Source organism: Loxodonta africana, chromosome 20 (assembly GCF_030014295.1).
Source record: "Loxodonta africana isolate mLoxAfr1 chromosome 20, mLoxAfr1.hap2, whole genome shotgun sequence".
In the NCBI taxonomy this organism is placed as follows: Eukaryota; Metazoa; Chordata; class Mammalia; order Proboscidea; family Elephantidae; genus Loxodonta; species Loxodonta africana.
In genome coordinates, this window is record NC_087361.1 from 13090925 (window position 1) to 13379282 (window position 288358).

Sequence of the window (288358 nt, forward strand, 5' to 3'; positions counted from 1 at the left end):
AGTCCTTAGTATTATGAGGACTCCACTACTGGGTAATAGGAAATGAAAATCAAAATAACGTTTAATTTACTGTAATTACAATTATGTAAAATCATTATACAGTCAGACAAAGAAAATAAAAGAACACAGGAAAATAAACAATATTGATAGGTTAGGTAATTGTGGATTTTGCTTTTTTAAGAAATATACTTCGCGAATATCTTTTAAAGTTGTTTAACATAGTTGGCATAGTTTTAGTACTCTTGGCTCAAAGGCTTAGGGTCAAGGCTCCGTGGGACTGTCCAATCAATAAGTCTAATATTGTTTTTAAAGTTTCCATTCTACCTCCTAATTCAGTGAGCAGTTTCTAGGGGTCTTAAAAGCTTATAAACAGGCCAACCAAGATACAACAATTGGTCTCTATTCACCAGGGGCAGCAGAGGAAGAAGGAGACCCAGGAATTGGAGAAGGAACTGGACTGAGGTCTAACTACCTCCATGAACTACTGAATCCTTTTCCATGAGACTGGAAGAACCCGACAGTACCCATCTGAACGTTTTGATCAAAGACTCAATATATGAATCTTGATCAAAAGGGGTGAAAATATAGAATAGAATTTCAAATTCTTACAGAATCTAGACTTACAAGATCCATTGAGACTGGAGGAACTCCTGAATCTATTGCCTTGAGAAAATCTTTAAACCTTGAACCAAAGCTATCCCCTGAAGCCATCTTCAACAGTTTAGCTAAATTAGTAAAGAATGTCGTTCACCTTGAGTATTGCAATCTTTTAAAGAATTATCTATATGAGATCAAATTGACAACAGTAACTCTAAAGCAGAGATGAGACATTTAAAAAAAAACAAAAACAAACCAAACCTACTGCCATCAAATCAATCCCAGCTGGTAGCAACCTTGTAGGACAGAGCAGAATTGCCCCGTAGGGCTTCCAAGGCTGTAATCCTTACTGAAGCAGACTGCCTGCCATATCTTCTCCTACGGAGCGCCTGATGGGTTAACCACTGCGCCACCAGGGCTCCTTCAGTGAGATGTTTAGGGAGTAGTAAACCCAAGTCAATGGTGGGGAAACAATATGGGCAGGGATAGTGAGAACAGTGACACAAAGTGAAGAACATAACCAATGTCGTTGAACGGCACATGCAGAAATTACTGGATGGGTGTATGTTTCTGCTGTGTATATTTCCACCAAAAATAAAACAAACATATATATTTGTTAATTTAAATAGGCAGCAATTTTCTCTCTTAGTAATACCCCAGCTTCCCCTCCCTCACCTAGGTGCAACCTAATCCAGGTGGCTCCGTCTTGGACCTCATCTGAGGAGCCACGTACTGCAAGCCTTAGGATCACATTTAAGGAGGTTCCACAGAGGCAAAGAGCGCTGGTATTAACTGGTCCAAGTTCCATAAACAATCACAAAGAATTCCAAGCCTTTCTGAATGCCTCAAGGAAAAGCTGACAGCAATGAGCTTGAGAGTGATCTCCTTTTGTTGGTGACAGAAAAAAGAAGCAAGATAAACTTCAAAATGAGAAAAGGTAAGAGAAAAAGCAATCCAGGCTCTGACAATAAAAGTGGGTTCTGAACTGTCAGTTAAGACTCAGGGAAGGAAATCCAGGAAAGATCAGGGTGGTTTGTTCCCCAAAGAAAGCACACGTGCTGCGACAGCCAAAAATGCTGTAGAGCACTGTTCTCCCAGAAAGTAAATCAGAAGATATGGAAAGGCAGAGCTGGCCCTGCTCAGTGTTAGCAAAACCAGGTCTTCAGTACCCCCGCCTCTCTCCTGCAATTTTCTCCTCACTTAATAAGCCACCCTTCAGCGCCTGTATTCTCTCCCCTAGCTCCTCGACTTCCAAGACACCAAATAATTTCTTGTTCTCCCTACCCACCCCATTCAAAATCTGCTCAGACTAGGATACAGGAGGCTCATTCAGAGGGACATGATTTATGAGCCTGAAAGTATTTCATTTCCCAGGAGGTACTTGTATTTTGTCAGCAGATGTAGTGGAAACACCTTAACACTTTATGCCAGCATCCTCTACCTTGGTGAAATCATCCATTCTCCTTACCATGGCAGACTATCAATTAGGTCATCCCCCATCCCTCCACTTCACCAGGGTATGTGACCCAGGCTGGGCCAGTAATCCCTGAACACAACGTAGGCACAGGACCCAAGCAAGGTGGACCTGTTTGCCCACAGGTCCTTTGCTCACAAGGCCCCTGCTCCACATGGTATTGCTGGAAGACTGAGTCCTGCAGGCTCCTGTTCAGCTGGCTTCCTACTGGCTGCAGCCAACGGAGATAACGATGGGAGATTGCACGGCAGGTGAAGGCGGAGTCAGAGTATTTTTGCCTAGGGGCAGGAGTCCCTGGGTAGTGCAATTAACTCCCTAGGCCAACAGAAACGTTGGAGGTTTGAATGTACCCAGAGGAGCCTTGGAAGAAAGGTGTGTCCTTTACATCTGAGAAGTCAGCCACTGAAAGCCCTATGTAGCACAGTTCTACTCTGACACACGTGGGGACTCAATGCGTCAGTAATGACCCCAAGACAACTGTTTTTTGTTCTGTTTTGCCTAAGGCAGACTACCTCTCCTTGGCCCCTGCTCCCATGGCTGGCCAGCCATGGTTTCAGCCCGGGTCCCTGGCTCTGGAAGCTCTTCCTTCTTACTTTGTCTCTCTAGCCTGAGAAAGGCAGCAGCTTTCTCCTGTTGCTAATCTCTCAGTTTTGGCAGTGTTCACCCACTTTGTCTCCTGGCTTTTTCATATCATGTGACTAATTGCCTTATTAAGTTTCCTCTATTTTAATACTTGGAATGCTTTCTGTTTTCCTGGCTGGACACCGGCTAGAATTAGAGCCGTTTCATTAGATTTGATCTGTGGGCACTAAGAGGAAAAGAGGTCTCTCTTCCTGTCACACTATAAAACTGTAAGATTAGGGAGATGATGACCAATTTCCAACCTCCTAAAACCAACTGAGAATAAAGCCAAACACAGACACAAACAGAGCCGGGAAACAAGGAGAAAGAAAGACCCCTGACACCTTCTTTGAACTCCTTGCTCTAATGAGCTAAAGCTAGGATTATCACATATTTTATATTCCAAACCGAAGACCCCTAGGTGGCACAAATGGTTTGTGCTCAACTACTAACATAAAGGTTGGCAGCTCAAACCCATACAGTGGCACCAGGAAGAAAGGCCTGGCAATCTACTTCCATAAAGATTACAGCCAAGAAAACCCAACGGAGCGTGTCTATGCTGTAATGCATGGGGTCACCATGAGTCAGAATCAATGGCAGTGAGTTTTGTTTTTTTTTTAAATTAAAAACCAGGACACATTTGAGAGTAAAAGAGGAAAGTTGGATCCAACTCGACCACAATGGTTTTGTTTTTGGTTTAGAAATAATTAAGGCAGGACAACAGGTACAAATATATGATACCCTACCTAGAACCAGCTTGCTCCTTGGACTTTACAATTAATTGAGCCATTAAATTCCCTTTGACCCTTAACCTAATTTGAATTAGATTTCTATCACTAAACTGAAAGATTCCTTACCAGTGCATAAAATAAAGTCTTACAGAAAAAGGTTTCCTAATGCCAGGAGTCCAGGGTGGGTGGGAGAACGTCATTAGCCTCCACAACTGGCTTATAGAACTCACTCATTTTTGGTACTGCTGCCCCCGGAACATGACATAGAATTTTGTGTGCTATAACCTAAAAGTGCTGAAAAAGCGCAAAGAAAACAACTAAAACACATATACCCACTCTTGGGCTAAACGTGGCTCTTTGGTGAATTTTTTTTTTTCTTCTTCACATTGAAAGTGGCCTTTTATTAAGGTTTCTTTACATCTGAATACAAATTTTGGGACAAGACATAGATCAGCCACATCTTATAATTTTCCCTGTGTCTAGCACCCATCTTGGAACCAATTGAAAAAAAACACCCCATTGCCACCAGTTGATTCTGACTCACAGTGACCCTATAGGACAGAGTAGAACCACCCCACAGGGTTTCTCAAGGAGCAGCTGGTGGATTTGAACTGGCAACCTTTTAGTTAGCAGCAGAGCTCTTAACCACTACACCACCAGGGCTCCTGGATAGGGGTAGCACTACGATACCACTAAGAACACTAGCCCCTGAGAACAGCTTTTCTTCCTTACTCTCTTCTTTTTACTTTTTTCCATTCCCCCATAAGGTCTCAATTTTACTATAGATTAAATAGGCTTTTGGAACCCAACAGTCATTACAATGTTCCTACGAAGACCCGTGTTCTTCAGGACATAGTGAGAAGGGTATGGCACAGCTCACAGACATTTTTCAGACTCTTAGTTGAGTGCGGTCACAGCAGCTGCCTACTCAATGACAAAGCACAGCCACTCAAAGACACTGTTTCTTAACCCCAGTGGGAGCGCTCCCCACGCCAGTGGTGGTCATTGTTTATTTAGAAACTACCCGTAATTCAAGTGTTTGAAACCTCTTGAGCACTTACATCTTTTATAAGCCATACGGAGTAATTGTCACTAACTTTGCAATTTTGAGGTTTTGGTGTCGTTTCATCAATGAAAAAGAGCAACTATAAGCATTTTATCAAGAGCTAGAAGGAAATATCCTGAGACTTTACTAGCCAACCAATTTGTCTGTGGGAACCCAGGTGGCATAGTGGTTAAGTTCTACAGCTGCTACCAGGAGGTTGGCAGTTCAAATTCACCAGGTGCTTCTTGGAAACTCTGTGGAGCAGGTCTACTCTGATCTACCAGGTTGCTATGAGTCTGAATTGACTTGACGGCAACAGGTTTAGTTTTTTTGTTTTATTTTGTCCATGTCTCTCTGTCCATTTCTTACAGGTCTAATGCCTCCGATTACAAAATACACTTTTTTTTTTCATAACTGAAAATATATCCCTTTCCAAAGGTTAAATTAGTATAAATTTCTTAATTAGAAATAAGCACAAACACATACAAATTTAAAACATTTACAGATCAAAACTATGATACATACAAGCAGTGCCCTGCAATGTTTCTCAGGAGTCATTTTTTCTGAAAGATAAATTGTCATCCTTACGTCCTTTTTAGTAAATTGTAAAAGGATTTCTTCCAGGTTCTACATTTTTAACAAAATTTATCACATAGACTTTATGATTTAAGACACAAAGGTAATCTTGCACGCTGTGCGTAATTCTTAGCCTTATTGGTGTTAAGAATCTACTGAAGTAGAAAAACTACCAAATTCATTATCCATGATGATAATAAATAACAAGTTTACCTAATTCTTAAAACAAAACAAACAAAAAACTAAACCCATTACCGTCGAGTCACCTCCGACTCATAGTGACCCTACAGGACAGAATAGAACTGCCCCGTAGGGTTTCCAAGGCTGTAGTCTTTACAGAAGGAAGCAGACTGCCACATCTTTCTCCTGCAGAGCTACTGGGTGGGTTCAAGCTGCTGACCTTTTGGTTAGTAGCCAAGTGCTTTAATCACTGTGCCACCAGGGCTCCTACCTAATTCTTAACCCTGAGCAAAATACATTGAGGGAGAGTTTCTGGGAAGACTGGGTAACAAAGCAGGGAAACAAACCAAAATGCATGCATGTTGAATAAAAAAGAACCACAAAAGTTAACAGTCTATGTGCTTGAGTTTGCTTGGCTACTTTCAGACAGTGACATTTCCTCAGTAAACACAAACGGTTCCAGCAGCCGAAAGCGTCCTTTTAGGGATGGAAAGGACTTGGCTAGCCTATACATCCTGACACGTAGCTTCAGCGGGGTCCCTGATGGCAGTGACTTCACTTTCCCACTGGATGATGACAGGGACTTCCACACTTCGGAAGCTTTGCTCTGGAAGACTTTTGTTCTAACAGTGTAGAAGAGAAAAATCTGAAATCCCTGCAGATAGAATGAAAGTTTGATGTGAATGCTGGGATACAGAATCAAGGGAGAGAGTCTATTTTACCCCACCACCGACCCATCTCACTTAGCCCAACTCCCCCACTTTGTGGCTACTGCACACATTTTCACCTGAGAGGGTGGAGACAAAGTCCTTCTCATATACAAAATGCTAAGTGTAACAGTCGTGGAGTCAGAGACATGGCTAAATTCAGGTCCCCGCTTCCCACTTGCTGGCTGTGTAACTTTGCTCATGTTTTCTAATCTCTATGATCTTCAGTTTCCTGAAAGAAGCAGTTTGGCTATGTGATCCCTAATTCTTGTCCAGTTCTAACATTCTACGATCCCACATTTGTTGGAGTTTTAGTAATATAGCTAGAAACCTGGTGCACCTAAGAGCAACATTTTTAAAAGCAACATTGCTTTTTGCACTTCACCTATGAACACCAGATACGTATGAGGAATTAATCCACAAAAGGTGAAGTACTATTTTCTGAAAGTTTTAAAAGTAGAAAATACCACTTGCTGAACAGACACTTGCTTCTGTTGTCTCATTTATGCAGTAGTTAAGAGCTTGTCTGCTAACCAAAACGTCGACAGTTCAAATCCACCAGCCACTCCTTGGAAACCCTATGGGGCAGTTCTGCTCTGTCCTACGGGGTCATTATGAGTTGCAATCAACTTGATGGCAACGGGTTTGTTTTTATCCCCATTTTACAGATGAGAAAACTAAATCTCAGATAAATTATGTGTCTTGCCTAAGACTTCTTGTCATTGTTAGCTGCAATCGAGTCAGCCCCCAACTCACGGTGACCCCATGAACAACAGAATTGGACTGTTGTGATTCACTGGCTGATTTTCCAGAAGTGGATCACGAGGTCTTTCTTCCTAGTCTTAGCCTGGAAGCTCTGCTGAAACCTATTCAGCATCATAGAAACACTCAGTCTTCCACCGACAGACAAGTGGTGGCTGCGGTTGAGGTGCACTGGCCAGGAACTGAGCCCAGGTCTCCACCATGGAAGGCTAGAATTCTACCACCGAGCCACCACTGCCACCTGCCCAAGGTTACGCAACTGGTAATTGGTAGAGTGTGGAGTTGAACCCTCATGTGTGTGGCTCCAAAGTCCCTCCTCTACCCAATATATTATGCTGCCTCTTGATTGTAACCGTAATAGAAAAAATAATGCATATATAGAATCTACGATGTCCTGGGTAATTCCTCGTTAATATCCTTTGTGGAAATAACAGGTTAAACAACATGTGCGACTGAGTTGATAATATTAATAACTATCAATAATAATTGATAATATTTGATAATACCAATGCCGATTTCCTGATTTTGACAATGTAATATTGTTGTGTAAGATATGATCACTGGAGGATACTGCGTGAAGAGTACCTGGAACTCTGCACTACTTTTGCAACTTCTTGTGAGTATTAAACTATCCCAAAATAAAAGGTTATTTAAAAAAAAATCCATGAAATGTCTCCCAGATTGGATCTACATGATCCCAAGACTTATAAAGATTCATTTCTAAAACCATATCCTGTGAGTGCAGTTATAAGAGACTGTCAGAGCTACAGTAACATAGCCCAAGGACTCTGAGGGGTGACTAATAAAATCACATATTGGTAAGACAGAGACTAGTTCTCTGGCCAAAAGCAGAAGAGTAACTTGATTTTACCTAACAGGTGTTACCTAACGCATCAGAAAGAAGACCCTGATAATACAAGGGGTGTGTCTGTGCACATGGGTTTCAGCGGGTCAGAAGCAGTCATTGGCCATGCTGATTGTTCAGGGAAGAGAGGTTTTGGATTTGGGGGACATAAGAAATCTGGTCTCTAGAGAATTGTCCTCTCTTGTGGGCTAAAATATTTCATCTGACTTTTCCACTGTTTAAATTCTAATGTAAAGACAAGATTGGATCAAATTTTCCAATTGTGCAATCATTAGGAAAATATCTTAGAGCATGGAAAATCCAAAAAGATACCATCCTATGAGGCCCCATTTGGGTAAAAAATTTGGGTGGACTCCCAATATTTCTGTGTTTCATAAATCTCAAGATGTTACTTAAAAAGATGAAATGTGTGGGTCAAGCTAATTGCCATAAGCAGAAAGATTAAATTGTGCCTTTTAAGTAATAGCTGCAGCACTCAGTAAGAGTTTATTAGAATTATAGCATTCCAAATCTAGAAGAAGCCTTACATGTGAATTAATTTAGTCATTCCGCACTTGTGTACATAAAAACCACCTGGGGTTCTTGTTTAAAGTGAAGATCCTAGCTCTCACCCCCGTAGAGATTTCGATTGAGTAGGTAAGGTGTAAGGCCCAGGAATAAGCATTTTAACATACTCCCTAAATTCTGATTTGGCGTAGTGGTTAAGCACTATGGCTGCTTAACCAAAAGGTCAGCAGTTCAAATCTACCAGGCACTCCTTGGAAACTCTATGGGGCAGTTCTACTCTGTCCTATAGCAACAGGGTTTTTTTAATTTTTTTTTTATTCTGAGGTAGGTAATATTCAGACCCACTTTGAGAAACACTGTCTATTTTAATCCCATCCTCATTATATTTTTATATAATGAGACTTGTCTAAAGTCCTAAGAATCATTAATGGTGAGGCTGGAATACAGACTAAATAAGATGACAGTGCTTTGCCACAAAGCCACCCTCAATTCTGCCATGTAATACTAATAGTTTGTAATGAGCCTCTCCCCCACGTGTCTGTCACTTTGTCGTACTGTGGGGGCTTGCGTGTTGCTGTGATACTGGAAGCTATGCCACTGGTATTCAGGTACCAGCACAGTCACCCAGGAAGAATAGGTTTCAGCTGAGCTTCCAGACTAAGACAGACTAGGAAGAAGGACCTGGCAGTCTACTTCTGAAAAAGCATTAGCCAGTGAAAACCTTATGAATAGCAGTGGAACATTGACTGATATAGAGCTAGAAGATGAGCCTCCCAGGTAGGAAGGCACTCAAAAGATGACTGGGGAAGAGCTGCCTCCTCAAAGTAGAGTCGACCTTAATGATATGGATGGAGTAAAGCTTTTGAGACCTTCATTTGCTGATGTGGCATGACTCAAAATGAGAAGAAACAGCTGCAAACATCCATTAATAATTGGAACCTGGAGTGTACAAAGTATGAATCTAGGAAAATTGGAAATCGTCAAAAGTGAAATGGAATGCATAAACATAGATATCCTAGGCATTAGTGAGCTGAAATGGACTGGTATTGGCCTTTTTGAATCAGACAATCATATAGTCTACTGTGCTGGGAATGACAACTCGAAGAGGAATGGTGTTGCATTCATCGTCAAAAAGAACGTTTCAAGATCTATCCTGAAGTACAACGCTGTCAGTGATAGGATAATATCCATACGCCTACAAGGAAGACCAGTTAATACGACTATTATTCAAATTTACCCACCAACCACTAAGGCCAAAGATGAAGAAACAGAAGATTTTTACCAGCTGCTGCAGTCTGAAATTGATCGAACATACAATCAAGATGCATTGATAATTACTGGTGATTGGAATGCTAAAATTGGAAACAAAGAAGAAGGATCGGTAGTTGGAAAATATGGCCTTGGTGATTGAAACACTGCCAGAGATTGAATGATAGAATTTTGCAAGACCAACGACTTCTTCATTGCAAATACCTTCTTTCACCAACATGAACAGCGACTATACACATGGACCTCGCCAGACGGAACACGCAGAAATCAAAATGACTACCTCTGTGGAAAGAGACGATAGAAAAACTCAATATCATCAGTCAGAACAAGGTCAGGAGCCGACTGTGGAACAGACCATCAATTGCCCATATGCAAGTTTAAGGTGAAACTGAAGAAAATCAGAGCAAGTCCATGAGAGCCAAAATATGACCTTGAGTATATCCCACCAGAATTTAGAGACCTTCTAAAGAACACATTGGACACTAGTGACCGAAGACCAGATGAGTTGTGGAATGACATCAAGGACGTCATCAATGAAGAAAGCAAGAGGTCACTGAAAAGACAAGAAAGAAAGAAAAGACCAAGATGGATGTCAGAGGAGACTCTGAAACTTGCTCTTGAGCGTCGAGCAGCTAAAGCAAAAGGAAGAACTGATGAAGAAAAGAACTGAACAGAAGATTTCAAAGGGTCCCTCGAGAAGACAAAGTAAAGTATTATAATGACATGTGCAAAGAGCTGGAGATGGAAAACTGAAAGGGAAGAACACACTCGGCATTTCTCAAGCTGAAAGAACTGAAGAAAAAATTCAAGCCTCGAGTTGCAATAGTGAAGGATTCCATGGGGAAAATATTAAATGACGCAGGAAGCATCAGAAAAAGATGGAAGGAATACACAGAGTCATTATACCAAAAGAATTAGTCGATATTCAACCATTTCAAGAGGTGGCATATGATCAGGAACCGATGGTACTGAAGGAAGAAGTCCAAGCTGCTCTGAAGGCATTGGCGAAGAACAAGGCTCCAGGAATTGATGGAATATCAATTGAGATGTTTCAACAAACAGATGCAGCGCTGGAGATGCTCCCTCATCTATGCCAAGAAATATGGAAGACAGCTTCCTGGCCAACTGACTGGAAGAGATCCATATTTATGCCTATTCCCAAGAAAGGTGATCCAACCGAATGTGGAAATTATAGAAAAATATCATTAATATCACATGCAAGCAAAATTTTGCTGAAGATCATTCAAAAACGGCTGCAGCAGTATATCGACAGGGAACTGCCAGAAATTCAGGCTGGTTTCAGAAGAGGATGTGGAACCAGGGATATCATTGCTGATGCCAGGTGGATCCTGGCTGAAAGCAGAGAATACCAGAAGGATGTTTACCTGTGTTTTATTGACTATGCAAAGGCATTCGACTGTGTGGGTCATAACAAACTATGGATGACAATGAGAAGAATGGGAATTCCAGAACACTTAATTGTGCTCATGAGGAACCTTTACATCAATCAAGAGGCAGTTGTTCAGAGAGAACAAGGGGATACTGATTGGTTTAAAGTCAGGAAAGGTGTGCACCAGGGTTGTATTCTTTCACCATACACATTTAATCTGTATGCTGACCAAATAATACGAGAAGCTGGACTACATGAAGAAGAATGGGGCATCAGGATGGGAGGAAGACTCATTAACAACCTTAGTTATGCAGATAACACAACCTTGCTTGCTAAAAGAGGACCTGAAGCACTTACTAATGAAGATCAAAGACCACAGCCTTTACTATGGACTGCACCTGAACATAAACAAAACAAAAATCCTCACAACTGGACCAATGAGCAACATCATGATAAATGGAGAAAAGATTGACGTTGTCAAGGATTTCATTTTACTTGGATCCATAATCAACAGCCATGGAAGCAGCAGTCAAGAAATCAAAAGACGCATTGCATTGGGCAAATCTGCTGCAAAGGACCTCTTCAAAGTGTTGAAGAGCAAAGATGTCACCCTGAAGACTAAGGTGCACCTGACCCAAGCCATGGTATTTTTCAATCACATCATATGCATGGGAAAGCTGGACAATGAATAAGGAAGACCGAAGAAGAATTGATGCCTTTGAATTGTGGTGTTTGTGAAGAATATTGAATATACCATGGACTGCCAAAAGAGCGAACAAATCTGTCTTGGAAGAAGTGCGGCCAGAATGCTCCTTAGAAGCAAGGACGGCGAGACTGCGTCTTACATACTTTGGACATGTTGTCAGCAGGGATCAGTCCCTGGAGGAGGACATCATGCTTGGCAGAGTACAGGGTCAGCAGAAAAGAGGAAGACCCTCAACGAGGTGGATTGGCACAGTGGCTGTAACAATGAGCTCAAGCATAACAAGGATTGTAAGGATGGCGTAGGACTGGGCAGTGTTTGGTTCTGTTGTGCATAGGGTCGCTATGAGTCGGAAGCGACTCGACGGCACCTAACAACAACAACAACAACGAGCCTCTATGGTTGTGTGCCTTTCTTAAGCTGGAAGAAGAGAAAATATCCTTGACTATGACTTCTTTCAGATTCTTCTTAAATTCCTGCTCACTTGAGGCAACAAGCCCGTGGGCTAATTGGCAAATCCAGCCCAAGCTTACCCTATTTATTACCTTTCTAGGGAGTTCATTGAATGTCCATAAGAGCAGAGAACTGCCCCACATACATTCAAATTCAGCGGCAGGCACACACCCATTGTCCAAGAGAGTTATTCTCAAAAGGCACTAGAGAGGGCTGCCTGGGATAGAGGGTGGGGTGCTTACAAACATTAAACATGATGGTGGCAATTTCAGATAGCCAAGCAGTTCCCCACACTGCACTATACAGACTTGTCATCAAGTCTGTCAACTGTGGTCAAGTCAACTTTACCTAATCCCCTTCCAAACAATTTTCATTTTTTATCAAAAACTTTGCTCTGTGATGACATTTTGTCAAAGCCAGAAACAACCAAAATGATACCAGCTTCACACAGTTGTTGTTTGCAGTGACTTGATGGGTCAAACCATGCAGTCCTCTTCACAAAATACTGGGGAAGTATAGGACCCTGGTGGCACAGTGGTTGAAACACTCTGCTGCTAACCGAAAGGTCGGCAGTTTAAACCTGCCATCTGCACCACGGGAGAAAGATGTGCCAGCCTGCTTCCATAAAAATTCCAGCCTTGAAAACCCCATAGGGTAGTTGTACTGTATCATATACAGGTGGTCCTTGACTTACGACAGGGTTCCATTTGACAACTCTGTCGTCAGTCAGTTCTGATGTAAGTTGAATGCCTTTTTTTTTTTTTAACTTTTCATTATTATTGCCTTTTACTATTAATATCTTTATAAACCTGATCTTTGTCTTTGGGAGTTGGAAACATCACATATTAATATCTGCAAATAAACATTTGAGAATGACAATATCAGCAAATTACATGCTGCAACATATGCAGTACATATTACTGATGATAAGAAGTACAAAACAAAAACAACAGACGGTTTTAAGCGTGGTTTGTTGGGGCTCGAATACATTGTAAGTTGGCGACTACCTGTAGTGTCACTATGAGTCAGAATGGACTCAAAGGTACACAATAACAACAACAACATAGGAGCCTGAGTGGTACAAGTGGTTTACTAGTGGTTCCAGCAGCTCTGTGGAAGAAAGTCCAGACAAGTGTTTCTGTAAAGGTTACAGTCAACAAAACTCTATGCAGCAGTTTTACTCTGTAACAAGTGGGTCACCATGAGTCCGAATCAACTCAACAGCAACGCATTTTCTTATAGCCCATCCTGGTTTTGAAGAAGACACTATCTACTGTGAAAGATATACACAAGCATGCTTCCTGCATGCAGAGGGCTGATACTCTAGTTGAGGAAGTGAGACTTCCATGCATAAAAAGCTAATTTTAAAGTAAAAGACGAGACCAATGCGTTTACAAAACTATAGTAATTCTATTGTACTTGATATTAAATTATATTTATTTAATTTATAGTCAAATTAATACAGCTAGAACTAAAGCCATCACTTCAAAGACATAAAGTCTATGAATAAATTAATAGTATATGGATGGTACCAATGTCAATTTCCTGGGTTTGGTCACGTATTATAATCACATAGTATGGTATCATGGGGGAAGCTGGGTAAAGGATACTCTGAAACTCTCTGTACGATTTTTGTAACTTCTTATACATCTAAAATTATTTCAAAATAAAATTTTTTTCTTAAAAAAGGGATGGTATAGGGATGGGAAGAACAAAAGAAAAGAGAGAAGAATATAAATAAATATGCTTTAAGAACAGAAAATGCTTTAAATATAAAGGCATACAAAAGTTGAAAATAAAGGAACGAAAAAAATATATACTATACGAACAGTACGCAAAAGAAGAGGCTGGCGTATATTAAACCCCCCTGGATATAAGATAAAGTAACTTCATGACAGAATATTATAAGAGTTAAAGGGACGTTTCAAAATGATGAAAAGGCCAGTTCAACCAGAAGGCATAGCAATCATAAACGTATCTAAAAGCGCAGCTTCAAAATACATGCAGCAAAAACTGACAGAATTAAAGAGAGAAATAGACAAATATCCAAACATAGTTGGAGATTTTAACACTCCTCTTTCAGCAACTGAGAGAACCAGATAAAAATATTGGTAAAGACAGAAGACCTGAACAACGCTGACACTTTAACCTTACTGATATTTTTAGAACATTACACCCAAAGACTACAGAATACATGTCCTTTTAAAGTGCAAAAGTTCTCCCCACCCCCAACTAAGATAGACCAAATGCTGGGACATAAAGCAAGCCTTAATTAATTTAATAGAATTGAAAGAAAAAAATTAGCCATCCTTACAGGGGTCCAAGCTCCATCAATAACTGTAACATTGTTCATACCACGAACCTGCTGCATTGGGAGAAAGGAAAGGAGGTGTTTCCTAAGCTAGTTGCTTGAAGAAATCTCTTCTACTCAGAACAGAGGGACTCAAACGGCCCGAGCCATGGCATTTACATCGTACGACCACCAGCTCAGGAGAGGGTGTAGTAGGGTGTCATAGACAGTTGGTGAGCAATCATTGCTATGCATTTCCTTCCTCTTCCCCCAAGGCATATGAAAAATAATCAAAAACCAAACCCACTGCCCTTGAGTGATTCCAACTCCTAGTGACCCTATAGGACAGAGTAGAGCTGCCCCATAGGGTTTCCAAGGTTGTAAATCTTTACAGAAGCAGACTGCCACGTCTTTCTTCTGCAGAGCGGCTAGTGGGCTCCAACTTCTGACCTTCTGGTTAGCATCCCAGCACTTTAACCACTGCACCACCAGGTCCCCTTATATGAAAAATACCCACCCAAACCAAATCTACTGTCCTCAAGCAGATTCCGACTCACAGTGATCCTATCGGATAGAGTAGAACTGCCCCATACGGTTTCCAAAGCTGTGCATCTTCACAGAAGCAGACTGCCACAACTTTTTTCTGCAGATTAGTTGGTGGGTTTGAACCACTGACCTTTCAGTTAGCACCTGAGTGCTTTAACCAGAGTCCTCTAACGGTAAGCAACGGCCTTCCCATTTCCCAAGGCCATTGCCATCGAGTCGAGTCAACACCTAGCAACCCAACAGGACAGAGTAGAATGGCCCCATAGGGTTTTCTTGGCTATAATATTCATGGGAGCAGACAGCCACATCTTTCTCCTGCAGAGCGGCTGGTGGGTTTAACAGCCAACCTTTCAGTTAGCAGCCAAATGGCCTTCAGGGAACTTCAAAAGGAGAAAAGTTTGGTCTGGGGTGGTGTCATCTCCACCTCTGCGTGGTCTGCTGCTTCCAGACCAACCCACACCATACCTGAGTAGCGTTCAAAATGCAGAATATGGAGCTGACAATGCCACTGATGTTCTCGTCCCCAATTAGCATGAAATATGCCAGAAACCAGGTAATTCCCAAAACCACAGCCACAGACAATGTGCTGAGAATCTTCTTCATGGATGAAACCTTTTTTGTGCTAGATGAGAGAAAGCAAGAAAGAAATACAGTTCATTCAGGTGTCTCCTTATCACTATTCATTGTCACCCACCTACTTAGAATACATATTCAACTGCCCATAGACTCTCCATTTAACAACATCATGCCTCAGGTGGGCAAACTTAAGTCACTCCGGAGAAAATCTGATTTAGCAAGCTTTATGAAAAAAATATACTGATACAACAATAACAAGGGGGAAAAGTACAAACAAACAAAAAAATTATATCGATAGCTGCTTAAAAAAGCTCAGGCATAAACAGTTCCTTAAATACTATTGCAAGCAAATTTCACTATGAATCAACTTTTCATTAGAACAGAATTTTAATTTAGTGATTACTACTACAAGAGTAGCCAGTGAGGGTTTCCATTTTGGGGCCTTCCTGTGCCTTTGGTTGACAAGGGACAGAAACATGATTAAGGTGTAGAGTGATCCTCTTCCTTCTTGTGCTCTCACTTTTCTCACCTGTAAAATGGGGATAGAGTAGTAGCCAACTCATAGATTTGGAAATGTGAAGTGAGAGCAGACAGAAAGTACCAACTAATATGTAGCAAGATTTTGGTAAGTACTTCCTATTAATAATCATGATGATGATGATGATGATGATGATAATATTTATCACAGTCATCCATAATAAAATATCAAGAAGCTTTCTCTTAACAAGAGAGGCTTGCTTGTATCATTTGATCTCTTTTGAAATGTAGTGCTTCTGGCTTTTCTCCTCTCTTGTAATATATTTGTTGAAACAGAATAATATAAGTCTCCTGTTTGAGAAGAGAAACTATGAAACCAGAAATGGGAGTTGACATAATCTAATCAAATCTGATAAAAGAGAGACTATGAAACAAATTACCTGGACATAAAGGGACTTTTAAAAAATTCAGCTAATGTGGTATAAAAATGTATTAGTCACCAATGGGAAAAAAAAAAACCCTTTGCCGTTGAGTCGATTCCGACTTACAGCGACCCTATAGGACTGACAGAGCTTCCCCACAGAGTTTCCAAAGAGTGGCTGGTAAATGCGAACAGCCAACCTTTCGGTTAGCAGCCAAGCTCTTAACCACTGTGCCACCAGGGCTCCACCCATGAAAGAAAAACTAAAATTTAAAACACAAAGCTTTGGATATCTCATTAATAAAAATCAAATGAAGGCTCCAAGTAAACCTAAACGTAAATATAGATACTCGTTCTATATCAAAAATGACAGATTTCTCTCTTGTTGTTGTCTTCGTCGTTTTTTCACTTTTGGTTAAGAAATAATTACTTTCTTGCTGTCTGATTCTCTTATTACCCATTAAAACAGAAGTCCTCTGTGTTTGTATGGTCCTCAACAATTGTAAAATACATTTTACCCAGCTATAAGAGGTCATAAAGTATCAGAGATCACGATACTTGCTGACCACTTCAAAAGTTTCTGAATTTAGCACGAACTCTCTGAAATTTTCCTCTAGCAGGAGAGCTCCTCTTGCAAAAGCTATGAAAAGGCGCAATAGCTTTCAGTTTTTGAGATGGCTTTTCTGGATACCTATCCAACTCGACGGCAACAGGTTTTTTTGTTTTTATCTCCATTTTGCGGAAGTTTTCAAAGGAGCTTAACTAAATATAAAAAGTGCTTCTGACCGTTACTAAACCTAAATCCAACAAGTAGCATTGTTTATATTTGGATATATTCCTCATTTCTCACTAGCCAAGGACACAGAAAGAAGTTGATTCTATGTAATGGATTAAATTGTGTCCCCCCAAAACACGTGTGCACTTGGCTAGGCCGTGATTCCCAGTATTGTGTGGTTGTCCATCATTTTGTCATCTAATGTGATTATCCTATTGTTGTAAATCCTAACCTCTATGATGTTAATGAGGCCATTATGTTAATGAGACAGGAGTTAATCTACTGGATTAGGTTGTATCTTCAGTCAATCTCTTTTGAGATATAAAAGACGCAAGCAGAGAGACAGGGGGACCTCCTACCACCAAGAATGAAGAACCAGGAGGGGAGTGTGTCCTTAGGACCTGAGGTCCCTGCGCTGAGAAGCTCCTAGAGCAGGGGAAGACTGATGACAAGGATTTTCCCTCAGAACCGACAGAGAGAGAAAGACTTCCCCTGGCGCTGGCACCCTGAATTCAGACTTCTAGCCTCCTAAACTGTGAAAGAATAAATTTCTCTTTGTTAAAGCCATCCACTTACGGTATTTCTGTTATAGCAGCACTAAGTAACTAAGATATTTTGTAATTAAGAGTACCCTTGTCATCCTTTTGTCCTGCCTGTTGTGAGGGAAGGCCCTCAGCGAGATGGACTGACACAGTGGCTGCCACAATGGGGTCCAGTGTAACGAGGATTGTGAGGATGGCCTGGGACAAGGACAATGTTTTGTTCTGTTGTATACAGCACCAGTCTGAGTCGGAATCAGCTCGACGGTACCTAATAACAATAACAGCTCTCAGAAACAGCTACATAATTTGCAGGGCCCAGGGCAAAATGACAGTACTGGCATTTTGTTTAAAAATTATTAAGAATTTCAAGATAGCAAGAGCAGAGCATTAAACCAAGCACGTGCAGCCACACAGGGTGCATCCCATGAAGTTTGCCCTGCCAACTTAGAATATAAGAAGAGAAAAGGCTACTAATTGTAGTATAATCTGAAGAAAATAATGATTTCCTCTTCCCTTCCATGTTCCACCACCCAACATTCCTAACATTGTATCTGCCAGAGGGTTCAGTTCCCTAAAGCTTCCACCATATGATTTGCTAGAAGCCCTCATTGAAATGTTTATGTGTAACATAAGGGACACTCTCTAGCTCCATGGTTCCTTTTGTTTTTTTGGAAAAGGACCACTTTTTAAGACTGTCAAACAGTTTCTCAGAAACCTCTGCCACATAACTTTTTTTGTCCCAAAGTGCATATTGAAAGAACAAAGCTTGGTGCACCTAAGATTTACAAGCCTCTGGAGATAACTCTGAATCGTATCAGGACCTTAGGCTCATACGTTGAAGACCAGTGCTTTAGCTTTCAGCTAATATCAAGCATTTCTTATGAACTTAAATAGAGAAAGTACTGGTCAAAGAGGCTCCAACGTATGAGGAGACAGTAGAGGAGAAGACCATATAACAGTCATGACAATAAAGTAGAAATGGGCTGGAAGGATGGGCATTGGCTGGTAAAACCTGACTAAACCTCAAAAACATTAGATTTTATATTTTCATAGCGATTAAGAAAAATTCAGAGAAAGATTGGAGAATGCAGTAGATTGCAAAAATGGATGCCATCTTTTGGAAGTGAATCTATTTCTATATCCCTGGAATCTGACCACGTGACTTAATCTGACCAGTGGGACATTAGCAAATATGCCGCAAGCAGAGGCTTAAAGACACTTGCTTATTTGAACTTGCCCTCTTACTGCTGTTTGGAACCCTGAGACTATGATGTGAAGATGCCCAGGCTGGTGTAATATAGGACGAGAGACAATGTGGAGCAGAGATGAACTTTCCCAACTGAGCCCCCTCCCCTAATACCTACCAGACTGCCAACCAGACATGAAAGTGGGCCATCCTAGGTCATCCAGCTGCATGCGAACTGACCAAGACCAGAACTGCTCAGCCAAGACTCAAACTAATGACAAATAATATATATTTTTCATTCTAAGCCACTAAGTTTTGGGGTGCTTTGTTATGCATCAAAAGCTAACTGATGCACAGATGACACTTTTTTCAACAATTAGCTTAGCATGCTATCATTGTAACTAGGCCAATTTAATAACCATTGACTATCATCAAAAACTTAGAAATACAGCTGGGTTTGGTTGGTGCCTGCAGCCAAAAGTGTTACTATATAATATCAAAAAAATATAACTTAATTTGCAATAGGTTAAGAAGACTTCACCAGGGTTTTTCTGCATTGCTACTAAAAGATAAGTTTTAACGATTATTGGTAATAGTATTTTCCCCTCAATGTGGAATGTCATTCCTACAGGAATGTTGATACTTACCCTTGATCTGTAAAGCCATGTATTTAGGATTATTTTTCCACTAGTGACGGTTGTTTGCACTCATCTATTCACACCAAGTAGATCAATTTGGTGATCAACAAAGCTTACCGATGTGCTTACAGTAAGTCTACTTGGGTCGAGCAGAGTCTCGTGGAATCAAAACTGAACTCATAGCCTCATTAGCAACACGTTCTAACCGACTGAATGCTGGAGGGCAGGGAGAAATGTGTGCCTATGTGTGTAATTAATAGTTTTTATTCTTACTTGGTGGCATAGTGGTTAAGTGCTATGGCTGCTAACCAAAAGGTCAGCAGTTCAAATCCACCAGGTGCTCCTTGGGAACTCTACGGGGCAGTTCTACCCTGTCCTATAGGGTCACTATGAGTTGGAATTAACACGATGGTGATGGGTTTTATTCTTTTTCTTTCCAACTGAACGTTCTTGCTGTACATCAGGATGACAAGGCAAATGCGCGATATGTGATCTAAAATCAAAAGAAGCTTATGACCTAAAATAAAACGGCTTAACTAATGCTAAAAGCTCAGTGTGTAACCTTTAACACAGAAACTCTGTTGCTCAGGAACCAACCGTATTATTAAGGCTTTGTGATTTGGCTAAGGCTGTTAATCAGTAACCAAACCTTACCTAAAACTCTGTGTTAGACCTCTCCAAGAAATCCTATGCTCTGGGCGAGGTCATGGTTAACACGCCGCTCGCAACAGGAGCCCTCATGCCATTTTGTGACCAGTCACGAGAACTCCTTCACAAACGCACATTTTGTAATTATGTCTTTTAGCCAATCAATGTGTGCTAGTTGAATTAACATAACCAATAATATTAAAGGTCACGCTTTACCTAGTCCTGCCTTTGACTGACTTCACCAATCAGAATATGATGTTTGTAGTTCCTCATAGACAATGTAACTATGGTTGGTTTGTACCCCTCCCTTTGGAATTCATGAGTTTCAGACCCTGAGGTTTTCACAATTCCCTTATTAGAATAATACACTGACTTCAATAAATCTCTTTAATTTTACTTTAATAGAGTTGGAGAATCTTTTCTCTACAACATTTGGCACAGTCGGTAAGGTTTGGAGACATCTCCACCCGGCGAACCTGAAGAGCTAAGAAACTGGGAGCCCCTTGTGCCCCCTCCCCTTTCCTCGGACCCCTCGGGACCTGCCGGAAGGCGAATGCTCCCGAAATAGAACCCCAAGCATTTCCGTGCAGATCTTTGGGATTTATCCAAGCCACTCTCCGCTTTCACTCTCCTGTTGGTGGCTGAATGAGATTGTTAGAGGTTTATGGTTTTAACTAAGGTTTGGGTGTTTCTGTTAGGTGCGTTCACACTCATTTTTATTTTTTTCTCTCAGTTTTCTTTTTTCTAATTCAAGGTTTGAGGTTTCGGTCTTTCATCTTTCTTCAGGCTCTGGACATTTTGAGAGCTCCTTTTTTCCTTAACCAACGTTTCGAGCCTTCGCTGTTATTTTCAATGTGACAAGATTGCTACCTAGCGGTTGTTTTAAAAATTGCAGGCTCCGCGTCTGAACTAGTCTCTCGTTTTAAGCCTGACAAGGCCGTTTTTGGAAGTGCTCCTGAGTTTCATAAGCCTCAAAATACCCTAGCAGCTGAATCCTCTGTTAGATTTTAACTAGACCCTGGGAGTACCAAAGTTCTCAGTCTGTCTCTTGAACTTGTCTTTTGCTTCTGTTCCCGGTTTGAACATCTTGTAGAAGCTTTGAGCAGGACACGTCCACTATCTAGCAGACGAAAGGTTATAACTCTCCATGCAAACCTTTATCTTTTGTTTCTCTAGGGGTGCATCAGGCTCAGCACACCTTTTGGTCGCCAGCACCTACAGTTTACTTCATCAGTGCACAGTCAGGTTTGGTGCATGTGAGGATTGTGTCTGTTGGCTTGGTGCAAGTCCTGATTTTCTGAACATACAGGTTACTTAGTAAGACGAGGAACGTCAACTTGACCACTGGCATGCACTTGTTAAGAGAAATTTAGCATTTGACTTTGAAAAATTGAGTTCTCTGTACAAATTAGAATTTAAAAAAAAAAAAACCCATTGCTGTTGAGTCGATTTTGATTCATAGCAAACCTATAGATTAAACCAAAATCAATATGTTAAAAACCTAAGTTTCTTGTCTTATATGGTATTATACAAGCCTGAGTTTGGAGCTGGCCTCACAGACAGGTAAATTTATATAGTTTTTCTGTTTCATGTTGTTAAAGAGCTTGTCTCTAATGTTGTTTTAGTTTTGGTCTTTTATCAAATTTAAGGCTGGCATTTACTGTTTTTCATAAGGCTGTCTTTTCTCTTCCAAGGAAACTTGCTTTTAGTGCCTGGAATTTTTTGGTAATTACTCTAAGAAACTTTAATATAGATTGGTATATTAGAAAAGTGCACTAAAAAATGATGAATTATTTATTTTAATGGGCATAACAAGGCCCTAAAAAGACACAAATTATTCTAAAATGCTTCTTTAAAGGATCCTAGAAGATAAGGTTATAAAAATATGATAATCTACTACTTCTGGACTGTGTTATTAAATTAGATTTCAGTATTTCTTCAAAGAATGTAGTCTAATTGGCTTAATAATAAAAAGTGTTGATATAAGTTTAAAAGTCCAAATATTTCCAAAAATTAATAAAGGTGAATTTGTTCTGACAAAGATTTTTATATTCTGTCATACATCAATCTTAAAAGCAAAACCTTTCTAAGTAATTTAAGCTAAGTATTACATAAAATGTTTTATATTAAAAAAAAAAAGAGAGAGGTAATTTCCAAGACCTTTAGGCAACTTACTGATATTAAATCAAGTTAATATCCAAGTTTATACTCTTTTTATGACAGAGAAAAGATACATATTTATATATAGGACTGCTGATAACTATGCTCATTATTGCCCCTTAAAAGATTGTAGAAAAGACAAAGTTCAAAAAATTTATAAAAAAGGAAAATTTATTTGATATAATCAGGTATCTGTCTGGCTAAAATTTAATAGGTTTATTTATGGAATGTTTAAAAACTTTTAATATCAAATACCATAAAACAAAAAATTGGGTTTCTCACTGTTAAAATAACACTATTTTCTTTGATTACTAGGTTGAAAAGTTAATTCATTTCTTATGCAATCTGCCTCAAAGACCACGGTTCATCCTGTCATTAGAATAAGATTACTATGTCAAAACATAGCTACATGGTTTTGAAAAAAATAAGGTTTTTACCTTAAAAATCCTTGATTAAATAACAAGTATTGTTTCTCAGTGATCTAAAATAAACTACTGACAACTTGAAACTTCATGGAAAGTCACAAAGAATTTTTTTCTGTTTCATAAAGAAAAAAATGCTAAAAAGCTTTATTTAATGTGTTATGAATTACATAAAACATGGTGTCAAATCTGGAAAAGTACCAAGTCTTCTTTGCCTTAAAATGTTTATGTCAGTAATATTGCCTAATACTGAACAACAAGCACATGATACTGTGTAATAATTTCATTGTTTCAATTGCTAACTTGGTTGCAACTCTCTTTTAAATCTAGCATCATCAAAGGCAATGGTTTTAGTTAGGGAATTTACAGCATTTATCCATAGTGGTTTTACTGCCATTCAAATGTTTAGCTTAATATATCCTGACTATATAGTGCTATGTTTCAAGATTATTATATATTATAGCTGAAGCTCTTTAGAAATGAGGTTAATTATTACGTTTAGGGATTTTTTTTTTCTAAAGCTTTTATTTGGTTTTACCTTTTGTAGTTAATACTCATTAGGTCTTTTCACTTTTAAGAATTATCATTCTATGTTAACCATAGCCATTTTTAAGTGTGTCATTCACAGATAAATTTTACCTTGTTGAGTCACTGAAAATGCAATAAAAAGAGACTATATCACTTTAACCAAAGATTAGACAAGACCATAAAACAAACAATAATACATGTAGCTCAACCACGTATATGAGAACAAGTGGGCACACCAGCCCGAAGGCAAGTACGAGAAGACAGGAGGGGACAGGAAAGCTGGGTGAATGGGAATGGAAAGCCCAAGGTTTCGGAGGGAAGAGTGTTGGCATGTCGTGGGGTTGGTAACCAATGCCACAAAACAGTATGTGTATTAATTGTTTAATGAGAAACTAATCTGCTCTGTAAACCTTCATCTAAAGCACGATTAAAAAACAGACTGTATCAAACTTATAAAAGGACTATAATATTTCAAACATGGATATAACTGGACTACGTAAAAATTTTTAGAACTCTTGTGTAGAAACTGGCAAGGTTTTTCAAGTTGCTACTGATCCAGAATAGCATGGGACCAAGATTAGCTACACAGACTAAAAAAACTAGGTAAACTAAAATAATTACCATAAGGTGTTTACGAAAATATAGCAGATGTTCAACGTTCTGATTTCTAAATATAAGAAACCATTTTTCTTTTCCTTCTTTCATTTTTTAATGTAAGAATCAGCTATTTTAGTTACTAGTAACAGTACATTCATTACAGACTATCATATAAATTAAAAGATGTTATGGCTCATGTCAAAATTCTGACTGAGATATACTCAAAAAATCCCACAGTTTACAAGAAATGAGCACTGAAATAACTATGATGAGTGAAGCAGTTTTTCAAAACCAAATGGCCCTCCCTTATGTTGCTTGCACCAACTCTAATATTAACTATTGTCAATCTTTAATCCAATACTCTAAGGAATGTTTTCACAGGTTAAAAGAGCTTTCGACAACTGAAAACCAAAATCTCAAAATCTGCCTAGTATTGTTCCAGTTAGAATAAACATCAGCTGAAAGACTCCCTGGAGCCTCCTTAGAAAAGACCGTATGTAGCCTTCCTTGCTAATCCTTGTGCCACCAAATTACAGGGAATAAATCCTGGATACACTTCTTCCAATTAGGACTACGTACGGTCCCTATTTAGACTGTCCAGCCAACTAAGGTGCTCGAATTCACCTGCCCCGGTGTTCAAAAGCAGATAACTGCAAAAGAAGTGGACAGCTCTAACCAAGACCACAGAGCAAGACTCCATGCAGGCAGCTAAGATTTTTATACTGTGCTTTATAATCTTTGTTTTTCTGTCTGTCTTATTTGTTCTTCACCAAGTAGATCTACTTCTATGGTAGAATATTTTATATGGGAACCTTTAAAGTAATTGCTGTTTGCCTAATACTTATAGCTTTTAAGATTACCTTATTTTATCAACTAGGATTTATAGAACAGTTAAATTAGATTAATTATTATCTTCATTTTTATTGAAATATATTATCATTGTAGGATTATGTTTAGGTTGCTTTATGCCAACTTAGCATCTTAGTTATTTTTCTGTTAATAATTGTGTTCCATCAACCCTATGATAGTAATTGAAAAGATTTTTTTTATACTAGTTACAATTTGTTGCCTTATTGCTTTTGTATATTACCTTTAAAAACCAAAAACCAACCCACTGTCATCAAGTCGATTCCGACTCATAGCAACCGTATAGGACAGAGTAGAACTGCCCCATAGAGTTTCCAGGGAGCACCTGGCGGCTTTAACTGCCAACCTTTTGATTAGCGGCTGGAGCACTTAACTGCTACACCACCAGGGTTTCCATATTACCTTTAGGCAGTATTTTTATATTATAAAGCTCAAGTATCATCAAAAGCTGCTTAGGTACATCCTATAACCCCTATGACTTTATCATTCCTTTCTGATATCTTCAGTTGGCTATCTAATAGTATAGGTTTCTGATTATGATCTCTGCTGCAAACTGGCTTAATTATATTAATAATAATAGTTCTTATTGAAATTATAAAATGTGTCATAAGAACTGATATATCTGCTTCATCACATGCTCAGAGAATTATGTATATCAACAATGCATTAGGGAACCCAAAACTAAAAAAGCTTCATAACCTAGATTAGCCATTTAAAAGAAGGTCAGGTTGTTCCTCCAATGAGGCCATACTCTATCCATTCGCCATACTGAGATCATGAAGATGGCTGCTCAGCCATAGCGCATGGACTTAATGGAGCTCCCCAGCAACCCAGGTACTGGTAGCCCCCTACTATGGCAAAAAAGGGGCTTAACATGAGAGACAAGAAAGGTATAAACTACAAAAGTTAAGCTCCCACCTGGGTGCAGCATAGTGACAAATTCATACAGAGGGAAGTATGCCCATAAGTGTGATCAAAGGATGTTCTCTGAAATCTTTGATCAAAAGGTGGGAATGACATGGGCTATAAAATCAAAAGATACTTATAATCAAGATAAAATGGCTTAACTAATGCCAAAAGCTCAGTGTGTAACCTTTAACACAGATTCAAACTCTTTTGCTTAGGAGCCAACCCTATTATTAAGGCTTATGATTAGACTAAGACTGTGAATAAGTAACCAAACCTTATTTAAAACTCTTTGTATTAGATCTCTCCAAGAAATTGTATGCTCTGGGCAAGGTCATATTAAACAATCTGTTCCTAACAGTAGCTGTCATGCTATTGTCATGCCATTGTTTGTGACCAGTCATGAGACTACCTCCATGAACATACATCTTATAATTATGTCTTTTAGCCAATCAATATATGCTAATTGCATTAACATAACCAATAATATTAAAGGCCATGCTTTGCCTTGCCCCACCTTTGACTGACCTCAATCACTGTAAAACAATCAATTATGTTTGTAGTTCCTCATATGACAGTATAACTATAGTTGATTTTACCTCTCTTTTTGGAATCCATGAGCATCAGACCCTGAGGTTGTCATGATTCCCTCATTTGAATGATATATTGGCTTCAATAAATCCCTTTGATTTTACTCTAATAGAGTTGGAGAGTCTTTTCTGTATAATATGCTTATTGGGGCCAAAAACATTATAGGAAGGAGAGAAGCAGTCCAGGCAGGAACTGTTAAACCAATAGCATGTGCCCATGTGGGCTCAGTGTTGCTAGATGTTCCAGTTTTTCAAGAGAAAATCTAATTTTTAAGTGAAATCTCCCAGTATTTAGACACAACCAATTAAAAAAATTTACAGCTGTTGTGTGATTCAAGTGACATATCTAAAATATAGCATACAGCCACAAGTTTGTAAAATGAAAATGTAATTACCAGCATCTTCTCACAAGCCTCTCATTCTTTAATAATTCAGATCTGATTTCTTGAATATTTAGGGTTTCTGGAGAAACTTTTTTTTTTTTAATTTGGTTTTGTTTTTAGGTATTAACCCAAAATTGTGCCCAGGAATACAGCAGACACACATTGTAGTACTGGTTTTGGAAGACAAGGAGAAGATCCACTTGCTGAGAGAAATTCCGTCCTGAAAACTAGGTACCCTTGCCAGTGGCCCAGAGTTTGAAAACTGTTCTAGGTGCTGTATGTGTATCAGGGAGCTGCAATGTGTTGGTGAGTCTTAACTGGAGCTTCCCCACCATTGCTCTTACCTTGTCAGATTCTGGTTGTTCTTCCACAGGACATTGACTGCGATGACCATAAATGTAACAACATTGCTGATGAGGATAATGGTAACAGGTATGAAGAATGACCACAACAATGGACTTTTTATAAAATTATTGCCTTCTGGAACTGCCAACCAGCAGCTATGGAAAAAAAAGAAATTCAGCAGGTCAAGGAAGATGTCATTAACATTATTGCTATTCACTTCACTGAAAGACCTGCTGAAGTCAATATCCATTTGCATCCTGTTCATTTGAGATGACTTTCAAGAACTCAACCCACCATAAAAGCTGGTATGGGGTAATGGAAAGGATATGGACTTTTGAGTCAGGGAAGTCCTGAATTTAAGTTTCACTCTCTGTCACTTAGTAGGTATCTGACTTTAGGCAAACTGTTGTTTTGATTTTATTTTTGAATATGTAACACATCTACATCATTCAAAATATGAAAATGTAGAAATAGACATGGACGAGATTCTCTCCCACATCCAACCCCAGCCACCCGGTTTCTATCCTCAGCCCGCAGGCATCAGTGTTTCTTGTGTATTCTTCTAGATTTAGGCTATGCATATGCCAACAAATGAATATTTTTTCCTGACTTTTAAACAAATGATAACATATGGTGCACACCTCTATACCTCACATACCAGCATATCTTAGAGATCATTATATATCAGACTGTGGTGTCCTTATTCTTTTTTAAGCTGCATATTATTCCATTGTTTTGATATACAATAACTCATGTAAATAGTCTCCTATTGATGAATTTTTAAAAATAATGTCTAAAAAAAAGTTTGAGACACTTATTTAAACTCATTGCATTTGGATTTTGTTCTTATTGGTTATGATGTTTTTTTCTCATCTGTGAGGTAAGAGTAATAGTAACCGCCTGGTATTATTGAAAGAATTAATTCATTTATTTAAAAAGGCATTTATGAAGTATGGGCTATGTGCCAGCACTGTTCTAGACACCAAGGTATTTACACTGGAACAAGATAGACAAGAGTTCCCTCCTTAATGGGTTTATATTGTAGTGGAGAAAAGTAGATACAACAAACAAGTAAACAAAATGTGAATTATGTCAGATGGTGATGTGCTGTGGGGAAAATAAAGCAGGAAGTGAGGGTAGAAAGTACAGTGTGTGTGAGTGTGTGCGTATGTGTAGGGGGTGTCTCATTTTAAATAAGAAAACCTTCATGGGAAAAAGTGATATTTGCGCAAAGGCCTTAAGTAAAGAGGAGGAAGGGTATTCCAGGCAATTGGAATAGCAAGTGCAAAGACCCTGAGGTGACTGCTTAAGAGCAAAGAGACCAGCGTGGCTGGAACAAAGTAAGTGGACGGAGTTTGTGGAAAACTGCAAATTATATGGGGGACTTGTAGGCAATTGCTTGTACTCTGGCCAAAAAGAAGACATGACACGATCTAGCTTGAGTTGTAAAAATGAGATGAGGGGAGGGCAAACGCAGAAGTAGGAAACAACAGCTAGGAGTCTATTACAAAAATCCGGGTGGCCTGGACCAGGAGAGATGTTAAGAAATAGTCCAATTCCAGACATATTTAAAAGCAAAGCAGAGGGTTTTTTTTGGCAGATTGGCTATGGATATGGGGGAATTAAGAGTGACTCCGAAGTCTTTGGCCTGAACACCTAAAAGGATGAAACTATCAATAACAGAGATGGGGAAGCAGCCTTGGGAGGGAAGGCCAGGAGTTTGCTTGTAGACTTGTTAAAACTAAGATTTCAATGAAACAGCCAAGGGTGGTATGATAGGCAGCTGGGTTAGTAAAACAACAGAAGCCCTGGCACATATTTGATATTCAGTTAGTGTTTGCTCTGTTTCTCCTTTAACACCATTATTATACAAGCCAAAGGATTTCATCATTTTGCATTGGAATGTTGCTAGAATTAAAATTATTAGAAATCATATTGCTAATCTGAAAGACTTTGGAGAAAACTGGGCTGATGTTGGTCTCTGTAATAAATTAGCTAGTGGAAAGGCCCCCTTGTACCCTATTAACACAGAATAGGCCCAACCCTAAATAAAACGGTGAGAGCCGTTTGCCTTCAGGACTTCTAGCCTCCATTTCCTTTTATCTGTAACTGTAGGACATAACATCTGTAACCCTTCTGCCATCTCCCACCTCCCATCCTATACACAGAAGAAATAGAGGTCCTCTTGGCCAAAAATTTGATGAAATCCTGGTGAGAAGTACTTTCAAAACTCTGGAATCCTCTTTGCATGGTTAAGTAAGTGGCCATCAGAATTTATAAATGGAAAAGATGGACCCATTTCTTATCCAGACAGCTTCGAGGATCACGGTTTAAAAGAGGAGGAAAGGCAGAGAAAGAGATGGGTTAATCTTTGCTTATGACATATCAATTATATTGGGTAGAGGCAGACTTGCACATTATGGGACAATTAGAAAAGTAGTTATCTTTATCTGTTTCAGTCTGGAGTTGTTTAAACTTTAGACAAAACAATTTCTGAGAATTACAATTGGTGCAGACATGTGGATGTGTGTGCATGTGTGTCTGTAAGATTCCACAGTTACGTCACACAGATGAGGAAACCTGGAAAGGAAATGGGCTTGGATACCCGTGTCTGTCAGGAAGTATGCAATAGGAGGGCCCCTCACACTATCTTATGGGCTACTTGGCATGATAGAGGCCACAACAGGTTGTCGTTCTGGATTTGTTCCTATGATGCCCTCCCTCAGTTATTCTGAGTTGAATAACTCAGGTTTTGGGAAATACACTGCTACAAAGAGGAATGAATCCTACAGTGAGACCAACCCTTGCAGGGATGGAGTGAGATTTCTGGAAATGAGATTGGAGAGTTACATGACATGGCCAAGGTTGATCTGCTAGCTACAGTACTGAGATTGGGAGAGCATTATAGTTGGATCTTAGATGAAGTGCTTAATTTTTGCCATGGAACATGGGAAATGACAGCTTTAGTTATACAGCATACACTTGAAAAATTTTTGCTTCATATGTTATAATTCCCCATGGTTGCCTCAACCCTTCAGGGAAGCCCCAAACAGCCTATATGGTGGTGGTACAGAGAATCAGGGTATTAAAGGGACGTGTGGCCTGTCCTACATTCATCTCTTAACTGAGCCCATGCAAAGATAGCAACACATCAAGGGAAACTAGGTCGGGGTTCAGGCATGACCAGTAGAGCTGGGAGCAGTGGGGGAGAACATAGGCTATTGAGGAGCAACTACTGGGAGGAAATTCAGGAAAACCAGAAGTAAGCCCTCCTCTTTCTCAATATACCCTGAAGAAATGTGACCCTTGATGTGTGTGTGTTGTGTGGAAAGTGGAGGGATTAGGGGATAGAAGGTGGGGGAACAGAGATTGGAAGAAGGGAGAGAGGGGGTAGAAAGTGAGAGAAAAGGAGGTGGAAGATGGGGAAGAAAGGATCAGAAGGTATGTGAAAAGGAGCCCAAGATGAGGCTGATACTTATGTTGCACATCCTTTCCTTTTACCCAACTTTTCTTATTATCAGCCACCCAGTGTCTTCCCTTTGCTAGAAAAGGACATCATGTCTGCTAAAGTAAAGTTTCAGCAAAAATGAGGGAAATCCTCAATGAGATAAGTTGACCCAATTGTTACAACAGTGGACTTTAGCATACACCAATAATCATGGCAATGGCACAGGACCAGGCAACATTTTGTTCTGTTTTACCTAAGGTCACCATGACTCAGAACTGACTCAACAGCAACTAACAAGTGTCTTCCTCAACATCTAATACTGGACCCATGAAAGAATCTGCTCTCAGTTATTTATAGGTCAGTGTGAATAAATTTAAGTCAGTAGGCTTTTGTCTTAGGCTGGGTTCTCTAGAGAAGTAATACCACTGAAATATGTATATATATATATACACACATATATATATAAAGAGAGAAAGAAATATATATTCTCACAGGGTTGTAGAGACTGGAAAGTCCCAAGTTCATGGATCAGGCTGGAGGCTTCTCCTGACTCATGTAGCTGCAAGAGCTAACAAACCCAAGAATGACAGGTCAGACGGCAAGCCTCTGGCTCATAGGCTGAGGAGACTGATGAATCCGAAGATTGGCAGGTAAGATGATAGACTGCTGGCTTACAAGGTACAGAGGCTGATGAATCCCAAGATCCGTGGGTAACTGCTAGCACAAGTCCCAAGAACCAGAGATCAGATGGTGAGCCAGATACAGGATCCAGAGAGAGTAAAAGCCAGCAAGCTTTGCCGAAAAGTCCACACATACTGGATGCAGTCCAAACTCCCAAGGAAACTCCCTTTCAATTGATTGGCTACTCATAGCAGATCTCATCATTACCTCATTGCCTAACTGCCAGATTACATCATAACTGCCAAACCAAGCTGACACACAACCTTAACTATCATAGCCACCCCTTGTCAACACAGCACCTGTACACATCTCCTTAAACTGTACACAATCTCCAAATAAAATTATAAAGTCATTTTGATGGCTTCCAATTTTCCTAAATTCAAACTTCATGCATTTCATGTTCTGATTATTAATGAATGTTTGCAGCTATTTCTTCTCATTTTGAGTCTTGCCACATCAGCAAATGAAGGTCCTGTAAGCTTGACTCCATCAAGGTCATTAAGGTTGACTCTACTTTGAGGAGGCAGCTCTTCCCTAGTTGTATCTTGAGTGCCTTCTAACCTGAAGGGCTCATCTTTTGGCACTACATCAGACAGTGTTCTGCTGCTATTCATAAGGTTTTCACTGGCCAGTTTTTTCAGAAGTAGACTACCAGGTCCTTTTTCCTAGTATGTTCCACAGAAACATGTCCACCAAAGGTGACACGCTGGTATTTGAAATACCGGCAGCATAGCTTCGAGTATCACAGCAACACAAGAGCCTCCATAGTACAACAAACTGACAGATGCATGGTGGTTATGGAATGGAATGCATAAAGATTGATATCCTAGGCATTAGTGAGCTGAAATGGACTGGTATTGGCCATTTTGAATCATACAATTGTATGGTCTACTATTCTGGGAATGACAAATTGAAGAGAAATGGCGTTGCATTCACTGTCAAAAAGAATATCTCAAGATATATCCTGAAGTACAATGCTGTCAGTGATAGGATAATATCCATACACCTACAAGGAAGACCGGTTAATATGACTATTATTCAAATTTACACACCAACCACTAATGCCAAAGAAGAGAAAATTGAAGATTTTTATCAACTTCTACAGTCCAAAATCGATCAAACATGCAATCAAGATGCATTGATAATTATTGGTGATTGGAATGCGAAAGTTGGAAACAGAAGGATCTACAGTTGGAAAATATGGCCTTGGTGATAGAAACGATTCTGGAGATAGCTTCATAATAGGATTTTGCAAAACCAACGACTTATTCGTTGCAAATACTTTTTTTCAGCAACATAAATGGCAGCTATACACATGGACTTCACCAGATGGAAAACACAGGAATCAAATTGACTATACGTGTGGAAAGGGATGATGGAGAAGCTCAACATCATCAGTCAGAATAAGAACAGGGGCCACCTCCAGAAGAGACTGTTAATTGCTCATATGCAAGTTCAAGTTGAAGCTGAAGAAAATTGAAACAAGTCCACGAGACCCAAAATACGACCCTGAGTATATCCCACCTGAATTTGGAGACCATCTCAAGAATAGATTTGATGCTTTGAACACTAATGACCAAAGACCAGATGAGTTGTAGGATGACATTAAGGACATCATATGGGAAGAAAGCCAAAGGTCATTAAAAAGAGAGGAAAGAAATGAAAGACCAAAATGGATGTCAGAAGAGACTCTGAAACTTGCTCTTGAACGTAGAGTAGTTAAAGTAAATGGAAGAAAAAGAGGAAGTAAAAGAAGAACAGAAGATTTCCCAAAAGGCAGCTCAAGAATCAAAGTACAGTCCTATAATGAAACGTGCAAAGACATGGAGTTAGAAAACCAAAAGGGAAGACCACACTCGGCATTTCTCAAGCTGAAAGAACTGAAGAAAAATTCAAGTCTTCGGTTGCAATGTTGAAGGATTATATGGGCAAAATGTTGAACAATGCAGGAAGCATCAAAATAAGATGGAAGGAATACACAGACTCAGTGTACCAGAAAGAATTGGTCTACATTCAACCATGTCAGGAGGTAGCATATGATCAAGAGCTGATGGTACTGAAGGAAAAAGTCCAAGCTGCACTGAAGGCATTGGTGAAAGACAAGGCCTCGGGAACTGATGATATACCAATTGAGATATTTCAATAAACAAATGTGACACTGGAGGCACTCATTCATCTATGCCAAGAATTTGGAAGTTACCTGACCAATCAACTGGAAGAGATTCATATTCGTGCCCATTCCAAAGAAAGATTATTCAACAGAATATGGAAATTATCAAATGATATTATTAATATCACATGCAAGTAAAATTTTGATGAAGATAATTCAAAAAAGTTTGCAGCAGTACATTGATAGGAAACTGCAGTGTTTTATTGAGTATGCAAAGGCACTCGACTATGTGGATCATAACAAAATATGGATAACATTGTGAAGAATGGGAATTCCAGAACACTTAATTGTGCTCTTTTGAAACCTGCACATAGCCCAAAACATAGTCGTTTGAATTGGCTTTCCTGGTTTAAAATCAGGAAAGGTGTGTGTCAGGGGTTGTATCCTTTCACCATACTTATACAACCTGTATGCTGAGCAAATAATCCAAGAAGCTTGCCTATATGAAGAAGAACTCAGCATCAGCATTACAGGAAGACTCATTAACAAAGTGCAATATGTAAATGACACAACCTTGCTTGCTGTAAGTGAAGAGGACTTGAAGCACTTACTGATGAATATCAAAGACTATACAGCCTTCAGTATGAATTACACTTCAGCATAAACAAAACAAAAATCTTCATAGCCGGACCAATAAGCAAATCATAAGTGGAGAAAATATTGAAGTTTTCAAGGATTTCATTTTACTTGAATCCACATCAATGAACATGGAAGCAGCAGTCAAGAAATCAAACTACGTATTGCATTGGGCAGATCTTCTGTAAAAGACATGTCACTTTGAGGACTAAGGTGCACCTGACCCAAATCATAGTGTTTTCAATTGCTTCATATGCACTTGAAAGCTGGCCAAGGAATACGTATAAACGAAGAAGAATTGATGCCTTTGAATTATGGTGTTGACAAGAATATTGAATATACTATGGACTGACAGAAGAACAAACAAACCCGTCTTGGAAGAAGTATAGCCAGAGTGCTCGTTGGAAACAAGGGTGGCAAGACTTTGTGTCATGTACTTTGGACAGGTTATCAGGTGGGACCAGTCCCTGGAGAAGGACATCATGCTTGGTAAAATGCAGGGTCAGTGAAAAAGAGGAACAGCCTCAGTGAAATGGACTGGCACAGTGGCTGCAACAATAGGCTAAAACATAGCAATGATTGTGTGGATGGCACAGGACTGGGCAGTGTTTCCTTCTGTTAAACTTAGGGTTGCTATGATTCTAAATCAAACTACTGCACCTAACAACAACATAAAGTCATACTTTTTCCTAACATGATACCACTAACACGCATACAACCAAAAACACACTAGCCCTGTTTACATCTTATATTTTATAAGTGAAGAAAACAAAAATATTTAATGCACACATAAATGGAAGAAATACTCATAACAATTACAGTCCTTGTTCCTACAACTGGTTACATGGTCGTAGCTGGTATTTAGAACTACCTTCTTCTACTACCCATTCCGTATTTCCTTTACTCTCAGCAAGCACCTCAGCTGGTCATGGTTCTTTGTCTGGTGGGGTGACTCAAACCTTCATTCCTGATGAGCCTGAGCCATTACTAATTATGTTGTAATTGGGTTGCTGTAGTTTTCCATTGATTTTAATCACTAGGCATATTGGTACTAAGAAACGTCCTAAAAAATATCCTGTATTCCAGACATACTCTTCTTTACCTCCATTATGCAACATCAGTTGGATTTACCCTTGGTAGATAGGATTGCTCAAACCAGCCAATATTGTAAATCCCTTCATTGCCTGTTGATCCAAAGGTGTGAGAAGCCCAAAGTGACCAGGTGGCATTCTTAACTTTCAGTTCAATTAAATCTGTGCTGTGTCTCCTAGTGGGAGCATTCTTCCCTTTGGAACTAAGACCCACAGAGCATAGGGTCATGAGGACAGGAAACAAGAATTTTGCAAGTGGGTCAGTAGAGGCAATAGTGAGTGGTGCCACTTTCATTTCCACCCCTTGATTCCTGGACCCGTGAATCCAGGCTATGGGAGAAATAGCACCACATACCAGAAGCAAGCTAGTTTAGAGCACATAGAGTCTCCTGGACAACATTGTCCCACTGAAAGATATTGCCACCTAGCTGGCGCTGTAATTGTATCTTTTGAAGGCCATTCCATCATTTTATCAAGCCAGCTGCTTCAGGATAATGGGGAATATGGTAAGACCAGTGAATTTCACAAGCATGGGCCCACTGCCGGAGTTCGCTTGCTGTGAAGTGAGTCCCTTGACCTGAGGTCATGTTGTGTGGGACACCATGACGGTGCATAAGGCATTCCGGAAGTTCACAGATGGTACTTTCAGCAGAAGCATTGCACGCAGACAAAGCAAATCTGTATCCACAGTGTCTATTACAATAAAAACAAAATACTGCCTTTTCCATGATGGAAGTGGTCCAATGTAGTCAACCTGCCACCAGGTTGCTGTTTGATCACCTCTAGGAATGGTGCCTTATTGGGGTCTCAGTGTTAGTCTCTGCTGCTGGCAGATTGAGCACTTAGCAGTGGCTGTAGCCAAGTCAGCCTTGGTGAGTGGAAGTCCATATTGCTGAGCCCATACCTAACTTCCATTCCTGCCACCACAGCCACTTTGTTCATGAGCCCACTGAGCAACGATGGGAGTGGTTGGGGAAAGAGGAAAACTGGTCTCCACAGAATTCATCATTCTATCCACCTGACTGTTAAACTCATTGTCTGCTGAGGTCACCCTTTGGTGAGCATTCACATGAGACAAATATCTTCACTTCTTTGGCCCATTCAGGGAGGTCTAGCCACACACCTCTTTCCCATACCTCCTTGTCACCAATTTCTAATCATGTTCCTTCCTAGTCCCTGATCATACAGCCAAACCATTGGGCACAGCCTGAAAATCAGTATACAATAGCACATCTGGTCCTTTCTCCTTCTAAGCAAAGTGAACAACCAGGTGTACTGTTTAAATTTCTGCCCGTTCAGAGGATTTCGCTTCACCACTATCCTTCAGTGAGGTCCCAGCAAAGGGCTATAGTGCTGCTGCTGTCCATTTTCAAGTGGTGCCTGCATATCACACAGAACCATCTGTAAGCCATGCAGGAGTTTTCTCTCCCTCAGTTAACTGATAATCGGGAACTCCCCATGAGGCCATAGGTGCAGATTGAGAAAGGGCAGATAATATGACAGGAGTGGAGACGATGGGAATTTGGGCCACTTCCTCCTGCAGCTTACTTGTGCCTTCAGGTCCTGCTCAAGCCTGATCTTGTATATATCACTTCTATTTAATGATGGAGTGCTGCTGTGCATGTCCAACTTTATGGCTCTGTGGGTCAGACAACACCTAGTTCATGATGGGCAGCTCAGGCTGCATGGTGACTTGGTGGCCTATGGTTAAGTGTTTGGTCTCTACTAAGCACCAGTAACAAGCCAAAAGCTGTTTTTAAAAATGAGAGTAGTTATCTGCAGAGTATGGTAGGGCTTCGTTCCAAAGGTCCGTGCTGTGATTCACCAATAGGGGCCTGTCAAAGACTCCAAACACCATCTCTATCTGCCAGTGATACTTCAAGCACCATTCAATCAGCCGGATCATGTGGTCCAAGTGGCAGACTGGCTTGAACAGTGGACTGAACCTACTGCAGAGCCTTTTCTTTGTCTGGGCCCCACTCAAAACTAACAGCTTTTCAAGTCACTTGATACGTAGACCAGAGTAGAACACACAAATGAGAGAGATGTTGTCTCCAAAATCCAAAGAGGCCTACCAGGTATTGTGCCTCTTTTTTAGTTGTGGGAGGGGCCAGATACAATAAATTACCCTTCATTTTAGAAGGAATATCTCGACATGCCCTATACCACTGAAACCCCAGAAATTTCACTGAGGTGAAAAATGCCTGAATTTTTTGTCAGATTAATTTCCCATCCTCTAGCATGCAAATGGAAACCTTGGTAGCATAGTGGTTAAGTACTATGGCTGTTAACCAAAAGATTAGCAGTTCGAATCCACCAGCTGTTCTGCGGAAACTCTATGGGGCAGTTCTACTTTGTCCTATAGGGTTGCTATGAGTCAGATCAACTGGATAGCAACAGGTTTTTTTTTTAACATGCAAATGTTTCTCTAGAACTACTCTCAGTACCAAATGCCTTAGGATGGGTTCTCTAAAAAAAAAAAAATTTCTCTAGAGAAGCAAAATCAGTGAAATGTATATATAACCCAGTAATATATTAAAAAAAAAAAAAATTTTTTTTTTTTTTTATAGATTTATATCAAAGAAATGGCTCACATGGTTGTAGAGGCTGGAACGTCCCAAGTCTCTGGGTCAGGCTGGAGATTTCTCCTGACTCATGTTGCTATAGGGACTGATGAACCCAAGATAGGCAGGCAAGCTGCTAGCTCAAATCACAAGAACCAGAGGTTAGATGATGAACCAGATGCAGGATCCAGAGTGAGCAAAAGCCAGTGAGCTTTGCCAGAAAGTCTGCATATATTGGATGCAAACCACAACCTCAAAGAAATTCCCTTTCAGTTGATTGGCTGCTCATAGAAGATCTCATCATGGAGGTGATTACATCATTACATAGTTGCTGAACTACATCATCACTGTCAAACCACTGAGAATCATGGGCCAGCCAAGTTGACACTCACCTTTGCCATCATAATTTCTTTCTCCTGAAGGCTTTTATAGTAGTGTCTCTAAACCTGTGCCTTTTTTAAGGTAGGAAAATAATGTGACTTCTCCCATGGGATAATTTCATCTTACCCCTTTATTTGTAGAATAAAAATTTAGAACTACATAAAAAAGATATTTAGCTATAATTAAACAGAGATACCTGGGAATGTCTGGCTCCCGAAATCAAGCCAAGCAAGTGGCCCCCTATTCTACCACGTGGTCAGCCCTGGGAAAGAGATAAGAACCCTGCCAACACCGCAGCCTTCCCCTGGTATACTTGCATATCTCCAAGAGTTTTGTTTTCCTTGGGCTGGTTTGGGACTTCAGGTTGAATCTGGGGTTAAGAATGGTTGGGATGTCTAAAAGGAGAATCAAGAAGGAAGTTCAAGAGTGGTTGCATTTGATAGCAGAACTACATGGAAAGAGTTGAGCCTCGGTTCAGCTCACATAAAAAGCAAACAGCATACAGTCACGTGCCTTTGTTATTAACAGTTAATTATTCATACTGGAGTCACATGAAGAATTTATGTGTGATAAATCATCCTGAAATATTCATTATAACCCTATCAATATAGGATTGGCTCATACAAGTGAGACGTATAGATAGTGCTCTTCTACTTATGAAATGCGTCATGCATATCTGACCCCTCGCAGAGCCCAGAGCAGGTATTACTCCAACACTATCCTGACGGAGAAATCAGATGAGAAAACTAAGATAAGGGGTTACCAAGGATCATGCTTACTCTGTCATAGGATTGCAAGACTTAATAACTTAGTGACAAACTTAATATTAAAAAGTTCGTATTTATAACTTTAGAAGGTGATTACTTACTTTACAAAAGGCTTTATCATAGGACATTTTCATGTTAACATATTTAAAAGGTAATGTGCAATTTGAGAATTTGTAATACCCATGACTACATATGACAATTATAAAATGAGATACAGTATTTGTACAGTTACACTTGGCTTTAACATCACTGAATAGTTACACTCTTAAGTCAAGAAATGGACATTTTAAAAAATGTAAACTCACATTTCTTCTTGCCTGTAGTTTAGCTCCCATTGTGAATCGTCCCTATTCAGAGAATAAATTATTCCCATGGTCATACCCACCACTATAGCTGGAATTCCTACGTGATAAAGAGAGACAAGGAATGAATAATTTACCCAAGACTTGGGATTAATTAACAAGACCATGAATGAGTTATGCATCTGAGCCTTTTCAGGATGTATGGTACTTTCTACAGTGGACAATACGCTAAATGATCCTGAAGATTTAGGTCAACAGTGGACATAAACTTCCTCTAAGTGTTTTCTTTTCCCTTTTGGTGTTTGTTCTACATACTAATCCTATACTATTCCTGATTTCTTTGTAAGGCTTACAATGACTTTCATTCTCAAGCAGTCTAGTTCCTTTTCCACTCACATAAATTTAAATTTATCACTGAACATCTTCCTAAAACAGCTTTCTTTGCTGACAATAAAATTTTTAACTTACTTATCGTAAAGACATCTCTGATTATCTTTCTCGAAATAGTTATTAAAAAGTAGCTAAGAATTTAATTCTATTGTGCTCTAAGTCTCAAAACAAATTAGTAAAAAAAGAGGTGCTAAAGGAAACGAACATCTTTAAGTTTTCTTACAACATCTGTAGCATAGCTGCCTTCCTCACTGGAGTGGGCAATACCAGGCAGCAGGCACTCTTAGTGATCTGTGTAATTTCTACCTCCCCCACCTCAAGGCCTTGTACTATTAAGCCTTCAATGGGTGCTTGTTTAAATTAGATGATTTCAACAAAATTAAATTCCTGAGTAAGTGGAGAAACGAACACTTACCCCATCCAATTAAAGAGACGAAGACAATGAAATGTCGAGGAAGAGGCTTCATGGTCCAAATCAGAAGGAAACAGAGCTGGGCAGAAATGAGTACAGTCCAGGTAAATGTTGCTAGCAGAAAATAGTGCAGTAAAGCAGCAATCGCAGTGCACGTGGGATTGGGGATGTGGATGGTGTCTGTCGTGGGTACTTCGTTATTACCATAATCATTGTTTTCCTTGTCTTCATCATTTGTCATTAAGTTCTTATTTGAGTTTTCAATTCCAAACAGAAAGAGGAAGTTGAAAATCAACATTGACATGCACAGACTGACCAACACCCAGGTTACTGAGGTTTTTCTGACTTTCCTGTAAATAGATAGATATATGATAGATAGATAAACAGATAGGTAGGTAGGTGGATAGGTGATAGATAAAAACAACAGCAAAAAAATAAAAATAAACTCCAGTGAAATTGTGAGAGAACAAAGGAATACTTATTATCCAATGCATATCTATCTCATAGCCCAGTAGGCTGGCCGGTAAACCTATTTTCCCAACTATATCAGAAAAGCATACTGTTCTTATCTCTTACCTCATTTTCTCAAAGGAGTGAGCTAGAGGAAGCAGGTTGATACATAAATTCTAGAAATTATGTTCTTTTAAAAAGTGATAGCTAATCTCCAAGAGGTCGGCAGTTCAAATCCACCAGCCACTCCTTGGAAACCCTATGGGGGCAGTTCTACTCTGTCCTATAGGGTTGCTATGAGTCAGAATAGACTCGATGGCCCCTAACAACAACAATGACAATCTCCAAAGATCTCCCATTAATCCCTATTTCCCAGTGTTTATGCCTTGTGTAGTTCCATCCCAGGGCAGGCCTGTGACTTGATTTAACTAATAGAATGCAGCAGAAGGCCTGGAAGCCAGAGCCAACTTATCCATCAGACACAGTACTTAGGACCCACAATACTTTAATGGGATAAAAATGTTTTAATTTTATTTAAAATTAGAAGGAAAAAAGGAAACTATTAGGCCAAAAAATATTTTAACACATAATTAACAACAACAGCCTTCAGTATGGATTATACCTCAACATTAAAAAAAAAAATTTTTTTTTTTTTTAAATCCTCACAACTGGACCACTAAGCAGCAACATGATAAACAGAGGAAATATTGAAGTTGTCAAGGATTTCATTTTACTTGGATCCATAAACAACGCCCATGGAAGCAGCAGTCAAGAAATCAAATGACACATTGCGTTCGGCAAATCCGCTGCAAAAGGCCTTTTTAAAGTGTTAAAAAGCAAAGATGTCACTTTAAGGACGAAGGTGCACTTGACCCAAGCCATAATATTTTCAATTGCCTCACATGCATGTGAAAGCTGGACAATGAATAAGGAAGACCAAAGAAGAATTGATGCCTTTGAATTATGGTGTCGGTGAAGAATACTGAATAAACCATGGATTGCCAGAAGAACAAATAAATCTGTCTTGGAAGTACAGCCAGAGTGCTCCTTAAAAGCAAGGATGGTGAGACTTCGTCTCACATACTTTGGACATGTAATCAGGAGGGACCAGTCCCTGGAGAAGGCTATCATACTTGGTAAAGTAGAGGGTCAGTGAAAAAGAGGGAGACCCTCAATGAGATGGACTGGCACAGTGGCTGCAACAATGGGCTCAAGCATAACAATGATTATGAGGATGGCACAGGATTCGGCAGTGTTAAGTTCTAACGTACAGAGGGTGGCAGTCTGAGTTATTTAGTGCTGCTAAAACAGAAATACCAACAAGTGGGTGGCTTTAACAAAAAGAAATTTATTCTTCCACAGTCTAGGAGACCAGAAGTCCGAATTCAGGGTGCCAGCTCCAGGGAAAGGCTTTCTCTCTCTGTCGGCTCTGGGGGAAGGTCCTTGTCATCAATATTCCCTGGTCAAAGAGCTTCTCAGAGCAGGGAACCCGAGTCCAAAGGACAGGCGCTCCTGGCTCTACTGTCTTGGTGGTATGAGGTGCGCCTATCTCTCTGCTCACTTCCTTCTTTTATATCTCAAAAGAGATTGGCTTAAGACACAGCCTAATGTTGTAGATTGAGTCCTGCCTCATTAACATAACTGCCTCATTAACATCATAGAGGTAGGATTTATAATACATAGGAAAATCACACCAGTAGACAAACTCGTGGACAATCACACAATACGGGGATTCATGGCCTAGCCAAGTTGACGCACATTTTTGGGAGACACGATTCAGTCCATAACAGTTGCTATGAGTCAGAACCGACTTGATGGCACCTAACAACAACAACAACAACGTACTTATCTTTATATCAATGCAGTCATAAAATGTAATTTTTTTTTTGGAAGAAGTGTCCCACAAAGGCAAAAGTGTACAGGGCTCGTGAAAGTCATCACATCACATAGCTTTGGTGCTCTGGGGAGTTCTGAGCCACCGTGTAAGCAGTCCAGCTCTCCTGCTAAAGAAACCACACGGGTGGCATCAGGCTGTATGAGAAGGAGAAAGACCCAGCTATTTCAGCCCAAGTTTTCTTCTCTGTAAAACGAGCATGTTGAACTAAATCTCTGATTTCCCTTCTAGTTCTGAAAGACTGTGTGCTTTTTTTTTTTTAATTGTACTTTAAATGAAGGTTTACAGAACAAACTAGTTTCTTATTAAAGAGTACACATAGTGTTTTATGACATTGGTTAACAACCCCATGGTATGTCAACACTCTCCCTTCTCGAACTTGGGTTCCCTATTACCAGCTTTCCTGTTCCCTGCTGCCTTCTAGTCCTTGCCCCTGACTGGTGCACCCATTTAGTCTCGTTTTGTTTTATGAGCCTGTCTAATCTTTGGCTGAAGGGTGAACCTCGGGAGTGACTTCATTACTGAGCTTAAAGGGTGTCTGGGAGCCATACTCTTGGGGTTTCTCCAGGCCCTGTCAGGCCAGTAAGTTTGGTCTTTTTTGTGAGTTAGAATTTTCTATGTTTTTCTCTAGCTCTGTCTGAGACTCTGTATTGAGACCCCTGTCAGAACAGTCAGTGGTGGTAGCCGGGCACCATCTAGTTGTGCTGGACTCAGCCCAGTGGAGGCCCTTGTAGTTGTGGTCCATTAGTCCTTTGGACTAATCTTTCCCTTGTATTTTTAGTTTATTTCATTCTCCCTTGCTCCCAAAAGTCTGAGACCAGTGGAGTATCTTAGATGGTCGCTCACAGGCTTCTAAGACCCTAGACACTACTCACCAAAGTAGAATGTAGAACATTTTCTTTATAAACTATGTTATGCCAATTGAGCTAGATGTTCCCTGAGACGATGGTCCCCAAAGCCCTCAGTTCAGCAGTTCAGTCCTTCAGGGAATTTGGATGTGTCTATGGAACTTCCATGACCTTGCCTTGTACAAGTTGTGCTGGCTTCCCCAGTATGAAAGACTGTATTCTGATGAGAATATGCTTAGAGTAAAGTAATCAGGACAGCAATTTCTCTCGAGAAGAGCTTGCTTCCTTTCTTACCTGGTGGCAACCTGGAAAATAATCGTGAGAATCAGACCAGTGACAGACAGTGCACATCCAATTTTGGAAAATATGTCTAGTGACTTAGGGTAGTTATAGTTCTTTCTGAAACTCTGAAAAAGAAGTTAAGGTTTGTATTTTAAAATAACCATTCCTGAAATGTTGATGAAAGTCAATGTCATAAAGAGTTACCAAAAAACCAAATCAGTTGCACGTAAGGAAACCCCACGTGTTTGAGAGTAGAACTGTACTCCATTAGGGTTTTCAATGGCTGGTTTTTCAGAAGTAGACCATCAGGATTTTCTCCCAACATGCCTCTGGGTGGACTTGAACCTCCAACGTTTCAGGTAGCAGCCTAGTACATTAACCACTGCATTATCCTGGGGTTCCTCATAAAGAATTAGCACAGGTCAAAATAAGCAGAAAGTTACCAGATATCTCTTCTTTTTATAAAACAGTTGATATATTTGTAAACTGTTAATAAAATATATTTTATCAGGTTTATAAATATATCAACAGTTTAATAAAAAGAAGAGATAAAAAATATATTTATATTTTTATTATCTTAACCTCTTATCTCTAAGCAGTTTTCAGGAGGCTTAAGATGGGGAAATAGCCAGTAAACAACTGAAGGAATTTAGTGGGGAGATGTGATTATCTAACTAATTCAATTAGGGAAAAATATATATGGACTTTTCCTCAATGTCTAAAATCCTAGTTGTTTGGTTTAGCCTAAATTGGCTAGAATTTTTTTTTTATCTGTTACATTATTTTTATGTGTAAATATAATCCAAGGGGAAATCTGCATATCTAAACAATGTACTAAAAATAAGATTACAGAAGTATATTCATGGGCATGGAAATATTTTCATAATACCTTGTTAAAAAAAAGAGGTATATTATTGTGTAATATAGCTATATCTGGAAACCCTGGTCGCGTAGTGGCTAAGTGCTATGGCTGCTAACCAAGAGGTCAGAAGTTTGAATCCACCTGGAAACTTTATGAGGCAGTTCTACCCTGTCCTGTAGCATCACTGTGAGCTGTGAGTTGGAATCGACTCGACGGCAGTGTGTTTGGTTTTTTGGTTTATAGCTATATCTATCCCACTGTGCCAGTATATATGACAGAAAGTAATATTCTAAGAGTACACATTCTTAAAAAATTATCTGAAAAGGTAGTGATCGTGGTCCAAGAGTGGGTAGCATATATGTAATTATTTTTGTTTGTCTGTACTTCCTGATTTTTAAAAAATTGTTACAATTAGAAGAGCAACACGTTTATTTGTAAACCAGGAAATTCATATAGAAACATAACAAGAAAATGTCCTGCTTTACCAATAGCTACCCCTCACCATACCCTATCTTTTGAAATCCCATCTCTTCTCCAGAGATAACCACTGTTAAGAGTTCCAGTCCTTTTAGTATGTGGTTACAAATATTATCTATGCTTCTTGTACAGATACATAAGGATTTGATAACTAGATATAGTTATAATGGAATTATATTTGAATTGTTATTTTCCTTTAAGATATCATAAACATGTTTCCATAGCAGCATATTTTTGTCTAGTAGGCAAATGTTCATATTTTATATTATGGGTGTTTACCTTTGTAGAAAAAAATCTCATGTAAAATATACATCTTTTCTAAAATAATAAAACAAAAATTTCATGGTATTTCCTTTATGTAGTGTACTTCCTGGTTAAGTAGATGCACAAAGAGTCGTAGAACATATAGATCTCTGGAGCTTAGAAATCGTCTGTTCACTCAGTCTATCTGCTCTTACTTTACATGCAATCCTAACTAGTTTGTTTTGGATTTCACAGCCCCAAACTAATTGGGTAATATGGATAGGTAACCATTTCTAGAGGCAGACTCAGGAATTAGTAAAAAGTAACACCTCACAGACTGGCCTCGAGAGAGAGAACTATGACAAAGTAGAAATCTGAACATGTATGTCAATCTGAGATTTACACAGCTAATCAATGGTCCTGATGACCTCAAGGTATCAAAAACAAGTTAAAATTTTATCTTCGGTACCTTCTGTTCGAGAAAGCAGATCTCTGTGTGGTACAAGTTAGAAAAGAAATAATCAAAATCAACTAAGATAAAAAAAAAATTTAAGGCAGGGTTTTATACTTTGATAATCTATGCTGTACCAATACTTTCTACTGATCTCCATCAGCTCCCCAAATATGGCCACATCATAGTCCTAGAAAGCGAGAACATCTGTTTGCTTTTGGGAAATTCATGGTATCAGTAACCTGTCGCCATCAGGTTGGTTCTTGTTCATGGCTTGATAGTATCCTTGTAAGCGGAAAACACTCTCATCCTGTTGCCTAGGGAAAAAAATTCTATCAAGCATATAAACTAACATTTTTGGTTTTACTAGAATAATAATTTTCTGGAAATGGAAAATACAGATGCCTTTCTTTAAAAAAAAAAACAGAAAACCAACCCAAGAGCTTCCAGAGATGCACATACAGCTCTACAGTTGCATGGCAGAGCAAAACATCAGTTCTTGCTGCATTATCAGGTACTCGCACGGTCTGCCTTTGGACTTAAAGAATTAAGGAACTTAGTCTGTGAATACATACAGGAACTATGGGAATGAATTCAACAATGTTTTCGAGAATGTTTCCTCTTGTATCTTCTAGCGCAGACTTAGTAACTCAGAAAATTCCAGTGGAAAAATCTTTGGGTGACTGATTTAAGCTACTCACACATAGCTAAGTATGTATTGAACCATCCCCAACATACCCAGAAAACCCAGTGCCGTCGAGTCGATTCCAACTCATAGCAACCCTATAGGACAGAGTAGAACTGCCCCATAGAGTTTCCAAGAAGCGCCTGGCGGATTTTAACCACTGACCCTTTGGTTAGCAGCCGTAGCACTTAACCCCAACATACAGCCAGCCTTAACTCTGGCCATAACAACTTCATGCTTTAGAACATGCAAGTTAGTCGGATGGGCTCTGTCAGCTCCTCTTTCTCACATTAGCTTTCTTCCCATTATCATACACAACAGTGCTGTTTTGCAAAAAACTCTACCCTACTTGCCTTTCCCATTAGTTCCCCTATTCATTCTCTGTTTTTCTATTTAACCCCAAAAGTTGAGTATCTATGTAAATGAAACGCCAAAGTTATCTCCTGTTAGCATATATGGGGATTGTGTATAAGGAAAACTCTTGTCTAGGTAGAAATTACCTTCTCCGTTCTTACCATTAATACAGCGAAACTAGTGGTGTGGTTGCAGCTGCAGTACAGGAACCCATCACTGCTCTGGTCTGTTCGGCAGCCACGTGTGTCCCAGTCATTCCTTGAAAGGTTCCAAAAGACACAGGCATGGGAATGGAGTTGGAATTCTTTTTCATTGAACTGTGAATCGATAAGATAATTACAATTACTGATTCTTTCAATGCTTAACTGGGTAGAAAAAAATTAAATAGGCTAAGCATAAAAGAAATCAATTAAATATTTACTAAGCATTAGCACCTTCATCATAGATTACCTAAAACCAAAAAAAACAAACCCATTGCCATCGAGTCAATTCCAACTTATAGCTACTCTATAGAACAGAATAGAACTGCCTCTTAGGGTTTCCAAGGAGCAGCTGGTGGATTCAAACTGCTGACTTTTTGGTTAGCAGCTGAGCTCTTAACCACTGTGCCACTAGGGGTCCTCATCATAGATTAACTAACTCCATAACTCATTGCCATCAAGTCGATTCTGACTCGTAGAGACCCTGTAGGACAGAGTAGAATTGCCTCATAGGGTTTCTGAGAAACAGCTGGTGAATTTGAACTGCCAATCTTTTGGTCACCAATTGAGCTCTTAACCACTGTGCCACCAGGGCACCCATCATGGATTTAGGGAGGGGGAAATAGGACATATAATTCAAATTAGTTGATTTCGTTTTCAGCTACTATGACAAAAGATATGGAGGTTAAAATAAGTAATTTCAATGAATCTTAGAGATTATCTTGGATTTCTTTTAGCTAAAGTATTCCTGCTTTTGTAACCTGAATAGTTTATTTATGTTAATGGAAAAAACTCACCTTTGGATTAAAGACCATTTCAATAGAAACACTCTGATCTTTCTCAGTTCCATTAGTTTTGCTTGAGATAACTTTTTGACTAAAATTTGATTTAGTTGTAAAAGTTTTTGATTGGAAAAGCTTGCTATTTTGATATACTACAAAGCCACATGCCCCAGTGTTTTCTGTGGAGAAAAAAAAAGACATTAAAATCAGTATATGAACCCTAGGATTAACAAGAAACAAGGTCTCATGTTATTGTTGAACTTCATACTTGCTGAATATTTGAAAAAATGCACAGTAATAATGGTTTTCTGGCTGAGCCTTTATGTAATCACAACATGTAATTTATATATTGGTATTTACATATATATACATACATACAGTCTGTGGTTGACCATTCCATTCACATTAACTTTTTTTCCTGAATTTTAGTTCCTTCAGCTTCTAAATGGGAGCAATAATTTCTGCCTAATTCACCTCACAAACACATTGCAAGAATCTCGTATATAAAGCACACATCTCGCTCTCTACGCAACGACACAGAGTGAACTTGCCCTGCAGGTAGCCGAAGCTGGTTTGCTTCCCCACTGATAAGACATTAGAGGAAAAACAGCAAAGGATGAATAGCAGGATAGCTGTGTCTAGAGAAGGACCGGTGAGGTCCATCTCCTCTTCAAAAGGCACTGGGCAAAGACAGTCCTGTAGATTCATAAAACAGGTAAGGAACTCATGTTGTGCATATCAGTGACTTTTCAAATGGAGTTTTTGAGAACAACATAGCCAGGTAACCTCTACCACATCTTGAACTATTGATCTCTGCTACTTCATGACAATTACAGACCTTCCCCAAGATGGGAAGGCTATTGTGGCACATTTTTGGAATCTTGGAAGCAGTGGCCAGCTGTTCATCAGAGATTGCAGAAGAGCATGGCCACAATGGTGGGTTTTGCAGTGGATTTGGCCATGCAGAGGGCAAACAGAACCAGCTAAGGAACACTTCCTAACACTTCATACAACTGTTGGCCATATTTAAAATACTGGCAGCAATGACAGTAAATATATGTTTTAGCTGAATTAATTCCTTGTATTCTGCTATCTTTCATGAGTGATATAAGACAAACTAATATGGTGGCAGCAAGGCAGCCTATTTAGTCCATATGATCTGAGAGGTAGGGAGATAAGGCCCTGACAGCCCCCAGATATGTCCCTGACTGCGAGCTGTGTCTCTATCCTTTATCTGGAAATACAGTAGTTTCTGTGTTCATTTTTCATGGCATATTGACCACCAAAATGTTCCTTCTGGAAACTAGATGACAAAGTTAACCTTAAAAAGTGGAATAAGCCTTCTTTTATTCCTTTTGTTATTCACAAAAAATGACATGATTGATGTAAAATTCAAATACATAGACGTATATAGATGAAAAAAATTAAAACCCCACTAAAAATGCACAAACACCGAAGATAAACTAGAAAACTGGAAGCTCCTGAAAATTGAACACTTAGGCTCATCAAAAGACTTCACCAAAAGAGTAAAAAGAGACCCTACAGACTGGGAAAAAATTTTGGCTATGACATATTCGACAAGGGGCTAGTCTATAAAATCAATAGATTACTTCAATGCCTCAATAATAAAAGGAAAAATAATCCAATTTAAAAATGGGCAAAGGATATGAACAGACACTTCACCAAAGGAGACATTCAGGTGGCTAACAGACACAATGCTCATGATCATTAGCTATTAGAAACATGCAAATCAAAACTATAATGAGATACCACCTCACCCCGACAATGCTCGCACTAATTAAAAAAAAAAAAACAGAAAATAACAAATGTTGGAGAGTTTGCAGGGAGATTGGAACTCTTGTGCACTGCTGGTGAGAATGTAAAAGTGTACAGCCACAGTGAAAAACAATATGGCGCTTCCTCAAAAAGCCAGAAATAGAAATGCCATATGATTCAGCAATCTCACTCCTAGTAATATGTCCTAGAGAAATAAGAACCCTCACACAAATAGATATATGTACACCCATGTTCATTGCAGCATTATTCACAATAGCATTAAGATGGAAACCCCCTAAGTGTTCATCAACAGATGAATAGATAAACAAATTATGGTCATGTACATAACGGAATACTGTGAAACGATAAAGGACAATGATGAATCTGTGAAACATCTCACAGCATGGATGAATCTGGAGGGCATTATGCTGAGTGAAGTTAGTCAATCACAAGAGGACAAATATTTTTATAAATAGTAAATTTGAGCCTTTTTATGTCTATTGTCAATTTATCCTATATTATTCTATAATTATCTGTCCAAATCATTTGCCCATTTGTGTATTGTATATTTTGCCTTTTCATGTCTATTTGAAGGTGCTCTTTATGTATTATGGCTATTAACCCTTTATCTTTTATATATGTTGCAAATACTTCTTTTTATAATCTTGTGATGGAGAAGATCTTCCCAAGCAGGATGTGAAGCCCACAAGATTTTCTCTATCACAAGATTACAAAAGAAATTCTCCACTTTTAGTTTAAATTGTTTAATTAATTTATCTGAAATATATTTTTGTATTTAGTGTGAAGTATATGTTTATTTTTATTCAAAAATGGTCAGTTTTTAAAGCATTTCATGGATATTGGAAAGACTTTTTATTATCTGTTTTACATCTACAAATAAAATCACACACAAACATGCATATAAATCAAGTGTATTTTTGTTGGCTTGATCTTCAATTTCTGGGACAGTTGCACTAAAATCTCTCCCTATCATAGTGTTTTACTGAATTTCCTTCCCCCTGTATTTCCCATAGTTTTTGCTTATATATTTCAATGATGTTTTTAGGGAAATAAAGGGTTAAAATATAGTTTTTTTTAAGTTAGTATTTCTTAATCAATATAAAATACATCCCTTCCAATCCAATCTGAGTTCCTGTCTTTTATTAGAGTTGTTTAACCCAATTGACTGTATCGATCGTGCATATGGAATAAAAATTAGATCCCTACTGTCACCAAACACAAAAATAAATCATGCGTGCATTAAAGATCTAAATGGTAACACAAAAAATGAAAATTTTCAGAAGACTGCCTTTGTGACTTTAGGATAGGGAAGATTTCTTTTAAAAAGAAGGATACAGCAATTTTGGGAGATAGTCTGGCAGTTTCATACAAAGCGAAACATAGGCTTGCTTACCATATAATCGAGTAATTATGTTCTTAGGTATCTACTCAAATGAGATGAAAACATATGTCCACATAAAAATTTGCACACAAATGTTTATAGCAGCTTAATTCATAATTGCCAAAAGTTGAAACAACCAAGATTCTCTTCAATAGGTGAATAGATAAACTGTAGTATATCCATGCAATGGAGAATTATTCAGCGATGAAAAGAAATGAGTTATCAAACCATGAAAAGACATGGTGGAAAAGACAAGCATATTGCTAAGAGAAAGAAGCCAGTGTGAAAAAGTTACATGTTATATGATTGCAACTTTATGACATTCTGGAAAAGCAAAAGTGTAGAGATAGTGAAAAGATCAGTGGTTGCCAGGGGCTCTGGGAGAGAGGGAAGGGGTGAATAGGTGGAACATAGCACTTTTAGGGCAGTGAAACGCTTGTGTATGATACTATAATGATGGATGCAATGCAATACGTCGTTTGATTTTTTGACTGCTGCTTCCATGGCTGTTGATTTGTGGTTCCAAGTAAAAGGAAATCCTTGACAACTTCAATCTTTTCTCCATTTATCATGACGTTGCTTATTGGCCCAGTTATGAGGATTTTTCTTCTCCTTATGCTGAGGTGTAATCTGTACTGAAGGCTGCAGCCTTTGATCTTCATCGGTAAGTGCTTCAAGCCCTCTTCACTTTCCGAAAGCAAGGTTGTGTCATCTGCATATCCCAAGTTGTTAAAGAGTCTTCCTCCAATCCTGATGTGTTCTTTTTTGTATAATCCAGCTTCTCAGATTATTCACTCAGCATACAGATTGAATAAATATGGTAAAAGAACAAAACCCTGACCCACCCCTTTCCTGATTTTAAACCATACAGTCTTTTTTTTTTTTTTTTTTCACTTTTGAGACTTTGGGAAGTACAACCATTTCAGGTTAGACATGAGAACTTCTAAGGGCCATATGCAAGATGATATGGTACCCATGGTGGGCATCAAATTAGAGAAGATATCAAAAATCACCACCAATAAAAACAAACAAAAAAAACTGGTTGCCATTGAGTCGATTCTGATGCATAGCGACTCTGTAGGACAGAATAGAACTACCCCATTATAAGGTAATGCTATTCAGCTACAAGCATCCCCTCCTAATGGAGTCAGCTTTGCTCTTCCCGAGGCATGCTGGGGATGAATTCAGAATGGACTCGGGCTAAGGTACAAGGCTGGGAGTGGCGTGACTGGGTCGGTGGCCAAGGCCGAGAACACCTTAGCAATAAGAAGAAAAATATCTGGGCCTAGACGTGAAGTCCCTGGGAATGCTGGCTACCCAAGGACTTGGGAAGAAAATCAGTAAGCCTTAGCACCCAGCTGGAATGGTATAAGCTTGTGTCCCCTGCTAGGCTGTTGTGGAGCACTAAACTGGTCCAGCTGCAGCCCTGGGCCAACGGTCCCATAAGTAAGCTCCCCGAATAAACTGTATGTCATGATGGCTGGTACCAGAGCCTTTCTTCGTCTCGGAGATGTGGCCGACTTTGGGTCCAGGTGCTGCTGGGTTGTTATACAATGCCCATAGCATTTCTAATGAACACCTGGCAGATTCAAATTGCCAAACTTTTGGTTAGCAGCCATAGCTCTTAACCACTACACCACCAGTGTTTCCACTAATTACTAATAAATAAGGACTGTGCTAATTCCATAAACTATTTCAAGGGAAGGTCAGCAGGATAAGTCTGTGAGTGTCGTGTCATTAGTAAATATGGGCAAAGCTTATGGATTGAACATTTTTTAAATGTATAAATGCAAAGTGAATGCTTTAGCAAGATGTTTGTAGGAAAACAGATTCGTGTCCATGACCTGGGCATTTCAACTCTGCTACCCTCTGAAGTGCTAATTTTTGGGGGGGGGGGGAGAAAGAAATCATCTGTAGGATTTAAGCTAGTGTAACCTGACCCCACAATGCCAGTAAATTTCCATTAGTCCTTCAATTAGCCCAGGCCAGAGTTGGTCCACCCTGCATGTGCAGGAGGGCCAGCTGTGGCTGTTAATTGACTTCAACAAACGACACAGCAACCAAAAGGTGGAATGAATCAGAAGGAAACTCATCACCCAGATCCTATTCTAAAGCAAAAGAACTGACAAAAACCAAGTTGCCTCCTGTTTCCTGTCTGCCTTCTAGAATTTCCCTCCCCAGAGTGCCTGTGTGGCTGCCATCTTGCTGCCCAAATCACATATAAGCCCTGCTTCGCCATTTTTTTTGCCATAGCTTGGGGAACCAGATCTGAGGAACATCCCCCCTGCTCCTTGCTGTGCACGTCGCAATAAAGTTACTTTCTTTTTCTCAAAGACTGGTGTCCAGATAATGGGCAAGTCTGAGCATACCAGACAAGGACCCACCTTCTGGGGTTCATTAACACTAGTAAAGTTGAAATTACCAAAATACGTAAGAGGTCAAGTATACGCAAATACAAATTATTCATTGTGAATTTTAAGTAAACAGTCTCCCTCCCTCAGTGAATTTTAAGTTTTCAATTCCATGAATTTGAGTGTATTTTCTAATTTTAACAAAGTTTCAGACCTACTTTGACTGGTCTTGAGCAAGATCTGAAGTTCAGTCTCTGCATCTGGTTGTAGTTCACTCACTTGCATATCTACACGTGTTGACCCATAACTTAGAGAATCGCTAGATCCTATGAGAAAGAAAAAGTAGAATTTTAGAAGTCTATATTTTCATCAGTAGAACATTACTCATGGCTGGTAACAGAGTGCACTCTGCTATTATAAGCAGCTCACCTTTCAACACAGAAAAGCGAACACTTGCAGGACCTTCGGTGTCTTCTAGAGACAAATTAACAGATTGTATTGCTATATTAGGCTCCACCACTGGTACGGTGTTCAAAGACAAGGAATAAATTTCTATTTGCTCAATAAGTCTGCAAAGAATAAAATGTAACATAATATTTTAAAATTTTTGTCATAAAATCAGAGGTGAGTTTTCTCTCCATGACCACACAACTCATGAGGTCACAGCAACATTGGTACAACCACCTAACATTGATTCTTTCTCTGTTATACTGTACAGGCATACCTTGTTTTGTTGTACTTTGCTTTATTGGATTTTTTACAAATTGGAGTTTTGTGGCAACCCTGTGTCTAGCAAGTCTATCGACGTCATTTTTCCAATAGCATGTACTCATTTGGTGTCTCTGTGTCACATTTTGGTAATTCTTGCAGTATCTCAAACTTTTTCATTATTATTATAGCTGTTATGGTGATCTGTGATCAGTGATCTTTGATGTTACTATTGTAATTGTTTTGGGGTGCCACAAACCATGCCCATATAAGATGGTGAACTTAATTGATAAATGTTGTGTGCATTTTGATCCCTCCACTGACTGGTCATTCCCCCATCCCTCTTCCTCTCTACTCAGGCCTCTGTACTCCCCTGAGACATAAAAATATTGAAATTAGGCCAATTAATAACCCTACAATAGCCTTTAAGTGTTCAAGTGAAAGGAAGAGTCACATGTCTCTCACTTTAAAGCAAAAGTTAGAAATGATTAAGCTTAGTGAAAAAGACATTTTGAAAGCCGAGATAGTCCAAAAGCTAGGCCTATTGTGCCTGACAGGTAGCCCAGTTGTAAATGCAAAGGAAAAGTTCTTGAAGGAAATTAAAAGTGTTACTCCAGTGAATACACAAAAGATAAGAAAGTTAAACAGTCTTACTGCTGATATAGAGAAAGTCTGATGGTCTGATTAGAAGATCAAATCAGCCACAACATTCCCTTAAGTCAAAGCCTAATTCAGAGAAGGCCCCAACTCTCTCCAATTCTGTGAAGGCTGAGAGAGATGAGGAAGCTGCAGAAGAAAAGTTTGAAGCTAGCAGAGGTCGGTTTCATGAGGTTTGTGGAAAGAAGCCATCTCCATAACAAAAAAGTGCAAGGCGAGGCAGCAGGCGCTGCTGTAGACACTGTAGCAAGTTATCGTGAAGACCTAGCTGAGGGAACTGATGAAGGGGCTACAGCAAACAACAGATTTTCAATGCAGATGAAATAGCCTTATACTGGAAGAAGACGCATTTAGGACTTTCATAGCTAGAGAGGAGACGTCAATGCCTGGCTTCGAAGCTTCAAAGGACAGGCCTACTCTCTTGTTAGGGGTTACTGCAGCTGGTGACTTGAAGTTGAAGCCGATGCTCATTTACCATTCCAAAAGTCCTAGGGCCCTTAAGAATTATGTCAAATCTACTCTTCTGGTGCTCCATAAATGGAACAACAAAGCCTAGATGACAGCACATCTGTTTACAACATGGTTTACTGAGTATTTTAAGCCCACTGTTGAGACCTACTGCTCAGAAAAAAAGATTCCTTTCAAAATATTACTGCTCATTGACAATGCACCTGGTCACCCAAGGGCTCTGATGGAGCTGTACAAGGAGATTAATGTTGTTTTCATGCCTGCTAACACAACATCCATTCTACAGAGTAATTTCAACTTTCAAGTCTTATTATTTAATAAATACATTTCATAAGGCTATAGCTGCCATAGATAGTGATTCCTCTGATGGATCTGGGCAAAGTAAATTGAAAATCTTCTGGAAAGAATTCACCATTCTAGATGCCATTAAGGACGTTCGCGATTCATGGAAGGAGGTCAAAATATCAACATTGACAGGAGTTTGGAAGAAGTTGATTCCAACCCTCATGGATGACTTTGAAAGGTTCAAGACTTCAGTGGAGGAAGTAACTGCAGATGTGGTGGAAATAGCAAGAGAATTAGAATTGAAGCCTGAGGATGTGAGACTGAATTGCCACAATCTCATGACAAATTTTAAAGGATGAAGAGTTGCCTCTTACGGATGAGCAAAGAAAGGGGTTCCTTGAGAAGGAAACTACTCCTGGTAAAGATGCTGTGAACATTTTTGAAATGACAATAAAGGATTTAGAATATTACATAAACTTAGTTGGTAAAGCAGTGGCAGGGTTTCAGAGGATTGACTCCAATTTTGAAAGAAGTTCTACTGTGGGTAAAATGCTATCAAATAGCATAGCATGCTATAGAGAAATGTTTCATGAAAAGAATCCATTGATGCAGCAAACTTCATTGTTGTCTTATTTTCAGAAATTTCCACAGCCACCCCAACTTTCAGCAACCACCGCTCTGATGAGTCAGCAACCGTCAACAACGAGGCAAGACCCTCCACCAGCAAAAAGATTACGACTCACTGCAGGCTCTGATGGTGTTTACCATTTTTTAGCAATAAACTATTTTTTAATTAAGGTATGTACATTTTTTTTAGACATAATACTATTGCACACTTAATAGACTACAGTATAGTGTGAACAAACTTTTATATGGACTGGGAAACAAACAAAATTTGTGTGACTTGTTTTATTGCTGTGCTCGCTTTATTGTGGTGGTCTGGAACTGAATACACAATATCTCTGAGGTATGCCTGTATACACTTTTTTAAAAAGTTCTGGTGGACTAATTCCACTGAAAGCTACCTGGAAGGCAGATACCAGAAAACTGAAACTCAAAAATGACAATATCCCAGTAGAAATGGTCTTTACATAGAAGGATGAGGTCGCCACCCACCTTTGTTTACAGCTGTTCCTCTGATGATGGGAATCAGTTTCCACTTATTCAACTCCCTCTTCTCACCCAAACCTTTTGGGGTCAAAAACATCTCTTATGGGTATACGTATGTTCCCCCAAAAAGGTATGTAGAAGTCCTAACCCCTGGTACCTGTGAATGTGACTTCTTTGGAAATAGAGTCTTTTCAGATATAATTAGTTAACATGAGGCCCCACTGGAGTAGGGTGGGCCCTAATCCAATATGCCTGGTGTCCTTTTGAAAACAGAAGAGGCAGAGGCAGACAGAGGGAAAGAGAGCCATGGGAAGACAAATCAGAGGAGAGCGTTACGCTGCGTCAAGCCAAGGGATGCCTGAGGCTCTGCATCTTCCCTTAGAGCCTTCAGAGAGAAACAATCCTGCTGACACCTTGATTTTGGACTTCTGGTCTCCAGAACTGTGAAAGAATAAACTTCTGTGGTTTTAAGCCACCCACTTTGTGATAATTTGTTATGGCAACCTTGGGAAACCAGTACAACATCTCTTTGTAAGTTGACTTCTGAGGCTGCATTTCAAATGGAACCACAGAAGAACAGAGCTTTGGCTACTAACAGTGCAGGTTTTCACAATTTTCTTTTCTACTTTGGCTAAATTCAAAGACAGATTAGATGAAAGCTGGGAGGGAATAGTGGGAAACCATCAATTTGGTGTTCTCCGAAAAAAAGAAATAAGACCTTATTTCTTTTTTGTTTCCTATAAGAAATCTGTGCCCTATTTCTGTTCTTGACAAAACAAAACCTCTGTGTCTAAGATAACTGGTTCAGTCTAGTTTTCCCAGAAATGAAATTATTTCATTAAAACGTAGTTGTTCTGTATTCCAATTCCTTATTTTCCTACTAAAATATATTTTCCTTCTCCAAGTGAGATAAAAAAGAGAAAGTAATTAAGAATTGCCTTATAAAGAAAATGTAATAGCCATACATCATGATATACTCAAGTAGGTCTGTTTCATAAGTTTTCCTTTCATAACACCTTTTTCTGAGTTTTCAGGAAGTCAGACGAGGCTATTTTCATTCTGTTATACATCAGGTTGGTATGAGTCAGAGCTAACTCAGTGGCAACTGTCAACAACAGTTCCCACTTAACAGTCGCACACTAGGGCTGCTTTGAAGAGAAGGCATACATAATAAAACCATCATTCATGCATTCATTTCACAAAAAAATACCTATTGAGCACCTACTAAGTTGTTGGTACCCTGTAGAACACTGAGGACACCAGGAAGAGCTCCTCAGGAGTATTTGCAGGCTAAAGGGAAAGATCTGCTAGATACATGGGGGCGTGTCCCATGTTTTAAAACCACTTTTAAAGGGCTGCTCTACCCACAGCGCCTTCTAAGGCTTTTTTTCTACCATATGGTTCTTCTTTCCTCTTGCCATAATTAATTGGATTAGAGAAGGGCACCTGACCCAAGGGTAGCCAATCCAGAGTCTGGCCATCAACCTGGTACAAATGACTAGAAGAAGCAATCAGAGCCTTTCACTCTGGGAAGAATTTCCCAGTTGGTGTAGGAATTATATCAGGAAAGTTATGGTTTATAGAAGGCCAGAGAGGTCGTTGTAGCATGACAGGGTTAAATTATGAGAGAGCAGAAAAGATAAGAGGAGACATATGATTTTGAATCATGTTAATTATAAAGACGATAGCTAGGCAATACCTCCTTAGGTAAGCTGGGTGTTATGCTAGTGATTTACACATATTATTTTATATGAGCCTCACTAGAATCCTACTGAGGTAAATCCCAATACTTCCTCATTTTACATTAAAGAATCTGAGGCTCAGAGAGATTAAATAGTTTGACCAAAATTAGGTAGCTACTAAATGACAAAGCTAGGATTTGAACCCAGGCCTGTCTGACTCCACAGGCTGTGGCTCCAACCATTATATTATTTCACTGGAAAGACCCACAATCTCCTCAAATGAGGTGTCTACCCGTTGCCATCAAATGGATTCCAACTCATAGCAACCTTGTAGGACAGAGTAGAACTGCCCGATAGTGTTTCCAAGGAGCTGCTGGTGGACTCAAACCACCTATCTTTTGATTAGCAAATGGATGCTTAACCACTGCACCACCAGGGCCCCTGAGATCTCCACAGGGACCTTGAATTCACTGTCACCTCCCTATTCCAGTGTCCATAGGGCCCAGTTGTATTATATGCCTGTTCTTGGGTTCCCATGAGATCCCATAGGCCTCCTTACAATAAATCACTATTTGGTTGAGATAATTTTAGTGGCTCTCTTGTAACCAAAGAAAGCTTCCTGGAACAGAAATACCACCAGAAATGTGAAATGTAAATGTATGAGGTGGTCAGTGTTAGGGAGGCAGTTTTACATTACCAAAGCTAGGTAAACAAGGACAATTATGAGCCTAAGTGTGACTGCAACATTTTGAAGGGCTCAGCTTTTACTGGTCAATGGCTATTCAAAATGGAGAAACGAAGTCCTAGACTCACTGATTGTATTAAGGTGCCCTCGCCAGCAAAACCCCTTCCCTTGGTTCCAGAGCTCTGGCCATTTCAACGTTCTGCCTCCTCCCGATTTAAACACAGAGAACCTAGTTGAGAGAACTTTGCTATGACCACTTGAGGTGACTGAAGCTGGAATGGGTTTGTTCTCACCTTCTCCACTTCTCCCTACAAGTGTAGAAAGGGAGTTTAGTAGCTCAGGGACACAAAGTGGAAACTCTGATTAAAAGACGGAAAAGCCAAAGCTACATGGATGACTAAGGCCTGGTGTCTGTCAGGAGACCTTGCTCATAAGCCTAGATTTAGCAGATGGAGTTTGGAGAGAAACAGTTGCCCCAAGAAACAATTCATTTCCTTCTCTGAGGAGAGCGAAGGGTGAGAAATGACCTCTGTTGCAGAATTGGTAAAAGGTTGGAGAGAGAAGGAATGTTTGACCTCCACCTCTTAGGAATCAGCCTTGGGCTGATATTGTTGATGGTGACTCTCTTCCCTTGTGAAGTTAGACGAGGAGGTCAGATGCCGCAGTGCCATTTTTACAGCCAGCCAAAGGGTTGGCGGTTCAAACCCAGGCAGAGGTGTATCAGAAGACAGGCCTGGCAATCTGCTTCCAAAAAAGTCATAGCCTCCAAAATCCTATGGAGCAATTCTACTCTGCACGTAAGGGATTATCATGAGTCAGAATTGACTTGACAGCAACTAATAACACATTATTTCATATTACAATGGGTTCTACACTTAATATTTTTATTTATCCTCCAACCTCTTACTTTGAAGCCACTTGAGTATTACACAGAAATCACACAGAATTACTCTTGCCATCAGTAAAAATTCATAATTGCTCATCGGTAGGACAGCGTTCCCATCCAAATGATGATCTGTGACTTTATCAGCCAAACCTCACAACTTGTCTTTTCTCAGCTTTCTTATAAAAAACATCCATCTTCCCCTTTTCTTCTAGCAAGACTTTGCAAACACAGCACCTCTAGGCCACAGTAGCTCTGGGCCTCCATGTTCACTGAACATAGACTCTGGACCTCACAGCTACTTCCTTCTCCTATTTTAAGACAAATGTGAGATATTCACATCTCTAGTGAAGAAGGGTCTAGACTCCTATTAAAATTTTAAGTCATGAAATATACCAGTTCAAATGTTTACACGACCTCTACCACCATCTCTCAGAATTGTAATCTTCTGAATGTTTCTCTAGAGTGTGCTTTCTCTATTTTGAGTGCTCACCACCAAATAGATACTTGCTGTAATAATTAGAAAACCAGAAAAACACTTCTAGGAATTTCCCTTAAGGAAATAATGGGTAAAGCAAATGAAAGCCTTGTCTAAGCAGAAAAAAAGATTATGTACAACAATGTTGACTGCTCATAACACTAAAAAAGTTGAATCAATCTAAACGTTCAACAGGAAATTGGTTAAATAAAAGTTCACTGCTATTATGCAGTAATTTAAAATAATGACGTAGATGTACATGTACATCATATAAAATGATGCTTATAAGGCACAAAAACAAGTTATAAATCAACATAATACATATTTATATTTACAAACACAAACAGAGGGGAAAACCTGGAAGAAAAGATACCACTAGGTTATTAAGGGTAAGAGTTTAAAATTTCTCTTCTCATCTATATATTTTCTTATTTTTATATAATGAGCATGCATATTTACTTAAATTTTAGAAGAGTTTAGAAAACTGTATATAAGTTTAAAAAGAAAAAAAGTAATCCCAGTGAAGGACCTCTATGAATAAAGAACATGAGTTTTAGTGTAAACATAGAACCAAAAAAATTCAGAAAATAATTTTTTTTTTTTCAATATAGCCTTAGGGAAGCTGAAGAAAGCTTAATCAAAATAAAGCAGAGCCTTGGAAAGAGATGGCTGAGGTGTGGGTAGGGGGCTGACAAGTGTCCTGCAATGTTATGCTGCTCTCTGTACATTGAGAAAGAGGTTGGAAGAGCTCCCTGCTCGGCCTCAAGGACGCCCCTTGTTCTCAGACTGAGTCTAGAAAGACAAATTCTAATCTAAATATCCCAGTTATTCTCTATCTCAGGCAGCCACCCTGAAACCAGGAGTTAAAAAAATCACTCCATCTAGTAACTCAAGTTGTTGTGGTTGTCAGTCAACTCAGGATGACCTTATGTCTTACAGGGTAGAAGCGTTCCATAGCTGTAATCTTGGCTGTAATCTTTACATAAGATCACCAGGCATTTCTTCCAAAGTACCACTAAGTAGGTTCAAGCTGCCAACCTTTAGGCTAGCAGTCGAGCACAAACCTTTTCTGCCACCTAGGGACTTCAGTAACAGAAGAGTAGGTGACAAGCCAAGGCTTTCATCTGCATTCCAGAGGAATCAGTCAGTACGTCCATGTGAGAGATACAGACACCTCCGTTAATGCTTTAACATAGGAAAATAAACAGTACTTTGCCAAGTTTTCCTTCCAAATCGTACTTACGTTTTAAAGGTATTATTCTTATCGATATCAGCAGCTCTTTGAAAAACCTCTTCACTGGCGTCTAGAAGCTGACTCACTGTTGTTACAGCAGTTCTTTTTGCCTGTTAAGGAGAAAGCACCAGTAGTCACAGAAGACACATATCATACGTCGAAACCACCACCGTCACCGAGTTATTTTGGTAGTAAGTAGCACTGCTAATGTGGTAATCTGGGAGCAAGTATTTTTCAAAATTAAATGCTCAGTTGTTGGTCTATGTAAGGTGGCAGAGAGAATCAAGAGAAGGCAAAGTGAAAAATACAAATTGAGGTGATCAGTTAGGATACATAGGTCTTCGAACCTGACCTCCTAGCAGAGCCTTTGACAGGATACTCCCCCACCCCTCAAAGCACAAAAGCAAACATTTGGATATAAAGGCAGAAACAAAAGAAGAGGAACGCGAGAGCTCCAATTGTTAAAATGTTACAGCCTGTGATAACTAGCATACTGTTATTACTTAAGAAAACTCCTTCTAGCTTTTCTTACAACCAAAAAAATCCGAGTACACCAGAGTGGTGAGCTCTTCATCTTTGTTACTGTTTAACTGCCCCCTGTCTTTACTGGCTAATCCTTCCACAGATTCCACATTTGGTGGTCGATACTCTTCTCTTTCAATTTCATTTCATCTGTCTTATGATTTGAATCCCATCTACTTTCCAAAGGACCTGGGATAACAAAATCTTTTTGAGACAAGACATTTAACGGGACTGAAAGAAAGGAGCTGATATTTTCAGACCATGCTGATATTCAGCTGGTAGACATAGGGTCAGTCTGTACTGGTGGTTTATAGCCATACTTGACCAATGCCCAACCAGCGCCATTGGTAAATGTTGACTATTGTCCTTATTTTCAGGTGCCAGAATTTAGTAGGTTACCTGAAATGTAAACTAGGTTTAAAGTTTTCTCAAAGCTCAGACGAAAATGTAAATATACTTAGTAGAAAGGGATCACAGTTTAAGATAGCATCTTCCAAAGTGAGTTCCTTGGAACGCTAGTTACTCGGAATAGAATAGAATTGATGAGGTCAGATGTACTTGGTAAACTTACTAATAAAGGGAAACAGACTTGTTTGTTCCAGGGCTTTCTGGAAAATTTAATAGGATGCTGTTCATCGTGCCTATCCCAAAGGTGAATATCTGAACAAGGAGCCCTTCTGTTTTCTCTCTGGGAATCTCTCAGAAAGAGTACTAATCAAAAACAATTTTAAGCAACCGAAACCATTCCTGATTCTGTATCACAGTAAAGGTTGGAGTTTGGGATCTCTTTCTTTTCTTTTTTTTCTTTAAGTCTTGAGTGTTACCTCAGATGTGTTTCTATCACCTATGTTGAAGATCTGTCCAACCACGTTAGCAGCAGAAGTGATGTTATCTGCAGTTAATTTACTAGCGTTAGATGTTAAAATCTGGGCTTCAGCAGAAATCAGCTCTGCTTGCTCTGGGATGTTGTTTATCTGTTTAAAAAAACAAGCAAAAAGAGCCCTTGCTTTATACAACTATGTCTAAACACTTTGCAAGCAACTGCAAATGAACAAGCTGGAACTTACCTGGGCCTCCATCTCCTGAATATCACATCCACGCAGTTTTTCATGTTTGTATCTTTCCTTTTGTAAAGGAGAAAGTACATGCAGGCCAGTGGTTTTCCCAGCCCGCCCAGAGTAATTAAGTAAATAGCCTGTTTTAGCTAGGCCAGCACTACTCAAAGTGTGGTCCACGGACAAACGTCAGTGCACTGTTGGTTTTAAGACCAGCAAGAGATAAGCACAAAAACTGAGAGTAAGTGTTCAGAAACTCATACAGCATTTTTATTTTTTGCAGAAAGAAAAGGAATTTTTATTAGTAAATCTTTTTTTATTGTTGCCAAAATAGATATAACATGACATTTGCCAATTTAGCATTTTTTCACATGTACAATTTAGTGATATCGATTATATTAACCATGTTATACAACCATCACCAATATCCGCTGGCAGATTTTCCAACGCTGTAACCAGAAACTTAATGCTTCCTAAATAATGACTCCTCCCTTTCCCCTTCTTTCCACCCATATTAACTGTCATGGATTAAATTGTGTCCCCTCAAAATATTTGTCAACTTGGCTAAGTCATAATTCCCTTGTATGACTGTATGTTTGTCTACAATTTTATCATCTGATGTGATTTCCCTTTGTGTTATAAATCCTATCACTATGATGTCTGCAAGATTAGGTAGTATCTTAACCCAATCTCTTTTGAGATATAAAAGAGAGAAGCAAGCAGAGAGACAGGGGAACCTCATACCACCAAGCAAGCAGCGCTGGGAGCAGAGCACGTCCTTTGGTCCTGAGGCTCCTGCACGGAGATGCTCCCAGACCAAGGGAAGACTGATGACAAGGCCCTTCCTCCAGAGCTGACCGAGAGAGAAGGCCTTCCCCTTGAGGCAACGCCCTGAGTTTGGACTTGTAGCCTACTAGACTGTGAGAAAATAAATTTCTCTTTGTTAAAGCCATCCACTTGTGGTATTTCTGTTATAGCAGCACTAGATGGCTAAGACAATAACCACTAATGAACTTTCATCTCTATAAATTTGCCTGTTCTAGATATTTCATATAAGTGAGATAATATAAGTGTGATTGACTTACTTTATTCAGAATAATGTTTTCAAAGTTCATCCATGTGGTAGCATGTATCAGGACTTCATTTTTCTTTATAGCTGGGTATTATTCCATTGTGTGTGTGTGTGTGTGTATACACACTACATTTTGTGTATCCATTCATCTATTGTTGGACATTTAGGTTGTTCCCACCTTTTGGCTCTTGTGAATAGTGCTGCAATGGACGTTGGTGTACATGTGTCTGTTTATGTCGCTGCTTTCAAGTCCCTTGGGTATATAGCTAGGAGTGGAATTGCAGGGCTATGTGGTAGCCCTATGTTTAACTTTTGAGGAACCGCAGAACTATTTTCCATAGTAGTTCTACCACTTTACATTCCCACTTGCAATGGATAAAAGTTCTAATTTCTCCACCTCCTCAGTTGCACTTGTTGTTTTCAGGGTTTTGTTTTGTTTTCTTTTTATCTTAGCCATCCTATTGGGGGTGAAGTGGCATCTCATTGTGGTTTGATTTGCATGTCCCTAATGGCTTTTTTTTAATGGCTAATGATATTGAGCATCTTTTCATGTGCTTGTTGGCCACTTGTATATCATCTTTGGCAAAATGTCTATTTAAGTCTTTTGCCCATTTTTTGATTGGGTTGTTTGTCTTTTTGTTGTTAAGTTGTATGAGTTCTTTATACATCTCTGGATATTAAACCCTTATCCAATATATGGCTCCCCCAAAATTTCTCCCAGTCTGTAGGTTATCTCTTCACTTCATTATTAAAGTCTTTTATTGAACAAAATTTTTTTAAATTTTATTTTAATGAAGTCCAATTTATCTATTTTCTCTTTTGTTGCTAGTGCTTTGGGCGTTCATATAACAATCTGACATAGTAGTTTTATACTACAGAATCTAATACTTTAAAAATTGGCTTTATATTTTATAGATCTTTTTTCCTTTCATTTTCCTACAATTTATTTTTATTGTATTTTACAAAATTATTGGCCTGCAATGTATTGGAAATTTTAAAAATCGGGTTTTCAGCACAGATATTTTGGGAAGCACTGGCCGAGACAACCTTTCAGGTACCATTTGGCCCCATGGCTCTGTGTCGTGAGGTTAAAACACGCTACTTTGCATCATCAGAGGAGCTGGATGTAAACATGGGTGTGGCTTATTTCTCACTAGATGGCAGAGTTTTTCAAAAATTGAACTAAGGTCACAGGCTATTCATACTTGGGGAAGAGTCAGAAACAGTATCCGATCCGTAGACAGACAAAAAGAACTCTGTCATTCGATAGCCAGTTACCTGCTATGTGCTCGGTGCCTGATGCTCTGTAGGTGTTTTCACATTTAATACACAACACAACACTACAAGCTGAGCTCTCTCGTGCCCATTTTACACCCGAGAAAGGCTCAGAATGGCTGAGGACTTTATCCAAAGTTCACACAGCTCAGAAGTGGTAGAGCTAAAAGTGGCTTGTCCGACTCCGGAATCTGCTGTCTTTCCCCAGCCCATCTGGTTGGCTGCCACTCCCCATCACCATCTGTCATGAGGCAGCCAGTGTGGTATGCTGACAAGTGCACAGACTTTGAAATCAAGGGCAGCCCCAACACTTCCTGGCTGTGGTTCGCTGGGCAAAGCACTCAAGCTCTCTGTGCCACAGTTTCCTTATCTACAAAATAGATACATTGTGATAGTAAAGGTCCCTGGATGGTATGGTTTGTGCTCGACTACCAACAGAAAGGTTTGCGGTTTGAATCCACACAGCACTGCTATGGAAGAAAGATCGTGTGGTCTGCATCCATAAAGACTACAGCCAAGAAAATCCCGTGGAGCACTTCTACTCTGGAACACGCAGGGCCACCATGAGTCAGAATTGACTCGATAGCAACTCACAACAACAACTTGAGTTACTAGATGGAGTGGTTTTTGTTAACTCCTGGTCCCAGGGTGGCCATGTGAGACAGAGTGTAACTGGATACTTTAGAACTTGTCTTCCTAGGCTTAGTCTGTCAACAAGGGGCTACCTTAAGACAGACCAGAGAGCTCTACCAATTCTTTGGCAGCAATGGGTACAAGTACGGGTATATGGTTATAAAAATTAAATATGATAAAATCATTTTTATAAACCTGTTACTGTCTAGCTTTATTCTGACTCATGGTGACCCCATGTGTTACAAAGTAAACTGGGCTCCACAGGGCTTTCTTGGTTGTAATCTTTAGGAAAGCAGATTGCCAGACCTCCTGAAGCACCATTGGGTGGATTCAAAGTGCCAATCTTTCAATTAGCAGCTGAGAACAAACCATTTGGGCCACCCAGGGACCTTGAGAAAACAATAAATAATTAACAATAACATACGTAAAATGCTCTGCAGAGTGTTTGGCATGCTTACCCTGGTGGTGCAGTGGTTAAGCACTCAGCTGCTAATCAAAAAGTCAGCAGTTCGAACCCACCAGCCACTCTGCAGGACAACAATGTGCCAATCTGCTTCTGTAAAGACTACAGTCTTGGAAACCCTATGGGGCAATCCAACTCTGTTCTTTATAGTCACTGTGAGTTGGAATTGACTCGGTGGGAACATAAGTGCTCAATAACTGGTAATGTTATTAGCTGTAATTATCTACAATATGGGAATAACATCTAACTCACAGAGATTTTATAAAGATTAAATGAGATAACATATGTAACTTGCCCAGGACATAGACACACAAAAAACGAACCTGTTGCCGTCAAGTCCTTTCCAACTCATAGGGACCACATGGGACAGGGTAGAACTGCCCCACAGGGTTTCCAATCAGCTGCTGGTGGGTTCGAGCTGCTGATCTTTTGGTTAGGAACCAAGCTCTTAACCACTGCCCCACCAGAGCACACACAAGGACCTACTTAAAGGTGAGTTTCCTCTTCCTCCCCATGGTTGGCCCCAAATGTTAGCACTTCCATGCATCTGCATTTCAGTACATCCTTAGTCAAAATAATTTAATCTGGATGGAAAAAATCTAGTCAGATGTACATCTTATCTCACTTACTCAGCCCTGAGCCCAGCGCCAGGGTCTAGAGTTTCCTTTCTCAAAGATTATTTGGTCAGAGTTTTTTTTTTTCTTTCTTCAATCTGATACAGTATACCATTGCAAGACCTTCCTCTTAGTCTCAAATGACAGGTTCTATGGATTGAATTACGTCCCTCAAAAATATATGTTGTAGATCCTAACCCCTATACTTGTGGAAAGGAGCTGTGGTGGTACAATGGCTGCAAACCAAAAGGTCAGTGGTTCAAACACACCGGTGCTCTGAGGACAGTTTTACTCTGTCACATGGAGTCGGAATGGACTCGATGGCACACAACAACATACTTATGGATGTAATCTCATTACGGAATAAGGTTTTCTTTGTTATGTTAATGGACCATATCAGAGTAGGGTGTGCCTTACGTCAATCACTTTCGATATATAGAAAGAGCAGTTTAGGCACAGAAGCAAGGAAGCACAAATGGAGAAAGATTAATACCATGTGGAGATCACCAAGGAACTGAGGAAAAGAAGCTCAAAAAGAGACAAGGATTTTCCCCCAGAGCCGACAGAGAAAGCCTTCCCCTACAGCCTGTACCCCAAATTCACACTTCTAGCCTCCAAAACTGTGAGAAAACAAATTTCTGTTGTTTAAAGCCACCCACTGGTGGTATTTCTGTGAGAGCATCACTAAGAAACCGAGACAACTGGGATCCATTTTCAGTCCAGATTTTGATAGTCTACAAAGATGTGACCATTTATAATGTGCTATTAAAAAAAAATTTTTTTTTTTTATGGATTATATCATTTGGTGAAATAAAACCAGCAAGCCCAACTATCCTTTTCCACAAACAGATGTCCATGTTAAACAAATAAAAATGGTTTTAGTAACTAGTTTTTGTTATTTCTGATTTGAGGGTCTTAGAGGCATTGATTTGACCCTAAATTATATGAAGAACAGCAACTTCACACAGAGTCTGAACTTTTTCCAGTTGCCCATCTTATGGGCCACATGGCAGGCTTACCTGACTTTCCAATGTTTCCAGGTTTTCATTACAATTTCCTGTTCTCGCAGGTTCTAATTTTATCTCTCCAGCTACAGTGAGGTTGCAGAGCCGGGTTGCCTTTGGAGATCCTGCTACAATAAAAAGATGAAAAAAAGAAGTGTTTGCTAAGATGGCCATAGCATTCACCAGTTCCTGTACACATGTCCCTTTGTAATGGGTCTTTGCTGCTCCTCTCGTGAAGAGGTAGAACCTACTTCTCCACTCCCTGAATCTGGGCTGCCCTTGTGACTTGCTTTGACCAATAGAATGTGGAAGAAATTACGTTTTTGTGAATTCCAGACCATAGGTCTCAAGATGCCCTGAAACTTCAGTCTTAGCCTCTTGGAACAGTGTCCTGAAATCTCTGTGTAAAAAAGTAGGTTGAAACCACTGCAGGATGAGAGACCATGTGGAGGAGAACCGAGGCACTCCAGCCACCAGCAGCACCAATGCCCCAGACTTGTGAGTGAGGTCATTTTGGACCTCTTAGCAAAGCCCTGCTGCCACAGTTAACTCACAGAGCTGTGAGTAATCTGAATTATTATTGTTTTAAGTCACTAAGTTTGGGGTGGTTTGATAACACACAATTACTGCAAATATTTTAGGTGTATAATACTTGCCTTGATTTTTTTTTTTAATCAAGAATTCAAAAGACCAGTGGACCTCTTCCCTTCCTTTGGTGTGTGAAAGGAAGGTTTGCCTTCCAATAAGAGGGACATAATGGTTTTGAACTGAATGTGATGGAGAAATACTATGCTGAGAGAAACAGTATGAAAAATTCCTAGTAGATATTGAATTATATGTTGATCTTTCCTTCTTTGTCTAAATTTGGGTAACACCTGAAAGGCATAGACTTCTATCGAATTGCAGAACCTCTTAGATATTTGGTTGGTTCTCAGCAGATGCTTGTTGAATCAATCACCTGAGTCTCCCTGGCCCAATGTCCACATATGGCTAATGCTGAAGAGTGGCCAAAAGATTAAAATCACTTCCAGCTGTCACAAGAGAGGCACTTGACCAGAAGACGAACTTTCCTCAGACCAGCTTTGGATCACCTGCTTCTTGAGGCAACAACAACTGGAAACACTGGTATTAGAAGTAATGTTTACCACTTAAAGTAGAAGGTTTGAGTCATGCTAACTTATGTGATTGCTCCACCTGTACTCCGTGACATAATAAATCTTCAGACATAAGTAATATATGAAATAAATAATTTTAAGTGGCCATATTTCAAATGCATCACTTCTTCTATATTATCTACAAGTATGACTCTACCTACTCAAAATGACTTAAGAGTATATGGTCATTTGTTATGCAAAATTTGGGAATTAAAAGTAACATAAAAGTAAAAGTTGCCCACAATTGGAATCTCTACCTTGGAAATTATATTATGGGCTCAATCTGAAATTCAAAGGTAAATATAATAAACATATTTTTTATAATAGTTGCTCAGAAAATAAATAACTAAAGGAAACATTGTGATTCTCTTATCCCCACAAGTGATACATATCAAACAAGTACAGCAGTCTTGATGGATAAGTTTCTGATATTTTTGCTGTTCTTGATTCAGTAGTAAATAGTTACTTTTTGTAAGCTGTATCTATTTTATATGCTACTGTGAAATATATAACACACAAATTGGTACCTATGGACACACCATCCAGTGTAAGAAATAATGGACAATACAGTTGGAGCCCCCCTTTTACCTCCTGAGCTTCAATCAAGAGATTGAAAGAACCTATGTAAAGGGTACAATCATGAGCAAATGAAAAGCATATCTCCATAACCCCTTAGATAAATAAGGTAAATAAGTACATAGGAAAGAGCAGTATCTATAATTTATTTAGCCCTTCAAAGAGCTCTTGGCATGCACATAAAATGAACATCTAAATAAAATGTGAAATTCTCCCCAAGGTCATTACTGACAGTGGCTTTACCAAGCATTTTCATAACTTATATAGAATTGGCTGTGTTTTTGAGGTATCCAGTTCTACAGGAAACAGGGGATACCTGCAGGTAGATGTGAAAGGTGAGGGATTGGGCAGACTAAAGCAAAGGCCAGGTAAAACATTTAGGGAAAGTGATGTGTTATAATGGGCTCTAATTGTCAGGAAAGGGATCTATATGTTTCTAAAGGCTACTCCTGGAAAATATTGCCCACTGTAGCACTGAAATAAAAAAACCAAAAGAAATCAAAGAAGCCATCAAAATCCTGGGTATCATAAGAGAGCACATTAGAAATAGGAAATATTATTTGCTACTGTATTCTTGGAATACCTTTATGTAACGTCTAAATTGTTATGTTGAAGACATGACATTTTCTTTTGTCAAGAAAAGTATGAAGATGCTTCCAAAATCGACATCTAAAATGACCAAGGAGATGAAGAACTACCCTGTGTGGGCAGACTTATCTGTCCATCCCTAGGTGGGAAGATGAAGCCTGAGGGTGGATATAATGTGAGTTTATTATCTAGACTAACTAAAAAACTTGGACAAGTTATACAACTCAAAGAGCAAGAGATAGAATAAGCTCAAAATCAAGCCAATCCAAGAAGGATTTAGAGGAATTTATAAGTGACTAATCCATTTTAAAGCTCTGAAGAAAAGTAAGATTATGTGAGGTACTGCCCTAAATTTTGAACACTGGCATCATGAAAAGTAGTCAAGCTCTTCCACAAAAGCTTCCTTGATACTTGGGACCTGATACTAGTTGGAGGAATCATAGGTCTAACCCAGCATAGATTCTCATGCCTAAACAGAGGTGTTTGTAAAACCCATACCATTCAGAGTGCCCATTTCACATGTTTGTGTAGAAGATCCATATTTTCCTGCTGGAATTTTTGGAAAAGTTAAATTCTCATACTCGCTTTCTTCACAGAAATTAACTGTAATGGAAAGGAAAAAAAAAATTCATTCTAAGTGTACTTTTCCTTTTCAAATTTGAAACCAGATCAAAGTTAAAAGTTCAGAATCTACCTAGTGTAATTTAAAAAGTGATAGAAGGTCTATGTAACCCAGTGGACTGCCAGGACTTTCATACTTTCCTATCTAGTTAAGATAACTGAGATTAGAGATTTTTTTTTTTAGTAGGTTAGACAACAGGTTAGAAAGGAAAAAAAAAAAAAAAAAAGCATAATATATAACTGGATAGAGGTGGGACCTGAGCACTAGCTCATCATCCAAGGATTATTTGGGATCTTGAGAATTAAAGATCTTGGAGTGGCAAGGGGCATCATGAGAATGTGGTTCAAAGAAAAAACTGAAGTCATTGGGTGCCTGTGATGTGCCCACTACTAGGAGCGCCTGAAATGAAAGGAGTGGGGCTTCAGTGTTGGGAAGCACACTTCAGATCAATAAGTGGCTTTGAATTTTGATTCTAAGACACCATTGATTAGATTCAAACCACAGAGTTAGTAACAACTTTTCAAGGAAAAAGGAGCCCTGGTAGCGCAGTAGTTAAAGCAATTAACTGCTAACCGAAAGGTCAGCGGTTAGAAACCCTCAGTGGCTCCATGGTAGAAAGATGTGGCAGTCTGCTTCCACAGAGCTTTACAGCCTTGGAAACCCCATGGTGTCACAATGATGGCATTGGCTTTTTTGTTGTTTCAAGGAAAAAGGGAAAAAACACAAATAAAGACAAAAACTTATGTAAGTATATACACTTTGATAAGAAGCTAGATCTTGATTTCAGAAAAGTTAAATATGTTAAAATTTTGATGTTTGAATTGGGATAACATGTCATATCACTAACTGAAAGGATCTATCGGACTCATCTCATGTAGGCACTGCAGCCAGAAAAAAAAAAATGCAACTGTGGGTTTACAGAGAAACTTGGTATTTGGAGACAGACTTGGTGTATTGAATGTCCAGGTTTATAGCCCAGGAAGGCAACTCAGTAATTCAATAAAAATCAATAAAATGTATTTATGGAACTGATCGACATATTTTTAAGTTATTACCATTATGGCTATTGTTACTGTAATTGTTTACGGAGGCTTCCAGAAACTTTACTTCTGACATTATTAACACAAGAGTCACCCAAACCTCACACTCTGGTATTATTCCAAGTGACTTACTGATTGTACATCTCAGACCTTTCCATTCTTCTGTACAAATACATCTGCCATTTTCCCAGGTTCCACCGTGCCTGCAGAACTCTGTTGGGATGGTTGATGGGGGAGAAAATGTTCCTAAAGCAGCAATAAATAACAAAATACTTTATGAAATAGCTGGTTATAGTTTCTCCATTCAGGGTTGTAGCCATTTAGTCTCTGTATGTAAAACCATTCCTTTGAATACCATTGTTGAAAAATAACCTCTGCAATACCATCATCAACAAAAATATGCACTGAAAATATGTACAGGGTATGGAATGCTTGTTAGATGTTATGTATTTTTTTTTTTAAGTGTATTTGAGAGACCCAAAACCTTGACCAAGAAGATTAGAATCACTTTAGTGAAACAGGAGATTATACAGATTAGATAGATAAATGACGATAGATTAATAGATAGACAAACCAAATCAACATAGAGACTTGTAAGTGCTATAAGATTTCAAAGGAGAGATGTTGTGGACAGGGCTAACATAGCCAGAGAAGACTTTCCAGAAGGTGTGCTATTTGAATTAGGTTTTAATATTAAATCTAGAAAAGCTAGGTAAAAATTGGTGACCCAAATTGCAGGATACAAAGTGCAATATTAAAAAAAAAAAAAAAGTAAAGTATTGATGTGTCCAAGTAACAGTGAAAAATTTAACATATCAGGAGCATTGATTCCCTGTGGCGTAACAGCAAGACATGGACTGCATTATGAGGAGCTTTTCTGACCAAGCTAAGATTTAATCCTGTGTTACCCTACAGAAGTCTTAAAACAGGGGACTGGCATAATCAGTAATGTTTCTTAGGAGAATACTTCAGGCAGAGGGGAAGTGACTGAAGCTACAAAGGAATATATAATAAGTATAAGCATGTTATACTTATATGAATGAAATGTGAAAGTAGGCATAAAAGAAGAAGGATCAGTAGTTGGAAAATATGGTCTTGGTGATGAAAATGACGCCAGAGATCTCATGATAGAATTTTGCAAGACCGATGACTTATTCCTCACAAATACCTTTTTTCAACAACGTAAATGGTGCCTATACACTTGGACCTTGCTGAATGGAATACACATATTCAATAGAATCAGCCAGGGGCCTACTGCAGAACAGACCAGTTGCTCATATGCAAGTTCAACTCAAAGCTGAAGAAAATTAAAACAAGTTTACAAGAGACAAAGTACAACCTGGAGTATATCCCATCTGAATTTAGAGATCATCTCAAGAATAGATTTGATTCATTGAACACTAATGACTGAAACCAGATGGGTTATGGGGTGATATCAAGGACATCATACATTGTAAAAATGGCTTGTGGGTGGTACCTGACCTCCTCTAACTTCACAAGGGAGAGGGAGAATCAAGATCAACAACCCAAGGCTGATTTCTGTAAGGCGGAGGTCAGACATGCGTCCTTCCTCCAACATCTTTACCAATTCTGACACCAACCACCCTTCCCACAGCACTCTCTACTTATCTGCTGGGTTTGATAATTCATTGCAACAGCCACACTGAACTCACAGACAATACTCACCATTATGGGGTTTATTAGGGTTACAATTTAGGCTCAGGAACACTCAGGATACAGTTCTTCTATCAGGACAGCCTTTTCCCGGCCATGCTGGCAGGAACGTCTCTCCCCGGCAGTGAGCTTTCTCTCCCCACGGGCTTGGAAGCCCACCACACTGTCTTCCACCACCCTGTCTTCTGCTGCCAGGTCTCTGCTACCACCACTTCTAACTGTATTCAGGGTTGCAGCTTACTCTCTCTCAGTCTCCTTCTTTCAGAAGCTTCTCAGTGCAGGAATCCCAGGTCCAAAGGATGTGCTGGCTCCTGGATGGTCTTCCTTGGTGGTGATGGTATCTCCTCCTTCCACCTCTTGGGTGGTTCATCTCAAACCCAGAGGGATGGCAAAACTGACCAATCCCATTGGTGGACCACAATTACTCTATCACACAGTCCTTCCCAATCATGTGGGTAGGAGTTACAAGACCATGGCAAGAAAGTCCACACAAAATGTGATCCATCACATTGCATACATGCAGAAAGCAAAATTTCATTAAGAAAACAGGAAAAAAAGAAAAGACCAAAGTGAATGTCAGAAGAGACTCTGAAACTTGTTCTTGAAATTTAAGTAGCTAAAGCAAACAGAAGAAATGATGAAGAAAAAAGCTGAACAGAAGATTTCGAAGGGTGGCTCAAGAAGGCAAAGTGTTGTGATGAAATGTGGAAGGGAGACAGGGCCAAGATGGCGGAGTAGTCAGATGCTTCCAGTGATCCTTCTTACAACAAAGGCCCCAAAAAAACAAGTGAAACGATTCTATATATGACAAGGTAGGAGCCCTGGATATCAAAGGCAAAGCTAGAAAATGGAATGAATGGCAGGGGAGTGAGAGGTGGTTCAGAAGTGGCAAGGAGTTGTCAGACCTGACTCAGTGGGAACCCTCAGGCATGATCCCCTGGAGTGACCGCGGCAGGGCTGGCAGTAGCATTCTGGACATAGTTACCTCAGGGAGAGTCAGCAAGCCACACAGCCTACTCACATGTCCTGAACCAGAGAAGAACGGCACTCTCGGCAAAAGCTAAGCATTTTTGTTTATTTTACCATGCCTCAGCCCCCAAGCGGGCTTCAGAAGCTGTCAATTTCCCTGGGCCTGAGATAGATTCTGCTGTGCATTTTGAGCCATTCTCCCAGCCTTGGAGAAGGAATAAATTAACAACTAGGGGAAAAGATAATCTGCCAGCTGCATGAAGCTGGAGAGCTCAGGACAGAAGCAGCTTCTGTCCAAGCACAGACGGCCCATAGACTTTGAATACCTTTCACCCCTGCATAGACCTGTGTGGGCCCGTTTCAGGAGAATAGGCCCTTGTTGGCAGGTTGCAACTGTTTCAGCTATGCAATGGAGAGGTGGGTTTTTTATTTTTGACACCACTTTGCCTGTTAAACAGGGTCCTCACCTACCCATATCAGGGGCCTAAGGACTAGTGGTTCCACCCACATCACCTAGCCACCTGTGACTGGGGTCCAAGGATAAGTGCTACCTCCCAGTCCTAACAACCAAAAACATTGGGTGCCCATGGTCTGGTTGCAGAAGACATCCACCTGTGCACCCTATGAAACAGGGACACGCCTTCCTCACAGACACTCAGGGGACACTTGTCAGTTCCCTGCCTTGTTCAGAATGTGACCCCCTGCTGCAACCAGATACCTGTGCCTACACCAATCACCCCTGCCCCTCTAAGACTGTAGGACAGAGCCTGTAACACACACTTGATGACCAACTACCTGGACACCTGGGCTGAATCCATACAAGAAAAGTGAATGGACTTTTAGGCTCATATACCTGGTAACAGCTCTAGCCATCTGGTGACAGGATGTTAGAGCTTCAAAGGTGAAAATAATCAAGCTACCTCACTCAAGCAGCCTATTTGGGCATATCAAAACAAAACAAAGCAAGAAGCTAGGATACTGTAAGCAAACATAAAGTAAACTAATACAATAACATACAGATGGCTCGGAGACAACACTCAATATAAAATCGCATAAAGAAGCAGACCATATTGCTTCAACAAGCTCTCAAAACAAAGAATCAAGGAATCTTCTGGATGAAGGTGTCTTCCTGGAATTACCAGTTGCAGAATACAAAAGATTAATATACACAACTCTTCAAGACATCTGGAACAAGATCAGGAAGGAGACCAGGCAATACACAGACCAAACCAAGGAACACATAGATAAAGCAGTTGAAGAAATTAAAGAGGTTATTCAACAACATAATGAAAAATTTAAAAGGCCACAAGAATCCATAGAGAGACAACAGTCAGGAATTCAGAATATTAACAATAAAATTACAGAATTAGACAACTCAATAGAAAGCCAGAGGAGCAGAACTGAGGAAGTGGAAGGCAGAATTAGTAAGACTGAAATTAAAACACTTGGCACCAATATATTTGAAGAAACCTTAGGAATCATGTGGGACTCTATCAAGAGAAATAACCTATGAGTGATTGGAGTACCAGAATAGGGAGGGATAACAGAAAATACAGAGAGAATTGTTGATGATTTTTTGCCAGAAAACTTCCCTGATATCGTGAAAAATAAGAATATATCTATCCAAGACACTCATAGAACTCCACATAAGGTAGATCTCAAAATAAAGTCACCAAGACATATTATAATCAAACTTGCCAAAACCAAAGTTATAGAGAGAATTTTAAGAGCAGCTAGGGATAAACAAAAAGTCACCTACAAAGGAGAGGCGATAAGAATAAGCTCAGACTACTCGGCATAAACCATGCAGGCAAGAAGGCAATAGGATGACTTATAGAAAGCATTGAAGGAAAAAAAATGCCAGCCAAGAATCGTATGTCCAGCAAAACTGTCTGTCAAATATGCAGGTGAAATTAGGACATTTCCAGATAAACATAAGTTTAGGGAATTTGTAAAAATGAAACCAAAACTAGAAGAAATACTAAAGGGAGTAGTCTAGTTAGAAAATCAATAATACCAGATATCAACCCAAGACTAGAACACAGGACAGAGCAACCAGATGCCAACCCAGATAGGGAAATCACAAAAATAAATTAAGATTAAAAAATGCTCAAACAGAGAAACAGAGATGTAATTCTGTAAATGAAGACAACATTAAAACAATAAAGGGGGACTAAACAATGTAGCCACAGATCTTTCATATGGACAGGAAGTCAAGGCGATATAAAGAAATAAAAGTTGGGTTTAAACTTATAAAAATAGGGGTAAATATTAAGTTAACCACAAAGGAGTCTAACAATCCTACTCATCAAGATAACATAAAAGAAAAATAAAGACTCACCAAAAAACAAAATCAACACAATGAATAAGAGGAAAAGAAATATATAAAGATAAACTACTCAGCACAAAAAATTAAGTGGGAAAAAGAAACTGTCAACAACATACACACAAAAAAGACATCAAAACGACAGCACTAAACTCATACTTATCCATAATTATGCTGATTGTAAATAGGCTAAATGGACCAATGAAGAGACAGGGTGGCAGAATGGATTTAAAAAAAAAAAAAACAAACATGATTTGTCTATATGCCTCCTACAAGAGATACCTTTTAGACTTACAGACACAAACAAACTAAAGCTCAAAGGATGGAAAAAAATATATATCAAGCAAACAACAATCAAAAAACAGCAGGAGTGGTAATATTAATTTCTGACAAAATAGACTTTAAATTTAGACCCACCACAAAGAATAAGGAAGGACACTATATAATGATTAAAGGGATAATATACCAGGAGGATATAACCATATTAAATATTTATGCTCCCAATGACAGGGCAGCAAGATACCTAAAACAAACTCTAACAGCATTGAAAAGTGAGATAGTTAACTCCACAATTATAGCAGGAGACTTCAACACACCACTTTTGGTGAAGGACAGGATATCCATAAAGAAGCTCAATAAAGACATGGAACATCAACCAACTTGCCCTCAGACATATACAGAACTCTCCACCCAACAGCGGCCAAGTGTACTTCCTTTATCTGCACACACTGAGCATTCTTGAGAACGGACCACATATTAGGTCATAAAGCAAGCCTTAACAGAATCCAAAATATTACAAAGCATCTTCTCTGAACATAAGGCCAAAAAAGTAGAAATCAATAACAGAAAAAGCAAGGAAAAGAAATCAAATACTTGAAAACTGAACAATACCCTGCTCAAAAATGACTAGGTTATAGAAGACATTAAGGATGGAATAAAGAAATTCATAGAATCCAACGAGAATGAAAACACTTCCTATCAGAACCTTTGGGACACAGCAAAAGCAGTGCTCAGAGGTCAATTTATATCCATAAATGCACACATACAAAAAGAAGAAAGGGCCAAAATCAAAGAATTATTCCTACAACTTGAACAAATAGAAACAGTTCAATAAAAGAAACCCTCAGGCACCAGAAGAAAGCAAATAATAAAAATTAGAGTAGAATTAAATGAAACAGAGAACAGAAAAACAATTGAAAGAGTCAAGTCCAAAAGCTGGTTCTTTGAAAAAATTGATAAACCATTGGCCAAACTGACAAAAGAAAAACGGGAGAGGAAGCAAATAACCCGAATAAGAAATGAGATGGTCAATACCACAACAGACCCAACTGAAACTAAAAGAATCAGACTACTATGAAAAATTGTACTCTAACACATTTGAAAATCTAGAAGAAATGGATGAATTTCTAGAAACATACTACCTACCTAAACTAATACAAACACAGGTTGAACAACTAAATAAACTCATAACAAAAGAAGAGATTGAAAAGGTAATTTGAAAACTCCCAACAAAAAAAAAGCCCTGGCCTGGACGGCTTCACTGGAGAGTTCTACCAAACTTTCAGGGAAAAGTTAACATCACTATTACAAAAATCAGTTGGATTCCTCTACATCAACAAAGAGAACGTTGAAGAGGAAATCACCAAATCGATACTGTTTACAGTACCACCCAAGAAGATAAAATACTTTCAAATAAATCTAACCAGAGACATAAAATACCTATACAAAGAAAATTATAAGACACTACAGCAAGAAACCAAAAGAGACCTACATAAGTGGAAAAACATAACTTGCTCTTGGATAGGAAGACTTAACATTGTAAAAATGTCTATTCTACCCAAAGCAATCTAGAGATACAATGTAATTCTGATCCAAATTCCAATGACATTTTTTCATGAGATGGGGAAACAAATCACCAACTTCATACGGAAGGGAAAGAGGCCCCAGATAAGTAAAGCATTACTGAAAAAGAAGAACAAAATGGGAGGCCTTACGCCACCTGGTTTTAGAACCTATTATACCATCACAGTAGTCAAAACACCTGGTACTAGTACAACAGATACATAGACCAAAGGAACAGAATTGAGAATCCAGACATAAATCCATCCACATATGAGCAGCTGATATTTGACAAAGGCCCAAAGCCAGTTAAATGGGGAAAAGACAGTCTCTTTAACAAATGGTGCTGACATAACTGGATATCCATCTGCAAAAAAATGAAACAAGACCCATACCTTACACCATGCACAAAAACTAACTCAAAATGGATCGAAGACCTAAATGTAAAATCTAAAACGATAAAAATCATGGAAGAAAAAATACAGTCAATGCTAGGAGCCCTGATATATGGCATAAACAGTATAAAAAATATTATTAACAGTGTACAACATTAGAAGAGAAACTAGATAACTGGGACCCCCTAAAAATCAAATACCTATGCTCATCCAAAGACTTCACCAAAAGAGTAAAAAGATTATATACAGATTGGGAAAAAGTTTTTAGCTCTGACATTTCTGATCAAAGTCTGATCTCTAAAATCTACATGATACTTCAAAAACTCAACAACAAAAAAGACAAATAACCCAAGTAAAAAATCATTAAAGATATGAACAGGCACTTCACCAAAGAAGACTTTCAGATAGCTAACAGATACAAGAGGAAATGCTCACGATCGTTAGCCATTAGAGAAATGCAAATCGAAACTATTTAATGAGATTCCTTTGCACACCAACAAGGCTGGCATTAATCCAAAAAACACAAAATAAGAAATGTTGGAGAAATGTTTGAATGTCTGCCTCTTGATCCATGTACAGATTCCTCATGAGCACAATTACGTGTTCCAGAATTCCCATTCTTCACAATGTTATCCATAATTTGTTATAATCCACACATTTGATTGCCTTTGCATAGTCAATAAAACGCAGATAAACACCTTTCTGGTATTCTCTGCTTTTGGCCAGGATCCATCTCACATCAGCAATGATATCCCTTTCTCCAAGTCCTCTTCTAAATCCGGCTTGAATTTCTGGCAGTTCCCTGTTGATATACTGCTGCAGCCACTTTTGAATGATTTTCTCAAAATTTTGCTGGCATGTGATATTAATGATATTGTTCAATAATTTCCACACTCAGTTGGATCACCTTTCTTGGGAACAGGCATAAATATGGATCTCTTCCAGTCTGGCAGCCAGGTAGCTGTCTTCCAAATTTCTTGGCAAACATGAGTGAGCACTTCCAGTGTTGCATCCATTTGTTGAAACATCTCAGCAGAGAGGTTGTGGAGAGACTGGAACACTTATATGCTCCTGGTATGAATGTAAAATGGTACAACTACTTTGGAAATAGATTTGGTGCTTCCTTAAAAGCTAGAAATAGAATTACCATAAAAATAAAAAAAAAATTTTTTTAATATGATCCAGTAATCCCACCCCTTGGAATATATCCTAGAGAATTAAGAGCCTTTCCACAACAGATATATGTACACCCATGTTCATTGCAGCACTGTTTACAACAGCAAAAAGATGGAAGCAACCAAGGTGCCCATCGATGGATGAATGGATAAATAAATTATGGTGAATTCACACAATGGAATACTACACATCCATAAAGAACAATGATGAATCCGTGAAACATTTCATAACATGGAGGAATCTGGAAGGCATTATGCTGAGTGAAATTAGTCAGTGGCCAAAAGGCAAATATTGTATGAGACCAATATTATAAGAACTCAAGAAATAGTTTAAACAGCAAATAAATATTCTTTGTTGGTTAGGAGAGTCGGGCAGGAGGGAAAGAGAGGGGTATTCACTGATTAGATGGTAGACAAGAACTATTTTGGGTGAAGGAAAAGACAACACACAATATAATAGAGATCAGCATGACTGGCCTGAACCCAAAGCAGTTTCCTGAATAAACCAAACACTTCAAAGGCCAGCGTGGCAGGGGTGGGGCTTTGGGGACCATGTTTTCAGGGGACTTGTAGATCAAGTGGCATAATAAAATCTATTACGAAAACATTCTGCATCCCACTTTGGAGAGTGGTGTCTGGGGTCTTAAATGTTAGCAAGCGGCCATCTAAGATGCATCAATTGGGCACAACCTGCCTGGAGCAAAGGACAGTGAAGAACATCAAAGACACAAGGTAATTATGAGCCCAAAGGACAGAAAGGGCCACATAAACCAGAGACTACATCAGCCTGAGACCAGAAGAACTAGATGGTGCCTGGCTACAACTGATGACTGCCCTGACAGGGAACACAACAGAGAACCCGCGAGCGAGTGGGAGAGCAGTTGGATGCAGACCTCAAATTCTTGTAAAAAGACCAGACTTAATGGTGTAACTGAGACAATAAGAACCCCAGAGGTCATGGTCCCCAGAAGTTCCATTAGCCCAAGACAGGAATCATTCCCAAAGCCAACTCTTCAGACAGGGCTTGGACTGGAGTATAAAATACAAAATGATACTGGTAAGGAGTGAGCTTCTTGGATCAAGTAGACACATGAGACTATGTAGGCAGCTCCTGTCTGGAGGGGCGATGAGAAACCAGAGGGGGACAGAAGCTGGCTGAATGGACACGGAAATACAGGGTGGCGAGAAGGAGTGTGCTGTCTCATTAGGGGGAGAGCAACTAGGAGTATGTAACAAGGTGTATATAAGATTTTGTGTGCGAGACTGACTTGATTTGTAATCTTTCACTTAAAGCACAATAAAAATTAAAAAAAAAAAAAAAGTATTATACACCATGTCCTAGTGGGGTTTATCCCAGGAATGTGAATTTGGTTCAGTGTATGAAAATCCATCACTATAATAAAGAATATTAATAGAATAAATGGCCAGAATCACATGATCATCTCAGAAGATGCAGAAAAAACATTGGACCAAATCCAAAATAAAACGAACAATAAACTAGGATTAAAAGGGAACTTCCATAACCTGATGAAGGCCGTCTATGAAAAGCCCACAGCTAACATCATACTTAATGATAAAAGAACTGAAACCTTTCTTTCTAAGATCAGGAAGAAGACATGGATGTGAACTCTCAAAACTTTTGTTCAACATTGTACCTGAGGTTCCAGCCAGGGAAATTAGGCAAGGGAAAGAAATAAAGTATATACATATTTGAAAAGAAGAAGTAAAAATAACTATTTGCAAATAACATGATGCATAAGCACAGAAGAAAAAGATAAATTGAACTTCAGCAAAATTAGAATTTTTCTTTGTCAAAGAACATGACAAATAATGTGAAAAAATAATGTGGGACAAAATATTTGAAAATCATATATCTGATAAGGGTTTAATACCTTGAGTAAATAGACTCTTACAACTCAACAATAAAAAAAGAAAAAAAAAACCCAACTGAAAAGTGGGCAGGGGGTTTGAATAGACATTTCTCCAAAAAAGATATATAAATGGCCAATAAGCACATGAGAAAATGTTCATTAGGCAAATACAAATTAAAATCACAACGAGACACCACTTCACACCCACTAGAATGGCTATAATCAACAAACAGAAAATAACAAGTGCTGGAGAGGATGTGGCTGAGCTGATGGAATATAAAATGGTGCTGCCCCTGTAAAAAGGATTTTGGCGATTCCTTAAGAAGCTAAACATAGAGTTACCATATAACCCAGAATTTCCACTCCTAGGTACATACCCAAAAGAATTGAAAGCGTGTATTCACCCCAAAACTCGTATATGAATGTTCATAACAGCATTATTCATAATAACAAAAATATAAAAATAACACGTATGTCCACAAAGTGATAACAGATAAACAAAAGGTGGTATATCCATGCAATGGAATATTATTCAGCCATAAAGAAGAAATTTTTTTTTTTTAAAGAAGCAGCACTGATATATGCTACAGCATGGATGAATGTGGAAGGCATTATACTAAGTGAGAGAAGTCAGACACAAAGGCCACAAATGGTATGATTCCATTTATATGAAATCTCCAGAATAGGCAAATCCAAAGAGACAAAAAGTAGATAAATGGTTTCTAATATCTGGGCCCCCACACATGTGCCAGTTTGTTGTACTGTGGGGGCTTGCGTGTTGCTGTGGCGGACAGGTTTCAGCCAAGCTTCCAGACTAAAACAGACTAGAAAGAAGGACTTGGCAGTCTACTTCTGAAAAAATTGGCCAGCGAAAACCTTATGAATAGCAGCAGAATGCTGTCTGATATAGTGCCAAAAGATGAGCCCCTCGTGTTGGAAGGCTCTCAAAATACACTGGGGAAAAGTTGCCTTCTCAAAATAAAGTCAAACTTAATGATATGGATAGAGTCAAGCTTTAGAGACCTTCATTTGCTGATGAGGCATGACTCAAAATGAGAAGAAACAGCTGCAAATATCCATTAATAACAGGAATGTGGAATGTATGAAGTATGAATCTAGGAAAATTGGAAGTTGTCGAAAGTGAAATGGAACACATAAAAATCAATATCCTAGCAATCAGTGAGCTGAAATGGACTGGTATTGGCCATTTTGAATCAGATAATCGTATGGTATACTATGCTGGGAATGACAAATTGAAAAGGAATGGCATTGCATTCATCATTAAAAAGAACATTTCAAGATCTATCCTGAATTACAACACTGTCAGTGATAGGATAATATCCATATGCCCACAAGGAAGACGCCAGAAGGATGAACAAGACTGTCTTGGAAGAAATACAGCCAGAGTGCTCCTTGGAAGTGAGGATGACGAGACCTCGTCTCACATACTTTCGATATGTTTTCATGAGGGACCAGTTCCTGGAGAAGGACATCATACTTGGTAGAGCGTCAATGCAAAAGAGGAAGACCCTCAGTGAGATGGATTGACACAATGGCTGTAACAATGAGCTCAAACATAACAATGATTATGAGGATGGAACAGGACTGGGCAGTGATTCATTTTGTTGTACATACAGTTGCCATGAGTCAGAAACAATGTCTTAAGGCTTCAGGTGTTATGCCAGTAGCTCAGGTCCAGCTTTCTCACTTTAGACAGGATGGAGGCCATGCTTTCTGCCCCCATGGGTGCATTGAAGCCACAACCACCGGCCTCTAGGGCTTATGCCAGTGCCGTTATGGTAGAGATTTTTTCTTTATTTTTCTTTGTCTCTTGAGATTTCTCTTCAAGACAGAAAACCTGCTTATGTGTTTGAATTGTTGTCATATTCATAACTTCTATACGTATGTAAGCAGGAAGGAAATCTAGCAAGTCTGTTCAGTCTGCCTTGTTGCTGGAAGTCAGGAGCCATCTTTTGTGGTTAAGGAGTATTCTAACTCCTTGTAGAGAAAGGGCCATAGCTTTCTCTACAAGGAGTTAGAATACTCCTTAACCACAAAAGGGCCATCTCCAGGTCCTAGCACAAAGCCAGATGCATAGAAGGTCCCCAGCAAATGTTTGGTGACTGGTTTCTTCTCCTTTGCATTTTGGTTGAGGATATCCCGTCCGAGCTGATTTGTCCACTGCTCTAACCACGTTTTTAATATCTACTTCTCCTGTTCAAGACATCACCCACTGAAATACCTAAATCACCCACAAAATGTCAAAAATAATATCTTTGAGATTCCGTATTTCAAGTAAAGAAAGTCAGACCCAGAACAGTTAAGTGGCTTGTTAATATCACATAACCAGTTTTAAAATTATGGACTCATAAGAGTGAGTCCATAATTCGTTAGCCCTATCCACTCTTTCTGTATTAAGGTTAAATGGTTTGTTCTAGATGAGTAATTAATGGTAATTAAGTAGGCACTAGAACTCAATCTAATGGCTACTAGTTAAGTGCTTCTAACCCCTCATCACAGTGCCTGCCTTTACCACAAGGAGCTTGGATATCCACTTTGTTTTCTAAAGGGAATCATACACACTGGAATATATTTCATAGCAATATGTGGAAATTATCAAACAATATCATTAATACCGCACACAAGTAAAATTTTGCTGAAGATCATTCAAACGTGGTTGCAGCAGTACATCCACAGGGAACTGCCAGAAATTCAGGTCGGATTCAGAAGAGGACGTGGAACCAGGGATATCATTGCTGATGTCAGATGGATCCTAGCTGAAAGCAGAGAATACCAGAAGGATATTTACCTGTGTTTGATTGACTATGCAAAGACATTTGACTGTGTGGATCATAACAAATTATGGATAGCATTGTGAAGAATGGGAATTCCAGAACACTTAATTGTGCTCCTGAAGTACCTGTACATAAATCAAGAGGCAGTCCTTCAAACAGAACAAGGAAATACTGAGTGGTTTATAGTCAGGAAAGATGTGCGTCAGGGTTGTATCCTTCCGCCATATTTATTCAATCTGTATGCTGAGCAAATAATCTGAGAAGCTGTACTATATGAACAACAATGGGGCATCAGGGTTGGAGGAAGACTCAATAACAGACTACATTATACAGATGACACAACCTTACTTGCTAAAAGTGAAGAGAACTTGAAGTGTGAACTGATGAAGATCAAAGTCCACAGCTTTTGGTATGGATTACACCTCAACATAAAGAAAACAAAAATCCTCACAACTGGACCAATAAGCAACATCATGATAAACAGAGAAAACATTGACTTGGTCAAGGATTTCATTTTACTTGGATCCACAATCAATGCCCATGAAAGCAGCAGTCAAGAAATCAAACCACACATTGCACTGGGCAAATATGCTGCGAAAGACTTCTTTAAAGTGTTAAAAAGCAAAGATGTCACCTTGAAGACTAAGGTGTGCCTGACCCATGCCATGGTGTTTTCAATTGCCTCATATGCACGTGAAAGCTGGACAATGAATAGGGAAGACCAAAGAACTGATGCCTTTGAATTATGGTGTTGGCAAAGAATATTGAATATACCACGGACTGCCAAAAGAATGAACAAATCTGTCTTGGAAGAAGTACAACCAGAATGCTCCTTAGAAGCAAGTATATCTCACATACTTTGACATGTTATCAGGAAAGATCAGTCCCTGGAGAAGGACATCATGCTTGGTAAGGTAGAGGTTTAGAGAAAAAGAGGAAGACCCGTAACAAAATGGATTTACACAGTGGCTGCAACAATGGCCTCAGGCATAATCACGATTTCGAGGATGGTGCAGGACCGGGCAGTGTTTCGTTCTGCTGTACCTGGGGTAGCTATGATTCAGAACCGGCTCGATGACACCTAACAACAACAACAACACCCGTATGATAATAATGACATTTCCTTATGTTCTTTTAAATTGTAATAAGTAGTATTAGAAATATTAGACCTATTTTTAATACTTTTACTGACCATCTTGGAAAATTAAATGTAGAACATACTTGACAGGCACTCTTCATGCTACTTGAAAAAGGGGCATAAAATCATATTAAAAATTCCAAATGGAAAATATTAATTTCTTCTTCTAAAGTAGAATAACTAGAAGAAAAAGATATAATCTGTTTTAGTAAGTCTAGTTTGATTTAGTGGGGGCAATAAAAACATTTTTTCTTAGTCATAGAAATTCCATCTACAGAATCTTTCTAGTGTTTGGCTCAGAGTCTTTGGGGGTTTAAAATCTAGGCATCTGTCATATGTCCCAGACCAGGAATTTGAAATAGGTGAATGAGAATACAGTTTAGTCTTAAAGGAGAGAAAAATGTTTTTAAAAGTTCGTTCTGTTGTAAAAAAAAAAAAAAAAGGGAAGATATATACAAATGAAATATATAAAGTATAGCCTTGATTTAAGGTAAAGGTTGTTCATTATTTACTACTTGGTTAAGTATTTCAACCAACTGTTAAATGGTTTAAGAGGCTTCCCCCGATGGTAGAATGTAGCAAAAATATTGAAAACCAAATGCAGGAAGTTCTAGCAGTTCTTAGAGCTGTTTCTGTCTCTCTTTTGAGGTAGTCGATTGAACTTAATGATTAAACCTCCTGTAGACCTTCCGTCTGATAACCGGACGCTCAGTCCAAAGGTCCAACCCAGGTCAACGGTACCTGTAGTTCAAGGTGTAGCTCAGGGAGCGGAGGGAGCGGTTCTCTGCACCGTGTGGCCAGTTTCTGCGGAGTCAATTCCCACTCACGGTAACCCGTGTGTGCACAGCAGAACTCTTCTACAGGGTTTTCAAGGTGACCTTTCAGAAGCGAATCACCAGGCCTGTCTTTCAAGGTACCCCCGGGTGGATTTGAACTGCCAACCTTTCAGCTAGTAGTCAAGTGCTTAACCGTTTGCACCACCCAGCCTTAAAAAACCAGAACAAAACAAAACCTATTGCCATCGAGTCTATCTCAACTCACAGAAACCCCGTGTATGTCCGAGTAGAACTGAACTGCACTCCATGGGGTTTTCAATGCTGTAACTGTACGGAAGGCCTTTCTCCTGAGGCACCTCTGAAGAGGCAGCCAAACGCATACAGTTTGTACCACCCGGAGACCTCGTTAGTGGTTAGCTAACGTTTATGGAGTGTTTACAGTATGCTAGACATTATCTTAAAACTTTGAAACATATTAACTCCTATAACTCTCACAGCAGCCTGTGAGGTGGGGTCTATTATTATTCCCATAATAGAAAAACTAACACAGAGAAAGATTAAGTAATTTATGTAGTTAGTAAATGGCGGCACCGGGAATTACATGCAGGCAGTCCGGCTCCAGCACTTGCTCTAAAGTACACACTCTTAACCGCCATGCTCTATAACAGACCTTCAACCGCATGTGTCATTAGAGACCCACAGATGGTGGTCACATTAAGAACTTAGTATGAAATATCTCATACCTGAAAATCCAGGAAAAACCCACTAAGCCAAGATTCTAGACACTTCACTTCTAAAAGTGATTTTAAAAATTGGATCAGCACTTTAAACTTCACTAATTTTGATGTTAAAATAATCCATGTCCCCTCTACACCCAGACACATCCAAACTCCCTGAGGGACCGAATTGCTGTGCTGAGGGCTGCGGGGACCATGGTCTTGAGGGAGCATCTAGCTCAGTTGGCATAACATACTTTATAAAGAAAATGTTCTACATTCTACTTTGGTGAGCAACGTCTGGAGTCTTAAAAGCCTGTGAGTGGCCATCTAGGATACTCCACTAGTCTCACCCCTTTGGGAGCAAAGAAGAATGAAGAAAACTAAAGATATAAGGGAAAGATTAGTCCAAAGGACTAATGGACCACATCTACCGTGGCCTCCACCAGACTGAATCCAGTACAACTAGATTGTGCCTGGATACCACCACTGACTGCTCTGACAGGGATCACAATAGAGGGTCCTGGATAGAGCTGGAGAAAAATGTAGAACAAAATTCTAATTCAAAAAGAAAGACCAGACTTGCTGGCCTGACAGAGACTGGAGGAACCCTGAGAGTACGGCCCCAGAACACTGTTTCAGCTCAGTAATGAAGCCACTCCTGAGGTTCACCCTTCAGTCAAAGATTGAACAGGCCCAGGGAACAAAACGAGACCTAAAGAGGTGCATGAGCCCTGGGGCAGGGACTGGAAGGCAGGAGGGAACAGGAAAGCTGGTAATAGGGAACCTAGGGTTGAGAAGGGAAAGTGTTGACATGCCATGGGGTTGTTAACCAATGTCATACAACAATGTGTGTACTCTTTGATGAAGAAACTAGTTTGTTCTGTAAACCTTCATCTAAAGTTCAATGAAAAAAATAAAAATAATCCATGTCCCTCAGCCAATTACACTTCAAAACATATTCCTCAGAAAAATAATGCCTTGTCTTTAGGGTGGTTATATGAAGAAGAAACAGAGAGCTGGGTAAAGGAGAAGAAGAGAGATTTACAACAGCAAGATCAAGACTGAATAAAACCACAAAAAAAAACCCACTGCCATCAAGTTGATTCCAACTCATAGCGACCCTATAGGACAGAGTAGAACTGCCCCATAGAGTTTCCAAGGAGCGCCTGGCAGATTTGAACTGCTGACCTCTTGGTTAGCAGCCATAGCACTTAACCACTACACCACCAGGGTTTCCGAATAACACTACAGCTGCCTAAAATCCAACATCCTTAATCCAGAAAACACTTCTTTTAAAAAAAAAAAAAAAATGCAACTGTCCTCCTGACAGTCACATGAATTTGATTTATTACAGAGCTTGCCTTTTTGAGGAAGTGTTGCAACTGAGTAAAATGAAAGGCAAATGTCTGTGAGCAAATTATTTTCTGAGAAAAAACAAAGTCTCCAACTCCCTTGACCTTTCCCCACAATGTATATTTCCTATTGTGTAAGAATGATCAATTCTATGAGGTCTGGCATTGGGGCTTGTGAACATTTCAACCTACTATCTATTAGTCGTTAGTTTTGAGTCACAAGCAAGTTCTATGGTAGGGAATGAAGATTAGAGCATTTGGAAAGGGAAGGGAAAGACAGCCATGATGGCAGAGAGCATGAAATCCTATGAGTCAGGAGAGGTATAAAATATGATTGAATAAGATATAATCATCATTGCTAATATGTTATGAGATTTAAATACTTACCCATTGGTAGGAATTAAAGAAAACATAATTGACTTTGGGCATCTTTATGTTTCCACCAGGCCTAGCTTATGTTGGAAAATGTCAACGGAAAGAAATACAACAAAGCTTAATTGTTCTCATTTCATTTTTATCACCAAGTGTGATGAGACTGGAAAGTCATGTCATTTCTTGTGTTACAAGGTTCTTGCTGTTGGAAGCCAACAGAGATGAAGGAGAACCATATGTCTGTCCACTTTGAAAATACATCAGATAAGGTGGATAATTTTCTATGAAGAATGCCCAATATGCAAAGCCCAGAGCTTTGGCAAAACTTGGATATGCTCAAACGTACAAGCTATTTCTTGAAACACACTACAAAATTACTGGTTACATAGCTAAACAAAAGAGGCCACACACAATTAGAGAGAGCTTAATGAAGCCAAGAGTCCTAGAAACGGTTCATGTGTCTCATGGCTTGGAGCAGCAGAAGAAAACTAAAACGGTGTCTTTCTGAACTGAGGTAAACAATTTCAGAATTGCATTCCTTCTAGTGTTTTGAAGTAAATTACAAGAATTTGGTAGCGACAGTATTTTACTTCTGATACAACTATTTGGCAACTCTTATTCTGTTTCAGATTTTCACGTGATTCTTTCTTTTACTCATCAACTATGTATTGGCAACTACAAGTACTGTTCTGGGTGGAGGGAATACAAGTTAATAAGTTCTCTTACAGCTTTTATTCTAGAAGTGGAGAAACAGACAATAAACACATGAGTAAGAAACTTTCAGGTGATAAAAGCCATGAAGAAAGTAAATGTGAGAGTCAAAAGGGATGATAACCTTAGACTGGGTGAATAGGAAATGTCTCTTTGGGGAGGTGATATTAACCTAAGACCTAAATAATCAGAGAAGGAGATAGCCATGTGAAGCTGTGAGTGAAGAGTATTCCAGGCAAAATGACATCATCAGAGAAGTCATGGGCTCTTTTGGAAATTACAATGGTCATTAATAGTTTTGAATAAATTCTTTGCTAAGCAAAAAAAAAAAAAAAAAAGGAATAGGAAATCATGTTACTGGGAACATAGATGGAGGGAGTGTTGTCCTCGGCAATATATCAGATTGTGCTACTTTGATGAAAAAGACCGTTATTTCTTACCATTTGGATCATCCACATATAAAAATGTCAGAGACCGCCAGCAATTCTGAGAGTAGTCTTGCTTAGTCCCATGAGATGCTGTAACTTTATCACAGCCAGAGACTTGAACTGTGACTTTTTATAAAAGGCCTTATTAAGAAATAGGAGCAGAATAAAAAGTTTTTCTCTACAACATAAAAAAAAAAAAAAATTGGCATTCTAGAGGCCACATCTTGAAACACTTGTTTGATATCGAAACCAAACCCTCTGGTGTCAAATCAATTCCGACCCATGGCAACGGTACAGGACAGAGTAGAACTGCCCCATAAGGTTTCCAAGGGGTGGCTAGTGGATTCGAACTGCCAACCTTTTAGTTAGCAGCCAAGCTCTTAACCACTGCACCACCAGGGCTCCTTCTATTTAAACCAATGATTTATTAAAAACAATAATAAGAAGAAAAGCTTGCTTTTAGAATAATTAGAAAGATATGAACCCACTCATGGCTGGTTTGACGGATGTGTTTGGGGTTAGGTCAATGTTAGAAATCTTTCAATTAAAGGCAGTCGTCAGGAAGAGTATATCCTGAAAAGACAGTCTTTTTTGCTGTTCTGGAGGAGACAAACAACTATATATAATAAAAAAGACAACAATACAACTTTGCAGAGCTAGAGAAAGTGCTTTTGCACAACGTCCTAGAAGGTGGAAAAGCCTTGGTAGTTAGTCCACAGCCAAAAATCTATAGACACGGTTTGAAGACTCTGAGAAAACTTAAAGTCGAAGCATGAATGTGAATCTCCACCCTTATAAACAGTATTAATAATGTAGATCTCATTTCTCCACGAAGCTTAACTGCCTGGGAAAACCACAGCATGATTTGTGTCTCTTGGATACTGCGTATCTTTGTAAATTACAGTTTTCAGCCATTGTTGCCTCAAAAAGAAGAGATGAATTAATTGATTGAGTTACCATTGTGTTCCCTTTAGGTAAAACACTTTTAAGCTTCAATTTCCCCATCTGTAACGTGGAGATAATAATATCTGCCTCAAGGGTAGTTGTCAGGATTAACTGAGCTAGGGCATGTGATGTTTTCAACATAGTACCTAGAAAGTGGTAAGAATTTTAAAAATTTTACGTAGATAATAATCACACTCTCCAGCTAAACACCAGTAACTGCTCATTGACATTTACTCTGAGCAGTTTTTTTCTATTTATTCAGGAAGAGGCCATTATTTTTTCATGAAAAATAAAAGTGAGAGAGACATAATTCATTCTAAAGATTGCTTTTATATTCCATTTCAGTTGACAAAATAAATTTCTAAATGCAATAAAGTAAATTTACCCCAAATTTTACATATATGTGTTTCTGTATGTTTTTTTTTCTGAGAAAAGCATTCATTGTTTTTTATCAGTTTACCAGAGATATACCTGTCTTTCCTCAAAAAAATAAATTTAAGAACAATGTATCTCTATACCCAAGTAAAGGGACGAAAGTGAGAGCATTCAACAATTACAGAGAATGGGACAGAATGGAATGGGAAGGAAAAAGGCAGAGTAGAGCGGGATGGAGTGAATGGAAGGGAATGAAGTGGAATGAAGCAATTTACCAACTGAAACTCACCCTTAAGAATAAAATGCACAAGGCAAACAGTACCAGCCTTTTAATCTTTTTCTTTAAATGATAATGATAACTCCTTTCTTTTCCACTGTGTTTACTCAAAAGCTGAGGGGTTCCCTTGGATAAAGAGCTATATAAAGAAACAATTGAAAATTATGCTCAGAGCAAGGGGAAAGTTTGTGTTTTCTGAGAACCTGGTCTGCTTCTACTATCCTACAACAGACCTTTGCTACTTTGTATACTTCCCTTTGGATCTCAGCCTGCAGGAAGCTGGGGGATACACATTGTATTTATTTGTAGAAATTCCCCCTAGCCTATGACTTTCATATACCTTTTATCCCCCCATTTACTTTTTGCCTCTTCCTTATTTTGTTTCTGTACTTTGACCCTTGTTTTAATGGCTCTATTGTTCCCCTGTCCTTTAGGTTACATCAGGCTTCACTTTAAAAGTAGGTATCAGATAATTAACCAGCTTTTTTTAAAGAGAAATGAATTCCTGATACAGGCTACAATGGAGATGAGCCTGAAAACATTACGCTTAGTGAAACAAGTCTCTCACAAAAGGACAAATGTTGTATGATCCCGCTTATGTGAAATATCTAGAATTGGCAAATGTGTAGAGGCCCAAGTTTATTAGTGGTTTCCAGGGCAGAGGGGAGGGGAAAGGAGGAAACTTTGTTTAGGGGACACTGAGCTTCTGTTAGGGATGATGGAAAAATTTGAAAAAAGATAGCAGTGATGGTTGCATATGATGAAAGTAATTAATGTCACTGACTTGTACTTTAAAAAAAGTAAAATGGCAAATGTTTTGTTATATACAAATACACCACAATAAGAAAAAGTAGACATCACAGGAAGGAAGGAAGAAAAAGGAAAGGAAGGAGGGGAAGACATCTTAGAAGTATACCCTTTAAATAAGGTCTTGGAAACAGCTCGCTCAGTTGCTAACAGAAAGACTGGTGATTCAAATCCACACAGAGGCACCTCAAAAGAAAGGCCGGGAGATCTACTTCTGAAAAACCAGCCGTTGAAAAGCTGTGGAGCGTAGTTCTACTCTGACACACATGGGATCGCCGTGAGTAGGAGTCAACTCGACAGCAGCTGGTTACTGGTTATAATAAATTTAGCAGCCTTACGTGGTGAGAGCTGTAATTCTTAATTTTTTTTAAATCTCAAGCTATTTTACAAACCTCGAACAAACAAAAACACTTTCTCATGTTTAAATTGTATTTGTTTTTGTTCTGGTAAAGTGTTCTCATGCTGTTCTCTAAATACTGTTAATACCAAAAACGAAATGAAACAAGACAAAAACAGTTGGCAGTAGAACTGTGCTCCACAGGGTTTCCAATGGTTGATTTTTCAGAAGTAGATCCCCAGGCCTTTCTTCCAAGGCACCTCGGGGTGGACTCAGACCTCTAATCTTTCAGTTGACAGCCAAGCTTGTTAACCATCTGTACCACCCAGGGACTCCTACTACAGTATTCTCTAAATACTTTCTTCGGGAAAAGACAGACACATTGCCGCTACCTGTCCATCAGCAGCCAATATGTTTGACATCTTTTGTCCTCAGCAGTGGATCTCTGCAGCATGCGTTGCTCCTGCTAGCTCTCCCAACCTCCTGTCTTCCACAGACGGACAGACTGACTTTCCTGCTGCCCTCTCAAGATCGGCATTCTTTACCCTTATTTACTCAGCTTTGTTAAAACTTCTTCTTACTTTTTTCTACAAAAGGGAGTGTTCGGCATACCCAACTCTGGAATTTCTTCTTTTATTGAAAACCTCCATAGCCCAAGGAAACCACTATTAGAATTATTTTGAAAGTCTCTGCTGTGAGTTCCTGAGGGAGAGCCTGTTTTAACATCCTCAAATTACACTCCATCAACCCCACCATCCGCCTTTAACCCAGGGCCAGCTCTGGCAGACACCAGGTGATTAATAAATACTTACTGAATAATCAGAAAAATCATTTTTTAAAATTATCTTGATTTCTGAGTCGTTTTCTACACCTGGAAAGTGGCAATTTCATGTCAGTACCATAAAAAAAAAAAAATTCATTTTATTCACAACTCTAGTGAAAACATACCTAAGCTCCTTCTTGACACGAAATTCCATTTCACGTACACACACACATTTTTGTATGTGTGTGTGTGTGTGTCCCTTACTATTTATCTTTTTGGATTTGGCTAAACAAACCCAAGCCTGTATTGTTAATTATTTTAATTATTACTCTGTGATTAATTCTGTCAGGAGTTAAAAGAACATAAAGAGGCCAACTCAGCCATGTCATTCCCCACCCTGCCCATTCACACACTCGTATCCATGTACGGTACAACCATATCCAGCCACCGACAGACTCTCGTCTTCTATATTTAATAAATGGCATCCTGGTCAGCAGCCTCAGCCTAGATGAGGCACTTTCAAATACTGGTGTGTCGGTGGCAGGGACAGAGGCGCAATGCCTTCTATCACACAAAGTTAATCCTAGGACAGCATTACCTCTCTGGATCTTGATCACAGCCTTCCAGATGGCCAGTCCCAAGGTGACCAAGGCCAGCAGCCCACACACAATGGCAACCAGCCCCCTGAGGTAACAGACACGGCAGGAAACCATGATGAAGTCAAACCGCAAATCCACTCCTGGATGGAAAACAACTAGCTTCTTTTCTTCTTGAGCCGAGAGGTTTAACCTGAAATTATCCTAAAAAATAAAAATAATTCCTCCTTTCAGTGATCAGGCAGACGTCCTCATTTTTTAGGACTCTTGAGGTTGACCAGGATGCAGTGTTGTGTCAGCTAATGTTAGGTTCATACTCTGCTTGTAATTTCCTCAGCCTTTACCAGATGAGAATATGAAAGGAGCAACTGGAGTTATGGGAAAAGAGTGATAACTCAGGGCAATAAAGAAGGAGGGGAAGGGAACAGTCAAGAGAGTCAAAGGGCAAATGTCCAGACAAGCAAGAAAGTGAAGGAAGGGAACAAAAAAAAAAAAAAAAAAGAGGAAAGCAGGAAGGCGGTGGACCCCGCTGGTCACACACAGCTCAGCTTCCTGTGCTGTTGTATTGGGAAGGGCCAGCCGAGGTAGACCAGCAGATGCTTCAGGCCACACAAACATCTTGTTCCAGAAATGAATTAGGTTGAGACATTGAACAGTTCGCAGCTCTTTAAGGAGCCCATGTCTTGACAGCTGCAGTTGAACAGGCACTACTGCCACAGGGTGAGTTTTGAAAAGCAGGAAGCCCAGCATTTCCACCTCTCTGAGTCTACCTGCAGCTGCAGCTCGGACCGTCTCCTGCCCAGAGTCCCATCTTCCTCACCGTCCCTTCCTCATCCTCAACTGAAAGAAAGAAGGAATGAACATTCCCCCTCCAAGTCTGAGTTCTATTCCAGGCAGAGAGAACAGATGGCGCGGTCTACACTGAATCCTCCCTCAGCTCACCAAACTCCCACTCAATGCCTTTGACATGTCAGGTTGTTACAAGTCACAGATGAGGTCCTCCAAGCCTTCATGTTCTCTCAGGGATGAGATACCTAAAGGAGACATAGTAACTATTATGAAAGATACTCTAATTACCACAGAGCAGTTGGCCATCAATGCCTCCAGAGTATTAACAAAGGGCTTAGGAAAGAAAGGCTTCACACTTCAAGCCTTTTCAAAGATTTATTTAAAACCTATTTAAACACCCCCCAAACAGCTATGTACTTTTTTCCCAATTCTCTACAGCACTCACTTCATAAAAGTAGAGCTTTCAGGGCATATGAGCATAGGCCCCATCTGACCTTTACCCCACCTGGGGTTTCGGGAAAGTGTACTGATCTACCACAAAATAGAAGAAGTTAGAGGCAATGCTCCAGAAGCAGAGATGTGTTCACCGTACGTGAGTGCACAGAAAATGTCTGACAGGGTACTTACGAACCCCTCGTAGGGGAAATGAAGGGGGAAAAACTCACTTTTCATTTTATGTCCCTTTTGTGATGTGAATTTTTTACTTTTGTGTATTTTATTTAATTATGATGATAAATATGTATTATTCAATAATACAAATAACTATTTTCAATAACTGTAAATCTAAGAAAAGGAACTAGCACTTACGAAACACCTAGAATATACCAAGCACTGTGCTATGTGCTTTACGTATCTGTATCTCATTTATTTCTGACAGTAGCTCCTTATAATAGAACATATTTTTGCCCGTTGCATGAACGAGGAAATGAGGATAAAGCAGGTATTACTTTAACGACAGTTCTGTGGTGAAGTAAATTTGGGTGACACTAGTTTACACAAAGGTAAACAGTTTTCTTTACACCTTGTTCTTAGGTGCCTTTGAGTCATAGCAACCCTCCGGACAACAGAACAAAACACTGGCAGGTCCTGCGTCATCCTCACAATCATTGTTATGCTTGAGACCGCTATTGCAGCCACTGTGCCATTCCATGTCATCAAGGGTCTTGCTCTTTTTCACTGACTCTCTACTTCACCGAGCATAATATCTTTCTCCAAGGACTATTCCTTCCTGATAACACGTCCAAAGTACCTGAGACAAAGTCTTGCCTTTTCACTTCTAAAAATCATTCTGGCTGTATTTCTTCCAAGATGGGCTTGTTCAATCTTATGGCATCCCATGGTACATTCAATATTCTTTGCCAAAACCATAATTCAAAGGCATCAATTCTTCAGTCTTCCTTATTTATTGTCCAGCTTTTGCATGCATATGAGGCAATTGAAAACACCGTGGCTTGGGTCAGGCACCCCTTAGTCCTCAAAGTGACATCATTGTTTTAAAACACATGAAAGAGGTCTTTTGCAGCAGATTTGCCCAATGCAATAACGTCGTTTGATTTCTTGAGTACTCTTCCATGGATGTTGATTGTGGATCCAGGTAAAATGAAATCCTTGCCAACATCAATCTTTTCTCTTAACTTGCATATGAGCAATTGATGGTCTGCTTAACGTGATGTTGCTTAGTGGTCCAGTTGTGAGGATATTTATTTTCTTTTTGTTGAAGTGTAGTCCATACTGAAGGCTGTGGTCTTTGATTTTTATCAGTAAGTGCTTCAGGTTCGCTTTGCTTTCAGCCAGCAGTGTTGTGCCATCTGCTTATTGCAGGTTGTTAATGAGTCTTCCTACAACCCTGATGCTGCATTCTTCTCCATATAGTCCAGCTTCCTAGATTATTTGCTCAGTATAGAGACTGAATTTTAAGTATCACGGAAGTATACAACCCTGATGGACAATTTCCCTGATTTTACACCTCCAAGTATCCCCTTGTTCTGTTCGAACAAGTTCCTCTTGGTCTGTGTACAGGTTCCACATAAGCACAATTAACTGTTCCGCAATTCTCATTCTTTACACTGTTATCCATAAATTATTATGATCCACACAGTCGAATGCCTTTACACAGTCAATAAAACACAGGGAAATACCTTTCTGGTATTCTCTGCTTTCCGCCAAGATCCATCTGACATCAGTAATGACATCCCTCATTCCACGTCTCTTCTGAATCCGGCTTGAATTTCTGGCAGTTCTCTGTCAATGTAAGACAGGGAGCAAAGGCCCTGAGATCAGAGGGTGCCTGTCTGAGAAATAGCAAAGAGACTGCTGTGGTTAGAGGACAAACATGTAAAGGAGAAATAGACTATACAATCAGGGAGGTAATAGGCGATTGAGTGTGGAACCTAGAGACTTAGTAAGACAAGGAACAGAGGGGCCCCCAAATCCGCAAAAAAAAATAACAAGAAATGGGCCAGGGTACAGAAACAAAGCCATTCACCAGGACGATGGGGCAGGGTATCTAAAAATAGCCTGCAAGCTTCTGTAAAGTTGCCTTTCAGAAGCAGCTGGAGAAGATCAGGCCCAGGGACATGCACAGAACATCCACCTGTGACCGCTGTGTGACCTTCCACCAGGGGCAGTGAGGGGCTACACCCCCAGCCAGGGAATCGAACCAGGGGAGCGGGAGACTGCACAGGCACAACACCCATTAATAAGTCCTGCTACGAATCCCAGAGGCCTCTGGGTTAGGAGCCATCTTGGAAACCTGCTGCTTGTGCACCGTGGTTAACATATCCCTGCCTGTGCCTATGAATAAACATGAATCTTTTCCCACCCAAGAACTTTTAAAAACTCCGGCCATCTTTTGTTCTGTGAGATGAGGGTATGCGTTGCTCTAGGCCCTCCTCATTTCTGCTTGCAAGCCTCTTCAATAAACCTTTGCTCGTGTAGAAAACTACGTGCCTTACCTGCTCATTCTTGACCAGTGAGAGGCAAGAACCTTATTCTGGTAACAAATGTACTGCTGCAACTGTTTTTGAATTATCTTCACCAAAATTTTACTCGTGTGTGACATTAATGATATTCAATAATTTCAGCATTCTGTTGGATCACCTTTCTTTGGAAAGGGCACAATATGGGTCTTTTCCAGTTGGTCGGCCAGGTAGCTATCTTCCAAATTTCTTAGCATAGACACGGGTGAGCACTTCCAGCATTGCATCTTTTTGTCATAACAACTCAATTGGTATTCCGTCAACTCCTGGAGCCTTGTTTTTCACCAATGCCTTCAGTGCACCTTGGAATTCTTCCTTCCATACCATCTGTTCTTGATCATATGCTATCTCCTGAAATGTTTGAAGGTAGACCAATTCTTTTTGGTGCAGTGACTCTGTGTAGTCCTTCCATCTTCTTTTGATGCTTCCTGTGTCAGTCAATATTTTCTCCATAGAACCCTTCAATATTGCAACTTGAAGCTTCAATTTTCTCCTCAGCTCTTTCAGCTTAAGAAATGTCGAGGGTGTTCTTCCCTTTTGGTTTTCTATCTCTGGGTCTTTGCACGTTTCATTAGAACACTTTGCTTTGTCTTCTCAAGCTGCCATTTGAAATCTTCCATTCAGTTCTTTTACTTCATTTTTTTTTTTTTTTTAATTCCCTTTAGCTACTCTACATTCAAGAGCAAGTGCCAGAGTCTTTTTTGACATTCGTTTTGGTCTTTTCTTTCCTCCCAGATTTTTAATGACCTTTTTGCTTTCTTCATGTATGATGTCATTAATATTATTCCACAACTCATCTTATGTTTGATCATTAGTGTTCAATGTGTCAAATCTATTTTTTAGATGATCTCCAAATTCAGGTGGGATACACTTAAGGTTGTATTTTGGTTCTCGCGGACTTGCTTTAATTTTCTTCAGCTCAACTTAAACTGGCGTATGAGCAATTCATGGTCTGCTCTGTAGTCAGCTCCTGGCCTTGTTCTGACTGATGATATTGAGCTTTCCCACCGTTTCTTTCCACAGATGTAGTCGATTTGATTCTGTGCTTTTCTTCCAGTGAGGTTCACATGTATAGTTGACATTTATGTTGTTGAAAAAAGGTGTTTGCAATGAAGAAGTCATTGGTCTTGCAAAATTCTGTCGTGCAATCTCAGCACCACTTCTATCACCAGGGCATAATTTCCAACTACTGATCCTTCTTCTTTGTTTCCAACTTTTGCGTTCCAGTCACCAGTAATCATCAATGCATCTTGATTGCATGTTCGATCAGTTTCAGACTCTAGAAATTGCTAGAAATCTTCAATTTCTTCATCTTCGGCATTAGTGGTTGTTGAGTAAATTTGAATAATAGTCGTATTAACTGTTCTTCCTTGTAGGCCTATGGGTATTGTCCTATCACTGACAGTGTTGTACTTCAGTATAGATCTTGAAATGTTGTTCTGGCATAGTAGACTGTATGATTGTCAGATTAAAAGTGGCCAATACCAGTCCATTTCAGCTCACTAATGCCTAGGATATTGATCTTTATCTGGTGCATTTCATTTTTGACGACTTCTAATTTCCCTAGACTCATACTTTGTACAGTCCACATTCCAATTATTAATGGATGTTTGCAGCTGTTTCTTTTCATTTTGAGTCGTGCCACATCAGCAAATGAAGGTCCCAAGAGCTTGACTCCATCCATGTCATAAAGGTTGACTCTGCTTTGAGGAGACAGCTCTTCCTTAATTGTATTTTGAGTGCCTTGCAGCCTGCAGGGTTCATCTTCTGCCACTATATCAAACAGTGTTTGGGTGCTATTCATAAGGTTTCCACTGGCTAATTCTTTTCAGAAGTAGACTGCCGGGTCCTTCTTCCTATTCTGCCTTAGACTAGAAGCTCCCTGAAACCTGCTCACCATGAGTGATCCTGCTGGTATAGGAAAGACCAGTGGCAAAGCTTCCAGTTCCACAGCAACATGCAGGCCAATAGATAGGGAGACACGTATTTATCAACAGACACACACACCGGGATGATAAAGAAGCAAAGGAAAAAACTAAACAAGGACTAATTAATTTTTTCTTTCTAGTCAATATACATTGAATACCTGGGTAGCACAAACAGTTAAGCTCTTGGTTACTATCCAAAAGGTTGACAGTTGGAATCCACCCAGAGGTGCCTTAGAAGAAAGGCCTGCTGACCTGCTCCCAAAAGATATCAGGCATTGAAAATCCTATGGCGCACAGTTGTATCTGACCCACATGGCATTGTTATGAGTTGGAGTCGACTCAATGACCACTGTTTTTTTTTTTTGGGGGAGGGGGTGTTGATATGATACTCAAGGAGTTTATGATCTAGTTAGAGCAGACATAAGAATTAGAAGACAGCAGTGATAACAATGCAGAAGTAATGAGTTCATAAATGATTGACTCTTTAAGAATAAAAACTACATACCTGAGGAACGTTGAGTGGTGAAATGATTGACTAAGGAGGGGTCATAAAGCAGCATGTATGTGCAAAAAAGCTCTGTTGTTACCAGGTTTCTCAACAAGGATAATGCATTTTATGGTTGGTAATAAAACTTGGGAGAGGTCGTTACCCCATTTGCCACATTATCTTCAGCTTACCATTTTCAAGCCCAAATACGTGTTCCGCTTTGAAGTCTACAGCCTTAAGTTTAAAGCTAATGCTAAAGTAATAGATTACCATACTGATACATTAAGATCTAAAATATTTTTAAACAACCCACACTCTGCCTCTGACTGTCTTTGTGGTCTGACCTGTGACTTGGTTTAGGGTTATGAACCTGGTACTTTGGTTATGTGTTGTTTCCACGCTCTGCCACTAGAGGGTAGCTATTGCCTTTTGTGCCACGAAGCCTCTTTATCAAATTACATCTTCACTACTCAGCCATTGAGTCATAATGTGGCATAAATTTTAGACACATTTCTTGGGGGCCAAGAAGGGGAAGCAGAGAAGGTAGCATATGCTGGCCATAATGGTGTGTCCTGGTGACTCCTTTCCCGAACCTTTGACCAGAATCAAACGTGATGAATATCACCAAAGACATTTGAAGACGACTTTGTGTCTCTCCTGAATGGGACACTACTTGGGGACAGGGGCAGGGGAAAGATGGTCGTTAGAATAAGGCGAGTCCACCCAAGAAGGAACTGGGCATTCACTCTGCAGTAGTATAACCTCTGAAGTGGGAAGAGCTCCCGTTTTGTTGTCAGGAGACCTGTGTCCCATCATGGGCTTGACCACTAATTGTGTGATCTCAGACAAGTCAAAGTCACTGTCTGTCCTCAGGTTCCTCACCTACAGACAATGTCTAATCTTCTCTAAACAATATCATCCTTTGGTTTTCTCTCTTCTTTCTGCTCCTGTAGTTCACCTTCCAATGATACAGATCACGAAGGATTCCTTAGGTGCTACAAAAAAGACAAAAAGTATAGGTCTCATTCGGGGATTATAATGTACTGGGGAAAGAGAATTTATGGCCAGAAATGATTAGAGGGCTGAACAGCATGCCACCCAGTGCTGCCCTGGGCTCTGTGTCATAGGAATTTATAGACAGAAGAGAAGCACCCGTGGTTAGAAGAGCAAGGCTTTGAACTGGGAGGAGGAGGGAAGGGAAGATGCTTAATACAACATACACCTGGAAATTAAATATGTGTTTTGGGAGCAGAGAACATGTCATCCTGATTCAAGGGTTGTGTAGGATGTATGACAACCTAAGCATATATTGAGTAACACCCAACTGAATTGATTGAATTAATTTTATTTTATCTAGGTCAAAACGCTGAGTATAGTAATACTAATTAATTTAGAGGCAAAGGAGATCTAAGCTGACTTCCAAGCAGACGAGACGGTTGCTCCATCCTAAGTTGATAAGCCCTTTACTTAAGGGGGTGGGCTTATTCCTTTGTGTTTTAGAGCCTGTGTGCATTTTGGTTTCAGACACAAATCATCAGGTAGGGAATTATTTCAGCTGTACCCTCAGCTTTTTACTTGAAATCATTATTCCTCCCTGTATAACATTTGGAACCCTGACATCACAGTGATTAAGAGCTATGACGAGCTATGGCTACTAACCAAAAGGTCGGCAGTTTGAATCTACCATCCGCTCCCTGGAAACCCTACACGGCAGTTCTACTCTGTCCTGTAGGGTCACTATGAGTCGGAATTGACTCGATGGCAACAGGTTTGGTTTTCTTGGTATGACATTTGCAAACAGGCAGGACAACCCAAGTTCACAAGAGGGCTCAGATAAGAGGCACTTTCTCGTGCTCTATTTTATCCTTTTATTAGTCATCGTAATTCCTCCCACAGCTCATACACCCACTCAACAAATATGTCATCCCTGCTTTAAAGCACGAAGAGTTCAGAAATACTGATGTCTGATCTCAGAGCTGTTGGTAAAATTATTTTCAAAAGAGAGTGAGCCAGAATTCATTAGGATATCATCTTCACATCTGCAAAAATTAAGTAGTCTGAAAATTATGGGGGGAAAATGCAGGATTGCATTAAGTTCAAAAGTCTTTACTCTTAGAAAGAAATAGATTTAAGTATGAAGAGCTAGAGAGTCATAAAATTCCCTAAGCAAAAAAGACAGCTCGGGCGGGGGTTGCGGATTTCCATAAGCAGGCAGAAATGACAGGTGATTATAAGCCTGACTCCAACTCAGGGAGGTGCACTCGCTGTGCTGTAGAAAGCTGGGAGACCGCCCTCAGTGAAGGGCTGGGTATGGTGACTAGAAATCAGATTCAGAGTCACTGAGAAGCCAGTCTCATTCAATATCTCTGGAACCAACATCCCAATCAGTGGCCTAGGTAGTCCCCCAGATTTCCTGCCATGAACTAATCTTTTCCATAATGATTTCAGCATTGGAACCTATGTTAACATGGGAAGACTTAGAATCAAGTGCAAAAATGTTTCAGAGAATCAAAATCATAATGTTGATATTGCTGTGTTAAGGACTTGTGCACGTTGAGAATTTTGGATATTTATAGTTTCTGAAATAACTTTGTCTACTCAGATTTGTCTTGTACATTCAATCTACAATTTGCTATTGAGTAACAGATGTAGGCTTGTAATTTTAAGTTGAAATCTCACTAAGTTTATACAAAATATTGGAACTGAACAGGACTGCTGTGTTTTTCTGGGTCTCTCAACTTTGCCACGTTTGACATGGTGCAGTCTTACCGCTTTTCTATTGCTTTGTATTAGTGGAAAATATTTGAGTTTTCCTTCTCTGACAGGTTTCAGCCTTGCACAGTCAAGGCTTCCGGAGATTTTACTGTATTAGATTTGTGAGAATTGCCTAAGAACTTGGAAAGATCTGTCTGTCAACGGAAGTACTTAAGAAGGAAATTAAAAATATTTAATTCACAAATACAACTTAACATGTTTAAAAAACCAAACCAAACCCATTGCCATGGAGTCATTTCTGACTCACAGGGACCCTAAAAGACAGAGTAGAACTGCCCCATAGAGTTTCCAAGGAGGGCGTGGTGGATTCGAACTGCAGATCTTTTCGTTAGCAGTCGTAGCTCTTAACCACTACGCCACCAGGTTTCCAGCATGTTTAAAGCAAGATCTGAATTGGGTCCCAACACTGAAATCTTCCTAACAGTGGGGCCCTGGTGGCACAGCACGTAAGAGCTTGGCTGCTACCAAAATGTCGGTAGTTGGAATTCACCAGTTGCTCCTTGGAAACCCTGTGGGGCGGTTCTACTCTATCCTGTAGGGTCGATATGAGTCGAAATGAACTCGATAGCCATTGGTTTTGCTTTTTTAACACTGGGTTTGTGGTGACTCAGTGATGAGAAAGAGCACACCAGGATGGCCGCGGTCCTGACCCAGCCTCCTGTTTCAATAATGAGTAGAGTTTGCAATGTCCCAAATTTGGAGAGTTGATATTATAGAAACCACTGAGGAGCTGGTATGACATTTCACAACATTGACATTCCTTAACAATCAGCCCCCCCACCTCTCTTCCACTGACCAGGGCGTACCCCTACAGAGACTTCCCACCCACAGGGTGTTCGCTTTCTAACATGTCCCAGTCCTCCGTGCACTGACAACTGCACTAGAATTCAGACACTGAGCTACTCAGAGGGTTTCTTCACTTTGGTTATGGCAAATTGAGCATGCTATATCCATGAAGCTGTGTTTGGCCAAAGCTCAGGAACTGAGACCTCTGAGTTTTGGAAGAGGTGAGACAAGACACAAATATAAAGTGAGGGAGGGCGCTCGCCACCCCTTCCTTGTTGAAATATTCCCTTCAGTACCAGAGGATCCACATTGCCCAGAAACGTAAACACACTGTAATTGCAGATCATGATGGAGAGAGTTGGGGAGGTGCTATTTTCCCTAGAGTGGGTGGGGAGGGCCCTCTGAGAAGGGACCACTCTCAGGAAAGTGGCACTTCCCCACCCACCATTCTCTATATTTCTTCCCAGATTTATGTTTCTTCACATCGCTTATTCTTGTGCGAAATTATAGATTTGTTGGCTCCTTTATTGTCTGTCTCTCCCACTGAAATATAAGTTGGATGAAGACAGAGACGCTGGCTCAAGTGCCACTGTATTCCTAGTTTATCACATATTGCTTAATAAACTTTTGTTTGATGAATGGTTCATTGATATCCACAGGTTGATAATCAGTCCAGTTGCCGTTGAGTCGATACCCACTCATAGCCATGCCGTGTGTCAGAGTAGAGCTGTGCTCCATAGAATTTTCATAGGCTGATTTTTCAGAAGTGGATTGCCAGGCCTCTCTTCTAAGACATCTCAAACTTCCATCCTTTCAGTAAGCAGCCGAGCACATTAACCATTTGCACCACTCAGGGACTCCACAGGTTGATGAGACTGGCTTAAAAGCTAAGTTCCTTCATCCTAGACTCTTAGTGGTTAAGAGCTCGGCTGCTAACCAGCCGAGCTCTTAACCGAAAGGTCAACAATTCGATTCCACCACTCCTTGGAAACCCTATGGGGCAGTTCTACTCTGTCCTATAGGGTCGCTATGAGTTGGAATCGACTTGACGACAACAGGTTTGGTTTTTGCTCATTTCAAGCCTCACTTAACAAAATGAATGTGTCCAGTTCTTTGACCTGAAGAATTCACTCACCTCCTGCTTCAGTGTCACTGTGCCATACACCAGAGTGGATTTGTCAGTGCTTCTGTTAGTTGCCCATGTTTCACCTCTAGTGACACACAGAGTTGATTCTTTTCCTCTATGATTAGGCCATTGTGCAAAGATTCTGGCGTGCCTCCTTCCTATTATGGTCATAGCAGAGAATGGCCTTTCCCACTAATGCTGTATGAAATTAGCTGTCCACATCCTTCAATTTCATCTCAACAACTCTAGATTCATAAAATGTGACAGCGTAAAAGGCCTCAGAACTCATTCAGTTCAATTCCATTACTTTAGAGAGAAATACATGGTGAGTGGATCCCTGGGTTGTGTAAACAATTAATGCGTTCAGCTGCTAATCAAAAGGCTGGCAGTTTGAGGCCACCCAGAGGCACCTCAGAAGAAAGGTCTGAAGATCTACTTCTGAAAAATCAGCCATTGAAAATTCTGCAGAGGATAATTCTACTCTGATACACATGGAGTCACCAGGACTTAGTCTACGGTATGGCAACTGGCTGTACTTTGATTGTCAATGCCCACAAGACAGGTTAACGCAGAGTTAGAGTTAGAAACTAGATTTTCTGACTCTCCATTGGGGACTCCTTAGCCCACAGACCGGATGTTCCATAAAAGGCTTTTTCTTGTTTTCACCCCTCAACTACTTCAACAGAAGGAATGGCATGGTAACCCTTCTATGCTATGTGATGACATTTTACTATTTATAGATAACATTGCCGAGCCCTGGTAGCCCAGCGGTTAAGAGTTTAGCTGCTAACCAAAAGGTCAGCAGTTTAAACCCACTAGCCGATCCTTGGGAACCCTATGGAGCAGTTCTACTCTGTCCTATAGGGCCACTATGAGTCAGAATTGACCTGACAGCACTGGGTTTGGTTGGGTTTTGGTTAGATAACATCGTAGCTCTCCTTCCTAACTCTTTCATGGCTTTTCAACCATATGTCCTGGAGACCCCATCAGTATTGATATCTTTTATCTTTTCTAAAACATTGCACAACTCAAGTTCTGGCCTACTTTCCCATGGGGGAACTCAGGTGCTACAGAGAGAGGTGTCTCAGAAGAGGAATTTCAGTGTCACATAGTTGCTTCTTCATAACAGGGTGGTGGAAGTTCAATAACAAAGATCTGAAGTGTCTGAACTAAGGTGCACGCATTTATTGATCTCTCGTTGCAGCAACAAGATACACAAGTGTAACTCCATGTTTAACAAGTTACAGGTGGTAGCAAGCCCAGGTCCCTTGAGAATATCTATAAGGCAAATAAAACAACAGTTTTCGTGGTGTGGGCATCAAACTAGATGAGCTGAGAAGCCATTGCAGCCCCTGAATGCCACAATCAACCTGCAAAAGGAACGAGTCAGCAAAATTATTTCAAACCTAAAAAAAAAAACATTTAAATTCAAATACGTTAACAAAATTGGAAACACAGTACATTAAGGGTTATCCTTAGCCTAGAAGTCTCAAAACAAAAGGTCAAGAAACAAAACCATGAACAAAAGTAATACACAGAAGGGTTGTCTAGAAAGACCAGATGCCCGTCAAAATCCCATCTCTTCTTCCAATTCTTGTTCTCGTTCAGCATTTTTCAGGAGTCCAACTTCCGAGGGGCAGGCTCTCTTAAGTTTAGATTTAACCAACCTGAGAAGAACGAAAGGGGGTCTCGTGTTAGAGGTTGTTGGAAATAAAAAGCAAAGCAATATGCATCTATAATACAACAAACCTCAGGGTGTCTGTGAAAATGGGGCGGATAAGCCAAAAAGGAAAATCACCTTTATTTGGCTTTGGAGCTACGGAGAATTTTTGTGAATTAAAACAGGGTATAAGTAAACTGATACTACATGGCTTTCAAATGTATTAAATGATTGTCTAATTAGGCATCTTCATAACTTTTACCATTTCTAGAGACCCCTGGGTGGCGCAAACAATTTGTACTCAAATGCCAGCTAAAAGGTTGACTGTTTGAACCCACCCAGCAGCATATGGGAGAAAGGCGTAGTGACCTGCTTCCATAAAGATTATAGTCAAGAAAACCCTATAGAGCTTGGCTCTGTTCTGTAACACATGGGGTCACCACAAGTTGAAATTGACTAAAGGGCAACAGGTTTTGATCCTTTCTGAAACTAATAAGAGAATCTCTGAGCTGCAGCAAGCCGAGGTGAAACTGAGCTCAGCTGAGCCTCTCCGTCAGGACGGCGCTTGGCTGTGTATTGCAGAAAGGTGCCCTCTTGTGCGGGGAATTACACAAAGGCATCTCCTTTCCCAGGGCTGGAAGCCCCCGTCAAGCTCCGTGTCCACTCTGGGCTGGATTTCAGCCCTCCTCGGCCCTTCTGCGGGGCGTCTTTCTGCAGGCCACAGGCCGCTCAACTGCATGGAGTGGTCCCATCCATGACGAATTAACAAGCGCGAAGTCACCCTTGTGACTGTTTTCATACTTGAAGAGATTCTGGAGGTTTGGGGGAAGCAGCGATGATAATTTTTGACAGTGGAAGATGTGAAGGGTTTTAGTGGCAGAAGCTCAGTAGGCCCTTCACTTTCCTCATGTGAGAAAAAGAGCATATAATTAGAACTGGGCAAAGCTTTTCCTGTGCACAATTATCTGTAAAGACATCGTACTCTGACCGGATTAAAAAGATCATGGTTCACGTCCAGAAATCTGTAGGGAAATGCAAACAAGCCTAATAAACAAATCATCAAAATGAGGTTTTTCTTTTTCCTCCTTTTATGAAAAACTTCACCAGCCTGCTGGCAACTTATCCTTTATTTTCTGTTTTCTCTTTTCTTGCAGTGAAGACCTGACCTATCCCTTTACTTCTCTGAATCCCACTAGAATACGAGTTTCATAAGCATAGGGACCTTGTCTTATTTACTGCCCCAGTTCTAAAGTAAAAAACAATGCCTGGTATATAGTAGAGGCTTAACACACATTTTGATGAATCAATGGCCATTGGAGCCATCTTCTAGGGGTTCACATCACTCATCTATTCATAGAGACTAATTCTTTAGTCACTTTAAACTCAGTGTTGATTCCTTGAATAAACAACAACTGAGTTGCTGGATTTCCCTGTAGATTTTAGAGACTATACCTTTGTCAGGTTTGTCATAGCTTAAAATTTTTCCCAGTCTGTAGGTTCTGTTTTTACTCCTTTGGTAGAGTCTTTTGATGAACGTAAGTGTTTAATTTTTAGAAGATCCCAGTTACTAGATTATTTCCTGGTGTTTATGTATTGTTAGTTGTGGCTTGTATCCCGTTTATGTAATATATTAGGGTATCTAGTGTTAACTCTATTTTTCCTTCTAAGATCTTTATAGTTTTGGGTTTTATATTTAGATCTTTGATCCGTTTTGATTTAGTGTTTGCGTATGATATGAGGAAAGGGTCCTGTTTCATTTTTTTGCAAATGGACATCCAGTTTTGCCAGCACCATTGATTAAAAAGACTCTTTTCCCCATTTGATGGACTTCAGACCTTTGTCAAAGATCAGGTGACCACAGATGGCTGGATGGATTCACATCTGGGTCTTCAATTCTGTTCCACTGGTCAATGTGTCTGTTGTTGTACCAGTACCAGGCTGTTTGGACTACCATAGCTGTATAGCACGTTCTGAGGTCAGGTAGTGTGAGCCCTCCTACTTCATTCTTCTTCTTCAATAGTACTTTGCTTATCCAGGGCCTCTTCTCTTTCCATAGAGTTAATGATTAGTTTTTCCATCTTGTTAAAGAATGCTGTTGGTATCTGGATCATTTTTTTAGAGGTTAATTTACATGGTATTGCTTTCCTGATTTCCTTTTGTAGTTCTTGTTATCGATGTATAGGAATCCAACTGATTTTTGCATGTTTACCTTGTATCCCGCTTCTCTGCTGAATCCATTAGTTCCAGTAGTTTTTCTGTAGAGTCTTTCGGGTTCTCTCTATATAGTAACATATCATTTGCAAATAGGGAAAGTTTTACTTCTTCCTTACCTATTTGGATATCCTGTATTTCTTTTTCTTGCCTTATTGCTCTAGCTAGGACTTCCAGCACAATGTTAAATAGGAGTGGTGATAAAGGGCATCCTTGTTTTGTTCCTGTTCTCAGTGGGAATGTTTTCAGCCTCTCTCCATTAAGAATGAGGTTGGCTGTTAGTTTTGTGTGGATGCCCTTTATTATGTTGCGGAATTTCCCTTCTATACCTATTTTATTGAGAGTTTTTATCAGGAATGAGTGTTGGACTTTATCCAATCCCTTTCTGCATTGACTGAGATGATCGTGTGATTCTTTTGTTTTATTTATGTGGTGGATTATGTTGATTAATTTTCTAATGTTGAAACATCCTTGCATACCTGGTATGAATCCCATTTGGTTGTGGTGTTTTATTTTTTTGATATGATGCTGGATTCTATTGGGCAGAATTTTGTTGAGAATTTTAGCATTCATATTCATGAGAGATATTGGTCTGTAATTTTCTTTTTCTGTGGTGTCTTTGCCTGGTTTTGGAATCATGGCTATCCTGGCTTCATAGAATGAATTCAGAAGTATCCCTTTCTTTTCTATATTCTGAAATAGTTTGAGTGGTACTGGTGCAAGCTCTTCTCTGAATGTTTGGTAGAATTCTCCAATGAAGCCATCTGGGCCAGGACTATTTTTCGTTGGAAGTTTTTGTATTACCTTCTCAAACTCTTCTCTTGTTATGGGTCTGTTCAGATTTTCAACCTCAGTTTGTGTTACTTTAGGTAGGTAGTGTGTTTCTAGAAATCTGTCCATTTTCTCTAGGTTTTCAAATATGTCAAAGTATAATTTTTCATAGTACTCTCTTATGATCCTTTTTATTTCAGTTGGGTCTGTTGTAATGTCCCCTATTTCATTTCTTATTTCAGTTATTTGCATCATCTCCTGTTTTTCTTTTGTCAGTTTAGCAAATGGTGTGTCGATTTTGTTTGTTCTTTCAAAGAACCAACTTTTGGTGTTGTTGATTCTATCATTTTTCTAGTCTGTATTTCATTTATTTCTGTTCTAGTCTTTATTATTTCCTTTCTTCAGTGGCCGTGGGCTTGTTTCATTGTTCTCTTTCTATTTCTGTTTGATTTTGTCCCTTTTGTCTTTTTTGATGTGTGCATCTATTGCTAGAAATTGACCTCTGAGCACTGCCTTTGATGTGTTTCCACTCTCGTTTGATTCCAGGAATTTCTTGATTCCATCTTTGATTTCTTCTACTACCCAGTGGTTTTTTAGCAAGGTGTTATACAGATTTCATGTATTTGATTTTTTTTTTTCCTTGCTCTTCCAGTTATTAATTTCTACTTTCATGGCATTGTGATCAGAGAAGATGCTTGGTACTACCTCAATGTTTTGAATTTTGTTGAGGGTTGTTTTGTGACCCAAGCTGTGGTCTATTCTGGAGAATGTTCCATGTGCATTGGAAAAGAATGTGTACTTTGCTGCTGTTGGATGGAGTGTTCTATATACGCATATGAGGTCAAGTGGGTTGATTGTGGCCTTTAGATCTTCTGTATCTTTGTTGAGTTTCCTTCTAGATGTTCTACCCTTTACCAAGAGTGGTGTGTTGAAGTCTCCTACTATTACTGTGTAACTTTCAATTTCTTTTTATTAGTGCTGTTGGAGTTTGTTTTATGTATTTTGGAGCCCTGTCATTAGACACAGATATTTATTATGGCTATGTCCTCATGCTGGATTGTCCCTTTAATCATTATGTAATGCCCTTCCTCGTCTTTTATGGTGAATTTTGCTTTAAAGTCTATTTTATCTGAGACGGGTATTGTCACTCCATCTCTTTTTTGGTTACTGTTTACTTGATATATTTTTATGTTCTTTGACTTTTAATATGTTTATGCCTTTGTTTCCAAGGTGTATCTCTTGTGGGCAGCATATTGATGGGTCCTGTTTTTCTTTATCCATTTTGTCACTCTCTCTTTTTGGATCCATTTAAGCCACTTATGTTCAGTGTGATTATTGATAGGTATGAGTTTACTGCTGCCATTTTGTAGTGCCTCTTTTTTTTTTTTTTTTTTGGTGCTGCTGCTGTTTTCTTGTTCCTCTTACTCTCCTGTGCTAAATTCCTCTTGATCCTGGGTTTCTTTTTCTTACGTTTTTGTAGATTTTGTGTTTACTGAGACTGTTTTTCTTTATTTTGATGAGTTGGTTCATTAACTTTCTATGTGGTTACCTTGAAATTTACCCCATCTTCCTAAGTTTAAATCAGTCTTTTATCACTTGATATTGCCTTGACTTCATCTCCATTTGAAAGTTCTATGCCTACACTGTTTATTCCCTCTTTTATTGTTCTGACATTGTTGTCATTTACAGATTGACCTCTCTGGTTCCCTGTTCTAAATCTTTTAGTTTTGTTTTATCCTTGAGATTTAATTACCTAGGTTGGTATCTGGCTGATGCTTTCCTGTGTCCTTTATTCAGGTTGTTGTCTGATGTTGGTTTTCTAACCAAAGGACTCCCTTTAGTAATTCTTGTAAGTTTGGTTTGGGTTTTACATATTCCCTTAATTTCAGTTTATCGGAAATGTCCTGTTTTCAACATCATATTTGAGCAAGAGTTTTGCAGGGTGTGTTATTCTTGGTTGGCAATTTTTTTTTCTTGCAAGGTTTTATATACATCATCCCATTGCCTTCTTGCCTGCATGGTTTCTGCTGAGTCATCAGAGCTTAGTCTTATTGTTTCCCCTTTGTATGTGACTTTTCGTCTTTCTCAGGCTACACTCAGGATTCTTTCTTCGTCTTTGGATTTAGCAAGTGTGATTACGATAAATGTCTTGGTGATTTGATTATCCTATATGGGGATTGTTGAGGATGGTCAGCTTTTCATCTTTCATTATATTAGGGAAGTATTTTGTCAGCAAATTTTCAATGATCCTCTTTGTGTTTTTCATTTTCTCCTCCTCTTCTGGAACTCCAATCATATACAAATTTTTGCTTTTGATTATATCCCACATCGTTCTCAGGGTTTCTTCATTTTTCTTCTTTCTTTTCTCTGATATTTTCCCCAAAGCGGCATCTAAGGATTTGTCTTCAATTTCACTGATCTTGTCTTCCATTGTTTCAAATTTGCTCCTAAAACCAATTGCGCTCTCCATTTCTGAAATCTTGTTTATCTTTTGGCCTTCTAATTGCTGTTTTTGTGTGATTTCTCATTGTTTGCTTATTTTGACATTTTGTTCCTGTATTATTTTCCTGAATTCTTCCATTGCTTTGTCTGTGTTTTCCCTGATTTTGTCTATCTTTTCCTTATTTTTGTCTACATTTTCCTTCATCTCTTGGAGAGCCCTGAATATTAAAGTTTTTAATTCCCTATCAGCTAGTTTTAGTGCATTTTCTTCTACCAGAAGGTCAATTGATGTCTTATTTTGGTGGCTTTCTGGAGCCATCCTGTCCTTTTTTTTTTATGTTTTGATATTGTCTGCTATCTTTGGGACATTCAGGAATTATTTTCTTCATTTATTGATTGTAGATTTGTTTGTTTCCTTCTGCTATTTTGTTTTACTTGGTTACGTCTGGGCAGGTGGGCTGAGCATGCTTTGTTGCTTGCTCATCTGCTAGCACAATATTTCTCACCACCTTGACCAGATGGACAGTGCCAGTCACTCAGCTAAGGTGCAGCAGGGTGGAAGGTTCCGTGGGGGGAAGGGGCAGGAAGGAGTCATTCGTAGCATGTACTGGGGCCAACAGGGTAGGGTCTGGTAGTCTATGCCTGTGTTGCTTGGGGGTGTGGCGCTCAGTGAGCAGTGCACACAGGCAGGAGGGAAGGGAGAGAATGTGAACTTCTGTTGGAGTTCTGTAAAATTGCCCTTCCAAAGTCCCTGCCCACAGTCCTTGGTGACTGAGGTCCAAGATGGCGAATCTGGGTGGTGGTGAGGAACCATGTCCCACTGGAAAGCAGCAGAGAGCTCATATGAGGAAGATGGCTGGGGAAGGGGTGGAAAAGAATGTGTCCCTGTTTACCAGGTGCTTTGTCTCCTGTTGGGAGCTCCATGAAGTTGCCTTCCTGTACTCCCTGTCTGTGTTTCTTGGTGGCTGTAGTTCAAGACGGTGAATTCATGCCACATTTGCTGGTAGTGGACCTCCACTCTGTAACTCTCCTTATTCTCTGTTCTTTGTCAGTTTCTTATTCCATTCCGTGCTTAATCAAGTTCTTTATCCCCTCATTTGATGCTCAGGGTTCCAGGGTTGATGTTTGTATCTGTTTTACTTAGTTTTTCAGGCCTTTGCTGTAGAGGAACAGCATGATGCTTCTGTCTATAGCTCCATGATGGCCAAGGTCCCTGTCAAACAATTTCTGATATAATGTTCTGACAATCCACCAACTATGGCTGAGTTACAAACCACTCCCCAGTCAATGCCTGACAAACAGGTTTTTCAAGGCCTGTTATAATTTCAGGAGTGAGTTGGCCTGCCATGTGACCTCACTGAAAAGCATATATTTTTAAGCTCTTGCTGAAGTTTATGTTAGGAACTCTGGTGGCACAATGGTTAAAGTGCTTGGCTGCTAAGCAAAAAGTTGGTGGTTCAGACCCGCCAGCTTCTCTGCAGGGGAAAGATGTGGTGGTCTCCTTCCATAAAGATTTACAGCCTTGGAAATCCTATGGGGCAGTTGTACTCTGTCCTATAGGGTCGCTATGAGTTGGAATTGACTTGATGGCAGTGGGTCTGGGTTTAGGTAAGTTTATATTAAAATATGCCAGATCATTGAGATCTTGGTCTTATCTTTTTAAGAGCCTTATGAGAGTAAAACTGAAAAACAAATAAAACATGACTTCCAAACGAATGAAGCCTGTACTCAAATAGCCCTGAAAACAGGCACATGCCGAACTTAACCAGCTCATGCACATGCTTCAGCCCCTCAGGAGATGAGGCTCAGATGTCAGCCTAGAACAACAGAAGAAGAAGCCAAGTTTCACTCCATGGCAGAGCCAGTCTTAAGTCTAACACTTACCAGGTGACAAAGACATAAATTAATCCAACGATGATAAGGCTGAACATATAATGCCAGCAAAAGCAAATGGAGACAAACATAATGTTGTCATGATCCGTTGGCTCCCATGCAGGACCTCCACTGGGGGGATACAGCACAAAACCAATCTGTAATTTCATTTTAAAAAGCACACATTAGAATCACCAGCCACATTTCCAAAGGTGGTTCACTTCAAAATGCTGAGTTCCAAGATTAATGGTATGTTATACTCCCATCGGCTAAGCTGCCACAGATAAAATATTGATAAAACATAAGGTTTTGTTGCCTGTTTGAGTAATATGGATAGTTTATACCAGGCCATATTTTTGAACAAAAAACTAAAAAAAAAAAATAATAAATTTAAAGATCAGTGTTCACAAAACAAGGCTAAAGGGGCACACCAGCCCTGGGGCAGGGACCGGAAGGCAGGAGGGAACAGGAAGGCTGATAATAAGGAACCCAGGGTCAAGAAGGGAGAGTGTTGACATGCCGTGGAGTTATTAGCCAATGTCACACAATAATGTGTGCACTAACTGTTTGATGAGAAACTGGTTTGCTCTGTAAACATTCATCTAATGTTCAATTTAAAAAAAAAAGGAAAAAATAAAGATCAAGTTTCAGAGCATGAATCGTGATTCTCTTTGAGGACGGGTGGCCTTTCAGGGAATGCCCTAGGTTCCTGAGGAGTACAGTTTCACTCCGTTATTTCAAACGTAGAGCACAAAAGCTTCTAAAACAAATAAATGTCGCAATTAACATTATACTCAATGGTGAAAGGCTGAAAGCTCCCCTCTTCAGATCAGTAATAAGAAAAGGATGGCTGCTTTCACTACTTCTATTCAACATTGTACTGGAAGATCTAGACAGGGTAATAAGTTTAAAAAAAAAAAAAGGAAAGAAAGAAAACAAACAAATGAGCTAACAAAGAATTCAGCAAAGTTGCGGAATATACGATCAACATACAAAAATCAGTTGTATTTCCATGCACTAACAATGAAACGATCACTCCTATGTCAGTTTGGCGTAGTTTGGTAGCTTGCATGTTGCTGTGATACTGGAAGCTTTGCCACCAGTATTTCAAATACTAGCAGGGTCACCCATAGGGGAGGGGTTTCAGCAGAGCTTCCAGATGGACACTGACTAGGAAGAAGGGCCTTGAGATCTACTTCTAAAAAGATTGGCCAGTGAAAATCTTATGAATAGCAGTGGAACATCATCTCATATAGTGCCAGAAGATGAGCCCCTCAAGTTGGAAGGCATTCAAAATACGACTGGGGAAGAGCTGCCTCCTCAACGTAGAGTCAACCTTAATGATGTAGATAGAATAAAGCTTTCGAGACCTTCACTTGCTAAAGTGGCACAACCCAAAACGAGAAGAAACAGCTGCAAGGATTCATTAATAATCAGAATGTAGAATGTACAAAGTATGAATCCAGGAAAGTTGAAAGTTATCAAAAAGGAAATGGAATGTTTGAAAATTGATATCCTAGGCATTAGTGAGCTGAAATGGACTGGTATTGGCCATTTTGAATTGGACAATCACGTGGCCTACTATGCAGGGAATGACAAATTGCAGAGGAATGGCATTGCATTCATTGTCAAAAAGAACATTTCAAGATATATCCTGAAATGCAATGCTGTCAGTGATAGGATAATACCCATATGCCTACAAAGAAGACCAGTTAATACAACTATTATTCAAATTTATGCACCAACCACTAAGGCCAAAATAGAGGAAATTGAAGATTTTTAACAACTTCTGCAGTCTGCAACTGGACAAACATGCAATAAAGATATATTAATAATTACTGATGATTGAAAACAAAGAAGGATCAGTAGTTGGAAAATATGGCCTTGGTGATAGAAATGACACTGGACATTGCAAGATAGAATTTTGCAAGACCAATGATTTATTAATAGTAAATACCTATTTTCATCAACATAAATGACAGCTATACACATCGACCTTGCCAGGTGGATTACAAAGGAATCAAATTGACTACATTTGGAAAGAGGCTATGGAGAAGCTCAATATCATCAGTCGGAACAAGGCCAGCCATTGACTGCGGAACAGACCATCAATTGCCCATATGTAAGTTCAAGTTGAAACTGAAGAAAATTAAAATAAGTGCACAAGAGCCAAAGTACAACATTGAGTATATTCCACCTGAATTTAGAGACCATCTCAAGAATAGATTTGACACATTGAACACTAGTGACCAATGACCAGACAAGTTGTGGGATGACATCAAGGACATCATACATGAAGAAAGTAAAAGGTCATTAAAAAGACAGGAAAGAAAGAAAAGACCAAAATGGATGTCAGAAGAGAATCTGAAACTTGCTCTTGCATGTAAAGTAGCTAAAGGAAGAAATTATGAACTAAATGAGATGAACAGAAAATTTCAAAGGAAGGTTCACAAGGACAAAGTATTATAATGAAATGTGCAAAGAACAGTAGTTAGAAAACCAAAAGGGAAGAACATACTCACCATTTCTCAAGCTGAAAGGACTGAAGAAAAAATTCAAGCCTCGAACTGCAATAATGGAAGATTATATTGGCAAAACGCTCCTTAGAAGGAAGGATGGCGAGACTTCATTTTACATACTTAGGGCATGTTATCAGGAGGGACCAGCCCCTGGAGAAGGACATCATGCATAGTAAAGATGAGGGTCAGCAATACAGAGAAAAACCTCAATGAGCTGGAATGACAACTGGTTCCAACAATGAGCTCAAACACAGCAATGAATGTGTGAATGATACAGGACCGGGCAGTGTTTTGATCTGTTCTACATTGAGTCACCATGAGTCGGACCTACTGGATAGCACCTAACAACAACAGCAACATGGGCAAAATATTGAATGACACAGGAAGCATCAAAAGAAGAAAGAAGAAATACAGATCCACTGTACCAAAAAGAATTGGTCAACATTCAACCATTTCAGGAGGTAGCATGTGATCGAGAACTGATGGTATGCAAGGAAGAAGTCCAAGCTGCACTGAAGGCATTGGCAAAAAATGAGGCTCCAACAGTTGATTGAATATTACCTGAGATGTTTCAACAAACAGATGCAATGCTGGAAGCGCACACTCATCTATGCCAAGAAATTTGGAAGATAGCTACCTGTCCAACCAACTGAAAAAGATTCACATTTGTGCCCATTCCAAAGAAAGATGATCAACAGAATGTGGAAATTATTGAACAACATCATTAATATCACACACAAGCAAAATTTTGCTGAAGATCATTCAAAAATTTTTGCAGCAGTACATCGGCAAGGAAATGTCAGAAATTCAAGCAAGATTCAGAAGAAGACATGGAATGAGGGACATCCTTGCTGATGTCTGATGGATCTCGGCTGAACGCAGAGAATACCAGAAAGATGTTTACCTATGTTTTATTGACTATGCAAAAGCATTCGACTGTGTTGTTCATAACAAATTACAGATAACATTGCTGTCATGGATTGAATTATGTCCTCCCCAAAATGTGTTTAGCAATTTGGCTGTGTCATGATTTTCAGTATTGTGTGGTTGTCCTCCATTTTGTGATTGTAATTTTATGTTAAAGAGGATTAGGGTGGGATTGTAACACCCTTACCAGGTCACATCCAATGTAAAGGGAGTTTCCCTGGTGTGTGGCCTGCACCACCTTTTATCTCTCAAGAGATAAAAGAAAAGAGAAGCTAGCAGGAGAGGGGGAGACCTCATAACACCAAGATAGCAGTGTCAGGAGTAAAGCGCATCCTTTGGACCCAGGGACCGTGGACAGAGAAGCTCCTAGTCTGGGGGAAGATTGATAAGGAGGCCGACAGAGAAAGCCTTCCTATGGAGCTGATGCCCTGAGTTTGGACTTTTAGCCTGCTTTACCGTGAGGAAATAAATTTCTCTTTATTAAAGCCATCCATTTATGGTATTTCTGTTATAACAGCACTAGATGACTAAGACAATTGTGAAGAACGGGAACTCCCAAACACTTAATTGTGCTCATGAGGCACTTGTACATAGACCAAGAAGCAGTCTTCAAAAAGAGCAAGAGGATAATACATGGTTTAAAATCAGGAAAGGGTTGTACCCTTTCACCATATTTATTCAATCTGTATGCTGAGCAAATAATCTGAAACGCCTAGCTCTATGACGAAGAGGGTCAGTTCCATCAGCATTGAAGGAGGATTCATTAACAACCTGCGATATGCAGATGACACAATCTTGCTTGCTGAAAGCTAAGAGGACTTGAAGCACTTGTTGATAAAGATTAAAAACTATAGCCTTCAGTGTGGACTACACCTCAACGCAAAGAAAAGAAAAATCCTCACAACTCGACCAATAAGCAACATCATGATAAATGAAGAAAATATTGAAGTTGTCGAGGATTTGATTTTACTTAGATCCACAATCAATGCCTGCCTTAGTCATCTAGTGCTGCTACAACAGAAACACCACAAGTGGATGGCTTTAACAAAGAGAAATTTATTTTCTCACAATCTAGTAGGCTAGAAGTCCCAATTGAGGGCATCAGCTTCAGGGGAAGGCTTTCTCTCTCTGTCAGTTCTGGAGGAAGGTCCTTCTCATCAATCTTCCCGTGGATTAGTTGCTTTTTCAAGTAGGAACCCCGGGTCGAAAGGATGCACTCTGCTCCTGGTGTTTCTTTTTTGGTGGTATGAGGTCCCCAGCTCTCTGCTTGCTTCCCTTTCCTTTTATCTCTTGTAAAATAAAAGGTGGTGCAGGCCACATCCCAGGGAATCTCCCTTTACATTGGATCAGGGATGTGACTTGAGGAAGGGTGTTACTTCCCACCCTAATCTTCTTTAACCACAGGCAGAGATTAGGACTTATAACACTTAGGAAATACACAAAATGGAGGACGACCACACAACACTGGGAATCATGGCCTAACCATGACACATATTTTGGGGGGACACAGTCCAATCCATGACAATGCCCATGGAAGCAACAGTCAAGAAATCATACAATGTATTGCATTGGACAAATCTGCTGCAAAAGACTTCTTTTAAGTGTTAAAAAGCAAAGATACCACCTTGAGGACTAAGGTAGTATCTTAGGGTGGGTTTTCTAGAGAATCAAAACCAGTGAAGCAAATGTATATTAATATATATGGAGAGATTTATCTCAAGGAAATGGCTCATGCAGTTGTGAAGACTAGCAAGTTCCAAGTCCACGGGTCACGTGTGAGGCTGGAGGCTTCTCCTGACTCTGTGGTTGCAGGGGCTGATGGACCCAAGATTGACAGGTAAGAAGACAGGCTGTTGGCTCACAGGGCTGCAGATGCTGACAAATCCCAAAATCAGCAGATCAAATGACAGTTTTCTGACTCACAGTACTACGGAAGCTAATGAATCTCAGAATCAGCAGGTTAGACAGCAGGCTGCTAGCTTAATCCCCAAGAACTGGAGGTCAGATTATGACAAATCAGATGCAGGACTCAGAGTGAATGAGCTTTGCCAGAACATCTATATGTATAGGATGCTGGCCACACCCCCAAGGAAACTCCCTTTTCAACTGATTGGCTGCTCACATCAGATCACAAAATGTAGGAAGATTATATCAGATCATAAAATTGAGAATGATTACATCAGATCACAAAATGGAGGATGACTACATCATTATACAACTGCCAGACTATGCCATTACACAACTGCCAAACTACATCATTACATAACTGCCAAACTACATAATTACATAACTACCGAACCACTAATGTCATGGTCCAGCCAAATTGATACACAACCTTTACCATCATAGTCCACCCCTTGTCACCTCGGCACCTGTACACAGCTCCTTAAACCATATACAATCTCTAAATAAAGACAATTACAAAGTCCTATTTGTACCCAACATGATACAACTAGCATGCATACAACTGAAAACACATTGTAAGCCCTGTTTACATCTTACATTTTACAGTAAGTAGTGAAATAAGGGAGGGAAGAAAACAAAAATATTTGCTCTCTATATGTTCATACACACATACATGGGAGCCTTGGTGGCGAGTGGCGAGTGGCGAGTGGTTAAGCATTCAACAGCTAACTGAAAGGCTGGCCTTTCAAACCCACCAGCTGCCCCACAGTAGAGAGATGGAGCAGGCTTCTTCCATAAAGATTTACCTCGGAAAAACTATGGGGCAGTTTATTACACACGTTTGTATATATACACATACAGACATGTGTAATAAAACAAGAAAGAAGTAATCAAAACAATTACAGTCCTTATTTCTGTGACTGGTCACATGGTCATATTTTCTTCCGCCACCTTTTTATTACCTCTTGAGCTAAAGCATTGAATAAAAGATCTGTACGTAGTGGGCCCATATCATAAACTCAGACTGATCCACGCTTATGTTCCTTGCACCATCATCCCACACGCTTAAATGCCATTCCCACACATACTCCCCGGGTTTCTGTTTGCATATATTAGAAAAGCCAAGCAGTTCTTTTGGAATGTAGCATGCCAAACCCTGGGTAACACTTTGTACTTCTCCTTTTGGGGCTCATCAGTACTTAAGCTTAGTTATAGCTCTAGAAGCAAAAATAGGTTGTGAGGGTGGGTCTTGTAAGACATCTGCCTCAGGCAATGCCCCAGGCAATGACTCAGATGCTAACCCAGGTGATATCTCAAAGGCTCTTCAGACATAGCTGGGTTAATCTCATCAGAAGGAGGTGGTGGGGATAATGGTTCTCCTGGGAAGGGTGGCTTAGCAAAGATGGAATAATATCTTCAGATGGGAGTAAGATGGTTGGTTCTGCTGGCAGGAGTGATTCAACATAATTTAGGGGCTCAGTGTCCTCAGATTACTGATTATCTGCCCATATGTTCCCATTTCAAGTTTCAGGATTTCACTTCTTCCCAATCAATGCCCTCCCTTTAATTTCAGACACCATTCAAAGTTCGGAATTCCTTTGGCATTGTAATTCATCCACTTTTATGATAATACTCTGGGTTTGATTTTTGGCAGTATTAGCTCTGTTATTACAAGAAATAAGACTTTCTTTCAGGGCACAAGTGTCAACTTTCAGGTGTTTTATGCAGCACTTGAGCTGTAACTCTGAAGCCTTGAGCTCATCTCTTTCTTTCACCACTTTGTCTAGCAAAAGAAGAACCAACGAACCAGCCTACTTATCCTTTTCTTCCTGATAAAATTGTAGAAAAGTATCAAATACGCAATCACCCAGATTTCTCACAAATATTTGACCCACTAATGATAGTATGCATATTTCTATTGCCACATCACACTGAGGATTAACAGTGCCTTCTTGAGGCAGTGTCGTCAGTATCTTTAAGACTAGTCAGACTTGAGAGCCAATTCAGAAAACTCATCCTTATGATTTTGTTTTTCTAGAACCACTCTCAGTACCAAGTGTCTTAGGCTGGGTTCTCCAGAGAAGCAAAACCAGCGAAGTGAATATACATATAAACATACAGAGAGACATTTATCTCAAGTCAGTGGCTCATGTGGTTGTGGAGGCTGCCAAGTGTCAAACCTGTGGGTCAGGTGTCATGCTGGAGACTTCTCTTGACTCACATGGCTGCTGAGGCTGACAAACCCGAGATTGGGAGGTCAGAGGTATGCTGTTGGCACATGGGGTTGAGGAAGCTGATGAGTTTCAGAATCAGCAAGTAAGGCAGCAGGGTGCTAGCTCAAGACCCAAGAACTGGAGATAAATTGGTGATGAGCCAAATGCAGGATCCAGAGTGAATGAGCTTGGCCAGAACATCTACATATATTGGAATCAGGCCACACCCCCAAGGAAACTCCCTTTTCAACTGATTTGCTGCTCACATCAGATCACAAAATGGAGAATCATTACATCAGATCACAAATGGAGGATGATCATATCAGATCACAAAATGGAGGATGACTATGTCATTACACAATTGCCGAAATACATGATTACACAACTGACAAGCTATATCATTACATAACTGGCAAACCACCTGTAATCATGGCCCAGCCAACTTGACACACAGCCTTGACCCTCACAGTAAACCTGACCCAAGCCACGGTATTTTCAATCTCCTCATGTGCATGCAAGGGCTGGACAATGAATAAGGAAGACCAAAGAAGAATTGGTGCATTTGACTTGTGGTGCTGGTGAAGAATACTGATTCTGTAAATCCAGTAAATCTTCATGGCCTTGGATTTTCAATGAGTTCTTATATAAGACTCAAAAAATACAAGCAACCAAAGAAAAAATCTGTCAAATCTAACAAATCTGCCTTGGCAGAAGTACAGCCAGAATGCTCCTTAGAAACATCCTCAGAAGTGAGGCTGCCAAGACCTCATCTGTCATACTTTGGATATGTTATCAAGAGGGACTTGTCCCTAGAGAAGGACATCATGCTTGGTAAAATAGAGGGTCAGTGAAAAAGAGGAAGATCCTCAATGAGATGGATTGACACAGTGGCTGCAACAATGGACTCAAACATAGCAACAATTGTGAGGATGGTGCAGATTGGCCGGTGTTTTGTTCTGTTGTACACAGTGTCACTGTGAGTCAGGATCGACTCAACAGCACCTAACAACAATAACAACAAAACAATGAAAAATCTGAAAATGAATTTAGAAAAAGAATTCTATTTACAATAGCATCAAAAAGAATAAAATACTTACGAGTAAATTTAACCAAGAAGGCACAAGACTTGTATACTGAAAACTACAAACATGGTTGAAAGAAATTAAATAAGACTTAAATAAGTGGGAAGACATCCCATTTTCATGAATTGGAAGACTTAATATTGTTCAAATGGCAATACTATTCAAAGCAATCTGCAGATTCAATGCAATCACTATCAAAATTCCAATGTCCTCTTTTGTGGAAGTGGAAAAGTTGATCCTAAAATTTATATGGGATTGCAAGGAAACCCAAATAGCCAAAACAATCTTGAAAAAAGAAAAAAAAAAAGTTGAAGGACTCTGCTTCTCAATATCAAAGTATACTACAAAGCTATAATAATCAAAAGAGCATGGTACTGACATAAGCATAGACATATATATCAATGTAATAGAACTGATAGTCCAGAAATCTATGGTCAATTGATTTTCAATAAGGGTGCCAGGACCATTCAACAGGGGAAGTAATTGTCTCTTCAACAAATGGTGCTAAGACAACTGGATATTCACATGCAAAATAATGAAGTTGGACCCCTACCTCACACCATACATAAAAATTAACTGAAGATGGATCAAAGTCTGAAATGTAAGAGCTAAAGCTATAAAATTCTTAGAAGAAAACATAAAGAGAGGTCTTCATGGCCTTGGATTTTCAATGAATTCTTAGAAAAGACTCAAAAAATACAAGCAACCAAAGAAAAAAATAGATAAATTGAGTTTCATCAAAATTAAAAACTTTTGTGTATCAAAGAACACTATCAGAAAGTGAAAAGACAACTTACATAATTGGAGAAAGTATTTGCAAATCATATACCTGATAAGAGTCTAGTACCCAGACTACTTAAAGAACTCTTACAACTCAACAACAAAAAGACAAACAACTGAATTTAAAAATGGGCAAAGGCTTGAGTAGACATTTCCCGAAAGAAGATATACAAATGGCCAAGAACCACATGAAAAGATGCTCAACATTAGTAGTCATTAGAGAAATACAAATGAAAAACACAATGAGATACCATGTTACTCCCACTCCAAAAACCAAACCCGCTGCCATCGAGTCAATTCCAACTCATAGGGACCCTATAGGACAGAGTAGAACTGCCCCAGAGAGTTTCCAAGGAGCGCCTGATGGATTCGAACTGCAAACCCTTTAGGTTAGCAGTCGTAGTGCTTAACCACTATGCAACCAGTGTTTCCGTTACACCCACTGGGATGGCTAAAATCAGAAAAACAAAATAACAAGTATTGGTGAGGATGTGGAGAAATTGGAACCTAAGGCATTACTGGTGGGAATATAAAATGGCAAGAAACAGTTTGGCAGTTACTCAAAAAGAAGAACATAGAATTACTATATAACCCAGCAATTCTACTCCTAAGAACTGAAAATAAGTATTCAAACAAAAATTTGTACATGAGTGTTCATTGTAGCACTATTCACATAGTCTAAAGATGGAAACAACCCAAATGTCAATTAACTGATGAATGGATAAACAAAATGTGGTATTGCATACAATGGAATATCATTCAGTCATAAAAAGAAGTATCGATACGTGCTACAGCTTGGATGAACCTCAAAAACATTATGCTAAGCGAAAGAAGCCAGACACAGAAGGTCACATATTGTATGGAAGATGCAGTATAGTTAAGTCCATAGAGACAGAGCCCCTGGTTGCCAGGGGCTGGGGAGAGAATAAATAGGAAGTGACTACTACTTAATGGGTATAAAGTTTCCTTTTGGGGTGATGAAAACATCTCAGAAATAGATAGAGGAAATGGTTGCACAACATTGTTAATGTACTAAATTGCACTTGATTATAGACTTCAAGATGGTTGGTTCTGTGTTAGTGAATTTTAACTCAATAACAATAAATAAGTGAATGAATGAATGTCAGGTCTGAAGAATCAAATGAAATACATAACTGAGATAATTACACTGACAGTTGTAACAGCGTCCTTTATTTAATGGCTTAGGAGTTTTCTTACAATGGCCTTCCCGGTTTACTACTACCCTCGTTATAATGTCGCTATAATGATGGCAACAAAACACGTGCTTGTGGTGTCATTAATGTATTATTATTACCCTCATCATCCAGATGGGAAAACTGGGAGGTTTAATAACTGATGCCTTGCCCATGATCACACTCCTAACAAATGAAATCTTGTAGTTAAAAAAGCACATTGCTTATAATACTGAGGAAAACCTAATTCCATTTCTGTTTGAAACTTCAAATTGTCTGAGTAAATCAGAGAAAACCAAGCTCTGTGCCTTAACCATTGTTCCCATTTGTGGATTTCCTTTAGTTGGAAAGAGAACTACATTTGTACCTCCTGGGAAGTGTACCATCACGTGCTGTGCACTTTGCCTTCACTCCTGCACACAGACTTTACAATAACCTTTAGTCCTCTCAACAACCCCAAGAAGACATCATTAACCCCATCTTACTGAGGTGAAACCTGGAACTCAGAGACTCTAGTAACTTCTCCAATATTATACAGTGGTTGAGTAACTGAGGCAGGATTCCAGACTAGGGGTGTCTGGCCCCCAAAACTGCTCTTTCTTCTCCTGCACGCTTTCTCTCACCATGTAGCTTTTCTAACTGAGGCAAATGAAGGACAGTGGCCTGGATAACAGGGCCAGACTGGGTCATCTCAGCAGTTCTAATACAATCTGAACTATCAGCACTGAGATGGAAGTTGGTCTTCCACGAAGACATAACTGTGTTACCTTTACAACATGGATTGCAGACTGGAGGCCCATGAACCACTTCTAATTCACAGACATGTTTTATCTGGTCTGCACCCTTTTTGAAATAATTTGATTCACTGCTAATGTTTAAAAATTTAGGGAACATTACACAAATGTTTGCATTCTTGGCTTATTTGTAAAAATCAAAATATCTGGTAACACTAGGCCTGGATTCCCAAGTAGCAACCACAGACTGATGCAGGCTCTCACCATCACTTTTGTCATTTAGGTTACCTGCCTGGCTTTTTACCTTAACATTTCTTCTGTACCAAGTAAAGCAAGACAGACCAAGTGTGATGGTTAATTTTAAGTGTCAGTTTGCTGGGCTATGGTGCCCCGTTGTTTGGTCTAACACTAGCCTAAACGTGGCTGTGAAGTATTTTATTGGTGTGATTAACATTTACAATCAGTTGACTCTAAGTTAAGGAAATTAACCTTGATAATGTGGGTGGACCTCATCCAATTAGTTGAAGGCCTTCAGAGTAAAAACTGAGATTTCCAAGAGGCGAAGGAATTCTGCCTCAAAACCGTAACAGAAATCTCTCCGAAGTTTCCAGCTCCACCACCTAGCCTGTGGGTATCAGACAAAAGACTGTTGAGTTTTCAGCAGATCACATGACTGACAGATTTTTTGACTTCCCAGCCCCCACAGCCTCATAGGTTAATTCCTTAAAATCTCTCTCTCTTATTCTCTCTGTCCTGTTTCTTTGGAGAACCGTGACTAATTCACAAAGATTTTCTGTTTTTGTGCTGTTGTGCTGGCACTATTGAATGTATTTATCAACCAGTGTCAGATTTACAAATTTTCCCAAAATATTGCATCAAATCAATTTAGCAAGGCACTTTAGAATGACTTTTTTCCTACCTTTTTGTACATCCCAAAAGACAGGATGCATCTGTAGCCTATATTTTAGATCAGTGATAGGGAAACTAAGTAATGCAGGACCCTGCTGTCCACCCGCAAGCAGTTGCAAAGACAATACTGGCATCATCCCTGTGTCTCACCCACCCAGGGCTGGGGCCTCAGCATTAGAACATGGCTACATTCTGAAAGAATGAGATGTCAACACCACTGGTAGACGTCATCCAATTAGAGACCTAAGTTTGCAATGCTCTGAAGCTGCGGGAGGAAAATGCCGCCCAGCTGGTTTGCCTGCTGCTTTAGATATATCCATGTTTTACAAGACACCTTCCCTGGGAAAGCTCTCTGTGGGAACCGAAGTGACCAAAGCCAAGGTCCCTGAAGCTCTTTGAAGAAAACAAGAATTTCTAAGTCCTCTGTGCTCAGTCTTTGGAAATGACAAGAAGGAAACTCAAGTCACTAGTCAACTCCTAGTTCAAAGGGCATAGCCATTTAAACGTGGGTGTCAGGACCATGGAAATCTGCTTTTCATGCCCTCCTCACAGCAACTCCTGGAAGTAAACAGAGAAACTCTGTGTCAAAAAAGGGGTTTTTTTTAGGGAGGGTGAGTGTAAGGAAATATGGACTAGCTTCCCAGTTCTCATTTACCAGTCTTGCCAATGTTCCTTCAATGCTGTCCACATGACCCGCCTACCACTGCTTGGGAAGTGACTTTCTCCAGCTCCCAGAGGTAAACCTTTGCAGTCGAGACCAAAATAAATATAGAGGAAGTCAGCACAACTTGACCAAGGCAAAGTACAGAAACTTCACAGACACATCCAAACACCCTGAGGGACTGAGTTACTGGGCTAAGGGCTGGGGACCATGGTCGTGGGGGTCATTTAGGTCAATTGGCATAACAAAGTTCATAAAGAAAACATTCTACATCCAGCTTTGGTAAGTAAAAGCTTGCAAGCGGCCATCTAAGATACATCTACTGGTCCCATCCTGTCCTGAGCAAAGGAGAATGAAGAAAAACAAAGACACAAGAAAAATATTAGTCCAAAGGACTAATGGACCCCAGTACCACAGCCTCCACCAGCTTGATCCAGAAGAACTAGATGGTGCCTGGCTATCACCACCAACTGTTCTGATAGGGATCACAGTGGAGGGTCCCAGACACGGCAGAAGACAAATGTAGAACAACATTCAAATTCACACACATACACACAAAAAGACCAGACTTGCTGGTCTGACAGATACTGGAGAAACCTCCGAGACCATGGCCCCCAGACACTCTGCTAACTGAGAACTGAAGCCACTCCCAAAGTTCACCTTTCAGCCAACGATTAGACAGGTCTATAAAACAAACAGTAACACATGTGAGGAACGTGCTTCTTAGTTCAAACATGTATAGGAGACCAATGGGCCAACCCCTGCCCAAAAGCAATGATCAAAAGGCAGGAAGGGACAGGAACAATAGACTTATGGGAACGGGGAATTGGGGTATGGACGGGGAGAGTGTTGACACACCACCAAGATTGCAACAAATGTCTCAAAGCAATTTGTGTATGAATTGCTGAATGAGAAACTTATTTGCTCTGTATGTTTCACTTCAAGCATAGTTAAAAAAAAAAGGCATTTGCAGAGAGGTAAGTAAAAAAAAAAAAAAAAAGACCAAAATAAGCAAAGCAGTATCATATTACCCATCACATGTATACCGCATCACATTCCCTAAACTGAAAGCCCAGATACGATGGTAATGTTCGTTCATCTTTCAAATCCCAGTTTGATTTCATATGCTCCTGGAAGCTTTCCCTACCCTCTTCCTCTGGAATTAATAGCACCCTTCTCAGGGTATGAGTTTCACTTTGATGTGGTATGGTGAAATCCATGTGAAATTGTTCACTCAGACTAGTAAATAAGCTCAGGTAAGCCCGTGCTTACCTTGTTTATTGAATAATTTGCCCCTGCTACACAGAGACAGAAAACAGGATTCATAAGATGACGTAGCCTAAAGGATTTTATTTTCATTTTTTAAATTGAATGATGTGGCTAGGTTACTGAGAAAATTTTTTCCAGGAAAGAAAACATTTTTATAGATTGGGAGGGGACTTCCTGCTATCTTTGCACATTATCCAATTACAGTACAGTCTTGCCCCGCACAACGACAGTTCGGGCAACGCTCAACCACATAGACTTCCGTGGTCTCATAGTGTTCGGAAATCCTGATCAGAGAATGGAACTTAGCTGACTAACCAGATGTAGCAAATGCAACAGCTTCCCACGGGCAACACCTGGGCCTTATGACTCCTGTATACAAAACGATCGACCTCCCAGACGTATAATGGTACAGTACATATATAACCTACAATACATGTATCTTGATAGTCATAACGAATGCCTACGTTACTGGCTTATGTGCGTACTTTACTGTACTTTCTAACGTTACTTTAACGTGAACTTTCCCTACTTACAAATAAGTTTGCTGTATAACAGCGTAGGCTTCGTCTCCTAGGTAGCACCATCCGATATCATATATCCCGCGTTCTCTCCAGTCTTGTAGCGTTATCTCTGTTTAATTTTCTTTCGAAAATATTACCATGAAGTGCATCATGGCGACCAAATGCCGCAAAACCAGTGCTAGTGACAGCAGCGGCAAGCGGCAAAGGAGAAGTGTTGATTTGGAAGTGAAATAAAAGGCTATTAGCATGAAGGTGGACGATCAGTGGGTTCTCTTGCTGGTGATTTAGGCATGTCACATTCGACAGTCACTACGTTCCTCAAAAACAAAAAATTCTCCAAGCTGTTAAAGGATCAGCTCCACTGAAAGCTACAAGGCTAAGGAGAATGCAAGAGGCACCTATATCAGATATGGCGAAATTGCTAATGAGGTGGATTGAGAACCAAACATAAAGGCGAATCCCTCTCAGCAGGTTGCCATCACTGATGAAGCATGAAGCTTGTTTGAGGTCTTTAAGGAAAATGCAGGACCAGACTATGATACGAGTTTAGGGTTAGCTCTGGGTGGTTCAAGTGCTTCAAACCCATTTTTTGCTGCAGAATGTGAAAGTGAGTGGTGAGTCTGAGAGTGCTGATACGAAGGCAGCCAAAGAATTTGTTGAAGACTTAGATAAACTAATTGTAGGGGAGGGTATTTGCCCCAACAAACTTTTGATATAGACGAAGCCTCCTTATTCTGGAAGCAAATGCCTGAAAGGATCTTCAGCCATAAGGAGGCCAAGCCAATGCCAGGCTTTAAAGACAGGGTGAGTGTTGTTAGGAGGCAATGTTGCTGGCTACGAGTTAAAGCCATTTGCTATTTGGCATAGTGAAAACTGGAGGGCTATCGAGAGCATTAACAAGCATACCTACCAGTTTATTACAGCGCAATACAAGTTCTGAATGACATAGATGCTGTTTCAGGATGCCCTTCTCAATCACTAAGCCAGTGAAATTAAGAAGTACTGCTTGGAAGAAGGCACACCTTTCAAGATTTTGCTAATTGTAGACAATGCTGCACGACATCCCCCTTTCACCGGTGACCTCCAACCCACCAACAAAGTGGTGTTCCTCCTTCCAAACACAACCTCTTTAATCCAGCCAATGGACCAAGGGGTTATTTCAGCATTCAAGGCCCACTATCTGAAGAGAACCTTTGCTCAGGCTATGGCGGAAACTGATGACACTGGCAAGACACTGATGCGGTTCCAGAAGGAGTACGTTTACCACGGCATGAAGAGCCTTCCTTGAGCCTGGGATGACGTGACCGAAGAGTGCATGAATGGCATATGGGAAAAATTACTGAAGCGATATGTGATGACTTTAAGGGATTTGAAAAAGACGATGAGATTGCAAAGATTAACAGAGCTGTTGTCAACATGGAGAACAACCTGAACTTAGACAGACGATGAGGACATTGAAGAACTTCCAGAGGTGGTTCCTGGGAAACTAACAAACCAAGAGTTGCTGGAGCTAGAGCAAGAAATGAGTGGCTGAAGAAGAGGCAAGGGAAAAGGAAAGTGCAGCAGAAGACCAGGTGCAGAAGAGGTCCCCTGGTAAGGGGTTAGCCATATTTTTTGCAGACCTGGACAGCTTGCTGGAGAGTGCTGAAGAGATGGACCCAAACACTGAGTGCTTTTCACTGACAGAGAGGAATGTTCATGAAGTGTGTGCTGCATACGAGAAAAGAAAAAGCAAACTAGGCAAACAGCACTGGACGTATTCCTGAAGAGCCAACGCCTCCTCAAGAAGAGCCCTAGCCAGGTTCTTCAGGCAATACCGGAGATGATATTGTTGGTGACAGTCATCTGTGGAGGTTCTTTGACCTGAAACTCTTCCAGGGGAACACTGCAAGGAAGTTGAGAGTGGTGATGATGTGGATGACCCTGACCCTCTTTGTTAAATTGTGTATGATATAGGCTAAGAAAGTATTTACATAAAAGTTTAAAAAGTGAAAAGAAATTATGAAGCTTAAAGTTAAAAAAAGAAAAAGTTTACCAAGTAGCCTAAGGTAAGTTTATAGAAATAAAACAAGGAAAGTATTTATTGTACATACATCTGTACAGGATATTACAGTGTATAGTCATTTAGCATAAATTCAGTGTCTTGTACAGTACAGAGCTGTACTGGCAACAGCCTCCAGACTCACCCAACACTGTTAGCCCAGTAAGCTCCAGTTGTGCTAAGTGCAGGTTACGTATTAGCCTATGTATACAGCACTCTTCAGCTGAACATGTGTACAGTAGTATATATTTACAATGTATTATTATATTATGTATACAGTATCGAACAGTGTTAACCTACTTAACCCATATATTACCTTGCCAGATACAAAAAAAAAAAAAAAAAACCCACCCTCTTCAAGTCAATTCGAACTCATAGTGGCTTTATAAGACAGAGGAGAACTGCCCTGTAGGGCTTCCAAGGCTGTAAATCTTTACGGCAGCAGACTGCCACATCTTTTTTCTGCAGAATAACTTGTGGGTTCAAACCGCCAACCTTTCAGTTAGCAGCCACATGCTTTAACCGCTGTGCCACCAGGGCTCCCTTTGCCAAATAGATACATTAGCTGAAATACAATACTGTTTGTGTACAGTATCTTGGCTACTTAGTCAATACAGGTACCCTACAGTATCCCATATAGTTTTGCTAAGTATATAACATGGTGCTCACACAATAACCAAATCACATAATGTCCTATTTCACGGAATGTACCATGGATGCTAAGCAATGCATAACCATATTTGTTTCTGAATTATAAAAATGTGGCCAGTCTGAGAATTTGCTTCATTCAGTTCATATCTCTACCCTTATGGTTCCAAGAGTCTAGGTGTGTGCTTTCTCCAATCTGTTTATACATATTTTAGGTGCTAAAATTAACCATATGTGGAGATGTACCAAGAAAAAAGACAGTGAAAAGCAAATCATGATGTAATATTACTAGCTTAAGACAGAGATTCAGCCGTAAAACATTGCCACGGCACACATACATGGAACAAAACATGGAAACCTAATAAATTCACCTAATCTCTAGACATGTTTGTCTCTGGAATCCAGGAGTGGAGAGGGGTACTACAGCTAAAACTTCATTTCCTGCCAGTGCATGTGTTTGCATTGGTATTAAATGTTCATTTTTCTTTAAAGCTCCAGACATTATTTAGTCTGGCCACAAGGTAAAAAAGGAAACTCTTCTAGACATATTGGTAGATGGAAAACATTTTCAAATAATCGTGGAATTTATGTCCAAAGTCTTTAACCTCATAGCTCTTCCTTAGAAAAGCTTTTTTTTTTCCCCCTTTGTTGCGGGGGGGGGCATCATTGTCTCTGCCAAAAGGGACAACATTAAGCCAACCTGTTCTCAGTTGTGATATACCCCACAGGTTCCTCTCTCAGATGCTAAACATTATTAATCATCAACTATTAATTGAATGCTAATTAACCTCATTCATCCTGCTCTTTTCTTATTTATTATTATTTTATTATTATTATTATTGTTCTTTTCTTCAATTCTCTTTGGGTTTCTTGTTCTTACTGTCTAACTTTATTTGAATATTTAACTCCTTAGCCAACTTAATCTAGTCACTATATCATGAGCCCAAGAAAGAAAGGATGTATTTTTTTTTCCAAAAAAATGGAATATTTACAACCACTGACAACAAGCCAGAACCCAAAGGAAGTTGCAATACATGTCAAAGGTCTATAACATACAGATCACATTTTCTGCCAACAGAGCAATTAAATTAGAAATGATTAATAAAGGACAAAAGAAAATGTTTGGAAAATCAAGAGCACACTCCTAAATAGCTCATAAATTAAAAGAGGAAAACTCACGGAAATTGCAGCATTTACAAAATTGCCCAATAATGAAAAACTACCACACTTCAAAACTCCTGAGAAGAAGCTCCAGTAGTGGTTAGAGGGAAATTTATAACCTTACAGGTATGTATTTAAAAACGAGAAATGCTGAAAAATAAATGAACTCAGCCTCCAACTTAAAAAGCTAGAAAAAGAGAAGCCTCTTAACATTAAAGCAGAAAAGAAAAATATAAAGAAATCGACAAGTCTATAACTGTCATATAAACCTTTAATATACCTCTATCAGAAAGTGAGAGATCAATCAGATGGAAAACTATTAGGGATATAAACCAAAAAACAAAACCCATTGCCATCGAGTCAATTCTGACTCATAGCGACCCTGTAGGACAGAGTAGAACTGCCCCATAATGTTTCCAAGAAGCACCTGGTGGATTTGAACTACTGACCTTTATGGTTAGCAGTCGTAGCACTTTACTACTACGCTACCAGGGTTTCCATTAGGGATATAGAATATATAAACAGCACAATTAAGGAGCCTGCTTCAGCTCTGACCTTGAGAGGAGTCCTTTTACATCATTTCAGTTCCACGGAAGAAGACCTGGTAGCACAATAGTTAAGCATTTGGCTGTGGACTGATAGGTTAGCAGTTTGAACCCACCAGCCATGCCATGGGAGAAAGAGGTGGCGGTCTGCTTCTGTAGAGATTAGAGCCTTGGAAACACTATGGGGCAGCTCTACTCTGTCCTACAGGGTAGCTGTGAGGTCGACTCTACTTAATGACAAGAGGTGAGTTCCATGGGGGCCAAGCACTTAGTCACCATGGTCTACTCTGGACCTGGAGCCAGGGGGCCTGTCCTGCTCCAACTGGACATTTCCGTTCTCTTCCTGGACTCAAGGTTGCATTCCTAAAAAGGTTGCATTCCTTGTTTTTGTTTTGTTTTGTTTTATTGCAGGTAGGTATTTTTCACTTTCTTATTTTTATTTTCCAGGCATTTTGTGATACATTGTTTGTCATTGCTATGTCTTGGGAGCAGAGGAGGTATGCCTGAAGCATAAACTCACTGTGTCATCTTAGCCAGAAGTCATCTTTTTAAAAAATTTTTTCATTTATTTTTATTTTTGAGTGCATAATATATGCACTTGGTAAAACACTCTAATCAAGAGGTGTAGAGGACATAAGAGTGTTTTCCATACTGTTCTATCTCTATCTGGATTCCCAGCAGATGATAAATAATCTAGAAAACAACTTCGGTATGTTACCAGCTGCCGTCAAGTTGACTCCAACTCATGGAGACTCTGCATGTGTCAGAGTAGAACTGTGCTCCACAGGGTTTTCAATGGCTGATGTTTTTGGAAGTAGATCACCAGGCCTTTCTTCCAAGGTGCCTCTGTGTGGACTCAAACCTCCAACCTCCTAGTTAGCAGCTGAACACGTTAACCATCTGTACCACCCACGGCCTCTAAATACAGTAGTTATCAGTTATCACATTATAGAATAGTTGTGATTTTTTCTATGTCATTATTCCTTCAAAATAACCAAGTAATTAAAATAACTAAGCCCCTCTTCACTAGCCTCCTCCCCAACAGCCTTTCTTCTAAAAAACAAAAAAATTTTTTTACATGTTTAAATATCGCCTCTTCCCTGTCTCCCGTTTTGACCTTGATGTTTTTCTCCCTGGTATTTTCCAGTGCTTTCTGATCACTCCGCACGTGAAATGCCAATCCCTGAAATAATCTCATCATCCCAATCCCTGCTCTCTGGTGACTACAAATCTCTTCCAGTAAGTCTTCCTTGATTAAACTACATTCAGCTTCCATCCCAACTTTCTTTACGTCTATATATGTGTATCGGATCATGATTGGTCAGTCTCCATAAAGTATATGTTCACTGACTGGAATTCATACTCTCAACAACGTACCAATGTTAGGGAGTCAGCTCTTTCTTAGGGAAAGAGCCTGGGATTTGAGGACAGACAGATGCACGTTTGAATTCTACCTCCATTATTGTGTGCTTGGTCTCTATGAGTCTTCCTTATCTGATGATCATACCTAACGTCCAGATTGTTGTGAGGACAAAATGAGACAATGTGTATATATAAGTCCAGTACAGTGGCTGGCACATAGTTGTTTATTAAGAAATAATAGTTTTCTCCATTTCCTGCCTTACATATATTTCTTTAGCTTACTAGCATAAGGCTGTAAGCTGCTTTAAAGTCAGGAACTGCTTCCAGCTAAAAGCACCCGTTGAGAGTTCCTACATAATGGAGACTCAGGTGTGTCATGAAGATATGCACACTCCACTTCCGTCTCACCTGCTCAGGCAATGCTCCCACTAGGGCTGCTGGGCCACAAACTGGAAACATCACCTCTCAGAGGCCCATTTTCTCATTACAGGTAGCACATGGGGGTGGGGGACAGTCTCTGGGTTCTAGAGCAAGCTGCCCCATCAAACAGAGAGGAAAGGTTACAGGCAGAGACGCTAGGTACATTAATGGGAGACCTCAACTTACTTGCCAGAACCAGGTCCCTTGAAGCAAGATGAAGCTTGGCTGCAAAAGCTCCAAAATTATGTTGCTCCTCATGAAATCGATGAAGGTAATTAGGCCTGTCACAATGATGACCAACAACAGCAGCTGGTGCACATAGACGTCCAGCATGTCTCGGCCATGAGTGTGGTTGTAGAAGACAAAAGCTGAGAGAAGGAAAAAAAAAAAAAAAGCTTGTCCTTTTCAGTGAAACTAAGGGCCACCCATGGTTTGTGTTTTATGATGTTCCTCACTTGATGGCTTGATTCCTTCACTCTCTCACTCTTTCTCTCATTCTCCCTCACGTACTTACCCTCCACAAAAAAGGCATTTGACATCATTAACTTGGCTAAGGAGACAGGAAGTGAACAACTGGTGTAACATAAGATGTTTGTCACACCAAACAGCCCAAAGAAGAAATACATAGTGCAATGTTGCCACTCCAGGAGCTGGTTCCACTGGCCTTCTTCATAGTCATACAGGGTCAGGTGGGGCCCTCCAGGAACGAACTGTTCCCAAGTCATCCCTGCAAAGGAACGTATCAGTGTTTTAATAGCATTCTCCATAACCTAACCTAGAACGCAGAAGATACGGGAAGTTTAGCCCATTGTTTATTCCAATCTATTCTGTTTACACTGATGTCTCTCTCCTAGGCATTTCCCTAATAGCTGAGCATTGGTGCTTTAGGCTTTTCTTTTATTTATTTATTTTTTTAAGGTTCATATACCAGTTCAGACAATCGATTTTAGTCAAACAGCTATTTCAGGTCTTCAAGTTCCACTGCCTATTCCAATGTAGTGACTAAGGTAAATCCTGAATGATTTGAGTGTTTGGATTTGCAGGATCAGTCCTGTAGAGGCTGATTACTTCCTTCTTAGACATTACATCTTTGGGTAGCTGCCACGAAGTAGGGGTCGTGTTTGGTTCAGGATAAAAATGCTGAAGCATTTAGCTTCCCTACCCCCATTACCTGTTGCCGTCGAGTTGATTCCGACTCATAGTGACCCTATAGGACAGAGTAGAACTGCCCCCATTGGGTTTCCAAGGAGCACCTGGTAGATTCGAACTGCCGACGTTTTTGGTTAGCAGCTGTAGCCACCAGGGTTTCCAGCTTTTCCCCAGTAAGTTTAATTGAGAACGTTCAGATAGATAGAGCATATGGTCTACTCAGTCAGAGATGCTGTTTTATTTGTTAATCTGCAGAATTTGGCAAAGAAGCTCCTCCCTTTGGAAATGGCCATCTCTATAATTTTTAGAAAACCATTAGCAAAGACCTACTGCCACGAATAAAGATGAAGAAATCCAGTGAGGAAATGGGAAGTTGTATTTTTCATGAAAGAGAGGCTACAGTGGAACTCTGAGAACATTTTCATAGGCTCTTCATGGTCAGTGGAAGGGCCTTAGCACTCATCTGGCCTGACTTCCCTCTCCAGTTTAGGAACCAGGAGAAAAGAATGAATACATAAGGCAAGGACTTCCTCAGCCTTGATCCCTCTCCACAGCCTATCAGCAATGATTTATTATTGGCGATTTCCCATAATGGCCTCAGTATTTTAGTGTCATTTTGAAAACTTTTCTGATAGAGTCTACTCTTTTGGGTGTCAGAATAATTGACATAAAATTATTTCAGAGGCTCCAAACAGTACTATAAATTCACCTTGACTAAATGGGCAAGTTAATTACTATGACTAACTCATCATGGTATAGTCCTTTTTATAAATATAAAGCATCACCTTCCTAACAAACTAATAAATATAGTTAGAATGTGTTAAGAAAAATTTGAGTAAAAATTCATTTTATCAACTTCTTGATTTCATATTGAATTTTTTTTGCATGTAAAAATACCCAAAAGGAGAAAAGAGAGCACAGAAATAGTCCACTCACCACTTAAAGCCATGCCAACTATAATGATTCCCTCCAAAACTTCTACTCGATGGAATAATGCCTTGGAACCAAGGTAACAAGTTCGCTTGTACTTTTTGCAGGCATACTTTAGAATGTATTTCATACTCCACCATAGACTGATGAAACAGAAAAAGCTTCCAGGCAGGGCATGACCTCTGAAACTCCCCATCTCGACCTACTAAGACAAGAACACACAAAAAATGAAGACATTTCATTTCTAGAACCTGGCCAACACATTGCTTGTTGTCTTCAGATGACTGTGGGTACAACACTGATTTCAAAGGATCAAATATTACTGTGACAGTAGTAGATCCTATTACAATATCAACAATACCAATAAGAAGAAAAATTCACATTCATTGAACTCATTTGGCACTGTGTCAAATATTTTATATGAAATCTTCCACCAAATCTTTACACACTCACAAACCGGAATTATTACACCATTCTCAATTTAGGATACAGGTTTAGAGAAGTTAAATGACTTGCTCAAGTCTCACAACTCTTAAGTAAAAGTTTCGTTGTTTTTCATTAACAGGGAGCACAGAAGGATTTTTTTAATGATAATATCTACTTCACCGCAGAATTGTACTTTAATCATGTTTAAAAGGAAAGTAATACGACAGTTCTACTTTATGCTTAAAAACTGAAATGATAGGAAAGTGCCTACACAATTTTTTAAAATAGATAATTTCAAGTATCCAGCACCAAATGTGGAAGAGACCATTATAAATCAAAAAAACCAAACTCGTTGCTGTCGAATTGATTCCGACTCATAGCGACCCTATAGAACAGAGTAGAACTGCCCCATAGAGTTTCCAGGGAGCACCTCGTGGATTTGAACTGAACATACTACACCACCAGGGTTTCCATTACGCCATTAGCACTCACCAGATATCTGTGTACCCCTCCCCCACAGTCTCCTCCGGTTAGGTTGGAACCATGCTTCTACTTTTGGCCAAGGGACCATGACCAATAGTAACATGACTTCTATATCTCTCTGTTGCCCTACCTTGGCAACCTTAGCAACCACGTCTCGGAAGACATGCCCAGGACATAGGGGAAGGCCAACCAACCTGCTTCGGATTTTGGAAGAAATAACCCTTTGTCGTACTAAGTCATTGTTACCACAGTGTATTGTTACCACAGTTTAGCCCAGCCTATTCATAAAGATACAGAGACAAATCAGATTATACTTTCTGTTTACATCATTGCCACATACATTCTGTTTACACCATTGCCACATACATTCTGTTTACACTGTTGCCACATACATTCTGTTTACATCATTGCCACATACATTCTGTTTACACTGTTGCCACATACATTCTGTTTACACTGTTGCCACATACGTTCTGTTTACACTATTGCCACATGATGGAGTCAACTCTGGCTAGTAAACGGAAATACTCTCCATTTTTGGTCAGTGCTATAGAAAATCAGTCTTGAGTTATATCAGTTTTGGATTAGGCGAACAGCCCTCTTCGAGTGTATTGCACAATCAGCAGAATAATGAAGAGAGTCTAAAATCATTCTTGCCAATATGACATGAGGACAAATCCAGGAGAAACAAGGAAAGGGGATTTTGGGGTTACCCTGGCACATCAGAGAGTTTATCTCCTTTAGTGGGCACTGGCCCTGCCAGTTCAGGCCAGTCCCCTTTGGGCTACTTTCACATCCCATTGCCACAGCTGCAAAGCTTCAAGGGGAAACTGTGAAGCCTACCCAAACACTAGAAGTCTCAAATTTCCAGCTGAGAATTTAAATGGACATTTCAGGATACTCATCCCTACCCCTCGAGCCTCCTGTGAATCATCTGAACCATCCACGAAACTGGCTCATTATATCACATGATGCTAAATACAGGTACTTGTCTTAATTCTGACTCTAGTTAGTGACGAGATTTGGGGTATGTCCCTTAACCTCTTGAACCTTAGTTCTTAATTGTTAAAAGGAGGAGTTGAACCTAGATGATATCTGGAGTTACTTCCTGCTTTAAGATCCTTGGATTCTTAGCCTAACCACCACTTTTATCAGAGTGTTACTAAGCTCTCCCATTTATTTTGGTTTAGGCACCCATATGGGATTGAAAAATACATACAGACTACAAATTGTATGAACATTTCTGAAAAAGAACTTGGTATGTTTTAAGAAGCCTCTCAAGTTCTGTATCCTTTGGTACAGGAAGCTTATATACAAGAATTTATCCTAGTGAGCAGCCACCTAAGGTATATCTACTGGGTCCACCCTGTCTGGAGCAAAGGAGAATGAAGAAAACCAAAGACACAAGGGAAAGGTTAGTCCAAAGGACTGATGGACCACAAGCATCACAACCTCTACCAGACTGAGTCCAGCCCAATTAGATGATGCCCAGCTACCACCACCAACTGCTCTGACAGGGATCACAACAGAGGGTACTGGACAGAGCTGGAGATAAATGTAGAGCAAAATTCTAACTCACAAAAATCACCAGACTTACTGGTCTGACAGAGACTAGAGAAATCCCCAGAGTATGGCCCCCAGCCACCCTTTTTAAGTCAGTACTGAAGTCACTGCTGAGGTTCAACCTTCAACCAAAGATTAGACAGGCCTATAAACCAAACAACAGCACACGTAGCTCAACCATGTGTGGACAGGAAACCAAATGTGCACACCAGCCTACCAGCAAGGTTGAGAAGGCAGGAGGGGACAGGAGCGCTGGACAAATGGAAAAGGGGAAGCCAAGGCTGAGAAGGAGAGAATGCTGACACGTCATGGGGTTGGCAACCAATGTCACAAAACAATATGTGTATTAATTGTTTAATGAGGCACTAATTTACTATGGGAAGAAGGACCAGGCAGTCTATTTCTGAAAAGAATTAGCCACTGAAAAACTTATGAATGGCAGCGGAACATTGTCTGATATAGTGCCAGAAGATGAGCCTCCCAGAATGGAAGGCACTCAAACACAACTGGGGAAGAGATGCCTCCTCAAAGTGGAAAAAAAAAAAAAAAACCCAGTGCCGAGTTGATTCCAAGAGTCGATCTTAATGATCTGGATGGAGTAAAGCTTTCGAGATTTTCATTTGCTGATGTGGCATGACTCAAAATGACAAGATACAGCTGCAAACATCCATTTATAATTGGAATCTGGAATGTACGAAGTATGAACCTAGGAAAATTGGAAATCACCAAAAATGAAATGGAACACATAAACATCGATATCCTAGGCGTTAGTGAGCTCAAATGGACAGGTATTGGTCATTTTGAATTGGACAATCATATAGCCTACTATGCTGGGAATGACAAGTTGAAGAGGAATGGTGTTGCATTCATTGTCAAAAAGAACATTTCAAAATCTATCCTGAAGTACAACACTGTCAGTGATAGGCTAATATCCTTATGCCTACAAGGAAAACTAGTTAATAATGCTATAATTCAAATTTACGCACCAACTACTAAGGCCAAAGATGAAGAAATTGAAGGTTTTTATCAGCTGCCGCAGTCTGAAATTGATAGAACATGCTTTCAGGATGCACTGATAATTACTGGTGATTGGAATGCTAAAATCGGAAACAAAGAAGAAGGATTGGTAATTGGAAAATACGGCCTTGGTGATAGAAACAATGCCGGAGATCAAATGATAGAATTTTGCAAGACCAACAACTTCACTGCAAATACCTTTTTTCACCAAAATAAAACATTTTTTTATACACATAGACCTCACCAGATGGAATATGCAGGAATCAAATCAACTATATCTGTGGACTGAGATGATGAAAAAGCTCCATATCATCAGCCAGAATAAGGCCAGGGTCCGACCGTGGAAAAAGACCATCAATGGCTCATGTGTAAGTTCAAGCTGAAACTGAAGAAAATCAGAGCAAGTCCATGAGAACCAAAATATGACCTTGAGTATATCCACCAAGATTAGACTTGATGCGCTGAATACTAATGACAGAAGACCAGACGAGCTGTGGAATGACATCAAGGACATCATACATAAAGAAAGCAAAAGGTCATTGAAAAGACAGAAAAGAAAGAAAAGACCAAGATGGATGTCAGAGGAGACTCTGAAACTTGCTCCCGAGCGTCAAGCAGCTAAAGCAAAAGGAAGAATGTTGAACTAAAAGAACTGAACAAAAGATTTCAAAGGGCGCCCGAGAAGACAAACACATGCAAAGAACTGGAGATAGGAAACCAAAAGGGAAGAACATGCTGAATGTTTCTCAAGCTGAAAGAACTGGAGAAAAAAATTCAAGCCTTGAGTTGCAATAGTGAAGAATTCTATGGGAAAAATATTAAATGATGAAGGAAGCATCAAAGGAAGACAGAAGTCAATTGGTCTCAACCCACCTGAAGCAAGGAAGAGTAAAGAATACCAAAGACACAGGGTAATTATGAGCCTACGAGACAGAAAGGACCACGTAAACCAGAGACTACAACAGCCCAAGACCAGAAGAGCTAGATGGTGCCCAGCCACAACAGATGACTGCCCTGACAAGAAACTCAACAGAGAAACCCTGAGGGAGCAGGAGAGCAGTGGGATGCAGACCCCAAATTCTTGTAAAAAGACCAGACTTAACAGTCAGACTGGGACTGGAGGGACCCCGAAGGCCATGGTCCCCAGACCTTCTGTTAGCCCAAGACAGGAACCATTCCCAAAGCTAACTCTTCAGACAGGGATTGGAGTAGAATAAAAAAACAAAAAACATAGGGGATGGAAAATGATGTTAGTGAAGAACGAGCTTCTTGGATCAAGCAGACACATGAGACTACGTTGGCATCTCCTGTCTGGAGGGGAGATGAGAGGGCAGAGGGGGCCAGAAGCTACCCGAATGGACATGAGGAGAGAGAGTAGGGGGAAGAACTGTGCTATGTCATTAGAGGGAGAGCAATTAGAAGTGTATGGCAAGGTGTATGTAAATTTTTGTATGAGAGACTGACCTGATTCGTAAACTTTCACTTAAAGCACAATAAAAGTTAATTAAAAAAAGAAGAAGAAGAAGATGGAAGGAATACACAGAGTCACTGTACCAAAAAGAATTGGTCAATGTTCAACCATTTCAGGAGGTAGCATATGCTCAGGCACCTACAGTACAGAAGCAAGAAATCCAAGCTGCTCTGAAGGCATTGGTGAAAAACAAGGCTCCAGGAATTGATGGAATATCAATCGAGATGTTTCGAAAAATGGATGCAGCACTGGAGGTACCCACTCAGCTATGCCAAGAAATATGGAAGACAGCTTCCTGGCAAACCGACTGAAAGAGATCCATATTTATGACTATTCCCAAGAAAGGTGATCCAACCGAATGTGGAAATTATCTAACAATATCGTTAATATCACGCACAAGCAAAATTTTGCTGAAGATCATTCAAAAGTGGCTGCAGCTATATATTGACAGGGAACTGCCAGAAATTCAGGCCGGATTCAGAAGACGACGTGGAATCAGGGATATCATTGCTGATGTCAGATGGATCCTGGCTGAAAGCAGAAGAATACCAGAAGGATTATTACCTATGTCTTATTGACTATGCAAAACATTCGACTGTGTGGATCATAACGAATTATGGATTACATTGTGAAAAATGGGAATTCCAGAACACACAAATGTGCTCATGAGGAACCTGTATAGAGATCAAGAGGCAGTTGTTTGGACAGAACAAGGGGATGCTGAATGGTTGAAAGTCAGGAAAGGTGTGTGTCAGGGTTGTATCCTTTCCTCATACCTATTCAATCTGCATGCTGAACAAATAATTCAAGAAGCTGGACTATATGAAGGAGAACAGGGCATCAGGATTGGAGGAAGACTCATTAACAACCTGCGTTATGCAGATGACATAACCTTGCTTGCTGAAAGTGAAGAGGACTAGAGACACTTACTAATGAAGATCAAAGACCACAGCCTTCAGTATGGATTATACCTCAACATAAAGAAAACAAACATCCTCACAAATGGACCAATAAGCAACATCATGATAAACAGAGAAAAGATTGAAGTTGTCAAGGATTTCATTTTACTTGGATTCACAATCAACACCCGTGGAAACAGCAGTCAGGAAATCAAATGATACATTGCATTGAGCAAATCTGCTGCAAAGGACCTCTTTAAAGTGTTGAAAAGCAAAGATGTCACCTTGAAGACTAAGGTGTGCCTGATCCAAGCCGTGGTGTTTTCAATCACATCATATGCATGTGAAAGCTGAACAATAAATAAGGAAGACCAAAGAAGAATTGACACCTTTGAATTGTGGTGTTGGTGAAGAAGATTGAAGATACCATGGACTGCCAAAAGAATGAACAAATCTGTCTTGGAAGAAGTACAACAGAATGCTCCTTAAAAGCAAGGACGGCGAGACTGCGTCTTACATACTTTGGACATGTTGTCAGGAGGGATCAGTCCCTGGAGAAGGACATCATGCTTGGCCGAGTACAGGGTCAGCGGAAAAGAGGAAGACCCTCAACAAGATGCACTGACACAGTGGCTGCAACAATGAGCTCAGGCACAACAACGATTGTAAGAATGGCGCAGGACCAGGCGGTGTTTCCTTCTGTTGTGCATGGGGTTGCTATGAGTTGGAACCAACTCGACAGCACCTAACAACAACACCACAGTTTGCTCTGTAAACCTGCACCTAAAGCACAATTAAAAAAAAATAATTTATTTCTAAAGACATAATTGAAAATGCAGGTACCAAATTAAAAACAATATATATGTCTATAATTAGGATACTGATTAAATAAATTATGCAGCTACTAAAAACAACGTTTTTGAATATCTCAAATGATAGCGGACATTGTTAGGAAAAACAATAGGATAAAAAACCTAGGAGAAGGGGCTTTGGATTAAGACTGCCTAGATCTGAATACGTGACTTAACTTCTCATTGCCTCAGTTCCCTATTCTGTAAAATGGAACAAATAGCCATAGCTATCTCATAAAACTGTTGTGAGAATTTAAGTGAGTAACTCCAAAGCAAATAGCCTATAGTACTATTAAACAAGTTCATGTTATTCTCAGCCCGCCCCAAGCTACGAAGTAAAACCAAATGAGCAATTTCGGCACAGATGGTGAAAGGTTAGAGCTTTGAACCCGGAGAAAAACCTGGCAAAGTACTTCCAAAAAGCCATCCATTGAAAACTGTATGGAACACAGTTCTGCTCTGACACACATGGGGTTGCCATGAACAGGAATTTACTTGACGGCAACTGGTTTTTTGTGATTAGAACCCAAAAAACCAACTCCGTTGCCACTAAGTCGATTCCAACTTATCGTGACCCTAACTGCCCCACCGAGTTTCCAAGGAGCGCCTGATGGATTTGAACTCCCAACCTCTTGGTTAGCAGCCATAGCACTATGTCACCAGAGCTTCCTTTGGGTGGTTATTGAAAATCTGTCCTCATTAGCCTCCGTGTCCATCACTGTATTGTCAGAGATTACACAGCCTGTGTAACAAGTAATTAGGGCCTCTCAGAGGTTAGGGGCTAGGGGCACCTCCATGTTTTTAGGCTTCTGACATATTAAAAAGGAAGAAATGCCAAAACAGAGTTACAAAAATTACGGTTGCTTTTAAATGTTTAGATTTAACTAATTAATCCTTTTAATACACACATAAAATGTAATGCCCATGTTGGACATAACATCAAAATTTAAATCGGAGCCCCTTATCGAATGTAAAGTTTCAGACCAAATAGTCCTCCTGACCCACCTCTAAGACAAGCTTTAAGGTGCCTGCTGCCCAGGGCTGAGATGATCAATATATCTGAGCGCACTCCTTGAACTGTAATAGACAGGCAATGGGCAAAGTTGAAGGTTTTTGAAGTGGGATGATCTTGAGCGATCAGAGCAGGGAAAGAACGAGTCCTTGTTCCTATTTCAGTTATAGAATTTCTGTATCTGCAGTCTTTTCATCTGAAACAATCTGATGGCTCCAATATTTCTCTGTTCAAAATACCCAAAAGAAATGAAGTCAAAGCAGGCTTGCTATACTTGCCAGGCTAAGGCACAAACGGTTTGCACTTGACTATAAACCAAAACGTCTGACAGTTCAAACCTACCAGTGGTACTGGGGAAGAAAGGCCTGGCAATCTGCTTCTGTAAAGATTATAATCAAGAAAACCCTCTGGAGCAGCTGTACTCTGTAGCATGTGGGGTGGCCATGAGTCAGCATCGACTTGATGGCAACTGGTTTGGATTTGGTATTTTGGAAAAGACTCAACGGACCCAGTTATTCCTGGGAAAAAGAATGGCATTCATTTTACTTCGCTTTCATTGTGGAAAAGCGGGGGCAGGGGGAGCCCAAACCCTCAAACATCACTTCACTCTTATCTCCTAGAAATCATTATCTATAAATCCATATTTTTTTCCCTGCATCACTATTGCCTGCAGGTACAGCTGTTTGCTTTTAAAAAGCCAAGGAGTCCAGAGTTGGATTAGATCTAAACCCAAAGAACAGACATGTTTCTCTTTGAAGGAAAACTTAGGGCTTTCCTCACCCACAAAGCAGCCAGCAGAAACCCTAGGAAAATCACCAGTCCAGGAGACAAGGAAGTCCTTCCTCAGCATCCCCTCTCACTGATCCCACCACTTGTAACCTCCTGGGGAAAGGGCTCACCCAGGCCCGAAACAGTGGGCTGTGACATTAAATCACTGGCTTCCATATGCAGTCATCCTAAAAACTCCTGTTGTTCATCCAGAGAACGCCTCCGCTCCTGATGACACCAAACATGATCCTCTGGGCTGAAGATAAGAAACAATCCTGATACCTTCGTTGAGCCCTTTTTTCTGGTGCCCTACACCCCACCACACACACACACACGCGCGTGCGCACGCACACACACACACACTCTGTCTCACGCACTCACTAACCAGCCAAAAAGAAAATATTTTAAAACTCTAGCACTGAGGGATAAGACTGGGCAAGTCCCAAGATCTAAATCAGCTGTTAGATTTTAATTCTCAGTATTAGGGCCACACAAACTAGAGCCCAGGCACAGGAAAACAGATTCTACAGGGTGGTTGTTTTTTCGTTTTTTTTGGTGGGATCTTAACCAAATGGGCTAACTTCAATATGAAATAAATACCATTATGGGAAAAAAATTAAACTAGAATTTTATCTTAAGCCACCATCCAAATAAAATATTCCTAAATCTTAATTAACAACTCATGTTTCAAGACACTTCTGTAAATTCCAATATGCTAAACAAATTTGAACTATTTCTTGAGCTTGACTATACCATTTGCCTGAACACTCAAAGCAAAATGTATACAGTCGTATGTAGTTTTAAAATGTTTTGATTTGCCATCATTCCTTGCCAGCACTTTCTCTCCCAAATTTCAACTGTGTGGAAAAAGTTGTTTCTAGTTAAGTCCTTACCTTCACACCTTGCTCAATGTCAAGTCCAACTAAGTTCTCTTCTCCAAGAATTTACAATGTTTGCAGTCTCAAGAAGCAAAAGCAGAGGCTGACTGGCCCTAAATCTAAAACTGCCAACTTCTCCTTGGAGGACTAACCGATGTGCTCATACCTCTCCAGCATGAAGACAAGATAAGCCTGCGGAATGCATGTATGAACTTATATTCAGGGAACACACCCTTTGAACATCCTTCCTTCCTGTGCACACACTGTGCCATAGACCAGTTTTAGATTAGACTCATCTTGTCACCCCACCCACCAGGCCACTGGCTCAGTGGTTAAGAGGTCAGTCGCTAACCAAAAGGTGGGTGGTTCAAATATACCCACTGCTCCTTGGAAACCCTGGGGGCAGTTCGACTTTGTCCTACAGGTTTGCTATGGGTCCGAATCCACTGAACAGCAACAGATTTGGTTTTTGTCTTTTGGTGAGAACTGAAGCCAATGGAGAGCAGGTGATCTTTGCTGCCTCTCTTCCAGAACATCAGGATGGACAGAGGCAGTAGTAACGTCAAAGAGAGTGTTTGGTAAGTCCTGAGAAAATAAACTATTTCCTAAACTTCATTGCCTCTATCAAGACGATGCCACAGGTGCCAGCATTGGAGTCATGTCCAAACACAAGTTACAGGAATATGAAAAGATGATGGAACAACACTTTGTGTGTCAGGCAATGAAGCTCCAAGCTTTTAGAACACTCTGCTAAACATGTCCAAATGGTTGAAGCAACTATTGGAGAGCAAACATGGACTCTGCCCTCAGACAGCTTACAATAGATTGAAGAAACCAGGCAAACAGAAGTACTGACCTATGCCCCTAACTAACAAACTGGTTACAAGTTTTGTGAGAATTGTTAAGACGGCTGGCATGCCTGAGATGGGGAGTGGGCTCCATATGAAAAGGACGCACGGAAAAAGAGGTAATTCTGAAACAGTATAGTGGAAAAGGAACCCAAGTGACCAGAAGGCAGTGGGAAGGAAGCATCTCAACAGTGAATGGCCTAAGCGGAAGCAAGAAAGCAGAAACAGGAGCTTTGGTCTGCAAGATGGTTTCTCATTCACTCGCAGCCCAGCCTAGCCCATCACCGCAACCATGAGAGCATGAGTGTGTTTCTTGTCTTTGCAGCTAGTACTGCCAAGGTGCAGGAATCTCATTTGACTACAAAGAAGAAGAGCAGGAAGAATCACACAATGAGTTCTAAGACACCTGGAGCCAAGACTCTGATGTTTGCAAATATATTGAACAATTCAGTCCAGCCAATTTAACCTCATTATGACTCATGTAGAAAATAGGGATGAGTGATGCTTTCTTGTATGATACAAATATTAATGAGATAATATTGAAATACGTTTTGACTTACTAGAAAACATTCCTCTATCAATTTATTCAGTTGTTAAGGGAAATTCCACAGCCCCTTATAGGCTCTCATACTTTCAGACCCTAATGTTCTGGACATAATCCTCCTCCCTCCTCCCCGCCCTCCCCCGCCTGGTCCCCTCTCACCACTCCTACACGCCTTGGCACCACTCGCTGTCATTCATGCCTCATTCACACTCAGTGAGTACCAACTGCACTCAGGCACTGTGCTCCATGTACAGCGGTAAGAAGACACAATCTCTGCCTCAAAGACCATACAATATGATAGACAATTACAATTATTAGAAAACAAAAAGAGACTTGCACAGAGTGAAATAGAAACAAAGAAGAGGCAACAGTCTGACTCTAATCAGGAGAGCAGCCTTTATCCTGTCCTGTCTGTATCCTTGGTTAAGTGCTAAGACTGCTAACCAAAAGGTCAGTAGTTCAAACCCACCAGGCACTCTTTGGAAACTTTATGGGGGAGTTCTACTCTGTCCTATAGGGTTGCTATGCGTCGGAATCAACTTGATGCAACGGGTTTTTGGCTTTTTGCTCTGTATACAGGTTTTATTTCCCCTATCGATGTTAAACCCATGATGAGCAAGAGCTATATCCCCCAAAATGCTTTGCACCTAGTTAGCACTCAAAGGACAATCTATAAATGAATGAGCCCCTGCCTCCGTCCCCACCTCCCCAAACACTGAGGACCCCCGTTTCCCCTACAGCAGGGTCTCTTCAAGTGTGTCCTGTGGTGCAAGCACTATCAGAAACAGCTGCAGGAATTAATAGGACACAGGTTCCTGAGCCTCATGCCAGCTGCTGAATCAATAACTAGGGGCAGACCCAGGATTCCGCATTCTTAAACAAGCACTTTCTGATTGATTTCTATGTATTCTACAGCTTTGAGAACCAAAAGCTTAAGCTATGTGGAGACACAAAGATGCGGAAATTCAGGTGTGACTTATCATCATCATCACCGCTGCCCGTTTGTCTCTCATCAGTCACAAGCCCTGATGTGCTCACTCATGGAGCCTCACATATGGGCAGACGTGGGCTGCTCAGCAGCTGCTCCCAAGGCCTCAATGATAATCTGGCTCAACCAGAGGACAATTAGATAAAATTATTTTATTTTACCTAATCTTATTTTAATCTCTTCTATACCTCTGCCTCTTGTTTAAATAACTAAAACCATCCATGGCACAGGTCAACTATTCTTATCCAAACATCCAAAATGACAAACAGAACTCTCAACTTGAAAATATTGAGGCCGGGTGAGGCAGGCCGAAGACCTGCATTGTAAAAAATAAAATGAACACTTCACCAAAAGAGTAAAAACAGAACTTCCAGGCTGGGAAAAAATTCTGGATAGGACATATCCAACAAGGATCTCATCTCTAAAATCTATAAAATACTTCAACACCTCAGCAACAAAAACACAAATAATCCAATTAAAAATGGGAAAGGATATGAACAGACACTTCACCAAAGAAGACATTCAGGCGGCTACCATACACATGAAGAAATGCTCACAAACATTAGCCACTAGAGAAATGTAAATCAAAACTACCGTGAGCCATCATCTCACCCCGAAATTACTGGCACTAATCAAAAAACAAGGAAATGATAAATATTGGAGAGGTTGCAGGAAGATTGGAACTCTTATTCACTGCTAAAACCACTGTGGAAAATGATAGGGCACTTCCATAAAAGCAGAAAGAGAAATACCATATGATTCAGCAATCCCACTCCTAGGAATATATCCTAGCGAAATAAGAGCTATCACATGAATAGACATATGCATACCCATGTTCACTGCAGCATTGTCACAACAGCAAAAAGGTGGAAACAACCGAAGTGCCCATTGACAAATGAATGGATAAACAAATTATGTTATATACACACAATGGCATAGTGGTTAACAGTTCGTGCACCGGCAGTTCGAATCCACCAAGCACTCCTTGGAAACCCTATGGCGCAGTTCTACTCTGTCCTAAAGGGTCAGCATAAGTCGGAATCGCCTCAGTCGCAACAGGTACACACAATGGAATGCTACCCAACTGTAAAGAACAATGATGAATCTACAAAACATCTCACAACATGGGTGCATCTGGAGGGCATTATGCTGGGTGAAATAAGCCACTCACAAAAGGACAAATATTGTGTGACATCACTGTTATAAAAACTCAAAATTGGTTTACCCACAGAAAAAAATAATCTTTGATGGCTACGAGGGAGGGGAGGGGTGGAGAGGGGGAATCACTAACTGCATAGCAGACAAATGTTCACTTTGGTGAAGGGAAAAACAACACACAATATAAGAGAAGTCAGCCTGACTTGACCAAGGCAAAGTCATAGAAGCTTCCTAGACGCATCCAAACACCTTGAGGGACTGAGGCTCAGGGATAGGGACCATAGTCTCGGGGGACACCTAGGTCAATTGACTTAACATAGTTTATAAAGAAAATGTTCTACATCCTGCTTTGGTGAGTAGCATCTGGGGTCTTAAAAGCTTGTGAGTAACCGTCTAAGATACATCTAGTGGTCCCATCCCGTCCTGAGCAAAGGAGAATGAAGAAAACTAAAGACACAAGGAAAATATTAGTCCAAAGGACTAATGGACCAAAAGTACCACAGCCTCCATCAGCTTGAGCCTAGAAGAAACAGATGGTGCCCAGCTACCAACCCCCACGGACTGCTCTGAGAGGGCTCACAGTAGAGGGTCCTGGAGAGCGAGAGAAAAATATAGAACAAAATGCAAATTCATAAAAGACCAGACTTACTGGTCTGACAGAAACTGATGGAACCCCTAACACTATGGCCACCAGACACCCTGCTAACTCAGAACTGAAGCCACTCCCTAAGTCCACCTTTCAGCAAAAGACTAGAAAGGCCTATAAAAGAAATAATAACACACGTGAGGAACGTATTTCTTAGTTCAATCAAGTACACGAGAACAAAGGGGCAACACTTGCCCAAAAGCAAAGATGACAGGGCAGGAAGGGACAGGGAAACAGGACAAATGGACACAGGGAACCCAGGATGGAAAGGGAGAGAGTGCTGACACATTGTGGGGATTGCGACCAATGTCATAAAACAATTCATGTATAAATCTTTGAGAATAAATAAACAAAAATAAAATCAACAAATAAAAAAAATGCAAACAAATGTCATGTTGTCACCTGCTTCTAACCAATTATTCAAAGTAAATAGAAGACTGGGATGTTTGTTAGCAGTAGTACACCTGAGATCTGAAGGAAGCCACCTTTTTTTTTTTTTTTTTAAATTATGCTTTAAGTGAAAGTTTACAAATCACGTCAATCTCTCGTACAAAAATTTATATACTCTTTGATATGTATTCCTAGTTGCTCTCCCTGTAATGAGACAGCACACTCCTCTCCAACCTGTATTCCCGAGTCCATTCAGCCAGCTTCTGCCCCCCTCTGCCCTCTCATCTCCTCTCCAGTCAGGAGCTGCCCACATAGTCTCATATGTCTACTTGACCCAAGAAGCTCACTCCTCATCAGTATCATTTTCTGACTTATAGTCCAGTCCAATCCCTGTCTGAAGAGTTGGTTTTGGGAATGGTTCCAGTCTTGGGCTAACAGAAGGTCTGGGGATTGTGACCTATAGGGTCCTTCTAGTCTCAGTCAGACCTTTAAGGCTAGTCTTTTTATGAGAATTTGAGGTCTGCATCCCACTGCTCTCCTGCTCCATCAGGGATTCTCTGTTGTGTTCTCTGTCAGGGTAGTCATCTGTTGTACCCAGGCATCATCTAGTGCTCCTGGTCTCAGGCTGATGGTGTCTGATTTATGAGGCCCTTTCTGTCTCTTGGGCTCATAATTACCTTGTGTCTTTGGAGTTCTTCATTCTTCTTTGCCTTAGGTAGGTTGAGACCAACTGATGCATCTTAGATGGCCCCTTGCTAGTGTTTAAGACCCAAGATGCCACTCTCCAAAGTGAGATGCAGAATGTTTTCTTAATAGATTTTATTATGCCAATTGATCTAGATGTCCCCTGAAACCATGGTCCCCAAACCTCCACCCCTGCTACGCTGGCCTTCGAAGCATTCAGTTTATTCAAGAAACTTCTTTGTTATTGGTTTAGTCCAGTTGTGCTGACCTCTCCTGTATTGTGTGTTGTCTTTCTCTTCACCTAAAATAGTTCTTGTCTACTATCAAATTAGTGAATACCCCTCCTTCACCCTTCCTCCCTCCCTCCCCACTCTCATAACCATAAAAGAATATTTTCTTCTGTTTAAACTATTTCTTGAGTTCTTATAATAGTGGTCTCATACAATATTTGTCCTTTTGCAACTGACTAATTTCACTCAGCATAATGCCTTCCAGATTCCTCCATGTTATGAAATGTTTCACGGATTCATCATTGTTTTTTATCGATACTTAGTATTCCATTGTGTGAATATACCATAATTTATTCATCCATTCCTCCCCTGATGGGCACCTTGGTTGCTTCCATCTTTTTGCTATTGTAAACAGTGCTGCAATGAATATGGGTGTGCATATATCTGTTCATGTAAAGGCTCTTATTTCTCTAGGATATATTCCAAGGATTGGGTTTGCTGGGTCATATGGTAGTTCTATTCCTAATTTTTTAAGAAAGGGCCCTATCAATTTCCAAAGTGGTTGTACCGTTTTACATTCCAACCAACAGTATGTAAGTGTTCCAGTCTCTCCACAACCTCTCCAACATTTATTAGTTTGTGTTTTTTGGATTAATGCCAGCCTTGTTGGAGTGAGATGGAATCTCACTGTAGTTTTGATTTGCATTTCTCTAATGGCTAATGATTGTGAGCATTTCCTCATGTATCCATAAGCTACCTGAATGTCTTCTTTAGGGAAGTGTCTGTTCATATCCTTTACTGATTTTTTTACTTGGGTTATTTGTCTTTTTGTTGTTGAGTTTTTGCAGTATCATGGAGATTTTAGAGATCAGGCTTTGATTGGAAATGTCAGAGCTAAAAACTTTTTCCCAGTTTGTAGGTAATCTTTTTACTCTTTTGGTGAAGTCTTTGGATGAGCATAGGTGTTTGATTTTTAGGAGCTCCCAGTTATCTAGTTTCCCTTCTGGTGTTTGTATAATGTTAGTAATTTTTATATACTGTGTATGCCATGTATTGGGCCTCCTAGCATTGTCCCTATTTTTTCTTCCATAATCTTTACCGTTTTAGATTTTATATTTAGGTCTTTGATCCATTTTGAGTTCGTTTTTGTGCACGGTGTGAGGTATGGGTCTTATTTCATTTTTTTTTGCAGATGGATATCCAGTTATGCCAGCACCATTTGTTAAATACTGTCTTTGCCCCATTTAACTGACTTTGGGCTTTTGTCAAATATCAGCTGCTCATATGTGAATGGATTTATGTCCGGATTCTCAACTCTGTTCCATTGGTCTATGTATCTGTTATTGTGCCAGTACCAGGCTTTTTTGACTACAGTAGCGGTATAATATGTTCTAAAATCAGGTAGTGCGAGGCCTCCCACTTTCTTCTTCTTTGTCAGTACGGCTTTACTTATCCAGGCCTCTTTCCTTCCATATGAAGTTGGTGATTTGTTTCTCCATCTCATTAAAAATGTTGTTGGAATTTGGATCGGAATTGCATTGTATCTATAGATCATATTTGGTAGAATAGACATTTTTACAATGTTGTGCAAGGTATGTTTTTCCACTTATGTAGGTCTCTTTTGGTTTCTTGTACTAGTGTCTTATAGTTTTCTGTATATAGGTCTTTTTCATCTCTGGTAGGATTTATTCGTAAGTATTTTATCTTCTTGGGGGCTACTGTAAATGGCAGTGATTTGGAGATTTCCTCTTCGCTGTTCTTTTTGTTGTTGTAGAGGAATCCAACTGATTTTTGTATGTTTATCTTCTATCCTGATTCTCTTCTATCAGTTTCAATAGTTTTCTTGAGGATTCTTTAGGATTTTCTGTGTATAAGATCATGTCATCTACAAATAGAGATCCTATTACTTCTTCCTTACCAACCTGGATGCCCTTTATTTCTTCATCTAGCCTAATTCCTCTGGCTAGGGTCTCCAGCACAATGTTGAATAAGAGTGGTGATAAAGGGTGTCCTTGTCTTGTTGCTGTTCTCAAGGGAAATGTTTTCAGACTCTCTCCATTTAGGATGATATTGGCTGTTGGCTTTGTATAAATGCCCTTTATTACGTTGAAGAATTTTCCTTCTATTCCCATTTTGCTGAGAATTTTCATCATGAAGCGTTGTTGGACTTTGTCAAATGCCTTTTCTGCATCAATTTATAAGATCATGTGGCTCTTGTCTTTTGCTTTATTTATATGATGCATTACATTGATTGTTTTTCTAATGTTGAACCATCCCTGCATACCTGGTATGAATCCCACTTGGTCATGGTGAATTATTCTTTTGATATGTTGTTGAATACTATTGGCTAGAATTTTGTTGAGGATTTTCGCATCTAAGTTCATGAGGGATATAGGTCTGTAATTTTCTTTTTTTGTTATGTCTTTACTTGGTTTTGGTATCAGGGATTTGCTGGCTTCATAGAATGAGTTTGGGAGTATTCCATCCTTTTCTGTGCTCTGAAATACCTTTAGTAGTAGTGGTAACTCTTCTCTGAAAGTTTGGTAGAACTCTTCAGTGAAGCCGTCTGGCCCAGGGCTCTTTTTTTGTTGGGAGTTTTTTAATTACCTTTTCAATCTCTTCTTTTGGTGTAGGCTTATTTAGTTGTTCTACCTCTGTTTGTGTTAGTTTAGGTAGGTAGTGTGTTTCTAGAAATTCATCCATTTCTTCTAGGTTTTTGAATTTGTTAGAGTACAATTTTTCATAGTAATCTGATATGATTCTTTTAATTTCGGTTGTGTCTGTTGTAATTTCGCCCATCTCATTTCTTAATCAGGTTATTGGCTTCCTCTCCTGTTTTTCTTTTGTCGGTTTGGCCAGTGGTTTATCAATTTTGTTGATTTTTTCAAAGAGCCAGCTTTTGGTCTTGTTAATTCCTTCATTTTTTTTTCTGTTCTCTGTTTCATTTAATTCTACTCTAATTTTTATTATTTACTTTCTTATGGTGCCTAAGAGTCTCTTTTGTTGCTCTTTTTCTATTTGTTCAAGTCATGGGGTAATTCTTTGATTTTGGCCCTTTCTTCTTTTTGTATGTGTGCATTTATTGATATAAAATGACCTCTGAGCACTGCTTTCACTGTGTCCCAAAGGTTCTGATAGGAAGTGTTTTCATTCTCATTGGATTCTCTGAATTTCTATATTCCATCCTTAATGTCTTCTGTAACCCAGTCTTTTTTGAGCAGGGCGTTGTTCTGTTTCCAAGTGTTTGATTTCTTTTCCCTGCTTTTTCTGTTATTGATTTCTACTTTTATAGCCTCATGATCAGAGAATACGCTTTGTAATATTTTGATGTTTCAGATTCTGTTACAGCTTGCTTTATGACCTAACATGCAGTCTGTCCTAGAGAATGTTCCATGTGCACTAGAAAAGAAATTATACTTGACTGCTCTTGCATGGAATGTTCTGTATATGTCTATGAGGTCAAGTTGGTTGATTGTGGAATTTAGATCTTCCTTGTCTTTATTGAGCTTCTTTCTGGATGTTCTGTCCTTCACCGAAAGTGGTGTGTTAAAGTCTCCTACTACTATTGTGGAGCCGTGTGTCTCACTTTTCAATGCTGTTAGAGTTTGTTTTATGCACCTTGAAGCCCTGTCATTGGGTGCATAAATATTTAATATGGTTATATCCTCCTAGTATATTGTCCCTTTAATCATTATATAGTGTCCTTTCTCATCCGGATTTAACTTTAAAGTCTATTTTGTCAGAAATTAATATTGCCACTCCTGCTGTTTTTTGATTGTTGTTTGCTTGACATATTTTTTTCCATCCTTTGAGTTTTAGTTTGTTTTTGTCTCTAAGTCTAAGGTGTGTCTCTTTTAGGCAGCATATAGATGGATCATGTTTTTTAATCCATTCTGCCAGTCTCTGTCTTTTTATTGGTGCCTTTAGTCCATTTACATTCAGCATAATTATGGATACGTATGAGTTTAGTGCTGTCATTTTGATGTCTTTTTGTGTGTGCTGTTGACAGTTTCTTTTTCAGACTTAATTTTCTGTGGTAGGTGTTTTATATATTGTCTTTTTCTCTTATTCATTGTTGTTGATTTTGTTTTTGCTGAGTCTTTATTTTTTTCTTGTATTTTATTTTGATGAGTAGGATTGGTAGTCTCCTTTGTGGTTACCTTAATATTTACCCCTATTTTTCCAAGTTTAGACCTAACGTTTATTTCTTTATATCACCTTGACTTTCTCTCCATATGAAAGATCTATGACTACATTGTTTAAAAAAATTAGTCCCTCTTTATTGTTTTAATGTTGTCTTCTTTTACATAATGACAGCACTGTTTCCCTGTTTTGAGCATTTTTTTATCCTGATTTATTTTCGTGATTTAGCCATCTGGGTTGATATCTGGTTCCTCTGCCTTGTCTTCTAGTCTTGTGTTGCTATCTGATATTATTGATTTTCTAACCAGAGAACTCCCTTTAGTATTTCTTGTAGTTTTGGTTTGGTTTTTACAAATTCTGTAAACTTCTGTTTATCTGGAAATGTCCTAATTTCACCTTCATATTTGAGAGGCAATTTTGCTAGATATATGATCCTTGGCTGGCAATTTTTTTCTTCAATGTTTTGTATAAGTCATCCTATTGCCTTCTTGCCTGCATGGTTTCTGCCAAGTATTCGGAGCTTATTCTTATTGACTGTCCTTTATAGATGACTTTTCATTTATTCCTGTTGTTGTTGTTGTTAGGTGCCATCAAGTCAGTTCTGACTCATAGTGACCCTATGCAGTACAGAATGAAACACTGCCCTTTCCTGAGCCATCCCCACAATCATTGCTATGCTCGAGCCCGTTGTTGCAGCCACTGTCACTCCACCTTGTTGAGGATCTTCCTCTTTTCCACTGACCCTGTACTTTGCCAAGCATGATGTCCTTCTCCAGGGACTGATCCCTCCTGACAACATGTTCAAAGTATGTAAGATGCAGTCTCGCCATCCTTGCCTCCAAGGAACATTCTGGTTGTACTTCTTCCAAGACAGACCTGTTCATTCCTCTGGCAGTCCATGGTATATTCAATATTCTTCACCAACACCACACTTCAAAGGCGTCAATTATTCTTAGGTCGTCCATGTTCATTGTCCAGCTTTTGCATGCATATGATGTGACTGAAAATATCATGACTTGGGTTAGGTGCACCTTAGTCTTCAAGGTGACATCTTTGCTTTTCAATGCTTTAAAGAGGTCCTTTGCAGCGTATTTACCTAATTCAATCAACAGCCATGGAAGCAGCTGCCAAGAAATCAAATGAGCTGTTGCATTGGGTAATTGTTTATCTCTAGCTGCTCTTAAACTCTCTCTTTTTCTTTGGTTTTGGCAAGTTTGATTATGTTTTGGGTGACCTTCTTTTGGGGTCTACCTTGTATGGGGTTCAATAAGCATCTTGGATAGATACCTTCTCATCTTTCACAATATCAGGGAAGTTTTCTGCCAAGAAATCTTCAACAAGTCTCTGTATTTTCTATTATCCCTCCTTGTTCTGTTACTCCAATCACTCATAGGTTTTTCCTCTTGATATAGTCCCACATGGTTCTTAGGGTTTCTTCATTAAATTCTGTTGTCTGATTTTTCTTTGACTATATTGTTGCCAAGTGTTTTATCTTCAAGGTCGCTAATTCTGGCTTCCATTTCCTGAATTCTGCTCTGCTGACTTTCTACTGAGTTGTCTAATTCTGAAATTTTATTGTTAATCTTCTGATTGCTGTCTCTGTATGGATTCTTGCAGCCTATTAAATTTTTCATTGTGCTCTTGAATAACCTGTTTAATTTCTTCAACTGCTTTTTCTGTGTGTTCCTTGGCTTGTTCTGCATTGTGTCTGATCTCATTCCTGACACTTTGAAGAGTTCTGTATATTAATCTTTTGTATTCTACATCTGGTAGTTCCAGGAATACACCTTCATCTGGAAGATTCCTTGATTCTTTGTTTTGAGAGCTTGTTAAAGTGATCATGGTCTGCTTCTTTGTTTGACTTGATATTGACTGTTGTCTCCAAGCCATCTATAAGTTAATGCATTAATTTATTTTTTGTTTGCTTACTGTATCCTAGCTTCTTGCTTTTTTTTGTTTTGATATGCCCATAGAAGCTGCTTGAGTGAGCTAGCTTGATTATTTTTGCATTTGAAGCTCTAACATCCACCAGATGGCTAAAGGTTCACTTTTCTTGTATGGATTCAGCTCAGGTGTCATCAAGTGTGTGGTACAGGCTTTGTCCTGCAGCCTTAGAGGGGCAAGGGTGATTGATGTAGGCACAGGTATCTGGTTGCAGCAGGGGGCCACATTCTGAACAAGGCAGGGGGCTGACAACCATTCCCCGAGTGTCTGTGAGGAAAGCACATCTCTGTTCCTTAGAGTGCACAGGTGGGTGGGTTCTGCAGCTGGACCATGGGCAACCAGTGCTTTTGGTTGTAAGGACTGGGAGGTACCACTTATCCTTGGACCTCTGAGAAAGCCAGCCTTTATCGAGGACCTACTACATGTTAATAACTTTTCCTGTATCAGCTCATTTTATTTTTGAGACAACTCAAGGAGCTATTATTATCTACACCATAGATATGAGGAAACAGGCTCCAAAAGATTTAGTGACCTGCTTTAAGTAAGAGTTACTTAGTAAAAACCAGAGTAAGGATTTCAACAGCTTTATGTACCTGATACCAAATTCCATACTTTTCCCTGTTTTTGTGTGCTGTTGAGTTGATTCTGATTCATTGCAACCATGTAGGACAGTGTAGAACTACCTCATAGAGTTTCCTAGGCTGAAATATTTACAGAGGTAGATCACCAGGTCTTTTCTCCTGAGCAGCAGCTGGTGAGTTCAAACCACCGACATTTTGGTTAGTAAAGCCAAGCACTTAGCCATTGTGCCACTAGGACACCTCACTACTTAGATATGGGCAGAGACTAGAAAAGATTTGCCATTAGCGCTGTCTTAGTTATCTAGTGGTGCTATAACAGAAACACCACAAGTGGATGACTTTAACAAATGGAAATTTATTCTCTCATAGTCTAGGGGGCTAGAAGTCCAAGTTCAGGGTGCTGGCTCCAGGGGTAGGCTTTCTGTCTCTAGGGGAAGACCCCTGTCTTACCCTGGTCTAAGAGCTTTTCCACTCAGGGACCTTGGGTACAAAGGACACATTTCGCTTCCAGTGCTTTTTTCTTGATGGCATGAGGTCCCTCTCCTCTCTGCTTGATTCTCTCTTCTATATCTCAAAAACGAATGACTCAAAATACAGGCTAATCTTGTAGATTCAGTCCTTCCTCATTAACACAACTGCCTCTAATCCTCCCTCACTAACATCATAGAGGTTAGAATTTACAACACATAGAAAATTACATCAGATCACAAAATTGTGAACAGCCAACACAACACTGTGAATCGTGGTCTAGCCGAGTTGACATACATGTCAGCCCCAGGAGAAGCCTCCAGCCTGGCTCCTGACCCTCAGATTTGGGACTTGCCAACCTCCACACTGCATCAGCCATTTCCTTGAGATAAATATATATATTTACACATATACACTTCATTGGTTTTGTTTCTCTAGAGAATCCAGCCTAAGACAGTGTTGGTAAAATTGACTTTCTATTCATGGATAAAAGTTTAAACTAGATCTCTACCTCAAACCAGATTCAAAAAAAAATTCCAGGAGGATTAAAGATCTAATTGTGAAAATCAAATTTTAAAGCTTTTTAGAATATAATATTGGAAAATACCTTTATGACCTTGGAATAGGAAAGGATTGTTTTAAAAACACAACACAAAGAAAGCAAAACCATGATGGAAAAGACTGATAAATTTGACCACATCAAAACTTACAACTTTCATACACAAATGACAAATAAGTATATGAAAAGACGCTCAACATCATTTGGGAAATGCTAACTAAAACAAAAATGAAATACCACTACACACTCACCAGACTGGCTAAAATTAAAAAGACTGACAATACCAAGAAGTGGTGAATAAACACATGGACCAAGCAAAACTCTTATACGCTGCACGTGGGAATTCGAAATGGCACAGTCTCTTTGGAAAGCAGTTTGTCAAGAGTTTTTTTTTTTTTTTTTTAATAGAGTTAAACATAAAATGATTATTCAACCCAACAATTCCCTTACCCAAGACAAATGAAAACCTTATCCACACAAAGATTTTTTCACAGAAAATTTATTCATAAGAGTTAAAATTTTTAAACAACCCAAATGTCCACCAGCTGGTGAATGGGTGAAAAAATTGTGGTGCATCTGTATAGTAAAAAGGAGCAAACAACCAGCACATGCAATAACCTTGATGAATTTCAAAAGCATTATACCAAGTGAAAAAAAAAAAAAACCAGACACAAAGGAGTCCATATTGCATAGCTCCATTTATATGAAATTCTAGAAAAGAAAGAACTGCAGTGATAGAAAGCATATCAGTGGTTGCCTACAAAGTGGCAAAAGGGAACTCTTTGAGGTGATGGAAACAGTCTATATCTTGACATAGTAATAATTACACGAACTGTACACATTTGTCAAAACCCGTTAAATTCTATACTTAAAAACAGTGAATTTTATTCTAAGTAAATTATACCCAATAAATCTGACTTTAAAGCTAAAAGACACTTCTTCTGTCTTTCCTTCTTTCCTGCAGCCTGGAACATGGCTGTGATGGCTAGAGCTTTGGGAATTATCTCAGACTACGAGGGTAAGGCCTATATCCATAGGACATGAGCGGTGAATAGTATGTACATCACACACAAAAAAAGCTCACACGTGTTTTCCTGGATATATTTTTTAAAAAATTGTTGCAGCACTGGTTGTAGTAATATAAATTTGGAAATAATCTGACCATTCATCAATACAGAAATAGATAAATAACATGAGGTAACGTATGTTAATGCAATAGAATATGATACTACAGTTAAAAGATTTAAAACAATGAAAGAATTAGATCTATATTTTTCACCATGGATAGATTTTTTTAAGCATTAGATTAAATGAAAAATTCCAGTTGAAGAACACTATCCTAGTTTGATGTAATTTAGGTACTGTTTTTAAACACCTGAAAAAATAATGCTATGCATTGCACATGTGAATATATGACTATAAAAGTCTGGAAGGATACACACTAATAATTGCAGTTTCCTCTGGGGAAGTACAGGGTAATAGAATTGGAGGGAGTTGGTCAAGAGACACTTCAAATATATTTAAAAGAAAGACTTGAAGAAAAGATTACAAAACATCAGTTCTGCATGGTGAGAACACAGGTGTTTGCCATACTAGTTTTTCCATTTTGAACATTTTATTAAATTTCTATGAATACAAACAAAGTAAACCTGTAAAGGTAGCTTCGTGCCAGATAGTAAAGAACCTTGAATGCCAGATTAAGAAGTGTAACTTTATCAAACAGACAATATGGAGCAACTGAATGTTTTTGATCAGAGAAAGGAATTAATAGAGCTATGTGTTCGAACCCTTAAACTATTTTAAGATTTGAGAATTTAGTTTCCATATATATAAAAAAAACCAAGCCCATTGCTGTCTAGTTGATTAGAACCCCAGAGGGTTTCCAAGAGTGTAATCTTATGGATTATGCATAATCTTTATGGATTTATTTATTAAGAATACCTTTTTCTAACAACATAAACAGGAACTATGCACATGGACTGCACCAGAAGGAAAATACTGGAATCAAATTGACTACATCTGTGGAAAGGGATGATGGAGAAGCTCAATAGCATCAATCAGAACAAGGCCAGAGGCCGACTGCAGAAGAGATCATCAATTGCTTACATGCAAGTTCAGGTTGAAGCTGAAGAAAATTAAAACAAGTCCATGAGATCCAAAGTACAAGCTTGAATACATTCCACCTGAATTTAGAGACCATCTCAAGAAGGGATTTAATGCACTGGACACTAACGATCAAAGACAGACAAGTTATGGGATGACATCAAGAACATCATACAAGAAAGCAAGTGGTCATTAAAAAGAAAGGCAAGAAAGAAAAGATAAAAATAGATGTCAGAAGAGATTCTGAAACTCGCTCTTGAACTTTAAGTAGCTAAAGAGAAAGGAAGAAATGATGAAGTAAAAGAGCTGAACAGAAGATTTCAAAGGGCAGTTTAAGAAGACAAAGCAAAGCATTATAATGAAATGTGCAAAGACCTGGAGTTAGAAAACCAAGAGGGAAGAACACATTTGGCATTTCTCAAGCTGAAAGAACTGAAGAAAGTTTCAAGCCTCAAGTTGCAGTATTCAAGGATTCTATGGGTAAAATATTTAATGACGCAGGAAGCATCAAAAGGAGAAGGAATACACATAGCCACTGTAGCTAAAAGAATTGGTCAATGTTCAATCATTTCAGGAGGTAGCATATGAACACTGACTGATGGTAATGAAGGAAGAAGTCCAAGCTGCACTGAAGGCATTGGCAAAAAACAAGGCTCCAGGAATTGACAGAATACAAACTGAGATGTTTCAACAAAAGGATGCAACACTGGAAGCACTCACTTGTCTACACTAAGAAATTTGGAAGACAGCTACCTGGCCAACTGACAAAAGAGATCCACATTTGTGCCCATTGCAAAGAAAAATGATCCAATGGAATATGAAAATTATTGAACAATATCATTAATATCACATGTGAGTAAGATTTTGCTGAAAACAAAACAAAACAAAAAAAACCAAACCCACTGCCATCAAATTGATTCCGACTCATAGCAACCCTAGAAGATTTTGCTGAAGATAATTAAAAAATGGTTGCAGCAGTACATTGACAGGGAACTATGAGAAATTCAAGCTGGATTCAGAAGGAGACGTGGAACAAGGAATATCATTGCTGATGTCAGGCAGATCCCAGCTGAAAGCAGAAAATACCATAGAGATGTTTACCTGTGTATTATTGATTATGCAAAGGCATTTGACTGTGTGGATCATAACAAATTATGGATAACACTGTGAAAAATGAGAATTCGAGAACACTTAATTGTGCTAATGAGGAACACGTACATAGACCAAGAGGCAGTTGTTCAAACAGAACGAGGGTTTAAAGTAAGGAATGATGTGTGTCAGGGTTGTATCCTTTCACCATATTTATTCAATCTGTATGATGAGCAAATAATCTGAGAAGCTAGACTATATGAAGAACAAAGTATCAGGACTGAACAAAGACTCATCAACAACCTGCGATATGCCAATGACACAATCTTGCTTGCTGAAAGTGATGAGGTCTTTAAACACTTACCGATGAAGATCAAAGACCACAGCCTTCAGTATGGATTACACCTCAACACAAAGAAAACAAAAATCTTCAGAACTGGACCAATAAGCAATACCATGGTAAACAGAGAAAAGTTTGAAGTTTCCAAGAATATCATTTTACTTGGATCCACAGTCAACACCCATGGAAGCAGCAGTCAAGAAATCAAAAAACGTATTGCATTGGGCAAAAAAACAAACCCCACTGCCGCTGAGTCGATTATGAATCATAGTAACCCTTCAGGGAAGTCACCAAACAGTTGATGACAGCCTTCAAAAATTAAAAAAAAAAAAAAAAAAAACTGAAGAAGGGGAAGAATATGCTTTTCAGAGTTACCACATGGTAATATTCAAATTCTTGGCTCCACCAAAAATCAGAAAGCATACAAAGAAACAGGAAAAGAAAGCCCATTCAAAAATAAATAAATAAATAAACAAAGCAAAACAAGTCCTGGTAGAAGTTCAGTTAAGAAACATTCTAGGCAAAAACTTTTGAACAACATTTGTAAATATGCACAGTTAAAGAAAACATGTGCAAAGAACAAAAGGAAATGAGAAAAATGATACAAGAACAAAATAAAAATATAAAAAAAGAGATAAACATTCATTGAAATGAAAAATTCACCAAAGGGGCTCAACAGCATATTCCAGCTGGCAGAAGAATGAATCAGTGAACTTGGAGATAAGACTATTGGAATTACCAAGTGTGTGGAGGAAAAAGAAAGGAGAAAAGTGAATAGAGTCTAAGGGACTTGTGGGACAGCATCAAGTGGACTAACATACACATTATGGGGGTCTAAGAGAAAAAGAAAGTAAGAAACGGGGCAGAAAGAACATTTGAAGAAATAATGATCTAAAACTTCCCAGATTTGATGAAAGACACAAATTCACAATTCCAAGAATCTTGATGAACTCCCAGCAGGATAAATTCAAACAGTTCCACACCAAGACATATTATAACCAAACTGAAAAACAGAGAATCTTGAAAGGGACAAGAGAAGTGAATTGCCACATACAAGAGCTACTCGATAAGATTAAGTAATGATTTCTCTTCTGAAACCATGGAGGCCAGAAGGCAGTAGGACAAAATATTTAAATTCCAGAAAGAAAAAAAACTGTCAACCAAGAATTCTATATTCAGCAAGGCTGTTCTTCAAATGTTGTTGTTATTGTTATCAGGTTTCTTCAAGTGGGTTCCACCTCACAGGCGACCCTATGTACAAACAGAACAAAACATTGCCCAGTCATGCACCATCCTCACAATCATTCTTATGCTTGAACTGAGTGTTGCAGCCATTGTGTCAATACATCTGGTTGAAGGTCTTTCTCTTTTTTGCTGACCCGATACTTTACCTAGCATGGTGTCCTTCTCCAGGAACTGATCCCCCCTGATGATACATCCAAAGTATCCTTGCTTCTAAGCAGCATTGTGGTTGTACTTTTTCCAAGTCAGATTTGTTCATTATTTTGGCAGTACATGGTATATTCAGTATTTTTCGCCAACACCACAATTCAAAGGCATCAGTTCTTCTTTGGTGTCCCTTATTCTTCGCCTAGCTTTCACATGCATATGAGATGACTGAAAATACCATAGTTTGGGTCAGGCACCCATTAGTCTTCAAAGTGACATCTTTGCTTTTCAACACTTTAAAGAGGTCTTTTGTAACAGATTTTCCCAATGCGATGAATCTTGTGATTTCTTGACTGCTGCTTTCATAGGTGTTAGTTGTGGATCCAAGTAAAATGAAATCCTTGACAATTTCTACCTTTTCTCCATTTATCATGATGATGCTTATAGGTAAAGTTGTGAGGATTTTTGTTTTCTTTAAGTGGAGATGTAATCCATACTGAAGGCTGTGGTCTTTGATCTTCATCAGTGAGTGTTTCAAGTCCTCTTCACTTTGAGCAGCCAAGATTCTGTTATTTGCATAACACAGGTTGTTAATGAGCCTTCCTCCAATCCTGATGCCCCATTCTCCTTCACATAGTCCAGCTTCTCGAAGTATTTGCTCAGCATGCAGATTGAATAGGTATGGTGAAAGGATACAACCCTGAGGCACATCTTTCCTGACTTAGAACCACTCAGTACCCTTATTCTGTCCAAACGACTGCCTCTTGATCTATGTACAGGTTCCTCATGAGCACAATTAAGTGTTCTGGAATTCCCATTCTTCATAATATTATCCATAATTTGTTATGATCCACACAGTTGAATGCCTTTGCATAGTCACTAAAACAAAGGTAAACATCATTCTGGTATTCTCTGCTTTCAGCCAGGGTCCATCTGACATCAGCTATGATAACCCTGGTTCTACATCCTCTTCTGAATCTGGCCTGAATTTCTGGCAGTTCCCTGTCAATACACTGCTGCAGCCACCTTTGAATGATCTTCAGCAAACTTTTACTTGCATGTGTTCTTAATAATATTGTTCAATAATTTCCAAATTGGGTTGGATCACCTTTCTTGGAAATAGGTATAAATATGGACTTCTTCCAGTCGGTTGGCCAGGTAGCTGTCTTCCAAACTTTTGGCATAGACAAGTGAGCATTTCTAGCGCTACATTCATTTGTTGAAATGTCTCAACTGGTACTCCACCAATTCCTGCAGTCTTATTTTTTGACAATGTTTTCAGTGCACCTTGGACCTCTTCCTTCGGTACCATCAGTTCCTGATCATATGCTACCACCTGAAATGGCTGAACATCAACCAATTGTTTTTGGTATAGTGACTCCGTGTATTCTCTCCATCTTCTTTTGATGCTTCCTGTGTCGTTTAGTATTTTCTCCATAAAATCCTTTGATATTGCAACTTGAGGCCTGAATCTTTTCTTCAGTTCTCTCAGCTTGAGAAATGCCAAGAATGTTCTTCCATTTTGGTTTTCTAACTCCAGGTCTTTGCACATGTCATTATAATACTTTGTCTTCTCAAACTGCCCTTCAGAATCTTCTGTTCAGCTCTTTTACTTCATCATTTCTTTCTTTCGTTTTAGCTACTTGATGTTCAAGAGCAAGATTCAGAGTCTCTGACATCCATCTTGGTCTTTTCTTTATTTCCTGCCTTTTTAATGACCTCTTGCTTTCTTCATGTATAATGTCCTTGATGTCATTTCACAACTTGTCTAGTCTTTGGTCATTAGTGTTCAATGCATCAAATCTATTCTTCAGATGGACTCTAAATTCAGGTGGGATATACTCAATGTTGTACTTTGGCTCTCATGGGCTTGTTTTAATTTTCTTCAGCTTCAGCTTGAACCTGCTTATGAGAAATTGATGGTCTGTTGCACAGTCAGCCCATAGCCTTATTCTGACTGATGCTATTGAGTTTTTCCATCATCTCTTTCCCCAGATGTAGTCAATTTGATTCCTGTATATTCCATCTGGTGAGGTCCACATATATAGTTGCCATTTATGTTGGTGAAAAAAGGTATTTGCTGTGAAGAAGTCACTGGTCTTGCAAAATTCTATCACATGATCCCAGCATCATTTCTATCACCACACCCATTATTTTCCAACTATCGATCCTTATTCTTTGTTTCCAACTTTCGCATTCCAATCACCAGTAATTATCAATGCATCCTTATTGCATGTTTGATCAATTTAAGACTGCAGAAATTGGTAAAAATCTTCAATTTCTTTATCTTTGGCCTTAGTAGTCGGTGCATAAACTTGAATAGTTGTATTAACTGGTCTTCCTTGTAGGTGTATGGATATTATCCTATCACGGACAGTGTTGTACTTCAGGATAGATCTTGAAATGTTCTTTTTGGCAATGTCGTTCCTCTTCAAGATGTCATTCTCAGCATGGTAGACCATATGATTGTCCAATTCAAGATGGCCAATACCAGTCCATTTCAGCTCATTTAATATTCCGAGGATATCGATGTTTATGCATTCCATTTTGTTTTTGATGATTTGCAATTTTCCTAGATTCATACTTCGTACATTCCACATTCCAATTATTAATGGATGTTTGCAGCCATTTCTTCTCATTTTGAGTTGTGCCACATCAGCAAATGAAGGTCCTGAAAGCTTGACTACATGCACATCATTAAGGTTGACTCTACTTTGAGGAGGCAGCTCTTACCCAGTTGTATTTACAATGTCTTCCAACCTGAGGAGCTCATCTTCTGGCACTATAACAGACAATTTTCTACTGCTATTCATAAGATTTTCACTGGCCAATTCTTTTCGGAAGTAGACTGCAGGGTCCTTCTTCCTAGTCTGTCTTAGTCTGGAAGTTCAGCTGAAACCTGCCCATCATAGGTAACCCTGCTGGTATTTGAATTCCAGTGGCATAGCTTCCAGCATCACAGCAACACACAAGCCCCCACAGAACAACAAACTGACATACATAGGGATTCTTCAAGTATGAAGGTGAAATTAAGACATCCCCGCATAAACAAAAGCTCAAGGAATTTGTTACCACAAGACCTGCCCTGAAAGAAATGCTAAAGGATGTCTAAGTTGAAATGAAAGAACACTAGTTAGTAACTCAAAGTCATAGAAAGAAAAAAAGACTTTCAGTAAAGTTAATTTCACAGATAAATATAGAGACCAATTTTATGGTATTTTTGCGTTGTAATTCTACTTGTTAAGTCTTAAAAAATAAGTCTTACATAATTTAAAAGACAAATGCATGAAAATAATTATAAATTTATATTATTGGGCACATAATGTATAAATACGTAACTTGTGACAATGACAACATAAAGAGGGAAAGATTCGTGACATAATTTTTGTCAGGGCTTCAAACCAGTTCTTCCTGTTTCAGTTATGGCTGAGGAAGCAAAAACAAGACAGATCCAAATTGTAAAAATTTGGGCAATCGATAACTGGAATGGGAAAAATTATGGGTCAAAGCCCTGGAATGGGAGGCTTGGAAGAGGAGTGGTGAACATTTTAAGGACCCTGATGTATGAGATTGAATTATTGGCAGGCAGGACTGTGGAGAGTGACACAGATTCAAAGAGGCAAGGTCAGCCACCATCTTTGCTCAAAGTCCAACGGGCAAGTGACTTGGTTGCTATGCAATGCATACACTGCCCTTGTTTTCTAAGAGAGAGATTAAGTTTCTAGCAGGGTTTTGGTCCACAATTTTTCCTGTTCTGTTTATTGTTCCAGTTCACCTAATTTTAAAAATTTGTTTCTGTTCTGGTTTTGCATCCTCACCATGATTTAAAAGGGAAGAACCAGTTTGAAGCCCTGGTTTTTGTATGTTATTTACGTTACGTTGGTGTCAGTTTTAAGTAGGGTGTTATAAATTTAGAATGTAAAATGTAATCCCTATAATAACTGCAAAGAAAATATCTAAAAATATATACAAAAAAGGAAACAAGAAGGGGAACAAAACTGCTCACTAAAAATAAATAAATAAATAAATAAACACAAAATCAGGCAATATTGGAGGAAATGAGCACCAAAAAAGGTATAAGACACACAGGTAACAAATCGCAAAATGGCAGAAGTCTTCCTTATTGGCAATTACTTTAAATGTAAAAGGATTGAACACCTCAATCAAAGGTTTGGCAGAATGCATGCAAGAAAACATGATCCAACTATATGCTGCCTACAAGAAACCCACTTTAAATCCAACAACACAAATAGGTCTAAAATGAAATCATAAAAATGTATTCTATTGCAACCAGTAATCAAGAAAGAGCTGGGATGGCTATATTAATATCAGACAAAATAGTCTTTGAGTCAAAATCTGTTATAAGAAACAGAGGATGTTATATAATGATAAAAGGGTCAATTCATCAAGAAGATAAAACAATTATCAATGTATATGCATTTAATAACAGAGCCCCAAAATACATGAAGCAAAAATTGACAGAATTGAACAGATAAACACATAGTTGCAATAATAGCTGGAGACTTCAATATACCACTTTCAATAACGTATAAAACATCTAGACAGAAGATCAATATTGAAATAAAGGATTTGAATATCATATAAACCAATTAGACTTAAAGACAAACATCCAGAACACCCCACCCAACAACGCCATGTCTCACATCCGGGTCTCCCTAACCTGCAGCTTCAGGTTGTGCGTTGGTGAACATCTTTTTACCCCTGAGGCTAGCAGTTGCTCTCGAGTCACTTCTTACCAATGGCATGCCCATGTATGTCAGAGAAGAATTGTGTTCCCTAGGTTTTCATTGGCTTATTTTTCAGAAGTAGATTACCAGGCCTTTCTTCTTAGGGGCCTCTGGGTAGGCTCAAATCTCTAATCTTTTGGTTAGTAGCTGAGTGCCTTAACTGTTTATACCACCTAAGGTTCCTGTGAGGTTACTTCATGGAATTCCTTTTAATCTAATTTTCCTCTTAAAAAATATTATGCTTCCCCATTTTTGCCATCTCCCCAGCTGCCAACACACCCATAAATATGATTTGATCTGGGTCTTTTTCCCTTAGGGCAGGCTTGGGTGTGGGTCCAGGGTTTGGCCTCCAGTTGTATCAGTCTAACTCACAACTTTGGCGACAACCTAGAATAACCACTGGACTCTCACCCTTGGTCAGTGTGACAGTGTGACATCAGGGAAAGGAGGTCATTTTTTTAAACCATTTTAACCATGAAGAAGGTTACCATGCCCGGGGAAAGAGTTTTGACAAATTTCTGGCTTTGTTGGGAGGAAATACAGTTTTCTTCAGAATAAGTGTCTCTAAATTCTTCAGAAGGGCAGTGGTAGTTCAACGATAGAGTTCCCATCTTTCATATGTTGGGAGACCCAGCATCAATTCCCCACCAATGCGCTTCAAGCACAGCTACCACCCATCTGTCAGTGGAGGCTTGCACGTTGATATGATGCTGATCAGGTTTCAGAGAAGCTTCTGGACCAAGACTGACTAGGGAGAAAGGCCTGACAAACTACTTCTGAAAAATCAGCCAATTGAAAACCCTTCAGATCACAGTGGTCTGATCCCATTGTATACAGGGTTGCCACGAGTCGGAGGCCAACTCCATGGCAGCTAACAGCAACAAGAAGTTTCATCGGACCTGGTAATGATACTAGTGCTCTTGGCTACCCACCATTCATTCATTCCCTCTTTCCTCCATTCATAATCCATGCATTAAGCAGATATTAAAGAACTACAATGTGCCAGGTACAGCTCTAGCCATTGAGGACACAAGAGAGGAAAGGTTCCTGCTCTCACAAAATTTACCTTCTAGAGTGATGAGACAGACAACAAACAAGTACTCTAGGACATCGCTACTCTAAGGATGGCCCTTGTTCCAGTGACATCTGCATCGAAAGGGAGCTTGTTGGAAATGCAGAATCCCAGGCCCCACCCTAGGCTGACTGAATCAGAATCTACTTTTTATCCAGGATCCCAAGTGATTCATATGTATATTAAAGTTTGAGAAGCACTGATGTAGGACAGCATTCCTCAACCTCAGCACTACTGACATTTTGAGTCTGATAATACTGTGTCATGGAGAGCTGTCCCGTGCATTATAGGATGCTTGGCAGCATCCCTACTAGATACTGGTAGAACCTTTTCCCAGTTGTGACTATCAAAAATGTGTAGTGATAATGATAAATGTCTTGGGGGGTGGATTTGAAACACCCTTGGTCAAACCCCCTTATGAAAACATTTAATGATTTTTGTTTTGTTTTCTCTTGGGAAAAAGAGTGATGTAACAAATTAGACCGTGAACTATTGTGTCAGAGTAAGTCTTCCTGAGTACCTTGCTCAGAAAGATAAAGTGTACATTATTGCAACTAATAGAAGAAATAAAACATCCTTTGTAAAAATAATGTTTGCAAAATTTCTATGAGAAACCTTTCACAAAAAAGTTGTCCAAGTTTGCTGTTGAATATCACTACAAATGTCAAAGAGGGGCCTGGCCATTGAATACAACATGAGCAAAGCCAAGAATTTACGATTGGATGTGATCAGTGTCAATCATATTTTTCCCAAGACAAAATCATGTAAAAGTCTAGAATACCTCCCTTTTTTGAAATAGAAGGTCAAATGTGAGCACAGCATGCTATACCCACTGCCATCGAGTCAATTCTGACTTACAGAGACCTTATAGGGCAAAGTAGAACTTCCCCATAGGGTTTCCAAGGCTTCTTTACAGAAGCAGACTCACATCTTTCTCCTGTGGAGCAGCTGGTGGTCTCAAACCAGGAACTTTTCAGCTATCAACTGAGCACTTAACCACTGTACCATCAGGACTCCTTATAATGCACTATGTCCACCCTCAATGGAGGCAATGGTGGTGAGGCAGGGGTTGGGGGGGTTATGTTCAAATTCAGCTTATGAAAAAAGTACATAAAGCACATAAGCGGAGCCTGAAGCCAGTGTGGTGGCCCGAACATTACACACTTTTGATTGGTGTAGAGTCGGAAAGGATAGTATAACAACTCTTTGGTCTCACAGTCTCTTATTGTCAGGAAATTTATGTCTCATTACTTATTTTCAATTCCTGTAGTTTAAAAAAAAACAGACCCTGGCTATAGATTTTTGGCTCCTGAGATTGACAAGTGCCTATTACAAGTAAACAAAGAAACAACATAATTTCAGCTAGTGATAAAGTAACCCAGGGCAAGGCCATAGAGTTAAATGAAGCTCAGTTTGGGCTGGGGAATGGGGACAGTGGCTCCACTTTGGAAGGGCTGAGTTGAGCTGAGCTGAAGTATTGAGGCTAGAGCAGGGACTGGGCCTTTGAAGCGGATGAGGCCACCCACTTCAAGCACATCAGTTCTGCCCTCAAGCACATCAATTTTATTTGTTCCATTTCACAGGACAGACAGCTGAGTTTAGAGACATTGGTCGGTTTGTCTGAACGTCCACAGCCAGTAAGTAATAGAGATTTGGGTAAAAAAAGGCCCCAAATCCTTGGGGTCCTGGAGGACAATGTTCTTTCTACGGCACCAAACATCCCAATATCAGTTTATTATTGCTGCACTAGCCACAAATTACAACACCAATTTATTAGCTTACACATCAGGAGGTCAGAAGTCTGAAATGGGTTTCACTGGGCCAAAATGAAGGTGTTGGCGGAGGTTCTAGGGGAGAATCCATTTCCTTACTTTTACCGCTTCTGGAGGCCACCTGCATTCTTTGGCTTCTGGCCCTTTCCTCCATCTTCCAGGCCAGCAGTATAAAAATAGCATCTTGAAATCTGTCTCTGACTTTGACCCTCTTCTGAATCTAATCTTCCTGCCTCCCTTTTATAAGAATCCTTGTGATTACATTGGGCCCACCCAGATAATCCAGATAATCTCCCCATCTCAGCATCGTTAACTTAATCACATCTGCAAAGCCCCCTTTACCATGTAAGGCAACAGACTCACAGATTCCAGCGATTAGGACGTGGGCATATTTGAGGGCTCATTATTCAGTCTTCTACAACCTGCTTAGGAATGCCAGTCAGAGGGAGGGCCCCGGACAATCATAAAAATAAAAAAGTCACCAATAGATAGTAAGGAAGAAAAAAGGAGTAAAAAGAGTCCTCTACAGCCTCTTGGGCTCCAAGTCAGGAAGGCAAATAGTACAGTGTCATCTTAATCCTGGCTACACATTAGAATCTCTTGAACAGCTCTTAAAAGAGATGAAGCTTCAATTATTCTGGGGCAGGCCCAGGCATCAGCATTTTTTAAATTCCTCTAGGGGATTGTTGAAAGTCTTTGGGTGGCAAAAATGGTTTGCACTTGTCTACTAATCTGAAGGTTGGTGGTTAAAACTCACCCAGAAAGGCCTGGTGTCTTAGTTATCTAGTGCTGCCATAACAGAAATACCACCAGTGGATGGCTTTAACAAAGAGGAATTTATCTTCTCACAGTCCAGCAGGCTACAAGTCCAAATTCAGGGAGTCAGCTTCAGGAGAAGATCCTCTCTTTCCTTCAGCTCTGGAGGAAGGTCCTTGTCCTCAATCTTCCCCTGGTCAAGGAGCTTCTCAGGCACAGGGACTCCATGCCCAAAGGACATGCTCTGCTCCTTCCTGGTGCTGCTTTCTTGGTGGTATGAGGTCCCCAACTCTCTGCTTGTTTCCCTTTCCTTTTATCTACAAGAGATAAAAGGCGGTACAGGCCATATCCCAGGGAAACTCCCTTTATATTGGATAAGGGAGGTGACCTGAGTAAGGATGGTGTTACAATCCCACCCTAATACTCTTAACATAAAATTACAATCACAAAATGGAGGACAACCACAAAATACCGAGAATCATGGCCTGACCAAGTTGATACACACATTTTGGGGGGGAACTTAATTCAGTCCATGACACCTAGCAATCTGCTTCTGTAAAGATTACAGCCAAGAAAGCCCTATGGAATGGTTCTGCTCTGTAACATGTGAGGTCACCATAAGGCAGAGCCAACTCAACAGCAACAGGTTTGTTAGAGATTGTTAAGAGTCCAGATTCTGAAATCAAACTACTTCCATGCAAAGGCCAGCTCCACCACTGTGTGCCTGACCTGGGGAACGATATTTAACCTTGCCTTAGTTTCTTCTTCAGCACAATGGGGATGACGGCATTAATAAAACTACCTTATAAACCCAGGAGCCCTGGTGGTGCAGTGGATAAGAGCTCGGCTGCTAACTGAAAGGTCAGCAGTTTGAATCCGCCAGCTGCAACTTGGAAACCCTATGGGGCAGTTCTACTCTGTCTTCTAGGGTCGCAATGAGTGGGAATTGACCTGACAGCAACGAGTTTGGTTTTTTTGGTCATAAACCCAATCCATTGCCATTGAGTCAGCTCTAACTCACAGTGACCCTATAGGACAGAGTAAAATTTCCCTATAGGGTTTCCAAGGCTGTAAATCTTTGTGGAAGCAGACTGCCACATCTTTCTCTCTAGGGACAGCTGGTGGGTTTGAACCACCGACCTTTTGGTTAGCAGCCGAGCGCTTAACCATTGTACCATGTGGGCTCCTTCTGTAAGAGGGAGAGAGAAAGCTTGCACTTGGGAAGAGGAAGAGGCAGGGGGTGGTGACATTTCTCACTAAGATGGTCCCTACATAGTTCAACTTTAAGCCAAGGAAATGATCCTTACGGGGGTCCTTAACTTGATAAGGTCCCTAACTTAGTAACTAAACCTTAAGCCAAGGAAATAGTTTCTATAGGTGTTCCTGTCTTGGCTGTTAAACATTAAGAGGGAGAGATAAAGAGACAAGAAGGGTATAAAATGCTAAGAAAACAACTGTTGGGGCACTCAGATTGTTTCTCTACCTGAGTAGCCCGCTTGACGCTTCCTGGTCAGGTGTACTTTTACTACTAACCCTCTGCTTGCTCATAAACCTCTGCTCGCTTGGCAGTATTTGTCTCAGTGTTTGACTTCTTTCCTACACTGAAGACAAGAACCAAGGCCATTCTCCAGTAACACTTCTACCTTATAAAGCAAAGATAAACTGACATAATAAAGTTCTTGCCACAGAGTAAGCACTGCATAAATGTTACAGGTTGTTTTTGCTTCAAATGCCTCACAACTCCCCACAGGGATGTCCAATCATCTGATTCTCCCTTAGACAGAACCTATAGTGATTTCTGTGTGTCTGCAGGGTGAAAGGTGGCATTGGGGTGACACTCTAAGCAGAGTCTCCCCAATCCCGCCTGGTTATGACAGGCCCAGAAGTGCTCACCCCAATATGCTGAGGGAAGGTAGTGCTAGGAGCAGAATTATAGGCCTCTTATTTATGTGTGCTGGTATGCGGGCCTGTGGGAAGACAGATTAGCAAGTGAGAAGAAACACTAAGAAAGACTGGATGGAGTTGCAGGGTTGGGGAAAGGGTGTGGTGTGCTGTGCAAACACAAGAAATGCTAAGAGCTATCTGATAGTGATCAAGGCTTAACTACCTACAGAGAACAGAGGTTGTCAGCCTGGCTGCACATTCTGACTATCTAAAAACAAAAAACAAACCTGTTGCCAAAATCAAATGGATGAGTCGAGCTGGTTCCAACTCATAGTGACCCTATAGGAATAGAGTAGTACTGCCCCATAGGGTTTCCAGGGAGCAGCTGATGGATTTGAACTCCCTATCTTTTGGTTAGCAGCCATAGCTCACCATAGTTTGTATCCACTGCACAGATCAGCTAAGCTAAAAAAAAAAGAGACCAAACCCAGTGCCATCGAGTTGATTCCTACTCATAGTGACCCTATAGGACAGAGTAGAACTGCCCCACAGAGTTTCCAAGGAGTGCCTGGCAGATTTGAACTGCCAACCCTTTGGTTAGCAGCCGTAGCACTTAACCACTACACCACCAGGGTTTCCACAGATCATCTAGGGAGCTTTAAAAAATGCTCATGGATGTGTGGACTCTACCCTAGACTCAGAACCTGCGAGAGTGAGGCCTGGAGATCTTTCATTTTTTGGTAAGTGCTCCAGATGATTCTAGCAAGCTAGAGCTGAAAACCACTGGTCTTTAGGCCCTGGGCTCCTCTCCTATAAAAGAAAGCCCAAACCCATTGCCATCAAGTGGATTCCGACTCACAGGGACCCTATGCCCGGCTTCTAAGCTTAATGGACCTCATCAACTGTAACACCAAGCAAGGGAAGGAAGGGGACAGGGGCGACAATGCCCATGTTCCTATTATGTGTCAAAGCATTTGACATGCACCAATTCATTTAATCCTTGCAATTATTATCCCCACTTTAAAGATAATGATTAAGAGCTGCATTTCATGGGGATTATAACACAACTCAAATTAGTGTAGTGACAGAAGCAAGATTCAGCCACAAGTCTGTGTCCAAATGGGAGAAAGGAAGGAAAATGACATTTATTGAGCTCCCACGACTCTTGGACATATACAGAGTCCTTTCAATTCTGCAGGATAGTATTTCCCACCTCATTTTACATATGAAGGAACAGAGACTTAGAAGGGCTAAATAACTTGCCCCAAGTCACACCAAACAAACCCATTCATAGTGACCCTGTAGGACAGAATAGAACTGCACAGCGTTTCCAAGGAGCAGCTGGTGGATTTGAACCGCTGACCTTTTGGTTAGCAGGCAAGCTTTTTACCTCTGCACCACCACAACTTCATCCAAGGTCAAATAGCTTTTAAATGTTGAAGATAAGATCCTAACTCAGCTTTAAACCCCCATCCACTTTCCCACAATCTACACCATTCTCCTTGACTCAAAAACTAATAGCAGATACCATCTCACCCCAATATTACTGGCACTAATCAAAAAAACAGAAAATGACATATTGGAGACATTGCGGGTAGATTAGAAATTTTATGCACTGCTGGTGGAAATGTAAAATGGTACAATCACTGTGGAAAATGTTATGGTGCCTCTTAGAAAGCTATAAACAGAAACACCATACGATCCAGCAATCTCACTCCTAAGAACATATCCTAGAGAAATACGAGCAATCACATAAATTGACATATACACGCCCATGTTCATTACAGCACTATTCACAATAGCAAAAAGATAGAAACAATCTGAGTGCCTATATCAACAGATGAATGAATAAACAAATTATGGTACATACATACAATGGAATACTATGCAATGATAAAGAACAATGATGAATTCACAAACATCTCACAGTATGGATGAATGTGGAGGGCATTATGCTGAGTGAAATAAGTCAACCATAAAAGGGCAAATATTGCATGAGACCACTATACAAAAACTCAAGAAAAGGTTTACACACAGAAAGAAACAATCTTTGATGGTTAAGAGGGAGGGAATGGGTGGGAAGGAGAAATCACTAAACAGACAATTATTAACTTTGGTGAAGGGAAAGACAACACACAGTATATAGAGAAAGTTATGAAAAAAAGCAAAGACACAAGGAAAATATTAGTCCAAAGGACTAATGGACCACATGAACCTCAGCCTCCACCAGCCGAAGCCCAGAAGAAACAGATGGTGCCCGGATACCACCACCGACCGCTCTGACAGGGATCACTATAGATGGTCCCAGACAGAGTGGGAGAAAAGTGTAGAACAAAATTAAAATTCTCAAGAAAAGACCAGACTTATTGGTCTGACAGAAACTGGTGAAACCCCTAAGACTATAGCCACCGCACACCCTTCTAACTCAGAACTGAAGCCACTCCCAAAGTCCACCTTTCAGCCAAAGATTAGATAGGCCTATAAAACAAACAATAACACATGTGAGGAATGTATTTCTTTATTCAATCAAGTATACAAGACCAAACGAGCAACACCTGCCCAAAAGCAAAGATGAGAAGGCAGGGAAAAAAAAGGGCAGGAAGGTACAGGAAAACTGGATGAATGGACATGGGGAACTTGGGGTGGAAAGGGAAAGGGGAGAATGCTGACACATTGCGGGGATTGCAACCAATGTCACAAAACATTTCACGTATACATTTTTTAATGAAAAACTAATTTGCACTGTAAACTTTCATCTGAAACATAATAGGAAAAAAAAACACTAATAGTAACAGGAATAACAAGAACAATGACCATTTATTGAATGCTGTCTCTGTGTCGAGCACAGTACTGCCAGCTTTATACGCAACATCCAGAGGAAAATCTAGTAATATGATTGTAAATGAAGACAGTTGTCTTCATTCTACAATGAAGATTGTTGTAAAATGGTTGTTTAGATTCACGCTACTCAAATTATGGCCCCCAGGCCAGCAAGATCATCTGAGAGGGTTAGAAATGTATATTCTCAGGCCCCACCCAGACCTACTACATCAGAATTTTCATTTTAACAAGATCTCCAGGTAACTAGTAAACACATTAAAGATGGAAAAGACTGCTTTAGATGGCTTTTTTCTTTCCAAAGAGTTGTTTTGGCAATGTGTAGACATCACTAAAGCTTTTCCATTTACCAGACCTTCCAAGGCCTTGGGTGATGGAAAAATCAGACACCATGGAAGATACACAAGGAGGCAGCTGTCTCAATTCCGTGATTTGAGATGGTGTCAGGGAGGCCAGGAGGTCCTAAAACACTCTTTCCCAACTGCAGTTCTCTTTCTCAAGTTTTGTGGAGTGTTGGTTTCTAGGGATGCACCATTAGACTCCAGATACTCTGAGCAGGACTTACTCCTTAGCAAGATAAATTGCTCCAAAGGAGAGATTAGTTAATAGCCCTAAGACAATGAGATAAAGCAATGTTTCTCAAACTTGAGTAACTCTTTAAAAAGGAAAAAAAAATCTTTCAGACCCAGTATGTTGACTTAAATTGTTTTTATTATAAAGTTTCTTAAATAGTAAAAATATATATCCAGACAACCATAAAAACAAAAGCAATTTACATATTTAATATGAATAAAACTGAAAAAGTCATGCAAATCATGAGTCTGAATCAACTTGAGAGCAACTGGGTTTTTGTTGTTTTTAATGAATTCATAAATTTAGACAACGATAATCAAAAACTACTGCCATCCAAAAGACAAACAATCTGACAAAATGTGCCTCCTGGTGGAATAACACACCATTTCCAAGGTATTCTCACGGGAAAAAAAGCAAACCTGAATCTGATCCAACCTATATGTATTATTACCAACTTATAGGAAATATGGGGACAGAAAAAAGAACATGTTAAATGACATCATGGGGCTTCAACCAGCAAAATCTAGATATTTCAAAAGTCTGCTAGACAAACTAGTTTCTTCAACAGATGAATTGTAAGGATAACAAAAAGAGATGAAGAGAGAATCTGTAGCTTAAAAGAGACTTCTGAAACATAGCTATAATTGCAATGGATAGGCTTTATTTGGATCCTAATTCAAACAGGCAAACAAACAAAAAATTCTGTAAAAAATATATTTTAGGAGACAATCAGGGAAATTTGAACCATGGCTGGATATTTTATTATATTCAGGGTTTTTAATTATTTATGAGTTATAATGTTGTTGTTGTTTTTAGGTTCCGTTGAGTCAGTTCCAACTCATAGTGACCCTATGTACAGAACAAAACACTGCCCAGTCATGTACCATCCTTACTATCATTGTTACGCTTGAGCCCATTGTTGCAGCTACTGTGTCAATCCATCTCCTTGAGGGTCTTCCTCTCTTCCTCTGACCCTGTACTTTACCAAGCATAATGTCCTTCTCCAGGGACTGATCCCTCCTGACAACATGTCCAAAGTATGTAACACGCAGTCTTGCCATCCTTGCTTCTAAGGAGCATTCTGGTTGTACTTATTCCAAGACAGATTTGTTCATTCTTTTGGCAGTCCATGGTATCTTCAATATTCTTCGCCAACACCACAATTCAAAGGTGTCAATTCTTCTTCAGTCTTCCTTATTGATTGTCCAGCTTTCACATCCATATGTTTCGATTGAAAACACCATGGCCTGGGTCAGGCACACCTTAGTCTTCAACGTGACATCTTTGCTTTTCAGCACTTTAAAGAGGTCTTTTGCAGCAGATCTCCCCAATGCAATGCATCTTGTGATTTCTTGACTGCTGCTCTCATAAGCATTAGTTGTGGATCCAAGTAAAATGAAATCCTTGACAACTTCAATCTTTTCTCCATTTATCATGATGTCGCTCACTGGTCCAGTTGTGAGGGTTTTTGTTTCCTTTATGCTGAGGTGCAGTCCATACTGAAGGCTGTGCTTCAAGTCCTCTTCACTTTCAGCAAGCAAGGTTATGTCATCTGCATAAAGCAGGTTGTTAATGAGTCTTCCGCCAATCCTGATGTCCCGTTCTTCATATAGTCCAGCTTCTCGGATTATTTGCTCAGCATACAGATTGAATAGGTATGGTGAAAGGATACAACCCTGATGCAGACCTTTCCTGACTTTACCAATCAGTATCCCCTTGTTCTGTCTGAACGACTGCCTCTTGATCTATGTACAGGTTCCTCATGAGCACGATTAAGTGTTCTGCAATTCCCATCCTTTGCAATGTTATTCATAATGGGAATGGTATTATAGTTAAGGTTTTTAAAGGTTCTTTACTGTTTTTAAAGGTACAGACTGAAATAGTATGGAAATAATAATATGATGGCTTGGATTAACTTCACTATTATCAGGGGAGGGAGGGAGAAGTGGACGGGCGTATAAACATAACAAGATTGATCAAGAGCTAGAAATTGTTAACACTGAATCATGAGTACATCATACTCTTCTATTTTGTATCTGCTTGAAAATTTCCACTTAAAAAATTGGAAAGGTTAAAAAGAGATGAAAGAGCCAAGAAGCAGAGATTCTGTTTTTCTGTATAGGGTCTGATAATAGATCACCAAATTGGAAATCAAGGACATCCTGAAAAATTGGAGGCTGTTAAATTCTCCATCCTTCTTGCCTCCTTGCCTGTCCCCTGACTCAACCCCTAAAGTCATTACTTCAGCCCAAAGAAATCCCCGCCTTTGCTTCTGCCCCTACCTCATAGGAAGTCAGGTATACAAGTTCGGGACAATGACCTGAAAGTAAATGGGAAATGAACAATGGAACTGTCATGGATTGAATTCTGTCCACCCAGAAAGGTGTGTCTATTTGCTTAGGCCATGATTCCCAATATTGTGTAGTTGTCCTCCAATATGTGACTGTAATTTTATGTTGAGAGGATTAAGGTGGGATTGTAACACTGCTCTTACTCAGGTCACCTTCTTGATCCAAGGTAAAGAGAATTTCCCTGGGGTGTGGCCTGCGCCACCTTTTATCTCACAAGAGATAAAAGGGAAGGGAAACAAGCAGAGAGTTGGGGACCTCATACCAACAAGAAAGCTGCACCAGAAGCAGAGCGTGTCCTTTGGACACAGGGTCCCTGCGCCTGAGAAGCTCCTCGACCAGGGGAAGATTCAGGACAAGGACCTTCCTCCAGAGCCGACAGAGAGAGAAAGCCTTTCCCTGAATTTGGACTTTTAACCCACTAGACTGTGAGAGAATAAATTTTTCTTTGTTAAAGCCATCCGCTTGTGGTATTTCTGTTATAGCAGCACTAGATGACTAAGACAGGAACAAAGAGGAATGAACTGTCTCCTGTACTGCCACTGTCCTAGTTGGGTTGCATGTCCATGAAGAAAAGCAAGGCTCCCTGAGAAAGCCATACATAAAGCTTTGTAGCCTTCAACCAAAAACCAAACCAAACCCACTGCTGTGGAGTCGATTCTGACTCATAGCGACCCCATAGGACAGAGTAGGACTGCTCCATACAGGTTCCAAGGAGCACCTGGCGGATTTGAACTGCTGACCTCTTGGTTAGCAGCCGTAGCACCTAACCACTACGCCACCAGAGTTTCTACAGCCTTCGACAGAGATCCAAAATACCTCCAGAAAACATATCAGTAATCAGTGTTGACCGCTGCGCGCAATCATCACCCACGTTCTCAGTCCCCGCCCCTCTGCACTCAGTGCAACTGCGGACACCTGGGGACTGGGGGGACAAATTTAGGGGGAAAATTAAAGAGTACACCAAGGTGAACGTGAATTTCAGGTAAACAACAAAAATTTTTTTTTTGTATTATGTCCCAAATATTGCATGAGTTGTATATCTGAAGTTCAAGTTTAACTGAGCATCCTGTATTTTTTTATTGTGGTAAAATATAAGCAACACAAAAATTTGCCGTTTCAGCCATTCATAAGTGGCAATTATTGTATTCACAATATTGGGCAACCACCATCATTATTTGTTCCCAAAATTTTTTAAAGTCACTCCAAACAAAAACTCTGTGCTTATTCAGCATTAACTCCCCATCCTTCCCTTCCACCACCCCCCGGTAGCCAGCAGTCTACTTTCTGTCTATGTGCATCTGACTATTCTAGATATTTCACATAAGTGGAACCTTGTAATGTTTGTCCTTTTGCATCTGGTTTACTTCCACATTTTGACTACTATGAATAATGCTGGAATGATCATTGGTGCATGTGTATCTGTTTAACTCTCTGCTTTCGATTCTTTTATGTATATATGAAGGAGTGCAATTGCAGCCTGCATTTTATCTGGCAACCCATGAAAGGATTTCCATGAGGCAAAGAACCTTGCAATAACTCAGGGTGGAGATGTCTCAAGCAAGACCCTTGAACCTAGATAAGAAATTGACATTGAAATGCCACAAACAAATAAGCGGGGAAATCCAAGAATATTTTGTCTTCGAAAAATGAAATCCATTAGCCAGGTGCTCGCAAATTTCTCTCAGTAAGAGATGTCAAAGGCCAGCGTAGCAGGGGCAGGGGTCTGGGGACCATGGTTTCAGGGGACATCTAAGTCAATTGGCAAAATAAAATCTATTAACAAAACATTCTGCATCCCACTTTGAAGAATGGCATCTGGGGTCTTAAACACTAGAAAACCGCCGTCTAAGATGCATCAATTGGTCTCAGCCCACCTGGATCAAAGGAGAATGAAGAACACCAAGGACACAAGGTGACTACCAGCCCAAGAGACAGAAAGGGCCACATGAACCACCGACTACATCATCCTGAGACCAGAAGAACTAGATGGTGCCCAGCTACAACCGATGACGCCCCTGACAGGGAACACAACAGAGAACCCCTGAGAGAGCAGGAGAGCAGTGGGATGCAGACCCCAAATTCTCATAAGACCAGACTTAATGGTCTGACTGAGACTGGAAGGACCCCAGTGGTCATGGCCCCCAGACCTTCTGTTGGCCCAGGACAGGAACCATTCCCGAAGCCAACTCTTCAGACGTGGATTGGACTGGACAATGGGTTGAAGAGGGATGCTGGTGAGGAGTGAGCTTCTTGGATCAGGTGGACATTTGAGATTATGTTGGCATCTCCTGCCTGGAGGGGAGATGAGAGGGTGGAGGGGGTTAGAAGCTGGTGAAAAGGGCATGAAAAGAGAGAGTGGTGGGAGAGAGCAGGCTGTTTCATTAGGGGGAGAGTAATTGGGAGTGTGTAGCAAAGTGTATATGGGTTTTTGTGTGAGAGACTGACTTGATTTTTAAACTTTCACTTAAAGCACAATAAAAATTATTTAAAAAAAAAAGAGATGTCAAGTTGACTTGGTTGCGACCTCTGAATTTTCCAAATCTCTATCTAAACACTCTGTGTTTTCTTAATTATTCCTATTTCTCAACCAAAAATGTTCCTGCACCTCATTTATAAAATGAGAAATCTGGTCTAAAATGTTGGTGGTCCCATGAGGTGGGCTGAAGATCCCCTGTAAGATGCCAGCTGTGTCCCTACAGGCATGTCTTTTTTTCTTGGTCAACAGATTAAATGTATAGTCACAATTGTGTTGTGGGACATGGTGAAGGAAGATCCTAGAAATCCTCTGATATTAAAAATGGATTTAATTCATATTTAATAAGGTTAAAAACACTGGCTAAGGATGATTTCCAATGCCTCTTCCAAACTCTTCATGATTCCCAGTCTTTCACAGTAAATGGAAGATTCAGAGCCACTGAATCATTGGTTCTTTACTGGTTCTTCTGAAATATGGCTCAGAGCAAGAAGAATAAAAGAGGAAAATCTTGGGACCCAAGGTAAGAAAGACTGTCACAAGGGTGGTTAAGTGTGATGGGACACTATATTAGCCTTGTTCCTTTCTACAAATTCAAGAAATATAGATTGAGAACCTAGTATACAAGACATTTGAGTTTCTGTTGGTGTTTTGTTTCTTTTCCTGTAGTCTAAATTATAGACATTTTAGAATCCATAAAGGAGTAGTTGAAAACTTTTTTTTTAATTGACTTTTATTCTCACTTTACAAATACTTATTGTTCACTAACTCTGGACCAGACATTATATTCATCTCTTGTCAACTAACTGCTGCATATTACATCCTCCAAAGAGATAAACAGAAAGGAAGATGAAGTCTCTTGTTCAGTGATTCCTGATGCAGATGATGCTCAAAATGGTACATACAATATTATAATTCTAGATTATATTTATCTGTTTTAAATACCTATTTAAAATACTGACATTAATACTTGATATGAGATTTTTATGTCTTGATCTGAAACAATTTAAGAAACATTATTCCTGCCATGTTCTACTCAGGTCTCCAACTCTCTGCATGTGACTGCAAATATAAAAATCAACCTTGACCCCAAACCTTCCACTTAAAGCTTCCTAGTCTGAAAACACAGTCTGTTCTTTGTAGCCTAACTTGTTTGAATTGTGACCAGCCTATCGTAATTTAATATTAATAGATTTTTTCTCTCAAGGGACACCTAGGTCAATTGGCATAACATAGTTCATAAAGGCAACATTCTACATCCTACTTTGGTGAGAAGTGTCTGGGGTCTTAAAAGCTTGAGAGCAGCCTTCTAAGATACAACTATTGCTCTCTTTCTACGGCAAAGGAGAGTGAAGAAAACCAAAGACTCAAGGAAAGAATAGTCCAAAGGACTAATGGACCACAGGAACCATAGCCTCCATTAGCCTGAAACCAGAGGAACTAGATGGGGCCTGGCTACCACTACCGATGGCTCTGACCAGGATCCCAATAGAGGGTCCCAGCTAGAATGGAAAAAAAAATGTAGAACAAAAGTCAAATTCATAAAGAAGACCAGATTTACTGATCTGAGAGAGACCAGAGAAACCCTTAAGACTATGACCCTTAGACATCTTTCCAACTTTGAATTGGAGCCATTCCCAGAGATCACTTTTCAGCCAAATTATAAACAGGCCTATAAAATAAACAATGACACCTGTGAGGAAAGTGCTCCTTAGAACAACCATTTATAAGAGACCAAAAGGGCAACATCTGACCAAAAGCAAAGATGAGAAGGCAGGAAGGAAGGGTTAAAAAAACCGGATGAATGGAAATGGGGAACCCAGGGAGGTAATGGGGAGAGTGCTGACACATTGTGGGATTGCAAACAATGCCATGAAGCAATTTGTGTACAAACTATTGAATGGGAAAATAATTTACTGTGTAAACCTTCACTTAAAGCACAATTTTAAAAAAAATTTTTTTTAAGAAAAAAAGATTTTAAAAAATTAATAGATTTTCTTTGAAAAACAAAACAAAAAAAAGCAAAAATCTAGAATTGTTTTGGCAGATAATTTCTTTTTTTTTTCCATTTTAAAAAAAGGCAGCACTTCATGGCAAATTTGCCTACAGTCAACCTGCAATACTGTCAAAAAGAAGTGTTCCTTTTGAGAATAGCTCAAGCTGACTTCTCATTTTAACAATGGGCTGTGTACCAAGTCCTAGCAAAAAAATGAAAAAAGACTAGCTTATAACAACACCTTAACTTTCTGGGAGGTTTTTAACACTTCCATGTCCTTGATCTGTTTAACCCTTTGGAGACCTTATGACGTAGGATTAGGTACCTTTTACACGGGAAGATGAGAGGCTGTTATTCTCCTGAAGCTTAACAGTTGAGGCGTGACTACATCCCTCTCTCATATCCCCGGCTTACAACCTTTTTTCACTGTTCCTCAGTGACAGAAGTAAAGCAAAAAAGACACTTGTTAAGAGTGACCAAAAGCAAGTGACAAACGAGCAATAACATGATTTTGTGGGGTAAGGAAAAAAAACTACTGTGCAAAAAAGATAAGAGGTCCCGCAACGGCTGACCTGGGCCTTTCAACTAAGTCCTTTGGATCTACTCTGGCTACTCAGGAGTCTTGCACTGAATGGTCTCTTGAGGTCCCATCCAGTTCCATGACACCACAATTCCATGTTTGTGTCCAGCACTACTATCTTGCAGAAGTCAGCCACAGCCCACTGTCAGGTATAAGGGGGCTGATGCCTGGCACTAAGGATGCAAAAAGAAAACAATGCTAAGAGTCACTAGAGGCATCATTATTAATCAACACATATATGCTTTACCATTCATTTAAACAGTGATCAATTAAGGACTTATTATGGGCTAGATACCTTTGAAATGCTTCACATACAATGTCCAGTTTTATCTGCCCAGCCTCAAAAGTTGCAAATTATGATACCAATCAACTAACCAATTGCCAGGAAACCCTGGTAGCATAATGATTAAGAGCTACAGCTGCTAATCAAAGGTCAGCAGTTCGAATCCACCAGGCACTCCTTGGAAACCCAATGGAGCAATTCTTCTCTGTCCTATACGGTTGCTATGAGTCAGAATCGACTCCACGGCAACAGGTTTGGGATTTTTTTGGTTTTTAACCAATTGTCATCAAGTCAATTCTGACTCACGGTGACCCCATGTGTGTCAGAGTAGAACTGTGCTGCATAGGATTTCAGTGGCTAGAAGTAGATGGCCAGGCCTTTCTTCCAAAGCACCTATGGGTGAACTCGAATCTCCAATCTTTCAGTTAGCATTGAGCATAGTAACCATTTGTACCACTAAGGTACTCCAAATTACTACTGGCCTCCCTGTTTTAAGAACTGAGGGAACTAAGACTTAGAAAGTTAGCTAACTTACTGAAGGAGTTCCTACAGCTAGCTAAATGGCAGAGCTGGAATTTGAACTTGGTCTGGCTAACTCTGGAACCCTAGCCCTTACTAACATACTCTTGCCCTTCCCTGGGAGACAGTACAACCAGGTGTTTGAAAAACAGTGAGGACTCCAGCATGCCTGATCCAAACAGTGAAACAAGGCAGGGATGGAAATATGGGAGATGGCTGAAAACTAGGCTTTGAAAGTTCTTCAATGTCAGCTGAAGAGATTGCCATTTCTGCTGTAGACAGTGCTTCTCTAGGAACTGTGTCATTATCTATGTAAGGAAAAATTAAAGGGTGAAAAGTGAAAGAGAGGCCCAGCAGCTTCCAGCAGACTACTCCTCTGCAAGCAATGAGGAGCTAGTAGAAGCTTTGGAGCAAGGAGTTTACATGGTCTAAATGGTATTTCAGGAAGATTAATTTGGCAACCACGCACAAAATATATTAAAGGGAGAAAGAGGCTAGAGGCAAAGAAACTGGTCATGAGGCTATTTGCCAATGCTCGTTTCTGAGATAATGAGTCTGAGTCAGAGCAGGGTGGTGGGAAGCAGAAAAAAAGGACAAATGTGGTGCAACCACTGAGATGGAAGAGCTAACCAGCCTGGTAGGGAAGGATTACCCAACAAGCAAGGTAAGTGCGTGCTTAGGGCATCAACAAAACAGGGCCACCAGTTGTCTAAAGCAAGGACCCGTAGATGCCAAACAGACAAAACACAAGGAAATTTGAGGACCACAGTGGAAGGGAACTGGCACTAAATGAAACTGATATCAGCTCTACTGTGTGAAAATGTGCGGGCCACAAATACAGGTCATGCAGGGTCATGAGGGTGCCCATGCACAAGCTTATTTAACCAGTGAGGCCCCTACCACTTCAACACCTTCACTGACATCTGTTTCCTAAGGTCCTCTCCCATGTAATTGAAACTCCTTATACTGGCAGGTCTCTCGGGAGGATACTATTTCTTTCTAATAAACAAGACATGGGCTGTCGAGTCTAGCTCTTTCTCTCAAACCAAACCAAATCGTTTACCATTGAGTCAATTCCAACTGATAGCAGCCCTTTGGACAGAGTAGAACTGTCCCATAGGGTTTTCAAGGAGCAGCTGGTGGATTCGAACTGTCAGCCTTTTGGTTAGCAGCTGAGCTCTTAGCCACTGTGCCACCAGGGCTCCATTTGCAAACTATTCAGTCTTAAATCATTTAATTCTCAATTTGCTATGGATGGATTTATCAATTGGAACAATTTGAACATGATTGATAAACATGAAAACAGTTCAATTCACACAGATTGTACGATGTCATATTTAAACCAAAGACACAATTTTGGCTTAACTCATGAACTGGAAACACAAATTAATGAAGAACATCGGTATTGGAAAACTGTTTTGCAACACGTTGTTGCTGTCATTATAACAATGGCTGAACGTGGACTATCTTTGAGGAAGAAATGAAGTGTGTGGGTCCCCAGAAAATGGAAACCTGGGGGGTTTACTTGAATTTGTTGCTCAGTTTGATCCATTTTTAGCAGGTCATATCTCAAAATGCTGTAACACAGGGGAGGGCAACCCATCATATGTGTCTAAAACAACATGTAAAGAATTAAACTTAATAAGTGATAAAGTTCAGGCAACTATTTTCAGTGAAATAAGTATACCTCAATATTTCATTTTGTCTGTAGATTCCACTCCTGAGCTTTCTCATACAGATCAGCTAGTAATGTTTTAAGACATGTATCTCCAACAGAGGGAAAACCTGCCATGTGATTTATCACATTTACTAGCTTAAAAAGTCATACCGGTGAAGAAATTGCAGATCAAGAACTTTACCATTTATATGACGTTTGCAAAATGGATTTTTCTAAGTGCAGACACCAGCCCTATGACAACGCTGCCAGTATGTCAGGGCATCATATAGGCATGCAACAGAAAATCTTAGAATGTAATAAACATGCCATTTGCATAGCATGTGCTACACATTCATGTAATCTTGTAGGATGTAGCACAGCAGATTGTCCAGAAGCAGTTATTTTCTACTGTTCAGTTACTGTACACATGTCTTGCCACCTCTACTCACCAATGGACAGTTCTTAAAACATATTTAGCCAATGATTGAGTATTAAAATATTGCTGAGATCACTACTATAAAACCTATGAAAAGGTTTACACCCAAAAAGAAATAATCTTTGATGGTTATGAGATAGGGAAGGGATGGGAATGGAAAAACACTAGACAATAGATAAGTGGAAACTTTGGTGAAGGGTAAGACAGTACACAATATTGAGGGAGCAGTACAACTTGTACAAGGCAAGGTCATGGAAGCTCCACTGACACATCCAAACTCCCTGAGGGAACGAATTCCTTGGCTGAGGGCTGTGGGGACCATGGCCTCGGGGAACAACTAGCTCAGCTGGAGTAATACAGTGTATAAAGAAAATGTTCTACGTTCTACTTTGGTGAGAAGCGTCTGGGGTCTTAAAAGCCTGTGAGCGGCCATCTAGGATACTCCAGTGATCTCATCCCTTCAGAAACAAGGGAGAATGAAGCATACTAAAGACACAAGGCAAAGAAGAGTCCAAAAGACAAATGGACCACACCTACCACGGCCTCCATCAAACTGAGTCCAGTACAACTAGATGGTGCCCAGCTACCAACACTGACTGCTCTGACAGGAATCACAATAGAGGGTCCCGAACAGAGCTGGAGAAAACTGTAGAACAAAATTCTAACTTACAAAAAACAACCAGACTTATTGGCCTGACAGAGACTGGAGAAACCCTGAGAGTATGGTCCCCAGACACTATTTTAGTTCAGTAATGAAGTCACTGCTGAGGTTCACCCTTCATCCAAAGATTAGACAGGTGCATAAAACAACACAAGACTAAAGGGGCACACCAGCCCAGGGGCAAGGAATAGAAGGCAGAAGGGGATAGGAAAGCTGGTAATAGGGAACCCATGGCCGAGAAGGGAGAGCGTTCACATGTCCTGGGATTGTTAACCAATGTCATAAAACAATACGTGTACTATCTGTTTAATGAGAAGCTAGTTTGTTCTGTAAACCTTCATCTAAAGCTCAATTTAAAAAAAAAAAAAAAGGAAGTCTAATACACATTGAGAAGTGCCTGCTGTAGTAACGAGTGCAATCCTGGAATCGTAAACTCAAATTCTAGATGGCTTAGAAAATATTGCTGAAAACCAGACACAAAAAGGAGATACCAAAAGAGAAGCTGAAAACATCACCAATAAAATCCAAACACTAGAATATGTACTTATTTTGGTTATGTGGAGTAATATATTGCAGACTTTTCATCAGACAAGCCAAGCTCTCCAAGATTCAGAAGTAAGTTTAAAGATATGCACAGATCTCTCCAGTCATTAACAGAGCATTTACATAATTTATGAGAAGATTTTGAAAATATTTAAACACACACACACAAAATACTGATTATCAGGCAGTTCACTGTCACAGAAGCATTAGAAAGAAACAAGTAAATGATAGAAGTGCTCCAGAAGTATCACTGAGTGCCAGAGGTCAATCTCCTGTAACCACATGCAACACCAACATTAACTTGCTTGAATCTTGCATGAAAAGGTCAAAAGTGTGTGAAGTTCTTTCAAATAGACTTTCCTTCTTAAACAATATGGATATATCTGTTGAAAATTGCGTGAAGGCATCTAAGAAACTACCCATTGCTGTCAAGTCAATTCCAACTCATAGCAACCCTACAGGACAGAGTAGAACAGCCCCCACAGGGTTTCCAAGGAGCACCTGGTGAATTTGAACCGCTGACCTTTTGGTTAGCAGCCCAACTCTTAACCACTGCACCACCAGAGTGCAGGCTTATTCCAATGACTTAAATACAAACTTTTACCAAGAAGTTCGTATTTCATTCTTACATGACAACTAAGTTTACAGATTGGGGAAGACAAATTTTACTCTTGTATGATTACATGATAAAATAAAATGCATATTTCCCAAAGTTGAAATTGCTTTATTCGTATTCCCAACTTTAATGATCACAAACTGCACAACAGAACACTCAATTTCATCCCTAAAGAGACTCACAAACCCTCAGTGAACAACAATGATTCAAGAAAGACTTGATTCATTACCCTTATTATGTATGAAAGTAGATATTGTTTGGCACCTTAATTGTAACAAAATCATTGAAGAATTTGTAAGAGCAAAGAATAGGAACAAATGTTTTTAACTATGACATGTTAGAGATGAAAGCTCTATCTAAAATAAAAGTAATTTGTTGAAATATTTGTTTTCTGATTATTAAATTTTTAATGACATCTTCTTATTTATAATTATAGCATCTACTACAAAACAAGCATCAAAATTGAAGTATGAGCTGTTTAAAGCAAACTGGTGGAAGTCAATTTTTCATTGTGGGAGATCAATAGAATTTTATATCAATTGTTGAAACAACTAAGTTCACTGACTCATTTTCTTTGTTGTAGACTATGTGAAATACTCTTTTTGTAGAAAGTGTGGTATATAGCAAAAATCTTAATACCCCACATCCACTACAATTTTATAATCCAGTTCATCTCATTGTGCTAAAATGGCATACACCAGTTTTGCATTCAATCATTATTGTTATAATAGCATACAAAAGGAAGTTATGTCACGGATAGCTAAGACATGCAAACACACACACACACACACACATATATAGGCGTATATATATAAACTCACATATCTTGCTCAAATGTGTAAGTAGAGGGGCACCACAGGTTATCAGTGTTCAGGGCCCTCACATGCCTTAATCTGGCCCTGCGCCCTGGAGACCTGCATAGTCAAGTCTGTGGTCAATGATGGTTCTGAGGCAGAGAGAAGAAAGGATGAAGGAAGTCCCAGAGCTGATACTTGCCCATCCCTGAACTTGCACACTGAGATTCCTACCCCTACTCACCTGTCTCCAACCAGAACACAAGCTCTTGGGAGTCAGGAAGGCGTCTTGTATCTGTCAGCCCCACGGTTTTACCCTATTGCTGACCATGGGCCTGGTGTTCGGTGGACTGAGTACTGACTGGCAGGCTGTTTCCCCTGCTTAGAATGCTCTGTGCCCCGCTTTTGCTTTTTAAGTCCTTGTAGGAAGAGCCTCCCTCAGGGCAAAGTTCCCTTCCTCAAAGAGCCCTTCCTAGACCGAACAACCCCGTTCTCCTCTTTACGGGAGCTTTTCCTTCATTACTGTTGTTATTAGCTGCCATTGAGCCAGCCCCAGAGCCACGGTTACCACATGCACAATGGAACAAAACACTGCCCAGTCCTGCGCCATCCCCATGCTCAGTTGTGGTTCACGGGATTTTCATTGGCTGATTTTTGGTAGTAGGTCATCAGGCCTTTCTTCCTAGTTCATCTTAGCCTAGAGCTCCACTGACACTTGTTCAACATCCTAGCAGCATGCGAGCCTCCACTGACAGATGAGTGGTGGCTGTGCTTGAGATTCACTGGCTGGGAATTAAACCCAAGTCCTCTGCAGAGAAGGCAAGAACTCTACCACTGAACCACCGCTGGTATATAATTTTATATTTGTTGTTGGCTTGTTTTATTTTGTTTTCTTATCTTCCTTTATTGTTGTGGTTGCTGATTTTTTACCTCCCCTCACTAGGCTATAACCTCCCAAAAGTTGATTTCTGTTTCACCATTGAATCCCCTTTTCACACTGAACCTAGCACAGCACTATAGAAACGTAATGCAAGCCACATACGTAACTTTAAATTTCCTAATAACCACATTTTAAAAAATAAGAAGAAATAGATAAAATTAATTTTAATACTATTTTTTATTTAATCAGATATATCCAAAATATCATTTGCATATATGATAGATATAAAAAATTATTAATGAGATCCTTTACATTTGTTTTTTTACACTAAGTCTTAGACTTCTGTGTATTTTTTACATTTATACCACATCTAAATTGGAACTAGCTACATTTCAAATGCTCAGTAGCTACATATGGCTAGCGGCTACCATACCAAAAAAAGAAAAAAAAAAACAAACCCTTTGCTGTCAAGTCTATTCTGACTCATGACGACACTATAGGACAGAGTAGGGTTTCCAAGGAGTGCCTGGTGGATTTGAACTGCCAACCTTTTGGTTAATAGCCAAGCTCTTAACCACTGTGCCACCAGGGCTCCATTGGCTACCATAGTGGACAGCATATACCTTGCACAACGCCTGACGCAATGTTACTTACTTGATAAAAAGTTAATGAATAAAAAAGCGAATGGGGGAAAAGGAAGAATGAAGGAAAAGATGAAAAGAAAAAAGACGAACAGCAAGGAAGAAAAAACAAATATTTGTCAAGTATTTACTATGTTTTCCAGTGCCAGTTGCCCTTCAGTAGATTCTGACTCATGGCGGCCCCATTTGTGTCAGAGTAGAACCATGCTCCATAGGGTTTTCAATACCTGATTTTTCAGAAGTAAATCACCAGACTTTCATTCTGAAAAGCGCCTAGGTGGACTGGAACCTCCAATCTTTTAGTTAGCAGCTGAGCATGTTAACCATTCGCACCACTCAGAGACCGTTACTTTGGGGTTAAAAAAACCCATCACCATAAAGTCGATGCCAACTCACAGCAACCCTCTAGGACAGAGTAGAACGCCCCACAGGGTTTCCAAAGGGCAGCTGGTGGATTCGAATTGCTGACCTTTTTTGTGTGTGTGTGCTTTAAGTGAAAGTTTACAAATCGTCAGTCTCTCATATAAAAATTTATATACTCCTGAACTCGACGGCATTGGGTTTTTTGAGGGGGGTATATACTCCTAGTTACTCTCCCCTTAATAAGACAGCACACTCCTTCTCTCCACCCTTATTCCCATGTCCATTCAGCCAGCCTCTGACCCCCTCTGCCCTCTCATCTCCCCTCCAGACAGGAGCTGCCCACAGGTCTACTTGATCCAAGAAGCTCACTCCTCACCATTACCATTTTCTATCTTGTAGTCCAGTCCAATCCCTGTCTGAAGAGTTGGCTTTGGGAATGGTTCCAGTCTTGGGCTAACAGAAGATCTGGGGACCACGACCTTCAGGGTCCTCCTAATCTCAGTCAGACCATTAAGTCTGGTCATTTTTTTTTTTTACAAGCATTTGAGGTTTGCATCCCACTGCTCTCCTGCTCCCTCAGGGTTTCTCTGTTGTGTTCCCTGTCAGGAGAGTCGTGGGTTGTAGCCAAGCACCATCTAGTTCTTCTGGTCTCAGGCTGATGTAGAATCTGATTTATGTGACCCTTTCTGTCTCTTGGAAACCCTGGTGGCATAGTGGTTAAGTGCTACAGCGACGGCAGTTTGAATCCACCAGGCCCTCCTTGGAAAGTCTATGGGGCAGTTGTACTCTGTCCTATGGGGTCGCTATGAGTTGGAATCAACTCAACAGCAGTGGGTTTGTTTTTTGGTTTTTCTGTCTCTTGGGCTCATAATCCCCTTGTGTTTTTGGTATTCTTTATTCTCCTTTGCTCCAGGTGGGTTGAGGGCAATTGACGCGAACTGCTGACCTTTTGATTAGTAACTGAGCTCTTAATCATTGAGCCACCAGGGCTCCACGAGGGTGTTAGGACTTAAAAAAAAAAACTAGGAGGTTAGGACTTTACAAAGTAATTTCATTTCTACCAGGCCAAGGGGTAGAAGGTAGTAGATATAAAGCAGCTAGGACCTGGCCCAGCAGTGCCATAGTACTGAAGGTTCTCAGGTGTAAGTACTACACCTGTTGGTGTGGGTGTTGCTGCGATGCAGATGGAAGATGGGCAGTAGGGCCTCCCACTATTAAAAAAAATAAAATAACAGTAATAATAACCTACAAGAGAGAGGCCCAGGCCTTCAACAATGGTGCACTCCTAAAAAACAAATCAAGGGAGTGACACCACATCCACAAAACAGCCCATATTTCCTGACCATGAGAAGCTGGCCAGGAGCCAGAGTTGCCTCACAGCCACTGCCTGGCAAGTCTTGTCACGACAGGTGTGCCCCAGGGAGGAATTAGTCCTTAGCTCAGCCTCACAGACAAGCAGGAGAGCAGCTGTAAGCAGCCTTCTCAAGGGGAGGAATTGTCCATGGGGCTGGCCATTGCACCCACATCTACTCTCCTGCTACTGTTTGCCTTTGTCTTTTCAAGCCTAGAGCTGAACTCAGCGTGTTGGACAGTGAACAGAGAACCACCCTGCTCCCTGAGAGGAACCAGAGAACCACCCTGCTCCCTGAGAGGAAACTCAGGCTGTTAGGAAAGCGGTTTTCTAGAGAATTTCTGATGTTGTTAGCTGCCGTTGGGTCACCCCCAATTCATGGTGACCATAGTGATCCATAGGTTTCCACTGGCTGATTTTTTGAAAGTGGGTTGTCAGAACCTTCTTCCCAGTCTATTTTAGTCTAGAAACTCTGCTGAAACCTGTTCAATAGCATAGCAGCAGGCAAGCTTCCACTGACAGATGGGTGGTGGCTGCACTGAGGTATATCAGGTTGGGAATTAAACCTAGATCTCCTGCATGGAAGGTGAGAATCCTACCACTGACCCACCACTGCCCAGAGAACTCCTACTCAGACCAAAAAATACTCCTCTCCATATTACTAATACAGTCAGAAATTCACTTCACGGTTATGGCAAATGAGCCCTGAGCTGTAGTGGGGCAAGGTTACTGGAGGAGGGCAGGAGATGAATGTGGCAAGGGGGCACTGGCCACTCCACAGGGCACCAGGCCAGCCCCACCAGCTCACCCTGGGCCCGAGTGGGCAGGAGAAGGCAGGACCCAGTTGGCACAAGGTGACCTGGGGGTGGACAGCCCTGAGGAAATGTGTGCATGTGTACGTGTACGTGCTGAGGCTGGCGTAGCCCTGCGACATCCCTAGCCAAGGAGGAGTTGTTTCTGGGACCTAAACAGCTCCAACCAAGGTGGGGCAGACACCACAAACAGGAAACTAATGCTAATCCCCATCATGCCTCACCTCAGCCAGAGAGGCAGATAACCCTCCTCAAAGCTAATGAAAGATTTACCCTCTCATCACCCACCATGGGAAAGACTAGAGCTTCTTCATGATGGAATCCCATTCCATCTTGGTTCCGCAAAGGTTGCTTCTAGGTCCCGGAAACAGCCGTGACGCCATGATGATTTCAACTTCTTTGTTTCCCTTTACCTCCCCAACTCCTGGATCGAGACAGGGAAAGTGAGAGGCTTTTCTTGATGGTGAGATACTCTGCTCCCACCAGTCTTAAGGACAGAAAATAGGGAAGGTCAAGGCCACTGTTGTTCAAAGCAACAAGCTGTGTAGGCAAATTGTGCCTACTTGCACCTCCAAGGGATGCAGGGAAAAGACCCGAGTCCAGAGCCCAGCCCCCACAAGGGGTCACATCAAGCTGCCCAGAGTTGGAGGTCTCTGTGGGGTCTATAGGAGTGGGACTGGGGATGATTTTGTAAAACAAACAAACAAACAAAAAACAGGGCAGGTAGATGTATAAGACCGCATTGACAATAGAGCAGAACCCAGCAGGGGCAGCAAAGAGAGGACCCACCAATTTCTTCTTTATGGGCCATCTATTAGTATCTTAAGGAGCCCTGGTGGTGCAATGGTTAAGTGCTTGGCTGCTAACCAAAAGCTTGGCAGTGTGAACCCACCCAGCAGCTCTGTGGGAGAAAGACCTGGAGATCTGCTCCCATAAGGATTATAGCCCCCAAAACCCCTATTGAGCAGTTCTACTCTGTCACATGGGGACGGTATGAGTCAGAATCAGCTTGATGGCACCTAACAGTAACTACCATCATCACAGCCCTAAATGAAAACCCAAAAGTTAATTTCTGTACTCCCAAACGATTACTGTTTTCCCGAACAAAAAATAGTGAGGACTCAGTGAATAAACAGGAGGGAAGAGGAGGAGAGGCAGGAGGCACTGCTGGTTGGTGGTAACAAAAAGGCAGTCCGCAAACTGTGGACAGCACCCTGCAGGGGAGATCTCCTGGTGCTTCAAATGAAGCCAGCCATACCCAAGCCAGCTTGCTCACCCATTGGCCCAGGAAAGAGACCCCCTTAAATATCTGCCAAATTTCACGATCACTTTAGAAATGCTAGTCAGACATCCCATCCCACTCACTGCAACCCACCCCACCCAACCCCCCACCCCCACCCCCACCTAGCCTGCAGGGATCATCATAGCCCTAAACAGTGACAGGCATAGCTGAGGAGGCTCCCTCACGTGTTCTGATCTCTTCTCTCCTTTCATTATAGTGATGAGCGCTTTCTTGTCCCTGAAATGTAATTTATTTCAAGAGTTCCTTCTACCCTCCTCTGCACTTTAACAAAACAGGTGCTAAAATGCAAATAGTTACTCTTGGGACCTTACCAGGAGGAAATGAGAGTAAGCTACAACCTGCCCCCCATGATCATGCCCCAAACAGCATCCTCCTGGAAGAGCCTGTCCCTCCAGATCTCAGGGCATGTGTGCAGCTGCGCCTGGGACTGTCCCCTCTCAGGACTAGGTATGTGGCAACATTTCTACCACCAGATGGGAAGGGAAGTAACAATAGGCCCCGAACCCCAACAAGGTAGTCATTGAGTGGTACAAACAGTTAATACATTCAGCTGCTAACTGAAAGATTGAAGGTTTGAGTCCACCCAGAGGCTCCTTGGAAGAAAGTTCTGGTAGCATAAAAAAAAAAATTCATACTTCTGAAAAGTCAGGCATTGAAGACGCTATGGTTAATGTTATGTGTCAACTTTGCTAGGCTATTATTCTTAGTGGTTTGGCAAATACTGGACTGATGGCTCTTCCATAATGTAATGTAATGCAATTACCTTCTAAAGACACAATTACAGTGCCAACTAGGTGGCAATACCTTGCAGGATTGGGGCAATATTCTCCAGGAGGCTATATATGGTCTAAACTGGTATCCAATATATGGTATCGTTTCTCCCGTAGCCAGGATTCATGGTCTAGGAACCAAAAGGTGAAAATGGGAGTGGCACCACTCACTATTACCCTAGTGGCCTACTCGCAAAATTTTTGCTTCCTATCCCTGAAACCCTATGCTCTGCGGGTATAGAGGTCTTAGTTCTAAAGGGAGGAATGCTTCCACAAGGAGACACAACACTGATTCCATCGAACTGGAAGTTAAGAATGCTGCCTGGCCACTTTGGACTCCTTGTGACTCTGGATCAACAGTTAAAGAAAGGAGTTACCATATTGGCTGGTGTGATTGATTCTGATTATTACCAAGGTGAAATCAGATTGAAATTACACAATGGAGCTAAAGAAGAGTGTGTCTGGAACACGCACCTGAACTGCCAATTCTGGGATTCATCAGCTTCCACAGTAAAGAGTAAAGGAAACATATATGTACACACACGCGTACATGTATAACAGAACAAGGAAGAAATACTAAAAACAATCACAGTCCTTGTTTCTACAACTGGTCACGTGGTAATAGCCAGTGTTTAGGACTATCTTCTTTCACCACCCATTCAGTATACCCTTTACCCTAAGCAAGCACCTCAGCTGCTCGTGGTGCTTTGCCTGGTGGGGTGACCCAAACCTTCATTCCTAAAGAGTCTGGGCCATTAGTAGACATGTCAGAATTGGGTTGCTACAGTTTTCCATTGAGTTTAATCACAAGGCATGGTAGTATTAAGACATGCTAAAGAATCTCTTGTATTTCAGACATGCTCTTATGCACTATCAATCCTATTTCCCCTTGGCAGCCAGGATCAACCACACCAGCCGATATGGTAACTCCCTTCTTTGCCTGTTGATCTAGAGTCTGGAGGAGCCCAAAATAGTCCAGTGGCATTCTTAATGTCCAGTTCAATGGAATCAGGGTTGTGTCTCGTGGCGGGAACAAAACTGAGAACCAACAGCTGCAAATATCCATTAATAATCAGAACATAGAATGTATGAAGTACGACTCTAGGAAAATTGAAAGTCTTCCAAAATTAAATAATAAATAAACACATAAAAATTGATATCCTAGGTATTAGTGAGCTGAAATGGACTGGTATTGGCCATTTTGGGTTGGACAATTGTATGATCTACTATGCCGGGAATGGTAAATTGAAGAGGAATGGCATTACATTCATTGTCAAAAAGAATATTTCAAGATCTATCCTGAAGTACAAACCTTTCAGTGATAGGATAATACCCATACTCCTACAAGGAAGGCCAGTTAATATGACTATTATTCAAATTTACACATCAATCCCTAACGCCAGAGATGAAGAAATTGAAGATTTTTACCAACTTCTGCAGTCTAAAATTAATCAAACGTGCAATCAAGGTGCATTAATAATTACTGGTGATTGGAATGTGAAAGTTGGAAACAAAGAAGAAGGATTGGTAGTTTGAAAATATGGCCTGGGTGATAGAAATGACACCACAGGTAGCATGATAGAATTTTGCAAGACCAACAATTTATTCATTGCAAGTACTTTTTTCAGCAACATAAATGACGACCACACACATGGACCTCTTCAGATGGAATACACAGGAATCAGATCGACTACATCTGTGGAAAGAGACAATGGAGAAGCTCAATATCATCAGAACAAGGCCAAAGGCTGACTACAGAACAGATCATCAGTTGCTCATATGCAAGTTTGACTTTAAGCTGAAGAAACTTAAAATAAGTCCACAAGAGCCAAAATACCACCATGAGTACATTCCACCTGAATGTAAAGACCACTTCAAGAATAGATCTGACACATTGAACATTAATGGCCTAAGATCAGATGAGATGCGGGATTGATGACATCAAGGAGATCATACATAAAGAAAGCAAAAGGTCATTGAAACGACAGGAAAGAAAGAAAAGACCAAAATGAATGTCAGAAGAAACTCTGAAACTTTTTCTTGTACATAGAGTATCTAAAGAGAATGGAAGAAATGATGAAGTAACAGAGTTGAACAGAAGATTTCAAAGGACGATTCGAGAAGTCAAAGTATTACGATAAAAGGTGCAAAGACCTGGAGATATAAAACCAAAAGGGAAGGACACGCTGAGCATTTCTCAAGCTGAAGGAACTGAAGAAAAAATTCAAACTTCAAGTTGCAATATTGAAGGATTCTATGGGCAAAATATTGAATGACACAGGAAGCATGAAAAGAAGATGGAAAGAATACACAGAGTCACTGTACCAAAAAGAACTGGTCAACGCCCAACAATCTCAGAAGGTAGCATGTGATCAAGAACTAGCAGTATGGAAGGAAGAAATCCAAGCTGCACTAAAGTCATTGGCAAAAAACAAGGCTCCAGGAATTGAGGAATACCAACTGCAGCTTGGATTTCTTCCTTCCCATACCATTAGTTCTTGATCACATGCTACCTTCTGAGATTGTTGTATGTCGACCAATTCTTTTTGGTACAGTGACTCTGTGTATTCTTTCCATCTTCTTTTCATGCTTCCTCAATACCAACTGAGATGTCCCCCACATGTCTGTCAGTTTGTCATACCGTGGGGGCTTGTGTGTTGCTGTGATGCTGGAAGCTATGCCCCCGGTATTCAGATACCAGCAGGGTCACCCATGGAGGACAGGTTTCAGCTGAGCTTCCAGACTAAGACAGGCTAGGAAGAAGGACCCGGCAGTCTACTTCTGAAAAGCATTAGCTGGTGAAAACCTTATGAATAGCAGCGAAACTTTGTCTGATATAGTGCTGGAAGATGAGCCCCCGAGGTTGGAAGGCACTCAAAAGAAGAGTGGGGAAGAGCTGCCTCCTCAAAGCACAGTCGACCTTAATGACGTGGATGGAATAAAGCTTTCAAGACCTTCATTTGCTGATGCGGCATGACTCAAAATGAGAAGAAACAGCTACAAACATCCATTAATAATCAGAACCTGGAATGTATGAAGTATAAATCTAGGAAAATTCGAAATTGTCAAAAATGAAATGGAACACATAAACACTGATATCCTAGGCATTAGTGAGCTGAAATGGACTGGTATTGGCCATTTTGAATTGGACAATCATACAGTCTACTATGCTGGGAATGACAACTTGAAGAGGAATGGTGTTGCATTCATTGTCAAAAAGAACGTTTCAAGATCTATCCTGAAGTACTAACCTTTCAGTGATAGGATAATATCCATACACCTACAAGGAAGACCAGTTAATACAACTATTATTCAAATTTATGCACCAACCACTAGGGCCAAAGATGATGAAATAGAAGATTTTTATCAGCTGCTGCAGTCTGAAATTGATCAAACATGCAATCAAGATGCATTGATAATTACTGCTGATTGGAATGCAAAAGTTGTAAACAAAGAAGAAGGATCAGTAGTTGGAAAATATGGCCTTGGTGATAGAAACAATGCTGGAGAGCGAATGATAGAATTTTGCAAGACCAGCGACTTCTGCATTGTAAATACCTTCTTTCATCAACATAAATGGCGACTATTTTTTTTATACACATGGACCTCGCCAGATGGAACACACAGACATCAAATTGACTACATCTGTGGAAAGAGATGATGAAAAAGCTCAATATCATCAGTCAGAACAAGGCCAGGGGCCGACTGTGGAACAGACTATCAATTGCTCATACGCAAGTTCAAGCTGAAACGGAAGAAAATCAGAGCAAGTCCACAAGAGCCAAAATATGACCTTGAGTATATCCCACCTGAATTTAGAGACCATCTCAAGAATAGATTAGATGCACTGAACACCAGTGACCGAAGACCAGACGAGTTGTGGAATGACATCAAGGACGTCATCCATGAAGAAAGCAAGAGGTCACTGAAAAGACAGGAAAGAAAGAAAAGACCAAGAAGGATGTCAGGGAGGCTGAAACTTGCTCTTGAGCGTCGAGAAGCTAAAGCAAAAGGAAGAACTGATGAAGTAAAAGAATTGAACAGAAGATTTCAAAGGGCCTCTCGAGAAGACAAAGTAAAGTATTATAATGACATGTGCAAAGAGCTGGAGATAGAAAACCAAAAGGGAAGAACACGCTCGGCGTTTCTCAAGCTGAAAGAACTGAAGAAAAAATTCAAGCCTTGAGTTGCAATAGTGAAGGATTCTATGGGGAAAATATTAAACGACTCAGGAAGCATCAAAAGAAGACGGAAGAAATACATGGAGTCATTATATCAAAAAGAATTAGTCAGTGTTCAACCATTTCAAGAGGTGGCATATGATCAGGAACCAATGGTACAGAGGGAAGAAGCCCAAGCTGCTCTGAAGGCATTGGTGAAAAACAAGGCTCCAGGAATTGATGGAATATCAATTGAGATGTTTCAACAAACAGATGCAGTGTTGGAGGTGCTCACTCATCTATGCCAAGAAATATGGAAGACAGCTTCTTGGCCAACTGACTGGAAGAGATCCATATTTATGCCTATTCCCAAGAAAGGTGATCCAATTGAATGTGGAAATTACAGAACAATATCATTAATATTGCACACAAGCAAAATTTTGCTGCAGATCATTCAAAAACGGCTGCAGCAGTATATCCACAGGGAACTGCAAGAAATTCAGGCCAGTTTCAGAAAAGGACGTGGAACCAGGGATATCATTGCTGATGTCAGATGGATCCTGGCTGAAAGCAGAGAATACCAGAAGGATGTTTATCTGTGTTTTATTGACTATGCAAAGGCATTCGACTGTGTGGATCATAACAAACTATGGATAACATTGCGATAAATGGGAATTCCAGAACACTTAATCATGCTCATGAGGAACACTTACATAGATCAAGAGGCAGTTGTTCAGACAGAGCAAGGGGATACTGATTGGTTTAAAGTCAGGAAAGGTGTGCGTCAGTGTTGTACTCTTTCACCATACCTATTTAATCTGTATGATGAACAAACAATCTGAGAAGCTGGACTATATGAAGAAGAAAGGGGCATCAGGATTGGAGGAAGACTCATTAACAACTTGCGTTGTGCAGATGACACAACCTTGCTTGCTGAAAGTGAAGAGGACTTGAAGCACTTACTAATGAAAATCAAAGACCACAGCCTTCAGTACGGACTGCACCTGAACATAAAGAAAACAAAAATCCTCACAACTGGACCAATGAGCAATAGCACAGTAAATGGAGAAAAGATTGAAGTTGTCAAGGATTTCATTTTACTTGGATCCACAATCAACAGCCATGGAAGCAGCAGTCAAGAAATCAAAAGACGCACTGCATTGGGCAAATCTGCTGCAAAGGACCTCCTCAAAGTGTTGAAGAGCAAAGATGTCACCCTGAAGACTAAGGTGCACCTGACCCAAGCCATGGTATTTTCAATCGCATCTTATGCATGTGAAAGCTGGACAATAAATAAGGAAGACCGAAGAAGGGTTGACGCCTTTGAATTGTGGTGCTGGCGAAGAATATTGAATATAACATGGACTGCCAAAAGAACAAACAAATCTCTCTTGGAAGAACTGCGGCCAGAATGCTCCTTAGAGGCAAGGATGGCGAGACTGCGTCTTACATACTTTGGACATGTTGTCAGGAGGGATCAGTCCCTGGAGAAGGACATCATGTTTGGCAGAGTACGGGGTCAGTGGAAAAGAGAAAGACCCTCAACGAGTGGATTGACACAGTGGCTGCAACAATGAGCTCAAGCATAATAACGATTGTAAGGATGGCTCAGGACAGGGCAGTGTTTCGTTCTGTTGTGCATGGGGTCACTATGAGTCAGAACCAACTCGATGGCACCTAACAACAACTGAGATGTTTCAACAAACAGATGTAGCACTGGAGGTGCTCACTCATCTATGCCGAGATATTTGGAAGACAGCAACCTGGCCAACCGACTGGAAAATGTCCATATTGGTGACCATTCCAAAGAAGAATGATCCAAAAGAATATAATATGCAAATTAAATTTTGCTGAAGATAATTCAACAGTGGTTGCAGCAGTACATTGACAGGAACTGCCAGGAATTCAAGCCAAATTCAGAGGAGGATGTGGAATGAGGGACATCATTGCTGATGATAGGTGGGTCTTGGCTGAAAGCAGAGAATACCAGAAAAATGTTTACCTGTGTTTTATTGACTATGCAAATGCATTTGACTGCGTGGATCATAACAAATTATGCATAACTTTGTGAAGAATGGAAATTCCAAAACTCTTAATCGTTCTCATGAGGTACCTGTACGTAGACCAAGAGGCAGTCATTCAAACAGAAGAAGGAGATACTGTATGATTTAAAATCAGGAAATGTGTGCATCAGGGTTGTATCATCTCACCATATTATTCAATCGGTATGCTGAGCATATAATCCAAGAAACTGGACTACAGGAAGAACAATGTGGCACCAGGTTTGGAGGAAGACTAATTAACACCTGCAATATGCAAATGATTCTACCTTGCTTGGTAAAAGCGAAGAGGACTTGAAGCACTTACTGATGAAGATCAAAGAATTCAGCCTTCAATATGGACTACACTTCAACATAAAGAAAATAAAAATCTTCACAACCGGGCCAATAAGCAACATCATGATAAATGTTGAAAATAATGAAATTGTCAAGGATTTCATTTTACTTGGATCCACAAGCAACATCCATGGAAGCATCAGTCAGGAAATTAAATGCCACATTGCATTGGGCAAATCTGCTACAAAAGACCTCTTTATAATGTTCAAAAGCAAAGATGTCACTTTGAGGACTAAGGTGCACCTGACTGAAATCATATTATGTTCAATTGCCTCGTATGCTTGTGAAAGCTGGGCAATGAATGAGGAAGACCGAAGAAGAATTGATGCCTTTGAATTGTGGTGTTGGTGAAGAATATTGAATATACCATGGACTGCCAGAACAAATAAATCTGTCTTGGAAGAAGTACAGCCAAAGTGCACCTTGGAAGCAAGGACGGCGAGATTTCATCTCACGTACTTTGGATGTGTTAGCAGGAGGGACAATTCTTGGAGAAGGATATCCTGCGTGGTAAAGTGAGGGTCGGTGAAAAAGAGGAGGACCCTCAACAAAATGAATTTACACAGTGGCTGCAGCAGTGGGCTCAAACATAGCAGGAATGGTCAGGATGGCACAAGACTAGGCAGTGTTTGGTACTGTTGTACATAGGGTCATTATGAGTCAGAAGAGACTTGACAGTACCTAAAAAAAAACAGCATATATATACACATATATATATTATATATATATATATATATATATGGAGCCCTGGTGGCACAATGATTAAGAGCTTGGCTGCTAACCAAAAAGTCGGAAGTTGGAATCCACCAGCTACCCTTTGGAAACCCTATGGGACAGTTCTACTCTGTCCTATAGGGTCACTGCAAGTCAGAATCAACTCCATGGCAATGGGTTTGGTTTGGGTTTTGTACATACATGTACATATATATATATACGTATCTATATATACACAAACACACACACACCTACACATATAATCGCAAATGTCTTTGTTTTCTTCCCTCCCTTATTCCAATACTTAGTATAAAATATGAGATAAAAACGGGGCTAGTGTGTTTTCAGTTGCACACGAGTTAGTTCTATCATGTTAGGAGCCAGGTATAACTTCATAATTGTCTTTATTTAGAGGTTATGTATGGTTTAAGGAGATGTGTTCAGGTGCCAAGTTGGGGTAGACTGAGATGGTTAATGTTATGTGTCAAATTGGCTAGGGTATGATTCTCGATGGTTTGGCAGACACTGGACTGATTGTTCTTCCATAATGTAATATAATGTAACCACCTCCATGATGTAATCTGATGCGATCAGCCGATCAGTTGAAAAAGAGTTTACTTAGGGGTGTTGCCTGCCTCCAGTAATATAAGTGGATGTTCCTGCAAGTCTCACTCTCTCTCTGGATCCTACATCTGCCTCTCATCCTCTGACCTCCTCTTCTTGGAATGTGAACCAGCATCCTGCCACATGGCCTACAGGTCTTAGGATTTGCCAGCTCCCACAACCCCATGAGGCAGGAGATTTCTGCCTGACCCACAGATCTTGGGATTTGCCAGCTCCCTCAGCCCTGTGGGCCAACAGCCTTCTGCCTGACCTGCCAATTTTGGGTTCATCAACCCCCGCAATCTTGTGAGTCAGAAGAAGCCACCAGCCTGCTCTTGATTTGGGATTTGCCAGCCTCTACAACTGTGTGAGCCATTTTCTTGAGATAAACCTCTCTCTCTCTCTCTATCTCTGTCTCTCTCTCTCTCTATATATATATGTATATGCTTCACTGGTTTTCTGGAAACCCTGGTGCCATAGTGGTTAAGAGCTACAGTTGCTAACCAAAAGGTTGGCAGTTCAAATCCACTAGGCACTCCTTGGAAACTGTATGGGGTAGTTCTGCTCTGTCCTATAGAGTTGTTATGAGTCGGAATCAACACAACGGCAACTGGTTACTGGTTTCAGTGGTTTTGCTCCTCTAGAGAACACAGCCTAAGACAGAAGCGCAGTTCTACTCTGATACACATGGGGTCACCATGAGTTGGAATCAACTCAACAGCAACGAGTTTACCTTCATCTTGCCCCACCTCATTCTACCCTTCCTTACAGGTCCTTCCCAATTCTATATCTCTGTTATCAAGATCGTCAAATACCCCCACAATGATAAATCCTTTCCCCATCTTACCTGAGCCATCAGTAGAACTTCACAGAGCTGATCACTGCCTTCTTCCTAAAATACATTCTTCTGTTGTTTTTCCTCTTATTTCACTGGCCCTTAACTTCTTTTCTGGTGTCTCCTAATCTCCCCAGCTTCTTAAATTTCTGGTTTCCCAGGGCTTGGTTTTTAGAACTCTTTCTTGTCTACCTCATTACATGATTCTAAATATGATGCATATACCATACTACTCCCAAATGTTTATCTCCAGCCCAGACTTCTCCCCTGAATTCTAGACTCCTATATCCAGTTGCCCACTTAGCATCTCCACCCAGATGTCATCTATCCCAAATTCAGCACTGCCTAGAACAGAACTCCTGACACTCCTGACTAAGCCTGTTCTGCCCACAGTCCTTTCCACTTAATGACAACTGCCTCCTCCCAGCTGCTCACAGCAAAAATTTTAGAGTCATCCGTGACTCCTTTTTCTCTCACTTCCCACGTTCGACCCATTAGAAAATCTTATGGGGCCCTACCTTCAAGACATATCCAGGACCTGACTACATCTTGCCACCTGCACTACTACCACTCTGGTTCAGGCCTGGGTTATTACAAAGGTCTCCTACCTGGCCTCTCTGCTTCCAGTCTGGTGCCTTTCAGTCTGTTCTCAACACAGGAGCCAGCCTTATTCTGTTGAAATGTTAAATTGGCCCAAGTCCTCACAAGATTCTAAAAAGCCCTGCATGATTTAGCCCCTGTCACCTCTCCAGCCTCTTCTCCTCCTCTCCTTCTCAACCACACTGGCCTCCCTGCTTCTCCTGGAACATGCCAGGTTCATGTCCATCTTAGGGCTTTTGCACGAGCTGCTTCTCCTGCTTGAAATGCTCTTCCTCTTTATCTCCTATAAGCCTTTGCTCCAATATCATTTTCTGATCGCTCTATTTAAAACTGCAAGCTATCTCAGCACTTCTGTGCCCTTTTCCTGCTTTATTTTCTCCATAATACATCCCCTTCTAACATACTGTTTAATTTACTGACTTATTTTGTTTATTGTCTATCTTCCCTCAATAGAAAGAAAACTCCATAAAAGCAAGATTTTTGTCTATTTTTCTTCACTGCTTTATCCCAACCTCTTAGAACTGCGCCCAGCACACAATAGTTCGGTAAACATGTGTTGAGTGGATGGAAAGGCTGGATGGAAAGCCTATGCTTCAGCTGCCAAATTCCTGAAGGTCCCAGTGAAAGAAAATATCACAGAAATCAAGTCCAGTATACTTCAGCATTTAAGACACATCCCTTCACATACCTATTCGGCCTACTCAGCCACGTTAGATCCTGACATAAAATGAAATGAAATTACCACAGGATCATTATAACTAGGCTAGCCTTAGTCGTGCCTCTTCCTCAGCTACAATCCACAATAAGAAGGCTGGGGAGATGATTGTGATTAGGGGAGTCAGGGATGTCAGGCTGTGGCTCTAAAGCAAGGGGAGGGGACTAGAGGAAGGCTTGACAAGCTAAAGGCAATGTAAAAATAGCATGGCAGGGGCGTCTGACCTCTTCATCTAACTTCACAAGAAGGAAGGAGAATCAAGATCAGCAGCCCAAGGCTGATTCCTACGAGACGGAGGTCAGACATACCTCCTCTCTCCAACCTTTTTATCAATTCCCTCTCACCACTCTCCACTTCTCTGCTGGGTTCAATAATCCATTGCAATAGCCACACAGAACTCACAGACCATACTCATAGTTGTGGAGTTTATTAGAGAAGTAACAGTTACAATTCAGGTTCAGGAATGCTCAGGATACAGTTCTTCGATCAGGACAGTCTCTTCTCAGCCATGCCTGCAGGCAGATCTCTCTCTGGCCTTCAGTCCCTCAGTCTGGCCTTTGTCCTGCTCAGGCAAGTGTTACAAAGCTCTGTTAGCTCTGCCAATAAGTGCCCGGAGGCACCCTACTCTGATAGCAAGCCTCGGCCTTAACTAGATAGTAAGCGCTTAACTCTAGCTCCACGGGTTGTCAAACCTAGGTATAACAAGTGGCCAGGGGCACCCTACTCTGCCAGTAAGCCTCCTTCCTGAAGGTACTCAACTTTCTTGCTCCATGGGCCAGGAAGCCCACTAAACCATCTCCTGCTGGTCTCATGCCAGTCTCCTGCCTCTGCTGCCACTGTGTCTCTGCCATTGGTTCTTACCACCTTTGGTGATACAGCATTCTCTCTCTGTCTCTTGGTTTCAGAAGTTACTCAGCACAGGGATCCTGGGCCCAAAGGACGCACTCACTCCTGGCTCTTCTTTCTTAGTCTCAGTGATATCCTCCCTTCTCACCTCTGGGATGGCTCATTTTAAACCTAGCAGGGTGGCAAAAGTGACCAATCCACTCGTTACGGTTCCATATACCTTATTTGCATGGACCCACCCCGACAAGGATGCTGTGCACCTTATTTACATTATTAGCGAGCTATCCAAGCCCCTTGATGGGCCACAAGTACCTCATTTACATAGTCTCATCTAGTCATTTGGTGGGAGTTACAAAGACTATGCTCAGAAGGGCCATATTAAGTAATTCATTGCACCACAAACAATAACATTTATTGAGTTTCTGCCACATGACAGACACTGCCCTGGGCTTTTTGCCAACAATATCTTCTTAAATCCTTACCACTCTGGGAAGCAAGTATTACTACTCCCATTTTACAGATAATGAAACTGAAATTTAGAGAGACTAAGTTACAGCAAATACACATTATGGCCAGGATTTAAACCACGTGTATATGACTCTAAAGTCCTTGCTCTTTCCACAGAATTCAAATGAAGGGTACTCTAGAAATAGTGAACTAACCCTTGGTTGTTCCAGTGTAATTCTCACTTGAGTCATTCATTAGCTTTGGTCTTAGAAACCAAGTAGCTTAGAACTAGGGAAGGAGGGTTAAAAAAGAAGCTAAAATTCAGCCTTTGCTTCTTAGTTAATACCGACAACTTAACAATGGAATAAAAGAACCAACAGGCCGTAACCTGACACCTAAAGTCAATTTTGTACACACACACACATACACACATACACTCACATACATATGCACACGTGTGCACACACGACAAAAGCAACTAATAGGAAACCATAGTATTAACACGCACCACACTTTAACCTTGGCCAAAACCCCCAAATCACAATCACTGAGGATGTGTCGTTCAGCACCTAACAATCCTGGCAGATGCTCCTGAATGCTTGAGAAAGACAAGCATATTTCATGAGCATGAGCCTTGCAACAGCCCCAGAGAAATTTCTTCCTCCTACTCACTGGCTTCTCCCAGGGCATTGTGTTCACTGCCAGTGGCCTCCACCTCCACCCAACTTATAGAAACCCAGCCCATAAAATAGCATCCTGCAATTAGTGTCATTGGACATGGCAAATCTGATTATCAGCCCACCGGGCATGCTCCCAGGTTACCAGATAACACTGTCCTTTGAAATCAAGGAGGCACTATTGCATCTCCAATAGCTGTGACTCACACATTTAGTCACACTCTAAATCTGCCTCTTGATTAATAATTTCTTTAAGATTGTTCAGACAGCCATCTTAGGTATCCACTGTGTAAGCCTGGTAAAAGTAGAAGGCTCCCACAGGGAATAGGTGCACCCATGACTTTGCTTCTCTGACCTGGGCCAACCTACTGAGCCAACCAGCTCATACCCATTTCAACCCACATAAGGAAAGTAGATAAATGCTCCAGTCCTCACCTGAGCTGTATCTAATGAAGACTGAGAAAATTCAGGAATAAGTAATCACAGTAATTGGTGCTGGTTTAAGCATTTGGACCCACTAGCCAATAAGAGTCTCTCTTGGCTCTTGCTTAAGAAATAAGACCTTCTGGGATGGAGCCCTGGTGGCACAGTGGTTAAGAGCTCAGCTGCTAACCAAAAAGTTGGCAGTTTGAATCCACCAGCCACTCCTTGGAAACCCAACGGGGCAGTTCTACTCTGTCTTATATGGTCACTATGAGTAGGAATAGGTTTGGTTTTGGGGTGGATATGGAGTCCCCCTATGAAATGTGAGGTGGTGCCTTCTCATTACATAAAGCAAAGTCAACTAAGGGGATTTAGAAAATAGCTTATTTTCAAAAAGACACAGTTACCCCATGTTGCCATGACCTGAGTCATCCTTTTAAATACAGGCTCTAAATCAGTATGTAAAATGCTCTAATAGGGGACACACAGACCTCTGAAAACTTTCTATTAAAGGCGGTTGTATATTAAATCAATTAAGACAAAACAATGGGCAGCAGTTTCTTTAGGTGCTTGTCTGGATAAATGAGGTTGGAGGCAGGTCAGGAAATAAGCCTCAGATTTTTTCTCCCTCTTGTTATACCTGAGTAACCCTGAAAGATACAGACAGAATCAGCTATACAATTTGTGGTCCCCAGAGCAAAATGAAAAGGCAGGATCCCTTGTTCATAAATTGTGAAGAATTTTAGGGCAGTGACAGCAGAGCAGTACTGTAACACCCCTTCCCCTTATCCGCGGTCTCGCTTTCCGTGGTTTCAGTTATCAGCAGTAACCACAGTTCAAAAATGTTAAATGAGTATATAGTATGATGAAATCTCACACTGTCTCACTCCTTCATTCACATACCTTCCATTACAGTTTACTGTTATAATTGTTCTATCTTATTATTAGTAATTGTTGTTAATCTCTTACTTCTAACATCATCTTGAACTGGGCTTCCACAAGCATCTCTGTCCCAACAGGGGGCTCAAAAGCTTTCTGCCCCTGTAACTGGTACTTATTTACTTGAGATTATCTGAGCACCAATTAATTTAACCTTGTACATTGATCTGGAAAGATCACCCATTAAGAAATCTGAGTTCTTGGCAGAAGAAGCTTTTCTATAATTTTCATCCCTGGTTAGAAAAGATATTTCTCTACCCTATCAAGTTGGAAGATATTTCTTTGGTCGTCAGCTTAGTAAACAGTTGAAATTTTATAAAAGTTAGCTACAAAAAAACGTAAGTTTCAACCTTATAGCTAAGCTAGTGTAGTAAATTAGTCTTCGAGCTGACTTGCAACAGAACCTTTGAGGAGTTTGGCTTGATTACTTCTTTCTTCTCTCTGCCTTTTACCTGGCCTTTCCCTTCACGCCACCTAGGGTCTCAGTAGAACTAATCAGCGGACTTCACCCTTTCCTTCACTACTACCGTTAATCAAAACTCACTTATCTTGTGAGCCAAACAGTTCCTCTAACAAATCAATTTGAGAAATGTGATTAATGACAGTCGATGGATTGGAGATAAGGGTAAGCTTATAGGGGAGGCCAGTGGAGAAGCTCAATTCAATCACAGAGTCTTTCCTAAAAGGATGTCATGTAAGCAACTGCTTTCTCCAAACACTAGTATATTGATCCTTCCTATAAGAGTAAGATGCTCAGTTAATGTAAGCTAACTTGCTTATCACTTCTCCGACTGGACTTAGAGAACCAGAAGAAATACTCATTCACCTTTATTCTCACTGTTTTATTCTCCTTGGACTCAGGATTGTCCTAGATGATTTGTTTCTCAAATTGTACCCATAGAAATAATTCCAGTTTTTATGTCCACATAGTCTTTGAACAATTGAGAAAAAAGGCACAAGGATGAACTTTGGTGCTGGAGTAGTGGAGGAAAGGATATTTCTAAATGTCATTTGTTAACTAAAACATGGAAGAGTAAAGTGTTGACACCCAAAGAGTAAAGGAAAAATGAAAGACTTCTAGCCTGTGGCTTTTACTGAAAATTTAATTGTTCAGGCCTTACCAAGTTCACCATGAAGGATATTCCAATTCCATCCCCAAATCTGGCAATATGCCTCATGATTCGGATCATCATTGACCAGTAATGTGATGAAAGGAAAATTCAGCAGCTTAACTGGGCTCTGTTGAAAGCCAATACTGTTTTCCAGAAAATGTGAGGTCGTGCTCTCTGGGGGTCAGAGTGGGAGATTTTCAGCGGTAGCCCACTCTTTTGTTTTCACAAGGACTAATTTCATGCCAACATCAGGACACCTCAAAATCAAAATATTCCCTCAGTTGACCTCTTTCCATCCCTAACTTTTCAAAAACTCCTTTCCTCAAGACATTAGAAAAAAGAAATCAGGTTCTCTTAATTTTAGGAAAATAGGACCCCTAGAGTGATACATTAATCCCATTTTCAATCCAGAAAATAAGATTCAGGGGGAAGGGGTATTATACTGCCATCCAAAACCAAAACCAAAGCCACTGCATCAAACTGAATTTTGACTCATACTGACCCTATAGGACAGAGTTGAACTGCTCCATACTGTTTCCAAGGCTGTAAATCTTTACCAAAGCAGACTGCCACATCTGTCTCCTGTGGAGCAGCTGGTGGGTTTGAACCACTGACCTTTCAATTAGCAGCTGAGCACTTAACCACTGCACCACCAGAGTTCCTTTATACCATCATACAAAAACAAAAAACTAGGCTCATAGTGACCGTATAGGACAGAGTAGAACAGCCCCATAGGGTTTCCAAGGAGCGCTTGGTGGATTTGAATTGCAGATCTTTTGGTTAGCAGCCAAACTCTTAACCACTATACCATCAGGGTTTCCTTATACCATCACAGCCTCTTCTAAATCCTGAGCAATTTCTGCACAAATGAGGCCCTAGAGAAAGTTGCTCATCCGAAGGCAATTATGAGGTTTGAGGGGAAGTTGAATGAGAATCAAGGAAAGACTCAAAAGTAGGGAAATGAAAAAATGAGTAAAATAAAATACTCTTTTTGCCTTCACTATGGTTTCATGTTATCAAGCTAATTTTTTTTTTTTTTTGGTTTCATGTTATCAAGCTAATTTTCATCTTGTAGAAAAATCAACTCCCATCTGAGAACCAATAAGAATACAGCCACTTAGCAGGGCACAAAAGCAGTTACACCCAGTTACCCCACCCTCTCTTACTTATTATCATCATAAAACGTGAATAAACAAAAAACAATGTCACAAACAGAAACCAACAATGCTCATCACTATTAACAAGCCATCAATTAGATTATATCAAGTTTTGGGTGCATTTCTTTCCAGAAAGCATAATCTTTGTCCTTGATTGAGTCTTCTGTTAGTCTCAATGGCCCTAGAAATGTCTGGGAGTAGAAAAAAAAAAAAAAGGCAGTCCTAAATTCATCAGATGGTGGTAGGGTCCTCCACCTGTGCTCACCTAGTCTCTTTCTAGCTCTCATTTTATCTCTTTCTCATTGGAAAACATTAGAGAGACACAGAACACTCTCCACTCCATGCTGTTTGGAAGGAAATTAAAGTGATAAACCTACTCCATCTACTATCCAGTGCTGATGTTGCTAAATATTATAATATTGCCACTAGGATTGTTGTAGTGATCATTAGAATACTAACTAGCATCCAACCCTACATTCCACTTACAGTTTTCCGATCTGTAGTACCATCACTGGGAAAGGCAGTAGAGTTTTCCAAGACCACTAACTGAAAACTTCCTTTCTAGGTGGAAAAATCATTTTAAGACCTCTTCTTTAAAAACAAACTGACTTAAAATTTTCCCAAAGATTAATACTTTAACCCCTACCTCACCCTCCAAAGAAAGTAAAATTTCTATCAAATGATGGTAGTGATATCTTGTCATCATCTTCAAGTAGGAGATTTCCTAAAAATTGATCTGGCCTACAATGTTTAAAGAAACAGACAGTTTTCAAGCAGACAAGAGATCTACATAGAGGTGGCATAAAGAAAAGCCACATAGCTGCACAGGCAGGGTGGGAAAGAATGACGAAGTGCTGAGTGCTAAAGAAGGCATTTTGCTCTACAGCAAAGTATCTAAGTAGAGATGTCCAGAGCGTAGGGTGTCATTCTGGGCTTCATGTCAGTGGTGGATCAGAAAAACAGGACTGGGGAGCAAATTAAAAACTTCCCAATTCTCGGAGGAGGAAAAGACTGCCCAAGCTGAAAGGTTGGAGCTCACTTACGGACCTCCACAGCATTAGACCCATGCCTGGTTCCAGCAGATCCCTCCCTGACCCAGGCTTGAACCTCTGCAAATGAAGCCAAGACATGACTCTTGAGTCTTGTTCACAGTCCTAACAGGACTTCACTCACTTCACTCTCCATGTTCTTGGTGGGTTCCAGAGGATTTTGGCTCTGGACTCTGGCTTAGCCAACCCCTTAGACCTGTCAACAAGATCTTGGTTTCCCTGGTTTGGCCCTTGCTGCTCTCTTCTGTCTTTAATTCTGAGTCATCCCTCAGAAAATTAGTTCCCCCTACCACTACTCTCAACTCCTACCTTCAGCCCCTAAGGATACATGACATAGTCGGCCAATATTTTAGCTGAGTTCACCTTGCCATAATCCAATGGAGGTTGGAGGTATCAAACACAGGAAAAAATATTTTTAAAACAATAATAGAGATCAAAGAGGAAATGCTATCTCAGTAGCCAAGGAAAATATCAACACAGACCAGGGTTTGGCAGTCTCTGGCTTGTTATGCACAAAATGTTACAGTGGAGGCCTCAACTCTTAGACTTTTTAATGGTACCAAAATGTATGGCAGCACATGTCCAGGACAGTCAGGGATTGTACGTTTTCATTTTAAATACAGCTTCTTTACTATTTTTGAGTGCTAGGTATTATGCATTTTACCTTGTCGGGCACTGGGTATTTTTGTGTGTGTGTGTGTGTATTAATTGTTTAATGAGAAAATAATTTGGCCTGTAAACCTTCATCTAAAGCACAATAATAATTAAAAAAATCAGATTCAAAATATTTTTACTCTAAAAAACAAAAAGATTATAGCCTTGGAAACTGTATGGGGCAGTTCTACTCTGTCCTATAGGGTCGTTGTGAGTCAGAATTGACTCAACAGCAACAGGTTTATCTAAGGACAACTATGCCTAGTATGTCATGTCTTTGATTTGAGTGTTTTGTTTTTCGTCCTTCATCCCCTTTAGATGTTCACTTTTATTAGTTTCTTCTGTATCTTTCCTATGTTTCTTTATGCAAATACAAATGTTGTTGTTAGGCGCCGTCGAGTTGGTTCCGACTCATAGCGACCCTATGCACAACAGAACCAAACACTGCCCAGTCCTGCGCCATCCTTACAATCCTTGTTATGCTTGAGCTCATTGTTGCAGCCACTGTGTCAATCCACCTTGTTGAGGGTCTTCCTCTTTTCCACTGACCCTGTACTTTACCAGCACTGGGTATTTTTTAACTCCTCTAAATATTGTTAAACTTCTGTTTTGGGATGCAGCTGTATGACTTGGAAGCCATTTGACTCCTCCAGGTCTTGTTTTTATGCTTTGTTAGGCATGCCTGGAGCAGAGCTCAGTAGAGGGCTAATTATTCCCCACTACTGAGGCAAGACCTTCCCAACTGTTCTACCCAACACCCCGTGAATTATGAGTTTTTTCCAGTCCAGCTGGAGGGAACAGGCAATATTCCTGGCCCTGGGTAAGTGCTGGCTCTGTTCTGTAGTCCTTCCAACCCCAGGCCCAGTCGCTAGTAGTCTCCCGATGCATGTGTGATGATTCAAATACTCGTGGGGGATCTTTGCAGATCTCTGGGCTCCTCCCTCAGTGCAGCTCTCTTTTCTCCTACACTGTCCTATAAACTCAAGCCACCTTAGTTTCCCAGGTTCTCAGCTCCTTCTCCTCAACTCAGGGAGTCCGAGTCCACAGGCTTTCACCTAGATTTCCCCTCCCTGAGTCTCTCAGCCTGGTGACTCTCTCCAGGTAGTCAGCTGGGGCAGTGGGAGGGTCTGCCTCTTTAATTACCCTTTTCTTGGAGATCACTTCACTTTATTGCCTGATTCCAGTGTTTTCAAAACCCACGGTTTCATATATTTTGTCTGATTGTCTTTGGTTGTTTCAGGCAGAAGAGTGAATATGGCCCTGTTATTCCAACTTGGGCAGAAGCAGAATGTCTTTAAAGCTCACTCCACTTTGCACCCAATACCAATTTCAATACACATAAAAGATACTTCTTAAACCACTGTTTTTCAAAGTAAGGTCTTGAACAGTCTACCTCAGAATCACTCGAGATACCTGATAAAAATGCACATTCCTACACCACATCTCCAGATCTATTGAATATGAATTTCTTGCCAGTAAAATTTGAGAACTGTTGACATTGCCATGACAATTCGTTAACGAAAGACAATAAAATCCTCTGCTAGAAGTCTGAAAATCATTGAAATAGGCGATAGATTAAAAGTGAAGGAGAATATTGGAAGGTCAGCCTGAAATGATATCCAGGCCAGGCATCGCCCTCCAACCCTCTTCCAGCCATAAAAGCATGCTGCCTAGGAACCATGACTCTCTGAGACCAAAGGTGCCATTTTGGATCTAACTACCTCCTTTTCATTCCTTGCCTTAGTAGTGCACCATTTGGAGGTTGGAGAGCAATAGTGAGCTGGGGAGAGAATGCTGGCTGCCTCCCTACAAGAGGCTCTCTGGGCAGCAAGCACCAAGGCCAAAAACCAAACCAGCCAGAAGACTGTTTGGTCTGCATGCCCATTTTCCCCTTAGCTCATTAAATAATTAACACAAAGACGGCAATCCTGCTCTCCACCAAAGAACCTTCATCAACAGCAATAACAATCGCACTACATCAAAAGCCAAACCAGTTGCCAACGAATCAATTCCAACTCAAGGGAACTCATGTGTTGCGGAGTAGAACTGCACTCCCTACTGTGTTCAAGGCTGTGATCTTTTGGAAGCACACTGCCAGGCCTTTCTTCCCAGGTGTCTCTGAGTGAGTTGGAATTGCCAACCTTTCATTAGGAGTCGAGCACTTAACTCTTTGTGCCACCCAGAGACCCCACAATCAACCACCAGCCTTTTATTCCCCAATTTTGAGAGTGATTGGGATGACCCCTCCCCATCTTGGCTCACAACAGACCCATTTTCTGGGGGGAAAAAAACAGCCTAAAAAGCACCTAAAAGCTATGTGCAGAATATGGGCATCTTCAGGCTGAGCCCAGAGGAAGAGCACTGAGGTACACTAACAAGCAGAGCTGCTCACAAATCTTTTCTGGGACTTGGTTTTGGCCAACTTGTTCATCATAAAACTAGTGGAAAGGCCTCTGCTGCTAGACATAAAGCGATGGAAGCACTTTTCCATGGTGAATTTAGTAGAGGAAAGGACAAATCTGAAGTGTATGTCATATCCCAAATTGTTAAAAACCTCCCTATTTGAACTTATTTTTACCCAAAGCCTGACTGTACTTCATTGTTGTTCTTAATAGGTACAGTCGAGTCAGCTCCGACTCATAGCAACCCTATGTAACGGAACAAAACACTGCCCAGTTCTGCACCATCCTCACAATCATTATGTTTGAACCCATAACTGCAACCACCGTGTCAATCCATCTCATTGAGGGTCTTCCTCTTTCCCTGATGCTCTACTTTACCCAGCGTGATGCCCTTCTCCAGGGACTGATTCCTCCTGACAACATGGCCAAAGTGTGTGAGACATAGTCTAGTCATCCTTGCTTCTAAGGAGCATTCTAGTACTTCATTCGCATTCGGGAAAGCCAGGATGGAGAAGGGAGTGGGCATATATAGGCAAGGCTAGATTAGCTTCGGCCTTTTAGACCATGGTGAACATCGGGACTTTAAATGCAATGGGAATCCACTGAAGGGTGTAAGTGGCAGAATGATGCGACCTTACCTGTATTTGTAAAGAATCACTCTGACTGCTTTGTGGCACATGATTTACAGGGGGCGAGAGCAAAGGCAAGGAAGCCCTGAGGACAACTCAGTGGCCCCTAACAACAACAACAAGCTCTCAGCAGCTGATGCCCTTTCACCACAGCAATAATCTTTCTTCCTTGGAAACAAAGAGTAGAAACTTTGAGTAATTCCACGGGGGGGAGGGGAGATCAGCACTTCAGACAAAGTTCGAAAAACAAGCCAAGAATAAATCAATGTTTTTAGACTGTGGCTTCATATGTGCTAATGATGTCTATATAGAGATGAACATTATAATGGTTGATAAAAATGAATTGCTTACAGGTATAGATTTTACTATGAGCTAGGCACTATGCTAAATGCTTTACATGGATTTTCTCACTTAAGGGTTACATATCACCATTTGACGGATAATAAAGCCTTCTAGAGAAAATGACTTGCTAAAGATCAGGCTAGTAAGAAACAGATTTGGGATTCAAACCCTGACAGTCTGACTCCAAAGCCTATGTGCTTAGCCACTATGCTATCTTGAAAACAGTGACCCCATTAAGGTGATGGGAATAGTAGCAAATTAAATATTTTTCAAATAATGTCTTCAAATTGATTCAGTACTTAATGTAAAAAATGAATTTTCAAGAAGACATCAAATCTAGATGGAGTGTTATTAATAACTGAAGACCTTACATAGCCTTACAGAGACCTTCACCATGAGAAGTCCTTACCCCAAACCACAGCATCTCCAGAAATAGGGTGAGAAATCAGGATGGCTAAAAAATAGGAGTGGAATGTTTACCCGGCATCTGCCTCATTTTTCCACAAGCCTTTGAATATTTCATAGTTTCTCTATTTTTAAAAATTACAAATACTGTGGCCACAAATTCCTTTTTCAAAAGGGAAAATCATTCAATTGACAAATACTGCGTGACTACTACTCTATGTCCGAACTCCCTGGGTGGTGCTTGTCTGCTAACCAAAAAGCTAGCATTTCAAGCCTACCCAGAGCCACCTCAGGAGAAAGGTCTGGTGACCTACTTCTGAAAAATCAGCCACTGAAAACCCTGCAGAGCACAATTCTATTCGGACACATACGGGGTCACCAGGAGTCAAGATCAACTCAATGGCAACTGGTTTTTTTGTTTGTTTCTGGTTTTTTGTTTGTTTTGTTTTTGCTATAAGTCTAGGTACTATGGTGGGTTCTGGTCCAACAAGGTGAAAAGACAGAGTACTTGCCGACAGTGAGATCCATCTAATAGATGAATAAAATGTCTCCTGTCTCTATATAGAGTACATTCCATAGGCAAGGCTCATGCTGATATTCTAGTCCACCCAGGCAAAATTTGCTAACTCGGTTTCTCCAAATGTGCCCCCCACCATGAGCCTCCTTCCATGAACTTCTTGACTACCAATACCACGACCAAGAAGAGCAGCCGTGGCAGCACCACACCTAAGGCCGTGTAGTCTAATGGTTAAGGCTTATCTCTGGAGTTGAACAGCCTGGGTCTGCACCTGCAATTTGTTCACCGTGTGGCCTTGGGCAAGCCTCCTCGACTATAAAACAGGATTCTAATAAGTACCAACCCTCACAGAGTTGCTGTGAGGATTAAATGAGCTAAGACATGTCAAGTACTCAAAACGATGTCTGGTGTCTATTAAGTGGCCAGAAAATGTTGGTCATAGAGGTATCAAATAGACATCTGAGAGCAACAGACTGTGCCAAGGCTGGCGGAGAAGAATAAAAGATCACCCAAGGAGAAGGGACCTTGAAGGTCATTTTACAGATGATGGCACAGAGGGCCATAATGGCTCAGTGTCTTGCTTGATGTCATCCAGGTGGTCAGTGGCAGAGCCAGGGCCAGAGCGTAAGTTCTCTCTGCCATAGCACAATGCCCTCAAGGACGATAAAGCAAGCAAACTGCAAACCAAGACTCCACATAGGTACATATTACAGGCCTTATCTACTGCAGTCATTGTAAATTATAAAGTTATAAGTGTTGTTGTGCAGATAAATGAGCTACTCTGCACTCTACTGGGGCGGGGAGGGAGGCATAATCACACCCCTGTCAAGGACTTTAATGTTAGCCTGATCCTGGAATGTAGCCTGGGTAGTGGCTCAGATGCCAGACCACTTAGGCAGAGCTTCCCAAGACAGCCACCAAAAAATGGACCCAGAAAATGAGGCCCAGACTCACCGCCCAGCCCTGCCCACCCAGCCTGCAGGTCCTGAAGGGAGGTCACAGACGTAGTGGAGGAGATGGGGAGAGTAAGCTGGGCAAGAGTTGGAGACTAGACTACTGAGATGGAAGGTTCCAGAAACACCTCCACTATGTAATCTATTGTCAGTTCAGCTCATGGTCCCCCATCAATCTACCCCCCTAAACCTCTCCTTCCCCATCAGGCTTTCTATGCAGTGCTCTCCGACCTCTCCCACTTTTCCAGCCTTTCCTCCTGCTCACTTCCCGCAGACTATCCTGCATCACAACCCAGTTCAGTCAAGAATAGCTCTACACTTTCCAGCCTCAGTGCCTTCACCCATGCTTTCCCTCCCTTCCAGGATGTCTGCCACCTGCTGCCCTATGACCCCTTTCTTCCCAGCCAAAACTGCTGGACAAAATTCTTTCCCAGAAAGTGGCCATTACCCAGGCTACTTTCCAAAGACTTTGCCCAGGATGTGACTGTTGCCACCATCCCCTGCCCCCACCCCTGGCCAGTAGGATGCAGAGGGTTCATCTGTTTGCACAATAACACTCATAACTTTATAATTTCCATGAAGTCACACTACAATGAGACGGCCTCTTTCCATCTCTAGCTCTCCCAGACCTTCTAGAGATCTCTAAGGCGTGTGATAACTTCACTCCCCTCTCAAGACTCTCTTCTTACAGCCTCACATAGTGCCTGGCTCACCAATGGCAACACTCAATAAACTCCAGTTGCTGGTGCAGGGGTCAGAGTGGTAGCTGGGGGAACCAATGTGCAGCAGAGGGATCTAGGGAGGAGGGCAAAGAAGAGCCAGCACAACAGCAAAGACACTGTGTTCCAGAAATTATTCTAAGTGTTTAATGTACATTAACACATCTAATTTTCAAGACAACACCTTCTCTGTATTACAGAGAAGGATACTGAAGCACAAACGGATTAACTCGCCCAGGGCCACTCAGTAGGGTTGTGAATTGAACCAGGAGGTCTTACTCCTTATGTTGCTTCTCTTCGATACTGCTCCTTCTAAAGCTGCATCCCTGAAAACTGCTTCAGCTGTTCCACCCACTCTGCGCGTTGCCTTTCGGAATCAAAAACACACTCTGCGACTTACAGCTGTGTCACCAACTTCTCACCTCCTGCTTTTGAGCCAAAAACTAAAAGTCGATTCTGTCTAGACCTCCCCTGATAGTATATGACAAATGGCTCGAGTCCAGCTCGTTATACAGAGGAAATTACACATGTTTCGAATGGAACGGGCCTTAGGCCACTCACTCAACTCAAACATTTTCTATCATTTCCATTTCTAAATCCTAAAATATGTACCAGAATTATCCGCAAGTATACGTATATAACGCTAATCATCTTGAATACTATTGTGATAGAATCACGGATTTAAAATACAATTTTAAGGTTATTATGCACAAAGGGGTCTGTCACACATTTAATGTACTTTTTAACAATCATAAGGAAACTTGGGCGTCCTACAATGGATGGGAGAATAGAGAAAAGACATGTATTTAGGTTACAACTTCACTGGAATTTATGTGGAAAATCCAGCAATTATCTATGCAATCCAGGTTTTAAATAATTTAATATTAAACATCCTACTAACGGAAGCCAAAGGTTTGTTAATTCTGAATAAGCCAGATAATTTTCTCACCCCCCCGCCATCAAAAACAGCCGGGGGGTAGTGGACGGTTAAAGATAACAGCTTGATAAATATATACTCTGTTCTCACAGAGAGAAGAGAAAAATAAATTTATCAGTAGATTTAACTTTGAAGTTAGGAGGGTCTTACAACAGGAAATTTTTTAAAACATACAAACGACCAAAAACATAAAATAAATACGTTAGCAAAGCTGAAGAGAAGGAAGCCGAGGGTCTGTGCAGTTTGTGGCAGGAAGCAACATTTTCGATATTTGTCTCCCTTTGATCAAGAGAAGGGCTAGTGAGAAGAGCAAAGACTCAGGATTGAAATTAGAATAGAGACCACAGCGGGAGAAACACGATACCCAGCACGTATCCAAAACTTACCCAACTCGCTCTGTTTACTGAACACTATTTTTCCCACTCTGCCAGTTTTAAATCAGACAGCGGCTGGGCTTTTGTTGTTGCTGATTCTGTTCTTTTGATCCTAGAGCCCCATGAAAATTAAACCGTGTTTTGGGTGGGATCTGGTCTCATCTCTCATTAGGAGGAGAAAAAAGTTTTAAGCTTGGGTCCCTGGATGCTTCTTTGGGAAAATTAATAAATAAGTGGCTGGAAGAAGAGGACGTGGGGGACGTGCCCAACTGACGTCGGGCCCACGAAGGGGCTGCTCGGTTTCCCGGAGCAGCTGTCCAGATGTGCCGCATCTGGTCCCCCCGCGGGCAGGAGCTTCAGCTGCCTGGGCTGGCAGAAACCTCATTTCATTGGTGGCCACGGATCCTCGCTTGCAGCCGATTGGCCCACCAGCCCGCCACTCCCACGGGGCTCCGGGCCGCCCCGCCCGCCGGGCCCTCTGGCTGCACCCCCGCAGGAACCTGGAAGCCCAGCACCGGCGCTGATGTGGCACTCGGCGGGGGCCACGGGCCCGGGAGGGGCTGGGGGCCGAGGTGCGGGGGAAGCGGGGGCTTCGCTCGGCACCCGGGGCTCGGCCCTGCCCTGGTGCTCTTTCGCCCATTCTTTTAGGCAACTAGTTTGGTTTGTTTAAACAGACTGATTTCAGTCTATTCGTGGGGTGAAGTTAAGGCACGCCCGGAGCTTGCTTAAGCGCCTGCATTTGCTAAGGGAGGCGGCTTGGTTTTCCAAGCTGCTCACGCCCTCAAAGTGGCGTTCAGGTCACGCCGTGGGACTTCACTGTCCCCAGATTCTCCAGGGAGTAAGTAATTGGGTTCAAGAGCCTGCTCCTTGGGGATAGAATTCTTTTGCTTCGGGGGAAATTCTTAATGACTCCTTCATTGGAATCTTCGTTAACCAGAAATGCAATTGTTTCTGTGGAAAAGCCCAGGGTTTGGGAAGAGAGTGCTTTGGTAGATTCAGCTGGGTTGTTTTGTTTTTGTTGGGGGGTGGGAGTGGGGGGGGTAGGTAGTTGTAGGAAAACAAGAAATGTTGCCTTGTTCTGTGACAATCGAGACAGGACTGCATCAAAGGATGTCTTGATCCTGGAGACATGGTTGAAGGGTTGACTGGTTGGGGGAAGGGGAGGCATGGGGGAGCTGGGAGGGAAGAGGCTTGCAAATCAATTGCCATTATAATTTGGAGGTGTTGACAACAAAGGTGATCTCACTGCTTATTAAGATGACAAGAGAGCCAACACACTGGGCGGCTCAACGTGGGAGGTGGGAGGTGCCAGGCCCCGTACTGCTCAACTTTACTTGCATAGTTCTATTTAATATTTACAGCCACCTCTTTCTTGAAGTAGAGAAAACCCTGGTGGTGTAGCAGTTTAGTGCTACAGCTGCTAACCAAAAGGTCAGCAGTTCAAATCCGCCAGGCACTCCTTGGAAACTCTATGGAGCAGTTCTACTCTGTCCCATAGGGTCGCTATGAGTCGGAATCGACTCGATGGCACTGGGTTTGGCTTTTGGTTTTTGAAGTAGATGGTATAATTTTCTCAATTTCAGATGAGGATACCAGACCCAGAGAAGCCTATCCCAGCGTGCCAGAAAAGTCTATCTTTGTAGTCCTTCCCACTGGCACATAAGCCCTCCTGCCATTTGCCATCAGTGGGTGGGTCAGGATTTCATGTCGGTACCTCTACCATCTCATGTCCAAAGCTTACACTATATAGATGATGGACTGTTGGCTGGCGTATTAGCTATCTATTGTTGAGTAACATTATCACAAACTGTGTGACTTAAAACAACACACCTTTATTATTGCATGGTTTTTCCAAGGGTCAAAAATCCAGGCACAGCTTAGCTGGGTCCACTGCAATCAAGGTGTCAGTTAGGCTGCATTCTCATCTGAAGGCTCAACTGGGGAAGAATCTGCTTCCAAACTCCTTCACATTGTTGGCAGAATTTATTTCCTTGTAACTGTAGAACTGAAGTCCCCAATTTCTTTCTGGCTGTCAGCTTGAGGCCTCCCTTAGCTCCTAGAATCTGCTCTCAGGCTTCAACTGGCCGCCTGCAGTTCCTAGAAGCCAGAAGGTGGATTCACCTTAGAGTCTGTCTGCCACTATTGGTGTTATGAATTGAATTGTGTCCCTCCCCTTCACCCCCGCCAAAAATACATATATGTGTGTGTATATATATATATATATATATATATATATATATATATATATATACAGTAAAACCTGTGAAAGCCAGAGCTTGACAGGACTGCCTTGTTTTTTCAGGTCTCACGAGTGTTCTACCTTTAACCATGTATAGTCTTATCAATTTTCTTTCACTATTAGTGGAAAATATTTTAATTTTCCATCTCTGACAAGTTCCTGCCTTACATAGGTTCCAGCTTTTGCAGGTTTTACTGTATGTATGTATTATCCTGTTTGGAAATAGGATCTTTGAAGGTAATATCAGTTAAGTTAACATGATGTCATTATAAAAGATGTCCTTATAAAAGAGAAGATAGAGACAGGATGACAGAGGACAGGTGTCATGTGATACTGCAGATGCAAACCAAAGAACACCTGGAGCCGCCAGAAGTTAAGAGGGAGCCATGAAGCGGTTTCTCTCTCTCAGCCTTCAGAAGGAATCCACACAGCAGGTACCCTGATTTGGACTTCTAGCCTTCTAAACTGTGAGACAATAAATTACTGTTCTGATAAGACCACCCAGTTTGTGGTATTTTGTTGTGGAAGTCCTAGGAAACTAATATAACTAGAGAATCAGACCTCAGTCCTTATGACTATGATTGCAATGTTATCACACCTCCGTAAGTCCCAACAAACTTCAAGGGCCTGCTCACCAAGTAAAGTGGGACCATGTGAGTGATATCACAACACTCAACCCTCTGTCAGTCAAGGAAACCCACAAAGAAATATTCTTTGAGTATGACCCTTGAAAATAACCTGTATCATTTTTGGCTTTCTGGACCATCTGTAGTGTGAAAATGGTATACCTTTTACCACAAAAGCTACTCAACAAGGGTCTAATAGTCATGGTACTCACTACCATCAACAGGCATTTGATTTTATCAACCACTGGAACAACCCCTTCAAAAATCTACTAAAAAAATTTCGGGGGACTTCTGCTTCCAGGAAGATGGAATATATGTAATTTTTCCTATATCTTCTGCTAAGTACAACTAAAAATCTTAAACTTTATATATAAACAAAGTAAGACTCTAAAAGGTAGAGCAAAGAAGGCAGAAAGTCTAGGGATCTAGAACCCAAGGAATTATATGATGGTAAGTTCCCTGGGCTTTCTTTTTTGCCTCATTATCCCAGACTTGTGGGGGCATTGCTGGTTCAGTGGTAGAATTCACACCTTCCATGAGGAAGACCTGCATTTGATTTCCGGCCAACATACCTTATGCACAGTCACCACCTACCAGTGGAGGCATGCATGTTGCTGTGGTGCTGAACAGGTTTCAACAGAGCTTCCAGACGAAGATGGACTAAGAATAAATGCCTGGAAATCTACTTCCAAAAAGCAGCCAACGAATACACTATGTATCACAGCAATGTGATCTGCAGCCAGTCAAGGGGATGACACAGGACCAGGCAGCATTTTGCTCTGTTGTGGATGGGGATGCAACGAGTCAGGGACCAACTTGATGGCAGCTAACAAAAACATCCCAGATTTGGAGCTGAAGAAGTTGACAACCCACGAATGTCAACAGACAAATCCATACAAAACCCTACTCTCTCTAGCCAAAGAGCCAGGAAAGAGGCAGCCTAGCAAAACAGAAAACTTTTAGATAATAACTGCTGTACTCCAGTCAAACGCCACAGAAAAAACTTGACCCTTATCCACATGTACACCAGCAAAGGCTGAGTGAGGAGCCTAGACTTCCAAACTTATCAGGCTATAATGAGATTCTTTAACTGAGCATAGCCTCAACACTCCATTGGGGTGGGACCAGAGAAGGCCAAGTAGGGAGTCTGGACTTTCACAATCCAATCTTACAGACTGAGTCCTGCCTCACTAACACAACTACCACCTATCCCACCTCATCAGCATCATAGAGGTAGGATTTACAACACATAGGAAAATCACATCAGATGACAAAATGGTGGACAGTCATACAGTGCTGGGAATCATGGCCTAACCAAATTGATACTCACATTTTTGGGGAAAAACAATTCAATACATATCAACAAGGGAAATCTCAAAATACATTGAACTGAATGAAAATGCAGCATATCAAAATCTGTGGGAGAGCTAAAGTAGTGCTGAGGCAGAAAGTTTTAGCATTAAATGTATACATCAGTAATGACAAAGTACAAAATCAATTATCTATGCTTTCACCTGAAGAATCTAGAAAAAGAAAAGCAAAATAAACCCAAAGCAAGCAGAAGGAAGGAAACAATAAGGATAAAACAGAAATCAATGAAAATGAAAAACAATAGAAAAAATCAATGAGACAAAGATTGGTCCTTTGGAAACATCAATAAAATTGACAAAGCTCTAGCAAGATTGGCAAAGAAGACAGAAATTATCAGTATCAGAATTGAAATAGTATATTGCTACAGACCCTGCAGACATCAAAAGGAAAATAAGGCAATGTCAAGCAACTCTACACACATAAACTTGACTTAGATGGAACAGACCAATTCCTTGAAAAACATAAATTACCACAACTCACCCACTAAGAAATAATTTGAATAGCCATGCAACTATTAAGGAAGTTGAATTTATAATTTAAATATTCCCATAAAAGAAATCTCTAGACCCAGGTGGTTTCTAACAAATGTTTAAAGAAGAATTAACATCAATCCTACACAATATCTTCCAGAAAATAAAAGAGGCGGGAACTCTTCCCAATTCATTTGATGAAGGTAATATTATCCTAATAGCAAAACTAGGCAAACACAGTACAAGAAAGAAAACTATAGACCAATATCTCTCATGAACATAGATTCATAAATCCTTAACAAAATATTTACTAGTGGAATTCAGTAATTCATAAAAACAATCATATATTATGAACAAGTGAGTTTTATTCCAGAGGTGCAATGCTTGCTCAATATGCAAAAATCAATCATTGTAATCCAAGATATTGACAGCCAAAAGAAAAAAATAAAATCACATAGCCTTATCAACTGATGTAGAAGAGGCAGAACTGACAGAATTCGGCACCATAAAAACTCTCAGAAAAATATAAATAGAGGGGAATTTTCTCAATTTGATAAATAGCTCCTACAAGAAACCTACAGCTACCGTTATACTTAATGTGAAAGACTGGATGCTTTCCATACGTACTTTATGATTCCAGTCATTCAACATTATTAAAAATTACAGAATTATAGAGTTGGAGAACAGATTAGCGGTTGCCAGGAAAGAGGGTGGAAGGGATAGGAAAGTATGTGTGACTATAAAAGGGCAACATGAGGGACCTTCGTGGCAATGGAAATGGTCTGTATCTTGGTTGTATCAATGTCAATATCCTTGTTAGGATATTGTATTCTAGATTTGCAAGATGTTGCCATTGAAGGAAACTGGGTAAATGGTACAAAAGATACCTCATATTATTTCTAACAACTACATATGAATCTACAATTATCTCAAAATTAAAATTTTGATTACATATATGTTGTTAGGTGCCATTGAACCAGTTCCAACTCATCGCAACCCCACGCACAGCAGAACAAAACACTGCCCCGTCCTGCGCCATCTTCACGATCATTGTCATGCTTGAGCCTATTGTTGCAGCCACTGTGTCGATCCATCTTGTTGAGGGTTTTCCTCTTTTCTGCTGACCCCCTGTTTTAACCAAGCCTGATGTCCTTCTCCAGGGACTGGTACACCTAATAACATGTCCAAAGCACTTGAGACACAGTCTTGCCATCCTTGTTTCTAAGGAGCATTCTGGCTGTACTTCTTCTAAGACACATTTGTTCATTTTTCTGGCAGTCCTTGATATATTCAATATTCTTTGCCAACACCATAATTCAAAGGCTTCAATTCTTCAGTCTTCCTTATTCATTGCCCAGCTTTCATGTGCATATGAGGCAATTGAAAACACCATGGCTTGAGTCAGGTGTACCTTAGTCTTTAAAGTGACATCTTTGCTTTTTAACACCTTAAAGAAGTCTTATGCAGAATATAATAACAACAACATATACTTCTGACTCTATTTTCCTCACCTTCCCCTAGCCCACACAACTTAGTGACGCAGTTTAGCCATTAAATTCAGCTGTCCCAGAAAGGAATAATCACCTCCTCTCAGCTGCTTCCTGAGTAATGATCTGGATGAAAGAGGTTGGGTGTTACACAGAACTAGTTTTGAAAATTCATGACTCTACCCTGACCTTTCTGAGCATGATGTTTCATTCTTTGCTTTAATAGTAACAGTGGGCTTACCAGGTTGGTACACCCTCCAGGTGATAGCCTGGCCAAAATGGGGTCTGGGGGATTCAAACTTAATTCTAGCTCAACCACCTGCATTCCCTTGTTGGATTGACAGGGTCCTAGATCATAAGGGTAATGAACACTTGGTTGACTACAATGCTCACTGAGTCCTCGTACGGTAGCCCATGTGGGCAAACTGGGGGACATACTGGATCTCTGTAAGTTTTACAGAAATGCCCTTGTCCCTCTTGCACCTGACTCTTATGATGAAAAGTCTGGGTGTGAACAGACTATGATCAGAAAAATGGTGGGGTTATAGTTACTGGACTGGACACACTGATTCTGTGGAAGTAAAGGGAGAGCAACGTCCCCTGCACCTGAGGAGGAAACGCCTTAGACTGTGGGAGTTGCAGGGAGGGAGGGAGATTATTCATGTATTTGTCTTTCAGAACCACCCCTGGACAAAGGCCTTTATGCAGCTCTCCCAAACTGCTGCAAGTACCTTAAATTGAACTGAATCCTGGGACTCTCATCCCCTGTGGCTCTAACTGTGATTCCATAGCCATTCCCCTTTTCCTTCCTAAGAAGTCCATTAGAAACAGCAAAGGAGGGCCTCGGCTCCTATTCCTCCCACACAAAACACCTGTCAACACCTCTGAATGTCTCTTGCGTCCTGTTCTGTCATTCCATAGGTGAATAAATGCCACTTCATTAGTGTTATGGGACAGGTTGGACTAGCTTCAATTATTCTAACTTATCTGAGAACCCTAAGGCTTACCAGTCAGCAAAGAGGCCACATTGAAAGCACTTCAACCAGTGACCTTCCCCCACACTGATATAGGATCTCCGGAGGGAACCCGACAATTATAAACAACATTTTTCTTTCCAGGAGGACCACATGAATCCCCAGGACTGTACTTCTTGAAAGTAAAGCAGGTATTGCTTACCTCCTCCCCCAAATCTTGGTGACTTGCATCTTAGGAGTGCAAGACCCCCAAGTGTTTAAACAAACACCACCAGCAAATCATGAAAATCTCAGATCACTAAGGACATGTCTCAAAAATGACAAGACCCTGGTTACTTGGGGAAACTTCCCAGAGGGTAACTGACTCATTACTCATTATTTATGCACACCCTGCCTGCAATTTTCCCTGCAAGAGGAGCCATCTAATTAGAAAAAGATGTTGCAAGATTTATTCCTTACTTTAGCTGAAGCGATCAATGACACCACCTTGGTCCTCAAAGGCGTTCAACTCATTGGCCGAGGTTGGTATGGATGACAGAATTCCCATAGACTTTTGCCTTTGGAGCCAAGGAAGAGTCTGTGCATCCTGCTATATCTAGATTAACACCTTGGACCAAATAGAAAAGCCAACACAGAAATAAGGAGAAAGCCACCTGGCTTTCTAAGGTACACCCTGGTGGTTTATGGGATTTGTTCAGCTGGTTGAGTCCAGGATCACTGGGGCTAAGTGCGAGGGTTTGGAATGACTCAGGTCAATACTGGAGAGTGTCCTTATCTTGTTGCATGGAGTCCTGTTGATAGTAGCCTTTATTAAATGTAATATGAGACAAATTAAATACATTTGGTCCCAGCCCGTATTGGCCAGATTAACTGGAGTTGTCCACAGAGTGTTATATTCATGAAAAAATTTGCCAGAAGTGAAGGTGACATAGAAACAAGGGATGCAATTTGTTTGGAGGCAATTCTCCATGAGGCTCTCTGGTTTCTGCATGTCTTCTGAGCAGAGGTACTGACAGTCTTTGTTTTGTACCAGACTATCTTCCCAGGGATGCTTGTATAACAAACAGCCTTGGAGGATAGAAATAATGTCTCCCCCAGAGCAGAGAGCATCTTTCGTGTGATAGTAAAGATAATGTCTCCCTCCGGGGCAAAGGTTGGAGAGGTTTGCTTGCAACTCATGTTAAAAATTTTGGTATTTCCTAAGCTCAGGAGCCAGTACATGTGCAAGCATCAACTGACCCTCATCATATCACCTGGTAGGAATTTAGAGAACTGACACTAATGCAGATACTCTGCTTAATACTATTATTCTAAGTAATAAACTTTACTCTGTCTCTGACCATCATCCATGTCCCCTGTCACCATCCATGATCCTGTGGCAGGCTAACTTGTTAGCTTGCATGTAGGGTAAAATCTCAGATACCTCATAGTTCTTGATAGGAACACCATGGTCTATTAGCTATCACCACAGGTACCTGCCAGTCAAGGTGCTATGGTTGCTGCCCTGGCCTTATTGCCTATTACAGTAATTAAGTCCATCTTGCCTCTGAGGTTAAATGCTCCCACCAGCACTTTCCTGTCCTGAAAACCAGGCATTGCTACTAGGGAGTGCAGTACTATGCCAGTATCTCCTACCATCAACCCCAGGCTACAATAGATAGCCATCACTTCTCAAAGGGAAGTGTACTCTGTTACAGTGCATTTCCTGTTACCTTACTGAAGGAAGTATCTCTGGTCCTTCAAGGGAAACATGATCAAGGGATGGGTTTTCTGGCCTCATATAATAAATCCACTCCAAAATTCTATGTTAGGTTAGGTTCTCTAAAGGAGCAAAGCCAGTGAAATGTATAAAGAGAGACAGATTTAATTCAAGGAAATGGCTCCCACAGTTATGGAGGTATGGAAGCTGGCAAGTCCCAAAATCCATGGCTCAGACATCAAGTTGGAGGCTTCTCCTGACTCACGTGGTTGCAGGGGCTCAGGAACCCAAAATCAGCAGGTCAGGTGGCGGGCTCCTGCCCCACATCCCAAGAACCAGAGGTCAGAGGATGACGAATAGGATGCAGGATCCAAAGGGAGAGTGAGTCTTGCTGGAACATCCATTTATATACCAGAGGCAGGCCACACCCCCAAGGAAAATTCCTTTTCAATTGGTTGACTGCTTATAGCAGATTTCATCATGGAGGTGATTACATTAGGCCTCATAATGGAATTGATTACGTTATAGCAGATCTCATCAGGGAGATGATTACATTATGGAAGAGCAATCAGTTCCATGTCTGCCAAATCACTGAGAATTGTAACCTAGCCAAGTTGACACATAACATTAACCGTCACAGTCTACACCTTGTCAACTTGGCACCTGTATACATCTCCTTAAACCATATATAATTGCTAAATAAAGACAATTATAAAGTCATACTTGTGCCCAACATGATACAACGAACATCTGTACAACCAAAAACACACTGCCCCATTTACGTCTTGTATTTTATGAGTAATGGGATAATGGAGAGAAGAAAACAAAAATATTTACTTTAACTATATGTATATATGTGTGTGTGTATGTACATACATATATATTGTTGTTGTTAGATGCCATCAAGTCAGTTCCTACTCACAGCAACCCTAGGTGCAAAAGAACAACAGAGACGGCGGGGCCAAGATGGCTGACTAGGTAGAAGCTACCTCAGATCCCTCTTGCAACAAAGACTCGGAAAAACAAGTGAATCGATCACATACATGACAATCTATGAAACCTGACCATCAAACACAGATCTAAAGAGTTGACCTGAGTGACAGAGACTGAGAACGAACAACCACGGGGAAGCAGCGACTGTTTTCAGAGCCTGGAGCCAGCGTCCCAGTCAGGAAACCTTGGCGCCGGGCTTTGGACTGGGCACAGGGGAGCTGAGCATGGCATCCTGTGATGGCGGAAACACAGGGCGCAGCCCTAGCCCCCTGAACTGACCTCGGGGGAAGCCCAGCCAGTGCACGCAGGCAGCACAGAGACGCGGCTGACAGGAGGAGAAGTCACCGGGAGGCAGCGACTGGTTTTGGAGCTGGGAGTGTGGCGTACCAGCCAGGGAACCTTGGCCCTGGGCTTTGGACTGGGAGCGGAGGAACTAACCACGGCTTCTGAGACAGCGCAAGCACAGGACACGGGCCTGACCCTCGGGGGCAATCTCTATCCAGCCAGCATACACAGTCCACGCGCCCCTAGGGGATCTCAGATAAAACAGTCATCCCAAACAAGATAAGTAACTTTGTCTATATTCTGGGGTGCTACTCTCTCCTATTTATCTGAACCCTCCCCTCCGCTTCCCAGGAGGCTTCATTAACATTGGAATTTCCTGAGGCAGAGAGTAAACTGCTCTGTGGTTTTTCTTTCTTTCTTTCTTTTTTTTTTTTTTTTTTGTCTTTTCCTAACCCATTCTCCTGGCCTGAGAGAAGCAGCTACAAAAAACCCAAGGACCAAAAATCCTTCCCTAATTGGACTAAAAACACAGAACCAGCTCCAGCCAAGCATATGTGATCCACAGTCTTGGGCTTTCATCCCTACAGAGAACAAGGTGGCTATTATAATGCAAAGGCATTTCTGATAGGGATCTGACTGTATATGTTTTAGCTGATTACTGGAAAGACAAGTTTCCCAGGTCTGATATCTCTGCGTATTCAACAGAGCCCTCACTGACTCACAACAGGGAACTGAGGGCTGAAGCTCCCCCCAGACCACCTAGCCTCCTGCCTTAGGGGTCTAAGGAGGGTGACACCTACCAATCTGTAGAGGTACTTGCATTGGGGGCCTAAGGTACAGCTGCAGAGCCCACCCACCAAGGTGCTTTAGGAATAGAGACACACCTACCTCACTGACACTGGGGGGAAGCCTGTCAGCATCCTGCCCCCCTTGCAGTGTGGACCCCTGCTGCTACTAGAATCTGGTGCACACAACTATCACCACTACTTCTCTAGGTGGATAGGTGACAGTCTGCACCACACACTTGATGACCCAAAATCAGATTCTACTCAAGAACAGTGAATGGACTCAGGCTTATATATCTGGTAACAGCCCAAACCAGCTGGTAATAGGACATAAGTGAGTCAAGGGCTACAACAATCAAGACAGCACAATCTAGTAGCCCATCTACGTATATTGAAAGAAAACAAAACAAGATAAGACTCAGTGAGCAAATACAGGATAAATCACTACAATATCTTAGTGATGGCTCAGAGACAGCAGTCGATACCAAACCACATAAAGAAGCAGACCATGACAGCTTCTACAACTCCCCAAACTAAAGAATCAAAATCTTTCCCAAATGAAGATACAATCCTGGAATTGCCAGATACAGAATATAAAAAACTAATTTACAGAATGCTTCAAGACATCAGGGATGACCTCAGAAATGAAATAAGGCAATCTACAGAAAAAGCCAAGGAACACACTGATAAAGCAGTTGAAGGACTCAAAAAGATTATTCAAGAACATAGTGGAAAAATTAACAAGTTGTAAGAATCCATAGAGAGACTGCATTCAGAAATCCAAAAGATTAACAATAAAATTACAGAATTAAACAACGCAATAGGAAGTCAGAGGAGCAGACTTGAGCAATTAGAATGCAGACTGGGACATCTGGAGGACCAGGGAATTGACACCAATATAGCTGAAAAAAAAAATCAGATAAAAGAATTTAAAAAAATGAAGAAACCCTAAGAATCATGTGGGACTCTATCAAGAAGAATAACTTGCGTGTGATTGGAGTCCCAGAACAGGGAGGGAGAACAGAAAACACAGAGAGAATAGTTGAAGATCTGTTGGCAGAAAACTTCCCTGACGTCATGAAAGATGAAAGGATATCTATCCAAGATGCTCATAGAACCCCATTTAAGATTGATCCAAAAAGAAAATCACCAAGACATATTATTATCAAGCTTGCCAAAACCAAAGATAAAGAGAAAATTTTAAAAGCAGCCAGGGATAAAAGAAAGATCTCCTATAAAGGACAATAAGAATAAGTTCAGACTACTCAGCAGAAACCATGCAGGCGAGAAGGCAATGGGATGACATATACAGAGCACAGAAGGAGAAAAACTACCAGCCAAGGATCATATATCCAGCAAAACTCTCTCTGAAATATGAAGGCGAAATTAAGACATTTACAGATAAACACAAGCTTAGAGAATTTGCAAAAACCAAACCAAAGCTACAAGAAATACTAAAGGAAATTGGTCAGAAAACCAATAATATCAGATACCAGCACAACACAAGATCACAGAACAGAGCATCCTGATTTCAACTCAAATAGGGAAATCACAAAAACAAATTAAGATTAATTAAAAAAAAAAAAACACTCAAAACAGGGAACCATTGAAGTCAATATGTAAAAGATCACAATAATCAAAAAGAGGGACTAAATACAGGTGGCATAGAACTGCCATATGGAGAGGGATACAAGGCGATATAGGACATTACAAGTTAGGTTTTTACTTAGAAAAATAGGGGTAAATATTAAGGTAACCACAAAGAGGTGTAACAACTCCATAACTCAAAATAAAAACCAAGAAAAACGTAACGACTCAGCAAACATAAAGTCAAATACTGTGAAAATGAGGAACACACAATTTACAAAGAAAAACGTCTCAGCACAAAAAAATAAGTGGAAAAATGAAATTGTCAACAACACACATAAAAAGGCATCAAAATGACAGCACTGAACACACACTTATCTATAATTATGCTGAATGTAAATGGACTAAACGCACCAATAAAGAGACAGAGAGTCTCAGACTGGATCAAGAAACAAGATCCGTATATATGCTGCTTACAAGAGACACACCTTAGACTTAGAGACACAAACAAACTAAAACTCAAAGGATGGAAAAAAATATATCAAGCAAACAATAAGCAAAAAAGAAGAGGAGTAGCAATATTAATTTCTGACAAAATAGACTTTAAAGTTAAATCCACCACAAAGGATAAAGAAGGACACTACATAATGATAAAAGGGACAACTGACCAGGAAGATATAACCGTATTAAATATTTATGCACCCAATGACAGGGCTGCAAGATACATAAAACAAACTTTCACAGAACTGAAAAGTGAGATAGACACCTCCACAATTATAGCAGGAGACTTCAACACACCACTTTCGGAGAAGGACAGGACATCCAGTAAGAAGCTCAATAGAGACACGAAAGACCTAATTGCTACAATCAACCAACCTGACCTCATTGACTTATACAGAACACTCCAGCCAACTGCTGCAAAGTATACTTTTTTTTCTAGCACACATGGAACATTCTCTAGAATAGATCACATATTAGGTCATAAAACAAACCTTTGCAGAATCCAAAACATCGAAATATTACAAAGCATCTTCTCAGACCACAAGGCCATAAAAGTGGAAATCAATAACAGAAAAATTAGGGAAAAGAAATCAAATACTTCAGAATCCAAAACATCGAAATATTACAAAGCATCTTCTCTGACCACAAGGCCATAAAAGTGGAAATCAATAACAGAAAAATTAGGGAAAAGAAATCAAATACTTGGAAACTGAACAATACCCTGCTGAAAAAAGACTGGGTTATAGAAGACATTAAGGAGGGAATAAAGAAATTCATAGAATGCAATGAGAATGAAAATACTTCCTATCAAAACCTCTGGGACACAGCAAAAGCAGTGCTCAGAGGCCAATTTATATCGATAAATGCACACATACAAAAAGAAGAAAGAGCCAAAATCAGAGAACTGTCCCTACAACTTGAACAAATAGAAAGTGAGCAACAAAAGAATCCATCAGGCACCAGAAGAAAACAAATAATAAAAATTAGAGCTGAACTAAATGAATTAGAAAACAGAAAAACAATTGAAAGAATTAACAAAGCCAAAAGCTGGTTCTTTGAAAAAAATAACAAAATTGATAAACCATTGGCCAGACTGACTAAAGAAATACAGGAAAGGAAACAAATAACCTGAATAAGAAACGAGATGGGCCACATCACAACAGACCCAACTGGAATTAAAAGAATCATATCAGATTATTACAAAAAATTGTACTCTAACAAATTTGCAAACCTAGAAGAAATGGATGAATTCCTAGAAAAACACTACCTACCTAAACTACCACAATCAGAGGTAGAACAACTAAATAGACCCATAACAAAAAAAGAGATTGAAACGGTAATCAAAAAACTCCCAACAAAAAAAAGCCCTGGCCCGGATGGCTTTACTGCAGAGTTCTACCAAACTTTCAGAGAAGAGTTAACACCACTACCACTAAAAGTATTTCAAAGCATACAAAATGACGGAATACTGCCTAACTCATTCTATGAAGCCACCACATCCCTGATACCAAAATCAGATAAAGACATCACAAAAAAAGAAAATTATAGACCTATATCCCTCATGAACATAGATGCAAAAATCCTCAACAAAATTCTAGCCAATAGAATTCAACAACATATCAAAAAAATAATCCACCACTACCAAGTGGGATTTATACCAGGTATGCAAGCTGGTTTAATATTAGAAAAACCATTAATGTAATCCACCATATAAATAAAACAAAAGACAAAAACCACATGATCTTATCAATTGATGCGGAAAACGCATTTGACAAAGTTCAACACCCATTCATGATAAAAACTCTCAGCAAAATAGGAATAGAAGGAAAATTCCTCAACATAATAAAGGGCATCTATACAATTTTTTTTTTTTTAATACAAAGCCAACAGCCAACATCACTCTAAATGGAGAGAACCTGAAGGCATTTCCCTTGAGAACGGGAACCAGACAAGGATGCCCTTTATCACCGCTCTTATTCAACATTGTGCTAGAGGTCCTAGCCAAAACAATTAGGCTAGACAAAGAAATAAAGGGCATCCAGATTGGCAAGGAGGAAGTAAAATTATCTCTATTTGCAGATGACAAGATCTTATACACAGAAAACCCTAAGGAATCCTCCAGAAAACTACTGAAACTAATAGAAGAGTTTGGCAGAGTCTCAGGTTATAAGATAAACATACAAAAATCACTTGGATTCCTCTCATCAACAAAAAGGAACATCAAAGAGGAAATAACCAAATCAATGCCATTCACAGTAGCCCCCAAGAAGATAAAATACTTAGGAATAAATCTTACCAAGGATGTAAAAGACCTATACAAAGAAAACTACAAAGTACTACTACAAGAAACTAAAAAGGACCTACTTAAGTGGAAAAACATACCTTGCTCATGGATAGGAAGACTTAACATAGTAAAAATGTCTATTCTACCAAAAGCCATCTATACATACAATGCACTTCCGATCCAAATTCCAATGACATTTTTTAACGTGATGGAGAAACAAATCATCAACTTCATATGGAAGGGAAAGAAGCCTCGGATAAGCAAAGCATTACTGAAAAAGAAGAAGAAAGTGGGAGGCCTCACTCTACCTGATTTCAGAACCTATTATACAGCCACAGTAGTCAAAACAGCCTGGTACTGGTACAACAACAGGCAGATAGACCAATGGCACAGAATTGAGAACCCAGATATAAATCCATACACATATGAGCAGCTGATCTTTGACAAAGACCCAGTGTCAGTCACTTGGGGAAAAGATAGTCTTTTTAACAAATGGTGCTGGCATAACTGGATATCCCTTTGCAAAAAAATGAAACAGGACCCATACCTCACACCATGCACAAAAACTAACTCCAAGTGGATCAAAGACCTAAACATAAAGACTAAAAGGATAAAGATCATGGAAGAAAAAATAGGGACAACATTAGGAGCCCTAATACAAGGCATAAACAGAATACAAAACATTACCAAAAATGATGACGAGAAACCAGATAACTGGGAGCTCCTAAAAATCAAACACCTATGCTCATCTAAAGACTTCACCAAAAGAGTAAAAAGACCACCTACAGATTGGGAAAGAATTTTCAGCTATGACACCTCTGACCAGCGCCTGATCTCTAAAATCTATATGATTCTGTCAAAACTCAACCACAAAAAGACAAACAGCCCAATCAAGAAGTGGGCAAAGGATATGAACACGCACTTCACTAAAGAAGATATTCGGGCAGCTAACAGATACGTGAGAAAATGCTCTCGATCATCAGCCGTTAGAGAAATGCAAATTAAAACTACGATGAGATTCCATCTCACTCCAACAAGGCTGGCATTAATCCAAAAAACACAAAATAATAAATGTTGGAGAGGCTGCAGAGAGATTGGAACACTGCTGGTGGGAATATAAAATGGTACAACCACTTTAGAAATCTATCTGGCGTTTTCTTAAAAAGTTAGAAATAGAACTACCATACAACCCAGAAATCCCACTCCTCGGAATATACCCTAGAGAAATAAGAGCCTTTACACGAACAGATGTATGCACACCCATGTTTATTGCAGCTCTGTTTACAACAGCAAAAAGCTGGAAGCAACCAAGGTGTCCATTAATGGATGAATGGTTAAATAAATTGTGGTATATTCACACAACGGAATACTACGCATCAGTAAAGAACAGTGACAAATCTGTGAAACATTTCATAACATGGAGGAACCTGGAAGGCATTATGCTGAGCGAAATGAGTCAGAGGCAAAAGGACAAATATTGTATAAGACCACTATTATAAGATCTTGAGAAATAGTATAAACTGAGAAGAACACATACTTTTGTGGTTACGACGGGGGGAGGGTGGGAGAGGGTTATTTACTGATTAGTTAGTAAATAAGAACTACTTTAGGTGAAGGGAAGGACAATACTCAATACATGGAAGGTCAGCTCAACTGGGCTGGACCAAAAGCAAAGAAGTTTCTGGGATAAAATGAATGCTTCAAAGGTTGGTGGAGCAAGGGCAGGGGGTTTGGGGACTATGGCTTAAGGGGACTTCTAAGTCAATTGGCAAAATAATTCTATCATGAAAACATTCTGCATCCCACTTTGAAATATGGTGTCTGGGGTCTTAAATGCTAACAAGCGGCCATCAAAGATGCATCAATTGGTCTCAACCCACCTGGATCAAAGGAGAATGAAGAACACCAAGGTCACATGACAACTATGAGCCCAAGAGACAGAAAGGGCCACATGAACCAGAGACTTACATCATCCTGAGACCAGAAGAACTAGATGGTGCCCGGCCACAACCGATGACTGCCCTGACAGGGAGCACAACAGAGAACCCCTGAGGGAGCAGGAGAACAGTGGGATGCAGACCCCAAATTCTCATAAAAAGACCAGACTTAATGGCCTGACTGAGACTAGAGGAATCCCGGCAGTCATGGTCCCCAAACCTTCTGTTGGCCTAGGACAGGAACCATTCCTGAAGACAACTCATCAGACACGGAAGGGACTGGACAATGGGTTGGAGAGAGATGCTGATGAAGAGTGAGCTACTTGTATCAGGTGGACACTTGAGACTGTGTTGGCATCTCCTGTCTGGAGGGGAGATAGGAGGGTAGAGAGGGTTAGAAACTGACAAAGTTGTCACGAAAGGAGAGACTGGAAGGGCTGACTCATTAGGGAGAGAGTAAGTGGGAGTATGGAGTAAGGTGGATATAAGCTTTTATGTGACAGACTGACTTGATTTGTAAACGTTCACTTAAAGCTCAATAAAAATTATTAAAAAAAAAAAAAAGAACAAACACTACTCAGTCCTGGCCATCCTCACATTTGAACCGAGTGTTGCAGCCACTATGTCGATAGACCATCTCATAGAAGGTCTTCCTCTTTCTCGATGACTCTCTACCCTACCAAGCATTATGTCATTCCCCAGGGACTGATCTCTTCTGATAACATGTCCACAGTACATGAGAGAAGGTCTTGCCAAACTCGCTTCCAAGGAGGACTCTGGCTGTACTTCTTCCAAGACAGACTTATTTATCAAATTGCCCATTTGATTCTATGCCAATTATACCTCAAAAATTTGTTTTAGAATAGCATTTTTAAATAAAATAATGCAGTAAAGAACATCATTATGTAAAACTTTGATCCCACAATTATCTCTTTCATTTATTTATGGGGGGGTGCATGTGGGGAGAGGTGACCTTGCTGGTATTTGAAATACTGGTGGCTTAGCTTCTAACATCACAGCAACACACAAGCCACCACAATATGACAAAAAGGATTAAAGGAGACCAAATATAAGACTGCAGAATGGAATAGCTGCTCGAGTAACGTCAGTGCCTGCCTCCTGATCATTACCTTCACGTACTGGTCTCTGGTGTTATGTTTGAATTAATAACACTGCAGAGAAAAGTTGGAATCCAAAGAGACCAGAATACTTGAGTAACTTAAATTAGAACTGTCTCTCGCTCTCTTGATTTTAGTTTCTCCATGCCTCTAGTTAAGAAGATTTTGTCTAAGCTCCTTTGTCTCACACACAGGGTCTGCACGTAGACACTCCCCTCACATCCTTGGTTTGGACAAACTAAAATGCATATGGCTTATTTGAGCAGTTATTCTGCATCCCTACAGGGAGAACATTTTGTTTCTAAAGAGCAAATGGCTCAATGCAGGTAGTTACAATGAGGCTTTTAAGAAGAGGAGAAAACAGAATAGAAAATTAATTATTGGCTAGTCTCAACATTAGTGGCGTCACTAGGGTTGGTGTCACCCAGTGTGGTAGCTCAAGGTGTCACCTCCGCGTGCTAATTATCACAATATTGTAGCTAAAACACCAGAAAATTTGACAAAATCAGCAACTACAAAAACACTGGCAGCAACAAAAATAACAGAAGATGATTGTAGCACATGCAGACAAAGGCACGTGATTTGTATCATCACTGTAAATGGGTAACAAGGACAGTTCTGACTGGGATGCATTAGGAGTTTCAAAAAGCAAACTAGCATACTATTTTAGCTTTGTATGTATATTGATACATGTAAGCTGGGCTTATGAAAAATATTTCTGTTGTTATAACTAACTACAGAGATATTTTATTAAAAAAATAATAAATTTCTGCTGATACAATGCACAAAAGCATTATAGTCATTTTGGTGTCACCTGGTGCTGTCTGCACCCCCAGGGCCCCCCAAGTGACGCGACTGCTCAACGTGATTGGCTGAAATCGTGCCTCTCTTTCTAATATCAGTTGATATCAGGCTACTAGATGGTTTCTGTGACCCCCATTCATTTGAATTTCTCTAAGGTTAAATTCTTTGCACAAGATAGACTTTAAATGGTTTCCTAGTTATCACAGTTGTCTTGTCCCAGAGGGTGTTTGAGATTTTATGACTACCGGTCTCCACATAATTTCTTTTTCTCTTTTCTTGGATGCATTTCACATTGGTTGTTGACCTTTGCGAATGTTTGTATACATTCAGAGGAATCTGTCAATTCCTGTTCCTCAGCTTCTCTGTTTTAACATTGGTAACATTCTGACCAAAACAATGGAGTGTGGTGTCTGTTCTCAGGAGGAACTGCTAAGAGTGCACTACCTCTTTGCTTCAGGGCACTGGAGATAGTGGAGTCAGGGCAGGTGTAAATGGCGGCTGAATTCCCTCGGTCTCCCAGCTGGCCCATCTCTACTCTGAGAAACCCTCCTAGATCAAACACATTCTCCATTTATATGGAAACTCCAGGCCACTAAGGAAGTCCATGTCTGTGGCCCCTGGTTCAGGGGAGGTGCTGACCTATGCTCTCCAAAGCATGTTATTTTAATCTTTTTTTTTTTATTATTATTGTATTTTAGATGAAGGTTTACAGAACAAACTAGCTTCTCATTAAATAATTAGTATGCATATTGTTTTGTCACATTGGTTGGCAACCCCACAACATGTCTACACTCCCCCTTCCTGACCTTGGGTTCCCTATTACCAGCTTTCCTGTCCCCTCCTGCCTTCTTGTCCTTGCCCCTGGGCTGGTGTGCCCCTTTAATCTTGTTTTGTTTTATGGGTCTGTCTAATCATTGGCTAAAGGGTGAACCTCTGGAGTGACTTCATTACTGAGCTGAAAGGGTGTTCAGGGGTCATAATCTCAGGGTTTCGCCAGTCTCTCTCAGACCAGTAAGTCTGTTTTTGTTTTTTTTTTTAATGAGTTAGAATTTTGTACTATGTTTTTCTCTGGCTTTGTCTGGGACCCTGTATTATCCCTGTCAGAGCAGTCAGTGGTGATAGCTAGGTACCACCTAAATGTGCTGGACTCAGTCTGATGAAGGCTGTAGTACTTGTGGTCCATTAGCCATTTGGACTAATCTTTCCCTTGAGTCTTTGGTTTTCTTCATTCTCCCTTGCTCCAGATGGGGTCGGGCCAGTGGAGTATCTTAGATGGCTGCTCACAAGCATTTAAGACCCCTAACTCTACTCACCAAAGTAGAATGTAGAACATTTTCTTTATAAACTATGTTACGCCAATTGAGCAAGATGTTCCCAGAGACCATGATCCCCAGGGCCTCAGCCTAGCAATTCAGTCCCTCAGGGAGTTTGGATGTGTCTATGGCACCTCCATGACCTTGCCTTGGACAAGTTGTGCTGGCTTCCCCAGTATTATGTACTGTCTTACCCTTCATCAAAGTTACCACTTATCTATTTTCTGTTTAGTGTTTTTCCATCCATATCCCTCCATTTCCTTATAACCATCAAAGACTGTTTCTTTTTTTTTTTTTTTGTAGTGATATTTTTTTTTTAATTGAACTGTAGATGAAGGTTTACAGAACAAACTAGCTTTTCACTAAACAGTACACATACTGTTTTATAACATTTATAACAACCCCACAACATGTCAACACTCTCCCCTTCTCAACCTTGGGTTCCCTATTACCAGCTTTCCTGTCCCCTCCTGCCTTCTTGTCCTTGCCCCTGGACTGGTGTGCCCCTTCAGTCTCGTTTTATTTTATGGGCCTGTCTAATCTTTGAATAAAAGGTGAACTTCAAGAGTGACTTCATTACTGAGCTAAAACAGTGTCCAGGGGCCATACTCTCAGGGTTTCTCCAGTCTGTGTCAGGCCAGTAATTCTGGTCTTCTTTTGTGAGTTACAATTTTGTTCTACATTTTTCTCCAGCTCTGTCCAGGACTCTGTATTGTGATCCCTGTCAGAGCAGTCAGTCATGGTAGCCGGGCACCGTCTAGTTGTACTGGACTCAGTCTGTTGGAGGCTGTGGTAGCTGTGGTCCGTTAGTCCTTTGGACTAATCTTTCCCTTGCAAAAGATTGTTTTTTTGTGTGTGTGAACCTTTTTGTGAATTTTTATAGTAGTGGTCTCATACAATATTTGTCCTTTCTACAATTATTCCTATAAGGAAATTGACTGGACCAAAAGTAATAATATTTTTAACATTCTTGAGATGTAAATTACTTTCCAGAAAGTTCACTGAAATTTGTACTTTCAATATGTCATCTCAGCCTCATAAGCTCTGAGAATTAATTTTTAAAATATTTGCAAATTTGATGGATTAAAATGGCCTCTTATTTTCATTTACATCATTTTTCTTGTGGGCACCATATTTTAAACAGAAAATGACAAACTAGAGGAGGCTCAAATGAAGGCATTTGGGGTGATGGGAGCTGTGGAACAACTAAATTCGTGAGGAATGATGTAGGGCACAGGATGTTCACCTGAGGAGAAACCTGTGAGACAAGAGAGGTGGGAAAGACATGAGAGCTCTCCTCAAGGAACTGTAGTTACATCATGTAGAAGAAGAACCAGACCTTTGTTGTTCTGAACCAAAGGGCAAGAACAAAGACCAAGTTCCATGGTAGATGGAACTCTTCCAAGAAAGAACTTTCAGCTCAGTATGAGAAAGGACCTTTTTGTTTGGGCAGAGGGGTATGGTAAGATAACAGCAATGCCAACTACTAGAACTTCAACCCAGTGAGATAGGCTGCTCTCCCATTCCTATAATCAAGAAAAGCCTGGAACACACCTGGCAGGTAAGTTGTAGAGGAAGCTCTGCCTCAAGTTTGGACTAGACAGTCTTGAATCACATGATCTTTAAAGGTCCTTCTAAAGTTAAGGCCCTCTGGTTTCATTTCTCTCGTCAACCCTCCTTTACATTTTATTTTTCCTATTTGTTCCTGCCAGCCTCTGGGAATAGTGACTTAACTTGTCATTCTCTCACTTTGTTTGCAAGTTGAGAGGTGAGAAATAAAACCGCTTGTTTATAAGAACATAGTGAGCAGCCTTAAAACACACATAACTAATCACGGATGATGGATGTATTTCAGAGATGAGCAGAGAAATTTCTGGGAGAGTACTTGGTTGCCGCCTTAATTGTGTTAAAATGTTCATGACCAGTGCAACAATTATTATTACCTCTTAATGAATGGCTGACCAGTGTCCATCACAACTGGAAAGCCTGAACAAATTAATAGACACATTACTCATTACCCGGTGTCATCAAGTCGATTCCGACTCAAAGCGACCTTATAGGACAAAGTAGAACTGGCCCATAGAGTTTCCAAGGAGTGCCTGGCGGATTCAAACTGCTGACCTTTTGGTTAGCAGCCGTAGCACTTAATCACTACACCACCAGGGTTTCCACACATTACTCATTAGAAAATTTCATTTGTTTGCACTTATCCCTGTACCAAAGCACTTGAAGGAAATTTACACCATGCAATGAAAACATGTACAATGAAGAAATACACACAGTTCACAGAACACTGAGAAGGGAGGAAAGGAGGTACAAAAAGTTTGACACAGTGTCTTCTTCATTATGATTTTAAAACCAATTTCAAATTATCATGGAATCCAGACTTTCTGGAGCTGTGGAGGCTGGATGAACCCCCAAAGCTATTGCCCTGAGATAATCTTAAACCTTAAAATTTAAACAGAAAACATCCCCTGAAGTCTTCTTAAAATCAAACAATAGTTTAGCTTAACTAGCAAAGAATGTCTGCCTTGGGCATTATTCTCATTTAAGAACTATCTGTGTGGGATCAAATTGACAACAGCAACTCAGAAGATTATATAGGAAATTTAGGGGGCAGTGAGTTTATGTTAATGGGGGGACAATTCAGAAAAGGAAGGTAAGAATGGTTGTACAACTGAAAGAAGGTAATCAATGTCACTGAGCTGTACATGTAGAAATTGTTGGATAGGTGCATATTCAGCTGTGTATATTCTCAACAACAAAATAAATAAATTATAAAAGAAAATTTTAAAAAACCAAATAGGTGATGTATTTTGTGCCATGCTAAAAGGTTTTTATTTCCTTCTATAAGTAATGAGATACTACCTAAAGTCTTTAAACTAGAGGCTGACACAATCAATTTTTTTTTTTTAATGAGTTATCTCTGAGGAAGTGGTGTGTAGAGAAACAAATGGAGTAGAGAAAAACTAATGATGGGAAGGCAAGTTAAGTGGATGTTGAGATGGCTGAAAGAAGAGATAATAACATTAACGTACCTGGTGATTTTGACAATTGTCAAAAATGGGTTGAAACCACAAGCTTAAATCACTTCACAAATGTTAGCGTAAGTCTCTGGAACCCCTATTCTTCCCTTAAAATCTTTCCCTCCTGCTTCATCCTGACCCACACTCCTCTTTTCTCACTTAAGCTTAGGGAAAAAGATGAAGAAATTGCATTTACCAGAATTTCTTTTGGGGGATAAAATATTGTGTGACTTTGAAAGAAATGCTTTAATAAGCCACTCAAGGGACATAACAATAGAAAGTCACCAGATTCCTTCTGTTCATTCATTTATTCAATAACTAAGGATTGACTGACTACTGGGCACCAGGCATTGGCATACAAAGATGGATAAGAAATACAAAGTTCCCTTTGGCACGTATCTTATATTATAATTCTCTTAGTTACAAAAAAAGTTGCCAGTAAGTCGATTCCAACTCACAGCAATTCCCTGTGTATCAGAATAGAACCGTGTTCCCTAGGGTTTTCAACAACCGATTTTTCAAAAGTAGATCACCGGGCATTTCTTCTCGATTAGCACCTTGGCACATTACCTGTTTGCACCACCCAGGGACTCCTTGTCAGTTATGTTGTTGTTATTGTTAGGCACCATTGAGTTGGTTGTGACTCATAGTAACCCTATGTAAAAAAAAAAAAAACCCTATGTAAAACAGAACGAAACACTGTCAGGCCCTGCGCCATTCTCACAATAGTAGCCATGCTCGAGCCCATTGTCGCAGCTCCTGTGTCGGTCTACCTCATTGTGGTATTCCTCTCTTTCAGTGACCCACTACCAGACCAACCATGATATCTTGCTTCAGGGATTGGTCCTTCTGGATAACATGTTCAAAGTAAGTGAGATTAGGCTCGCCATCCTCTCTTCTAAGGAGCGTTCTGGCTGTACTTCTTTCAAGACAGATTTGTTCATACTTCTGTCAGTCCAGTTCAATATTCTTCCCCAACACCACAAATCAAAGGCGTCAATTCTCCTTCAGTCTTCCTTATTCATTGTCCAGCTTTTGCATGCATATGAGGCAATTGAAAATTCCATAGCTTGGATCAGGCACACCTTAGTCTTTAAAGTGATATCTTTGGTTTTCAACACTTTAAAAAGGTCTTTTGCTGCAGATTTGCCCAATGCAATACTTTGTTTGATTTCTTTACTGCTGCTTCCATGGGTGTTAATTGTGGACTCAAGTAAAATGTAATCCTTGACAACTTCAACCTTTTCTCCCTTTATCATGATGTTGCTTATTGGTCCAGTTCTGAAGATTTTTGTTTTCTTTATGTTCAGGTGTAATCCATACTGAAGGCTGTGGTCTTTGAGTTTCATCAGTAAGTGCTTCAAGTCCTCTTTACTTTCAGCAAGCAAGGTTGTGTCATCGGCATATCAAAGGTTGTTAAAGAGTCTTCCTCCAATCCTGATGCCACATGCTGCTTCATATATTCCAGCTTCTTGGATTATTTGCTCAGCATACAGACTAAGTATGGTGAAAGATACAACCCTGACGCACACGTTTCCTGACTTTAAATCATGTAATATCCACTTGTTCTGCTCCAAAGACTGCCTCTTGGTTTATGTACAGGTTCCTTATGAGCACAATTAAGTGTTCTGGAATTCCCATCTTCACAATGTTATCCATAATTTGTTATAATCCACACAGTCGAATGCCTCTGCATAGTCAATAACACACAGGTAGACATCTTTCTGGCATTCTCTGCTTTCAGCCGGGATCCTTCTGACATCAGCAACGATATCCCTTGTTCCACATCCTCTACTGAATCCGGCTTAAATTTCTGGCAGTTCCCTGTTGATATACTGCTGCAACCACTTTTGAATGATGGTCAGCAAAATTATACTTGTGTGTGATATTAATGATATTGTTTGACACTTCCACGTTCTGTTGGATCACCTTTCTTTGGAATGGGCAGAAATATGGATCTCTTCCAGTCAGTTGGCCAGGTAGTTGTCTTCCAAACTCTTAGCATAGACAAGTGAGCACTTCCAGTGCTGCATCTGTTTCTTGAAACACCTCAATATGTGTTCCGTTGATTCCTGGAGCCTTGTTTTTCACCAGTGACTTCAGTGCAGCTTGGACTTCTTCCTTCAATACCATCAGTTCTTGATCGTATGTTCCCTCCTGAAATGGTTGAATGTTGACAAGTTCTTTTTGGTACAGTGATTCTGTGTATTCCTTCCATCTTCTTTTGATGCTTCCTGCGTCATTCAATATTTTGCCCATAGAGTCATTCAATATTGCAACTCAAAGCTTGAATATCTACTTCAGTTCTTTTAGCTTGAGAAATGCAGAGCATGTTCTTCCCTTTTGGTTTTCTAACTCCAGGTCTTTGCACATTTTATTATAATACTTCACTTTGTCTTCTCAAGCTGCTTTTTGAAATCTTCTGTTCAGCTCTTTTACTCCATCATTTTTTCCATTCACTTTAGCTGCTCTATGTTCAAGAGCAAGTTTCAGAGTCTCTTCAGGCATTCATTGGTCTTTTCTTTCTTTCTTGTCTTTTTAATGACCTTTTGCTTTCTTCGTGTATGATGTCCTTGATGTCATCCCACAATTCATCCAATCTTTGGTCGTTAAAATTCAGTGAGTCAAATCTATTCTTGAGATGGTCTCTAAATTCAGGTGGTGTATACTTAAGGTCCTATTTTGGCTCTCATGGACTTGTTCTAATTTTCTTCAGCTTCAACTTGAACTTGCATATAAGCAACTGATGATCTGTTTCGCAGTCGGCCCCTGACCTGTTCTGATGATGTTGAGCTTCTCCATTGTCTCTTTCCACAGATGTAGTCAATTTGATTCCTGTGTATTCCCTCTAGCGAGGTTCATGTGTATAGTCACTGTGTATGTTGTTGAAAAAAGATATTTGCAATGAATAAGTTATTGGTCTTACAAAATTCTATCATGCCATATCCAGCATCACTTCTATCACCAAAGCCATATCTTCCAATTACCGATCCTTCTTTGCTTCCACCTTTCACATTCCTATCACCAGTAATTATCAATACATCTTGATTGCATGTTTTATCAATTGCAGACTGCAGAAGGTGGTCAAAATCTTCAATTTTTTCATCTTTGGCCTTGGTGGTTGGTGCATAAATTTGAATAATAGTAGCATTAATTGGTCTTCCTTGTAGGCGTATCATGGATTGAATTGTGTCCCCCCAAAATGTGCATCAACTTGGCTAGGTCATGATTCCCAGTATTTTTTGATTGTCCACCATTTTGTCATCTGATGTGATTTTCCTAGGTGTTGAAAATCCTACCCCTGTGATGTTAATGAGGTGGTATTAGTGGCAGTTATGTTAATGAGGCAAGACTCAATCCACAAGATTAGGTTGTGTCTTAACCCAATCTCTTTTGAGATATAAAAGAGAGAAGCAAACAGAGATACAAAGGGACCTCATACCACCAAGAAACAAGAGCCAGGAGAATAGTGCGTTCTCAGCACCCAGGATTCCTGCACTGAGAAGCTCCTCACCTGGGGGAGATTGATGACAAGGACCTTCCCCTAAAGCTAACAGAGAGAGAAAGCCTTCCCCTGGAGCTGGCACCTTGAATTCTGACTTCTAATCTCCTACACTGTGAGAGAATAAATTTCTGTTTGCTAAAGCTATCCACTTGAGGTATTTCTGTTATAGAAGCACTAGATAATTAAGACAACACTTATGGATATTATCCTATCACTGATAGCATTGTAGTTCAGGATCGACCTTGAAATATTCTTTTTAACAAAGAATGAAATGCCATTCCTCTTCATTTTGCCATTCCCAGCATAGTAGACCGTATGACTGTTTGATTCAAAATGGCCAGTACTAGTCCATTTTTGTTCACTGATGCCTAGGATATTGAACTTAATACACTCCATTTCATTTTTGACAACTTCCAGTTTTCCTAGATTCATACTTCATACATTCCACATTCCAATTATTAATGGATGTGTGCAGCTGTTTCTTCTCATTTTGAGTGGTGCCACATCAGCAAAGGAAGGTCCAGAAAGTTTTACTCCATCCAGGTCATTAAGGTTGACTCTACATTGAGGAAGCAGCCCTTCCCCAGTCATATTTTGAGTGCCTCCCAACCTGAAGGGCTCATCTTCTGGCACTATATCAGACAATGTTCTGCTGCTATTCATAAGGTTTTCACTAGCTGATTTTTCCAGAAGTAGACTGCCAGGTCCTTCTTCCTAGCCTATCTTAGTCTGGAAGCTCCACTGAAGCCTGTCTGCCCTGGGTGACCCTGCTGATATTTGAAATACTGGTGGCATAGCTTCTACCATCCCAGCAATATGCAAGTTACCGCAGTACAACAAACTGACAGACAAATGATGGTTGTTAGTTATAGGACTTTTTTTTTTTTAAATAATTTTTATTGTGCTTTAAGTGAAAGTTTACAAATCTAATCAGTCTCTCACACAAAAACCCATATACACCTGCTACACACTCCCAATTACTCTCCCCCTAATGGAACAGCCTGCTCTCTCCCTCCACTCTCTCTTTTCGTGTCCTTTTCGCCAGCTTCTAACCCCCTCCACCCTCTCATCTCCCCTCCAGGCAGGAGATGCCAACATAGCCTCAAGTGTCCACCTGATCCAAGAAGCTCACTCCTCACCAGCATCCCTCCCCAACCCATTGTCCAGTCCAATCCACGTCTGAAGAGTTGGCTTCAGGAATGGTTCTTGTCCTGGGCCAACAGAAGGTCTGGGAGCCATGACCACCAGGGTCCTTCCAGTCTCAGTCAGACCATTAAGCCTGGTCTTATGTGAATTTGGGGTCTGCAACCCACTGCTCTCCTGCTCTCTCAGGGGTTCTCTGTTGTGTTCCCTGTCAGGGCCATCATCAGTTATAGCCAGGCACCATCTAGTTCTTCTGGTCTCAGGATGATGTAGTCGCTGGTTCATGTGGCCCTTTCTGTCTCTTGGGCTCGTAGTCACCTTGCGTCCTTGGTGTTCTTCATTCTTCTTTGATCCAGGTGGGCTGAGACCAATTGATGCATCTTAGACGGCGGTTTGCTAGTGTTTAAGACCCCAGATGCCACTCTTCAAAGTAGGATGCAGAATGTTTTAATAGATTTTATTATGCCAATTAGATGTCCCCTGAAACCATGGTCCCCAGACCCCTGCCCCTGCTACACTGGCCTTCAAAGTATTCAGGTTATTCAGGAAACTTCTTTGCTTTTGGTTTAGTCCAATTGTGCTGACCTCCCCTGTCTTGTGTGCTGTCTTTCCCTTCACCTAAAGTAGTTCTTATCTACTATCTAATTAGTGAGTACACCTCTCCCACCCTCCCTCCCTCCCCCCTCTCATAACCACAAAAAAATGTTTTCCTCTCAGTTTAAACTATTTCTCAAGTTCTTATAATAGTGGTCTTCTACAATATTTGTCCTTTTGCAACTGACTAACTCTACTCAGCATAATGCCTTCCAGGTTCCTCTGTGTTATGAAATGTTTCACAGATTCCTCACTGTTCTTTATCAATGCGTAGTATTCCATTGTGTGAATATAACATAATTTATTTATCCATTCATCCATTGATGGCACCTTGATTGCTTCCATCTTTTTCCTATTGTAAACAGTGCTGCAATGAACGTGGGTGTGCATATGTCTGTTCGTGTAAAGGCTCTTATTTCTCTAGGATATATCCCAAGGAGTGGGATTGCTGGATCGTATGGTAGTTCTATTTCTAGCTTTTTACAGGAGCGCCAAATTGATTTCCAAAGTGGTTGTACCATTTGACATTCCCACCAGCAGTGTAGAAATGTTCCAATCTCTCCACAACCTCTCCAACATTTATTATTTTGTGTTTTTTGGATTAATGCCAGCCTTGTTGGAGTGAGATGAAATCTCATTGTAGTTTTGATCTGCATTTCTCTAATGGCTAATGATTGTGAACATTTCCTCATATATCTGTTAGCTACCTGAATGTCTTCTTTAGTGAAGTATCTATTCATATCTTTTGCCTATTTTTCAATTGGGTTATTTGTCTTTTTGCAGTTGAGTTTTTGCAGTATCATGTAGATTTTAGAGATCAGGCACTGACCAGAAATGCCATAGCTAAAAACTTTTTCCCATTCTGTAAGTAGTCTTTTTACTCTTTTGGTGAAGTCTTTGGATGAACATAAGTGTTTGATTTTTAGGAGCTCCCAGTTATCTAGTTTTTCTTCTACATTCTTTATAATGTTTTCTATACTGTTTATCCCATGTATTAGGGCTCCTAACATTGTCCCTATTGTTTCTCCCATGATCTTTATCGTTTTAGATTTCATATTTAGGTCTTTGATCCATTTTGAGTTAGTTTTTCTGCATGGAGTGAGGTATGGGTCTTGTTTCATTTTTTTGCAGATGGATATCCAGTTATGCCAGCACCATTTGTTAAAAGACTGTCTTTTCCCCATTTAACTGTTTTGGGGCCTTTGTCAAATATCAACTGCTCATATGTGGATGGATTTATGTTTGGATTCTCAATTCTGTTCCATTGGTCCATGTATCTGTTGTTGTACCAGTACCAGGCTGTTTTGACTACTGTGGCGGTATAATAGGTTCTAAAATCAGGAAAAGTAAGGCCTCCCACTTTGTTCTTTTTCAATAATGCCTTATTTATCCGGGGCCTCTTCCCCTTCCATATGAAATTGGTGATTTCTTTCTCCATCTCATTAAAGAATGTCCTTGGGATTTGGATCGGAATTGCATTAAATGTATAGATCACTTTTGGTAGAATAGACATTTTTATAATGTTAAGTCTTCCGATCCATGAGCAAGGTATGTTTTTCCACTTATGTAAGTCTCTTTTGGTTTCTTGCAGAAGTGTACTGTAGTTTTCTTTGTATAAGTCTTTTACATATCTGGTAAGATTTATTCCTAAGTATTTTATCTTCTTGGGGGCTACTGTAAATGGCATTGATTTGGTGATTTCCTCTTCGATGTTCTTTTTGTTGGTGCAGAGGAATCCAACTGATTTTTGTATGTTTATCTTGTATCCCGATACTCTGCTGAACTCTTCTATTAGTTTCAATAGTTTTCTGGAGGATCCCTTAGGGTTTTCTGTATATAAGATCATGTCATCTGCAAATAGAGATACTTTTACTTCTTCCTTGCCAATCTGGATGCCCTTTATTTCTTTATCTAGCCTAATTCTCTGGCTAGGACTTCCAGCACAATGTTGAGTAAGAATGGTGATAAAGGGCATCCTTGTCTGGCTCCCGATCTCAATGGGAATGTTTTCAGGCTCTTTCCATTTAGGATGATGTTGGCTGTTGGCTTTGTGTAAATACCCTTTATTATGTTGAGAAATTTTCCTTCTATTCCTATTTTGCTGAGAGTTTTTATCATGAATGAGTGTTGAACTTTGTCAAATGCCTTTTCTGCATCAATTAATAAAATCATGTGATTCTTTTGTTTTATTTATGTGGTGGAAAAAATTGTTTTTCTAATGTTGAACCATCCCTGCATACCTGGTATGAATCCCACTTGGCCATGGTGAATTATTTTTTTGATATGTTGTTGAATTCTATTGGCTAGAATTTTGTTGAGGATTTTTGTATCTACATTCATTAGGAGTATAGGTCTATAATTTTCTTTTCTTGTGCTGTCTTTACCTGGTTTTGGTATCAGGGATATGGTGGCTTCATAGAATGAGTTTGGTAGTATTCCATCCTTTTTTATGCTCTGAAATACCTTTAGTAGTAGTGATGTTAACTCTTCTCTGAAAGTTTGGTAGAACTCTGCAGTGAAGCCGTCTGGACCAGGGCTTTTTTTTTTGTTGGAAGTTTTTTGATTACCTTTTCAATCTCTTCTTTTGTTATGGGTCTGTTTTGTTGTTCTGCCTTCGTTTGTGTTAGTTTAGGTAGGTAGTGTGTTTCTAGGAATTCATCCATTTCTTCTAGGTTTTCAAATTTGTTCGAGTATAGTTTTTCATAGTAATCTGATATGATTCTTTTAATTTCAGTTGGGTCTGTTGTAATATCATCTATCTCATTTCTTATTTGGGTTATTTGGTTCCTCTCCTGTTTTTCTTTTGTCAGTTTGGCCAATGGTTTATCAATTTTGTTGAGTTTTTCAAAAACCCAGCTTTTGGTCTTGTTAATTCTTTCAATTGTTTTTCTGTTTTCTATCTCATTTAGTTCAGCTCTAATTTTTATTATTTGTTTTCTTCTGGTGCCCGTGGGTTTCTTTTGTTACTCTCTTTCTATTTGTTCAAGTTGTAGGGATAGTTCTTTGATTTTGGCCCTTTCTTCTTTTTGGATGTGTGCATTTATTGATATAAATTGGCCTCTGAGCACCGCTTTTGCTGTGTCCCAAAGGTTTTGATAGGAAGTGTTTTCATTCTCTTTGGATTCTATGAATTTCTTTATTCCCTCCTTAATGTCGTCTATAACCCAGTCTTTTTTGAGCAGGGTATTGTTCAGTTTCCAAGTGTTTGATTTCTTTTCCCTGTTTTTCCTGTTATTGATTTCCACTTTTATGGCCTTGTGGTCAGAGAAGATGCTTTGTAATATTTCGATGTCTTGGATTCTGCTAAGGCTTGCTTTATGACCTAATATGTGGTCTATTCTAGAGAATGTTCCATGTGCACTGGGAAAGAAAGTATAGTTGTTTGCTGTTGGGTGGAGTGTTCTGTATATGTCTATGAGGTCAAGTTGGTTGATTGTGGCATTTAGATCTTCCATGTCTTTATTGAGCTTCTTTCTGGATGTCCTGTCCTTCACCGAAAGTAGTGTGTTGAAATCTCCTACTATTATTGTGGAGCTGTCTATCTCACTTTTCAATGCTGATAGAGTTTGTTTTATGTATCTTGCAGCCCTGTCATTGGGTGCATAAGTGTTTAATATGGTTATATCTTCTTGGTGTATTGTCCCTTTAATCATTATATAGTGTCCTTCCTTATCCTTTCTGATGGATTTAACTTTAAAGTCTATCTTGTTAGAAATTAATATTGCCACTCCTGCTCTTTTTTGATTGTTGTTTGCTTGATATATATTTTTCCATCCTTTGAGTTTTAGTTTGTTTCTATCTCTAAGTCTAAGGTGTGTTGCTTGTAGGTAGCATATAGACAGATCTTGTTTTTTAATCCATTCTGCCACTCTCTGTCTCTTTATTGGTGCATTTAGTCCATTTACATTCAGGGTAATTATGGATAGGTATGAATTTAGTGCAGTCATTTTGATGTCTTTTTTTCTGCATTGACAGCTTCTTTTTCCCACTTGATTTTATGTGCTGAGTAGATTTTCTTTGTATATTGTCCTTTCCTCGTATTTGTTGTTGTTGATTTTGCTTCTGCTGAGTCTGTATTTTTCCCTTGTATTTTATTTTGATGATTAGGATAGTTTGTCTCCTTTGTGGTTACCTTATTATTTACCCCTATTTTTCTAAATTTATAACTAACATTTATTTCTTTGTATCGCCATATCTTCCTCTCCATATGGAAGGTGTATCATTACATTTCCTAGTCCCTCTTTATTATTTTAATGTTGTCTTCTTTTATATAATGACATCGCTGTTACCCTGTGTTGGGCTTTTTTTTAATCTTGCTTTGTTTTTTTTTTTTTTTTGGATTTCCCCATCTGGGTTGACTTCTGGTTGCTCTGCCCAGTGTTATAGTCTTGGGTCGATACCTGATATTATTGATTTTGTAACCAAAGAACTCCCTTTAGTATTTCTTGTAGTTTTGGTTTGGTTTTTATGAATTCCCTGAACTTGTGTTTATCTGGAAATGTCTTAATTTCACCTTCATATTTAAGATGCAGTTTTGATGCATATATGATTCTCGGCAGGCAATTTTTTCCTTCAGTTTTTAAAATATTTCATCCCATTGCCTTCTTGCCCGCGTGGTTTCTGCCGAGTAGTCCAAGCTTATTCTTATTGGCTCTCCCTTGTAGGTGACTTTTCTTTTATCCCTCGCTGCTCTAATAATTGTCTCTTTATCTTTGGTTTTGGCAAGCTTGAACGTAACGTGTCTTGGTGACTTTCTTTTAAGATCTACCTTATGTGGAGTTCGATGAGCATCTTGGATAGATATCTTCTCATCTTTCACAATATCAGGGAAGTTTTCTGCCAACAAATCTTCAACAATTTTCTCTGTATTGTCTGTTATCCCTCCCTGTTCTGGTACTCCAATCACTCGTAGGTTATTTCTTTTGATAGAGTCTCACATGATTCTTAAGTTTTCTTCATTTTTTTCAATTCTTTTATCTGATTTTTCTTCAAATGTATTAATGCCAAGTGATTTATCTTTGAGTTCAGAAATACTAGTTTCTACTTGCTCAGTTCTGCTCCTCTGACTTTGTATTGAGTTATCTAATTCTGTAATTTTATTGTTAAACTTCTGAATTTCTGATTGCTGTCTGTCTATGGATTTTTCCAGCTTATTAAACTTTTCATTATGTTCCTGAATAATCTTTCTGATTTCTTCAGTTGCTTTGTCTGTGTGTTCCTTGGCTTGTTCTGCATATTGCCTCATTTCCTTCCTGATGTCTTGAAGGGTTCTGTATATTAAACTTTTGTATTCTGTATCTGGTAATTCCAGGAATGCACTTTCATCTAAAAGATCCCTGGATTCTTTGTTTTGAGAGACTGTTGAGGTGATCATGGCCTGTTTCTTTATGTGACTTGATATTGACTGTTGTCTCCGAGCCATCTACGTAAGTTATTGTATTAGTTTATGCTTGCTTACTGTGTCATAGCTGTTTACTTTGTTTTGTTTTGATATACCCCTATGGGTTGCTTGAGTGAGCTAGCTTGATTATTTTCACCTTTGGAGCTCTGGTGTCCTGTCCCCAGCTGGCTAGAGCTGTTATCAGGTATATCAGTCTAGGAGTCCATTTAGTTTTCTTGTATGAATTCAGCTCAGGTTTCCAGGCAGCTGATATCAAGTGTGTGGTACAGGCTCTGTCCTACAGTCTTAGAGGGGCTGGGGTGATTGGCGTATATACCCGTATCTGATTGCAGCAGAGGGTCACACTCTGAACAAGGCAGGGGGCTGAGAACCGACCCCCAAGTGTCTCTGAGGAAAACGTGTGTCTGTTCCATAAAGTGTGCTGGTGGGTGGGCTCTGCAGAAGGACCATGGGCACCCAAAGTTTTTGTTGTAAGGACTGGGAGGGACCAGTTATCCCTGAACCCTTGTCTCAGGTGGTTGGGTGACCCAAGTGGAGCCACCAGTCCTTAGGTCCCTGTCGTGGGTAGGTGAGGACCTTGTTTAATAGGCAAAGCAATGTCAAACATCAAACACCCACCTCTCCACCACACCACTGAAATGGTTGGAGTTTGCCAACAAGGGCCTATTCTCCCAAAATAGGCCCACACAGGCCCATGCAGAAGGGAAAGGTGCTCAAGGTCCACAGACGGCTTATGCCTGGACAGGAGCCACCTCTGTCCTGAGCTCCCACAGTAAATGGAGCTAGCAAATTATCTTTTCCCCCCAGTTGCAAATTTTTTCCTTCCCCAAGGCCAGGAGAACAGCTCTAGGTGCTCACCAGGGTCTATCTCAGGCCTAGGGATTCATCCACTGAATCTGGCTTGGGGGGGGGGCTGCAGTAAAATATACGCAACTACTTAGCTTTTGCCGAGAGCGCCCTTCTGCTCAGGCTCCGGAGGTGTGAGTGGGCTGTGTGGCTGCTGCTTCTCCCTAAGGAAACTGCAGCCGAACGCTAGGACCAGCCCGCTTCCGCCGCCACTCTGGGAATGGTGCCTGAGGGCTCCCCGCGATTCAGGTCCGGCAACTCCTCTCCGCTTCTGAACGGCCTCTTCCTTCCCCTGCCCCTCAGTTTGTTGTCTAAGCTTGCCTTTGATGCTCAGGGCTCCCAGCTTGTCACAAATATACTCATTTCACTTATTTTTTCAGATCTTTGTTGTAAAGAGGGCTCAATGGAAGCGTCTGTCTATTCCACCATCTTGACTCTGCCTCTCTCAGGGCTCTTTATTTTGCTGAGAAACAAAATTAAGAGTATTAAAGTATGAGGACAGAGAGAAGTGCTCTAAATATTATAAGAAAGGAGAAACAAGGTAGTAGGTTACTATATAGAGAAAGGCTAAAAAAAGTATGCAGGTGAGGTTGGAACCTAGTAACCACATGCCTGGAAAAAGAACTTGGGAGGAAAGGCATATCAAGTGAGAATTTTTTTTAATGTAGTTTGCTTTAAAGGGTGTGGTTTAAATTCCCTTGTCTCACTTCTCCACAAATTCTTAAGTAAAAGTTCATTTTTCACCAATGCTTTGGCGCATTAGTGAAATAGAATTGATGCTGGATTCTGCACTAAGGTTAGTACTGAGTTAAGCAAGACACTCCACACATGGATGGTGGCCCTGTTGGCAGAATAGTCAGTGACATCTGACCTTGGGTGCAGGGGTGGGGGGTCAGCACACCTTTCTTCAAAGAAATTCTCCTCACACAGACTCCTTCTATGAGCCTCTACCCACCCCATCCACTTTTCTCTTCTTTCACTGACAAAGTGGCCCAAGACTCATGGTGCTGGTTCTCACTTTTTTTTTTTTCAGTAAATTCTGCATTTTTTTAGACACTAATTTTGGTATGTAGCATCAATTGTATCTTGCTGCCTCACTCAAAACTTCAAGCTAAACATCTTATTATGTGTATGTGTCTGTTTTCCCCATTAAAATTGAAGCTCCTTGAGACCAAGGACCAAGTATCACACACCTTGGTGTCCCCCACAGCACCTGTTATAGTGCAGCAGTCACTGTGGCTCTTGGTAAATATCATGGACTTGTGAAACAGAGAGGAAAACTGAAGCACAGAGAGCTTATATAACCACCTATGGTTCCATTAAACACAAGGGTGGTTCAAGGTGCTTATAATACTAAGGAAAGGGCTTCAGTGCCCACTGATGAGGACGTGTATTGGCTTCACATAAACTCACTGAGTCTGCTTTTTCATTTCCTACTTAGTGATCCATCTGTCCCTTCTTTCTTTCTTTCATTCAGCAAGCCTACTCATGCACCATGCTGTTTGCCAAGAGAATTTTTTCATCTTAGAAGGAGAGTGCCTTCATTCAGTCCCACTTTAAGAAACTCTCCTTTAACTCCCAGCTACAGAGCGACCGATGAAGGAACTCGGAAACGCAGCATGATGATATATCTGAAGTGGCATAATAGTAATCTTATCTCTTGTGACATATTCTCCTACGAAATTAAGTCAGACCATGTGAGTCAGCTGCTCAAAACCTTCCTATAGCTTCCCATAACACTTAGGGTAGCAGTCAACTAAACCAAACCAAACCCGTTGTCATTGAGTTGATTTCAACTCATGGCAACCCCACGTGTTACGGAGTAGAACTGTGCTCCACAGGGTTTTCTTGGCTGTAATCTTTATGAAAGCAGATCTTCAGGGCTTTCTTCCATGGTACCACTGGGGGGATTGAACTGCCAACCTTTAGGTTAGTAGTCAAATGCAACTAGGTCAGACATCATCTGGCCTTGGCCCTCTCCAACCTCAATTCTCACCACTCCCCTTCCGTTCACTCCATTCCAGCCACACTCATTTGCTTATTGTTTGTAAAGAAAGCCAAGCAAGCTCTCACCTCAATGCCTTTGCGCTGCTGCACCTCGGCCTAGGACCTTTTTCCCTCATTTCAAATCTCAGTTCAAATATCTCCTTTTCAGAGAGGACTTCTTTGACATTCTTTCTAAAAGAGCAGTTTACAGCATCTCTATTCTCCTAATCTGCTTTTCATTCTTCATGACACTGTGCTATGTTTCCGTGATTTTTCTTTACTATCTATCTTCCTCAATGGAATGGTAGCTCCTTGAAGACAAGGGTTTCTGTCTGTTTCATACACTGCTGTATCTCCAGCGCATGACGACAAGTCAAAAATTCTTTGTCAAGTGAACAAATGAATACTGGTAATTAGAAAGCAGTGGAGAGGCTCAGAGATAAGGAGCCAAGGCAGGTTCTGTTCCATCAAGGTGTGGCCAGGCTGTTTGGCATCTAAGCCACTCAAGAGCTGCTGGGCCCCCAGTATGTACATGTGCACACAAATTAGCAGAAAGAAGCCTGCGTAAAATGGAAACTTTCCATAGATCACTGTTGGTTTATTTTTCTCATGTCTCCCTACATGCAGAAAGGACAGAGTCATGCTCAATTAGTGTGATAACTAGCTTCAAAAGTACCGGTAGGGGAAATAAACAAGTGTTGGTTTTAGGATGTGCAGAACTTGGAATCCTCATCCATTGCTGGTGGGATTGCAAAATGGTGCGATCACTATGGAAAACAGTTTGGTGGTTCCTTAAAAAGTTAAACAAAATTACCATTAAAAAAAAAAAAAAAAAAAAACCAGAACAGAAAGCATTCTCGAAGACCGCTCTTTAGACAAAGATTATGCAGGACTATAAAACAAAAATAATACTTATGAGGAATGTGCTTCTTATTTCAATCAGATATATGAGAGCAAATCAGCAGCTCCTGTCCAAAAGCAGGAGTAGAAGGCAGAAAGGGACAGGAACTGGTCAAATGGACACAGGGAACCCTGGGTGGAAAGGAGGAGCAGGCTGTCACATTTTGGTGATTGCAACTCATGTCACAAAACAATATGTGTATAAATTTTTGAATGAGAAATTAACTTGAGCTGTAAACTTTCACCTAAGCAAAATTTTTTAAAAAAGAAGGAAAAAGAAAAAAACACCCATTGTGGTCAAGTTGATCCTGACCCATAGCAACCCTACAGGACAGGGTAGAACTGCCCCATGGGGTTTCCAAGGAGTGGCTGGTGGATTCGAGCTGCCTACCTTTTTGTTAACCACTACACCACCAGGGCTCCAAAATTACCCCATGAACCAGCAATTCCACCCCTAGGTATATACGCAAGACTCAGAGACTGGGATGACAACAGATTATTTGTATACTAATGTTCATTGCAGCACTATTCACAATAGCCAAAAGATGGAAACAGCCTAAATGTCCATCAACAGATGAATGGATAAACAACATGTGGTATATACATACAGTGGGATACTACTGAGCCAGTAGGAGACATGAAGTCCTAGTACATGCTACAACGTGGATGAACCTTGAAAACATTATGATGAGTGAAATGTCAGTCACAAAAATACAAATATTGTATGATCCCACTCATAGGAAATATCTGAAATAGACAAAAGTATAAAGACCAAAATTTATTAGTGGTTAACAGGGGCGGGAGAAAGGGAACACACGTTTGTGTTAAGGGCAATGGAATAGTATGGAAAATGGATAGTGCTGATGATTGCCCAGCATGATGAACATAATCAATGTCATTGACTTGTACATGTAAGGGATGTCAAATTAGCATATGTCTTGTTATATATATTTTTACCACAATAAAACATTTTTTTTAATGTTTGAATTTCAGCAGGAATTCAGCCAAAAGAGAATTACATAATACAAGTTTAGAATAGAATGTTAAAAAATTCCAAAGACAGAGAAAAGTAGAATTTATAATCTCTCACCGGTGAGTCCAAAACTCCCCGTTGTACCAGACGTAAATCACCCACACAGTATTTTAAGCCCTCTTTCTTCTTTTGTGCCCACGGAGATAAGAGCTGTCATCCTCCTTCGTGTGTACATTTAATACATTAATAAGTCATAGAAATTATTCATTTAATGTGTTTAATCCAAACCCTGAGGACTTTGATGCGAAATGCCACAATTCACCTCCTTCTCTTAGAAGCAGTGGTGGTGGTTTTGTCTTTGGCAAACACTGAGACTTCTCTGAGCCAAGTACTGCCTGTCCAAATGTCGCTTGAAGTCTGCCCTCTAGAGTAGAGTCACCAGAATGCCTTGACAGTAATGAACTGTGCTACGCTCATAATTCTGACCTTGGACTTTTCTGGGGGACTGTCACTTTCTATTTTATATGTTTCTGTATTGTTTAAAAGTGTGTCATATATTACTCTTTAAGTTAAAAATTCCTATTTGGTTGGAAAAAAAGATTAAATACAAATTCAATTTTTCATTTGAGTGAATAATATACAACAGTGTCTTGCCTAAAATAAGAAATCAAACCAAACCTGTTGCCAGCGAATCAATTCCAACTCATAAGCAAGCCTATAGGACAGAGTAGAATCACCCCACAGGGTTTCCAAAGCTATAATCTTTACGGAAGCTGACTGCCACATCTGAGGAGCAGAGCTAGTGGGTTCGAATCACTGAAGTTTTGGTTAGTAGCGGAGTGCTTAACCACTGCCATCGGGGCTCCTTTTGCATAAAATAGACAAAATTAATTCAAATTTTACTGGCCCCATTATTTTAGAGTCGCAACTTCAAACTATATATATTGAGCCACTACTATGTGATGGGCTTCTGTTAGTTTTGGGGAATGCAAAGATGATTAAGACATGGTTCTTGCCACCAAGAGGTCACAATCTAGATGGGAAGATGTAGCTGTGTAGGGAAATAACTATGTCACCTGCTCAAACCTACATGAAGTATACTATAACACAGAAGAGAATATGAATGAATAGGGACATTTTTATTTGGAAACGAGGGAAGGTAGGAAGATTGACCTACAATAAGCTTCTTAAAATGTGGTAACTCGTATTAGGCCAGTTAAGCCAAAATAACACCAAAGGTGAATTAAATTCTAATACTTTTTAAACACAGATCTTAAAAAAAAAAATTTCAAGTAATACAAAATGAGACTAGAGGCTTAGACAAGGTATATAGATAACTGATGTCCAGTAGAAATATAAGCCACATAAGCCACATAGGTAATTTTAAAATTATATTTTTTTAATATTTAAAAAAGGAAAAAGAGGAGGCGGGGCCAAGATGGCAGACTAGGTGGACGCTGCCGCAGATCCCTCTTGCAACAAAGACTCGGAAAAACAAGGGAATCGATCACATACGTAACAATCTACGAACTCTGAACAACAAGCACAGACTTAGAGACAGAAAACGAGCAAATACGGGCAGACAGTGACCGTTTTCAGAACTAGGAGCCAGCGTACCAGGCAGGTGACCTTCGGAGCCCGATCTGGAGCAGAGCCCAGGGGGGCAGACGGCACAGACGGGGGGCCCAGCCCTTCCCCCCCGAACCCATCCCGGGAGGAAGTCTAGCTGGTTGGCGCGGGCAGCGTAGTGGAGCAGCCGGAGGGAGAAGCACCTGGGAGGTAGTGACTAATATTGGAGCAGGGAGAACAGCGTCCCAGCTAGGGACCCGTCCCGCCGGGAGTTTGGCAGGAAGCAGGCGGGGTGCGAGCGGGTGGGGAGGTCAGCTATATTTCCCCAAAGTGACCCCGGGGCGGGGCCCACACATTCCTGCGGGAGGACGCCCACCCAGTCTGCGCGTGCGGCGCCGCGAACCGGAGGGAGAAATCCCCGGAAGTGACTGGTCTCAGAGCGGGGAAAACAGCGTCCCAGACGGAGAGCCATTTGCTGGGATTTGGGCGCATGCGCGGGCGGGGCATGAGTGCGGGGGTCCAATTATATCCCCCTGAATTGACCCAGTGGGCGGGCCCACCTGGTCGTGCGGGTGACGCCCACCCAGATCGCGCGTGTGGCGCGGCGCATGGGAGGGAGAAACCCCCGGAAGTGACTGGTCTCCGACCGGGGAAAGCAGTGTCCCACCCGGCGAGCCGCCCCGCTGGGATTTGCGCACGCGCACGCATGCACGGGCGGGGCGCGAGCACGGGGTCCAATTATATTCTCCTGAATAGACCCTGGGGGCGGGCCCACCCGTTCATGCGGGAGACGCCCACCCAGTGCATGCGAGCGGTGCCGCGCACCGGAGGGAGTAGTCCCCGGGAGGAAGTGACTGTTCTCCGAGCAGGGAAAGCAGTGTCCTAGCCGGGAAGCCGTCCCGCCCGGATTTTGGCGGACGGGGGCGGACTGTGAACGCGGTGTTCAGCTCTATATTCTGTGGTGCTACACTCCCAGCTCTCTGATCCCTCCCCCACCCTCCCCAGGCGGCTCCATTAACATCCGAATACCCGGAGCCAGAGGGAGAATTCAGATAGGGATCTGACTGCATTTTTTTTTAGCTGATTACCTGGAAAATCTAGTTTCCCAGTGATGGCTCGGAGACAGCAGTCCATATCAAACCACATAAAGAAACAGACCATGACAGCTTCTCCAACCGCCCAAACAAAAGAATCAAAATCCTTCCCAAATGAAGATACAATCCTGGAATTATCAGATACAGAATATAAAAAACTAATTTACAGAATGCTTAATGATATCACAAATGAAATTAGGATAAATGCAGAAAAAGCCAAGGAACACACTGATAAAACTGTTGAAGAACTCAAAAAGATTATTCAAGAACATAGTGGAAAAATTAATAAGTTGCAAGAATCCATAGAGAGACAGCATGTAGAAATCCAAAAGATTAACAATAAAATTACAGAATTTGACAACGCAATAGAAAGTCAGAGGAGCAGACTCGAGCAATTAGAATGTAGACTGGGACTACTGGAGGACCAGGGAATCAACATCAACATAGCTGAAAAAAAATCAGATAAAAGAATTAGAAAAAATGAAGAAACCCTAAGAATCATGTGGGACTCTATCAAGAAGGATAACTTGCGAGTGATTGGAGTCCCAGAACAGGGAGGGGGGACAGAAAACACAGAGAAAATAGTTGAAGAACTCCTGACACAAAACTTCCCCGATATCATGAAAGACGAAAGGATATCTATCCAAGATGCTCACCGAACCCCATTTAAGATTGATCCAAAAAGAAAAACACCAAGACATATTATCATCAAACTCGCCAAAACCAAAGATAAACAGAAAATTTTAAAAGCAGCCAGGGAGAAAAGAAAGGTATCCTTCAAGGGAGAATCAATAAGAATAAGTTCAGACTACTCAGCAGAAACCACGCAGGCAAGAAGGGAATGGGACGACGTATACAGAGCACTGAACAAGAAAAACTGCCAACCAAGGATTATATATCCAGCAAAACTCTCTATGAAATATGAAGGAGAAATTAAGATATTTACAGATAAACACAAGTTTAGAGAATTTGCAAAAACTAAACCAAGACTGCAAGAAGTGCTAAAGGAGATTGTTTGGCCTGATGACCAATAATATCAGGTACCAGCACAATACAAGGTCACAAAACAGAATGTCCTGATATCAACGCAACTCAAATAGGGAAAGCACAAAAACAAACAAATTAAGACTAATTCTAATAAATAAATAAATAAACAAATTAATACACATAACAGGAAATCATGGAAATCAATAGATAAACGATCACAATAATCAAAAAGAGGGACTAAATATAGGAGGCATTGAACTGCCAGATGGAGAGGGATACAAGGCGATATAGAAGGATACAAGTTAGGTTTTTAATTAGAAAAATAGGGGTAAATAATAAGGTAACCACAAAAAGGAATATCAATTCCATAACTCAAGAAAAAAGCCAAGAAAAACATAACGACTCCACATACACAAAGTTAAACATTATGAAAATGAGGATCTCACAAGCTACTAAGAAAAACGTCTCTGCACAAAAAAGCATGTGGAAAAATGAAATGGCCAGCAACACACATGAAAAGGCATGAAAATGACAGCACTAAAAACTTATTTATCTATAATTACGCTGAATGTAAATGGACTAAATGCACCAATAAAGAGACAGAGAGTCACGGACTGGATAAAGAAAAACGATCCATCTATATGCTGCCTACAAGAGACACACCTTAGACTTAGAGACACAAACAAACTAAAACTCAAAGGATGGAAAAAAATATATCAAGCAAACAATAAGCAAAAAAGAAGAGGAGTAGCAATATTAATTTCTGACAAAATAGACTTTAGACTTAAAACCTCCACAAAAGATAAAGAAGGACACTATATAATGATAAAAGGGACAATTGATCAGGAAGACATAACCATATTAAATATTTATGCACCCAATGACAGGGCTGCAAGATACATAAATCAAATTTTAACAGAATTGAAAAGTGAGATAGACACCTCCACATTTATAGTAGGAGATTTCAACACACCACTTTCAGAGAAGGACAGGACATCCAGTAAGAAGCTCAATAGAGACACAGAAGACCTACTTACAACAATCAACCAACTTGACCTCATTGACTTATACAGAACTCTCCACCCAACTGCTGCAAAATATACTTTTTTTTCTAGTGCACATGGAACATTCTCTAGAATAGACCACATATTAGGTCATAAAACAAATTTTTGCAGAATCCAAAACATTGAAATATTACAAAGCATCTTCTCAGACCACAAGGCAATGAAGCTAGAAATCAATAACAGAAAAACTAGGGAAAAGAAATCAAATACTTGGAAAATGAACAATACCCTGCTAAAAAAAGACTGGGTTATAGAAGACATCAAGGAGGGAATAAGGAAATTCTTCGAAAGCAAAGAGAATGAAAATACTTCCTATCAAAACCTCTGGGACACAGCAAAAGCAGTGCTCAGAGGCCAGTTTGTATCGATAAATGCACACATACAAAAAGAAGAAAGAACCAAAATCAGAGAACTGTCCCAACAACTTGAACAAATAGAAAGTGAGCAACAAAAGAACCCATCAGGCACCAGAAGAAAACAAATAATAAAAATTGGAGCTGAACTAAATGAATTAGAGAACAGAAAAACAATTGAAAGAATTAACAAAGCCAAAAGCTGGTTCTTTGAAAAAATTAACAAAATTGATAAACCATTGGCTAGACTGACTAAAGAAAAACAGGAAAGGAAACAAATAACCCGAATAAGAAACGAGAAGGACCACATCACAACAGAACCAAATGAAATTAAAAGAATCATTTCAGATTACTACGTAAAATTGTACTCTAACAAATTTGAAAACCTAGAAGAAACGGATAAATTCTTGGAACGATACTACCTACCTAAACTAACACATTCAGAAGTAGAACAACTAAATAGACCCATAACAAAAAAAGAGATTGAAACGGTAATCAAAAAACTTCCAACAAAAAAAAGTCCTGGCCCGGACGGCTACACTGCAGAGTTCTACCAAACCTTCAGAGAAGACTTAACACCATTACTATTGAAGGTATTTCAAAGCATAGAAAAAGATGGAATACTACCCAACTCATTTTATGAAGCTACCATCTCCCTGATACCAAAACCAGGTAAAGACATTACAAAAAAAGAAAATTTTAGACCTATATCCCTCATGAACATAGATGCAAAAATCCTCAACAAAATTCTAGCCAATAGAATCCAACAACACATCAAAAAAATAATTCACCCTGATCAAGTGGGATTTATACCAGGTATGCAAGGCTGGTTTAATATCAGAAAAACCATTAATGTAATCCATCATATAAATAAAACAAAAGATAAAAACCATATGATCTTATTAATAGATGCAGAAAAGGCATTTGACAAAGTTCAACACCCATTTATGGTAAAAACTCTTAGCAAAATAGGAATTGAAGGAAAATTCCTCAACATAATAAAGGGCATCTATGCAAAGCCAACAGCCAATATCACTCTAAATGGAGAGAACCTGAAAGCATTTCCCTTGAGAACGGGAACCAGACAAGGATGCCCTTTATCACCGCTCTTATTCAACATCGTACTTGAAGTCCTAGCCAGGGCAATTAGGCTAGACAAAGAAATAAAGGGTATCCAGATTGGTAAGGAGGAAGTAAAGCTATCACTATTTGCAGATGACATGATCGTATACATGGAAAACCCTAAGGAATCCTCCAGAAAACTATTGAAACTAATAGAAGAGTTTGGAAGAGTCTCAGGATATAAAATAAACATACAAAAATCACTTGGATTCCTCTACATCAACAAAAAGAACACCGAAGAGGAAATAACCAAAGCAATACCATTCACAGTAGCCCCCAAGAAGATAAAATACTTAGGAATAAATCCTACCAAGGATGTAAAAGACCTATACAAAGAAAACTATAAAACTCTGCTACAAGAAATTCAAAAGGACATGCTTAAGTGGAAAAACATACCCTGCTCATGGATAGGAAGACTTAACATAGTAAAAATGTGTATTCTACCAAAAGCCATCTATACATATAACGCACTTCCAATCCAAATACCAATGTCATACTTTAAGGGGATAGAGAAACAAATCACTAATTTCATATGGAAGGGAAAGAACCCCCGGATAAGCAAAATATTACTGAAAAAGAAGAAGAAAGTGGGAGGCCTCACTCTACCTGATTTCAGAACCTATTATACAGCTACAGTAGTCAAAACAGCCTGGTACTGGTACAACAACAGGCACATAGACCAATGGAACGGAATTGAGAACCCAGATATAAATCCATCCACGTATGAGCAGCTGATATTTGACAAAGGACCAGTGTCAGTCAATTGGGGAAATGATAGCCTTTTTAACAAATGGTGCTGGCATAACTGGATATCCATTTGCAAAAGAATGAAACAGGACCCATACCTCACACCATGCACAAAAACTAACTCCAAGTGGATTAAAGACCTAAACATAAAGGCTAAAACGATAAAGATCATGGAAAAAAAAATAGGATCAACCCTAGGAGCCCTAATACAGGGCATAAACAGAATACAAAACATTACCAAAAATGATGAAGAGAAACCAGATAACTGGGAGCTCCTAAAAATCAAACACCTATGCTCATCTAAAGACTTCACCAAAAGAGTAAAAAGACCACCTACAGACTAGGAAAGAATATTCAGCTATGACATCTCAGACCAGCGCCTGATCTCTAAAATCTACATGATTCTGTCAAAACTCAACCACAAAAAGACAAACAACCCAATCAAGAAGTGGGCAAAGGATATGAACACACATTTCACTAAAGAAGATATTCAGGCAGCCAACAGATACATGAGAAAATGCTCCCGATCATTAGCCATTAAAGAAATGCAAATTAAAACTACAATGAGATTCCATCTCACACCAACTAGACTGGCATTAATCCAAAAAACACAAAATAATAAATGTTGGAGAGGCTACGGAGAGATTGGAACTCTCATACACTGCTGGTGGGATTGTAAAATGCTACAACCACTTTGGAAATCCATCTGGCGTTATCTTAAACAGTTAGAAATAGAACTACCATACAACCCAAAAATCCCACTCCTCGGAATATACCCTAGAGATACAAGAGCCTTCACACAAACAGATATATGCACACCCATGTTCATTGCAGCTCTGTTTACAATAGCAAAAAGCTGGAAGCAACCAAGATGTCCGTCAACGGATGAATGGGTAAAAAATTGTGGTATATTCACACAATGGAATGCTATGCATCGATAAAGAACAGTGACGAATCTCTGAAACATTTCATAACATGGAGGAATCTGGAAGGCATTATGCTGAGCGAAATGAGTCAGTTGCAAAAGGACAAATATTGTATAAGACCACTATTATAAGATCTTGAGAAATAGAAAAAACAGAGAAGAATACGTACTTTTGTGGTTACAAAGGGGGGAGGGAGGGAGGGAGGGAGAGGGCTTTTTATTGATCAATCTGTAGATAAGAACTGCTTTGGGTGAAGGGAAAGACAACACTCAATACAAGGAAGGTCAGCCTAATTGGACTGGACTAAAAGCAAAGAGGTTTCCGGGATAAAATGAAAGCTTCAAAGGTCAGCGGAGCAGGGGCTGGGGTCTGGGGAACTTGGTTTGAGGGGACTTCTAAGTCAACGGGCAAAATAATTCTATTATGAAAACATTCTGCATCCCACTTTGAATTGTGGCGCCTGGGGTCCTAAATGCCAACAAGCGGCCATCTAAGATACATCAATTGGTCTCAACCCACCTGGAGCAAAGGCAAAGGAAGAACACCAAGGTCACACGACAACTAAGAACCCAAGAGACAGAAAGGGCCACATGAACCAGAGACCTACATTATCCTGAGACCAGAAGAACTAGTTGGTGCCCGGCCACAATCGATGTCCGCCCTGTCAGGGAACACAACAGACAACTCCTGAGGGAGCAGGAGACCAATGGGATACAGACCCCAAATTCTCATGAAAAGAACATACCTAATGGTATGATTGAGACTAGAGGAATCCCAGAGACAATGCTCCCCAGAACGTCTGATGATACAGGACAGGAACCATCCCCGAAGACAAATCATCAGGCATGAAAAGGACTGGTCAGTGGGGGGGAGAGAGATGCCGATGAAGAGAGAGCTAATTAAATCAGGTGGACACTGGAGAGTGTGTTGGCAACTCTTGACTGGAGGGGGGATGGGAAGATAGAGAGAGAGGGAAGATGGCAAAATTGGCACGAAACGAGAGACTGTAAGGGCTGACTCAATAGGGGGAGAGCAAATGGGAGAAGGGAGTAAGATGTATGTAAACCTACATGTGACAGACTGATTGGAATGGTAAATGTTCACCTGAAGCTTAATAAAAATTAATTAAAAAAAAAAAAGGAAAAAGAAACAGTTGAAATAAATTTTACTAATATTTTATTTAATGTAGTATATCCAAAATGTTATCGTTTCAACATGTAGTCAACATAAAAAATTGTTAACTAAATATTTTATAATTTTTTTGTACTAAGTCTTTGAAACCTAGCATGCATTTTACATCTGAAGCACATCTCAATTTGAAGTGGCTATATTTCAAGTGTTCAGTGGCCACATGGCTACCATATTGGACAGCACAGCTCCAGATCATGTAAGGTCTTAAAAGCCACCATAAGGACCAAGAAAATTTTCCTCAAATCAACAAGGAATCACTGAAGGCTTTAAGTAAGGAATAAAATCATGAGATTTGCGTTTTACCATAATCCTTCTAGCAGCAATGTGGTTAAATTAATAGCCCCGGTTAAGCAATCAATCAGCTGCCAAAGAAAAGGTTGGTGGCTTGAACCCAACAGCCAATCTAAGGGAGAAAGATGTGGCGGTCTGCTTCCATAAATATTACAGCCTTGGAAACTCTATGGTGCAGTCCTACTCTGTCCTACAGGGTCACTGTGAGTCAGAATCAATTGAATGGCAATGGTTTTTTATTGTCGTTGATGGAATCAAATTGAGACATAAAGGTGGTATGAAACTGGGTAGCTGTACTGAGAATGAGAGAATTTGTTAGATGCCAGAATAGGCCCAAACCAAACCCATTGTCAAGGAGTCCACTGCAACTCATAGCAACCCTATAGGTCAGGGTAGAACTGCCTTACAGGGTTTCCAAGGAGTGGCTGGTGGATTTGAACTGACAACCTCTTGGTTAGCAGCTAAGCTCTTAAACCACTGGGCCATCAAGGCTCCACGCCAAAACAGGCAGAAGTTGATTGTTGTTATTGTTAGGTGCCGTCAAGTCAGCTCCAACTCATAGCTACCCTATGCACAACAGAACAAAATACTGCCCGGTCCTGAGCCACCCTTACAATCGTTGTTATGCTTGAGCTCATTGTTGCAGCCACTGTGTCAATCCACCTCGTTGAGGGTCTTCCTCTTTTTCGCTGACCTTGTACTCTGCCAAGTATGATGTACTTCTTCAGGGACCAATCCCTCCTGACAACATGTCCAAAGTATGTAAGACGCCGTCTCGCCATTCTTGCTTCTAAGGAGCATTTTGGTTGTACCTCTTCTAAGAGAGATTTGTTCGTTCTTTTGGCAGTCCATGGTATATTCAATATTCTTCGCCAACATCGCAATTTTTCTTTGGTCTTCCTTATTCATTGTCCAGCTTTCACATGCATATGATGCAATTGAAAATAACATGGCTTGGGTCAGGCGCACCTTAGTCTTCAAGGTGACATCTTTGCTTTTCAACACTTTAAAGAGATTCTTTACAGCAGATTTACCCAATGCAATGTGTCTTTTGATTTCTTGACTGCTGCTTCCATGGCTGTTGATTGTGGAACCAAGTAAAATGAAATCTTTCACAACTTCAGTCTTTTCTCAGTTTATCATGATGTTGCTCATTGGTCCAGTTGTGAGGATTTTTGTTTTCTTTATGTTCAGGTGCAGTCCATACTGAAGGCTGTGGTCTTTGATCTTCATTAGTAAGTGCTTCAAGTCCACTTCACTTTCAGCAAGCAAGGTTGTGTCATTTGCATAACACAGGTTGTTAATGAGTCTTCCTCCCATCCTGATGCCCTGCTCTTCTTCATCTAGTCCAGCTTCTTATATTATTTGCTCAGAATACAGCTTGAATAGGTATCGTGAAAGAATACAACCCTGACGCACACCTTTCCTGACTTTAAACCAATCAGTATCCCCTTGCTCTGTCCGAACAACTGCCTCTTGATTGATGTAAAGGTTCCTCATGAGCACAATTAAGTGTTCTGGAATTCCCTTTCTTCACAATGTTATCCATAATTTGTTATGATCCACACAGTCGAATGCCTTTGCATAGTCAATAAAACACAGATAAACATCCTTCTGGTATTCTCTGCTTTCAGCCAGGATCCATCTGACATCAGCAATGATATCTCTAGTTCCACGTCCTCTTCTGAAACTGGCCTGAATTTCTGGCAGTTCCCTGTCAATATACTGCTGAAGCCGTTTTTGAGTGATCCTCAGCAAAATTTTGCTTGTGTGAGATATTAATGATATTGCTCTATAATTTCCACATTCTGTTGGATCACCTTTCTTGGGAATAGGCATAAACATGGATCTCTTCCACTCAGTTGGCAAGGGAGCTGTCTTCCATATTTCTTGGCATAGACGAGTGAGCACCTGCAGTGCTGCGTCTATTTCTTGAAACATCTCAAATGATATTCCATCAATTCCTGGAGCCTTGTTTTTCACCAACGCCTTCAGAGCAGCTTGGGCTTCTTCCCTCTGTACCATTGGTTCCTGATCATATGCCACCTCTTGAAATGGTTGAACACTGACTAATTCTTTTTGGTATAATGACTCCATGTATTCCTTCCATCTTCTTTTGATGCTTCCTGAGTCGTTTAATATTTTCCCCGTAGAATCCTTCACTATTGCAACTCAAGGCTTGAATTTTTTCTTCAGTTCTTTCAGCTTGAGAAACACCAAGCGTGTTCTTGCCTTTTGGTTTTCCATCTCTAGCTGTTTGCACATGTCATTATAATACTTCACTTTGTCTTCTCAAGCTGCCCTTTGAAATCTTCTGTTCAGTTCTTTTACTTCATCAATTCTTCCTTTTACTGTAGCTGTTCGACATTTGAGAGCAAGTTTCAGAGCCTCCTCTGACATCCATCTTGGTCTTTTCTTTCTGTCCTATCTTTTTAATGACCTCTTGCTTTCTTCATGTATAATGTCCTTGATGTCATTCCACAACTTGTCTTGTCTTCAGTCACCAGTGTTCTAGGTGTCAAATCTGTTCTTCAGATGGTCTCTAAATTCAGGTGGAATGTACTCAAGGTCATATTTTGGCTCTTGTGGACTTGCTCTGATTTTCTTCCGTTTCAGCTTGAACTTGCATATGAGCAATTGATGGTCTGTTCCCAGTCAGCCCCTGGCCTTGTTCTAACTGATGATATTGAGCTTTTCCATCGTCTCTTTCCACAGATGTAGTCAATTTGATTTCTGTGTGTTCCATCTGGCGAGGTCCATGTGTATAGTCGCTGTTTATGCTGGGTAAAAAAAGGTATTTGCAATGAAGAAGTCATTGGTCTTGCAAAATTCTATCATTCGATCTCCAGCATTGTTTCTATCACCAAGGCCATATTTTCCAACTACAGATCCTTCTTCGTTTCCAATTTTCACATTCCAATCAGCAGTAATTATCAATGCATCTTGATTGCATGTTTGATCAATTTCAGACTGCAGCAGCTGATAAAAATCTTCTATTTCTTCATCTTTGGCCCTAGTGGTTGGTGCGTAAATTTGAATAATAGTCATATTAACTGGTCTTCCTTATAGGCGTATGGATATTATCCTATCACTGACAGTGCTATACTTCAAGATAGATCTTGAAACATTCTTTTTGACGATGAATGCAACACCATTCCTCTTCAAGTAGTCATTCCCAATATAGTAGACTATATGATTGTCCGATTCAAAATGGCCAATACCAGTCCATTTCTGCACACTAATGCCTAGGATATTGATGCCTATGCATTCCATTTCATTTTTGACAATTTCCAATTTTTCTAGATTCGTACTTCATACATTCCAGGTTCCAATTATTAATGGATGTTTGCAACCGTTTCTTCTCATTTTGAGTTGTGCCATATCGGCCAGTAAAGTTCCCAAAAGCTTTAGTCCATCCATGTCATTAAGGTCGACTCTACTTTGAGGAGGCAGCTCTTCCCCAGTCATCTTTCAAGTGCCTTCCAACCCAGGGGACTCGTCTTCCAGCATTATATCAGACAATGGTCCACTGCTACTCATAAGGTTTTCACTGGCTAATGCTTTTCAGAAGTAGACTGCCAGGTCCTTCTTCTTAGTCTGTCTTAGTCTGGAAGCTCAGCTGAAACCTGTCCTCCATGGGTGACCCTGCTGGTATCTGAATACTGGTGGCATAGCTTCCAGCATCACACCAATGCGCTAGCCCCCACAGTATGACAAACTGACAGACACATAGAGGCAGAAGTTGATAGTTACCATATTTTTAGGCAAACAACAGGTCCCTTCTTCTTTTGGTTACCAACCACTCCCTCCTTGCATGAAGTATTTTCTGCAAGCATGCTATGCTATTTTTTTTATTTTTCACAATATGTAAAAGAAATTGGCATAGTGAAGCTTATAAATATGGTGCTTGGTTGAGGAGAATGAGACAAGTTCAAGATGACATGACGCCCAACCAGGCTCTTGCTTGAGCAACTGGTAAGTGATGCTACCACTCACTGAAGGTGGGAACACAGGAGGAAGGATATCTAGGTTAGGAGCGGGCAGGGCAGAAGATAATAGTTTACTTTTATGAGTTTAAGGTGTCTGTGAAAACTGCAAGTGGTTATACATCCAGGGACAGTCTTGTGTATGAGCCTTAAGTCAAGTAAGTAGATATTTTTATAGAGTTTGACCATAAGAAGGTCATGGGTGACTGCCTTAGTTTGCTAATGCTGCTGTATCAAAAAATCCAAGTGGGTGGCTTTAAAGAACAGAAATTTATTTTTCTTTACAGTCCTGAAGGCCAGAAGTCCACATTCAGGGCATTGGGCTCTCGGGAAATGTCCTTCTTTATTTCTTTCAGCTCCTAGTAGTTGCTAGCGATTGTTGGTGTTCCAGGGCTTGTAGATTCATTGCCTTTGTCTTCACATGATGTCTTCCCTTTCGTGTGTGTGTCTCTTCTGCTCTTTCTATAAGACACCACTCAGGAGGAATTAAGTTTACAACCCTTCCTACTAGGGCATGACCTCATTAACATAACAAGAAAATCCACATTTTTCAAGCAGGGTCATATTTACAGGTACAGGAGTTGGGACTTTGACATAATTTTGGGGGGGGGGAGTGTGAGGGGGCAGGGGACAAAATTGAACCCACAACAGTTACGTTGGTGAGAACAATTCCCGTAGAGGTTAGGGATAGAAGTCAAATTGCAGTAGACTGAAAATTGAGGAGGAACTGTAGGAAACTCTTCAAGAAGTTTTCTGTGAAAGGAAAGCTAGGCAATTACAGCTATTGGGTATCGAGCATGGCACCTACTGGTATATCCTGAGGCAGGAAAGTTTTTAAGGTGGAAGGGACTCAACCATGTTTAAAGGCTGTTGGAAAGGAGGCATTAAAATTATGCAATAGACTATTTTATTGACTTGGAAAGATGTTAATGATATCTTGTTAAGTGAAATGAGCTCACATCTAAAAATAAAGTGTTTTATGTGTTAAGTATGTGTGCATGCACACAGATAATATTTTAGGAGGACAAACACCAAAGTACTAACCATATTTACCTCTGAATAGGTAAAATAATAGGCTTTTAACTTTTACTCTTTGTCTGTATTTTTTACTACGAGCAAGCATTGTTTTGTGATATGAAAAAAGACAATAAACAGCCCTTTAAACAGTGAAAAAGAAATATATGATAAAAATAATAAAAGCTAGAGAAATTAGTCCAGGTTTAGCTAAAGAAAGTTCAAATCATTGTTTTTGAAGTTGAAGTGTTAACGAAGGATAGTTTCATAACAGTGGCATTATGTCCATATTAATCCCTGATTCTAAAGTACAGGAGCAACTCTGTTTTGTGGCTTCATTTTCATGCAGCCTAGACTCCCACCCTCCTATGTACTGTGGCCCTGAAAGTGTGTTGAAAATAGACTTACTTCCAGTTTGATAAATATATTACAAAATTCCTAATCAGTGTTTTTCCAGGTGCTCCCATTCTGGGGTTTAGGGAGGGGAAGAACCTTTGCAGGAGTAGGAGATGGCTACTGGCTCAGCCATCCATCCACTAAACAAAAAACCAAACCAAACCCATTGCCTTCCAGTCAATTCCAACTCATAGTGGCCCTATAGGACAGAGTAGAACTGCCCTATAGGGTTTCCAAGAAGTGGCTGGTGGATTTAAACGGCTGACATTTTTGGTTAACAGCCTGAACTCTTAACCACCAAGCTACCACTGGGCTGAGCGAAATCAGTCTAGATTTCTCCCCTTCCCATGGGTGGGCCACTAACCTCCTACCCCTACTTCTCACCTTTCTGTAGGGACCAGCATGAGTGAGCGAACTGCCCCAAATCTGAAACTTTGTTGCCAGAACTGTAAAGTATTCAAAGCAGGGGTGGGGAAATGACTGTTTTCCCCACTACTGCAGCCAGATGGAAACCTAGAATGCAGGTTAGGCCCAGCCCTTCCCTACAATGATGGCAACTAACAAGCAAATGTCACCTTCCTTGACATGTACGAAAAAACATCATGCTGCATAAAAAATGCTGTGTGTCTCGGGAAACATCTAGGTCAATTGGTATAACCTAGTTCATAAAGAAAATGTTCTATATCCTACTTTGGTGAGTAGCATGGGGTCTTAAAAGCTTGCAAGAGGCCATCTAAGATACATCTATTGGTCCCGTTACATCCAGAGCAAAGGGGAATGAAGAAAACCAAAGACATAAGGAAAATATTAGTTCAAAAGACTAATAGCCCACATGAACCACAGCCTCCACCAGCCTGAGCCCAGAAGAACCAGATGGTGCCAGGCTACCACCACCAATCACTGATAGGGATCACAATAGTGGGTCTGGAAAGAAAAGTGTAGAACAAAATTCAAATTCCCAAAAAAAGACCAGGCTTACTGGTCAGAGACTAGAGGAACCCCCAAATCCATGGCCACCTGACACCCTGCTAACTCAGAACTGAAACCAACCCCATAGTCCACCTTTCAGCCAAAGGTTAGACAGGCCTATAAAGCAAACAATAATACATGTGAGGAACATGCACCTCAGCTCAATCAAGCATACGACACCAAATGGGTAACACCTGCCCGCAAACAAAGGTGAGAAGTCAGGAAGGGACAGGTAAGCTGGACGAATGAAAACGGGAACCCAGGGTGGAAAGAAGGAGAGTGCTGACACATTGTGCGGATTGCGAACAATGTCACAGAACAATTCGTGTATAAATGTTTGAATAAGAAACTAATTTTCACTGTAAACTTTCACCTAAAGCACAATAAAAAAAAAAAGGCTACAAGAAAGTGTCAATGTGTAGCAGATGAAGGCAAAGTTGTACAAAAATTGAAAGAATGCAAGTCAATCAATGATCATCAAAATTTTACTTTTCTTTCATTGTTTTCCTCTTCCTTTTTTCTTTCCCCTTTCCTTCTTCTTTCTATTACTATATGAAAATGAGTTTTTGTCTTGTATAAGCAGTAAATTTCAGTATTAGTTATGAGTAGTAGTTTGGGGGGAATAGTCTTCATCACAAAATGGAGAATCTAGCTGCCATTGGGCATTTGAAGACCCGAAAAAGAGAAACATAATAAATAGGGAGAGTATTACAGAGTGCTAGTGCCTTTTCTTCTAAGGAGAAAAAAACAGATACAGTATGGCCTCATAAATCAAAGCCCCAGAGCTTAAAGCTGACCTCAGAAAATTAGTTTTCACACATGGAATCAAAATCATAACCTACCTCAACTCTGCACTTCTCACATGCACATCACACACATACTTAGGACCCATTTCTAAAAGGAAACTAGGGTCCTGCCTCAGGTTAGGAGCATGAGCCCTGGAGTCAGAACAAACTGGGCTTGGTCCCTAAACTCTGCCACTACACATGTGTGAATTACTAAACCTTTCTAAACTTCAGTTTCCTCATCTAGAAAGCGAAGCGAATAATAGGGCCCACCTCAAAGTGGTGAGGATTATTTCAGGTAATGCATTCAAACACTCAGCATAGTACTTGGCATGTTAATTGCTAGTTCTCATTAAATACTGGCCATTACATATACTCACATAATTATTTCTAATAAGGAAGTAAACTTAGAGTCATACCAATGACGTTTATTTAAGATTATCTGGGGGGTTGACGTGGAAGAAAGGTTGGTGAAGATGTGTGGGTTGGCTCTTTAAATATTTTTCTTTACGTTCTCAAGAATAATTTTATTCTATTAAAATACTTCTGATTCTTTGTATTCCCATAAAAGGGCAACAAAGCAGATTAGACTCTTGACTAAGATGTCAGAGCAGTTGGAGTATGACGTAAGTCATCTTGAGCAGTAATCATACCAACCACCCACTTCTGTCAGTCAGCATCTGCAGACACCCTTGTACAGCTACCATCCCTAGCTCCCAGCATTGTGTGGTAGGGCTCAAAACACAAGGTGGCATCTGTAGTCATGATGTGGAAACAAAGTACTATTCAGGCCCTTTTTCAACCAGCGGGGGCATGTATGCCTCTCCGTGATCTTCCTTCTTAGAGCCTCTTCTTTCCTCCACTCTCTTACAGGCTCTTATCTCCATCCTCAGGCACTCTCTTTCATCTCTCTCTTTTCTACTTTCAGGTCCCTGAAAGAGAAGGATCAAAAAAGGATAGTTCGTGAGTAACTTCATGGATAAGAATCAGCATGTATCCAATCCCCAAAATGTGGAGGTTGATCTAGTGCCCACTTTCCCGCATCTCAGTCATTTCTGACACCAGCCACCCCTACAGTACTCTCTCTCTCTGACCCTAGCCACCCAGAGCTAAGGCAGGTTAAAAGGACACCATCCTTCAGACTGCCACTAGCCACAAGTTTGGGAGTCCACATGACACCTTCACTTTCATCTGCTGGCTTGTCCTTCTACTTTGGATTTGATAACCCACTGGAATGACTCACAGATTCACGGACAGTACTATACTTACTATTATAGGTTAATATAGCAAAAGGACACAATTCAGGGTCATCATAAGGAAGAGACACACAGGCAAGGTCTAGGAGGGCTTCCAACATGAAGCTTCCGTGTCTCAAAGAATGCGCTGTCCTCTCAGATGCATGAACATCTTTCACCAACCAGGAAGCTCCATGAGCCTTTGTGTTCCAAACTTCTATCAGCCAGTGCTACATGAGAGCCTATATCATGTTCCTGAGGCTAGCTGATATCGGCCTCACAAATAAGTCTTTTCTGGTCTGGCCAGCCCCTACTTGCCAGCACAAATCCTCAGGTGTGGCCTGGAAGCCTCAGACCAAGGCACCCAGTTACTCCCAGGGTTTTTTCCTAGGAACCAAGGGCAAAGTTCATCTTACTTTACCCTTCGCATCAAGTCAATTCCAACTCGTAGTGACCCTGTAGGGCAGGGTAGAACTGCCCCATAGGGTTTCCAAGGAGCAGCTGGTGGATTTGAGCTGCTGACCTTTTGGTTAGCAGCCAAGCTCTTAACCACTTTACCACCATCTTACTTCGGGTAAAGCTAAATTCTTTACCCCATATGCAGAAACACACCGACAGCTAACAAAGCTCCACATTTCTCTGAATATTCATAGAAGAAGAAAGCTCTGGTTGCTCAGTAGATCCCACTTCTTAGTTTCTGGTAATAAATTAGCATTAAATCGAAGGGTATTGCTAAAGGTTTTAGTAATAAAGACGAGGAAGGAAGGTGCTTAAGCATCAGCAGCCTATGTAAGGAAACTCGCTGACGAACGTGATTTCACAGCATGGTAACATTCATAGCCTCCTGGTGCTTTTCGAAAAGCGGCAAGTGAGATCACATATGGAATGAACCTAACCTCCCTGATATCCACTCCCTGAAATTGCATTCATAATAGGGTGTACACTAAATTTTAGTACAAGGACTGTGGAAACCCTGGTGGCACAGTGTTTAAGAGCTGCGGCTGTTCGAGTCCACCGGGTGCTCCTTGGAAACTCTATGGGGCAGTTCTACTCTGTCCTATAGTGTTGCTATGAGTTGGAATTGACTCGACGGCACTGGGTTTGGTTTTTTGGGTTTGGACTGTGTAAAGAATGACTTTGAGGAATGACCAAAACCAACAAAACCAAACCCATTGCCATTGAGTTGATTCCGACTCATAGCGATCCTATAGGACAGAGCAGAACTGCCCCATAGGGTTCTCAAAGCTGTAGTCTTTTGCAGAAGCAGGCTGCCACATCTTTCTCCCTAAGAATGGCTGGTGAGTTCAAATCACCAACCTGTCAGCAGCTGAGTGGCTTAACCACTGTGCCACTAACCAAATTTACATTCCTCAATGGGTTGCCGAGACAGTCACATTTTTTCATTTATTTATGGAGCACGTACTATTCCAGGGCCGGACGACACAGCTCTAAAGAACAGAAACTCTACTTTTGAGATCTGACACCTTGCTGGAGGGAAACAATCAATAAATAAACCTAAAAAGAAACAAGGAAATAACAGAGTGATAGGTGCTATGATAACTATTGTTGTTGTTATTTGCTGTTGAGTCAGTTCCAATTCATGGGGACCTCATGTGTGCAGAATAGAACTGCTCCAGAGGGTTGTGAAGACTGTGACCTTTAGAAAGATCACCAAGCCTGCCTCCCAATGCTCCCCTGTGTGTGTTCAACTGCCAAATTTTGGGCAGTGTTTGCATCACCCACAGTATCCATGATAACTACAAACAGGGTGATATAATAGGGAATAATTTGGGGAGCAACAGGTGCTGCTTTAGTTTCAATGGTCAAGGAGTGCCTTTCTCAGGAATCATTTAAGTGCCAACAAAAGAATGGCCTTGATAAATGTGGTGATGGTATCCATTTATGCTTCTATATTTTGAAAATAAATAAGTAAAATCACTATTTTTTCACCACTCAAACATTGAGTATCAGCAGACAGTCTGTGTGAGGAAACCCAACCTGCACATGACTCTTTGCCTCTGACAAATAAGTAAAATCATTATGTTTTCCCCACTTAAACATGAGAGAACCCGTGTGTCTATCAAGTGGGCATATACAACAGTGAGTGGGGATCAAGGTCATAACTCAGCCCTACAAGTGGAGTTATGAAAGATTCTGGCTACCGGGATAAATTTAGGTACTCCAGAGTATTAAGGTGTTTTCACAACTAGAATGTTTCTTTTCTATCCATAATGGTCCATTGGTTAAAGTCATATAAGCAAGTTACATATGATTATGAATTGTGAAGCCACCAGAATCATTAGCAAATTTTTCAGAATAAATTTTTTTTTAATGTATTTATACTCTAGAAGGATTTAGCCCAAGCCAAGCCAAGCCCATTGCCGTCGAGTTGATTCCGACTCATAGCGACCCTAAAGGACAGAGTAGAACTGCCCCATAGGGTTTCCAAGAAGCACTGGGTGGATTTGAACTGCCGACATTTTGGTTAGCAGCAGTAGCTCTTAACCACTACACCACCAGGGTTTAGTCTCCTAAATTGGTATATACTTACTTCAACATGTCAGTTTTAAAACAGCAATTCTTTCACTTCTGTTTTAATCCTGCCAAATGTTCATAATTTGAATCATGAGGAAATATCAGACAAACTCAAATAATCTCTTCAAAAACAAAGTCAGTGAAAGATAAGGCAAGTCCGAGAAATTGCTCCAGGTTAAAATAGATTAAAGGGACGTGAAAACTGGATATGATACCTGATCTGGAATTTCTCTATAAAAGAATATTATTGGGACAAGTGACCAAATATGAATAAGGTCTATGGGTTAGATAATAGTGTTGTATCAATGTTAATTTCCTGAGTTAAATGATCGTACTGTGGTTATGTAAGAGAATGTCTTGTGTCCTTGTTTGGAGATGGGAGAGAGAGACAGAGGGAAAGGAGGAGAGAGAACACATGCAGATGTGATAACACGTTGAATGGACTGAATTTTGTCCCCCAAAATATAGGTAAGAATCCTAATCCTTATACCTGTGGATGTAATCCCATTTGGGAATAGGGTTTTCTTTGTTATATTAATGGGGCCATGTCAGTGCAGAGCGTATCCTAAACCTAATCACTTCTGAGTTAGAAAACAAGCAGATTGGAGGCAGAAGCAAGTACAGACTGCAGAAGAGAGATGACATGTGAAGATCATCTACAAACCAAGGAACCAGGATGGCCTGAGCTATAGGCAGGGAAGAGTTGACACAGCCAAAACCCTGATTTGGACTTCTAGCTTCCAGAGCTGTGAGAAAACAAATTTCTGTTCTTTAAAACCACTTATTTGAGGCATTTGTGTTACAGTAGCACTACGTAGCTAAGACATGTGTTAACATTTGGGGGAATCCAGGTGAATGGTGTACGGGAATTCTTTGCACTATTCTTACAACAATTCTCTAAATCTGAACCGTGTCAAAACAAGCAGCAAAAAGAAAAGACAAAACAAGAACTTGGGATAGCAGTGACAACTGTTCGCTAACTCTTCCTTCCCTATTCCTCCTATGATCAGGTGGAGAGAGCAGCATCCTACTGAAGAGAAATCATATGCACACAGGGTCACTCTGAGGAAAAATGAGATACCACCTGTGAGGCAAAGATGCATAGTGGTAGTGCCAACAGCCACCGTTTCTAGGTAAGGCATTGTGCCCAGATGGACAGGTATGCAGGTAACACCTGAGTGTCTTTATCTGTGCAGTCACAGAGTAAAGCTCAAGGACCAGCAGTTAATACACCCAGGTTTAATTATTTGCTCTTCCTACTACAAGGCAGCAGGATATTATTATTCCTATTTTGCAAAACAAAACAAAACAAAAAACCCAGAGACTTACCAAAAAAAAAAAGTATCTTGCTCAAGGGCACACAGTGAGCACTTTGCGGAGTTGAAAAGCTACCCACAGATTATTTTATCTCTAATTTATTACTTTATGTATCAAGTTTATTATCAGGGAGTTTCTAGTCTTCCTTCTCCATTCATGCTATCTCACTTCATGCTTTACTTAGACTTCCACAAGGTCACCGTGAACAAATGGACCACACCTACTCGTGGACACTCATTAGATAATGTCCAGAGAGTTCCTTCTGTACGCTTTTTAAAGGTGCAGGGAAACAAAAGCCAATCATTAACTAAATACCAAAGGACAGGAGCAGTAGCGGCAATTTTTCTCTTCTTCAAGTGGTCAAAAAAGAATTAGACACAATTATTACAGTGAGAGTGAAGAAATTAGGTCAAAGAACTAGAAGACCTCAGTAACAAAAACATTACTCGTAAAGTCCTTCAGGAATTCTTCCTGCACCAGATGTCTTCAATTTAAAAAAAAAAAAAAGAATCCATGTGTATCTGGGCTATCCTAAACAGGGTATCATTTTTCAAAGATCTCATCACCAGGAAGTGGTAAATGAGGAGAATTTAGATTTGTTCTCCTCAAACTTGGGCAGCGTGAATCTTTGGATTTTCTTTTCTCAAATGGTTTAAATGTTTAATAGTTCTATTACATACCAAAGAGACAGAGCGTTTGGTTCTAAAGCATAGTTGCTGTTCAAAGGACTCCGAAACTCCCTGAATTTTTGAATAAGATCTTCCTTTTGATTCCAGTGGCTCCTTGAATGACCCATCTCCCGAGCATTTCCTGGAATTCCTCATGTGGGCACGGCACCAGAATTCCTGGTCCTCATGAGAATGCCTCCTAGGATGGTGGTCAGATGATGTAATTTTGGGAAGCTCAGGAAACTGGTAATAAAGAGTGAAAAAAAATTCAATATAAAGAGATTGTATAATACTAGCACAGAAACAGAATGTCCATAAGCTACTGACTAAACAAATCTTATATTGAACTGAAAGTTTATCTTTGTAATCAGTAAGGCCTTTCTCCTAAAGTGTGTTACTCCATCATTACAGCAATATATGAAGCTTTCTAAACCTCAAATTGATATCTGAAAATAAATTCCAAAGTAATTTTAAAATTTCTGAATAAAAAAGAAACCACAAATATTTAAGAAATAATACAAAGTAAATACTTATGTGGTTCTTGTAAAGAGATGGAATTTCTAAGCAAATGGAATAAGTCAGGTGGAAAAAAATTAATTTGACTATATAAAAATAAAGCTGATGTCACCAAAAGCAACACAAAATTAAAAGGTAGGCAAAAAACCTAAAAATACGTGTGCTACATATTACTAATATTTAATAAATAGTCTGAAAATAAACAAGTGTATGTTACACACATACAGACAGACATAGAAGTCATGGAATGCAATGACACCAATGCTAAAATCTCAATTGGAAAATAATCAAAGGGCAAAGAGTTCAGAGGAGCCAAACTTCCTGAAAGAATTGTGACACTTGCTCTCTCAATTTCCGTCACACCCCAACCTACTCCGTTCTAGCTTTTGTACCCACAAATACTTATGATTAAGATATTGGTGTCCATCTTACCAAATTCTGTGGATGCTTTTTGGTTTTTATCTTGCTTATTCAGTAGTGTTATAGATTGAACTATGTCTCTTAAAAAAGATATGCTGAAGTCCTATCCCCCAGGTGGTATGTGTGAATGAGACTTTGTTTGGAAATAGGGTCTTTAAAGATGTTATCAGTTTACCATTAGGTCATCCTGGAGTAGAATGTGTCCTGATATGAGCGGTGTTCTTACACAAAGAGGAGAAGAGACAGAGACAGATATAGATGGAAGAAGTCCATGTGAAGACAGAGGTAGAAACTGGAGTGATAAATCTACAAGGCAAAGAACACCAGGGATTTTCAGGAGCCATCAGGAACTAGGAAGAGGAAAGGAAGAATCTTCCCCTAGAGCCGTCAGAGAGAGCATGGCCTTGCTGAAACCTTCATTTCAGAATTCTAGCCTCCAGAACTGTGAACTGTCAAGACCAGAATCATAAACTAGATAAACAGAGGAGAGCGATAAGAAGAAACTCCTTGGAGCCTACAACACTCCATGCCTAGGGCACTAGGATCCTTCTCCTAGGGGGCAATTCAAGGGCTTGTTTCATGCATACAGAAGCTGAGGTAGCCAACCCAAGCCCATCTAAACCACATGCCTCAGAGATCATAACCCCAAATGACATTAAATTCCATCTTCTATAGTAATATTTTCTCCACTAGTTCTCCACTGCCAGTGATGGTTATTCTTGGTATGAAGATATGCCTTTTGCCAATCTTCAATATAAATTACAATAACCAGCTATCTTCTCATTGTAACATAAAAGAGAAGGGGAAACTAGAAACAATGAAAAAAAGGGAAAATGAGAGACTCTGGAAGCTTTGCAGGAATTAACTGAAAGCATTCAGAAAAAAAAAATCAAGTTTCAGTGTTTCTAAAATAATAATAATGATATTGAGAGCACTTACTAGGTACCAGGTGCTGTCCTAAGCACTTCATACACTCTACTCATTGAATCTTCACAATACCCATCTGAGGCACTATTACCCTCAGTCCCGTGTACTCATGGAGCACTGAGGCAGAGAGGTGAAGTAACTAGCTCAAGAGTTCTGCAACTAGTAAATGAAGGACACTGGAGTCTAGCTCCAGAGCCCTCACTCGTACCCTCTTCACTTTGTGGCCTTTACTAGCAACGCCTCTGTTATGCTAAAAGTTTCCCTATAGAGTTGTTACTGATGACTTAAATTCTATCATTACTTTTATTCTTTTGGATTAAGGCATTGTCCCTTACTGAAATTAAACACAAATATAATCTGAAATACGAGAAGCTACTGCGATTCATGAAACTTTAGGGCAACAAGTCCCAAAGCAGGGACATCCCCTCTCTCTCCAGGTTTGTGAGATCTCCCCTGGGGGGCTATGCCCCACCCACCCACCCTCGTAGTGAGCACTATAATAATGAGAGTGTGCAGCCACCCTCAGGTCAATCAAGGATAAGAATAAAAATCATAAATGTCTTGCACTGCTTTATATTGAGAATACAGAGGAAGAATATAAAGAGAAAAAGGTAATTTTTTTTTTTTTTAATAGCCTTAAGTGTAGAGGCTTACTTTTTATCCTCTGAAATCATACCATGTAGGCAGGACATACTGTGTTACCACGGAGCATGGAAGAAGACCCCTTAGAGCTGGAAAGTCCTAGTCAGTGAACTCAAATTCTTCCTCAGAAAGTTTGCCAGGCCTGCTCTACATAGAACACTAAGAGAGCCATGTTATGCTGAAGGAGAAGATGACTAGAAAGCTGAACAGAATTAAAAATTAACTTCCACTAAGGAGAATAAATGAGTGAAATGGAAGCCGTTTTACTTTGGTTTTGTACCTTTAAATTCACTAGTCATGTGATGGCGGAGAGAAGGCACATCAGCTCAATAATGAGAGAGACTCATATTACTTTATTATTTTTCCATCAAGGACATCAGGACAGTAAAATCTGATTTCTTCATTCACTTAAAACCAGCAACCTCAGATTACAATGAGTCTGGCCAAATAGTAGGGTTCTCTGTGAAAGACTAGGTTGTACCTCTTGTCATAACTTGCTCTTTCCTGCCCAATTTGTCTTTTCCACTAATACTGAAAGTTCTGTGAGTGCGGGGGCCATGTATGTCCTCCTTTCCCCTGTTTCCTAGTACCTTGAACAGTGACTGGCACACAGTAGGTGTTCAACAAATATGTTAAATGAGTCAATGCTCCATTACTACGATTTCACATGAATCATGAGGCTGAGAAAGCCGTATTGGAAACTGCATTCAAAATAGGCAAGAAGGAGGAAGTGGTCTGTCCTGGGGCATGTAGTAGTGATGGATGTAGGTTACTAAGAGTTGAGAGGAAAGAGCCTTGGACTGGAGCAGGGGAGAGAGAAGAAAAAAAGACAAGCACATGCTTTTCTTTTGAAGTTCTTTTCATTGAGCTTAAACCAAAACACAGAAAAACTGAAACCTAATTGTTTTCATATCTCTATAGTGAGAAAAATTTGAGCATGTTTTAGAAATAGGAAAAATTAAGTATTGAATATAGATTTACTTTATAATTATGTAGCATTGTGTAAGTAGAGAATGAAGAATCAGACGCCCTAACTACCCTCCAGGACTCTGCTTAATGCCTCCTTTGGGCCTTCTGATCGGTGTTCTGTGCTGGTTCTTTTTCTGCACTATTCAGTCAGGTTGTAATTTTTATCTCATGTTTTGTCTCCCTAAATAAACAAATGCTTTCTGCATTTTTTTCTGATACTTATGGAATTCATTGTTGACTCAGAGAAATCTGAACAGGCTCTACAGCAAGGAGGAGCAGAAGAGATGTCACGTGGACATCACTTAGGAATGCTATCCAAAGCAAAGTCTGCTATTTCTCAGTATTTTAAGAAGAACATTACAACCTAAAAGTGGATGTCTCTAAATTGGGTGAATTATCTCACTTTTAAAAATCTGGTTGATGCTAAAATTTATTCAAGAAACAGTATATTGCAAATGATGTTTCTTTTTTTGTTTTCATATTTTCTGTGACTCCAAAGAGCTGTGGAGATAGTAGAATATCATGGTTTTTCTCTTTGTTTCTGCCTGGTTCTCATTATATGAAAACTGGGGTGATAAAACTAGTCACACTGGTTCACACACTATGGACACCTCACTCGATGGAACATAAAAGATTAAAATGAGACTGCAATAATCTGGTCTTTATTTTATACTAATAAAAAAAGCCCATTGCTGTTGAGTTGATTCCAACTCATGGCAACCCCAGGTGTTACAGAGCGGAACTGGTCTATTTTGTACAGAACCATGGAAAGCTAGAGCTAGAAGGGCCCTCTGAGAGCATCCAGGCCGATCCCCTTCATGTTTCATTTCAGGAAATAAAAGCTTAAAGAGATGGTGAAACTTGCCCATTGCCCTTGAATGTGTATTTGGGAAGAGGTCTATTTTCAAATATTTGTGTCTCAAAGAGGTCTCATTCCTCAAACTTGCTGATCTCTGGGAGTAAAAGAGGTTGCCTTACATACTTTGGGGCCCTGGTGGCACAGTGGTTAAGCGTTTGGCTGCTAACCAAGAGGTTGGCAGTTCGAATCCAGCAGCCGCTCCTTGAAAACCTTATGGGGCAGTTCTACTCTGTCCTGTAGGGTCTCTATGAGTCCAAATTGACTCAACAGCAATGAGTTTGGTTTTGGTTACATACTTAAATGTGTCTAACAGATGTTTTGTACTATGGGACCCGGGAGCTAAAAAAAAAAAAAAGAGACAGAGAGAAAGAAAGAAATTAACACTGCCCTAAAACTTATTTGTAAAGTAGGTCAGGGAAAATGAGGGAAACCCTCAATGAGATGGACTGACACAACAGTTGCGACAATGGACTCAAACATATCACCGATTAAGAAGATTGCACTGGGCTGGCACCATTTTGTTCTGTTATATCCAAGGTCACCATGAGTCTGAGCCGACCGTATGGAACCTAACAGCAACAGCAAAACTTACGTAAGCGTTCCAAGGCCGGCAGATACAGGGGGCTAAGGAACTGCTTTCCAGTGCCTGGAATTCTAAGTGGTGACTTGAGAAAAAGAAAGGCTGTCTTATCACTGCGTAACTCTGAAGCAGAGGACCTAAGTATGTACTGTGGAGCCTTCTAGCTGCTGCAGTTGAGCAGCGAGAACTGCTGTCTGTTCCTGCGGCGGAGTCCACACCTGGTCAGGCCCACGCATTCCCCTCTCAAGAGCTTTCCTGCTAGCACCTTGCTCCCTAGACACTGGGTCCTCTGCCTAGCCATAGGAAAATAGTGCTGAAGGCAAAAGAATTTTGCATCCCTCCCCACTTAGGAAACCAAATAGCAACAGAGAAGAAAAAGTATATTAAATTTATCAAAGGTAGTAATTTGTTAGGTAGGATCCCCGCTTCCCTAGAGGTCCACCAAATAGTTGTGCTAATTTCAGTGTTTCAAAAAGTCTAATGGAAATCACACATTTATTCACAGCAATCATTTTCACAGATAATATCAAGTTTTTTTCTTTTGGTTTGAATTATATCACCCAGGTGGTGCAAGCAGTTTGCCATCAGTGGCTAACCCAAAGGTTGGCAGTTCAAACCTACCCAGTGGGTCCACAGAAGAAAGGCCCGACAAACACCCTCCGTAAAGGTCACAGCCAAGAAAACCCTACAGAGCAGTTCCACCCTGTAACACAGGGGGTCGCCATGAGTCGGGCCGACTCAA

General features: G+C 40.3%; 3 protein-coding genes across 4 annotated transcripts in view; all 3 read right to left on the bottom strand.

Annotated features, from left to right (window-relative positions):
- Positions 1-5066: 5066 nt before the first annotated feature.
- Positions 5067-94181, bottom strand: ADGRG7 (adhesion G protein-coupled receptor G7). Its single transcript, XM_010598622.3, has 16 exons — positions 94067-94181; positions 71557-71670; positions 70261-70365; positions 67460-67572; positions 62153-62302; positions 60816-60916; positions 53046-53185; positions 52835-52942; positions 47103-47266; positions 46267-46422; positions 43046-43158; positions 39563-39909; positions 38761-38857; positions 26777-26932; positions 15182-15338; positions 5067-5879 (listed from the first exon to the last, which is right to left on the bottom strand). Exons 1-16 carry the CDS (start codon positions 94179-94181, stop codon positions 5619-5621), a joined length of 2397 nt encoding a protein of 798 aa, XP_010596924.1. The 3' UTR covers positions 5067-5618.
- An 11897-nt stretch (positions 94182-106078) lies between these two features.
- TMEM45A (transmembrane protein 45A) lies at positions 106079-221932 on the bottom strand. Of its 2 annotated transcripts, none has more exons than XM_023559049.2 (6): positions 221620-221932; positions 136865-137060; positions 135294-135506; positions 134966-135147; positions 113902-114047; positions 106079-106600 (listed from the first exon to the last, which is right to left on the bottom strand). In XM_023559049.2, the coding sequence occupies exons 2-6, from the start codon at positions 137052-137054 to the stop codon at positions 106501-106503; spliced, it is 831 nt and encodes a 276-aa protein (XP_023414817.1). In that variant the 5' UTR covers positions 137055-137060; positions 221620-221932; the 3' UTR covers positions 106079-106500. The 2 variants fall into 2 exon arrangements, with proteins under 2 accessions (XP_023414817.1, XP_003418992.1); XM_003418944.4 differs by having other exon boundaries at positions 136865-137063.
- Positions 221933-277401: 55469 nt separating this feature from the next.
- The window catches only part of LNP1 (leukemia NUP98 fusion partner 1), an 11707-nt gene continuing 750 nt past the window's right edge, over positions 277402-288358 (bottom strand). The window contains exons 2-3 of the mRNA XM_010598605.3: positions 282716-282946; positions 277402-277880 (exon numbers count right to left, since the gene is read on the bottom strand). Coding sequence (XP_010596907.2) covers positions 277731-277880; positions 282716-282946 — 381 coding nt within the window. The 3' untranslated portion in view covers positions 277402-277730. The remainder of the gene's footprint in view (positions 277881-282715; positions 282947-288358) is intronic.

Excerpts from the sequence above, each read along its gene's own strand:
- ADGRG7 (XM_010598622.3), bottom strand. The coding sequence starts at position 94,181 with ATGGTTTCCTGCCGTGTCTGTTACCTCAGGGGGCTGGTTGCCATTGTG. Across the intron at positions 70,366-71,556 it reads AGGTCTGAGATGTACAATCA|TTAATTTCTGTGAAGAAAGC; the intron begins GTAAGTCACTTG and ends TTTCCATTACAG. Across the intron at positions 46,423-47,102 it reads AAATGGTCTTTAATCCAAAG|TTCAATGAAAAAGAATTCCA; the intron begins GTGAGTTTTTTC and ends ATCGATTCACAG.
- TMEM45A (XM_023559049.2), bottom strand. The coding sequence starts at position 137,054 with ATGGGGAGTTTCAGAGGTCATGCCCTGCCTGGAAGCTTTTTCTGTTTC. Across the intron at positions 135,148-135,293 it reads AAATGCCTTTTTTGTGGAGG|CTTTTGTCTTCTACAACCAC; the intron begins GTAAGTACGTGA and ends TCCTTCTCTCAG. Across the intron at positions 114,048-134,965 it reads AAGGGACCTGGTTCTGGCAA|ATTGGTTTTGTGCTGTATCC; the intron begins GTAAGTTGAGGT and ends ATGAAATTACAG.